The 246,056-nt window shown below is 43.3% G+C and overlaps 6 protein-coding genes, 3 non-coding genes and 1 pseudogene across 16 annotated transcripts; 4 read left to right on the plus strand and 6 right to left on the minus strand.

Annotated features, from left to right (window-relative positions):
* Nucleotides 1–3,572: 3,572 nt before the first annotated feature.
* Nucleotides 3,573–4,118, minus strand: LOC110548199 (transcription factor BTF3-like; annotated as a pseudogene).
* A 2,529-nt stretch (nucleotides 4,119–6,647) lies between these two features.
* On the plus strand, nucleotides 6,648–22,604 carry Tmem9b (TMEM9 domain family member B). The gene is made up of 5 exons (XM_021636274.2): nucleotides 6,648–6,862; nucleotides 8,998–9,089; nucleotides 14,289–14,397; nucleotides 16,784–16,918; nucleotides 21,451–22,604. Exons 1-5 carry the CDS (start codon nucleotides 6,755–6,757, stop codon nucleotides 21,604–21,606), a joined length of 600 nt encoding a protein of 199 aa, XP_021491949.1. The 5' UTR covers nucleotides 6,648–6,754; the 3' UTR covers nucleotides 21,607–22,604.
* A 4,109-nt stretch (nucleotides 22,605–26,713) lies between these two features.
* On the plus strand, nucleotides 26,714–30,852 carry Ascl3 (achaete-scute family bHLH transcription factor 3). Its single transcript, XM_021636256.1, has 2 exons — nucleotides 26,714–26,760; nucleotides 30,194–30,852. Exon 2 carries the CDS (start codon nucleotides 30,209–30,211, stop codon nucleotides 30,731–30,733), a length of 525 nt encoding a protein of 174 aa, XP_021491931.1. The 5' UTR covers nucleotides 26,714–26,760; nucleotides 30,194–30,208; the 3' UTR covers nucleotides 30,734–30,852.
* Nucleotides 30,853–34,439: 3,587 nt separating this feature from the next.
* On the plus strand, nucleotides 34,440–43,950 carry C14H11orf16 (chromosome 14 C11orf16 homolog). Its single transcript, XM_021636251.2, has 6 exons — nucleotides 34,440–34,514; nucleotides 34,968–35,152; nucleotides 36,680–36,836; nucleotides 39,350–39,584; nucleotides 40,690–41,301; nucleotides 43,832–43,950. The coding sequence occupies exons 2-6, from the start codon at nucleotides 34,986–34,988 to the stop codon at nucleotides 43,948–43,950; spliced, it is 1,290 nt and encodes a 429-aa protein (XP_021491926.1). The 5' UTR covers nucleotides 34,440–34,514; nucleotides 34,968–34,985.
* On the minus strand, nucleotides 42,939–52,787 carry Akip1 (A-kinase interacting protein 1). 2 transcript variants are annotated; one of them, XM_060367066.1, is made up of 6 exons: nucleotides 52,718–52,787; nucleotides 52,319–52,543; nucleotides 51,478–51,558; nucleotides 50,051–50,164; nucleotides 47,985–48,065; nucleotides 42,939–45,529 (listed from the first exon to the last, which is right to left on the minus strand). In XM_060367066.1, exons 2-6 carry the CDS (start codon nucleotides 52,535–52,537, stop codon nucleotides 45,386–45,388), a joined length of 639 nt encoding a protein of 212 aa, XP_060223049.1. In that variant the 5' UTR covers nucleotides 52,538–52,543; nucleotides 52,718–52,787; the 3' UTR covers nucleotides 42,939–45,385. The 2 variants fall into 2 exon arrangements, with proteins under 2 accessions (XP_060223049.1, XP_060223050.1); XM_060367067.1 differs by lacking the exons at nucleotides 47,985–48,065; nucleotides 52,718–52,787 and having other exon boundaries at nucleotides 52,319–52,702.
* A 179-nt stretch (nucleotides 52,788–52,966) lies between these two features.
* Nucleotides 52,967–218,249, plus strand: Dennd2b (DENN domain containing 2B). Of its 6 annotated transcripts, none has more exons than XM_060367065.1 (21): nucleotides 52,967–53,103; nucleotides 120,705–120,793; nucleotides 170,791–170,895; nucleotides 182,296–183,555; nucleotides 188,042–188,178; nucleotides 195,713–195,864; nucleotides 198,347–198,562; nucleotides 199,445–199,541; nucleotides 200,337–200,381; nucleotides 201,351–201,535; nucleotides 202,497–202,606; nucleotides 202,896–202,965; nucleotides 206,215–206,292; nucleotides 206,802–206,942; nucleotides 209,629–209,777; nucleotides 212,825–213,002; nucleotides 213,241–213,282; nucleotides 214,672–214,783; nucleotides 215,280–215,519; nucleotides 216,875–216,961; nucleotides 217,517–218,249. In XM_060367065.1, the coding sequence occupies exons 3-21, from the start codon at nucleotides 170,816–170,818 to the stop codon at nucleotides 217,549–217,551; spliced, it is 3,414 nt and encodes a 1,137-aa protein (XP_060223048.1). In that variant the 5' UTR covers nucleotides 52,967–53,103; nucleotides 120,705–120,793; nucleotides 170,791–170,815; the 3' UTR covers nucleotides 217,552–218,249. The 6 variants fall into 6 exon arrangements, with proteins under 6 accessions (XP_060223048.1, XP_060223047.1, XP_060223045.1 ...); XM_060367064.1 differs by lacking the exon at nucleotides 52,967–53,103 and adding an exon at nucleotides 76,014–76,031; XM_060367062.1 differs by lacking the exon at nucleotides 52,967–53,103 and adding an exon at nucleotides 76,160–76,317.
* Nucleotides 102,977–103,080, minus strand: LOC132647754 (U6 spliceosomal RNA). Its single transcript, XR_009586097.1, has one exon. It is a non-coding gene; the product is annotated as a U6 spliceosomal RNA (small nuclear RNA).
* Nucleotides 218,250–221,156: 2,907 nt separating the features above from the next.
* Rpl27a (ribosomal protein L27a) lies at nucleotides 221,157–223,628 on the minus strand. 2 transcript variants are annotated; one of them, XM_021636255.2, is made up of 5 exons: nucleotides 223,545–223,628; nucleotides 223,125–223,188; nucleotides 222,761–222,836; nucleotides 222,070–222,244; nucleotides 221,157–221,327 (listed from the first exon to the last, which is right to left on the minus strand). In XM_021636255.2, exons 1-5 carry the CDS (start codon nucleotides 223,626–223,628, stop codon nucleotides 221,199–221,201), a joined length of 528 nt encoding a protein of 175 aa, XP_021491930.2. In that variant the 3' UTR covers nucleotides 221,157–221,198. The 2 variants fall into 2 exon arrangements, with proteins under 2 accessions (XP_021491930.2, XP_060223052.1); XM_060367069.1 differs by lacking the exon at nucleotides 223,545–223,628 and adding an exon at nucleotides 223,289–223,533.
* On the minus strand, nucleotides 221,523–221,653 carry LOC132647545 (small nucleolar RNA SNORA3/SNORA45 family). The gene has a single exon (XR_009585907.1). It is a non-coding gene; the product is annotated as a small nucleolar RNA SNORA3/SNORA45 family (small nucleolar RNA).
* On the minus strand, nucleotides 222,515–222,644 carry LOC132647546 (small nucleolar RNA SNORA3/SNORA45 family). The gene has a single exon (XR_009585908.1). It is a non-coding gene; the product is annotated as a small nucleolar RNA SNORA3/SNORA45 family (small nucleolar RNA).
* Nucleotides 223,629–246,056: the final 22,428 nt, after the last annotated feature.

The following is a 246,056-nucleotide window of genomic DNA, read 5'->3' on the forward strand; positions in this document are numbered from 1 at the left end:
CTGGAGAGATTGTTCAGCACTTAAGAGCTCTTGCAGAGAGCCAGAGTTTGGTTCCCAGCACACACACAGTCGTCTTACAACCGTCTGTACCTCCAGCTCCACATCAGATGCTCTCTTCAGTTTTTATGGAAACCTGTATATGCATGTGCACCATGCATTCACAGGTGTATACACACACACACACACACACACACAGAGAGAGAGAGAGAGAGAGAGAGAGAGAGAGAGAGAGAGAGAGAGAGGAGAGACGGGGTAAATCTTTTTAATGGAGGAAAGGACTAGTGCTGGGGATGTAACTCAGTGGTGGAATGACTGCTATGGGTAAAGCCCTGGGTTTGATCACTAACACTACAGAGCAACAAAAAGAGAGAAAGTGAGGAAGGTATGGTAAAATTATCCCAAAACAAAAACTGTAGTAGGCATGAAGAAATGCAATTTCAGTGCAAAGGACAATGAGTGATTCTGGGAAGGTTCCGTAGTTAAAGCCAGAAATTGAATACATGAGGCCCTGAGCTTGGTCCCCAGCACTTGGAGGGGGAAGGCAGCCTAGCTCATGTGTTTGGATGTTCTGAGACTATGGGATAAATTATAAATATTTAAAGGCCAGGTGCTTTGTCTTTCATGGAGAAAGAGGCAATGGCTAACTATTCCCAAGAATATGCTGTTTGAATCAACTCTAAATAGTGTATATACCTTTATAAAATATTTACCTTAATAGTATGATATAGGTATATGAGGATAGAGGATGCAGAACTCGTTCTCAAAAAGGTTTTAGACTTAATGTATAAGTGTGTCTTATTTCCTATAGTAAGAAGTAAAACAATGTCCCAACTAAAATATTAAGAAATAATAGCACTAAGCCCATGATTTCAGCTACTCAGTAGAGGCTGAGGCAGCAGTACTTCAAATTCAAGGCATACCTGGGCTGCAGAGTGAGTTAAGGCCAGCCTAGACAAATTAGTGAGGCCTCATCACCAAAAGGGGGTTGGTAGAGTCCTGCACTAATATGAAGAAGACCCTAGGTTCAGCCCAACCTCCAGTGCTACAAACAACAACAAAAACATGCTGTTTAGAAATGTGGAGCCAAATCTCAGAGATGGTAGTAATATAAAGCAATTTAGAGATTAGAAACTGAGTGTGGAGGACTAGAGCATAGAGCAGACCCTGCTGCTTTTCATTATAAGTCTCATGATGCCACATGAATAAAATTAATGTACAACTTTTCCTGGGAAACTCTCAGAAACACCTATTTAGCCCGAGAGGACACTGGCAGAACAAAGAAACAAACTCAAGTTCAAACTGGTGAGCCAGAGAGTTTGTTGTGTTTACTCAGAAGCATGGATGACTTTGGGCAGCTATATCTGAAATTCCCTGCCCTGGCATTGTGAAGACTCACAAAAGCAATCACTGGCATCCTAAGCCAAGTCAACTTTTTACCACCTATATTCTAGCACCCTGTCTCCCAAACCACATCATCTGGGTCAGGGTTTGTACTGCTGGCAGCAGGGAGGGGACAGGAGTCTGCCTCGACTCTAAGGTGAGGTCTTCTTGGGAAGGTCTGGAGCAGATGAAGGGTCACAGTTGCTGATTTCAAGGTGACCATGGCTGGGGCAAGGGCAGGAGAAATGGCTTAGTGCTTAAGTGCACTGGCTGCTCTTGTACCAAACAGTTATAGCTGTTTTATTATTTTAGGAACCCAAGAACTTAGCTGTAGTGGCAGCAGCAGATGTGGCAACAGAAATGCCATTCTGGCACCACAGTTACTGGCACGATGATGGGCACTAGTCAGTGATAGCATGACTATCACTATGTGGTTTCCCAGAGTACAGAAAACCTCATATTAAAGGAGACTAAATAAGATGGGCAAACTGACAGGTGCACACATTAAAGTAATCACTTGGGCTTTCTAATTCGGACTTCTTTAAGTTTGGAGATGGCTCCTCCTGCCTTCCCAACCACCCCTCACAAAAGAACTTTTCAGGCTTTACTAGGAGATCAGAACTCAGATCTGGTGGTAGAGTACCCTGGCTCTGTTAGTCAAGAGGAATGGAGTAGGGGCTGGGGATGTAGCTTACTGGCAAAGAGCTTGCCTGGCTCTTTTTTGTGTGTGAGGCTCTGGCCTTAATCCTTAGGTTGGCAAATGAAATAAGAAAGGGAATAGGAAAACCTACTTACATAGAAGCCAGGAAAAGGGCAGGGAGGAGCATGGATGTTCATAGTGCCAAGTATAAATGGAACAGCTCTAATGTGATCCTGGTCAGAAGTCTTTCCTCACATACCTCAGTTCCCCAGGTTCTGCCATTTGCACTTTGGGCATCTCAGCCTTATCTCTTGAGGTCAGAAAGAAATCAAGCAAGGACTAAAGTACCTGTTATTTCTGAGACAAGAGATGAATTTCTTTCCCTCCATTCTCTTTTTCCCATTAATACTTGCATCTCAGTCTCCTGGTCCAAAGATAGCAAGACAAGAGGTTCCTGTGCTCAAAGGGCCTACAAGACATTGGTAGGGGATGGGAGTATATATGAAAACACACTTTTACCATAATAAAGTAAGTTAGGAAAGAGATCTGCAAACCCACAGGCATGTACACTTGTCAAGGATGGCTTTCTGGCATTAGAGATCCCTGATCTACAGGAAAGAGTCATAGGTGTATAAGCATGGCAGAGGAAGAGAACCCAAGCCTTCCATTTCCACTATAGTCGGTTAAAATTAAATTCGTTTTTGGCAGATATAATTCTAAGCCCTCAGCTCTATCTGTCCCAGGGTCTTAGTTTGGATTTTATTGCTGTCAAAAGACACCCTGACCATGGCATCTCTTACAAAGGACAACATTTAATTGGGGCTGCCTTACAGTTTCAGTGATTTAGTCCATTGTTGTCTTGGCAATCATGCAGGCAGAAAAGGTGCTAGAGAAGGAGCTTAGAGTTCTACATTTGATTCAAAGGCAGCAGCAGGAGACTGTAAGCCACACCGGGCATAGCTTCAGTATATGAGACCTCAAGGCCTTCTCCACAATGACACCTTTCCTCCAACAAGGCCACACCTATTCCAACAAAGCCACTCCTTATGGGACAAGCATTAAAACACAGGAGTCTATAGGACCATTCCTATTTAAATCACCACACCCAGTTTCTCCCTATCATTGCTCTTTTTTACCTTAACCCGAATCTCCAGTCTAGGGTCAGTTATACTCCACTAATGAATGGCTGCCACATTGGGCATTCTAGAACAAAAAAACTTTCTAGTAGCCACACTGAGTTTTGTTTGTTTTTTCTAGGCAAAGAATTTTATTAACCTATTTCAAGACTCATTCCCAGGCTTCTTCAGCTTAATTTGCCACAGGAATGAATTGTGCAAAAAAACTGAGAAGAGATGCAGTGTCTAGGGGGCTTGGGTTTTAAAATATTAGCGATGTAGTTCTCTCCCCCAACCCCCAGACGGGGTTTCTCTGTTTCCTTGCTGTACTGGAATTTGATTTGTAAACCAGGCTGGCCTTCAACTCACAGAGCCACTTGCCTCTGCCTTCAGAGTGCTGGGATTAAAGGCGAGTGCCACCGCACCTGGCTAAAGACCTAGATTTTATCACATCCATAAACAAAATAATTTTTAAAAGCAGTCACTGGTCTGCAAGTGTCACCTTCTTCAACAGTTGTCTCAATTCGGTTTTTCTCATTCTTAGAAGCCTCATCAAAATTCTCCACCAGATCTGAACTTCATCATCAGCCTCCCCAGTAGCAAGTGGTGCTTTTCCATCCACAGAATGTCTGGGCAGAGCTTCAGCCAGTCTCCCGAACTAGTCAGACTGTCTGCACCAAGCTGGTTTAGGATGCTGCAAAGCATTTCTGTCAGCTGCTTTCACTGGTGAAGGTGTTTGCTGCCAGAGACACCTGAACCCTGGGGTTGTTAAAATGGATCACTGTTTCTTGGTTTGTAAACATGTTCACCTTTTCAATATCAGATGTGCTGTTTACCTTGAAGTTCTTTAAGGAGGACTACAGTTTTATTGCCTGCTGTGGCTGTTCTGTGAATCACTTTCTATGGGCAGTTCCTTTACCACCAATGTGACCTTGTGCCTGCAGTTTGGCAAGTTTTCCCTGGTTCATGATCATTTCTTTCATCTTGTTGGAGTGAAATGAGGCCGTGGAAGGAAACATTTAGGGCTCATGCTTATGGGATCCTGGGCAGACCAGCTGAGATAAGGCACACACACATGGGATGTGAGATGGCAACAAGAGTGAAAAGTTTGAAAATAAAATTTAATAATTATTTTAATCCAGTGTATTCAAAGTATTTAATCACTATCTAAAATTTTTATTTTATGTGTATGTTTTGCCAGCATGTACACATGTGTACTACATGTGTGCAGTGCCACTGGGGAACAGAAGAGCAGAACTGATACCCTGGAACTGGAGTTTCAGAAGGTTGTAAGCTGATATGTGAGTGCTGAAAACCAAACCTCAGTGTAGTAGAAGTTTTGGTTTCTTAAAAAACCCAGTTATGTTTTTGTTTTAATCACATGTGTGGGATATGGGACTACCTTGGTGTGTCTATAGTTGATAATTGCCTCATGAGGGTCGTGGTTTATACCAGCTGATAAACAGCTTGTGGACTGCTCTGAGAGGGATGTGGTCTTTGCCAGCTGGAGTTAGTGGAATTCTGAGGACTCTGGTCAAGTATAAATACCAGGGCCCAGAGAGACGAAGTGGCTTCGAGGAGATAGATGGAGGAGAAAAAAGGTGCTTGTCCATCCTGTTGTGTTTAGCATTTGCTGTTGCTGGACTGCTAGCTATCCTGATGACTGAGACTGGTATTTTCCCAAAGAACCCGGCGACCCCAACCAGCCAGAATTAAGTCTAAAGAGACCTATGGTCCCATTCCCTTCTAACTTTCCTTCTCTCCCACCTATGGTTGAGGGGTTGGGAGGTAGAGGCTTAAGGAACGCCAAATAAAGCAGAGTTTAAAAAACAGCACCCACACCTCAGTCCTCTGCAAGAGAAGCAAGTGCTCATAACTGCGGAGTCATCTTTTGGCCCCAACTTTAATAGTATTTTAACATGAGATTTTTGTTTTTCTCACAGTGCCTTTGAAATATAGTATATATTTACAGGATAGCTCAATTTACCTGCATCTCAACTGTTCAACTGCCACACAGAGCTCTAAAGTTTTGCCTACACTGAGTGTTATGTGGTCTTCTTCACTGAACAGATGAGGTGGTCCTGACTGGCTGGCCCATGCCTGCAGTCAGTTATTAGGGAGGCTGAGGGAGAGGATCACTTGTGTCTACAAGTCTGAGACAGCATGGACAGAGAGAAGGAAATAACCTGCCAGCCTGAGGCACTGCTGCAGTCCTCTAAATCTTTGCCTCCCATCAAACCTCTGAAAAGAATGTTGAAGGAGGCACACGGGAGGGTTCCTATGCTTAATCTGAAGAGCACATGTTCTTTTTAGATGTCAAACATACAGCTCTGAGCTAATCCAAATTGGTACTAAGTCAGCTTTTAGCAATCAGATCCACAATGCCTCACCAACAAATTTTACCCTGAGACAGTCCTGAGATTAGCAGGATACCACTCAGAAGGACTTGAATTATCTCCAGTTTGACAGCATCTTCACAAAAACTAGTAAGAAATCATCCAGCCCTGCTGATTTCGCTCTGGGCTAGTTGCCATTTAGGATTAAAAAGAGCTAAATACATGTAATGCAATAGCACCCTGCATTAGGCTCTAGCCTAACATCTACAAGAATCATATAGCAGAAATATGCCACGAAAATTCTACCAGTTAACTAAAACATCTCCACCCGCCAGGAAAAGACCAGTTTAAAAAATGGGTATCATGGGAGTAGATTTTGAAATTCATAGAATCCAATCACCTTTTATTGATGGGAAGTGATTGTCCCTGATGACCTTCAGCAAATCCCTAGGAGTTTTGATGAGCACGCTGCATCCCTTCCACTACCCCCAGGGTCCCCACTAAGTGAAAATGTATTTTAATGAGAAGCACTGTGTTTTCTCCTGAGAATTAAAGTATCTGCAAAAACAGACACACCAAGGAGCAAGGTCAACGCTCGCTGAACTGACTGAGGGGTCAGCTGTTTTAAATAGGCGTTGCCTCACAGGAGCGTGGCGCCTGGATTCTCCACCTCCAGGAGTCCTGGGCGGGGGATGCTGCCGGAGTGGTTCTCATCTTGAGCCAGGCCAGCTCCATCGCCGGGGCCCACTTCCCAGACCCAGGCTGCACCAAAGCGGTCGGCCCCTAGTGGAAGCCACACCCACGTGGACAGCTCACAGCGACTACTGGGAGCCGGGTAAGGGGCTGAGTCAAAGGAGGCGCTCGGTTAGGAGCGCAGGTTAGTGCTCGAGCGCAGGAGCCGAGCCGCGACCCTTCGCTTCCGATGTCCGGACGGTCGGTCTCTCCCGGGCAGGTCTCCCGGACCCAGCACCCTCTCGGCCTCGGCAGTTCCTGGGGATGGGGCTCACCCGGCCGGCAGGATTCGGCCCGCGTGGCCTGCTCCCTGGGGCCGCAGGATCCGCAGCCCTGCCCAGGGCAGATCCCAGACCCCAGTGCAGCCCGGGGGCCGCGGCTGCGGCGGGCCCTGTGCACCCGGAACCGTTTCCGGGGCGGAGGCTTCCTCGCAGTTGACCCGGCGCGGACGGTGACGCGCAGGCCCGGGCGGAAGTGCGGGCGGAGGATCCCGAGCCGGATCCCGAGCCGGGCGCGGGGCTCCGGGCTCGCTGGGGCGGCTGGCTCCCGCGATGGCGAGCCTGTGGTGCGGAAGCTTGCTGCGGCTGGGCTTAGGGCTCAGCATGTCCTGGCTAGCGCTGTCCGTGCTGCTGCTTGCTCAGCTGACAGACGCCGCCAAGGTGAGTCCCGCCCCTCCCGGCTCTTGACAGGAGCTCCGCCCCTGCCTCTGGCCTGGCTGAAACTGGGGCTGCCCTTTTGCTCCCCACTCCCCAGGTCTCCTAACTTGACAGCTAGATCCCCCGCTTCACCACCCGGGCTGACCCCCTCAGAGCCTCCTAACCCTCAGCCTCTGACAGATTCTGGCGTCCGGTCTGCTACTCCTCCGCCTCTTGACATTTCCCTACCCAGCCCTGGCATCACACACCCGGAACTTGACCAGCTTTCCAGCCCTGGGAGCTTTGAACTTTCTACCCTTAAACCGCAGCTGCCCACCCCCGCACTCCACCAGCCCTCATCCCCCAACTCTCATCCTCTCATCTCCCCGAAGTCTTCCCTACTAGGGCTCCCCTCAACTCATCCACGAGCAGGTTCCCTTGCCATGGGGTGGGCTCGTCTCTTGTGGCAGCCACCCCTTCCCAGGAGGACTTGCAGGGCCATCTCACCAGCTTGGTACTCTTACCAGCTCCCCACCAGGAAGGAATACACACACACACCTACCTATGCCTTGTGATTTTTACTAGGTAAGGGAAGAAACAGCCTAGGAGAGAGGGGAGAAGAGGTTGTGTACTTTCCATATTGTGTTTCTTAACTGTTCTGGTGCCCTCATGTTATCTGGTGCCCCAGAGCTGCCCAGGCCCAAGAAAAAATATACTTTCTCTCTAGTGAGCTATCACATTTTGGGGCAGAATAGAAAGACTTCATGGTGTGCTGAGAAACTGTGATACTGCATTTTAAAAAGAAGACTATTATATACCCATGTTTCAGTTACGGCAGGGCTGTCTGCTTATGTGCACCTTGGCTGTGCCTGAAAGCGGGCAGAGAGAAAAGGGCAGAGGCATGACAGTAGAATCCTTGTTCTGCTTGCCCAGTCCTCTCACGCTTTGTCCCTAACAATCAACCTGCCATCCCTCTCTTTAAAATTGAAGGACAGAGTTGTGGGTTTTTTTTGTTTTGTTTTGTTTTGTTTTGTTTTTGTTTTTTAAAGAAGACTATTAGGGCAGGTCACAGGTAGGCTGGTGTTTTTGATCAGAGCTTTTTTTTTTTTTTTTCTTTCTAATAGTTCTGATGTAACCAGAAATAGGGACAGCAGAAAGTCTGCCAACTTTTGTAATATTGTTGGCACCCTCTGCACAGCTGTCAAACATCCCCATTTTATGTACTGTAGCATGATATACACAATAATGTATTTATCCATTTCCTCTTGATAGGATTTGTCCCAATAAAGAAGAGCATGTCTCTTGCTTATCTAAGTCCTCATTGAACACAGGTCTGGCACAGTGTTAACTGAATACATTTAGGAACTGTCAACAGCTCTGGCAGACATTTCATTGTACCTAGGAGCAGTGGACACGTCTCTCTGGGGACTAATGAGGCACTGCCTTCTCATGTAAACACCCCTTGCTGAGGAAGCATCTCCTGCATCTATCCAGAATTTAATGCCTGCGTTCTCTGCTTTGAGAAACATGTTATTTTGCTAGGTATTGTCCTCCCTGTCAACCAGGGATTAGAAGCCAAGTTTCCGGTGGATTATTAGGAAGATTCAAGGTACTTCCCCTTTGGACTTCCCTCCTGGCACTGGCTGAGTGCTCCGACTCTTCATCCTGTCTATAGCTGACTTAGCCCCTTTTATCCATGCCCAGTGTCTTTCTCCTGAAAGGGAAACTTTAGAAAAGAAGAAACGAGGATTCTGACTCCCCCCAGTTGTTGTGTTTCAGATTAAATTGGCCTTACACGTACTAAGCACATGCTTTAGCACGGAGCTGTACCCACCCAGCCTAGAATTGTGACTTGCTTATTAATAATCTTTAATTTGATTCTCCCCAAGCATTTTGTATCAGCATTTCTCTTTGTAGTTCCTATTATCCATCATGATGTGTCTTTCTAGACACAGGTAGATGATAATAACAATACAATTGATTGTCATGTGATTCAGATAAGTTCTTATGGATTTTAGGAATTGTCTCTCAAAACTACGTTTTTATAATAATTTTAGAATATCTTACTGGGAATACTTAGCAAAATGTGTGTGTGCAGATTTTAAAAAATATTGACTATCAGCTATAAACAAGTTATGCTGCTTTCATCTTTATTACAGAATTTTGAAGATGTGAGGTGTAAATGTATCTGCCCTCCCTATAAAGAGAATCCTGGGCATATTTATAATAAGAACATATCTCAGAAAGATTGGTGAGTACTCTGGGCCAAGAAATCACCTGTTACATTTCTTCCTGCGGTTCTTACTGTTAGCTCAGACTGTTCATATGCTGTCTCATTTTGTTCTTAAGCAAAAGTGTCAAATTCTATTTCTATTTTTTAAAAAAAAAATGAGACCAGGGTCCTGAGTGTATGATACAAATTTAAAGGAACACTGATGCCTAAACAGAAAATTCTAGGCTGAGAAGGTTTCATATGGAGATGGGACTAAGTGAGTACTCTGGGCCAAGAAATCACCTGTTACATTTCTTCCTGCGGTTCTTACTGTTAGCTCAGACTGTTCATATGCTGTCTCATTTTGTTCTTAAGCAAAAGTGTCAAATTCTATTTCTATTTTTTTTAAAAAAAATGAGACCAGGGTCCTGAGTGTATGATACAAATTTAAAGGAACACTGATGCCTAAACAGAAAATTCTAGGCTGAGAAGGTTTCATATGGAGATGGGACTAAGTTTATTGTACCTAAACTACCAGTAGTAGTGTCTTGTGCCCTCTTAAACTTTGGCCAGGAATCTTTATCCCTCTTACCTTTCAGTGAAAGACAAGTTGAGCCTTCCTCATCTTAAGTATAATATTTTAAGCACTTAAAAAACTCTGTGTGTCCATGTAGACAGGTGTGTCTGTGGAGGCCAGAAAAGGATATTGAATTCCCTGGAGCCAGTGGTACAGGTGCTGTAAGATGACCAAGTTGGGTGCTGGGAATTGAACTCCAGTTCTCTGCAGCACTAGCAAGCATCTTACCTACCAACCCATCTCCAGCTCCTGGTTTATAAGTTTTACAACTCCTACAGTTTTTAAAAGGTTTTATTTTAATTTTTTTTCCTGAGACAGGATTTTTCTGTGTAGCCCCAGCTGTCCTGGAACTTGCTCTGTAGACCAGGTTGGTCTAGAGATCCACCTGCCTCTGCCTCTGTGCCCTGAGATTAAAGGTATATGCCATCACCATCTGGCTCCAGTCATACAGCTTTTGCTGAGGGTAGGGGGTTGCCTTGGTTTAGGATTTGTTTTTAATTTTTGTTTTGAGACAGGATCTGACTATGTAGCCCAAAGCAGCCTGGCATGTGTTTTGTTCACCAAGCTGGCTTTAAGTTCTTGATCCACTTGCCTCTACTTTCCAGGCCACAGTTTGTGAGTTTTGATGGTATACTGTCAGATATTGGAGACTATATTTAAAAGTTTCAGAGATGTAGAGATGGATGAAAATGAAGTGTGTGTGTGTTAGAATGTCTCCCGTGGTGTGCATCAGGAGGGTCAGATAATGCTGACACTGTGGTACGTTCAGCCCTTAGGCAATCAGGCAGCTTATAATGACTGGAATTCTGATTGCCTCGTTGACCAGCAGAAACCTTTTCACTTTATCCCAATATACCGTAAGAATGCCAGGTTTTTCTGTATGTGCCTTGAACAGGAAGTGGCAGGTTATAGAGCAGGATGGATGTCCTTCCCCCAGTGGGACTGTGATGTCATAGTGGAAGGCTGCTGGGAATAGCTCCAAATGATAAGTACTTTAGTGTGTGCCTGAATTCACAGCTCTGTAGTTAGCAGCAACCAGAAAGCAAGATTAAATTTATTCCATCACAAGTTTCCAAATTGACTTTAAGCACATTTATTTTCTCTGGTGCCATTGTTTATTCTTCCTACCATATGCATTTAGATTCAGTCTGTTTGGTGTGTCCTTGTGATCTTGTGAACGTCTGTGTTCCATTTTACAGTATTTATGTATTATAAAGTGACTGGGGTGTATTTCTCGAGAGTTTTGTATTACCTTATATAATACATGCAAGCTCAAATTCGCTTTGTTCTGGAGATCAGGTCTAGGGCCTTGTGAGTGCTGGCAGTTGTTCTCCCCTGCACAGTATCCCCAGCCCTCAAGTATATCTTTAAGTTATGTCTGTCATTTCCCAAGACTGTTGAGTATGGATAATCAGTTTGTTTTCTTACTGGTAACAGAATATGATATGTATTAGTGCAGTGGCAACAGAATTCACTTTTCAAGTGTTTAACATTGATTTGTTGTTGTTGTTATTCTGTGTGAGATAGGGCCACATTTTCATCCTTGGTTATACATTTAAATTAGGAGCCTTGAAAATAAATAGTTTTCTTTGAAAATCTTTGAGAACAAGATTTACTGGGATTTTCCTTCTCCTACTTTTCCTTGCTTGTAAGTCTTTTGTTGATATATGGTCCCAATTGACAGTGGGAATTTATTTTGTTTGTTTGTTTATTTGTTTTGAGACAGGGTTTCTTTGTGTAGCCCTGGCTGTCCTGGACTCACTTTGTAGACCTGGCCATGAACTCACAGTGATCCACCTGCCTTTGCCTCCCAGAGTGCTAGGAATATAGGCGTGTGCCACCATGCCTGGCTGACAGTGGGAATTTTTAACTTCAGAAAAATGGAAGGTTATGTTAGACTAGGATGCTATGGTTCCCTGCAGACCTCGGTATCTGCATCTTCAACACCCTAAATACACTTTAACCTCTGTTCTCAGCCTAGTGATAGTGGTACACGTCTTTAACCCCGGCACTCGGGGCAGAGTCAGGCGGATCTCTGTGAGTTCAATTCCAGCCTGGTCTACAGAGGGAGCTCCAGGACAGCCACGGCTATTACACAAAGAAGCCCTATTTTGAAAAACCAAAAACAAACCCTTCTGTTCTCTGAGCTCCTTGTTTTGTCCAGATGTTAGCTTTAAAAATTCTTCATTGACTTGGAATAGCTGATTAAATACAAGGAAAGTTAGAGTAGTACTCTCTTTGGGATCTGGCTCAAAGCTGATTCTTCCCTTGAGCACTAGGTGGAGGTGTTTCCTAGTTGCTAAGAGTAGTTGAGCCATATCTTGGCTTGTTTTTGTTTCCAACAACCTTCCTGCTGTTTCAAGCCCTGTACAGCCTTTTCTTCTCCTTCCATCTCTCTTCTCCTCTTTCTTTCTTTCTTTCTTTCTTTCTTTCTTTCTTTCTTTCTTTCTTTCTTTCTTTCTTTCTTTCTTTCTTTCTTTCTTTCTTTCTTTCTTTCTCTCTCTCTCTCTCTCTCTCTTTCTTCTTCCCTCCCTCCCTCCCTCCCTGCCTCCCTCCGTTCCTTCTTCCTTCCCTTCCTACTTCCTTCCTGTTTTGAAACAAGGTCTCAATGTGTAGTCCAGGCCTACCTGGAACTCTGAATCCTCCTGCCTCAGCCTTCCAAGTGCTGGGATTATAGGTGTACATCAACATGTCCAGCTTTTGTTTAAATTAAATTACTTATTATAGATAATTAAATTTTTAATCGCTTATACCATTTTATACCATTTTGAGTTTTGTTTCTGATGCTATATAGTTCAGAGGCAACAAATGATGGGTCAAATGAGGAATCCTCTCAAAACACTGAGTGGCTGGGATAAAATTGGATGATGTTGTAGTGAGCATTCTTGAGGCAGCCAGAGATGACTAAAGACAAACCAAAATGGAAGCAAAGGCTGAAGAGACCGAGCAGTGGGTAAAGTATTTGTCTGAAGCTTTGAGCACACACCTCATGTACTTAATTGCAGTGTGGAAAGTAATCATTTTTTAGAAATGACAGATTCTGAGAAAATATTTTGGATAGTATTGCTTTTTTTTTTAAATAAACCATCTCTCTCTCTCTCTCTCTCTCTCTCTCTCTCTCTCTCAGTTTTTTAGAATCATAGTTTCTCTGTGTAACAAGCCCTGGCTGTCCTGATCTCACTCTGTAGACCAGGCTGGCTTTGAATTTACAGAGATCCAATTGCCTCTGACTCCTGAGTGCTGGGATTAAAGGCATGTACCTTCATGCCTGGCCATCTCTTTTATTTTTGTACACTTCATTTACAATACTTAAAAAATTTAATTTATATGTATATATGTGTGCCTACATGTGTTTATGTGTACCTCATTCATGCAGGTGTCCTTGGAGGTCAAGGGGCATCAGATCTCCTGAAACTGGAGTTATAGGTGGTTGTGAGCTACCTGATAGCAATGCTGGTAACCAAAGCCAGGTCCTCTACAAGAACATTAAACACTCTTAACTGCTCAGCCATCTCTCCAGCCCCTGCCTGTTCTGGAACTTGCTCTGTAGATCAGGCTGTCCTGGAACTCACAGAGATCCACCTGTCTCTATCTTCTCCCAAGTGCTGGGATTAAAAGCATGTGCCAGCATAATTGGCTCAAGAATGGAATTTTTCTCACTGTGGCTTTAGGGGTCCACTTTTCAACATTTCATAATGAACCCTTTCATTAAATGCTACATTGTGGCAATTAAAAATAATGTTAATTGGGAGCTGAGTGTGGTGACAAACACCTTTAATCCCAACACTCAAGAGGCAGTGGCAGGCAGATCTCTTGAATTACAGGCCAGCCTGATCTACGAATGAGTTCTAAGATAACTAGAGATACACAGAGAAACCTTGTGATGAAAAACCAAAATGATGATGAGATTATAATATAAAAATAGTTAATTGGGCCAGGGGAAATGTCTTAATGAGTAAGAATGCTTGCTGTAGATGAGGACCTGAGTCGGAATCTCCAGCACTCATATAAAAAGCCAGGTGTGGCCATGTATGCCTGTCACTCCAGAGGTGTAGGGAGCAGAAGCAGGGGAATCTCAGGGGCTTGCCAGCTTCCGGCCTAGCCTCAGTTTCAGGCAGAGACCTTGTTTCAAGGGAGTAAGGTGCAGTAGGATAGAGCAGGATATTTGACATTCTGCTCTGGTCTTAGCATGTGTGTACCTACACACACACACAGGCACACACACACATGCACCACACTCACACAAATGAAAATAAAGATGTGATTAACTTACAAGAGATAATATTTAAACAGTGCCTTGTGTCACTTTAGAGCATCTAAAGGAGCTTTGCTTGGTAACTGGGCAAGTCTAAATAAGACTTGTTTTTGGCAAGTAGTTTATATATATATATAGTTTGGGATTTTTCCAGGGCATCTGAAACTGTTAATAACAGAGTCAGCCATTGCCTTTTGGCGTCTTATAGTGTCTTTGGCTTTCGATGTTATTAAATCTTACCGAAATGCTAATCCTAGGAGAGGAAATTATTTCACTTTGATTTATTGATTAGTCATTCCATTTCTTTGGGTAAGCTCAATGGCCATTCTGGGTTTCTGGAAAAGTTTTTATGAGACGGGAGGCTATGAAGCCCGGTCTCTGCAGTGTTTTACCCTTGCCTTTTCAGTGATTGCCTTCACGTTGTGGAGCCGATGCCTGTGCGGGGCCCTGATGTAGAAGCATACTGTCTGCGGTGTGAATGCAAATATGAAGAGAGAAGCTCTGTCACGATCAAGGTGAGGCATGAGCGTGTGCACGTGCGCGAATGCGTGCGCACACTCAGACACACTCTCCAGCAAAGACGGAGATCTTTGAACTCCCCTAAAAGTAACAGTGGATCTGCTTTTGCTTTCTGGATTAGTTAGGATGAACAGACAAGTTAGATGGCTCTGAATGTGCTATGCTTGATTATCATATTCTATATTCTGGAAATGTATCGTAGTTTCTCTCGGGACCGTGTATGCTAAAGGCCAATGAGACATTCTTTTTTAAAGACTTGTTTTTTATTATGTATACAGTGTTCTGCCTGCTTGTATGCCTGCAGGCCAGAAGAAGGCATCAGATTCCATTATAGATGGCTGTGCGCAACCATGTGGTTGCTGGGAATTTAACTCAGGACCTTTGGAAGAACAGCCAGTGCTCTTAACCTCTGAGCCATTTTCAAGCTGTCTTTCCCCCTGTCCTCCCAACCCTTTGACTGAATGATGTGTTTAGTCACTATTGTAGAAGTATAACTTTAGGTCTTCTATTCCTGAAGGAAATGGGATGTGGCTAACTAATCACCATTAGATCTCTAATGAGCTCAGTTACTTTATTATGGTGTCGAATGGTTGTCCTCAGGTTTCTTTGTTTGTTTGTATTAAGATTTTTGGCTTCCCATTCCATTCCTCAAATGGAAAAGGCCTCATAACCAGGAAGCAGAAGCAGGCAGATCTCTGTGAGTTCGAGGCTAGCCTGGTCTACATAGAAAGTTTCAGGACAGAGAGTGCTATGTAGAGAGACCCTATCTCAAAAAAAGAAAAAGGCCTCAGAAAGAATGGAGGGCATCAGTTCTGAGTCACAAGCAGGGCCCTGCTCTGTGGGGAAATCTCACCATGCCTTGGGGCTGTGATGTTCTTTTCTCCTTTCCCTGCCCTTCCTCTTTCCATCAGTTTTGTAAAAGCCCGATTGGTTTTTGTTTTATGCATGAGAGTTTTGCTTGCATGTATGTTTATGCATCGTGTACATGGCTGATGCTTACAGATGTCAGAAGAGGGCATCAGATCCTCTGGAGCTGGAGCTATGGATGGTTGGCAGCCAACATTTGGGTGCTGGGAATTGAACCTGCTCATCTATAAAGAGCAACAAGTGTGCTAAGCTTTTGAGCTATCTCTCAAATCCCCTAAATTATTACTATTTTATTCTTTTATATATATGAATGTTTTGCATGCCTGATGTTCATAGAGGTTCCTTCCCAGACACTGGGAATTGAAGTCATAGACAGTTATAATTCTCTGTGTGGGTGCCAGGAACAAAACCTGGGTCCTCCAGCAGCAGCCAGTGCTCTTAACCACTGAACCATCTCCCCAGTGCCCTTCTTTCCTTTTTTTGTGGAGCCCAGGGTCTCACATTTAACAGGACAATGTTTGACCACTGAACTACATCTCCAACTCATATGCTTTTTAACAGAATTTTAAATATATAATTTGTATACCCTAAAATTCTCCTGCTTTTAAGTATATAATTTAGTAAATTAAAACAGTGTCTTAAACTTCTGTTTTTAAACATTTCTGTCCCTGGTCCCAAATGGTCACTTTCTGCCTGTACACATTTTAATATTTCATGTGAGTAAAGTCATATGTGACCCTTTGTGATTCTTTACTTTGTCTGAGTTGTAGTGTGCACCAGACTTCATTTCATGTTATTGCTAAATAGTATTCCATTATATGACTGCTTCTCAGTTCATGAATATTTATATTGTTTCCATATTTAAATTATAAATAATACTGCCATAAGTGTCTTTGTATGGATATATGTTTGTTTTTCTCTTGGAAAAATTCCTCAGAGTAGAACATTTGTTTGTTTAAGAGGTGACCAGACAGTTTTCCAAAGTGGTTGCACCATTTTGCCAGCATTGTGTGATGGTTCCACCTCTCCATGCCTTTGCCAAATGTTGGTGTTTTATGTTTTATTATAGCCAACTGAGTGAATGTTACACCTCAGGCAGCACACAAATTATTATCCCCCACAAAAAAATCACTGCCTTGACAAAGGTTTGCTGACCTACGTCCAGCTGAAGGGATGTTCTGTTGAAATCCTCCTGAATCACAGCTTCGGCTGGGATTCCTGTAGGTTGTTTTGGCAGTGATACTGCTGAATGTAGACGCCGTGTTCAGCTGAAGGAAGAAAACTTCTGTGCAGGCCACGGTGGGGAATGACCTGCAAAAAGATCAGAAGCAAAGCTGTGTTCCCTCTTCTCCTGCTCTGTTGGATTCAGTTTGCATCTTCTGTTGGACTCTGCTTGGTACACAAATCCTGTGCACTGAGCAGATGTGTTAGTCTTCACCACGAAGTCACTGTTACCAAACAAACTTTGACTTCTTGGCTGGAACAGAGTTGTGACTTCTTTTCCTTGTCCTTTAGGTTACCATTATAATTTATCTCTCTATTTTGGGCCTTCTACTTCTATACATGGTATATCTTACCTTAATTGAGCCCATCCTGAAGAGGCGCCTCTTTGGACATTCACAGCTGTTGCAGAGTGATGATGACATTGGGGTAAGTTCTGGCGCTGTGGTAGCTGCTCATTGCCAGGCTCTACCCTCATCTGTGTGGTAGAAATGGCCCTAGGTAGATGTTTTCGTGTTAGTGCAGCTCCCCATTGAGACACTGAAGTGAGTTCTAACTTGAGTCTCTTTCTAGGAAGAAATGGTGCTAGCAAGCTGTAGATGTAGTTGTTTGAACGGATGGTCCTTAGTGAGGGCTTACATAGGAACCTGCACTGTTGTACTGAGGAAAACATCTGGGGTAGCTTTTTAACTCAGGCTCCTGCAAAACATTTGCACATGCACACACATACACGTAATTAAAAACAACAAATCTTAAACACAATCCACATAAAACAGACATAGTAGGTAGGATTAATGCCTAGAGAGAACTTGTATCTTAGAAGCAGTAGAGAAACACTGTTTCCATGGTAATTTCCATTTATATATTCTCAACTCTGACTCTGTAGATACTAGAGTTAGATTATCCTTTGTTGTGGAGAAGCCTTGTCTTTAAGAAACCTGGCAGGGGGACAAAGTCACCACCACTTGAGAACTACTGGTATAAAATGTGTATGCTTGCATGTATGTTTATGCATCGTGTACATGGCTGATGCTTACAGATGTCAGAAGAGGGCATCAGATCCTCTGGAGCTGGAGCTATGGATGGTTGGCAGCCAACATTTGGGTGCTGGGAATTGAACCTGCTCATCTATAAAGAGCAACAAGTGTGCTAAGCTTTTGAGCTATCTCTCAAATCCCCTAAATTATTACTATTTTATTCTTTTATAAAATAGTGTTTCCTTATTGGAAATCAAGTACAAAAGCTTATGCTGACTCAGATCCTTACAGCATTAATTACCTGCTGCTCTCTCAGGGCAATGTTAATAAAATACATGCAGAATGTAAATTGGTGAAAAAATGTGTAGGTGTGAATATGCCAGGTGACATTGATTGATGGGCTCATATGCTTAGTAGCCACTTTGCCTATCGGGGATTAATTCAGCCTACATATTTGACTATTGGAGAATGTTGTCACTAAGAGTCCCAGCTGACTCTGATATTGTCGAACTGATTCTAGGCAGAGAAAGGTTTTCCAACCAAAGCTGTGAGTTTAACTGTATAAACAGAAGTTAAAATTCAGTTTCTATGAACCGTTTAGCTTCTTTAGTATGTACTTTTTAAAGGTTTATTGTTAAGACATTTAAATTTTTTTCACCACTTGTATTACATTTTAGGCCAAATAAAAGAGTACAGTCAGTCGAGAGGTTCACATCAAACAATGGTAGTTTTTGTCATATCATATATCTGGGACACACAGTCACTATTATCTAAACATTCCACTAAAGCATGCTTTGTATTCATTGTAATTTTATCAGGTGTAAAAAGAACAAACTTATGAAAGTGAAAATCCCTATTTGCATTCTCCCAGTGTCTGAGCAGCTAGTCCAATCTTGTTCTCTAGGTGGATAGCAGACCGAAAGGATTAACTGGTTTGTTTAGTCATTTGAGTTTGTTCCTTAAGATTTTTTTTCCTCATTTTTTTTTTTTACTCGCTTCCTTGAGGGGTAGATGACAGGACTGTGTAGACTGAGAGGCTCTGACAAAGCCTTCCTTCTTGTCAGTATTGTTTCTGTCCAAATAAACCAATGGTAGTAATATTTTATATACAAAATCACTGATGCACCATTTTCCCATAGTAATCTACCCAAAACAATTTGGTTTTGGTGTGCTGGAAGGTACGGCACCAATTTAGGGTTAGGCATACAAGTGTTAGTGTTTGTGCTAATTTGTTAAATGACCTTGGACCAGTTTGTTTCCTTATTGGAAATCAAGTAATGCTACTTTAGCCTTCTACTTTCTTTCTTTTTTTTTTTCTTTTTAATCCTTTTCCTCCCTCCTTCTCCCCTACTATCCTTCTCAATGTCTCTGCATCTCAATAGGGGCTTGCTTGTAGCCCTGGCTAACCTAGAACTCTCTATACCAGGCTGGCCTCAGCCCTGCAGCAGTCCTGCCAAGCTCTAGGATTATAGGTGTGTGCCACCATACCCAGCTAGCCTTCCTCCTCCTTCATCTTTCCTTCTGTATCTGTGAAACATCTTAGATTCATGGCATTACCTTTATTATTTTCATTTGTAGAGTTAAAAACAAGTGATGAGATTTGCAGAAGACATTGCCTAAGTTAAATAAAAACTGGAGGACATTTTGATACAGAAGACAAAGACTTCTTTTAGAAAAGTCTTTGTGGTGGGCTCAGCAGTTAAAAGCACCCACTACTCTTGCCAAGGACCGGAGTTCAGTGGCTCACAATCAACTGTAACTCCAGCTCTAGAGGATCTAACATCCTCTTCTGGCCTCTGTGGACACCTGCGCTCATATGCACACATCTACCCACATACACATAATTAGAAAGATGGCTCAGTGGGTAATAGCACTTACTACAGGAGCGAGCTCAGCAGCCTAATGCATTTCCCAGAACTCAAACACAGAGGCGAAGAGAGAGTGGACTCCACAGTTGTCCTTTGACATGCAAACTCACACACAATAATAAATAAATATTTTAACATTTAAAAAGGCTGGAGAGATGGCTCAGCAGTGAAGAGCACTGATACTTTTGCAGAGGACATGGGTTCTAGTCCCCATACCCACATGATGGCCCACAACCATTTTTAACTCCAGACTCAGGTGGTCTGACGTTCTCGTCTGCCTTAAACGGACACTAGGAATAAACATGGCGCACAGACATACATGCAGGAAAGACCTATATGTGACAAAGAGATACATCTTTAAATAAAAAGGAAGAATTCCTGGGATATGTAAACATAGAAGAAATGTCTTGCTGTAGAAACACGACCAGGTAAAAGCCCACTAGTGACAGTTGTAATGCAGTCAGGTGGCTATGCATAGCTTTCCACGCCATGTCCACTCCTGCCCCAGTCCCAGCTGCCTCCATGCATTAGAATGATGTTGCTTCTCTCCTGTAGGCAAACCTAGTTTAAAAGGCCTGGCCTTTGTTGGAACATTTAGAAACTTTGCTGACATAGGGTTGAGGAAAAATCTCAAGGAAAAGGCAAAACAAAAACAGTAAATTACAATTGAAGCTGTTTGTCATGTGGGCAGCTGTGTTGACATCGCATCCATAGGCAGATTAGTGAGATGGTTTCCTGTGTAGCGACTACAAACACGCCGTTGCATTAGTTTATGTTGACAGGAGAATCTGGCTCTGTACACAAACCTGGATAACCTTCACTAGCCTCTTTCCTAAGATAGCAGTTAACATGGGAGCCATGGAGCACTCTACAATGAAAGATATTTCTGTTGATTAGACATGCTGAAGTAAGCCAGTCCTCTCGCTGCTTGATAATAGAAGGAACTAAAGCACCTGAGCTCTGTCTCACTGCAGTGGGAAGAAGGAAAACCAGAAAGTATTGGAAAACAGCTCATGGTGCATATCGAGGGCCCAGAGGACCTCAAGACCGGCCAAGACATGGCCCTGAGAGCTCCTGCCTGCTCTGGTGGCCCTCGGCTGACATGTTAACAGTTCTGGCATAATGAAATTGAGAAATAAAAAGACGGCTCCCTTCTGCCACAGATGAGCTATGAAATACTGATCAGTACAGAGGAAAGTCCTACACATCTCTAATGGAGATAGTAATGTGAAAACAGGCTTTCTTAAGTGGCGTGGCTGGTTATGCCTTTTAGCTCTTGGGAGCAGGAGGTTGGAGGACCACTGGTTGGGGTCAGTCTGGACCATTACAGTGTTGCAGGCTAGTCTGGGTGACACGGCAAGACCATATTTCAGGGGAAAGAATAGTACAAAAAAAATGGCTAACATTTTAAAAAAGATTTAAAAGTTTTGTGTGTCGTATATGCACATTTTTGCAGATGCCCTCAGAGCCCAGACAAGGGTGTCAGATCCCTTGCATCTGGAGTACAGGCAACTGTGAGCTGCCTTACAGGGCTTCTGGGAACAGAACTCAGGTCTTCTGGAGGAGTAGCAAGCATTCTTAACTGCTAATCCATTTCACTAGCCCCTTCAAAAAGTTTAATTCCATTAATTAATTAGTTTATGAGGGGGTAGGGGTGGGAATGTGGGCATATGCATACCTCAAGGTATTTGAAGGTCAGAGGACAACTTGCAGAAGTCGGCTCTCTCTTTCCTTTGTGTGGGCTCAGGGATCAAACATCAGGCTTGGTGTCAAAGGCCTTTCCCTGCTGAGCCATTTCACTGGCCCAAGAAAATAGTGGGAGAAAATATTCTCCCACTAACTATGGAAGACTTCTCTGTAAGGCAAATGACCATTGTCCTTGTCTTAGTTTCTGCTCCTTAAGGAAAATGCCTTTGGATTGTGACCTATGAATGGATTTCTCACATACCCCTTACTGCCCCTGTTCCTGGAATCCTCTGTTTCTGTAGCTGAGTTTGCCCTCTTCTGATTGGTAAAAGGTGGGAACACCAGTCCCAAGGTCCGCTCACAGGCTGTTTGTTCTTACATGTTTAATGCTGATCCTGCCGTCTCTAACACCTTCCACGCTGACTTTCAGGATCATCAGCCTTTTGCAAATGCCCACGATGTGCTGGCCCGCTCTCGCAGCCGCGCCAACGTTCTAAACAAGGTGGAGTATGCTCAGCAGCGCTGGAAGCTTCAGGTTCAGGAGCAGCGGAAGTCCGTCTTTGACCGGCATGTCGTCCTCAGCTAACTGGGAGTTGGAATCAAGGTGACTAGAAAAAACACGGCAACTGGGAGGAAGTGGCTGGTGTCCATGGGTTTTAATGCCCGTTGTTTTTACAAATCCTTGTTGGATGGAGGAAGACTCAAAATTGGAAGCAAACCCTGTGCTTGGTATTTTTTCTTGTTAATGTATTAATAGAGACATTTTTAAAGCACACAGTTCCAAGTCAGCCAGTAAATCTTTTCCTACTTGTGACTTTTACTAATAAAATTAAGCTGCCTGTGAGTTATCTTGAAGTCCTGTGCCTGGAACAAGCTCTCTCTTTCTCACCACACAGTTCTAACTTGGTTTTCAAGAAAATGTTCAGGTGTGTTTTTGCTTCTGGTTTTTTGTGGTAGGAGAATAAATGGAAGTCTTGGGAGTGCTTGAATAGTTTTTCTCGAGTCACTTTACTAGACAAACTTGTAAATACGCCAGGCCTTCTACTTCAAACTTGTTAATATTTCCAGTGTAGATGGCTCATCAGTGTGTTGGCCTCCCCACCTGACTTCTGCACTGACTACATTACCTAAGATTCTGGTTGGCCTGTGGCTGCATTTCATGGAAGTTGGAGCTGAGCTGCCTGGCGGCTCCTCACGAAGTGCAGACTTGTTTCCTGCACTGTGGTGTCTGGCGCAACATGTCCTAGAACAAACTGGCCATTTGCTAGTTTACTCTGATAACTAAACACAGTCTCAGTGTGTGGTCTTCCTCGTCTTCTTCTAGTATCTCTAAGGACTTGAACATTTAGAATAAAGACATTTTCTCTTAAGCCCAAGCCTCCCTGGATGAATGACCAACACATACTGGTCAGCCTTTACTGTCCTGCTGAGCGGCTGCTATTTGAACTAATGTGGCAGCTTTGAACTAGGACTGGAGTTCAGATTGCCTCTCTCTGAGAAGTCTAACAGTTATTGGATAACTGGCTCTTTTTCTTCCTACATCCTCTTTGGAATGTAACAATAAAATAATTTGCAAAACCCCTATCAGTGTGTCTGCTCTTCAGCCTTTTCTCCTTCCTCCTGTGCTGTGTGACAAGCATGCTGACACAGAGACATTCGGTGCCCTGTTGTTTGAAAACATGTTAGGCAGCCTCATCCTAAAACACTGGCCCTGTGTCATGGGTGCAGAGAGAAAGCTGATGTAGTCTTAGGCACACACATAGTCAGACAAGTTGAAGGCCTTAAACTTCATAAACCAGTATTCTAGGCAGTACATAGCTATAATCCTAGCACTCAAGAGGCTGAGGAAAGAGAGTTGCTTGGAATTCAGAGTTATTCTGGACTGTGTAATGAGACCCCCCACCTACATACGTATGTATGTGATATATATGAAAAAATGCATATATATAACAAAATTCATAAAGGAGTGCCAATTCTGTGAAGTTCTTGGCAAAATCACATTAAATAGTAAGTTGTATTCATAAAGATGAAAAATAAAAACTCAGGCTGAGGTGATGGCTCAGTGTGTAGAAATGCTTGCCATACAAACCTAACAACTTGAGTTCAAATCCCCAGCACCCTCCTAAAAAGCTGCATGCAGTGGTGTGAGTGGGCCAGCTCTCCGGCTTATGCATCCTGGCTCGAACAAGGTAAGGATTGACACCACAGGGTGGCCTCTGATCTCCACGTGTGTGTGGACCTGTGTACACACAAAAGACTCTTGGAAAACTGGGACTAAGGGGAACTTCCCCAACCAGATAAAGAATTACAAACTGGATATAGTAACTTTTCCTGTAAGGCCAGCATTAAGGAAACCGAAGCTGAAGAATTGCCAGGAGTTCAAGTAGCCTACAGAATGGCATAGCCTACAGAATGAAACCAGTATCTGAAGGGAAAAATGGAAAAAAAAATATATTTAGGTAATAATTATATTTACTTCCCCTTGAGATCAGAGAGACAAGGATGTCCTCTTGTGACACTTTTTAAATCACCTTAGGAGTCCTAGCTCGTGCAATAAAAGGAGGGGTATATAGAGTGGGAGGAGATGGTGAGACTGTTTAAAGATGAGATGACACTCTTCTAAGTAGAAAACCAAACAACAAAACCTGGAATGAGTGAGTGATTCCAGCAAGGTTTCAGGATTACAGTATGTAAAAGCCAGGTGCTTTCCTAGGTACAAGCAGAGAACAGGTTGGGTAGAATTTGAAAGTTAAAAGTACAACTGGGTCAGGGAGGTGACTCGCAGGTAAAGGTGCTTGCTGCAAAGCCCAATGACCTGAGAATCCCAGGCACTCACTTAGCAGAGTGAGCCAACTCTTGCAAGTTGTCCTGAGTTCCACACATGAACACACACACACACACACACACCAATGTTCATAAAGTACTTAAGAAAAAATGGCTGGGGGATGTAGCCCAATTGGTAGAGTCATTGGCTGGAATGCATGAAGCTCCAGGTCTGGTCCTTAGCATAAAAATCAGGTGTGGTGGTGCATGCCTATAATCTCAGCACTTGGGAGATGTATCTAGGAAGATCAGAGGTTCAAAGTCGTTGTCAGCTACTTGTGAAGTTTTCCCAAGAAAGCACCCCTCACCCTGTTTCTTTGTAGTTAAGCTCATCATCTTCAGTTTCAACCAGAAGAAACATTGTATTCCATCAAGGAAACCCCACAGCCCCTGAGTAGATGGCTGCAGCTGCCACAGAAAGACATAACCTCTGGCCACATGTGGCTGTTTCCCCCAGTGGGATCTCCTTTCCTTGCAAGTGGCTCACTTAATGCCAGGAAACCAAGCCTGGAAATATGGGAGATGCTGTTTAGCCTCAGAAAAACTACCTTTGAAGAGACCAATGTTGACACAGAGGCCAAAGGCCAAGAGCTGCTTTTACCCCAAACCAAGTCTTGGAAAATGTCTTTAAAGCAATTTGCTATTCTGGTCATTGCTATCAAAGAAGACTTAGCACTGAATTTTAATCTAGAGGAAGATAGAGTCCAGATTTGAAAAGGTCTTATAGAAAACCATAGGCTGCCCTCAAACTCAATGCACTGCTGAGGATAATGGGGAACTTTTGATCCTCCTGCTAATGCTTCCCACATGTTGGGGTTACGGGAGTGTGTTACCATGCTCAGTTTTGTGTGGTGCTGAGGATCAAACCCAGGGATTCTTACATGCTAGGCAAGTACTCTAGTAGCTGAGCGACATTCCCAGCCCAAGAATCAGAGTTTTTGATGGTAAAAGAATTCAGTGTAACTTCTGGAATACACAGAAAGGTAAATGTGAAATTATCTTTCAATTGAAGAACACGAGTTAATGGAAATATGAGATTTTTAAAATGTCATTGTTGGGCTAGGCATGGTGGTGTACACCTTTAATCCCAGTACTTGGTAAGCAGAAGCAGGTGGACTTCCATAAATCTGAGGATAGCATGGTCTACTCAGTGAATTCCAGGTCAGCCAGGGCTACATAGTCTCAATTAAAAATTAAAAATAACACAGAAGTGTTGGGGACTGTCTCAGTTAGGGTTACTATCGCCGTGGTGAAACACCGTGACCAAAGGCAAGTTGGAGAGGAAGGGTTTATTTGGTTCACACTTCCATATGATTGTTTATCATCAAAGGAAGTCAGGACAGGAACTCGAGTGGGGAAGGAACCAGAGACAGGAGCTGAATCAGAGGCCACTGAGTGGTGCTACTTACGAGCTTGCTCCTCATGGCGTGCTCAGCCTTTCTTAGAGAACCCAGGACCACCACCCACAATGGGCTGGGCCCTCCCCCATTAATCACAAGTTGAGAAAATGCCTTACAACGACTCTTATGGAGGCATTTCCTCAGTTGAGGTTCCCTTCTTTCCAGTGTCTCTAGCTTGTACCAAGTTGATGTAAACTAGCCAGCACAAGCTGGAGAGTCGGCCCGGCAATCATGAGCTCTTGTTGAGCTTGCAGAAGACCCCAGTTCAGGTCCCAGCAACCATATTGTGTTGTTCACACCACCTGTAACTCCAGCTCCAGGGAATCTGACACCTTCTTCTGGTCTCCATAAGCACCTGCACTCACGTGCACACACCCACACACTAATGCACAGAGACACACAAATTAAAACGTAAAAATCTTTTAAAATACTATATTTCTTTCCTGCACTTAGTATAAATTTTGCCATTTCTAAGACTATCTTGCAGATGTTTAAGATTATACATGGCACATATTTGGTGTTTTGTTGTTGTTAAAATAAAGACCTTTCCTACAGATTTTAATAAACATTTTCAGAGATCCAGCTTTTTATTTTTTGCTTGTGAGTATGCATGTTGTGCATGTAGGTGTGTGTGTGTATGATTTATCTGAAGGGTGTCAGGTGCCCTTCATCACTCTACACCCTGTTCCTCTGAGGCAGCGTCCCTCACTGACTGTGGCACTAGTCTGGTGCTGGCAAGCCCCAGTGATCTTCTTGTCTCCACCTGACTGCCCTCCACCCAGGCACTGAGGTTACAGGTATATGTACAACCACCTTTGGCTTTTCATGCGTCTTCTGGGAGATTTGAACTCGGGTCCTTATGCTTGTGAAGCAAATGCTCTTACCTACCAAGCCATCTCTCTTCAAACACATTTTGAAACAAAATTATGCTGAACTATAATATAGAATAGGTTTTAATCGTAAGTCACCAGTTTCTGTTGATTTAAGGAAGTAAGCAGTAAGAACTTCTCCCCATATATAAAACCAAGCACTGTCAGCGTGGCAGTTCCTAATTTGTTTGTTTGTTTGTTTGTTTTAAATAAGGTTATTTGCCACTATGAAAGCACCAGCTCTCAGGGTCGTGTGGCTATACTGCACTTTCTAAAAGACTTCATTCTTCAAAGGTCATATGGACCTTCTCAGTTCTGGTCTTTAAAAAAATATTTACCAGTATTTGCATACTATGAGACTACTGTATTTTTCATAAATAACTTTATATAAAACCATATAATCTGGATGAATGGGAGGACCCTCTAAATAAAAGACCCATCCCAAGTGTCCAGTTTCATAAGCAAACTTGTCAACTTAGATTGTCAGATGCTGTCATAGCTCCATAGTAGGCAGAAAAAACAGCTAAACCAGAGCTAGCCAGTTCTGTTTAACTGTAAGCTACTTTGCATATTTTCACTAAATGACCACCTATAAATCAGGTTCAGTCAGACTCAGCCCCAAATACAGCATCTTGAACTACAAAACAGGTAAGACTTCTCCATAGTGGCCCATAGGGAGACTAGGATTTTTTAAAAAGCTCCAGGTATAGCTCATAAATTTTGTCATCAATAGGATTATGTTATTGTTTTAAGAAATCGATGATGATCTATATGACGAAAGGCTCAGCTTGTCCCAGTGATGAAATCTGATGAACTTGGGTTCTGGCATTTGGCACCAGCATTGCTGCTGACTTAGAAACCTTAGCAATTTATCGTAGACTCCAAGGAGGGAGGGAAGGAGGCATCCTAGCTTTCCCCTAGCTCACACATCCCATAATTCAATTGTATGTGCAATGGTGGCTTTTTTATTTTATTTTTTTAATTCTAGATTTTTTTTTTTTTAATGCTCAGTAGAGCATCAAGAATCTCTTAGGATTTTAACAGTAAGACCTCATTATTTATTTCCCAGAAGAGCTCTAAGAGAAACCTGAGCTGTTCCCAAGGTAGGTATGTTTGTCAACCATGCGTGTGTTTGGAAGCCTGGAATAGTAGCATTAATAACCCATTGCTTGCCTTTGAGATAAACATGTGCGCACTCCCCCCTCTGCTCCCCACCCAGACTCCCCTAGGCTCCCTGTCTTCATCCTCTTCATGGCTGCGTGCTTTCATTTCCCTAAACATTATGTTAAATTCTCTTGTGTAATGGAAAGTGAGCGATCATACTTCAGGGCTCCTGCGCTGATGGGGGGCTCCTTGGATGTGTTCAGTAGAGAAGCCTTGTCATCAGTGTGTCTTCAGACACGCCATGCTTTAAGAATTATTCAGGCTCTCATTAAAACCTAAAATCTTAATTTTACCTGTCGTGTAAACAAATTACTCAGATTTCACCTGGGTCAAGAGTTAAGATATTATTTAAATTATTCTTCAGGGTAAAAACCAGGGCTCAAGATAACATTCTGCATAGGTGGATATCTGCTTTACTTTTGAGGAACCTGACTTCTGCTTTCCTGTCTGTTGCTGTGAGAAAACACTTGGGGAGGAAGAAGCTTGTTTCAGCTTGCAGTTGACATGGTCCATCATGGAGGGAAATCAGGCCTAGGGCCAGGGAGCAGGAACTTGAGGCTGAGACCACAGGGGCCCTGGCTCACTCTCCAGCTTGCTGGCTTGAGCTTTGCTGGCTTTCTTCTGCAGTTCAGGATCACCTGCCCAAGAAATGGTGCCACCCACAGTGGGGTAGGACCCCCAACATCAATTAAGAGCCAACACAATACCCTAGGGACAGGAGGGATGGTCCAGCTGTTATAAGCACTTGCTACTCTTGCAAAGGACCTGGGTTTGGTTCTCAGCAAAGACACCAGGCCACTTGCAAATAACTGCCTGTAATTCTAGTTCAGAGGCTCTGACACTTCTGCTGGCATTTAAGGGTACCAGGCACACATGTGGTGCACATACATAAAAATAAGAGAAACAAAATAGCCAATATCCCAATATCCCATAGGCCAATGAGATGTAGGCAATCATTCTCTCAGATGACTCTAGGCCGTGTTAGGGTGGCAGTCAAAGCTAATGAGGACACTCATTAGCTTGTCAGCTGCAGGCAAAAGACCATTATCAAAAATAAATGGTGCAGGCTGCATTCCCATTTGCCTGCTTTGTTTTGTTTTGACTCAGGATCTCATGGACCCCAGGCTAGTCTGGGATAACCTTAAGCTTCTAGTTTATTTGGTGCTGGGATTGGCTGCATGCATGCCAGGGAAGCACATACTAGCCGAGCCGCATCCTTTGGCCCCATTGGTGGCTTCCTCATACCTACCCTTTTTTTCTCAGCCTCTTGAATTCCTAGCTAGGGAATTTCCTAATTAGTCTCTTCTCTCAGCAGCTTTTTTCTTTTTGACAGAATTCTGGCTCCTGTTTAGTCTTCCAGAGAGTCTTGTCATATGTTAATTATTGTGGGTCATTTGGTCAGTAATTTGGACTCTCCCATTTCCCGTTCCTCTGTTTCAGTTTTTAATTGGCTCTATCTCACTTCTCCTCCCCTAGCCTCTTCAGCACACTTTCCCAGGCATTCACTCCTTTTCCAGCTGGTCCCACTGTGGCTTTTTCCAACTCTTCCTCTTCTTTACCTGCCCTCCAGCCCTCTACCCCTCCCCCACAGCCCCCCAGACCCCTTCAGCCCCTGCAGCCCTTTCTGATTCCAGTTTCTTATCTTTTCAGAGGCCATAGTCAGGCCTTTTCACAAAGATGGAAACTCACTAGAATCTGGTCTTGAAGGTCATCCCTTCTCTCACCCGGCAAGGTCTGTAGTGTTCTGCTGTGCTCAGGTAGAAAGTATCCAGTGCCAAGTTAGGTGTGGTGGCACATGCCTAAGCTCCTTAGCCAGCTAACAAATGTCAGGCCAGCAAATACTCAGCAAGACCCAGTCTCAAAAATACAAACAAACGGAGAGAGCGGCACCAGCGTTATCTAACCTTGCCTGTAAACAGTTAGTTGGTTCGCTTTTGCCGCGCCTCTTTTTTTTGTTTGGTGTACCGAGCCTGTGACTCCCAAAGACACTGGAAAATTACTCCCTGAGAAGTGGCCCAAGAACTTAAGTGCTCTGCTGTTTGAGGCCCCTGGTTAGATCACTCCTGCTGCTCATTACAGGCATGTTCAGACCTCAGCAACCATGCTTTGAAGTCATGAATGTTTTGATTCTCTATGGTGGGAGAAAATACAAACTAGATTCTCTATGAGGTGCAGAGAAAGAGAGGCTCCATAAGTGTCCATCTGTAAGGAAAAAGAAAATGGTTAATTCTGGGGCTTGATGTGTCACTTGGACTTATTAAATTTAAACCTTTCAGACACTGCAGGATAGTCAAGACCTCAGGCGGATAAAGGAAGCAAGTGAGGCTCAGAGAGGCTTAAGACATCTGCCTGAGGACACAGGGCAAGGGAAAGGTAAGGTCAGGATTCAGCCCCTGAATCCTGAAGGATTTACAGTGGAAGGACACACAAGCACTCCTTCCCCGCCTCCTAGGTGACTGCTAATTACAGCGTACACACACACACACAAAGGCAGGCAGATAGACACAGAGAAAGTAATAATTAAATGTAATAAAAATTTTGATGAAGGAAAGAAAAAAGGAAGGAGTCCTCTCTTTCTCTCCCTTTTTATCTCCTTCCTTCCTTCCTTCCTTCCTTCCTTCCTTCCTTCCTTCCTTCCTTCCTTCCTTCCTTCCTTCCTTCCTTCCATGGTGGTAACGTTTTGAGACAGTTTTACTATATATCCTAAGTTACCTGAGAACTTACTATGTAAACCAGGCTGCCCCTGAACTCACAACTATCATTCTGCTTCAGCCTCCCGGGTACTGGAATTACAAGTTGTATAAGTCCAAAAAGCTAACTATCAATGCAGAAGTCTGTAAGACATGATTCTTGAAGAAAACACATCAAAATTGCTCTTTTAATCTGGCCAAACTGATAAGCACGGCTCCATTTCTAGGTGAAAGAGGAAGCGATGGACACCAGAAACTACCCCAGCCCTCCAGACAGGCTCTCTGTCTTCTCCGAGTCTGCCCACTTGCCACTGTCCAGGCCCTTCTACCTGGACCCCATGGTCACTGTCCACTTGTGCCCTGAGGCCCCGGTGCCAACCCCTTACATGGATGAGCTGCCTCTGTTGCCTTTTCCCAGCGATACCCTGATCTTGGACAATTACGGGGATCCATACCCCTTCCCCTTCCCTATGCCTTATGCCAACTATAGGCGCTGCGACTACGCCTACGGGCCCGCCTTCATCCGCAAGAGGAACGAGCGGGAGAGGCAGCGTGTCAAGTGTGTGAACGAAGGCTACGCCCGGCTGCGGCGGCACCTGCCGGAGGACTACCTGGAGAAGCGGCTCAGCAAAGTGGAGACCCTCAGAGCTGCAATCAAGTACATCAGCTACCTGCAGTCTCTCCTGTGCCCGGATGAGGCTGAGGCCGAGAGGAACCCTAGAACCGCCAGCTGTGGCTCCTTGGAGCCTGCTCTGAAAGCCATTTGAGTCAGCTCCTTCCAAAAACGGTGTCTTCTGTAGCAGTATCCAGTGGGTTCTCAAACACACGGTTTCCAGGAGGAGACAGCAGTAGCTCACTACCAACCTTTATTAAATGCTGCTTGCCTTGATTTCAGGTGTACAGTAGTCTCTCAGGCAGACTGAGAATCCCATGCTGGCCTCGCTGAGGCCCAGGATTCCCCCAGGTTCTCTGCATCCCACCCCACCCTCTCTTACGGCCTTGGCAGGAGGCTGTCTCCAAAGCATGGAAAGACTGAACGCTGATTACTCAAGCGCTTGTCTTGCACTTGCTACCCACTTAGTCCTAAGCGATCACTCCACACCTCCCTTGGCTTGAAATTAGTTTAGATGCATCTTTTTCTTGTAGATTTCCTTAAGCAGCTTAGGACCATGCTTGCCAAGCCTTGGGACCAGCTGGGGAGGTGGCTCACCGATTAAGCACTCGGCAGGCAGGCAGGCAAGCATAAGGCCCGGAGTTCAGACCTTCAGCATGTCATGTAACTGCCAGGTGGGCATGACAGCATGGCTGTAACTCCAGCCTCTGAGGGTGGAGGTGGGGAGCCCCAAGCAGGCAGGCCAGCAAGGCTACTCATATGAGTTTGGCTGACAGAGCTGACTCAATGAAGGTGGAGGATCTGTCAAGGGTGAGTCAAGCCTCCATATACACATGCATGAGAGTGTACTTACACCCCCCCACATGTGACCACACACATGCAAATGCACACCACACACACATGAAAATGGAGGGAAAAAAACCAAAAAGGTGGTTCTGGAATCTAATTGTTCAGTTTGAAGTTTCACTTCCTCTCCATGTTGGGTTCTTTATCCACAAAATGAAGAAAATAACGGCAATTTTCTGTGAGTTCATTCAGTGAAGAAGCAGGCCTGACCCCTGATCAGGATTCATGACCGCTGTTTGTTATCACGTTGTTATTATCACCCTCCTTGTGTAGTGCATCACCATGGTCCAGTCTCTTCTACATCAGGGCATCTTCAGCTGCTCTGTAGGACCTTCCTTCACTCCTGGAGGGAGCATTCGTGCCTCATGCTATGGATTCTGTTTCTATCCTCATAGCTACCTTCAGCCCTCCTTTTCCCTTAACTCCCAGTCCCAACTGTCATTAAACCCAGTCAGGATGTTGAGACTTCTCTCCCTCTGTCTCTGCTGTCATGTATCTCTGTGACATCTTTCCCAACCTCCTGTCCCAGCCAATACTCAACCTAGTTTGTGCTTATGTCTCTGTTTGGGTGCCTAGCCCACTGTCTTTACTGCACACCCCCATCTCTATCTTCTAAGAGACAATCTTATTCAGCCCATATTCTTCCAATCCTGAAGACTGCCTGAACTTGGTGGGGTCAGGAAATATTTGTTGATACTATTTTCCTGTTCAGTTCTGTCAGCTGTGTCAGGACCACTAACTCTCATCCTGGGCTCTGTTCTTAAAGGGCTCTGCCCTCATTTTGAAGCCTTTTCTCATACTTTTGGTTGTGAGCCTAGCCTTTAACAGCTGAGCCATCTCTCCAGCCCTTGAAGACTTTTCTTTATCTGTTTGTGAATGATGATGATGATGATGATGATGATGATGATGTGTGTGTGTGTGTGTGTGTGTCTGTGTGCCCCCTGTAAGTCAATGTACATACACATCTGTGAAGCTGTTAAAGTACTGCTGCTCAAACTGTCTGATGGTTTCCTTTGGGCGATTACCTTTAAATGTACCCACTTCGTTTACTTGTAGTTTTTGTTTTGTTTCATTGTCCTCACTATGTAGCTCTGGCTGGACTCTAACTCATAGAGATCTACCTGCTTTGCCTCCAGAGTCCTAGGATTAAAGGCGTATAATACAATGCCTGGCTCCACTTTGCTTTCAAAGCTCCCTATACTCTGACAGCCTCACAGAAAATCACAATCTTGCAAACACATCCTTCTCTCTTCACTCTTCCATTCTAACCTGGAATGTTTTCCCTCCCACCACTGAAATCCCGTGCTCTCATTCAGTCATCCTTCCTGGCTGTCAGCTCTCATTAGTCTTTCTCAGCCTCATATTCAAGGCATGTGTCTGGGCAGTAGTCGTTCTGGTGATTGCTAAACTAACTGTGAGCATCATCAAGGTGCTCTGAGTTGCCAGAGAAAACTCAACTGAAACTGTCACAACCAATACAGAGAATGGGACTGAATACTTCAACCACCTGTTATTTTAAAATCTGTGTCTGTGTCTTTGTCTCTCTCTGTCTCCCCACCAAGAAGTTTTATGTAAAGAGATGGGACAGGGGGCTGTAGAGATGGCTAAGTGGTTACAAGCCCTTGATGCTCTGTGGGAGCAGTGGGCTGTTTGAGCCAGAATGCCCAGGAGTCTAGGTCTGTCTCTATGACTTTCTCAGGAAATAGCTGCCAGAATCTTCAAGAATTAGATGTCTCCTTATTCCTGAACAGAAAGAAGAGAATCTGTACCCAAGATCCCAGGTTCAATCTTGAGACTCATTCTGATGGGAGTGGCTCAAGGACCACTAAACCCTTTGCCTCAAGGAGACAGGTGTTCTGATTGACACTAGTCACCTGGGAGCTGGGTTACATTTGGCCGATATGCACATGGATCCATAGTTCAAAACCGGAACTGGTGGGTAGGCAGCACGGGTGAGGGAGACACACCATACTTGGGCCCCTGCATTTTCTTGGGTCTTCTCTGTTGAGCACAGTGCCAGGTATTTCTTCACAGCACCACAACTGCCTCAAAATACTACTTCTGTGGATCCCGGCAGAATGTTTAATGATGTATTTATTTATTTTATGGGCATTGGTACTTTGCCTGCATGTGTGTCTGTGTGAGCGTGTGGGAGCTCCTGGAACTGGAGTTGCAGACAGCGTGAACTGTCATGTGGGTGATGGAATTGAACCTGGGTCCTCTGGAAGACCCAGCCAGTGCCCTTAATCATTGAGCCATCTCTCTAGCCCCAAAGAATCTGGACTTCTATTCCTCTGGTCACCGGTCTGTTTCCCATACTTCCACAGCTCACACACGTCTATTCTACTCCTTAGAAGAGTGACTTCCTTTTGTTACAAACACACCCATACCTTTGCTTAGTGGTGTGTGTGTGTGTGTGTGTGTGTACACAAGCATGGGCCCATGGAGCCTGGAAGGTGTCTTCCTCAGCTGCCCTCTTGCTTCTTTCTCTCTCTTTCTTTCTTTGAGGCAGGATCTCCAACTGAATCCAGAGCTCCCCATTTGCATCACTGCTTGGCCATTAAGTTCATCCTTCTAAGCTAGCATTGTAAACCCGGCCAGGTGGGCCCTGCAGATCCAAACACAAATCTCCATGCTTCAGAGCCAGCAGTTTACCCAGGGAGCTGTCTTTCTAGCCCTAAGGCTATTTTGTTTTAAACTATAAGGAGTCCCTAGGTCACCCAGTAGCTTCCCAGCCCCATCTCCTGCCTTCACTGGGTAGAGGCAGCCAGGCTTGGTCTTCGTAGAGCCCAGCACACCCTATTAGGACTCTCCTAACACCCCTAAGAGGCGCTCATTGTGAGGAGGCAGCCCTTGAGATAAAGGGAGAATACACAATTTGCCCTTCTTCCCCCGCTTTATCCCCAACGCTAAGTTTCCCAATGCACATGCTCAGTACCTTCCCAAGCCCTGGTGAGCCTGCTGGCTCATCTATGGCAACCTGCTTGGCAACCTGCCTGGCAACAGAGTTGTTGGGCCAAGGCCCTAAGCTGTCAGGTGAGGCAGAGACTGGGGCAAGGCCGAGGTCTAGGCTGGATTTGGGGTTTTAGGTAAGTCCCTTTGGGGTCAGACTGGTGGCTTTGGGCAGAGGTAGACCCTAAGAAGTCGTAGGTGGCAGATGGCCCTGATTTAGTCCTGCAGGTGCCAGGCTGCGGGGGAGTCCGTGGCTTCTGGTGGGGGGTCAGGTAGTCACGGCCGGGTGTATAATGAGAACAGGCATAACTCCAGGAGTCCCTGGCACTGGGGAGGAGGGCGGAGATAAAATCCAGTTGGAGCTGAGCTGCCAGGTGTTTCCCGGGGTTCACCTCTGGAGAGGTAACAGGCTGTGAGCGCGCGTCTGAAGGACACTCAGAGCGGGCTTTCTTTAAGCTTCCAGCCCGCCCCAGCTCCCGAGGGACGTTCTGAGATAGGTGCTCCAAAGGGGAAATGGGTATGTGTGGGAACCTTGGCGTGTGTCTTCTGCTGGGCCGAGGCTACAGCTGTGACGCCTGTGTTTGCTCCAGGTGAGTGCTCTGAGGGCCATGCAGCCCTCTTCCAGGCCTGGGCTGCTTCTGCCCAAATACTGCAGTGTGGCCACAACCCTGGAAGCCCCTGACCTGGATGGTGCTGCACCATCTTCCGACCTGTCCTTCACCTGTCCCTTTGCCACGCAAGCACCCCGGCTGCCTACATGCTGCACATTCCCCAGGTACCAGTCTCTGTCACCCATCTTTCCTTTGTCCTGTTCCTGGCCCTAATGGCACTTGGATGTCCTCAACTGGCTGGGATTTCCCAAAATAGCATCTCCAGAAAGCCCTCTAAAGTGTGACTATGAGAGGACAAAGGAACTTCAGTCTATAGCAAGATCTATGGATCAGTCTGCCTGGGATAGGGCCACCACAGCCTAGATGCTCAACTTAGCTTTTTTAAAATTTATTTTAAGTGTATGGGTGTTTTGCCTGCGTATCTCTGAGCACTGCATGCATACAGTACCCGAGGAGGCCAGAAGGGGGCAGTGGATCTGCTTGAACAGAAGTCACATAGGGAAAAGTGTTAGCCTTGTGGGTACTGGAAACTAAATTCTGGCCCTCTGCAAGTTTCACAACCACTTAACCACGGAACCATCTCTCCAGGCCATTGTTCGAGTTCTTAATTTATTTGTTTGCATCACCTTGTTCAAGGCTGAGTTAAGCATCTTTATATTCAAGTTTGCATAAAAAACAGTGTTTAAAAAAAACCCAGACCCTCTTGGGCTGCAGAGGTTATTCTGCACTAAAGCATGCATACTGCTCTCAAAGAAGACATGAGTTTAATTCCTAGCACCCATATCAGGTGGCTCACAAACACCTGTAACTCCATTTCCGGGGAATCTGAACACACACACACACTTCAAAAAGTAAAATAAATATTTGAATTAAAAAAAAAAAATTCTGGGCAGTGGTGGAGCAGGCCTTTAATCCCAGCACTTTAATTCTGTCAGAGACAGGCGGATCTTTGAGTTTGAGGCCAGCCTTGTCTATAGAGAGAGTTCCAGGACAGCTAGGACTACACAGAAACATCTTGTCTCAGAAAAACCAAACCAAACAACTCAAAGGACAGATCCCTTATTCTGCTACTGCCCCAGGCCAGAGAGCCCTGCCACTCAAGCCTTCAACTACTCCCCAGTCCCTTCATGAGCTACTCTGCACTTCCACCTCCCTCTGATCCCTGGAGCTTTCAGTTTGGTTCCCTCATCATTTCAGTACCTCATTCCAGAATCCCACACTGTCTTGGGACTCATCTCCCAGTTCTTCTCTTGAGCATTCATTAACATGAGTATGCGAGCCGGTTTCATTTTGGTCATTGTGAAACAATGCCCAGCCCCCAAAATGCCTTCTGTGACCTTCACTTTCTGCTACCTCCAGAGGTTTAGCTGGTCTTACAGGATGCTATAGATTGCCACATTCTCCCTGGATTTCGGCTGCACATGCCCTTATTCTCCTCATGCAGTGAATCTCCTCAGACTCAGGTTTGGTTCTTACTGTCTTTGCTTTCTATTTCACTCATGTATTTATCTGGGTGGGGACACACACCATAGCTCACTCATGGAGGTCAGAGGACAACCTTTCATAACGTGGGGTCTGGGGGTCGAACTCAGATCATGAGGCAAGTACATTCACCCTCTGAGCCTTTTCTATAGTCCTACTGATGTTTTTAGGGTTTCGTGTTCACCCTTGATTTCATTTGCTTTTCCTAGGTGTATCTCTTGTCACCCATGTTTCCACACTGTCGAGAGGCCGTGGCAGGGGCTTAGCTGGCTGGGAAGAGTCGGAGATGCCACTGGCCCCCAGGTCCTGGCCAGAAGGGAACCAGGTGGCTTTTATTACCTGGCTCAGATAAAGGCTGCTCCAGAGGCAAGTGCTTCTCCCATGTTCCTCAAACACGGGTTCCTCTGGAGACCTCTGTTGCACCTGATGGGTCTTAGCTGTATACGTTCCAAAGTTTGCTTTCCTGGCTAAGTTTCGAGGGCTTTGTGGTGAAGTGCCACAGAACGAGCAGCTTAAGTGACAGAAACCCATTGTCTCCCATTTCTTGAGGCTTCCATTTCTCCAGGCATTTCAAGGTTGGCTCTAAGGGCTGTAAGGAAGAGTCTGTTTCCTGCCCGACTTGTAGTTTCCGGTATTTGCTCAAAATCCTTGAGTTTCCTAGGCTTGCATCACCTTGATCTCTGCCTTCAACTTGACATGGCTTTCCCACTGAATATTATCTATTCAGATTTCCTTTCTCCAGAGAATTTTTTTTATTTATGTGTATATGTGTCTCACTGTATGTATATGTGCATAGGCCAGAAGAGGGCATTGGATCTCCTGAAGCTGGACCTACAGGTGATTGATTGTGTGCTGCCTGACTTGGGTGCTGGGATCTAAACCCAGGTCCTCTAAAAAACAGGAAGTGTTTAACCACTGAGCCATCCTCCCAGCCCCTCAAGTTTCTTCTTGGCATAAAGACATCAGTCAGAAGGACCTACCATGCTCACTGTGACTTCATCTTAACTAATTATACCTGCAATGGCCTGATTCCTAGAAACAGATCACATGCTGGGGTAGTGGGACCAAGGCTTGAATACGTCAACTTGTAGAAGAGGGAATTGAGCCCTTAGCATCGAGAAACATGTACACTGGCTGTTCAGGAAGATTCAGTGTTGAATTACAGGCATGAGCCTGAGAGAAACAGGACAGACTGTGTACTTCCCACATTTGAGCACACTTGCTCTCATACACAAAATCTTGTTCCTGAAATGCCAGGAGCCAGGCCTGACCTCTACGTCAGTGGTAACCTATTTCTTTTGGACTTCTTTTTTCTTTTTTGAGACAGGGTAACAAACCTTGGGCTGGCCTAGACTCACTTTATAGACCAGGCTGGCCTTGAACTCATAGAGATCCACCTGCCTCTGCCGCCCAAGTGTGGCTTTCTCTTCTTAAAATTAGTTTTATATTATGTGTGTGTTTTGTCTGCGTGAATGTAAGTGTACTGTGTGTGCATGTAACGCCAACACAGGCCAGAAGAGGACATCAGATCCTCCCTAGAACTGAAGTTACAAACAGTTGTGAGCTGCCCTTTGGGAGCTGGGAACCAGACTTGGGGTCATTGCAAGAGTAGCAAGTGCTCTTAACCACTGAGCGATCTCTTGGATCCAAGTTTTAATTTTTTGAGCTAGGACCTCATATATCCCAGGATGCCTTGAACTTTGACTTTCTGATCCCCCTGCGCTCAAGTGCTGTCAGTACAGGCTTTACTGCCATGCTTGGGTTACACACTGAACCACCAGGGACAGAACCCACGGTCCTGCACATACTAAGTATGCTCTCTGCTATGTACCCAGCTCCAGGACTTTTCCTTTGGAGTCAGACTTTGTGAATATGGTTTCATGTGTGTGTGCACACGTTCATGTGTGTACACATGCTATGGCAGGTGGGTGAAAGCCAGAGGAAGACGAGGGGAGTCAGTTCTCTCAGTTTTGGGTTCTGGGAATTGAACTCAGTTGGCCAGGTACAATTGCAAGCACCTTTCCTGACTGAGCCATCTTCTTTTCCCCTTCTTTCTCTTTTCTTTCTTTCTTTCTTTCTTTCTTTCTTTCTTTCTTTCTTTCTTTCTTTCTTTCTTTCTTTCTTTCTTTCTAAACTGGGTCTCAGTCTGTAGCCACGGCTGCCCTGGAACTTGATATGTAACTCAGCATGGCCTGGAAGTCAGTATAAAGTTCAGTATAAAGCCCTGGCTGACCCCAAACTGCATCACCATACTGTTCCTCTGTTGTATTTATTTAATTTTAAGATTTATGTGTCTAAGTGCTTTGTCTGTGTGGTGGCTTGAATGAGAATGTCCCTCCCCCCATAGGCTCATATATTTGAGTGCTTGGTCCTCATTTGGTGGAACGGTTTGGGAAGGATCGGTAGAGAAGGCCTTGTTGGAGGTGTGTCGTGGGGAAGGCGGGGCTTGAGGTTTCAAAAGCCTATGCCATTTTCAGCTCTTCCTGCCTTGTGCCTGTGAATCAAGATGTAAGCTCTCAGTTACTGCTTCAGCACCATGCCTGCCTGCATGCTGCCATGCTCCCCACCATGGGGACTCTGTGCTTGAACCATCTGAAACTGCAAGCCCAAAACACTTTCTTTTATAAGTTGCCCTGGTCATGGTGTTTTATCAAGATGTTAGAGAAGTAACTAAGACAGCCTGCATGTATGTGTATGCCTGGTGGCCACAGAGGCCAGAAGAGGGTGTCAGATCCCCTGGAACTGGAATTATGGATAGTTGTGAGGCACCATGTGAGTGCTGGGAACCAAACTCTGGAGCTCTGCAAGGACAGCCAGTCTTAATTACTGAACCATTTCCTTAGGCCCTAATGTCAAATCTTACTGTTTTCTTTCCATAGTTGGAGAGGCGGGGGGCCCTGGTTGTGGAATTTGAGGCTCCCCTTGTCACAGGCCTAAAGCTGCCAACCCAGCAGCAGAGAGTGGTATTTCCAGAAGATGTCATTCAGTTTTCACCATCCGTGTCACACTCACTGCAACCAGGGGACAAGGTGCTGGCACTTTGGGAACCGGAGCAACAGCAGTATGGCCCAGGCATTGTTCTCTTGGGCTTGAAGAAACAAAAAGGCCAAAGAGGTAAGGAGGCACAAACAAGCCTCCTTGGCCCTGTGGCCGTGGGGGAGGTACGCCATGGGGGGAAGGCGCACTGCTGGCGGTCAGAGCTCAAGGGTCTCAGAGCCACAGCCCTATCCTCCAGGCTTATGTTCTATTTGCTATCAGGGAGGGTAGACGCTGGTAGCTTGTGTCTGTAATGCTAGCACTCAGAAAGCTGAACCGGAGGATTGCTATAAGTTTGATGCAGCCTAGGCAATACAAGTTTCTAAAAAATCCAAAAAGTGGAGGCTGGAGAGATGGCTCAGTAGTTAACAGCACTTGCTGTCCTTGCAAAGGACCCAGGTTCAGTTCCCAGCATCCATGGAGGCTTACATCCTCTATAACTCCAATCCCAGGGGATCCAATACCCTCTTCTGGGCCCCTACCATGTATGAATGTGATACACACACATATAGTCAGGCAAAACCACATACACAGAGTAAAAATTAATAAAAATATTTAGGAAACAAAGCAATAGGAAACCAGAAAGTATAAGATGAAACAAGGGAAACAACCTGAAACCACCGTGTATGTTACCTAAACCACAGCATGAGCATGAGCTGGGTATGATGTTGTATCTGTAATTTCAGTGCTCATGAGGCTGAGGCAGGAGGATCAGGAATCTGCAGGCAGCCCAGTGACACAATGAGCACAATGAAACCGTCTCAAAAACTCTAACAAAGCAAACAAAGACCTTATTGTGTGTGGTGGGGGAAGAGAAGCACTATAGAGTCATGGGAGGCTCAGCTCCCATCACTCACCAAGTCCTTCAGGGACTGACAATCTCTTTGTACCAACCAACCAGCACAGCTCTGCTGAAGCTGCATTTTGGTTCCGAAAGAAAACCAGGGCCTTCAAAGTCATCTTTGGCCAAGGAGGCAGCAAGGTGGCAGTAAATTCTCCAGAACTGATGGTCAGTGTGGTACAGAAGGGGACATTCCCACAGTGGCCCACGAAGATCCAGGAAGAGCAGAGGGGTGGGGCTGAGGTTTTGGCTTTGGGGATTCCAAGAATCAGGAATTAAAAAAACAAAACAAAAACCAAAATAAAACAAACAAAAAAACCAGTCTCCCATTTCTGTTCATAGCATCTAAAGAAGAAATCACTGTTCACTTCTGGAATGGCAAGACAACTGAGGTACCTCTAGACAAGGTCAGGTGGGTGCCCCCCACTGTCTGGAAGAAGGCTGTGGAGAGACTACAAACATGTCAGACCAGGGATTGTCACAGTTCTTGTCTCTGGGCACCTCACTGCTCTCAGCTGGGACCCAACACAGGATACAGCGCACACAGGCCTCCTTTGAACGTGTCCTCCTTATGCCCTCTCTGTCTCTCCTGTGCCCACTGCCAGCTTCTGTATAGGAGCAGCTGCCCTATGGTGGGGCCTAGCTGGTGGCCTCTAACTAGCACCTCAGAGCTCACAACCAGAAAACTCCCAGAGCCAGAGCAGAAGCCCACGGCTTCTCTACAAGGTCCCAAAGAGGAGGCACTAGAAATGTTCAATTCTAATATGCCCTCCTCCGAGGAAGAGAATTCAGAGAGTCACCTGGAGATGCGACTGCCCCAGAGACAGATGGTAAGCAGGGCAGTCAACACTGACCCCACCCTTTCTGAGAAGACTCTGCGGCAGTACAGCCCCTGCCAGCCTGGGTGGAGGTACTGGAGGAGGAACGGGCCTGAGCCTCCCCCCGGAAAGTCAGGTATGTTATACCAGGTGTGTCGCTAGCTTCCCAGGCAGCAGTGAGAGGCTGCATGGGTCTCCTGGGAATCTGCTGCACTCTGGTGGCTTGTAAGTCATGTATGGGAAGCAAGCTGTGGGGGGAGACTGTCAGCTGAAGGAAGTGGTGGCTTCCACCCAAACAAGAGAGGACGGGTTGATCCTTGTGCTCTGATCTACACCTCAGTAAGAGAGGGGGAGCACTGCCTTTTGCTGCTTGTTTTACTACAGATCCAGTGGCCACCCCTGGCTTCAACTTGAGCTGAGGACTATATGGAGCATACCTTGGTAGGCTGGAGGAGATGCTTGTTATCCCCCACCTCCTCCCTATCCTATCTAAATTCCCATCAGATTGCCTAGGTGAGGCAGCTGCATGAGGAAGCTGGCCTGGGCTGGACTCTGGAGGCCTGTTGTCACTGATCCACTGTGTAAGGATCTGTGTGGTAGGATATACTATGCTCTGAGAGTTAAGAACACCATTGCTGAGGGCTTAGGGGCCGCCAGGCACTGTGTAAGACCCATTGCAGGTCCTTGTCTGAAGCCACTGGCTTGTTTTTAGAACAGCTGCTTAGCCAGAGGACTATTCAGCCTGTGAGCACTCTCCACAGGAGTAAATGTTCAGTTCCAGGAAACTGAGATCTTGTTTCTACTTTCTTGGGTGAATCCTCTTAGACCCCAGGGTTGGGCACAAATCAGGGCAGCTATATATTCAGCTATATATATTTAACTAAAAAAAAAAAAAAAAAAGCTGGAGTTGTAAATAAAATTGGTGTTATGCTATATACTGTTTATTGTTAGCCCTATAATTATTATGGCAGTATTATATAACCTGTTTTCACAATTAGTAAGACACAGACATCTGTTAGATTTTATAATTGCTTTATTTACCTTGGGCGGGGCAGACATTTCTACCTATGCTATCTCAATAACCTCGCCATCCATCTCAGCCCCCATCCAATGCCATCTGCCTTAACCACTCCCATCTGGGCTACCTTCCATCCATAACCTTATAAATACTTGCTCATATTTTTCATCTTGATGTTTCTTCTTACGCCATTCTTGGAGTCTTTTCTCCCAGCCCACGTGGTTCCTTTTCCATGTTCACCCATTGTGGTCCTCCTTCCTCCTCTCTTCCTGTCCATCGTTTTCCTATCATTTTTCCTGCACTCAAAGCCCAGAAACTTTAGCCACACCTACTCCATTCTGCCCTGCCCAGATTTTAGGAATTTTAATCAACCAATCAGGAATAATGTCTTAGGCAGGTTTACACGACAAGAATAGAGCAATAGCCAAATCTTGTGGGCCAGTAATTAGGATCAAAATATAAGCATCAGACCAACCCCTGACAAGCACACTAGCATCTGAAGGCAGAGGCACGTGGACCTCTGTGAGTTCAAGGCCATCCTGGTCTACAGAGTGAGTCCAGGACAGTAGGGCTACACAGAGAAACCTTGTGACTAGTGCTCCTCCTGAGAACCAGAGTTGTGTGCCCAACATCCACATTAGGCAGCAGCTCACAATCATCAGTTAACTCCAGCTCCAGAGGATCTGACACCCTGTTCTGGCCTCCACACGTACCCACATATGTATGACATACACTCACATAGATATACAAACGTATACATGAATAAAAATGATTTATTTGTTTTGTTTTTCAAGACAGGGTCTCTTGGTATAGCCCTGGCTACCCTGGAACTCACAATGTAGACCAGGCTGTTCTCAAACTCAGAGAGCCATCTGCTTCTACCTCCCAAGTGCTGGAATTAAAGGTGTGTATCACCACTGCCAGGCTAAAAATGAATCTTAAAAAAAAAAAGGAAAATAATTCTAATAATTAATTATAAAGAAGAAAAATGTATCTTTTGGATCTTTGGTGTTTTGTTGCAGTACAGGAAAAAATTAATTTCTGGAGCTGACCCACTGAGTATCATCAGGAATATCCTAAATCTACATAGAGAATGTTCTAGACAGAGGTGGGGGTGGGGGCTGGGGAAAGGACCATCCCCAGATATTTCTTCCTTTTTAGCTCTATTCCCAAGAAGTCCCATCCGCTGCTGTTTTTGTTCTCTGCAGCTTTGACAGGGTCTGGTTCTGTAGCCCACACTAGCCGTGTTCTAGGATCATAGGTGAGAGCCACCATGCAGATGTGGTACTGCCTGTCATAGTCAAGTGGCTGACATGACTGATGTGCATAAGGCCATGTGTTAGCCAGGGCTAGAGACAACAGTAGGTGAGAGAGCTTTTCCTTTCCAGGTTTGCATCCTTGTAAGGAAATGTAATGTCTGGCTTCTAAATACAATTGGTATTTAATCAGTACTAAACACCAACACTCCCATCAGACAGTACTTGCTATCAGTCTGTCAAGTTCCAGAAGTCCTCTGATTATGTGGGTCCTCTGTCCTCCACACACGGCTTTATGCTTTCCCTTATGTGGATACTAAGCTAGAAAGAGAAGAAAAGCTGTTACCCACTGTTGTCTCCAGCACCAGCCCCACTCACTAATCTTGGTTTAGGAACAAGACATTGCCACAACAAGAAAAAAGCCAAGGACAACCAACAGGACAGATTGCAAACTTCAGTAGTGCGGACTACCCAGGAGCTAGCTCTGAAAGCCACCAACATGAAACCGTGATGCAGACTCAACCAGAAGCTGAACACAGACAACAAAGTCAAGGCATTGGGACAACCAGAGGAACAATTCCCTTCGAAGAAAAGCCCTGGGCATCTGGGTAAAGCAGAATGTCCGGGCAGGGCACTGGAGGAACTCCTTAAGTAGTTCTTTCTGGGGTCATATTCTGTTTGAGGATTGTGAAACAATGGCTCCTTTCCAGAAAACCACACATATGCACTGTCTTGAATAAGTCAGAAGGCTTACTCACAAAGTCCATCCCAGGCTTCCAGGAATATGTGCAGTAACATGTTCCCAGCACCCAACTCAGACAGTTCACAACCACCTGTAACTCCAGCTCCACAGGATCAGATCCCCTTCAGGATTCTGAGGGTACCTAAACTCACAGGTGCACAAGTCCACATACACAGTTTAAAAAACTGGGGCTGGAGATGACTTGTTGGTTAAGAGCATTTGTTGCTCCAGCAGAAGACCCAGTTTGGTTCCAGCACTCACACGGCAATTCACAACCATCTTCTGGCCTTCATAGGTACCAAGTACACACGTGGTACACATACATACATTTAGGCAAAATACTTGCGCACATAAAAAAATCTTAAGAAGCAAGCTAGACATTGTGGCTCATACCTATAAATACCAAGATTTGGGAAGCTGAGGCTGGAAGATTGTTTCAAGTCTGAAGTCAACCTAGGTGACACAGGCTCATCTACAGAGTGAGATTCTGTCTCATCTTAAAAAAGAAAACAGAAACAAAACAAAAATTTTAAAAATTACAACCAGCATATACGATTTAAGATTGTTCTCTTACAGGAAGTTAAAGGATAATAAAGTCAACACTTGAAAAGGGGTTATAAGAAGCAGCTGACAGAACCTTCTACAGAAGAAGGCTGAGCAGGGACAGGCAAGTGTCTAATACCAACTGCTTCCTTGAGATCTCCTGTAGGTTAGCAGCATTCGCAAGAACCTGTTGTGAGGGGCACAGGAGACTGTGGTCTTGCACTGGAGCTCCCTGGCAGTGGCTTGATGAACTGCTTAGGATGCCTATTCACAGAAGGGACAGGCTGTGCCCACTTCTTTGGGCAAATGCATCTCATCTCCACTGTCTTCTCGTAAAGCCTACAAATGTAGATGGTGAACACTGTGTTTCTTTCTTTTTAATACCAATAAAATGAATTCTTTTTATTTCCAAATCTCTCCCTTTATTATCATAGTTAACACTTTCTTAGAAAGCTAGTAATAAAAGCAGCTGTTCAGACAGCACCGTTACATTATTGTTTTCAGGCACACAAGGACGGGGGACTTTTACAATTTCAATTTAAAATGATCTTGAAAGAGACAGACTCCAGTTCATTAAAACCAGGATTGATGTATCATTATTAAGACAATTATAAGGTGGTTTTATTCTTCTTGCTACTTAAAAAGAGTAAAATGATCAACGTCATATGGGAAAGACCAAGTCCACACTTTGTCCTGGGTCAACTGCAACCACGTGAGTCTTCTTGGTGACGGAGTTTGAGCCCACGGTGACAGAATAGGTCCCTGGGTACACTTCTATGTAGAGGTCCTTAGAGACGTTGTCAATCTGGAAGGAAAAGAGGTTCGGTGGTTTAAAGACTGAGCTCAGAGCCACTTCAGCATCTCCACCAGGCTGTCCTGTGTGCCAGAGGTAGGGCAAAACGTACAGATATGGGGTCCTGCTCTCAAAGCAAAGCTTGGTCACATGATAGCACTGTTGTTTTGGTGACTTTTAGCCTTTATACTCATTGCCTTGTTTCTAAATCTGTGAGAATACCTATGTCACGAACAAGCATGTGAAAACTTTGTAAACGACATACTGAATTATAAAAAGAATACACCCCGAGGTGTGGTTGCTCAAATCTTAAATCCTAGCACTCTGGAGAGAGAGGCAGGCAGATCTCTGAGAGCTGGAGGCCAGCCCGATCTACACAGAGAATTCTAGGACAGCAAGGGTTAAACAGAGAAAGACCCTGACTTGAAAAACCCAAAAAAGAAAAGAAAAGAAGAAAAGAAGAAGAGGAAGAAGGAAAGGAAGTAGTAGTAGTGGTGGTGGTGGTGGAGGAGAGGGAGGAGGAGGAAGCAGCAGCAGTAGAAACAGCAGCAGTACACCCACTAGGTGAAGTAGAAGTCAGGCAAAGGGAAAGGGTAAAAGCTACTGCTTGGGGATCAGATGTAGAAAATGGCACCTCTGAGTAGCGACTGGCAAGACTAACAAGAATGGCTCTTTTAAATGTTTGCTAGACTCCCTTCAGAAACAGGAGGCATTGCTTCTCTCCCAAAGCTAATAACGTGAATAGATACCCTCTGTCACTGAAATACTTATTTGGAAAACAGGCTTTTTTATGTTGCAAAGCCCTGAAAGATGGAGTTGATGGGATGGTGTTCAACGCTGAACTAAGTGCAAACCATCCTTCAAGGCTAGACTTTCTATCTGGCTGGGACGTGGTTCAGGCATGTGCCCTGGAAGGGTATGGGCCTTTGTTCACATAGCAAAATGGCAAAGTCACAAGCCAGGAGAGAGGAGGTAAGAGTCAAAGTGCATCTAGGTTGAGCCGGGCATGGTGATCATACCTTTAATCACATAACTTGGGAGGAAGAGGCAGGGGGATCTCTGAGTTCAAGGCCAGCCTGGTCTAGCCAATGAGTTTCAGGCCAGCCAGTTTCAGGCTACATAGAAAAACCCTGTCTCAAAGAAAAACAAACAAAAAACCCAAACAACAACAAAAACACATCCATGTTGCTACTTCATGTCTGCTCAAGGCTTGGAAGGAACCAAAGGCAGTTGTCATTTCTTACACCCTGGGAGACTAATGATACTACTGCCCAGCACATCCTGCAGCAGGAATAAAGGAAAGTATTTGTAGTTTCCTCTCACCTTGCCTAGCAGACAGACTTGAGGTCAACACTTTTAAAATCTACCTTATGTTACCCTCTTTACCACTTCTGAAAAACTAAAGGTCTAACACCATTTAACTGACGTGAGGAAGGAAGCAATGCTACCACTGTTTATCAGAGGTCAACTGTGTAAATGTCCAGGGGCCTAAGAATTACAGCTGAGGATATGCTCCGTTCATCTCCAGCATTTTGTGGGGGGGCTGGAGAGATGGTTCAGCAGTTAAGAGCACTGTTTGCTGTTCTTGTAGAGGAGATAGGCGTGGATACTAGAACCCAGATGGTGGCTTACAAAATCCTGTAAATTCAATTCTAGGGGACCTGACACCCTCTTCTGGTCTCTGAGGGTACCAGGCATACATATGGCACACATACATGCAAGTATTCACACACATTAAAAAAAAAAATCCATCTCTAACACTGGAACAACAGGCCAATCAGAATTACCATCAATGGAGATACCATGCCTGACATTGCATTTGTATTAGAAGCAGAATTTTTTAGTTGCTAATAATTCTAGAATGATCTGAATCCTGGCTAGTAACAAACTGTATACAAACAAAAAGGGATTTAGTGTGTCCAAGTTCCTTTCCTCAGAACTCCAGCTCTTCCAAGTCCCAAACAAACTCCCTAGGATTACAGACTACTTACTCCTGGGTCCTGACAGTGAAAAGCTCGTATCTATTTCTATTTTTTTTTTCCACAGACACATTTCAAATGTTTTGGAACTTGGTATTATCACATGTACACATTCTGGAATTCCAGCAATGGGCTGGATTTTACAAGCAGAGGGTTAGGCCCTCCTGCTGCTTCAACAGATGGTGGAATTCTAGCAGGAGCCAATGCCAGCCCAGCTGAGCCTAGGAAGTGAGCTGTGAATACCTCACATTCTTTCCAACCACAAGTATGAGCTGAGGCACAGAGAGCATCCCTCCAACCTCCAGTGAAGGATAGGACACCAAGAAAACAGCACTTTGTACCAAACCAAAATCTTGTGGCCCCTCAAGTGTAAGCCTTCCAATCTGAAGACACTGTAGAGCCCATACAAATGGAACCCACTAAGTAATGGGTCAGCGGGCTTGCAGAAAGGTGGCGAAGCCCAGCACACTTGGGAGTTCTGTACTCACAGGCCAGAATGCCTCTTGAGAACGCTCTGATGTTTGGTAGATGCTTCCTGAACCAACAGATGTCTCTCCTCTGCAGTTTCTCTGTCAAGACAAATATCGATTAGGACCTAAGCTTTGACCTCCAGAAAGCAAAGACATTTTCTTTTATCTTATTAGGTTTACTTCCTATGCCTTTTTTCATTTGTCATCTGTTATTAACGATCTGTTTGGTACATTTAGAAATATTTTTAGTCACATCTTTTCTTTATGTGGGCTTTAGAGTCTGGCAAACTTGAATTGGAGTTGAACTCCCATGTTCTACTACTCACTAGCAGGCTTCTCTTAACTCTTGGTTTCCTGGACTGTAACACAGGGATCCTGGACGGAAGACTGAAATGCTCAAGTTGTGATACTCAATGGACTCTCAGAAACACAGTTTTCTTTCCTGCTTCTAGGGAGTGGTGTTAGCAGGGAACATGGATAAAGCCTTCAGAGGTGCCACTTTTGCACATTACAGGAAAAGAAGACTGGCCATATATGCATCTCACCTAAGCTCTCTAGGAGAGCTCAGACCAAGGTGGAAGGGAATTGCAGGACACATGACTCTTCATAATCCAGAGAGGACATTAAGAATTATTGCAGTCTGCAGTGAGCCTACTCACAAACCCATGCTCACGCCTGTCATTTCTTTCTACATCCCTTTACCATTTCTAAGATGACTTACAGGCTAGAAGTCAGGAGTCAAACTTAGGGACTTGAATCTGGACTTAAATCTGCCATCTTTTAAGTATAACTAAAAAAGTTTTTTTTTTTTTTTTTTTTTTTTAACAAAAATCAAAACAAAAAGCCTACTTCCATTCAATAAACAGAACTTTTGGCTTTTGAATGACAGCACATGTTAAAAGACAATGCATGATATGGGGCCTCTAGCTGTTATCTTTAAGAGTAGAGGACCCATGTCTGGTTCCCAGTGCTCACACTGGGTGGCTCACACCATCTGTTAACTTCAGCTCCAGTGCACACAACATCCTCTTCTAGATTTGCTGGGCCCCTGCGTTCATGTGCACATACCCACACACATATACGTAATTAAAAACAAAGTTGTTGTTGAGACAGTCAATGTTGCCCTGGCTGTCCCGAAATTCTCTATGCAGAACAGGCTGACCTCAAACCCAAGTGCTGGGATTAAAGGCATGCACCATTACTACCTGGCTCAAAAATAAAACCTTTATGTTGGTATAATGTTCTTTTGAAATATATGTACCTTACCCTTGTTTCTTCAAAGGCTGATTTCTGCCCCGCCCCGTCTGGTTTCAATCTGGATATTGCATCGTGATACTTATTCTAAGTATCCTGTCTCAACTGTGTAAATAGGCTAAAATAAAACAACTAGCCACAATGTTGTGCAAAGGGAGGAGCCAGAGGACAGGAAAGAGGGGAGGCGCCAGAGGGCAGGAAATGAGTGGGAAGAGAAGGGGCTAGAGGAGAGCTAGGAGAACAGTGCTGGAGGAGAGATCTTGGAACTATGTGGAGATGGACTGGACATAGTATTTCACAAAAAGCAAGTACAATGTGGGAAATCTAAATGTTAGGAAACTATGAGGGCTTGGAGGTTTAGGATGGAGTAAATATTGCCCAGCATTGTGTTCTAGGTTAATTAAATAAATCATGGTTTCTGTGTGGTGATTTGGTTATATAGCTGTTTAGTACTAACAGCAGCATTACTAAAAAAATATCAATAGTAAATATTAATCCATTTACAGCACCTTTAAAAAAACAATCCTCTTTTGTATTCCTAGATATATATAAGAATATAAGAATATGTGGTTCTTAAGCTCGTCCAAGAATTCTGCAGCCCAGGATTGTAGGTTCAACTGAAGATCCTAGGGTGAAATGAATCATCTTATGTTTTCAGACAAACACCTATTTCTGGAAGTTCTCTGAGGCTATGAAGTGACACATGTCTACTGAGCACGGTAATGCTGAGTCACACAGGCAACTGATGACACAAAATCCCACAGGGACTTCCAAATCAGGGCCTTAACCTTGAGAGGCTGCAGGCAGGGTGTGGAACGACGGAGACATACTTGCTGTTGGCTGTACCCTGTGTCTGAGCACACACGCATCTCTGGAGGCTTCCTTCTGTGGTAACGGTAGACATGGGTTGCCCCTCCTTCCTCTGGCATAGATGAGTAGTATTTCTAGAGAAGTAATGTGAAAGAACACTGAAATATCCTGGCCAAATTTCCAGACTCTCTGATACTTCTGCACAGTAAGGTTTAGGAAAGAAGCAGGAGAAAAAAGGTAAATTACCTACCTGTTCTTTACCTAAGCCTGAGATGGTTAAGACAAGGAAACTGCATTTGGCATGGCTTTGCTGCCATCTGGTGCCTCTATAGGGCAAGAACTCTGACCAACTAAATAAAGGTAGCAGGGATCATGCTCTCTGCTAGGGTAAAGGTTTAACATCTTTGCTTCAATACCAAGTACACACACACCCTTTCCTTTCATCCCGGCAGAGTTGGAGCAACAATTCTGTGCTTACTTTCCAAGTACTCAGACAAGGACAAGGGAAGAATGGAATCATTTCCTTAAGCTGAAGAAACACAGAAGGTTACAAAACATAAACCTAAAAGCCATGTGGCCTTTTGCTCCAGAATTTTCCACAAGGGAGTAGAAGGAGAGAGCTCTCGAGTATAGGAATAACCCAAAAGATCAGAAAAGCTACATTTTTCTTCCTCCTCTTCCAAGTTAACCTTAAATTTGCCCTTGACTATGAGTAATAAAGCTATCATAACATATTATAGGAACAATGTCAAAAGAATGTGATGAGAGGAGTGAGATGCTGGGGAGAGAACTCAGGACATAGACTTAGGACATTTTAAGGTTGCTTTAAAGTTGTGAAGCCAAACCCAGAACGCTTTTCCAAATCTTCAAAAGGCCAAGAAGTTCTGAAGTCCCATTCTGTAACAGGACTGAAGTAGAACATAGCCGAACACCTACAAGAACACCAGTTGGCTAAGCCTCAAAGACAACCATTATTCCTTTGACTGAACCATGAACTAAATGTCTAAGTTACCCATTTGTAGTAGAGCTGAGGTTACAAACTGTTCAATAAGAACCTTAGGACTAATACTAACATCTTATTGGTTGAAATCCTATTCTTGGGTATAGCAGTAGACGCCTGTTATCCTGAGTATTTTTTAACTTCTTTTCAAGGGAAGAGGAAACATCCCCAAGTCTGACTTAACTGTGGAGGTAAAACAAATTAGCCCAACACCCCTCTACACAACTGAAAATGCAGGCGAAGGTCTTTTCTGGTTTGTTTACTGCTGTATCCTCAACAACTACATTTAGGAAATGAGTAAATATCTGTTGGTGGATTCTAACATGGATTTACCATCTGGCTTCATTAACTGAATTAACTACAATCTGCTCATGAAGGCCTGTAGGTCGTGGGACAGTCTGATTCTTACCAAGCACAGATCAGGGGCACAGTGTTAAGTTCACTTACCCCACACTGACTTGAAGCGTAGTCCATGAATTCAGCCATTGTTCTGAAGGAAGCACTAAGGGTTGGACACCTTTCTTCTCTCTATTTGAATAAATGGCAAGTCATAGGTGAAATCTACAATTACCTACTATATATCATTTGAGATATAGCCTTTTTTACTTTTAGAAAAGCTTCTGCAAGCTGGAACTGATAAGAACCTTGTTGAGAAAGAATTTTGACTCAGTAAACCAGACATGCAATTTATCAAGGAACTAACATAATTGTTTGGCTGGCTTCACTTAAAGTAGCAGAAAAGAACTGTTATTGTTGTTTAGGGTTTTTGGGACAAGGTCATGTGTACAAAACGCTGGTACTTGTACTTGATCCTCATTCCCGATCTTCCAAGTTCTGGCACCACGGTAAGAATTCTATTTATTTACTTTTGATGGGGTCTCACTAAGTAGCCCTGGCTGGCCTGAGACTTGCTATGTAGATGAGGCTAATCTCGAACTCAGATCATTCTGCTTCTGCATCCTGAGATTAATGGTGTGCACCACCCCACCCCGAAATAAATACTTTAAAAGTAAATAGAATACTACTACTCCTTTGTTACTCCAAAAGAATTGGTCACATTACACTGTACCCCTTTAATACTAGTACTTGAGCCATGGGCAGGAGTTCAAGGCTAGCCTGGGTTATATAGAATCCTGTGTTAAAAAACAAAAGGTGTCAAAGCAGTTTTCAAAGGACTTTTCCGCACTTTGCCCGGATAGTTGCATTTTTTGGCCTCGGGAGGTTCCCTGCCGACCAGTGAGTGGAGACCTAGAGAATGACTAGACAGTTCCCCAGCTCCCGCCCTCACCTCTCCTAGGAGGCGCTGGAGGTCGGAGACAGACCATCGTTCCTGGTAGGGACCCTGGGGGTAAAGGACCCCGACGCTGCCTCTGGATCGCTCCGGAGAATGCCATTTCACTGCCCTCCTCTTGGCGCGCTCCAGCACTTCCCGCCCCAGACGAGCCGAGCGCTGCAGCGAGCGCCGGTCCAACGCGTTCAGCACCGCGGCCGCCAGACAGTATTCCATGTCTCCCTAGACACACACACAGGGGCACGTCAGCCGCACCCAGGCCCGGATCCTGGCGGAAGCTTCCCCCGCGACCCCAACTCCCGCTTCTGCCGCATCAAGCACTCCAAGACGGTAACCAGACGGCAGAACCCCAGCCCCTCACACTTCCGCCTCCCGGCCCTGGGGACGACCCCTCACCCAGCCGGCTTCTCCAGGCGCATGCGCACAGCGCCTCCTGGACACGCCTTCTGGGTTCCCGCCAGTTGCCAGGATAACCGCTGAGCGTCGTGGGCGGGGTCTGGCGGTGGGCGGGCTCTATTGGTGGGCGGGGCCGGGCTCGCAGGGCACGCGGTCCCGGCCCTCACCTGCTACGGAGGCTGAGTGGCGCTGGCCGGCTGTTCGAGGTCTTTCCCGCTGCTCTGCGTTAGTGCTGGGACTTGTTGCACTAAAAAAAGAAAAAAAAAAAAGTTGTGATAGTAGGTCCCTGCAGGGGCTCTTTCGTTCCACATTCAGGGGTCTCGCCACTCCAAAACTACTTCTGTGTGAGGAGGTGAGGAGGCAAGCGGAACAACACGACCGAGGAGGTAGGGCCTGGAAAAGGGCGTTCTGTCAAAGGAGCGCTCAAGGCTTGGCATGGGGGCGGGACAGAGACCGTGGGCTGTGGGTGTGGGGACCGGTGGACTTCAGGGGATGCCAGGAGTGTGCCAGAGCTGTCTCCTCTTTCCCTTCCTGCAGCTCCCCATCACTCCTTTGGAAGGACAGATTCACAGTTTTGTTTGAGTTTTGATTTTTTTTTTTTTTTTTTTGAGACAGTCTTAACTACGTAGCTGTGGCTGGGCTGAAACTCACTATGTAGACCAGGCTGACCCTCTTGGGATTTGGTCACACTAATCGTACCACTTTAAAGTAAGAAGTGGGTCAGTTACCTTTCAAGTCTGAGCACTCCTGACAGAGCAACAGCGCTTGGTGAGCAGAGGGAACAGAGAGAAAGGCCCACTCTGAGGAACACTGTATTGTGGGGGCGGGTCCCTCAGAAGGAATTCTCAGCCCTCAGGTAGTGTCAATGGATGGGCGTGATTAGCCATGAATTCACCTGTTTTAAGTATACGATTCAGTAAATTTTAATAAAATTTCTGAGTTGTACCAATATTATCACAGTTCTGATTTGAATATTTTAATTAACTGAAAATGCAGTGTTGTGCCTGAGAGGTGATTTGGGAGGGAGGCTCAGGGGAAACATTTGCCCTAGAAGCCTAACTACCTGAGATCCTGGAATCTATGTAAAAAGTCAGAATCTGTAGTGTGCATCTGTTAACTCTGCCCTCCTAACAGTGACAGAGGCGAAGACAGGAAATTTGACTAGAACTCCTTGACTAGCTAGCTTGTATGTGGTCTTGCAGTAGCAACAAATAAGACCCAAGGTGGAAGATTGACCTCTGACCTCCACACACATTCTCTGGCATTCACACACATAAAAATTGAAAGTAGTCTAATTTTCATCATTTATGATGGATTTTTCACTCCTGTTTCGGGACCTAGGAAACCACTCTTCTGCTTTCTGGCAATTCACATAAATAGAATCATATGATATGTGACCCTTTTGGACTGGTCTCTTTAACTTAGATTACTTTGAGGTTCATCTTAGTTGTGGTATATATCAGTACTTCATTATTTTTTATGGATAAATAAGATTCTGCTGTATGAATATACTGCAGTTTGTTTACTCACCACTTGGAATTATTTCCAGCTTGGGGGCTATTCTGTAATGCATGTAAGACTATATAGATATTTTCTTTTCTCTTGAGCAGGTACTTTGAAGTGAAAGTTTTGAGAGCATTATAAATTCATGTTTACATTATAAGAAACTGGCAAACTATTATTCAAAGTACTGTTTTATATTCCCACAACTGATAGTTTTCCTCATCCCTCTAGCATTTTTTTATTGTAGCCATTCTACTACTGCTGTGTGAAATAATAGCTCTTGGGGCTTCAGTTAGTATTTTCATGATGACAGGTGCTGCTGTAGACCTTTTCTTGCTATTTCTAGCTGTTCCCATTTTTCAAATCCTTTGTCCATTTTTAATATGGTTTGTGTGTAATTTTTTTAAATTAGTGATCAATAAGAATTCAAATTCTGAGCATAGAAAGCTTTATTGGATGCATGGTTTGTAATATTTTCTCACAGTCTATTCTGTTTTTCATTTTCTTATTTTTCAGAGTTGGGGTTTAAAATACCCAGGGCCATTTACATACTAGCCAAGTGCTTTACCACTGAGCTCTATCCCTAGCCCTTCAATTTCTTTGTGTGGGGTGGGGGTGGGCTGCTATAAAGTGTGGTCCTCTGAGCAAAACAGCCTCCATCTTCACCAGATCTTGCTAGCAAGTGTCCATCCATTGTGTCTGTGGACTTCTGACATTCCCTTTTAGAAGGAAGGGTGGTGGTGGTCATTATACTTTTACCTGAGTCTCCAGCCGTGCCTCCCAGCAATTTGTATGCAATTATGTTCTAATTGCTCAGGGAAGGGCCTCTATGTGGCTTTGAGGAAACCAACAACTATTCCTTCCTTTGTGACAGCTTGTGGGCCAGGATGCTGTCCATAGTCTCTCACCTCTCAATTGGTAAGCCTAACAAACTCACTGCTTTCCCATAGTGAACTGCAATGGAATTATATTTGATTTGTTGTTGGGACCTTATGAAGAGGTCCTTCCTATGGAAGGAATCATCACAGCTGTGTGTGTGTGTGTGTGTTGTGTATGTAGATATTATGGGTTGATACTAAATTCCTCCTCAGTTGAGTTTTATCTTAGTTTTTGAGACAGCATCTCTCAATGAACCTGGAGCTCACCAATGTGGCTAGAATAGCTAGCTAGCAGGCTCCAGAAATCCTCTTATATCTTCCACCCAGCACTGGATAATAAACGCACATTGCCACGTCCAGCTTTTATGTGGGTGCTGGGCATGTAGGGTGGTCCCAACTCAGGTCTCTATGTTTGCATGGCAAACATTTTACTTATGAAGCTTCTTCTCATCTCCCTTTAATTTTTTTAAGGATTTATTTTATTTTATATGTATTTGAGTGTTTGCCTGCATGGCTGCATGTGGACAATGTGTGTGCTGGTGACCATAGAGGCCTAAAGAGGACATAGTATCACCTGGAACTGGAGTTACCATGGTTGTGAGCCATCATCGCGGGAGCGGAGTCCCAGTCCTCTGCAGGAAGAGCAAATTCTTCTAACTGCTGAGCCGTCTCTCCAGCTCCACTTTCAACACCTTTAAAAATATTTTTTGATTTATTTTATGTATTGATCTTTTGCCTGCTTGTATGCATGTACATCAAAGGCATGCAGTGCCCATGGAAACCAGTAGAAGATGTTATGGATGTTTTGCCTACTTGAATGTGTGTATACCATGTGCTTTTAGTGCCCATGGAAGCTAGCAGAGGGCATTGGATCCCCTGGGGCTGGAGTCACTGAGAGTTGGGAGCTTCCTTGGGTCCTCTGGAAGAGCAGCAAGTGCTCTTAACCACAGAACCATCTCACCACACCCTCCCATTTCATTTTATAATTGGTGTCTTTTTGAAGTACCAATTCTTAAATTATGATGAAGTCCAGTTTAGTATTTTCTCCTATGAGTTGTGCTTTTAGTATCATACGTAATTTTTTTGCCTAATTCAACATTTTTCTTCTGTCTTCTAAAATTTTTATATTTTAGTTTTGTTTGTGTATATGCTATGTAAGGTATAAACTCATCTCTTCAGATAACATTTGTCTAAAAGATGAATATTCTTTTTTCATTAGATGGCATTTGTACATTTGTCAAAAGTCAGTTGACTTAAGTATATGAGTTAATTTCTGATATTTTAATCCTTTTCCATTGATCTATATGTCTGTATGCCATACTCCCTTGATTATTGTAGGTTTAGGCTAAGTCTAGAAATTGAGAAGTGTAAGTCTAGAACATGCTACACAAACTATGTTCTGTTTTGATGTTCTAGGTTATTTACATTTTAAAAAATGTTAAGTTCTGCATAAAGACTTTTGGGGTTCTGATAGGGATTGAGTTGAATTTTTAGGTCAGTTTGGAGAGAACTGCAATCTTAACAGTATTGGAGGGCTAGAGAGATGGCCCAGTGACTAGGAGGGTTTGCTGTTCTTCCAGAGGACTTGAGTTTGGTTTCCAGGACCCACATTGAGCAAGCTCACTACTGCTTTCTCTGAGTCTCCACCATCACCAGAACACACATGCACACAGACACAGACACAGACACATATACATAAATAAAAGTAAATCTTAAGAAAATATATTGGACGTTTGAATTCATGAACATAGGTTATTTATACCTTTGTTTCAGTTTAGTTTCTTTTATCAGTGTTGGAGAGTGATTATTGTTTGTGTCTTTCTTTTCCTGTTGCTGTGATAGAGTATTCTGACAAAATCTAGGAAGGGATTACTGTGTTTCACAGTTCCAGGGTACTGGGAAGTCCTGGTAGCTGGTGATTGAAGTATTGCATCCAAAATCAGGAAGCAGAAAATAATGATTGATAGGGCTTAACATTGGTGACACTATTTTGTCTCAGTCCATCATTGAGTTGTTTACAAGACAGCGATGGGTTCTGTATTCAAAAATTTGCTGTTCAGTTATTAAGTAAGCAGAGGTGATGAAGAACAACTTTTACACAACATTGATACAGGACATGCTTCAATAATAATGACAATGTCAAACGTTGATTGCAACTAGATCTCTGAGTACAGAAATCAGCATTTGTATATACAGTGCACAAAACCATCCCTCAACAATTTATTTGTATTTTCATCTCTAATTTTCTACTTTGTGCCTTTGAATTAGTATAAGATTTTGGTTTTGTAGAGTGACTTAGAAATGTTCTATTTTCTGGAAGAGTCTGTGTAGAAATTATCATTCTTATTTGAAAACATCTGTGGCAGAGCTTTTCTTTGTGGGAAGATTTTGAATTAATTCAATTTCTTTACTTGTCTTAGATCTGTAAGACAAGTAGATCTTATATTTTCTTTTTGAGTCAGCTGTTATACTTTCTAAGAATTTGCCTATTTCATTTAAGTTGTCTAATTTGTTGACAAAAACAGTATCATTCTGTAATCTTTTTCATTTAAGCTGAATGGGGCTGGCTAGTGTCTATCTCTCTTTCTCTTTTGAGGAAAGGTTTCTATGTAGCCCTGGCTGTTCTAGAACTTGTTATGTATATTTGGCTGGTCTCAAACTCACAGAGATCTACTTGCCACCTGCCTCTGGGTTAAATGGGTATACCACCATACCTACTTCTCTCTCTTCCTCCCTTCTTTACCCCCCACTTCTGCCCCTAGAATCTCTCTGTATAGCCCTGACAGTCTTAGAACTCTGCAGGTTAGGCTAACCTTGAACTCAAAAGATCCACCTGCATCTTCCTCCAAAGTATTGGGATTAAAGGCATCTACTGCTAAGGCTGGCTCCTTTATTTATTTGTCTATGTATGTATGTATGTATGTATGTATGTATGTATGTATCTATCTATCTATCTATCTATCTATCTATCTATACATTGGTGTTTTGCCTACATGCAAATCTGTTTTAGGGGACTGGAGAGATGACTCAGAGGTTAAGAGCACTGGCTGCTCTTCCAGAGGTCCTGAGTTCAATTCCCAGCAACCACTTGGTGTCTCACAACCATCTATAATAAGATCTGGTGTCTTCTTCTGGCTTGCAGGTGTACATGCAGATAGAACATTGTATACATAATAAACAAAATCTTTAAAAAAAAAATCTGTGTGAGGGTACCAGATCCCCTGACACTAGAGTTATAGACAGTTATGAGCTGTTGTGTGGATGCTGGGAATTGAACCTGGGTCCTCTGAAAGAGCAGCCACTGCTTTTAATCACTGAGCCAGCCCCCTCCTATTTCTTTATTTTGTTTTGTTTTTTTGAAACAGGGTTTCTCTGTGTAGCCTTGGCTGTCTTGGACTCGCTTTGTAGATCAGGTTGGCCTCAAACTCACAGCTATTCGCCTGCCTCTGCCTCTGAGTGCTGAGATTAAAGGCCTGTGCCACCATGCCTGGCTCTATTCTTTTTTTTTTTTTTTTTTTTTTTTTTTTTTCTATTTTTACATTGGGCCCTGCCAGTCTTTTCTTTTCTTCTACCTTGGAGGTTCTGGGGATGGGATCGAATTCAGGATGGGATCATCATCCATATATATATATATTTTAATGTCTATTCAACTCCTTTGCCTGTTTTGATTTATGTGATATTGAATTTTAGTACCTAGATATTCTAGATATGAATTCCTTATCAGCAAAATGATGTGAAGATAGTTTCTCCCTTTCTATGGTTTCACTTTTACTCTGTTGATAATATTATTTGATGTGTGAAATTTAAGTTTCTCTATCTTTCCTTCTGTTCCTATGCTTTGGTTACATTAAAAAAAATCATTGTCAAATTCAGTGTTTTAACTCTTTTGTTTTCTTCTAGGAGTTATTTATTGTTTTAGGCCTTATACTTAGGTCTTTGGTTCATTCTGAATTGATTTTTTTTTAAATTGGGGAACTAGATAAGAGTCTAGCTTTATTCTTGGAATAACAATGGCTGCTTGCCTGGATTATATAAACCATTTCCCATTACTGTAATCAAATACCTGAGATAGTCAGTTTATAAAGGTGGCAGATGTATTTAATTCAGTATATAAGGTGTTAGCTACCTTGTTCTTGGGCCTGTGGCAAGATAGAAGATAGTACATGGCGACAACAGAATATGCAGAGGACACTGTTCTTTCATTTATGAGTGGATTATGAAAGAAAAACCAAGGTCTCACAGTCTCCTGTAAGATTATGGTCTCCCATGACCAGAAAACTGCTGTGTCCTGTACCATCTTTCCTGATAGATCAAGCTGGCAACTAAGCCTTTAACACACAGATCTTTGGGGGACAGTCTTGATTCAGACTGGCTTGTGGAATTTTTTGTTTTCTACAGGTCCTTGTGCTTACACTTTTGTGATTAGAAGATACAAGCAATGACAGAGCACATATCTCAGTGATTGTAGGAAAGGTCCTTTTTGTCTCCACTGGCTGGCATAAGCTTTGTGTAAGGAGCAGAGTATAGCTGCCTGACATGTGTTGGGGGAATGGGTAGCTTCTGCCATGCTAAGAGCTCAGTTTGACTAGTTCGTTGGAATTTACTACCCAAGACTTACTATGAGAGTTGCAATCTTTTAGTAAACCACAGATTTCCAAAATAGTTGGATCTGACAGATTCTGTTTATGCAATTATTGTCTAAGTAGGAGAAAAGTCCCTGTTCTTTCTTACTCTTCCATTGTACCAGAATCCTCCTCTTCTTCATGTTGAGGAGAAAACATGAAAGGCTCTACACAGATTTTTTCAAACTTCCTGTTGCTCCCCTGTAGTAACTAAGGCAGAGATGCCCTATATTTGAAATATCACCTGGCAGAACATGAACATAGAATGTGGGGAAGGACCCCGAAGGAGAGATAGGCTTAGATTGTTATCTGAAGTGCCTGGAGTAGGCTGAGGCACATCAGGTACAGAAATGGATTCCCTGAATATGAATTTGTTTCTTGGTCTTGGGCCGTGGAAGCTTTGTTCTTCATTGTTAACTGGGCAAGACTAGACATGAAATTGGTTGGGACAGAGGACACTCCTCATGTAAGAAAGGACAGGTGATTGAGATTGGAGCTGAATAGCACAGGTAGATGGTAGAGGAAGGAGACAAAAAAATGCCAGGTGGACTTTATGGAGGACAGCAGATTTCTCTGGTTGATAGTAGGTCTTTTCAGCCAACCCAGAGATTATCATCATCTATATGCAGCTAAAGAAAGCAGAAATAAGTTGCAGTACAGGAACTCTTTAGTAAGGGTGTAATTGTCGGTACTGTTTCTGATATTTAGTGGGGGCAGACAGAAATGTACTGGAAAAGATTTTGGAGTGATTTGCTCTAGACCTGATCCTATGAATAACTTTATTTTAGGCTACAACCAAATTACTCAAGTGGCCTAAGTGCTGTCCAGATGAGATGATAGAAAAAACTGAGATAACGGATCCAACATATCTTGAAAATTTTATGGTTATGTAAAAAGTGCAAGAAATAATTACAATTCTATAGTGCTAAGGTATTAAGAACTAGGTGTGGTGGCATGTATCTCTCCCCAGTATTTAAGAGGCAAAGGCAGGAAGATCATGAGTAGGAACTGCCAAAGGATATATAGATGGAAGGAAGGGAGAAAAAAAAAAAAAGAAAAATACATAAAGGCTGGATTAGGCCCAGTTGGATAGAGTGCTTGCCTAGAATGCAGGAAGACCTGGGTTTGATCCCCAGCACCATACCGAATGTGGTGGCATATGCTTGTAAATCCAGCATTCAGTAAATGAAGGTGGAAAGATCAGTTCAAGGTCATCCATGGCTATATAGGGAGTTCAAGGTCAGCCTGGGCCAGTGACAAAGCTCCCTTTCCCCACAGAAGAAAATAAATTTAATTAAAAAAAATCATTTTATGTTGTATTGGGTGGTGGTATGGGGAGTGCACACCTTTTATGCCAGCACTTGGGAAGCAGAGGCAATCAGATCTCTGAGTTCCAAAATAGCCGGGGCTATACAGAGAAACTGTCTGAAAAACAAAACAAAACAAAACTAAACAAACAAACAAACAAAACAACAAAAAATCATTTTATATTTATATACATTGGTGTTTTACCTACATACATGCATGTGTACCACAAGCATGCCTGTTGCCTTTGGAGGCCAGAAGAAGGTGTCAGATCCTTTGAGACTAGAGTTACAGACAGTTGTAAATCTGTCATGTCAGTGCTGGGAATTAAATCTTCCTCCTCTTGAAGAACAGCTAGTGCTCTTAACTACTGAATAATTCTCCAGTTTAAGAAAAATAAATTTTCTTTCTCTTTTCTTTTCCTCCGTCCCTCTCTCCTTCCCTCTGTCCCTCCCTCTCTCCCTCTCTCCTTCCCTTCCTTCTTTTTCTTTCTATTTAAAAACAAACAAACAGGTGGCTCACCATGGTGGCACACATCTGTAATCCCAGTACTTGCATAGACAGAGGTAGGTGGATCTCTGTGAGTTCCAGGCTGTCCTGGTCTACAGCTGAGGTTACATAGAAAAATCCGGTTTCTAAAGAAGGAGAGGAGGACCTCCCCTATCAGTGGACTTGGGGAGGGGCATGCATGCAGAAAGGGGGGGGAGGGGGGGACTGGGAGGGGAGGAGGGAGGGGCATATGGGGGGATACAAAATGAATAAAGTGTAATTAATAGAAGTTAAATAAAAAAATTAAAAAAAGAAGGAAAAAAGGAAAAATCTGGTTTCAAAAATGAATGAATGAATGAATGAATGAATAAAACAAAATAAAAAATATAGGTAGTATGGTTTATGCTTGTAATCTCAGCACTTGAGAAACTGAGGCAGGAGGATAATTGCTGCATAGTAAGTTCCAGGCTTGACTCGGTTACAGAATAAAAGCTTATCAAAGATAAAAATATTAAGAGCTGCTTCTAAAATATAAATTTCTCATAAAGCTATAGTGGAAATTACTAGAAAGACAAGATTTAATTTACCGTGACATTTCCACAATACATGTTGACTTCATGCCTGTTGAGCAGTGAGAGTCATGTAAGTTAGAAGTGAATTGCCACCCTTGTAATTGTCACATGCCCTACAGGTGCCATCATTCAAACATTCTCAGCACCTCTTTCTGTTCACCCTCTGCCAGAAGCTGATTAAATCCAGTGCGTTTGTCTTGTGAGAAGTCAGAGAGAATATTTTCACCCCCAAAGATGATAGTCTGTTTATCTCCATCCTCTGAAGGCATTTCCTGCCAGGCAGTTGACACAGAGCTTTGGCACAGCTTCAGGAAACTGTTTGCTTCTGTTGACCCTTTCTAGACCAACTTCCCTAAGAACTGGATGAGGGGTCTCTTCGAACTCCTTCACACTTAGAACTTCTTCACAGAACACCTCAGCACTGTGCCATGTGTCAGAGCTATGGGCATCTCCTCTGTGAGGGGAAAAGGTATCTGTGTTAGTAATAGGCTAGGTGACAGTGAGTTAATTCAATAAAATGTACTGAGACATAAGTCTCAGGAAGCTCAGTTTAGAGGCCAGTGAAATGGCTCAGTAGTAAGGCCCTTGCCACCAATCTTGATGACCCCGCTTTAATCCTCAGGTAACACATGGTCAGAGAGAACTTAACTCCAAGTTGTGTTCTGACCCCCAAATGTAAACTACACACGAGTGCATGTGTACACTAAGTGCAGTTAAAAATTTAAAAGGAGCCAGGCATGGTGGCAGATGCCTTTAATCTCAGGACTCCAGAAGCAGAGACAAGTGGATATCAGTGAGTTTAAGGCTAGCCTGGTTTACATAGCAAGTTCCAGGCCAAACAGGCCTACACAGTGAGATCATGTCTTAAAAACAAAACAAAATAAAGGATCTCAGTACCCACATGTCAACTCACAACTAATGGTAATTCCAATTCCAGGGGAGCTAATACCCTTTTACAGGCATTTCCTGCCATGCACATGGTACACAGACACACATTCAGGCAAAACACTCATACACATAAAATCAAAATGAATAAATTAAAAAAAAAAAAAACTTCAAAGGCAGCAAGCTTGAGATACAAAAAGACACAACCAGTTAATATTTCTGTTAGTTGTGAGCAGGTTTCCATTTTCTCTACATAATATTGTTAGATAAATATTACTTAATTCCTTTATCCTGCTACATACTCTAAAGAAGATTCTACAGTTTGGGTAAGCACCAGAACTGCAGGCAGCAGTGGCTGTGGAGGCAGGACAGAAGCCATAGACATGGAAGTGAACAGCATGGTAATAGTGGCAAGAGAAAGAATTCATGGTGTGGCTTGGGCCAGAGGTCTGATGCCACACAAATGCTTCAGACTGGGAGTGTATGTGTGGCTCAAACTCAGCACAAGGCCATAGATTAGAAATCCAGAGGCCTCCGAATAACAAGAATCAGTGCAAACAGCAGATTTGCAGGAAAAAAGTAGAGAATGTAACACAAATACCAGTGGGAGGTAAATGGGAAGAATATACAAATGGCAACAGTTTAGAGGCTTAGATTTAATTTTTACCATTAAAATTTGGCCCTGGAGACAAAGTGGTCCCCTGATGTTAGCATTGACATGAATTGTAAGTTCAAGGTCATTTTTGATATATAGTGAGGCCACAGTAGGACCCCTTTTCAATAAAGAGAGAGAGAGAGAGAGAGAGAGAGAGAGAGAGAGAGAGAAAAGAAAAATGTTGAACATTGAATTAGGTTCACGAATGATAAAAAAATAACTGAATTGGAGCAGAAGGGAGTGAAAGAACGACTCGTGACTGAGATGGAGAGCCTATCACAGCTTTCAGATGCAGCTACAGTTCTATAAACCTACAGGAATGTCCTCGAAGTGACTAACGTACAAAGAAATTATTGACCCATCTAAGCCTTCTGGAAATGTACTGTACACAGGGCAAATGGGTTGTAAAAATAATGCTTAAGATCAGCCATGAAACATTAATAATAAGCTTAGGTAAGTGAAATTTTAAAGATGATGGATCTAATTGATGACTTCCTTGTGACTTCACCTACAGATCATCTCCCTTTTAAAGGGTTAATTATAGCGGCGATTATGCAGAGCAAAAGCCTGTGGTGAAAGTGTGGTAGAGGACTATACTCTTTGTTGAGCAAGCTAAAACAAGCTGGTCTGTAAGCAATTATTATCTTCATCAAAATTCCTAGCTCTAATGTTTTGGTTTCAGTGGCCCAGCACGTATGCCTTCTCAAACAATTGGATGGATTTAAAACACTTAGGAGATGTTTGTGCTTATATCTTAACATAGCATCAGTTCAGCAGGAAAAGGGGGTTGGGGAGTAAGATTTGGCATTAGGGCTTAGTTAAAAAAAAAAAAAAGAATAAAAACTAAAGTAAACAAAAAGCCCAGAAGGCCTAACCCGTGCATATGAATGATATTCTTTATTTAGCCTTACAATGCACATAGCAGCAAGGCTCCAGTCCAGAATCAGGAGTGTCTTTTCTTTACTCCTTAATCTGTTAAATCTCTGGAAAAAAAGTGGTCAGCAATTGACCTGCTTGGGCATTATCCACTGCTAACATTTTTGTATTGGAGATACTTTCTAAAATGATTTCTCCTTGCCTTTTTTTGTTTTGTTTTGTTTTTGATCTTTTCAATAAAACAAGTGTTCTGGGGCTGGAGAGATGGCCCAGTGGCAAAGAGTACACACTGCTCTTCTATAGGTCCTGAGTTCCCAGCATCCACATGACAGCTCGCAACTGTCTTATGCCTTCTAGTGTGCTACTGTACATGCAGACAAAGTACCCATATACATGAAATACATAAATAATTCTTTAAAAAGAAGTCTTCTGTATTCTAAGGACAGTTTGGGGTGCCTGCTTGGGAGAGCAAATGATTTGAAAAATGCTTTTCAAATTTTGATTTATGTCTGTATGTGAAGAATGTTTCTTTGCATTAGATTACGAAACTTGATTTGATATAAAAACCTTTACAATTTAAAAAGAACCACAAGTGTATTTTGAAATATGTGTGTGTGTTTCTAGTCAATTAGGTTTCTAGTTACATTGTATGCTTAATGATGAAATACAATGTCAAATGTTTATATTATATGTTCATTTGAAATGCCTATAACTTAGAGCTGGGTAAGAATAAGTAAAACTCTTCCAGCAGACCTGAGTTTAGTTCCCAGCATCCGGGTCAGGTGGTTCACAACTGCCTGTAATTCCAGCTCTCTGAGATCTGACACTTATAGCCTCCTGGAATACCTGTACTTATGTGCACACTTTTACTCCAGAAACAAACACACAGATACAAAGTTAAAAATAATTTTTAAATCTTAAAAGAATTGTCAATAATTTGACAGCTATAACTCTGTAGTGAATGAAAGGAAGTTGCTAGGTAGATATTGAAGGTGGAGTTGATACAAATAGAAAGCTGACTAGCTCATGCTTTCAGGAGTCTCCCAGTGTCTGCTCATTCCATAGACTGGGTCATGGTGAGCAAGCATCATGAGCTGTGAACTGTCTCAGAGAATGACTTATCTGCTTTGCCTAGGACAGGAAGAAACCAGAGAAGGCTTGAATAAAGAGACTGCATTTGTTTTGAACCTTTTGAGATGCCAACTTTTTTGATATTTTCTGGTAACAAGTTGTTATGAGATTGGAGCATAGAATGCTGGAAGCCAGCACTGAGATGCAAAGTTTACAGAATCTGGGATATCCAGGTACAGATGCTTCACAAGTGAGCTGGAAGTTCAGGTCTAGAAAATATAAGAGAGAAGTTAGAGCTCTAGAGATAATAGTTTGACAAGATCAGTGTATTTAACTGAGGCTATCTAAACACATAAAATGCCTGTATGCACGAAAGAGCCAAGAGGAAAATCTACTTGAAAACTACACAGAAAAGGAGGCAGTGATGAAAGACTGATAAAGCAGAAAGCAGTATACAGTAGATCCAAGAAGTCTTCTATCCCAAAATAATAAACTGTTTGTGTCAGGAGGTGGAAGAGTGAAGGGCTGTTTTGGTGTGATAGGAAAGGCTGAGGGAGCCTATACATAACTAAGGGTAAAAGGATTGTGGAGCAACATTCAGTGCTGAGAGGTTTGCTGTCGTGTCTTTGTTTTGTTTTTGTTTTGAAACAGGGTTTCTCTGTTTAGCCCTACCCATCCTAGAACTCACTCTGTAGACCAGGCTGGCCTTGAACTCTCAGAAATCGGCCTCCCTGTCTCCCAAGTTCTAGGATTAAAGGCCTGCGCCATCACCTCCCAGCTGTCAGTGTCTTTTGCATTATACTCTGAGGTTCCAGAAATGATGAGTGGTTGTAGAGATGGGAAAAGGAGTTGATAGAGATTCTGGGACCTCAGGCGGCTACAGGAAAAGTGAATAAGCAGAATGTTTGGAAAATAAAAACTAGAATAGTTGAAGCTGGACATTGTACAAGCCTGTAATCCCAGTGCTTTGAAGGTTGAGGGAAGAAGATCAGAAGTTCAAGGTTATCCTGGCTACATACAAACTTTGAGACCAGTCTGTGATGCATGAGACTGTCTCAAAGCAAACAACAACAAACTGAAAAAGATCTGGGTTTACAGATTACCAAGTATTTTAGGACAGTGTTTGAAGAGGTACCCACACTACATCTTCCTGGAGCTATGTCAAAGCAAGAGTATAATCAGTAAAATGATGCCTTCTGCAATCTGCTGGAATATTGTAATTTTTCTCCGTTGTTACTTTCTCAGCTTAGACTATCAATCTAGTGGGTGAAGAGATTGAAATTGCTTTCAGCCTGCAAAGGAATAAAAAGAAACCACTGATCATCCCTTCTCAGAAAGCCCACAGGGAGTACTTCAGAAAGGTACACACAGAAAAGAGAGGATCAAACAAGAAAGAGAAAGACAGGAGGTGCCAAGATACAGTAGATCCAAGAAACCTTTTATCCAGGAGAATAAGCTGTTTTTGTCAGGAGGTTGGAGAATGAAAGGCTGTTTTGATGTGGCAGGGAAGACTAAGGGAGTTTATACATATGTTTTCACAGTGTGAAGTCAAGGTTCCCATTGACTTTAAGGAGATGTTTGTTTTTTAAGAATTAGTTCGTTTTAATTTTGTGTGTATGAACACCGTATGGATGCAGTGCCTGTAGAGGCCAGAAGAGGGCATCAGATCACTTAGAGCTGGAGATAACAATAGTTGTGAGCCTCTGTTTGGGTGCTGGGAGCCATCTTGCCAGTACCATAGTTAGAAGTTTTGAGAATCAACAAGCTTAGGACAGTTGCTGTGCAGAGCCAGAAGCATCTAAATCACTAGGAGTAAAAGGATTATGAAAGACATTCAGTGCTGGAAGGTTTGCTGTCAGTGCCTTTTGCATCTTACTTGGAGGATCAGAACTGGAGAAATTCTTTTGTAGACTGCTCCAGTAGTATTTATTACGAATTCTTCTGTTGATGTGCTTTGAACATGTGCTTCAGCCACACAAACTGATTTATCAGCAAAAGATTTATTTCTTCACAGTACAGGAGTTGTCTATATTGGAAAGCTGAGGCTTAAAGTAAGTGCATATATTATATGCAAGTAAACAACACTTGGTGGTAAAGTACACACACACAGAGGAGACGTAGAGTGACAGCTTCCTAGGCACCTGCAGATTGGGATTTTTGTAGATTTATCTCTCAGCTGTTCAAGCCGTTTATAGTTGAAAGTGGATTGGTGAGTATGAAAGAAACTATGGATAGTATGGAATGGTGATTATCCTAAAGGGAAGGAAGAGATTAGGACGTGCTCAGCCTTCCAGGACACTTAGAATGGCTCTGTTCTGTCTCTGGTGAGTCAGCCCTGTTTCCCACGAAGGCAGAACTTTGGGGAAAGTCTGCCCCGAAATGGCATGATAGATGCAGACAAACTGCCATCCCCTGTACAGATATTTAAAATTTCAGTCATAACTGTGATTATGCAAACATTAAAGTGAATAGTCTTTTCCTAACCCATTATTTTAATAGAAGCTCCCTTAGCATCTGTCAGTCCAGCTGTTAGGAGAATAATTACTTTATCAAACTGCATGTGTCAGGGCTGGAGTGATGGTTCAGTGGGTAAGAGCATGCACTGCTCTTGCCAAAAACCTTGTTCTCTTCAGCTCCCATGTCAGTCAGCTTGTCACTCCAGCTGCAAGAGATCAATGCCCTTCTCACTCACAAGCATATGCACATGTATGTAATTAACCATAAAAAAATCTTAAACTACAGATCTAAATTTAATTTTTATGTGTGTGTGTTTGTGTGTGTGTACTCATGTGTATAGGTACCCTCAAAGGCCAGAAGATGGTGTCAGGTCCTCTGCAGCTGGAGTTGCAGGCAGTTTTAAGTCACCGAGTATGGTTCTGGGAACTGAAATCTGGTGCTCTGAAAGCCAGCATTCTTAATCACCGAGCTATCTCTCCAGCCCTCAGTCTTTTATTCTTTATAAAGTGTAGAAAAGAATTAGAAGATGACAGCTCCTAAAGTATTTTTTGATGGGCACCAAGGGTTGACAGCTTGCTTGCTTTTTTGCCTGTTTTATTTTATTTGAGATAGGACCTTACTAGTAGCCAGGCTGGCCTCTAATTCAGGATTGCCTGCTTCTGGGTCCGAGTCCTCAGACGAAAGGCCTGCCCTACCATGTGCAGCTGCCACTTTTGTTTCTAATTGATTCTTTCTATTACCTGGAGCTGTTTTTCCAAAGGGCACATCATGTCACTGTTTCCAAGACTACCATGTCCTCTGTAATGAAATTTAAATTTCTTAGTATTAACTTCTGGTTCTTACCATATATGACCTTTTATTATTCAGTTATCAATAAAACACTAGTAATTCAAATCCAACAAAAGCACTGTGGCACATGTACACTTGAACATAAATGAACATGTACATGCATACAAAATTAGAGGAAACTTATTTTTATTTGCATATTATTTTATTTTGTCTTTTAAGTTTTTATCAGGCATGCCTTACCTATATTGTATATAAAAATTCTTTTTAAGACACAATGTCGAAAAAGTTTTACATACATATTATATAACAGTGTTCTGAATTTCCTGTTTCTTGCAATTTAAAAAAACTAAGCAGTCTTGGAATTGGTGAGATTGCTCAGCTAATAATAAAATTGTTTGTTACCAAGACTGACGACCTGAGTTACGTCCCTAGAACTGAAATAATGCAGAGACTCTGCGAGTGCACCCGCTCACATACATACACAAAAATAAGTAAATATTTTAAATTAATCAGTCTTTAAGAAGATAAACAGTTTTTCTGGGTTACAGAAGGTTAGCATGAAATCAGTAGTTTCAATGGAGTGTTGTAGCAATTTCTTTGGACCATTTTAAGTGACTTTAAGGTATTGAATGATCTATAAGGAGGTGAAACCATTCTCTTTTTCAGGGTAGCTCCTTAAGCTTAGGAAGTAAACAACCCAAAGGCTTCAGGAAGTCTTTGAAACTGATGAGATACACTAGATTCCTCTCTCTACACACATACAAGCAGAAAGGATAGCAGAGACATTCTCAAACAAGCTTGAAAAGGCTCAGGCTAACTGAACCCGTAAAAGACACTCTTCAATCTGTGGAGTGACCTGCAGATTATATAGTGAGCCCCAGGTTTCCAGGTTTGTCAGCCATGACCCATGTTGGGGTGGGCTTTTGGTCAATGAGTCAAGCAGAAATGTCTCAAATTTCTGTTTCTATAAGTAATCCTTCACCCATACTCTTGTAAGTAACCCTTCACTGTAACCCCAATAAAACTCATTGGTTCATCAGGTTAGACCTTGGTGGTATCATTAACTTGGGTCTGTTGATGGTTTCCTTTCTAGGGTGAGATGTTTATTCAGGTCTCCCCAGGAATAATGTCACAAGTGACCTACTAGTGCTCTTTGTTTAACAAAGTCTGGCTGACTCCTCAGTAATCTGCTAAAAGTTTTATTAAACATAGGCTTATTTTGTAGGAATGAATTCTTAAAAATTTAGTTGGTGAAATTTTTTTTAAAAAAAGATAGGCTATAGAGGATGTACTTGTTGTGTCCAAGTATTGCTGTGAAGGAAAGAACTGTATTTTATTTCAACTAATATAATTTTTTCATAGTTCCTTTGGGGAAGCTTGTGTGAGTGTGTGGTAATGGTAGGGCTTTCCTACAAGGAAAGGTATGCTCTGTACAACTAACAAAGTAAAGACCTTATCCTTTAGCCCAGTATTGATTGGCCTTGGGATTTGAAGTCAGCAAGTCTAGACTGCTGCTTCCTTGTGACAACTGCTTAGATCCGAGTGAGAAGCCAGTGACGCTGCACATTCCACAGTGCTTATGGGGCTTGGAAGAAAATACAGAACCAAAGAGAAGACAAACAAGGCCTTCCTTCCAGAACACTGAAGGTGATCTGGCCCTGCTGCAGCCTTCCCTCAGGCCACATGCATGTGCCTCCACAGCTGGTCCCCTTTGCTTGTCAGAGCTGTCTCTTGTTTATTTTAAACTTTTATATGTGAGTGTGGATGAGTATGTGCCATGGAGAGGTCAAAGAAAATTTTTAGGAGTCGGACCTCACTTCTACCTATTTGAGAAAGGGTTTTTGCTACCTTCCACTCAAGAAGCGCAATTTTCATGTCCTGTGAACAATGTGATTACAGACAGACACAGCTGGCTTTTTATCTGGGTCCTGGGGATTGCATTGGGGCTGCTGGATTTGTGTGGCTTGTGCTGTTCCTTGCTGAACGGTTGCACACATTCTTAGCTATTTCTCACTGTGCTTGAGATTGTGCAGATTTGCAGACTAGCCATGTTGATGTCCAGACTGGCCCAGAGTCTTTTATTTATTTATTTATATATTTATTTTTAATATTTTGGGCTTTTTTTTAAAAAAAGATTTTTAAATTTTATTTTGTCTGCACATGTGTATGTCCACATATGTGCTTGGTACCCACAGAGGTCAGAAGAAACAGCTGAATCTCTAGAAGGTGGGTACTTGTGAGGCTTAGGCTAGTCTTGAACTCACTATATAGCTAAAGATGTCGCCACTTTTCACATGCTAGGATTACAGGTGCGTATACCATACCCAATTCTTATGCAGTAATGAGAATCAAACCTAGAGTTTCTGGATTCTAGCTAAGCTAGATTCCAGATTTCTCAGATTCTGCCAACTGAGTAATATTCCCAGCCCTGTGTTTTGGTTCTTGAGACAGGGTTTCCCTATGTATCTCAGGCTGGCTTTCAACTTGCAGCAATCCTTCTGCCTTGGCTTTCTAAATGCTGAAATTACAAGTATGCCTCAATGTATCTAGCTGCTTTAGAAATGAATTTCTAGACCGGGCGGTGGTGGCTCACACCTTTAATCCCAGCACTCAGGGAGGCAGAGGCAGGTGGACCTCTGTGAGTTTGAAGCCAGCCTGGTCTACAGAATGAGTTGCAGGACAGCCAGGGCTACACAGAGAGACCCTGTTTTGAAAAAAAAAAAAAAAAGAAAGAAATCAAGTTTTACTCAAATCTGGGTGAATGGGAGCAGACTGAATTAAATAGAACTTCTGAATATTTTTTTTTTTTTTCTTTTTTGAGGCAAGGTCTCAGAGTGTAGCTGGCTGGCCTAGAACTTTCAATATACACCAGGCTGGCCTCAAACTCAGAGATTCCCTTTGCCTCTACCTTCCTAGTCCTGAGATTAAAGATGTTTGCCAATACATTCAGCTTTTTATCTATTTATTTGATTTTTCAAGACATGGTTTCTCTTTGTAGCCCTGGCTAGCCTGGACTCGCTTTTTAGACCAGGCTGTCCTTGAACCAAGTCACAGTGATCTGCCTGCCTCTGCCTCCCTGAGTGCTGGGATTAAAGACGTATACCTCAATGCCCGCTGATAATTAATATTAAAAAAAAAAACATTTCCAGATGATTTCAAATAACATTCACGTTAAGCAGTTTAACTAAAACACAATGTTCTTAAATAATAGAAAAGGAATTTGGAGGTGAAGGCAGGAAGATGGAGAGTTTAAGGTCATCAGTTATTAGCAGATTGGAGGCTAGCCTGGGCTATATGAGACACTGTCTCCAAACCAACCAACCAAACACCACCACCCCAAACCCAAAATGTCCCAAAACCTAAACAAAAAAACTAAGTAGAAAATAAAGGATGTTTGGAGACATCTGTCCTAGAAATCTAAGTTATCTAGGCCAACCGTGTCTCCCATTTTCCTGCTGCAGAGAAACCTGGTTGTTTGGGCCAGGAGGCATAGCCCCACAGGCAGGCTAATGGGCACATGTGCTGGAGGGAAACAACTGCTTCATGAGTACTAGAGCTATAGACCCAAAAGTCTGTCCCTCAAAAAAGCCGTATATCAAAATAAAATTAGTGAACCAGAAACAAAACAAAACAAAACAAAAAAAACCAACCAACCAAACAAACAAAAAAACCAAACCCAGACAACTCATGCTACTAAAGTTCAGGACTTAAAACAGCAAAAAGAAAGTAAAGGTTATCTTTGTGATGTCCAATTCTGTTTTGTGTGTGGTAAAATAGTTGAATTTTAAGTCTCTCAGAGTTAAAATACACAGACACTTAGCTATAAGATGTGTTGCCAGGCATCTGTATGGAACATAACCATGTAATCAGACTGTATTGTACTTCTCTACACAAAGAGAGCCAAAGCTACTACGCCTGAAAATTAGGAAACTTTCATTTGCCTGACAGAAGACAGTACAGAGGAAGTGGCTTGGAGGCAGAGGAGAAGCAGGAGAGAGGATGAAAGGACTGTATTCATGCTATCCAAATTAGAGTCAGGATGTTTATGCTCAAATCTTGTCTTGGCTCTTGTTGAGGGCGCTGAACAACGGGGACATGGGAAAGTGTATCTCTGAAGTCCCTAATTTAGGCACTAAACAGACCAAATTCCTTCCACAAATGCTTCCTATTTTCAGCAGTCTGTGTTTCTGAACATACATTGTGATTAAAGTGCACAGCTGGTTAGTGCCTTCTTCTTCTTCTTCTTTTTTTTTTTTTTTCTGCTAGCACTTTCCTATAGCTATTATTTGATTCTGTTGTTTATAAGCGGCATGCCTCTACAGGACTGCAGCCTACTGGGAAGTCTTTTTATTTATCTATATTTCTAACTGTACTACTACTTTCTCTCTGAAGACTCCCTTCCTTAGCCTCTTGAGGAGCTAGAATCACAGGCATTTCACTGTTCTCAGTTTATTTATCTTTTAATCACTCAAATAGCATGAATGCATTATGGACTTATTTCATGGTAGGCATATAGAATGTAATTGTGAGCAAACTACACCTGGCTCCTCTCCTCAGAGCACACTATCTTCCTAAGAACCTTATATATAACTGGTCTTGTTCATCCAACAAAATGAAGATTTGGTTAATGAAAATTAAAAGAAATTCCAGATGTCTGTACTCCTAATACATTTTTAGTTAATATTAGCCTCTTGCTAATGTTCACATAGTAGAATTAAGATCAGGGCAATATTTGGAGACTTTTAAGGTATGCTAATTTCTTCCTGAAAGAGCAGATCTAGTAAAGGTTTTTCTTACATGGGCAGACAAGATGTCTCAGTGGGTAAAAGTACTTGGCCTAAGTTCATTTCTGAAACGTATAAAAAAAGCTAGATGTAGGGGCTGGATAGATGGTCTAGTGTGTGCTGTTCTTGAAGAGGATCACAGTTCAATTCCAAGTCACCCATGTGGGGCAGCTCACAAACAACAGGGTAACCGCAGCTCCAGGATACTCAGTACCCTCTTCTAGACTTCATGAGTACCTGCATTCACTGGTGCACATAATCACACATAGAAACATACATATACACGTAATTTAATTAAGAGTAATTTTTTTAAGAGCCAGATGCAGTACCAGTATGTGTCTGCAATCCCAGCCTTCTTATAGTGAGATGGGAACAGAGACAGGAGAATCAAACAGAGGTTAAAGGTCAGCTAGACTGGAGCGCAATATGGCAGAAAGAAGATAGATGGAAGAAGAGAACCAACTACTCAAAGTTGTTCTCTGATTTTTACACATGCTTTGTGGCATGCATGCAACTTTGGATAAACACGTACACACACATACACACATTTGGAGTTCTATGTATAATTTATAAAGTAAATTTTCAGACAAAAAGAATGACTTGTACCTCATTATTGTCTCTTGCAATTGCTTCAGCACACATAAGAGGAAGAAAGTCTTGATGGTTTCTGTTCGGTTGGTTTTCTCTTTAGATGTCACCCATGGAGGAAATGGGATGTTAATGCATGTTCTGTTAATTTCAGAAATGAGAGACTGATGAGCTTCTCTTACAGGGCTTAGTATACATGCTTGAGGCCTCTGAACAATCTCTACCACCCCTCCCCCACTACAGCTTCTTAGAGTTTGCCAGGAGTGTTAAGCTATGAGGCTTGGCTTGTCATTGTCCATCTCCTGTGTCCCTGGTCCTCTTCCATGCTGCCATGCAGGCATTCTTTCTTTCTGTGTTGGGGGAAGAATTACTAATTTAAGACTGGAGATTAGAGAGGAAAGCCCATCCAAGTGTAGTCCAGTTCTGCTGTATGATCCAGATGTCAGTGAATTGGAGTACAAACTCACTGTTTGATTTTGAATTTGGAATACAACCTATCCTGACTTGCTTAGTTACAGATAGTGCCTTTGTTTTCCAGAGTGCCTCAACAACAGCTGGAATTTTGGGTTTTCTTCATGTAGAACCAGTTCATCTTAACAAAGGTGAAGTCTACCAGACAGTCCAGACATCCTCTCTGATGCCATATGATGGTGATAAAGAGTTAATGACATGATACTACAATTCATCTGCGGTACCCTCTTTTGGCAAAGGAACAATAGTTTTTATCAGTTTACTTCTTGCCACTAGTTGTGTTTGATCATGAGCAAGTTGAATTATTTCCAGGATGAATCTTAAACTTATTATTTTTGGTGCTTGTCTTGCAGCTGAGTAAATACCCCTTCAGGATGTGTGACAATTGAGTTGGCCAGGGTTTTGAAACAGGCCTTGGCTTTAGAGCTTGCTTATATTCATCTGCACACACTGGCTCTTTTGAAATTCATCTAGTCAGTGTAAAATTATAAAGCGTGTGTGGTTACAGAGCAAACTCAGAGACTCACATTGTGCTATACTCCCCGCCATAAAATTGTAAGTTTTGTTTTGTTTTCAATCTGTGTAGATCTGGCTCTCCTGTAAGTAGCCATATAGACCAGGCTGGCCTTGAACTCAAAGAGATCTGTTTGCCTCTGCTTCTCTAGTGCTGGGATTGAAGGCATATGCTACCACTCTCCACTAAAATTATTAATTTGAAATTCTAAATTTTGAAAGTCAGTTTTCACTATTGTTCATTCCAATTCCAAGGTCTATTTCTAAGTGTTTATAGGAGGAGAAATCAAGTTACATGTCTTCATAGCAAGTATGGGTCTGGACGTAGTCTTTTCTAAACGGATTGTCAAGCAACTTGGAATACACAGATAAAGAAGACTGGCACTGATAACTGGCACGGATAACTGTCTTCTGCTTCATCATTGAATGACGCTCTTTTCTACACTTTGGTTTTGTCTGCATGTGGAGTATTTTAGATTCTTACAAGTCCTGTAGAGCTTAGGCTTTAGACCCATTACTTGCAGCCCTAGAGCTTTACTTTTGCTACTGGCTGAGATAGCCAGGGTAGCTTCTTTTAATGTCTTTTGGGTTTCCTACGGTTCCTGGGCCCAAAGCCAGCAGAAGGGAAAGAGCGCTTGGGTTTGTTTGAAGGCAGTCTAGCTGTACAGACAGCTTTTCCCAGACTTTCCCAGCTCCAGCTTTTCATGCATACCAGCAGAGCGGCTTTTTTCCTCTGGTGATTGAAACCATCTGGACGGCAGGGGGGTCACGTGTGTATGAGAAAATGACATAAAGTTTCTGATCCCCTTGTGCTTCTGCTTCAGATCCAGACAGTTCTTGGTCGGAGGGTGCTGAGGTGAGGGCAGTGCAGTCTGGGAGCCCGACTTCCCACCCTACCCTGGTCACACACACGGCCCCCGCCCGTGCAGCTCCCCCCAGCCGGGAGCACACCCCTCCTCCCGGCTGCAGCAGCCCACCCTTTAGGTCTCTGGTGGAGGCACGCCTCCCCTGGCCCTGCCGCCCCGGGCGCGGATACCCGCCCGCCGCCCTCCCTCTCTGCGGGAGCGGTCCCCCTCCTTCGGGCTGCGCGGCGCCGGGGAGCTCGGGCTGTGTGTAGCTCCCGGCAGGCTCGGGCAGCGGAGGTAAGTGCTCTGCGGAGTCGCCTGCCGCCGCGCTGCTTCAGCTCCTCTCCCCATGGCGGGCGGAGAGGACGCGCATTCCCGTTTTGCGGTGCACGGAGCCCTTCCGCTTTCCCCTGCTCCGGGCCCTAGCAGGGGCTCCTGCTTCGTGAGTACAAGCATGCGGGCCGCGGCTTTCTGGGTTGCTGGGGACTGCCCTCCCGGGCGACCGCGGCCAGCCCTGCCTTCCGGTCTGGCCCGGGCTACCTTGTGTGGGGTCTGAAGCCCCTACCCGGGTCTGGGGTTGTGCAGAACTGTGGGAGCAAATAGCCTTGGAGACACAGTTGAGTTGCCTTTACCTGAGCCCATTCAAATCGAGTGCGGCTCGGTGAAGAACACGCGAGTACATTCACACCCACACCCTCACAGACTAGTTTCCAACTCAAACAAAGGAAATTAACCTTGTCTTCTATCACTTGGACCTGTTAAACAGGGTTTGCCCCTCACTACCTCCATATGCTTTCCGGTGTTAACGAAGCGACCTAGCACTGAAGGAACACACTTCAACATTTGTGCTGCTTTAAGGGTCTGAAAATCTAATATCCGTGTAAAGGCGAAAGGACTGAACATTTTCTAGTGTTTTTAAAGGAATATTGCAGTGTTCTTGGGAATTTTGTATGAACATAGTTTATAATTGTTTAAATATGGATAAAATAGCTTCCTGACAGTATGAAGGAATTTGCCATAATGCTGTCTCAGACCAGCTCTCTATCTCTTTTCCACCCAGATGTTTCTGCTTTTGCATTGCAGGGTCTGGGGAATGGTAAAAAAGTCATTAGCTCATGTCCATGATGTTCAGGGTAAACCCCCATATTGGCTACATAATTGCTTTGTTTTGTTTTTGTTTTCTGCAAAGGGTATTTTTCAGAAGGTGAATGCCTTCGTTGATTTTGGGAGTGGAGGTGGGGGATAAGGTCTCATGTAGCTCAGACTGGCCCCAAACTCTTGAGTTTTCTGCCTTTACCACCCAAATCCTGGATTACAGATGTGAAAACACAATGTCCTGCTCCCATCATGGATTTTTTTTTTTTTCCTTTTAGGAGAGATGTCTAAAGAATAAGAAATAGTTTAAATTCTATAAAACTTAATCAAAAGTACTGAGTTGGCCATGCCCTCCATTCCCTGTGCTTAATTAGGAAGACGCCGGGGCTGTGGATTCTATTAAATGTATATGTAGCTGGGTGTGGTGGCACACGACTTTAATCCTAGAACTCAGGGAGCAGAGGCAGGCTGATCTCCCTGAGTTCACAGCCAGCCTAGTCTACAAAGAGTCCAGGACAGCCAGGGCTACACAGAGAAACCCTGTCTTGAAAAACCAAACCAAACCAAACCAAACCAAACCAAAACAAACCAAACCAAAACAAAACAAACCAAAACAAAACAAAACAAAAGCATACTTGAAGCAAAAGCTGCCTGGATTCTGCTAGCCTGGATGAGGAGACTAACAGATAAAGTACTCCTTTTTATTTACTAAGCAAACATTACTTTTGGAAGGACTGTGCAAAATATGGGGAAGATTGATTCAGTTAAATATTGGGAAAAAGATACATATTGGAAGTGTTTCCTGTTCCTTAATTGGGCCAGAAAGGAACCCTTTTCTGGCAGTTTTAAGATCACCTTTATCATCAATGTATTTTCTATTGTGATTGGTTTAGTGATTGGTAAAGTGCTTGTTCCTCAGTTTATGCTCTTGTGGAGAAAGGATGACACAAGTATAATAAATATCTAGTTGATTGAGTTGATTGGCTTATCGTGTAAGAATTATAGATTATCAAGTAGAAAATGGTTATGAGGTAGGAACACTTCCCAGAAGTCGGGCCTGGAAGAGTGGTTGTACAAATGAATAGTGCAGAGTTGACGGGGTTTTCAAGAGAACAGAGTGGGCAATTTGGATGGGAACTAGGGAGAAGAGTAAAACGGAGCAGTGCTCTGTGCTGTGAGCTGCTGGATACTCTCTCATTCTTCGCTGTTGGTCTTGTTTTAAGGGCAGAAGATCAGAGCAATAGGTAGCCTGTTCAAGGTAGCACAGCAGTCACTGGCAGAGCTGGGGTTTGGGTGCCCAGTTTATGGTGCTGACTCACTTCGTCTCCACTGCTGCATCTACAGTGAGCAGTGGGAGGTCTAGCAGCAGGGACTGTGGTCAGCTTGAATTCTGGCTCAAGGGCTGGAATTTTATCCCACAGACATCACCAAGCTTCCGAAGGATTTTGAGGAAAGCAATGATGGCCAGAACAATGTTTTTAGAAGACACATATGGAATTGGTGTACAGTAATGTGATGTCATAGTTTATAATCAGAAGGCTAAAAAGGAAATGTAAGCAATGTATCTGGGTCCTTCAGTTTATGCCCTATTGACAGAAGTAGTTAGTAGCTAGGGACCTGGGAAGGAGCTAATTGCATCGACCACAGGGTTGCTGGGAACAAGAAAGAAGCTGAATGTTATCTGGTAAACACTGAAATGGAATGTGTGTGGAACAGTGCCACTGGTGGCTTGTCCTGTATGTTCTGCACACATTTCGCAATACTCCAGTGACAGTTTTTTTTTTTGACAACTACTTTGAGAGATAGAGTTCAGTGCTGTGATTTAAGAGTCTTTCCTTGCCTGCCCTTAACATTTTGAGATGCTTTCCCCTGCATGCATTCTCTTGCTTCTAATTAAAAATGTTATTTTAAAATAATAAAAAATGAACTGAGATTATCTTTGTTAACAAGACCAATACCAAATGGGACCAATTTATTTTATGTTTTGTAACTGGTGGAATAGTAAGAAGCTTGGTAATGTAGAGATGGTTTAGAGATATGGAAGGGTCTTCCTATCCCTTGAATTTCTTACCAGGGAATTGTGTTTCTGTGTACTGCTAAGGGACATAACAGGTCATTGAATCCCTAAATTTATAACAGGCTCTTTGATTCTCCACAGATACTGGACACAGGACAGGCAGCAGTGGGTAGAGCTATCGCACTAGACTTATCTTTGAATAGCCTGAGTTCTTGCTGTTCCCTCTGTAGACTGTAGTTTTTTTTCTTCTGAACTTGTATAGTTTTCTGAAGACTTGGTTGTTAGGTCAGAGAGTATCAGAAAGTGGGAGGTAGCACAGAAAAGACAGAAACTCCCTGGAATCTCTGAGGGTGACCCTATTGAGGACCCCTCATAATGGAGAGTATGGAGGCTGAACCAGCTGTTTTCTATAGCTAGGCAGGGCTCCCAGTCGAGGGACTGGGACACCAACTCAGCCACAAAACCTTCGGCCTACAATTATCCTTCCTGCAAGATGTGCTCAGTTAAAGGTGGTGCGTTTAAGTTAAGGTCCATGTCTGATACCATCTCGATGACCAGTAACCAGAGTCTGGATAGTCCAGAGACCTAGGGTAGAACCGAACACACACACACACACACACACACACACACACACACACACACAGGATTGCTATACTTAAAGAGGCAGCTGATGGGAGTGGATGCTGAGACTTACATCTAGACATTAGGCAGAGAGAGAGACCAAGTTGAGGTCTCCATTGAGTTTCTCCCCTCAGAGCTCCAGGAACCCCACAGAAAAGGGGAAGAAGCAATTGTGGGAGCCAGAGGGGTCAAGGATACTGGGAGAGCACAGTTATGCATAATTAACTAAGCAGGGCTCATGGGGGCTTACAGAGACTGAGGTGGCAATAATGGAGCCTTCGTGGGTCAGTGCTAGGTCCGCTGCATATATGTTATGATTGTTGGCTTGGTGTTTTGGGATGACTTCTGACAGTGCAAGTGGGGTGTCTGATCCTTTTGCTTGTTTTGGGGACCCTTTTCTTCCTGTTGGATTTCCCAGCCCAGCCTATATATTTGTGCCTGGTTTTATTGTATCTTGTTGTGCTGTGTTTGATTGATGGCCCTGGGAGGCCTGCTCTTTTCTGGGGGGAAGAGGGGAACATGAGTGGGGTGGGGAGGATGGATTTGGGGGAGAGAAAAAATGGGGGGAAGTGAAGGTCTGGTTGGATATATCATAGAGAAAAGAATAAATAAAAATCTAAAAAAATCCCATAAAATATAATAATATGTGTTATAAATAAATAAAAGGAAAATAAGAAAAAAGGCTAATATCCAAAGTATATGAAGAACTAAAAGAATAAAATAAAAAAAGGATGCCAGGAAAATAAATAACCCAATTTAAAAATGGGGTACAGATCTAAACAGAGAATTCTCAAAACAGGAAACTCAGATGGCTAAAAAACGCTTAAAGAAATGTTCAACATCCTTAGTCATCAGGGAAATGCAAATCAAAACAACCCCGAGATTTCATCTTATACCCATCAGAATGGCTGAGATCAATAAAGCACATGACAGCTCATGCTGGTGAGGATAAGGGTAGTTGAACACTCATCCTTGCTGGTGGGAGTACAAACATGTCCAACCATTATGATAATCAGTGTGGTAGTATCTCAGGAAGATGGAATTTTATTTTATTTTTTAAATGTAGCACTTAGTGATATGAACTTGCCTTTTAGAACTGCCTTCATGTTGTCCTTTAAGTTTGGGTATAGTGTGTATTTGGTTTTATTCGAACCTAGAAAGTCTTTAATTTCTTTTTTAATTTCTGTCTTGAGCCATTTTTCATTCAGTAGTGAGTTGTTCAGTTTCCATCAGTTTGTAACTTTTTGTTGTTGATATTCAGCTTAAATCTTTGGTAATTAAATAAGATGCAGGGTGTTATTTCAGGTTTTTTTTTTTTGTGTGTGTGTGTCTATTGAAACTTGCTTTGTGTCCAAGTATTTGGACAATTTTGGAGAAAGTTCCATGAGCTGATAGAAGGAAGCTATATTCTTTCGTGCTGGGTGAAGTGTTCTGTAACCTTGTGTTAGGTCCATTTGGTTTATGATGTCAATTAGCTCCAACATTTCTCTGTTTAGTTTTTGTCTAGATGACCTGTCTATTGGCAAGAGTAGGGTATTGAAGTCCCCACTATCAGTGTATGAGGGTCAGTATGTAATCTAAGCTGTCATAGTGTTTCAGTAGGAAGTAGCTAATGATATTGACACCCACTTCCCCTTTAACCTTCTTTTTCTCCTACCTAGTGTTGGGGGGTTGAAAGGGGTAGGGGTGGTGTAGGGAGGTAGGAAAAAGAACTCAATAAAGTAGGCAAAAACCCCGCTACGTTAACAAGCTGTGCTTGCTGATTATTGTTATTTTGGTGTATGTTTGTTTACCCTCTTTTGACTTGCTGGTCCAGGATTATTTATTCCTTGTGTTTTGGGTGTTAACCTCTTTAGATTGATGGTTTCCTTCTAAGGCCCTCTATAGGGCTGGATTTGTAGATATATATTGTTTAAATTTGGTTTTATGGAATGCCTATTTTCACCATCTATTCTGATTGAAAGTTTTGCTGGGCAGCATCTGTGGTCATAGAATCTGTATAACATCTATCTAGTCCCTTTTGGCTTTTGAAATCTTCATTGAGAAGCCAGGAGTTATTCTAATAGGACTGTCTTTATATGTTAGTTGGTCGTTTTCCCTTTAGCTTTTTAATATTCTTTGTTCTGTATGTTTAGTTGTGCCAAGGGTCCTTTCTTTTCAGGTCCAGTCTATTGGGTGTTTTGTATGCTTCTTGTACATTGATAGGCATTTTCTTCTTTATGTTAGGAGGAGATAGGAAGACCTGGAGGTAGCACAGAAAAGACAGAAACTCCCTGGAATCTCTGAGGGTGACCCTATTGAGGACCCCTCATAATGGAGAGTATGGAGGCTGAACCAGCTGTTTTCTATAGCTAGGCAGGGCTCCCAGTCGAGGGACTGGGACACCAACTCAGCCACAAAACCTTCGGCCTACAATTATCCTTCCTGCAAGATGTGCTCAGTTAAAGGTGGTGCAGAACTTGTGGGAGTAGCCGACCAATGACTAGTTTAAGTTAAGGTCCATGCCTGATACCATCTCGATGACCAGTAACTACACAAGGAGAGCAACAGAACTAAAAATCTGGGCACAGGGGTCTTTTCTGAAACTGATACTTCAACCAAGGACCATGCAAGGAGATAACCTAGAACCACTGCACAGAATTGGGGATGAGACTGAGGAATTGGATTTGGAGGAGGAAGAGGTGAAGATCTGCACTTAGGCTACTTGCTTCCCTGGTCAAGAGTGTGTGTTTTTAGCTGTTCACAACTCACTTTCTCATTAAGAGTTCTGGAAGGGGGCTGGAGAGATGGCTCAGAGGTTAAGAATACTCGTTGTTCTTCCAAAGGTCCTGAGTTCAATTCCCAGCAACTACATGGTGGCTCATAACCATCTATAGTAAGATCTGGTGTATAGGCAGAATATTGTATAAATAATAAATAAATCTTAAAAAAAAAGTTCTGGAGGTCTGAGGTGTAGAATGGGCTTTGAAATGGCCAGTACTTATACAGTCACGACCTCTAAAGAATGATATATCTCTCTGGGATCATTTGAAGTGAAAAAAAAAAAATCAAGAGTTGAAGTTTCAGCCTTGCCATTTATTCACAGGTTTCTGGAATTTGATGTCTGAGGAGCAGCTCAATTTTGTTCTGTTCAGACAGTCTTGCTATGCCCTGGCTGGCTTGGAGCTTACTCTAAACCAAGCTGGTCTTGAACTCTGGAATCACTTGCCTCATGAATTCTGTGATAAAGGTGTGCACCAGTCCTCAACAGCTCACTCAGGATTTTGGCCTCTAGGCTATGACTATCCTTTATGACTAGGCAGAGAAAGTTCTGTCCAAATTAGCCCAGGGTTTGTTTTCCCATTTTGTGTCTTGGATCTCCTGGGAGCCATTTTGTTTTATCTGTAGCCTCAGTTTGCAGGATAGAAATGGACACATTGTCCCTGTTTCCTCAAAGGGTGGTGGTACTCATTGTCAGTCATTTGGTGGTCTTTTCTTTGGAGCTCCTGTAAGAATGCTCTCAAACTTAGTTCTGAGAGTTGTAGGGTTTCATTAAGAAGTTTTTTGCAGTGCTGTTATTTGAAAGACAGGCGTACTTGGTTACATGTTTGATATTTCTTCTTGTTTTGTTTTTCTATATAGCCTTGGCTGTACTGGAACTCACTCTGTAGACCAGGATGTCCTCAGAGGTCCATCTGCCTCTGTCTGCCAAGTGCTGAGATTAAAGGCATGTGCCACCCTGCCCAACCATGCCCAGCATAATACCTTGCTTACACAGTAGACATTTTTATATTTGGTGAGCATTTGTCAGTTGTATCACTTAGTAGAAGAGTGATTTAAGTTTTCTGAAAGATAAGACTAGACTCTCTTTTGACACTCAAATGTAACCTCCTGGCACAAAATTTTGACAATTTGAAATGACACTATCTTCAGATAATCCTAAATCTTTGTTACTAAATTACTTGCTTTCAGGAGGCTGAAGTAAGAAAAGAGAGCAAGTTCAAGGTGAGCCTGGGAAGCTTAGTTGAGATCCTGTCTCAAAAGGTAAATAAATGAAAGTGGGAAGGAGCTGGAGAGTTGGTTTAGTCGTTAAAGCATTTGGTAAGGATTGGAGCTGGTGTTCTCAGAAACCATGTAAATGCCAGGTGGGTGTGAAGGCCCCAATGAATTATAGTGCTAAGAAAAAAAAGAGAAGATGAAAATTTCCCTCCATGCTAGAAGTATTGGGGAGCTCTGGGTTCAAATGAGTGACCCTATATCAGTATATAAGGTGGAGAACAAACCAACATCAGCCTCAGGTCTCCACATACACACACACACACACACACACACACACACAAAAGAACACCACACACAGTAGTGGAAAATTTAAAAACAAGGTGGTTGAGTACCTGCTTACCAGGTGTAGAGTCCTAGGGCTATACCCAGTACCACACATGGGAAAATTATGTGGGACATTAATATAGCTGTTTGGTACCTCTTTACTTAAATACTGCTGGTTCTGAGCTCTATGTGGGTGTTGAGATGACCTGATAAGGAAGCTGAACATGTGGGATTGTATTTTCTGGCGACAAATAGGACCTAGTTAGTTATCGTTCCTATTAGACCCATTAGGTTACATTCACTGTTGCTGGGAATTACAGTTAGCAGGATATCCTCTCAGAGAGTACCACACTGTGGTTAGTAGTAAGGACTGTCTCAGGGAGCTTCCTCCGAAAGCCTTTTCTTTTTCTTCAGCTTCCATACACTGGGTACAAGTCCAAGGAAAATGGCAATTCTTTAAAAAATTGTGTCCTTGGACTGGGACTATACCTCATCTAGCATGGACAAAACCCTGAGTTTAAGGTCAGCCTGGAACGTTTGAGACTGTCTCAAAAAAACCAAAAAACCAAAAAACCAAAAAACAAAAAAAAAGATGTACTGACTGGGTATGATGCATACGTGTAATCCTAGTACTGAGGGGCAGAAGTGGGAGTACTAAGAATTCAAGACCCTGGGGAGATAGCTTGCCTTGCAAGCATGAAGACCTGAGTTTGATTACCAGAACCCTCTGTTATTAAAAAAAAAAAAAAAAAAGTGTAGTGGTGTGCACTTGTAATCCCAGCATGGAGGAGGTGGAGATAGGCAGATCCCAGGGGCTCCCTGGCCACCCAGACTAGCCTACTTACTGATTTCTAGGCTACTGAGAAATCCTGTCTCTGAAAAATGGTGCATGATGCCTGAAGAACAATATCTGAGGTTGTCTTCTGTCTTTCATATGCATGTGCACCCTGGACACATACACTCAGAGAGAGAGTAGGTGTGGGGAGAGAGGATATATTTAAAGCTGATTTAGGTTACAAAGCAATCCCTTAAAAACAAAACAAAACAAAACAAAACACAAACCTAAAACTAGAAAAAAAATCTATTCTTATATTATGGGGAATGGTCATCTAAACCTTTTGCTTGAGTAGATACTAGAATGTGTTCATAGAGACCTAGAGGTGAAGAAAAACCTACTTGCCAAAGGGGCAGTGCTTTATGCTAACTTGGGGAAAAGGGTATTTATTGTGATGATTTTGTTTTGCTATCTTTTCCTCACATCTCTGTTTTGACAGGCCACTGCTTTGCATTGGATTAATGTTTAGAACTACAGTGTTTGTACGGAAAGAGCCTCATGAGTCATGGAAAAGGTCTTGGGGTGTAGTTTAGTGATAGACTCTCCCTTAGGAAGCATGTACAGGGTCCTAGGTTTGATTTCCAGCTCTGTAAAAGAAGAAAAAAAATGTCATGGGAGATGGGACCTCTTGTTTCAGATGGCCTTTTCTCTCTCTCTCTCTCTTTCTTTCCTTTCTATCTAACAAAATTCTCTTCCTCCCACTGTGTGTGTGTGTGTGTGTGTGTGTGTGTGTGTGTATGCATGTACATGTACATGTGCTGTGGTGTGAGTATGGAGATGAGAGGACAGTTTATGGGAGTTGGTTTTTGCCTTTTACTATGTAAGTCCTGGGGATTGAATTCAGGTCATGAGGCTTGTTCGTAGATTCTTTGACCTGCTGAGTCATCTTGATGGCCCCTGGATCATGTTTTTACTTGTTTGTTTTTAAAGCCCCATAAGTAGTTTAGTAATGAGTATGAGATACAAGAATAGTTGATAAATATTTTTTCCATGTTTAAATTTGTTCAGGAAGCAATATCATGTCTACATTCAAGTTACCTACTTAGTTTCATGTGTTTGTTACTATTACTGGTCTTTGGAGGGCCTTAATATGAAACCCAGACTTGGTTGAAGCCATTATCAAGAACTGGTCCTTGGTGAAGCATTATTTTCTGTGGCTTATCACTCTGAGTTTTGTGTGTGTGTGTGTGTATACTGTGTGTGTATATAGAGGTCAGAAGATAACTTGTGAGAACTGTTCTTTCCTTCCACTGTGTAGCATGGGGATGGAATTCAGATCATTAGGTCTGTCAGCAATTGTCTTTGCTCACTGAGCCATCTTGCCAGCCTTTGGCTAAAGGTTCTTTTAAAGTCATGGGAACTTGGAGCTGTTGGGTTGTCTGTGACCTGTTGTTGGGTATTGGAGGGTTTTTTTGTTGTTGTTGGTGGTGATGGTGGATCTTTTGTTGTTGTTGTTTTTGAGGCAGGATTTTTCTGTCTGTCCCTGGCTGTCCTGGAAGTCACTTGGTACAGGAGGTGTTTATACCTGGAAAGGACAGTAATATAGAGTGTAGGAATTCAGAAGTTTGTTGGGAAAGTAGTATGGCAAATGCTTATCTCTGCTAGGATGGGACTGGTATTGAATGGTAGTGTTGAGGATATAACTTAATAACCTTTTAGTCCCTTGAGAGGAGGGTGATTTTATTCCTTTTTTTCCTTTAAAGAACGCATAGTGAGGGCTACGGAGATGGCTCAACAGTTAATAGTACAAACTGCTCTTGCAAATGACTAGAGTTAGGTTCCTAGCACCTACAACCAAGTGTGACTCCAGCTTCAGGTGATCTGAGGCACTCTTTTTGTCTCCACAGGCACCTGCATTCATGTGCACATACTTTTGCACTCATACACATAGTTTTAAAAGGCTTTAAAAAGAAAGCATTATGGTGCTTTCTTTGAAATTTATAAGACATTGTCCATGAATGAGTATTTGTAGACACATGAACGCATGCCGATGCCAAGTAAAGTTGTGTATACAGAAGGAGATTTTAAAGAAAAAGACAACAACATGAATCTAGAATATCTTATTGTTACCTAAAGTATTAGTAATCAAGTTCTAAATAGTGAGCCCAGATGAGGCTTAGGATGTACAGGTGATGGCAAGTTTTTGGCCTTGTGGGGACATTTGGAAGTGCTAGAGTGTCTCAAGGCCCACTGTTAAGGACCTTCCTCTTAGTGGTTCTATGGTTGTGTATGTGTTGTGTGTCTATGCGCGGACAACTTTGAGTGTCCTTTCCCAGGCTCTGTTCATTAATGAATTCCATTCATTTTTTAGGAGACCCAATGTCTCACTGACTTAGAGTTCCCCAAGTAGGCTAGTCTGGCTGCCTAGTGAGGCCCCCTGGGGTTTACCTATCTCTGTCTCCCCAGTGCTAGGATTAGAAACATGTTTGGCTTTTTGTTTTTGTTTTATTTAATGTTCATTTTTTATTTTAATATAAAAACAATTTTTTTTTTTAAATTTATTCCAGGGATCAAGCTAAGGTCTTTGTGTTTACAGGGCAAGCGCTTTATTAGATATCTTTTAAGCTCTGGCTTTCTTCTGTTTTTTTGAAAGTCTTTCTTATGTAGTCCTGACTGGCATGCTTTGACCTTACTGTTTCCTACCTGTGCCTACTTAGTGCTGGGACTGTAAGCATGTGCCATCAACCTCCACATGGTCTGATGGCCTTAAAGTGCTAAGATTTATGGAGTATTTGTTCTGTGTTAGATTCTGTAATAAGGGTTTATGTACACTGACTGAACCTTCCAGACAGCCTCTCAGCATAAGTCTTGTGAGCATTCTCATTTGAAGGTGGAAAAACTGAGGTATAGGGAGATGACCTTGAGATCACTCAGCTCAGGATCTGGAGAGCCAGGATATGAGGCTTCTTGGATGTTCCACTCGGTCTGGTTCTGGGAAGCCTTTTCACTAGGCTCAGCTCCTGTATTCTTCCTTTTCCTTTACTGACTTCCCAGTAGCAAACAAAGCATTATAATGTAAGCTTCTTATGGGGTTAAGATATTACTAGTATTTGTGTGTTCTAAACCCCAGCCCTCTACTTGTTCTCTACTTTTCTTCCATCTCTGAGCCTTTGCCCATCACCTGGGATGCTCTTATTCCCAGATATTGTTAGTTTGTATCCTGAGTTCATTCAAGTGTGGGCTTGAGTATAACCTCAGAAGGCTTGCCTGATCAGCCTGGCATAACTCTTCTCTGCCTCTGTGTGTTTTTGTTTTGTTGTTGTTTTTCTGTGTGTGTTTTAAGACTTTATTTCTGGACTCTTAGAATGTTCCTCCTCCTTATCTATACAGTCTGTCTTTGTGACAGTACATTTGTCTTATTATTATTTGGATGTGTATGTGTGCATGTGCTTGTTCTCATAGAGGCCTGAGGTCAATGTTAATGCTTTCCTGTCAATGCTTTCCCTCCCCTCCCCTCCCCTCCCCTCCCCTCCCCTCCCCTCCCCTCCCCTCCCCTCCCCTCCCCTCCCCTCCCCTCCCCTCCCCTCCCCTCCCCTCCCCTCCCCTCCCCTCCCCTCCCCTCCCCTCCCCTCCCCTCCCTCCCTCCCTCCCTCCTTCACCCAAGGAGTCAATGTTTTCTAAGAAATAGAGATAGAGACAGACAGACAGACAGAGAGAGAAAAAGAGATTATGCCACATGTGGGCTGCTGGCTACAGATTCCCCAGAACCAGAGTTACAGGCAGTTGTGAGCCACCTAAAGTAGGTGCTGGGAACTGAATTTATGACCTCTTGAAGAGGAGAAGTTCTCTTTAACCACTGAGTCAGCTCTCCAACCCCTGTACAATAGTGTCCAATTAAATAATTTTCTTTAACAGGTCCCTTTAGTTGAGTTCATGGATTCTTTGGAGGTCATCTTATTTAACCTTTGCAGCAGCTCTGTACAACGTGTGTGGTGCCTGAGGAGGTCAGAGGAAGGCATTGGATCCCTTGGAGCTGGAGTTAGAGATGGTTGTGAGCTATCAAGTGAGTGCTGCAAAAGGAACTCGGGTCCTTTTTAAGAGTTCTTAACTTCTGATCAATATCTTCAGCCCCCTAGGTGGTTGAATTTTACATAAGTAGTTCATTCTTTCTAGAAAAATTAGGAAATTAAGACTGGAAACAAAACCTTAATCCACCTTTTTTTTAAAAGCTGTTTTATTAAAACTACTTTATTTGGGGTTCCTAAAGCCTTTACCGCCCTTCCAATTCCCCAACCCTAAGTAGGAGAGTAAGAAAGTTAGAAAAGAAAGGAGGCTTAGACCTCTTTACTTCTTCCAGCTGAGTAGGTTTGTCGGGTTCTTTTTGGGGCAATACCAATCTCAGTTGTCAGGATATCCCATAGTCCAGGCAACTAGCAAACCAGCAAATGAAGCAAGCAGTCTTCTTCTTTCTTATTGAAGCATTCTGTGTTATTGAAGTATGCTCTCCATCTGTCTCCTCCAAGTCTCAGTGCCTCTCTTTTCTCTCTGGGCTTTTCCAGAGAGAGAGTTTCTCTGTGTAGCCTTGACTGCCCTGGACTCACTTTGTAGACTAGGCTGGCTTCAAACTCAGAAAACTGCCTGCCTCTGACTCTCAGAACACTGGGGTTGCAGGTGTGTGCGGCAACACTCTGCTGTGATTTTTTTTTCATACTTTTCAAAGTACTCCCTCAGATTATATTTTTCTTTATCTTCTTTAATACCACCAGCAAACATTTTCTTCAGTGATGGGCACCAGGCTCTATAGAATCCTCTCTAGTAATAGCTCTCTTGGGTTCCACCACAGGACCATCAACCTTCTGAGATCAGGCACACGTTGTTGTATCAGTGTAAGAAAAAGTCACAAAGGCCAGGCGGCTGCCTTTATTTTAATTCCAGCACTCGCGAGGCAGAGGCAGGCAGATCTCTGTGAGTTCAAGACCAACCTAGTTGACATAGTGTGTTTTGGAATAGCTAGGGCTATACAGAGAGACCTTGTCTCAAAGAAGAAAAAAGAGTATATCACCAAACCATGGCCTTGAAATAGTTTGTTTGGGGTTCTCCCATTACCACACAATTTATTTGTGTGCTCATTTCTCAAAATGTTCTCTTAAACTATCACTTGCAGTTTGAAAGCTCAGACCTCCAATAAAATGGCTTTCTCAGTGTTTATGGTTTCTTGCCATGACTTTGTCAGGAGTCAGGCTGAGGGCTACTGGTCACAATTTTACCTCATTTAGAGACTAGGCTTTCTTCTTCCAAATTGAATTCAATGTGGAACCAAGAGTAAGAGTGGAAAAATCATATTTCTTAACATCAAAGCTCCTCTACCTCTGTCTCTCTCTTCCTCGGTTTCTGTTCCTGTCTCTCTGTCTCTTCCCCACTCTCCACTCATTTTAGACAAGGTCTCCTATGCAGTCCTACCTTTCCTGGAACTGTCTGCATACACCAAGCCAAACTTGAACCTGCCTCTATCCTCCTGCATACTATAATTATAGGTGTGAGCCTCTGTGCCCAGCTAAATCAAACTTCTTTTTTACTTCATTTTTCATTATATATGTTTGTTTGTTTGTTTGTTTATTTATGCGGGGAGTGTGGCATAGGGGTGTACTTTGAAAATCAGAGGACAACTCAAGGGAGCAGTTCTTTTCTTCTACCCTTTGAGTCCCAGGAATTGAAATCAGGTGGTCAGGCTTGGGGGTAGGTAGGCCATCTTAATGACCCACAAAGACATTTCTTTTTCTTTTTCTTGTTCTTTTTCTTTTTCTTTTGTGACAGGGTTTCTTTGTGTATCCTTGGTTGTCCTGGACTCACTTTGTAGATCAGGCTGGCTTTGAACTCAAGGAAATCTGCTTGCCTCTGCCTCCCTAAGTGCTGGGATCACAGGTGTGTGTCACTGTGCCAGGCTGACATTTCATTTGCTCCAGGAGTATGTATACCTTGTTAAACAATTTGAAGTAAAAATAATTTCTCTGAGTTTTATATACAAATATAGCATATAAATATACTCTCTGCAGAGCTTGAAATTTGGATTGGGGATTTTGCAACATACATTGTTTTATATTTAAAAATACTATATGGTATATAATTAAATATATACATTGTATATATTTAAAAAGCATTAGAATGTTGTCACAGTAGTGGCATGTTGTCATTTGGTTGTCATTTTTCTTCAAGCATCTCTTAAAAGTTTTTTATATTCAGACCAAACCCTTCTATCATTTCTAGATTGCTTTCATCTATTAAACTTTTAATTATATCTTTGAGATTGCTTGTCCAAAGACACCTTTTGTCTGCAGGGTAGTTCATGGACCCACATTGCTTTTTTTGTTTGTCATCCTGTGCATCATTCCTTTAATCTGTTTCTTTCATTGCAAAATTACCTCTGTAGCTGCAATGTTCCTGGCTGCTTCTTTTGTAGCATCTGCTCATTGGTTCTCTACGGAGCTAACATTTCTACTATTTTCTTTTCATTTCCATAGTCTGTTTTATCTCCTTGATACTTAGTATCAACCATTCTGTGATTTGGTAGTATTTATCATGGTTTGGGTGGTTTGTTTGTTTGTTGCAAGGAAGGCATTTTGTTTTAGAGATTAACTTGGTCCTTTCTTTCTAGAAAAAAATATCTTTTTTTTTTTTAATCTAACTGCTTATAGCGTTTGGTAGTTATTTATTCTATTATATTTAAAATATATTTATTTCTATTTTATATGTTTGAGTAGTTTGCTTTTGTGTATGTAAGTGGAATCAATGCCTGATGCTTTGGAGGCCAGAAGAAAGTGCTGGGTCCCCGGAACTGGAGTTGTGTGTAGTTGTACGCTGCCACCATAGAGGTATAGGGAATAGAATTCATGTCCTCGGACAGAGCAAGTACTTTCAACTGCTAACTGCTGGGCCATCTCACCAGTCACTCAGGCTCACTAAAAGGGTTAAGGAGTTACGGCATTCTTAATTGTGATGATGGTAGGGTTTTTTGTTTGTTTGTTTGAAAGACAGTTTTGTGTTGCCCAAGGCTAACCTCAGGCTTGCTTATATAGTTTAGACTGGCCTCGAACTCCTGAAATTCCTTCTGTTATTACTATTGCCTAGCTATGCTGGTGATTTTAATTAGTGAACTTCTAATTGCAATAAATTTTCCTCTTCCTATTTTGGGAAATAACTGTGTAAAGGAAATAAAATCTTGAATCCCATTTTGTTTTTGTTAAGATTAGCTGGAGGGGCTGGGGAGGTGAGTCAACAAGTAAGAATGCTTGCTATAATCGTGAGGAACTGAGTTCAAATATCTGGCATCCATGTAAAAAGCCTAGTGTGACTATGCTAGCCTATTTATTACCTCAGCATTGGGGGAAGGGAACAGAAAAAGAAGGATTTCTAGGACTTATTGTCTGCCAACTTAGCTCTGGGTTCAGTGAGAGATCCTGTCTCGAAGGAATAAGGGGGAAAATGATAGAGCAGGACACCCAGCTTCCTCCTCTGGCTTCCACATGCAAACAAGGGTGCAACCCTCCCCCATATATACATATACCACACACTCACATCCGTATGCACATATAAACGATTATATACATACATACATATACACTCATACACACACTCTTATACAAACAAATGTGTTCATGCACACACATACATACCATTAGCATGAAGGAAAAGCCCTCCCACAATGATTTCTTCTAGAATGCTCTTTGCTTTTGAGGTCCACAGTCTCTTTGTCTTTGCAGAGTTGGCTGGCTCAGGCTACATACAACCTTCATGTAGAACAGCATTTAGGAAATTGTCTTGGCAATCTAAAGAGTGCTTAACAAAAGTGACAAGGATTATGAAGGGCCCATATGAAGGCATGGGCGTGAGCCTTAAAATATGTAAAAAAAAAAGGTGGGCGTTTGGGAGGAGATAACAGTCCACTAAAACTAAGCTCTTAGGCATCTACACAGTAAGTATATGGAGAGAGACCAACACTCTGTGACAGGGAGACAGGGGAGACGGAGGCCCTGCCCCAGTGCCTACAGTAGTGATCTACAGATGAAAATCAAGGTGGGTAGATTAATGAGGCAGTTTGAAGACTTCTTGTTAGGAATGCAATGGAAACAATTAGGAAGGTTGTAGAAAACTAGTAATATAAGGGTGTAAGAAGACTACGTGGAATACAAGGGAATTGATCTTGGCCTTGGAGGGCAATTTTTGTCGAACTTCGAGCATTTGACTTGGTGAGAGAAAGGAAGAGGTGAATATCCTAAGGCACAAAGTGGGAAACATTTATAAGCAGGCATTTGTCATCATATGTAGATTCTGTCACACTTTCAAAAGTGGTGACTGTGAGTATCAAAGAACTCACGGGTTCTGCTCAGGGGGCTCGTCAGGCTGCTGTTTGGGGGATCCAAGGACACAGCCTTTGTGCTTGCCTTCATCCTAGGAGAGACATGGCCTCCATGCCAGCACTTTGTGGAACATTCTCCACCAACCTCAGTAACCAGAATCAGTAACTGAGATCACCCATACTGTGCTTAGTTCTTAGCCTCTAGATCCTTGTACTTGCTAGCTCAGCTCAGCTAGGAACTACCCAGCTGAGTGCCCATAGAGACCAAATTCTGGATTGGAGTTGCAGATAGTTGTGAGCCACCATGTGGGTTTCGAATCCTAGTTCTCCACAGGAGTAGCAAATGCTGTTAACTGTGGACCCACCTTTCCAGCCTCCAAATCTGTTTTTTAAGTAGATGGTGTGGTACTTAGATTCCATTGGACCATTTGGAATTCACTTAAAAGAGCAGTGCAGTTGTTTACTTTAAAGGTAAATATTTATAAGTGCGATATCCTATTTTAGCCTTTATTTTAACAAATTAAAAAATGTATTAGTATGTGAAGTGCGGTTAGGGAGGGCATATGTGCTATATAGCTCATATGTAGAAGCCAGAAGACAGCTTTGTGGAGTTAGTTTTCTCTTTCCACCTTTATGTGGGTTCTGGGAATTAAACGCAGGTCATTAGGGTTTCATGACAAACACTTTGGCTGCTGAGCCATCTCATTGCCTCTCTTATTTTTTTTTTCTTCTTTCTTTCCTCCTCTTCCTTCTTCTTGTCTTCCTTCTTTTCCTCTTTTTGCTGTTGTTGCTGGGGTTTGAACCCAGTACCTTACATGTACTAAGCATCCACTTTACCGCCAAATATTAAATTAGATCCCCAGCCCAAAATCTGTAATATATATAATACCAGAAAGTACATTCCTACTACTGTTTTTGATGCAGAAGTTTAAATACTAACATGTACATATATATACATATATATGTGTGTGTGTGTGTATATGACTATATTGCATATGTGTGCAAACATATGTGTATGGAGGATAAGGTATTTTGTTAAATCTTTTAGGGCACATGATAAACATTTACAGTGGAGTGTGATACAGGTGCTCAACCAGAGGAAAGCAAAGAATCTTCAGTAGTAGGAACAGTCATCAGAGGAGGTGCTGTGGGAAATGAATTTTGAGGGTTGATCTTAGTCATATAAACAAAGTAGGGATGGGAAGGAATTCCTGGGAGAGGGAACCATCTGAAAAAGGCCTGGAGGTCAAAAAAAAAATACAAAACAGAACTTTTTGTGGGTAGTGGCATGACAGGACCCTTGCATGGCTTGTAAAGAGGCTGGAGGTCTATGGAGGGAGCGCTTGCCAAGGAATGGGCGTGAGAAAGTGTTAGCAGTCCATTGAGGCTATTTCCTTCCCAGTGGCTATTTTCCATATTAATATTCTTTTGGGCATTATTACAAATGCAGAGATTCTTGTTTATGTTCAGCTAGGGGAGGAAAATGAGGAAAATGAAGCTGGTGATTGAGTCTGCTCCTTTGCAGAGTTGTACCTGGTAGTTATAGGAGGGCTGAGCTTAGTGCTATGAGCCAAAGAAGCTCTCTTAAGTGACATAATTGTCATTAAGAAGAATGGCAACTCTGCCCAAAGTTTGGCTATGAGTCTCAGCCTCTGCTTCAATACCTTCATCACAGTCTTTCAGAGGCCATCTGTGGTAGGCTCCTGTCCTGTTCCCTGTCTTTTCCTGCTTCCGATATGTATCGCATTTGTCCATCTGCATGAGGATTGAGCATCTTCTCTAGGGACTTCCTTATTGTTTACCTTCTTTAGGAGTATAGGTTTTACTATGTTTATCCTATATTATATGGCTAATACTCACTTATAAGTAAGTATATACCATATGTGTCTTTCTGCTTCTGGGTTACTTTATTCAAGATGATCTTTTCTAGTCCACCATTTGCCTACAAATTTCATGATTTCCTTGTTTTAAATAGCTGAGTAGTATTCCTTTGTGTAAATATACCACAATTTCTGTATCCATTCCTCCATTGAGGGACATCTGGGTTATTTCCAGCTTCTGGCTATTATGAATAGAGCTGCTATGAACATGGTTGAGCAAATGTCCTTGTTATATAGTTGAGCATATTTTGGATATATGCCTAGAATGAATGGGGAAATAGAAAGACCTGAAGGGGACAGGAGATCCAAAACAAGACCAACAGATCCATAAAAACTGACCCTTGGGGCCCCTGAAGAGAATAATACCCCAACCAAGGATAATGCATGGAGAGGACCTAAAACCTGGCTCAGATATAGCCCATAGATTCAGTCTCCAAGTGGTGTCCCTAGTTAGGGACTTTCTCTGGCATGAACTCAGTGGCAAGCTCTCTGATCATTCCCCCCACCCCACCCCGGGTATGTGTGTGTACAGCCTTGCCAGGTCACAGAGGAAGATAGTGTAACCAGTGCTGATGAGATCTGATAGGCTAGGGTCAATTAGAAGGGGAGAAGGCCCTCCTCTATCAGTGGACGAGGAGAGGGGCATAGAGAAGAGGAAGGGAGAGTGGGATTGGGAGGAGATGAGGGAGGGGGCCACAGCAGGGACACAAATTGAATAAATTGTAATAAATGATAAAAATAAAAAAAATAAAAAAAAGAAGAGTGGCAACAATTTTGAAATCAAAGTTTGGTACCCCTGTACCAGTATAGGACTTTAAAATTATTACTACTACTATTATTATATATTGTGTGTATGAGTGTCTGTGTGTACTATGCACGTGTGGTACTGTGGAGGCCAGAAGAAGGTATTGGATCCCTTTAGACCTGGAGCTAGAGACTGCTGTTAACTGCTTTGAGGGTGCTAGGAATGACACTTGGCTCCTCCGGAAGGGCAGTAAGTGCTCTTAACCACTAAGCCATCTCTCCAGCCCCAAGTAAAGGACTTTTTGTCTCAATTTGCAAGTTTATTTACACGAGAAAGACACCTGAACAGAATTATAAAATTTGAATCAAACTTAACACGTTGTATTTATAAAACTACCTTGTTTGTAAACAGTTGTACTTCATAAGTTCTTTGTGGTCCCAGAACAGGTAAAATGTGTAGTTGGTCACTCTCCTGGCCTGTCTATGACACTGAATTTCCCTGTTATGATAGAGAGAGTGTTGTGAGGTAAGGTTGTTTGTGGTTCAGAGAAAATAGATGATGACACTTGTTCTCTGCATTTGAACGTTTGCTCAACAGTGTGATGAGCCTAAACAGTGTTTGCTTAGAGCACATTGAACCAAACTCAGGAGGAAACCTCCAAAGAGCTGATTCAGTATCACACAAGAAAGCATGGGACAGTTGGATGGGCACCTTTTCCATACTTTCACACTTTCCAGGATGACACTTGGCCTTAGAGAACCTTGAGCCACCTAATAATTTGTTGTTCCAGCTTGCAAGGGGGAAGTGGGAAATTTATACCACTAAATTTATACCAGGGCAGTAGATACTCAAGGTCTTTCTGAGGAGGAAGACAAAAGGGACTGGGGACAGCCATAGGAATGTGACCAACATGGCAAGGTAAAGAACATTATACCACTTTGATTTGTTGTGGGAAAAATGTATTTGGAGGGTTTTTTTGTTTGTTTGTTTGTTTGTTTGCCATCTCTCTCCCCAGTACTATTTTCAAAATAGTCTTCAAAAATACTAATGTTGGCTTTCAGGAGGGGGACAGGAGATTATGCTGTTAAGTAAGTATTGAGTCAGCACAGAATGTGCATTGTGGCATACTGCCCTATTTATCTATCTCTCTGTCTATTGTCTACCTATCTATTTACTTATTTATTTATAGAAGAAGTCTGTGTATCCAAGGCTGATCTTCTGATCCTTCTGTCCCACTTTGCTACTGTCAAGATTATAGACATGTGCCACAACAATCGGCTTATGCAGTGCGGAGCTTCAAGCCTACGGCTTTGTGCATTCTACGGTCTAGGCAAACATTCAAAGCACTGAGCAATAGCCCCAACTCTACCTCCCTCCCTACTCAGGTGTTGGTGGCAGGAACAAAGATGGAGTCTGTTTACATCACAGCAGACAAAGAAGCAGAGTGTGACACTTAGAGTCCTGATACAGCCTTTTAACGCCCACCCCCAGTGAGGTACTATTATGTAGGCCTCACCTCTTAAAGGTTCCACAGCCTCAAAATCCAGGAGTGTTGGTGGGGGAACACAACCATTTAAAACATGAATTAGTGGAGATATTTTAAAATCAAAAGAGAACACTAGCAGCTGAGCTAAGAAGCTGCAATCCATTATCTTGAGCCATTGGGGAAAAGAAAGTGCTGGCTAAAAGAGGAATAGAAATGGAAGATGCCAGGAGATTTTGAGACTGTTTCTGGAGCAGAAATTTGGTGGTGGTTTGGAAATGGGTCCTGAATATACCTGCCACTAGTTATCCCAGGGAAAGGGTGCCATACTGAGGGGTATAAGTTGTCATAGACCATAGCTCTTGTTTGCTTGTTGTTTTTTGGGGACTAAATAAATTTCCTAGTTTTTAAGTTTTTCTAAAAAATAATCAAATTATGACCACAAACCTGTTACCTTTGTCTCATATAAAAGGGAACTCTTACAGATCAAAATAATAACACAAATAACTGAAGACTCCAGCTTTGGATCCTCTTTTTTTTCATGGGGGAGTCTGTCTCTATGTGTGCTGTGCTGTGTTGGTGTTACTTTCCCTTTAATACATTTTGGATGAGTGTTTTGACATAAACAACAGCAAAAAATAATCTAGTGGCTCTGTCTCAGAAACCTACAAGCTGGCCATGATAACTCATGCCTGGAATCCCAGTACTTGGAAGGCTGAAGCAGGAGGATTTTGACTTTGAGGACAGTGTACACTATGTAGTGAGACTGTTTTAAAAATATAACAAAAATATAGAAAAAATGCAGGATAACAGGATAGATAAAGATTTTATTCTCAACCATTACAAAATTAGGCAAGATCATTTGAGCTAATTAAAATTGTAGTGTGCATTTGTTGATATATTTTCAATTTGAGAATTTGTTTTAGATTTACTTTATGTATATGAGTGTTTTGCAGCCATCATTTGGGTGGCTAATAAAATGTTGACAATTTTCATATATTACTGCAAACTCAAGAAGCTTGTGTCTCTAACCTGTTTTCTATCTATCAGCTGTCCCTCTGTCTGTCTTTCTATCTATCTCAGTTATTATTGTTTTAAAAGGTTTGTTTATTTGTATTTTATATGTATAGAGTTTTGCCTTCATTTACGTAACTGTACCATGTACATGCAGTGCCCACGGAGACCAGAAGTTCCTTAGAGCTAGAGTTATAGATGACTGTGAGTTACCGTGTGTGTACTAGGAACTGAACCTGGGTCCTCTGCAAGAGCAGCAAGTATTGTTAGCCGTTGAGCCAATTCTCCAGGCCCTCATGTAAGGCCTAGTTCTGTAGAGTGGTTTCTTCACAGTGGGTTGATCTTGGTGCTTTTACTCATTTTGGAAGATCCTTTCTTGGGTCCCTTGTGGTACCTTCCAGTTTCACTTATGGTGCAAATGGGCTTCTGATGTGTCCCGGGCTCTGATATCACACTCATGGAGTCCTGTGTATTAGGGAATAATGTTTTTTCCATCATCCTTCTCTTTCCTTTCCTTACCTGAAATGTAACCTTTGGTTTTTATTTCTGAACTAGATTTCAGTTGATACTTTGGCCCTTATTTCCATGTTTGTTATGTCTAAGTATTATTTGTGTCTTAACCAGAAAAATAGTTTTTGCTTCTTTGTTGTCCTAAAATTTTTAGTTGCATAGACTTTTTAGCAATTCTTTTCTCTTGGAACTTTTTGTACTCTTTTTGATACATTGTTAGTACTTTATTCGTAAGTGTGGAATCCAGTTTTTAAATCGCTGCTACCTTTCAAAAGCCATGACTTATCATGTCCTCAGGTTAGCATCACATTTTTTTCTTTTCTAGTCACCCATCTGCTGGTCTGTGCAGTGGTCTTCTCTTCCATTTCCTGTGTGCTCTGCCTACTCCTCTCCCACAGTCTTCCAGTCTTCTTTCTGTCAGAGGTCATAGAAGAAATATTTAGTTAGCCTCTGCCAAACATTCTGGCTGTGCTGTTTTCCTTAAAACAACTTGCAGATAAATAGTTTTGCTTCTTGGTCTTCATGCTCTAGTACAGATGTTTCTTTGATAACAGAGGTATTGTAGTCAGTTGAGAGGATGATGGACCATGTTTAGAGAATTGGGTCCTGATCTCTGCTGCACTGCTAATTTGTGGTTTGATCTTGCACAGGGCACTTTCTGTGCTTCAACTTTCTTTTGTCAAGTGTCCTTATTTTATGGTAAAGAAGATGAAACTCTGTAAGTGTGAGATGGGAACCCAGAGTAAGCCAGGGCATCAAAGACATGAAATAGAACCATTGCTGTGAGCACAGATCATCCTTAGTAGAACCGAAAGGTAACACAAATGACCTGTGTGAAGACAAAGCTGGTCTAGGTAGTCATCTTGAAGAAGTAGAAAGTGTAATAAGATGATGAACATTCTCTGACAAAGCTCACTTCTGGAGATGATTGGTTTGTCTACCCTGGGTTCACCCTGGATCATTCATTTGTTTGTTGTTACCTAGGGATATGGGAAGCTTGTCCTCTGTGTATCCAGTTCCAGAATTCCTCCTCCTACCTTCCACCTCCTTCACAGATTCAACCTGGACCTTCATCTGGCTTTGATTTCCCCATCATGTGGAGATTAATCCTTGGAAGTTGGAGTTTCAGGAAACCTTAAATGTTTGATAACCAATGTTTCTTGATGGCTCCTTCTGTGCTGTACATGGCTGTGCTCCAAATCTTAGGCTGTGGAGGAAGCAGGATTTGGTTCTAGCAAGGAAAGGCAGAGTGTTTGGGGATCCTGTTACCAAGAGCTATGAAATAAGAGTAGACTAAAGAGATGAGAGATGCCTCTTAAGGATACCAAGGGGTCTTTGAAGCAGAGGTGGGTGGCTTAGCTTCTGTTACACAAACCTCAGCTTTCTTCCCCATTTACAGCTGCTGGCAAAAGCAGAACCTTGCTGTTTCTTCATCTTGTTCCCTTGTGAAATGCCTTGAGATTTACTCAGGTCTTGTCTCATTTAGACCCCTTTTCCTTTAAAGATTTACCTCAGTTTTCATCACTGCAGAATGAGCTGGACCCCTGAGGTCTTTTTCTACTCAGTGATTCTATGTAAATAGCATAGGGGACACCCGTCTCTATGTGGTTAGTGATGGAGCTGAGGCAGCATGCTCACTATTCCTGCCCACATCACCCAGAGGCTCTTAAACTGCTGAAGACTGCTAGAGAAAGCCAGAGAACTCCAGAATAGTTCTGGAAAGAAGAGTTACTTACTGGACTTCTGTATACTTTCAAGCAGGCCCTCCTCTCTGCTATCCCACAATCTTTATCTCTTTTTCCTTAGGACAGTCACCACAGTGCTCGTCAAACTATATTCATTTACTATTGTATTCTATAGGCTCTGATTCCATCCTGACCATACCTTACCAATGAGGGTGCTTCTGGTCTACTGGAATTGTTAGGACTAGGTGACACTGATCCTATTCTTTAGGGAGTGGACACTAACCAGCTCTAGGAGACTAGGAAGTGAATGCTAATGTGGTTTCTTCAGACATGTTTATAGTGGACACTAACAACATCTGGTTGAAATAATGGTTTGATTTGGGGTTTGGTAAGAGGCTGTGAGCCTATCTTTGCCCCCATTCCATTTGGTTTTAAGTTGTTCTAAGCTGATGACCCAACTGGTAATTGTCACATAATGCCAGATGTTCCTTGTGGCCAGTCCTGTTGTGGGTAACTGTGAACCTCCTAATTCATCAGTCATAGGTACTTATGTATTTTTTCAAATACTACTCACAGCTTTTTTTGGGGGGTGGTGGTGAAGGGGAATGGGTGTTCTGCCTATTTGTATGTCTGTGTACAATATTTGTGCCTGGTTTCCTTGGAGGTCAGAAGAGAGTATCATATCCCCTGGGCCTGGAATTACAGATGTGTAGGTCCTGGGAATGGAATCCAGGTCGTCTTGAAGAACATGCAGTGCTCTTAGCCACCAAATCATCTCTTCAACCCCTGTTTATGCTATCCTTAGTCTTGTTCTTTCCTTTGATTTCTCATCTACTTATTTTGGTGCTCCAGGAAAAACCTTCCTTGTTTATTCTTTTTTTGATTGTGACTATTCTAATCCTACCTGATAAGCTTTATAGCAGGAATACTTCTGAAAAGAAAGACATATGGGAATGGAATTAGACAGTGTAGTACCAGAAAGAAGAATGAAATTATACCATTTTCTGGAAAATGAATACAACTAGAGATTGTCATTTTAACTGAAATAAAGCCAAACTTAGAAAGACAAATACTGCATGTTTTCTTTCATTTGTGGATTCTATGTATTTTTCTATAGATACATAAAACCCTTTGTGTATAAATATAACATGGAAGTAGAAAAACTACTAGGGGAAGAAAGGAAACTAGTAGAAGGGAGATAGGGAAGAGGAAGAACTGAGAAGGTAGAGTAAATGTGATCAAATACATTGATCTACTTGAAAGAAATGGGCTCTGTAGACCCAAAGCATATATGGTGAATATGTGTGCACATCTGCACTTGTGCACTTGTGAGATCTCAATACAGCCACCAGGACCAGCACAGTGACACCATCAGTTGACATGCCAATGTGATGGGGGGAAAATCCTACAAGGTCTCGCTCCTACATGAAGAGCGCCAGGCAATTAATGGCTGCTGAGAGAAGGAGACTCAGTCTTCAAGGACAAGCCCCTGATATGTTATCTAGTCCCAAGTGGCCAATCTCAAACACAGTTACATACAATCAACAGTAAATGGACTCAGCATTTACTCAGTATTTATTTTTATGAGAGAGAACAATAAAGAAGAGGAGGTCATAAATATGAGGAGTGGTGGGGAGACACAGGAGGAGTAGGAGTGGGGATAAGAAGGGATGGAAATGGTATAAATGCAGTTCTCTTGTATGAAGTTCTCAAAAAATTAAATTAAAAAGTACTTAACATTAGATGGTGCTGGGCAGGAGAGATGGATTGACAGTTAAGAACAAATGCTTTTTTTTCAGATGACTGGAGTTTTGTTCACAGAAGCCTTATTGGATGGCTCCAGCTCTAGGGGATCCAATGCCGCCAGTCTCTGAGGGCCTCTGCACTGATGTGCATATACCCACACACAGGCATGAAGGTTTTTGTTTGTTTGTTGTTTTTGTTTTTGGAGACAGGGTTTCTCTGTGAAGTCCTGAACTCGCTTTTTAGACCAGGCTGGCCTCAAACTCAGAGATCAACCTGTCTCTGCCTCCCTGGGTGCTGCGAGTACACACACCTGTGTGGCACACAGTTAACAATAAAAAATAAAATTAAAAAAAATTTACATGGAGAGCTGGGCGGGGTGAGGGGTGGCACATGCCTTCAATCCCAGCACTCACGAGGCAGAGGCAGGTGGATCTCTGCGAGTTCAAGTCCAGCCTGGTCTACAGAGTGAGTTTCATGACAGCTAGGACTATGAAAGAGACCCTGTATCAAAAACATTTTTTTAGGTGGTATGAAATATTAATGCATTAGTGTTGCTCTGGAAAATACCCTGTATTTATATTTTTTTAATTTTTAAATTGTTATAATTTTTTGAGTCTCATGCTGGCCTGTAATTTGCTGTGTAGGTGGGGCCTACCTTGAACATCTGATCCTATTACCTCCATCTTCTGAGGGCTAGAATTGTAGGCATGGTTGGCTCTATTTTTTTTTTTTAAATATGGAATGCCTCATGAATTTGCTGTCAGCCATGTGTAGGGGACATGCTAATCTTCTGTGTATGTTTCCAGATTTAATATTTGTATTGCAATAGCAAGCATCCAGCTCTATCTTTTAATTAACCTGCCCTTCCTGAACTCCTGTGTGAGATGTGTAAATACTATGTAATTTTATAACTTCTTGATAGTATTTTTAGAGATATTGTTTTGTGCCTTTATCACGTAGAAATCAAATTTCAGCCATGTTTTTCAGTAATGAGTTTATCTGGGCATCCAACTGTCATGTTGTCATTTTATAAAAGTGACTGACTAACTCTTGAGTCTCCTGTTTAAAGAGAAAGAATAGAACTTCGAAAGGATTCTGAGCACAAGATAAGGAAAGTTTGACTCTCTGAGCCACAGTCTCTAGGCGAGAGGTGATGGAGATAGCCATGCTTAACTTTTCTAAGCTCTTCCTTCTCCTCCTGTGTGTCTTGTCAGGATTAGCTACAACTGAAAGCTCCTCATTGAAAATTGTGATCTGACTGTGATAGGATCCCATTCTTCAGACATGCTTAGTGGCAGGAATGAACTTTTCCTTCAATTTTGGACTAGGAGATAATCAGTGCTTGAATGCAAAGCTCCCAGCGTGAACTTTTATGCATTATCTACATGGCACACATGCTGCTCACTTAGGCAAGCTGCCCTATGTGTAGCTTGCAGCATCTCCTTCTGGACTGAAAATTCAGGAAAAGAGAACTACTATTGAATAGATTCCAAACTGTACCGGGCTTCAGGTGACCAAAGTTCGTTCAGATGTTCCTGCCTGGGGATTGGCCTGAGTCTTATCTGTTGTTCTAGAGAAGTACATGGCTGATTTTTATCTCTCTTTGTCCTTCTTTCTATGGGGCGCAGGATGTTCTTTTTGAATTCTTCTGTAGCTTTGTCTCTTTGAGAAAAAACAGCATGTATTTTGGCCTAGAACTGTGAATAAAATCTGTGTCCAGGGGCCAGGGTGAAACTAATGCCTTTTTTTAGTCACAAGTCCAAAAGCTCCATTGGCAACAGATAGTAAAAGACATCAGTAGCCAGCTGCAGAAATGTATTGTGCAATTTTGAGGTGAGGATGGGTAAAATCCCAGGGCCCATGTGTCAGCCAGAGCAATGACATCAGCTAGTTTGCTGGTACTACAGGAAGGGGAGGTTCCAGGTGCTGAGCCACTTTCCTGCATGTGCAGTGTCTGGAGCCACCCTGGTTCTGTTAGCAGTCAAGGCCTCTGTCTGGAGAAAGCTTTGTTTAGTTCTTGCCTTCTGTTTTCTCCATGGGACCTAAAATGGAAACTTTGATGGCAAGTACAACACTTTGAGGACTGGACAGCCTCAAAGTGTGTGATCTTGTATGCTTCTTGTGGTGATGCTAATCTGCCTAAGGTTTGCAAACCTTGTGAATATGAGTATCTTATATGAAGTGCAAAGAGGAAATGTGGAAGGAGAAGTGTTGTCTGGAATCTGTATTAGGAATTGCCTTTTCCCGGCAAAGAAGAACAGTCTTAGACTTGATCTTTTTTTAAAATTTACTTCTGGGAGGGGACATACATGCTGTGGAGGATGCATCTGCACTTGTGTGTGTTGAGGCCAGAGGTTGGCATTTGGTATTTTCCTCAGTTGCTTAACACTTAACTTTTTGAAACAAGGTCTCTCATTGACCCTGGAGCACACTGATTTAGCTAGATCAACCAGTGAGCTCTCGGGATCCTGTCTGCCTCATAGCTCTGGGATCATAGACCTGTGCTACTAGGGATCTGAACTTAGGTGACTGGGCTGGAGTAGCAAATACTTTGCCAGCTAAGCCATCTTGCCAGCCCTGGTTTAAATTCTTTATAAATTAATATTATTCAGTGGCTTAATATAACCATTTAGCACAGAAGAGGAAGGCATATCTAATGACTTCTTTTCTGTGTCCAGCAGAGCCTCTTAGGGCCATACGTTGGGTGATATATTGGAAAAGGTGTGTCTTCAGGATGATCTGTCTATTCAGCCTAGCTGTGTACAGGTGTCTAGGAACTGCAGTGGGGATTCTTGGGAAGCTTATAGCTAGCACTACAACCGCTGAGGCCACATAGAGGCCAGAACAGGGTGGGAGCCAGCACAGCCCAACTACTTAGCAGCTTTGGTTTCCTGTCAGATGTTAGGATCTTCTTCTGGCGCCACCTGTTTCCCTGCAGATGTTGGAAAAAAAGCCTGGTGCACAGAAAGCAGATGATACTAGGGCTTATACCAGGGTAGGAACTTCCAGCCTCTGGCTTATGTAGGCTCCTCTGCACCTGAGTAGCTATGGGTTTCTATAACAGTCTGGTTCACATTCACGTGTGGCCACTGCTCACTCAAAGGCATGTTGGGGAGAAGCTCAGGTATATTCTGTCTGGGTATCTTTTTTTCTCTTCCTTTGGCTTTTCACATCTAAGGACCTTTCTGTCACAGCCTCTGAGGTAACAAAGTGCATATTCAATATCTAGTGCCTCTACTTCTGGATCTGGAAAACTGTGGATAAGCTCTTCGTTTCCTTCCTGGTCAGGTACTTCTTAGAAGCCACCAGAATTCCTTTCTGCCCAACTCTGCCTCCAGACTGTTTGAAGTACAATTGTTTCCTGCATCTGTGATTTGGAATGTTAAAAACAGATCTGTGGAGACTAACTACTGAAGGTGACCAGAACTGTTCAAGGGGGGATGGCTTTTGGTTTTTGGTTTGTTTGTTTGTTTGTTTGTTTTTGTTTTGAATTCTGGAGCTAGGAGTTATCTTTGTGGGGTTATAGTATTCATTCTTATTTGGGGAGGAGGTTATCACTAAGGAGCTCAGTCTGTTCTCAAATTTGTGATCACTCTGCTTCAGCTTCCTGAGTGCTGGGGTTAGAGTAGTGTGCTACTATACTGGGGCTCAGTATTAATTCTTTCAAGAACATTCCCAATTTACCTACTTTTCTTCCTGTCATTCTGAAAGAGATGGGATGGGGAACAAAGCTAAAGCCAATCCTCGGTTTCCTGGGATCTTTTTTTGGACTTAAGATGGGTACTGCAGATACAGTTATGAGGAAGAAGCTGAGAAGCAGGTATGAGACTGTTTCTGGCTCTCATGTTGGCATGCTGAAAAGTTTCTGTAACTATCCCCTTCCCCTACAGGTAGGTACCATTTTTACCTGGCTTCAAAGTCTTTGGAGGGCAGCAGCATTTACCTCTGTAAAGTAGGAAGGGCCCAAGAAGACATTAAAACAGAAATAACTGGAGGGATAAGCCCTTCCAAAGAACTGGAAAGGGTAGTTAATCTGGAGGGAATGGTGAGTGTTGGGTGTGGAGAGTGGGGAGGTGGGTTTGGGAAGGCTTACTTGTGTCTTGGATATGATGCCCAGGAGTGCCTTCCTCATGGAATAGAGTTGGTACCTTGCCTGGCCTTCTTGTCCTGTCCCCACCATACACGTGTATGGTTTTGGCCTGTAAGGGAAGTCTTGGCAGAGTGTCATGGGACTGAGCCACTAGATTTGAGATTAGACTGGTCAACTTCAGTCTGCCTCCCAGCTTTTTGGCTGCCTTAATTACGAAAAACTTCTTGGAAGCTCCCAGTCCTCGCTGACTTGGCCTGTGATGGTGTCTTGCATTGGAAAGGTACATATTTCTTCCCACACATGCTCTGCATCTTTGGGTTTTAAAAAGAGAGGGATACACCTAGGTGTGGTGGTGCATGCCTGTAACTCAGAACTTAATGCAGTATAATTGTGAGTCCAAGGCTAGCTGGACAAGATAGCATCAAGTACTAGACCAGCATAAGCTACACAGGGAAACCTTGTCTTAAAAAAATTAATAACAACTGGAGAGATTGCTTAGTGGTTAAGAACACTTGCTGAGGACCTAGATTCGATCCCTAGCACCCACATGGTGCTTCACAACCAATTGCAATTCTGGTTTCAGGAGATCCGATGGCTTCTTCTAATCTCTGCCAGCACCAAGCATATGTGTGTTATAATACATGTAGACAAAACACTCACATAAATAAAGTGAATGAATGAAATTTTTAAAAAGTTGAGGCTGGACCTGATAGACTAGGATCAGAGGGAAGGGGAAGAGGACCTCCATTATCAGTGGACTGGGAGAGGGACACAGTTGGGGAATAGGGAGGGTGGGATTGGGAGGGGAGGAGGGAAGGATACAAAGTGAATAAACTGTAATTAATAAAAATAAAAATAATTAAATAATAAAAAAAGTTGAAGCTGGTTCGTGGTGTATCTCAGTAGAGTGCTTGCCTAGCACGTGTGGCCCTGGTTGGATCCCCAGGACCGCATAAAACAGATAGTTAAGTATGCCTGTAATCTCAGTATAGGGAAAGTGGAAGCATGAGGATCAGAAAGTCAAGGTCATCCTCAGCTTTATAGTGAGCTTGAGGTCGTCCTGAGGTACATGAAACTTTGTAGTAAGGAGCTTAATTTGAAACAGACCTTGAGAAAGGAGCTTAATTCAAAACAGAACTAGCTCAGGGTCTCCATCTGAAATGTGTATTGGAAGACTCCTACTAGTCTTGACTTTTCTGTCTCTTCCTTCCCTTTATCTTCCCACCGTGGTCAGAAATTGTGGACAGCTGCCACTATCAAGTAGGCCCATCAGAATGTTAAGAATGGAGCTAAGTACAAGTCCACTTTGCTTAGAGTGTTTGGGTTCACCTGTAGAGCTGGCAATTTAACCCTGGGATGGGGCTTTCCTCCCAAGAGTGGGTGAAAGCAGGGAGGAAAGAGTAAGAAAGTGCATCAGGGTCAGGATAACATTGAGTCTGTGTTCTTTCCTCCCTCCTGTTCTTCCAGCATCATCACTGTTGATAAGAAAACAAGAAAGAGAAAAACAAGGCCTTGCTATCCAGTCACAAACAGTAAACAAGCATTTGCTGACTTTCTTAGCTTAACTGACAGTGTAATACAGATACTTTATAAAGCTTGGGTTTTGGCAAGACAGAATTTAGTATCTACCCAGAGAGAGACAATAGTTTTTAAACAAAGAATACCCAAGGTTTTAATTTGTTGGTTTTTAACTACAAATATCTTTGCAGTTGGGAAACAAAAAAGTTGTGTCTTAAAACCATAGGAAAGATTTTTTGAAAGAGGCAGGGTTTGGTTTTTTTTCTGGTCTTTGAAAGTTGGGTTGAATTTATAAGTAAATGAGGGGTGTTCTGCATGTGGAGAACAGCAAGCACATTGAGAGAATATAGTATCTATCCAAGAGTCACTGATGAGCTGTCCTGAAGTAGTATGTCTAATAGGGCAGAGCCAAGAATTTCACTTTTTGCGGTTAACATTGGTGCACCAGAGATGGGATATGAAGCAATGAAAGTGGAATCATGTGGAAACCTTGTTTAGTTTAATTTAAATTCTTAATTATGTATATGTGTACATATATGTGTGTGTATGTGTAGGTATCTCACAGAGGGCAGAAGATACCATTAGATTCTGTGAAGCGGAGTTAGAGGTGGTTGTGAGTTGCCTGATGTAGGTATCCTTAGCTGCCAAGCCATCTCCAGCCCCTGGAAATCTTAATGGTAGAAGGAAGTAGGGACACTCTGGAGAGGGCATACACTGTTAGTAACTTGCTAAAGATATTGAGAGAGCTGCAACAAGAATAGAGAAGGGAGCAAATCCTAGCGAACATTCCTGAGTGAGATAGGCAGGTCTTAGACATGGGATACTATGAATGAAGGCGAGGAGAAGGAATGTGCTCAATAAAGTTTCTGACCTTTGAGTACTGATCCATACCTACCTAACATCTCTGTGAAACACCTTGAACTTTTCAAAGTACTTTTTTATTCTGGCCCTTTAGAGTTTATCTTTGTGGGAAGATGGGAGCCAAGAAAGCAGAAGGCGGTTCCTAGTTCATTCAGCTTTTTAGTGGTGGGATGGGACATCTGCTCTCAGCTTCTCATCTTTTAGGGCAGTTTTATAATAAAAGCAGTATGGAGAAATGATTGAGAGACCAAAACAAGTCTATCCACAAGCAGGATGACATTAGGTAACTCCTAGTCTCTCTGGGCTTACCCATAAGCCTTTGGAATGTATTACTCGATTTCCTAATAAGAAATGTTTTCTGAGAACTATGATCAGGAAGATAGATTCTTGGGTCTTTTTAATTCTGAGTCTTAAATTCACAGAGATTATATGTATGAAAATACTTAATTGAAATTCTTGAGAAACTGTGGCTTGTCTGTTTCTAAAGGTATTATAAGAATTATTTGACTCCACATAATTTTCTGCTTGTATTGCCATAAAACCTGAGTGTTGAGGACATCACTCTGTCTTGGCAGGTTTTGGCAAAATGATCAGCAGCACCCAAGAAGCTTCTGTTATCTTTTTCCTCTCTTTGTAAGATGGACCTGTACACCTCATTTCCCATATCCTATCATTATCACTTTGTGCCTGTCTGTCTTGTTGTCTGGATAACCTTTGTTGGCGAGCCCCCACTCGCATAGCAAAGCGCCTTTGGATATTGCTTTCTTTGTGTTCTCTGAAATGATGTGAACTAGCACAGTTAGAGAATGGAACACAGAACTGAGGGTCATCTTGAAAGCATTTTGGGGAGTGTGCCTTTTTTACAAAGCTATTGTGGTCTCTGTCTTGACCATTAGCTTTCCCATAGACACAACTACACTAGAGCTCCTAACAACAGACCAGAGAAGTGTTGTATCTTGCATTCTAGGAAACCTTTTCTTTTCTGCTTTGGGACATGGGGTGATGGCTCCTACAGGTCTAAAGCACAACCATAATTGCTGAGTCATACTGCTGAAGCTCTGTGAAAAAAGCTGTAAATCCAGATAGTTCTAGGAGAAAAGTTAAAGTTAGCAAGCTGAAGAGAGATTCTGTGTGCTCTATCTAGGGTCTCAGTTCATGTACTCTGTCATTTGCTTTCAGTTTCCAGTTCTCAAAGTTCCTCAAAGAGGTGAACTCCGCTGAGTTCTTAGTTTAGTCAGAATGACCTTATCCTTGGTATCTGTCCCAGGTTCAGTATATGTTACTTTCTTTTTCCTCTTTTTCCCCTCTAGATTATATTGCTGTGGTCCATCTCAGTCTTCTAATTTCCTTTCCTACTATGGTGTCCTAAATGTTTAAGAGGTTGGGGGATGGACTATACAGGTAGTCAAAGAAATGAACTTAAATTTGTGGGTGGGTCGCGTCTGGAAGGTACACACACACACACACACATTTTTTTCTGGACAGGGTTTCTCTGTGTAGTCCTGGCTGTCTGAACTTGCTCTGTAGATCAGGCTGGCCTCAAACTCACAGAGATGTGCCTGCCTCTGCCTCCTGAGTGCTGGGACTAAAGACATGCACCATCACGCCCAGCTGGAAGGTATATTGTATATCTCATCTCTTCTGTCCTTCAGAATAGCAGGTGAAGTCAAGTGTAATGGAGCTTGACTTCAAGCCTTTCTTGGATAAATTGAAATAAGTGGGTATTTCACTTATTAAAACAACAACAAAACCCTGAAACCTCTTCAGGCCTCCAGATTCTCACTTGCAAGTGTCCATCCTTGCCTCTGCCAGCCTTTTCAGTTCTTTCTGGGTCTCTGATCTTCAGGTTGCTGCTGGATTTGCTTCTCCTGGCTTTGTTTGGAGAAGCCTAGCTTCTCGAAGGGAATGTAATTTAGTTCAGGCTGCGGCCGTCTGGTAAGTCTCAGGTGTGAACAGAGTGAAGCCTTACTAACCTTACCAAGTTTTCACGAGAGTGCTTTCTTCCTCAGCCCCTGTGGCCTTTTCCTCACATGACGGATTATCATGTATTACTGATGGCAGCTGTCATCTGTGTTGATGGCAGGGCCTAGTCTTTCATCACCTTGAGAACTCAGCTCCTCATCTGATGGTGTTGGAGGTGAGCCAGTGTCTCATGTGACCGCTCTGCAGTGACATGGCTGGGACTGGGAAGTCTGGCGGCATTTGTTGTGCTGGTCACAGCAATTGTGTCTCCAAAGAAAGAAACCCCAGACACTGAGGGAAAGAAGGCTTTCTGGAGTCCTTCCTAACTTTCAGTAGGCTAAGTGGTACTCATATGTGTTCTCTCACTCCTCTGCAAATAATGCCTAAGAATCCCTCCCGATTAGCCATTCTGACAGCCAAACAAATTTCCACCTGTTTCTGTCCTTCAGAGGCTTGTGCTAGTTTCTCTTCTTCCCATATGCCCCCACACCCATCCCTTCTTTTCTCGTCATCTCACCCTTTTCTTGCTTCCTGGGGTCTATTTTTTTTTTCTTCTGCGTAAGTACCTCTGTGTTGAACTCTTAAGTGAGCATCTTTTATACAAAGAAAATCAATCTAGTTCTGTTCTATGTTCAAAAAGTAGGATATATGGGGCTAGTGAGATGGTCAGTGGTTAAGAGTGCTTGCTGCTCTTTCAAAGGAACAGTTCAGTTTCCAAAACCAATGTCAAGTAGCTCCAGCTCCAGGGGATATGACACTTCTGATCTCAGCAGACACCAACATACATGCTGCATAGTTACACATACAGATACAGACACATATATATGAAGATTTAAAAAAATAAAAATAGGATATATCCAGTGTCTGTAACATTAAAAGCTGTTTTTTGTTTTGTTTTGAGAAAGTGCTAGGTTTTTAACTTTGAGGTGAGAGGAAGAAGCTCAGTATGCTTTAATCCTGGCACTTGAGGCAGGTAGATTTCTGTGCGTTTGAGGCCGCTTAGTCTACATAGAGAGTTCCAGGTGACCCAGGTCTACACAGTGAGACCCTGTTTCAAAGCAACAATATCAAAAGCCAAAATAAGATGGAAATGTTCCCAGAATAAAAAATGGCCTTTGAGGGCTGGAGAAATAGCTCAGGAGGTTAAGAGCACTGGCTTTTTTCCTCAAAGGTTCTAAGTTCAATTCCCAGCAACCACATGGTAGGCTCACAGTCATCTATAGTAAGATCTGGTGCCCTCTTCTGGTGTGCAGGCATACATGCATGCAGAACACTATATAAACAATAAATAAATCTTAAGAAGAAGAAAGAAAAAGAACTGGCCTTTGAAGTGCCTTTGCTCTTCTCTCTCCCTGAGTCTTTACAAGCATTGTGAACTTTGCTTCTAGGAGATAAGTTGGTTTGTAAATATACAAACAATGCCTGAAGAGGCCACCAGCTGCATCCTGCCATCTGACGGTTCAGATACCACATTCAGACCCCAGTCTGTGCTCCCAGACAGCTATCAGATGACAGCTTAGTTTAGAAGGTTAAAGAACCACAATAATTCACTCTAGTAGTTAAAAATATCGCTTTGTGATTCAGACCATGGTGAACCATGGTTTAAAGAGACAGTGGTATGAATTGTTCAGATTCCTGAGCAGGGCATAGAATGAGCAGCTCTATGCCCTTGATAAAGCTTGGGAGGCCAAAGGCCCAGTTGACCTGACAGGCAGGGCTCAGCTGTCCCTGCTTTATGGAAAAGGTCTTAATCTTACCATGCCTTAAGTTTCTCCTGAGACAACTGCTCAGAGACAGAAGAGCTTCTCTGCCTTCTTGCTGGATGCATGTCTGTGCATTATGTGCATGTGGTGCCCGAGGAGGCTAGGATAAGAATGTCAGATGGCCTGGACCTGGTGCTACAGAGAGCTGTGAGCTGACATGTATACTAGGAATCAAATCCTGAGAATTTTCTACATGCAGAGCAAACACAAACATTCAAAAATATGTAAGAGGTGGTCCCTTTCAGAAGAGCTTATGTATAATTGCAAATGTGAAAAAAATGAATGATAGCTTTGTGAGAGGAAAGAAAGTAATAGAACTCAAAAGACAAGTCCTGAGTGTTGGTGGGAGAATTAACTTGGCCACCTGCCAAATTTCAAGTGGAAGATTGTGTAGGGTGTCATGATAGTGTAGTCCATGATCTCTTCACAGGGATAGAGACTGTGCAACTGACTTGATTCTAAATTGTTCAGAGTGTCTTCCAGCATTTGTGATCAAGGAAACAGGTTACTGGCAAGAGGCTGATACTTTTGAAGCTGGAATTGAGAGTTAAGATACTGTTCTTGTTCTAAAGAGTACTAGGAGCTGGTAGGAGAATGAAGCCAAGCAGGCCTCAGGGTACTAAAACACAAAGCAGTGAGACACAGTTGCCATAGGCAGACTGCTGGTCCCAAGAGTGCTGAGTTGAGAAGCCAGTGCAGCCAGGACACTCAGCAAGATAGGATAGAGGATGTGGCTGTGTGTGGTTACACTTCTATAGTCTAGATATTTTGGGGAACACTTCTTTCCCAGGTTCTACATGCTTTCTTGGTTAAGAATGCAATTTAACTGAGACTGAGAAGGCTCAATGGGCAAAGCATCTGATACACAACTATAAGGAACCTGGAACTCATGCAGTACTGGGTGCTGTGGTGCATACCTCTAATCCTAATGCTTTTATTATGAGATGAGAGGTGGAGACAGGAGGAGCCTCAGAAGCCTGGGACCCAGGAAGCATGGTGTATGCAGTGTCAAACAACAAAAAGAGACCCCCATCTCAAATAAGGTGGAAGGTGAGAATCAACATCTCAGGTTGTCTTGTGACCTCTACACACATACCTGTTCTCACATGCACAGACACATGTAAATATGAATGCTTGTATTCTCTCTCTCTCTCTCTCTCTCTCTCTCTCTCTCTCCCCTCTTCCCCTGAAGCTTAGTCATGATAGGTTAAGATCTTGGTTGAACTTAGTTCTAGGATAGATCAGCCTGAAAAGCCCATTCCGGAATAAAAAATGGTGTCATTGGGAAAGTCTGGAATGTTACTTCCATGGTCCAGTCTTGTCTGGGCCTGAGCCTATATTTATGTGGCGCAGTGTTAAGATGCTCAGACTGAGTGAAGGGCAGGGGTTGAAGATTTGAGAGCTTTCATCTCCTTAACTCGTATATGAGTATTGTGACATATATCCTAAGAGACTGGTCAAGCCACTGTGCACTTTGTTCTCAGAGGATCTGAAACTGGAGCTTCACTTGTGTTAAGGACGGTGAGGCAGGTAGAGGTGAATGTCGTGGGACTGGAAGACTGGCACTCCATGGTGGAGGAGAGAGACTGGAAAGAGGAGAGTTTCCTGCAACAAAAGGACTGACCTTGAGCGTAGAGCAGTTATTTTTCTCTTAAGAAGGCTGTGCTAGCAAAATATGTATAGCAATAGCCAGCATACTAGGCTCCTGCTCCTGCCGGGTGTGGCTTCCAAGCACAGGAGGCCTGGCATTGCCATACCTGGGTTGCAGTTTATTTTATTGATCTGAAGGTTCTGGTAGAGCCCATGCTCAGCTTGTTGTAGACATATTGCCTTTCAAGAGGACTTTGAGATGACACCTCTCTGTTCTTTAAAGGCAGCTTTGAGGGTGATGGCCGAGGAGAGTGTCCAGGCTGTTTCCCAACCCACTCTGTTTGGCACTTCCATTCTCTCTCCAGCCTTCTCCCTATAGGCCAGAAACTGGAATCTCATCTTTTTCTTCAAGGAAGTTGCTTTTTGTATGATTGGAGGCAGATAGCCCTAGAACTCTAGGCCAGGTGCTGTGCCAGGTGTTGAATAGACCCAGAACGAAACACAGTGGCCAGAGAGATGGCTCAGTGGTTAAGTGCACTAGATGCTCTTGCAGAGGACTTGTGTTCTATTTTTAGCACTCACAGAGCAGCTCACAGGGCACACCCTCTTATGGCCTCTACAGGCACATGGTACAGAGACATACATGCATATGAAACACTCATACACTTAAAAATAAATAAATAATTTTAAAAGAACATTATAAAAACAAATAAATGTAAAGAGAGATATAAGAAAACACCATGCACTTTTTAGTGACCCGATCTTTATGTTTTCTCTAAGTATGGATGGGTATGTATTCCCCATGTACAGTGTAAGCCCATCTAAAATTCAGTGCTCCGGACAACAGCTGCTTCTGTTTGCTTATCTGGTGAGTGTTTCCATTTTTCCATTCATCTCATAATATGTCGATTGCCACGATGAGTGAGCTGCTAAAGTCCTTGCACCTGGAGGGGCTCAGGCCTGTGTGGGGAGTGGTATACAAGTCATGATGATAAAGTAATCCACACAACATAGGACAGGCATCCCTAGGCCGCAGTGGGCCTGTGAAAGAGACAAATTCTGCCTGGAGATGTAGAAACATTTCACAAAAGGAGGTTCCCTTGAGGTGGGCCTTGAAGGCAATAGGGAAGGAGAAGCAGCCAGATGCAGAAATAGCACGACCCACAGAGAATGGGAGAGAAAGGTCGAGGCATTTTCAGAGTAGCAGGTTATGTGCAGTATCATGGTGTGATGTGGTCATGCCTACAGTGGGAAGGTGTGGGTTGGAGAGTCATTGATCCTTCACTATTGACTACTGAGAGAAAATTAAGGAGTCAGGATTTCAGATTTTGGAGACAATGTGTCTTATAATAATTGGTTGTTGTTGCTTATATTAAGACTTCATTATTTTTCCCAGATAACACTTTTCTTTTTTAAGAAAGGGTTGTTTTTAGTTTTAATTATGTGAATGCTAGTACATGTGTATGGAGGGAGTGGTATTTGCATGTGAGTGTAGGCATCCTTGGAGGCCAAAAGTGTTGGATCCCCTGGAACTCGAGTGTCAGAAGGTTGTGAGTCACTTGATGTGGTGCTGGGCACTGAACTTCGGTCCTCTGGAATAACAGTAGACGCTCTTAACTGCTCAGCCATCTCTCTAAGCTCCCCTCCCCATAACAGTGTTCAATGAATTCTTTCTTAGTAACAAAACTCCCTGCTTCAAGCTCATATAACATGTCTTTAAATTATAGCCAGGTACACATAAATGTATATATACATGTTCATAAGCATATAAATTTTTTTTCAGTGTCCAATCTTTTGACATCCCTACATGACTTTAGGTGACAAAGTTCATGCTTGAGAATTGTGCAATCAAGTTACAGAAACAACAACAAACCCTTGTGTTTTAAGCAAGTTTGTGATTTTTTGTGTTGGACCACATTTATAGTTATCCTTGGCTGCATATATTCAGAAGTGACATATTTGTCAGCATGGTAATCTGTGCTACACAGTGAAAAGGAGAAGACAGTGTTTCATTTCTGGATAAAGCTGACCCCAGAGAATGTTGCCATCGTGAGAACTGGGCCATTCCTTTAGCTTACTTGGTTTGGCAAAGATACAGTGGTAGTGGAAGGCCTATGATGGGCATTCCAGTAATGAGAGAGGCTATAAAACCCTAGATTGCATCCCTAGGAGAGTGACCTTACCAGGAAAGTTCTGGGAAGTAAACCACAGGGAGACTTGACAGGAATTTTTGATTAAGCCCATAGGCAAGACGTATGGGGGAACTATAATTATAGTTTGTAAGTTTATGAAAAGGTGAAATGAGTGACGTGGAATAGTTGCTCTGGGTGTCTCCTTCCTGTAGGAAGGATTTTTACACATTCATTCTGCGTTTTTGAGTGCCTGTTCTGTGCTGGCCCTTCATCAAGTACAGGGACTGTGGTAGCAGGATAGTCAAGGTTCCTGTTCTTACATGGGGGAAGACTCACATTAAGCAAATAACTACATAAAAGCACAAACACAAATCTTAATAAGTGCTTTGAAAGGTAAGTACAATGAGCTAAAGGAGCTGCGTTTAGACTTGGAGGACTGTGGACATCGGGAGATGAGAGTCAAGTTGAGGCAAGATAAGAGTCATCAGGGCAAAGACTGGGGCTGAGGTTTCAGGCTAAGCTAGACAGCCTGGAAAAAAAAATCTGACATTTTTAGTGAACTAAAATATTCTGTGCTCAGAGGGGGAAGGGCAGGAAGTATGCTGAGAGGAGGGAAGAAAAGGCTCATGTTAGGTCCTTGTAGGTCTGGGTAAGAACCTATATCTCATTCTAAGGAATCTGGGAAGCACTGAAGTGTGTTAAGCAGGAAATGACACGATCCTGTGTCAAAAGGGGCTTCAGACAGCCGTGTGGAGAATGGATTTGTGAGGGTATGATGTTGCAGAATGTATATTTGGTCTTCCTCCTGTTTCCTGGCAGACAACTCCAAAAATCCTTTAGAATCTCCAAAGCAGGATGTCTCTCTCTCTTTCTCTTTCCCCACCCCCTCTGTGTTTGCTTGGCTGAGGGTTCCTGGATGTCTTCAAGATGGGGCTGCTTGTGTAATTTTTAGTCTTATTACCTCACTCCTGGGGAAGGGAGAGGAGGTTGAAGGTTAAATTGGTTACCAATGACTAATGATACAATCTGTTGTGCTTATACACTGAATCTTCCATAAAACCCCAGAGGACTAGGTTCTGAGAGCTATAGTGGAGCCAAACAGGTGGCATTTGTAGAGAGGGCTTGGAAGCTCTGTGCCTTCCCCATACCTAGCCAGATGAATTTCTTTCATGTACAATACTGTTCATAATAAACTAGTAGATCTAAGTGCTTCCTGAAGTTTTATGGGCCAGCCTATTAATAGCAAATTTATTAAAGCCAAGGATATAGTTGTGGAAATTCTGATTTAGATTTACACATGCTTGATCAAAAGCACAGATAAAACAATCTGAACCTAGCAATTGGTATCTAAACTAATAGGGCAGCAATCTTGAGGACTGACCCTCATGGATTTTTGGTGCAGTCTCCAGGAAGAGTGTCAGATCCACATGAGGGGGCATACATCTACTGTTAGACTGATGATTTGCTTGATGTGTTTGAGAAACCTCTACCCACTTAGCAACAGAAGGCTGTTGTGTTGATTGTTGTGTGATGGTGTGTAAGAAACTTGAGTTTGAGTTTTCATTATTTTTTGTGAGGGCAAGAGGTGAAACTAGAATAGCTAAGTTTCTGTAGTAATTAATGAGTGAGATAGACCCCAATGGAAGTGGAGAAAGGGGGACAGACATTAGATTTATTTTCCAAGTAGAATTATTTGAAGTTGTTAAGTGGATTGCAGTGGGAAGGGAAAGAGACTGGAGATGTCTCCCAAGCTTCTGGCCCAAGTATTTTTGTGAACTTGAGGTTTTTCTTTTCCTGTAGTGGGAGGGTTAAATTTAGAGCCTTCTGAGTGTCAAATGTTGTCCTGTTGAGCTTTCTCCCAAGCATTTTATTTAGTTGTTTGTATTTTATTGAAAATACAGCATTTATTCATTTGTGTATGAGGAGGGGGCTATGTATGTGGGTAAATGCATGCCATGATATACACATGGAGGTCAGAAGACAACTTCAGAAATCAGTTTTCTTCTTCTACCATATTGGTGCCAGGGATTGAACTCAAGTTGTCAGGTTTGGTGGGAAGTTCCTTTACCTGCTGAACCATGTCATTGGCCCTTATTTTATTTAATTTTGTTAATTATATGTTTTTGAAGATCCATTTTATTTGTATTAGTATTTTGCCTGTGTGTATGTTTGTATAAAATGTGTGTACCTGTTGTCCATGGAGGTCAGAAGAGGGTATAAGATCTCCTGGAACTGGAGTTATGGGTGGTTGTAAGCCATCATGTGGATGCTGGGAACCAAACCTGGTTTCTCTGCCAAAGTAACAAATGTTCTTAACCACTAAACCATCTTTCCATCCCCATAGCCCTTATTTTTCATTTTGAGACAAGATTTCATTGATTGCCCATACTAGTCTTCGATTTGCTCCATAGTCCAGACAGGTCTTGACATTGCAGTCCTCTTACCTCAGAGAGTAGCTAGTATTACAAACCTGACCGACTCACCCACCATGCCTGGAAGACAACATGGGTCCATAAAATCCTCCTCCTTCAGGAAAAGCCGCAACAGGCATGACCTAGATCCAGTCCTGCAGAGGCAGCAGAGGAAATTAGCTGGCCTTGCTTCTGTCCAATTTCAGGAGCTCATATGCATCAGAATTACCCAAGCAATGGTTCTGCTCTCTCCACACTCAAGGCCCTAACTTTGTCTTTTCCTTCTGAGGACAAGGCACCTTTAAAGAACCTTTATAACTCCAGTGTGCCACTAGGGGGAGCTTGGCCTGCACTGTGTCTAGTCTTAGGAACTTTAAAATTTGGATTGCCAGACTGGAGAGATGGCTCAGCCATTAGAGGCTGGTCACAAGCATAAATATTTGGATTACCTGCTTGATTGACTCTGTTTCAGCGTTGATAGTCTGACTTACGCTGTTTAAAAGTATGCCTGGTAAGGTCTCAATAAATTTTAGTAATCTTGGTATTGCCATTATACCATGAATTTTATCTAACTGTAGAACGAGGTGGACTTGCCTCACCTACATTGGAGACTAGGCATGCGTGCATTGTTTGGGCTGAGAAAAAGAGCAGATAGATGATTGCTGTGTATATGAGGAGAGAGAAGCTGAGGTTTAGTGATACTGTCTTCTTTTGCAGGGGATTCTGGGGCTGATGACCACTTTGGATCTGTAGTAGCCTGCCATTTCTTCTTGGGTTTTGTGATGTTTTCTACATATTCCTTCAGCATATATTTATGATTTAAATTCAAGTTAACCAAAATCTGGTTTTGAGAATTTTGTAGTATACTGAAAGTGAATCAAAATCAAAAGGAATTCTGCAAGGGATAAGCATTAAGGAGTCCATCAGAACCTCCCAAGCATTATTTTGAGAAGCAACACTGGAAAATATCCTCCTTTAGTCTCATTATCTTAATCTTCATCAGCCTCCTTGCCTTCCCACATTCAATCCATTTACAAGTTTCAAATAATTCTACTTGAAAAATATAATACCTGGTGGAGGTGGGTTACCAACAATTTCGGGGGGAATGAGAGAAGTTCTTAACTGAGTGCCTGATTTGAGGCATTTTTGGCAAATAGCATCTTTACACTCTCCCAACCCCCACCTCACCTCTCCACCCCCCCTCAGGGATAAGATATATGGAGAAAAACTAGAAAGTCAGGAGGCTGGCTCAGTGGCATGTGGCCAGTTGGTGATGAGGTCAGACACTGCCAAGGTCCTGTGATTCTGCTCTGGTGTTCTTGGCAACTGCTCTGTTTAATGTATGCTGGAGAGCTGAAAGGCCTGGGTGTTGTTTTGGATCTGTTATTTCTTGATTCAGTAAATGGGAGCAAGTAATTTAACTTTGTTTTAGATATTCTTTAAAATGTGTTAAATTAGTCCAAGCTTTCAGACCTAGTCTGTTGGAGAAACAACAAATAATCAGGATCTGGGTGGCTATTTTGGGGGGATGTAAAGTAGCATGTGGCAGGGTATTTTCTCTAATTTGCGGCATATATTCTGCATGTTATAAATGCTATCTGTCATTGAGGCTTTACAAGGGCAGCAGTTAGATTTACCTCACCAGGACTCAGAAAGAATCTCCATTTCCCCCTAGAAGCCCACACTGTGATTATCAGAAAAAAAAGCTGGTTTTTAAGATTATGCTTCAGTATATTTTAGAGAAAATCTATAGGTTTAGGAGACTCTTGACTAGTCCCTACTCTTAGTTCATTCCCTGACTAGTTATGTAAATGTGGACCTCAGTGATCCTATCTATAGAATGGTAGCAAACCTATCTGACCAGTGTGTTTCAAATAGTTAAATGGATTAAACAAAACAGTACATCTAAGAGAGTGTTAAGCAGCTTCCAAGCAAGAGTGTGTACATGGGGCTACTAAAAGGGCCTTCTGTGTCCCAAGTGCGATGCTGGCACTTGCACAGCTCCTCACTGGAAGCCTGGACTCAGGTAGAGAGGAGGCTGTTTGCATTGTGTTTGATGCTCTGGCTGTGGCCATAGACTTGCCCAGGGTTCCACCTAGTCCTGATCTAGTTTGTTTCTTCTCCATTGCAGGAAGACAAGAGACTGCTTAGGCTCTGGGACTAGTACCATGGGACCCTGTACTGGTTAAAGCCATCTCCAGGACCTGAACAGACAACAAGGTAACCTGAGAGGCCAGGCCAGGCCAGGCCTGCTTCTGGGATGTGAGCAGTGTTTCCGCCCCAATTGCTGCTGGAAAATCCCAAGCGAACAAACAAGTCGAGGCAACATGCATCAGGGTCCCTCCTCATTCCGCTACTGCTGCAGTACTTAGAGGAAGAGCTTGCTTCCCCTCCAAGCCTTCAGCTAGCTCCCTCCCCCTTGGCAGGGATTCTTCCAAGTTATAAAAACTGAGACACTAGAGGGGAGGAAAACAAGTCCACTCACTGTCCTCACCCTTTTCCCCTCTGGGTTGTTGCAGCAAGTTCCCAGGAACAGCCCTGGGCTCCTGGTTGACTGGAAGGGAGGTAGGAGGGGTGGAATGCGTGCATAAACTGAGCCGATTAAAAGTCAGTGCTGTTTCAAGGCCATCTAGAACTCAGAGAATGCATGTAAGAGCGAGCACGCATGTGCGTGCGCGCTCCCGGGCCTCCGGGTTGAGGGAGAGTGCCTAGTTGAGTGAGAGCAGGCTTGTGTGCAGCCTGGGAGGACAGGGTCTCCATGACAACCGGCCTGGCTGGCTAGCTGTGCTAGCTCTGCTCACTTGGCTGGAAGGAGAGTCTTGAAAGGTCAGAGGAAGGAGCTGTGGGAAGTTCGCAGCAGGTACTGGAGCTTAAGCCAGTGGATCTGGAGCCCTGGGCTCCCTAAGCGACTGTGGTGTGAGCCAGCCTCTGCGGAGAATGGAGTGGGCAAGAAATCACCCAGACTATCAGGTAAGGGCACCTCTGAGCCTCTTGCTTTGAATCTTAGGCGGTTTGTGGCAGGCCAGTGTCTGTGCTCTTCACTCAAGGTTTGAGGTCGAGAATGATGTCATGCTCCAACAGTTGGATTCTATTAGCTCCGGGAAGAGGAGGGAAACAGCCAGTTTTCTTGACTTTTCAAATCCAGCTGATCTTACTGTGGCTGAATTGTAGATGTTTAGGCTTCACTCTGCTTTTGTTTAGCACAAAGCCACCAATATTTTCACAGGAAAGCTCTTTCACAGGAAAATGAGTTCTCACCACTCTAGCTCTTGTAGTTCTTACATGGAAACTTTGGGTGGCTTGGTTGGCTCTACCTAGTGCTGTCCTCTTGCCACCATGCTGTTTGGCTTGGCCAGTAACAACATTCAAACTAGCTAATGAAGCTTAGTGAGGCACCTGTAGTAAGTTCCAAGTACCTCTGGAGTGTTAGCAGGACAGAGGGACTATCACAGTAATATTGGAGCTGGGGCCTTTTGCACTCTCTTTATGAAGTAGCTTCAGAAATAGGAAACTGCCCCCACCTCCCATTAATGATGCTTATCACAGGTTTTCTTGAGTTGTGGAAGGGACTTTCTTCAGGTTTTGGGACTTGCAAAAGTCTGTCTTATTCAGATGTTGTAGAGGAGTATCTTAGGTCTAGGAGCTAGGAACATAAGGGATAATGCTTATGCTGGGTGATCCCTTTTGTCCATATTTTAACCAAATCTCAGAGCACACAGTGTCCACATCATGCATGCCTAAATTTCAGAAAAAAGCTTGTTATGACCTAGAAGTGTGGAGAGGAGTGGTGTGCGGTGAACTTGGTGTGGCCTACCAAAAGGAAACCCTCCCTTAAAGGGAGTTATATAGATGATGAAGTAGCCAGTAGTCAGGCCATTCGTAATGTTTAAGGGAGGATGAGAGCTGCGGATCCTCCTTACAGGACCCCTTCCCTTCCCCAAGAGGCATACTTTTACTTCAACTTGGCCTCAGGGAACTTTGTGGACACTTTTGGTTTCTCAGTGGGGCCAGGGAACAGCTGTTGTTCCTGGCTCTTTGGTTTTTCCTTCTTGAACTTTCTGAACAGTGTGTCTTTTGTGTCCTAGCAAACAATAAGGGGACCTTCTGATTAACTTCGGGTCAGCTTGCCAGTACAAGCGCTGGCTCTACCTCTGATTCTGGCGGCCTGAATGTATACTGTATGCATCAGTGTTGGGGGCTGAGGGTCTGCCAGTGTGAACTGAATGGCCCCTGAACCTCAGATCAGCTTCTTTCAAAGTTAATTCCTCTTCCTACAACCCTCTAGGGATTCTTTTCTTGAGGGAATATGGCCTGTGGGTTGGGATTGAAGGAGAAGTTGTAAGAAGGAATTGTCTGAGTCCAGTGGTGCTCTATGAGGTTCTGTTGCTTGCTGGGAAGTCCCTTGACTAATAGAAGCTTCCGGTTATTAGCTGTGAGATGGAAATAACGATAATAGTTATTATCATAGTACTATTGAGAGGAAGCAAATGGAATGGTTTCCATGAAAACAGTTGTAAACAAATCTATGTAATGTGATATGCTAAAGAATGAGGCTTAAGGAATAGCCTGATTTCTCTGGAAAGCTGCTTTGCCTCTTCTGAATCCCTCATTAATAAAGCACCTTCCACTCACATGCATTTACAAATCGAAATGAGATACCCTCACAAGCCTTCGCTGAGATGTGTAGAGAAACAAATGAGATACCCTCACAAGCCTTCGCTGAGATGTGTAGAGAAACAAATGGTGCATTCTTTGAGTTGGGAAATCAGCTAGGAGGCTATTCACGGTAGACTTTGAGCCTCATAAATGATTCTTTAGAGACACTTTAGAGATAAAGAGTCCTGTAAGTTATGCAACTCGTGCCTTAAGAGATCTTTCCCTTTTCCAGTGCTCATAGCTCCATGCACTGGTGGCATCACATGTTTCTTTTGTTTGTTTGGTTTTTGTTTTTTTGGCACCACATGTTTTAATTCCTATAAGACAGGCCCTGTTTCTGCTAGTCTCCTCTGGGGAAACTTGACTGGGCAGAGGGGCCAGTCTCCTCAGTTCTAGATTTGAATGGTCAGCCTAAAATTGATAGAAAGTGTTATTGCTCTGGAAATCTCTTAAGAGCCAGGCAGCTTTTTGAAGAACTTGTAAGGGGGAAACCAAAAAGAAAACAAGGAAGTGGGAATTCCAGGGGCAGATACTTGATATGTCCTGGAATTGTGCCAAGGAATGGAGTAGCAGGAGAGGGGAAACTCCAAGTAAGGGCGTCCTAGATCTGCCCTCTTTCTTCAGTGAACCTTAGGCTGTATGACATACTAGGGTACCCCACCCATAACTTCAGCCTCTATCACAAGACAGCGGGAAACATGCCAGCCATGACCTGGAGTGGCATTTGGAGAGAACGGGCTTTTTTTTTTTTCCTCCTTCCTTGAATCAAACAATGCAGCTTTCCCAGGTGATTTCACATCGCTATGGCCAGTGAGGCTTGAAGGAGAAGTTGTGAACAGTTTAGATTGGACACATCACTGTGGCCTCTCAGGCCTGAAGACGTTGTGCAAAACTTAGATTGCACTGCAGCTGTTCCTTTCTCCCCACTCCTTTAGCTTCCCACAGCTGAGTCACAAATTGGATCCCTCTATGTTCCTTAAGGATTAAAAAGTAACACTCCTGTTCTCACTCCCTCTCTCTTCCTTTGTCTGCTCCCCTTCCTGTATACTTTCCCTCAGGGCTCCCAATCTCCAAAAAGAATAACCAATCACCCAGGGAAGTTGAAACTTGGAAATCTATGGAGATTAAGGCCAAGGGCATCCTTAGTTCTGCTGGCCTATTCCTTTCTCTGGGCTGGGAGGACAGCTTTGAACAGACACCAAATTCCAAGAATCATGGCCTCTCTGCTAACCTGTGACTAAGAGAGGGATGCCTTGTCTTCCACTGGATCTGAAACTAAGAACCACTTTGGGCGGGGGGCTGGTATCTGAGAAAAGTGGGCTTGAGCACCTTTGTGAAACTGGATTATTTGCTGTCATCATCCTAGCAACTTCAGATTTCCACTGTTGGGTCCAAGAGAGTTTGCTAAGGCAGCCAAGCAAAGGCAGCACATTTCTGAGGCCCGAGGAGGCTAGGCAGCAGCCCCTAAGAGCCTGGCTCAACTTCCCTTCTGTGTCTCTCTGTTGACTGGAGGGCTGGGTGAGGAAGCTGCAGATAATTGAAATCTTTGAGTTAGAGGGACCATGGCTGAGAGGGCATGAAGGGAAAAAACAAAAACCAAAAAATAAAAATTAAAAAAAAAACCTGGCCATCAGATTTCTCTTCAAAGTCTATGGGAAAACCTGCATTAATGTGACTTGTGTTAGAGGAAGGGAGAAGAGGGCATCTCTTTCTATTAGATGGTAGGCACCGTGATCATCTGTTTGAGTAAGTAATAGTGTCTGTCTTAGGGGAATATGTTGTCATTCTATGTAACACTGAGCTGATAGAGAAACCCTAAAGTCTGTTTCTAGCCTGGGGCCCCAAAAAGTGTGTGTGTGTGTGTGTGTGTGTGTGTGTGTTTTGTTTGAGAGGAGGTGTTCAATGAGTCTAGACTACCTTGTTGAAGAGTTTCTCTAATGACCCCCCTCCTCCAGCTCTGACATAATGAATACACTGTTATGGGGCCTGTTGAAACAATTACAATGACTAAATATTTGGGCTTCTCTGAGATTGTCCCTATAAAAGGGTGAATTACATGCAATTAGGATATGAAGCTGCTTCAACCAAGATGGGCCTGTTTCTGTGGGCTTATTTTGAAACCATTTCAGTTACTTCTCCTGTGATGCCTACTGTGGCTGAAGGTTTGTCTATAAATTGGAGATTGCCTTTGGGAATCAACACAGTGTGTGAAGGCTGTTTACATATGAAAATAGGAGATCAAACTAAGGGTTATGGAAGAAAGATCTAGAAGCAACAGGAGAGAGATCCTGGATACGGGGGCTGAGAATAAAGTAGTTCTCAGCAGCAACAGTGGGTTAAAAGAAAGAAAGCCAAGCAAAGGCAACACATTTCTGAAGCCAGAGGGTGCTAGGCAGCAGCCCCTTAGAGCCACTTATGAGACTTTCATATGTATGTTATGCTATATAGATGATGTATAACATATATCAGTGTGTGTGTGGATGGGTTACTTAGCAAGTGGTTCTATCTTAAAGCAACTCTGGTGAAATCCTTCCTGTTTGTTATGCAGGAATGATCTTTCTAGAACTGCTTATTGTCTGCTCCTTTCTACTGGCCAGCCCAGACAGGGCCCCTGACGTTTTCCTTGACTTCCTATTGGAGTTCATATGTAGTGAGAAAGCTAGCCTGCCTCTGAGGGGCCCAGGATTACACTTTGCAAGTTCTAGCCAGCACCTGGCGTTGGAGTTGATATACTTTTTCACTTGCTCCTGTGCTCAGAAGTATCTTGGGTGCCTGATGGTATACTTTCTTGATCAGTTTAAGTCAGAGAACACAGATTATATGGGCTAAGAGCTGGGGAGGATCCAGAAAGGTATGAGTTGTGGGACTTATGTTGATGTTATATTGTTCAGATTTCCTCCCTGCAGCATTTTTTCCTACAGTGTGAGCTTCTGCTGGTGTGATTAAGACAGAAGCACAAACCTGAAGTTTGGGGGGTTTAGAAATAGGGTTGATTGTCGTCTGGAACTCACAGGCTAGAAAAGGGGAAGAGGGCATTTCTCTTGTAGTCAGCCAAGGAGAGGAAGGCAGGTAGGAGGAGGGTGGGTCTTCTACAGTTCTCATGAAGCTTCTTTGCAATTGTTGAGTGTTAAGGTGGGGAAGGATATAGGAAAAGGAATGTTGGCAAAAAACATGAAGTCAGCCACTTTAGAGTTCTAGATTTACTGAAGGAACTCAATTTTAGTCTTCTTACCTGTGTTCTGGAACACAGCCTACTTCATGAAGTTCTGGCATCTGTTGTTATTTTTGCTTGTTTGTTTGAGTCATAGTCTCTTGTAGCCTGGGTGGGCCTTGAACTCGCTATGTCGCCAAAGTTGACCTTAATCTTGTGATCTTCCTGCCTCTACCTCTAGAGTGCTGCAATTATAGGCATTTACCACCATGACTGATTTTCTGTGGTGTTGGAGTCAAACTCAGGGCTTCATGCATTGCAGTTAGGTGCGTACTCTATCAGCTGGGTCACATCCCCTTCATACAATTGAGTTTGTGTGTGTGTGTGTGTGTGTATTTGTGTGTATGTGTGTATTTGCGTGCATAAGCACGTTCATGCATAGGTATGCATGTATACTACGTGAAGGCCAGAGGTGGAGGTTGGGTGTCTTGCTCTATCGCTCTGCCTTATTCCACCACTACCCACCTTTAAAAGTTTATTTTATTTTCACTTATGTGTATGAATGTACACACACACACACACACACACACAGAGTACAGGTGCCCCCAGAAGTCAGAAGAGGGCATTGTCCACTATGTGTTCTTGGAACCAAATTCAGGTCTTCTGATAGCAGCAAGCCTCTTAAGTGTTGAGTCATCCCTTCAGCCTCCTGCCTTATTCTCTTGTTAAAGAGTAATCTCTGGTCTTCTCCTTATTTACCCACAGTACTGAGTTTTAACAGGCATGCAACCATGTTTGATTTTCCATGTGGATTCTAGGGATTTGAACTCAGGTCCTCCTGCTTGTACAGAAAACACTCTTGCCTGCTCAGCTGTCTTCCTAGCCTCTGTACATCATTTTAAAAGCAGGTAAACCTGTGGAGTGTGTGCTCACTGGTGACTGTTAGATGCTCAGTGAGCATGTGGTTCTGTCTTAAAGCACCTCTGGTGGAATTCTGCCTGCTTGTTATGCAGGAATGATCTTTCTAGAACTACTTACTGCTTACCCCCTTTTTGCTGGTCAGCCCAGGCAGAGCCCCTAAGGTCTTCCTTGACTTCCTATGAGAGTCCCTTTGCAGGCTGCCCTCTCTGCTGTCATGCTGACAAAGGTTTCAGCCCAGTCCTCCTTAGTTCTGCAAATACTGATCCATGTATGCCACAAAACCCAGCATGTAAGGGATGCTTTGCAGCCATCTTGGGGTGAGGGTGGAGTAAATTGGAGTGGGGGAGTTGGGGTGGGGTAGAGTGAGGTGAGGGGGTAGTGTGGTATAGTGGGGAGGATGAGATGAGATGAGGGGAGGGGGTAGAGGAGAGGAGTGGAGTTGTAGTCTGACTCTTACTATCTTTGGAAAGTAAAAAGTAACTGGAAAGTTGTCTTTATATTCATATGTAAATTGGGGGTCATCTTACTCATCTCAAAGCATTTTTGTAAGAGTTACAGTTCTGGCCTCACATATGCTGCCAATAAATGTCAGCTGTTGCTGTCAGTTACCTCTCCTTATGGTTGTTCCATTGACACCTGGCAAGAGAATGCGTTGGCCAGGGAGTTAGCATATCTGAGTGATCCAATCTGACTACTGGCTCTCAGTGTCCTCTTCTAGAAAACAAAAGAAATGGAGTGAGAGTTTTCATTGACATTCTGACTTATCACATCCCAGTGTTGACTTTCCAGCTAAATTCTCTGAAATTCTGTGGAATTAATTATACATTTTATTTCCCCAAGTGACCAACCTGTGTATAGTTTGTACTTTTAAAGTATTTGAATAACTTTTAAGCCCATCAGCTAGATTCTAGGAAACATTTTTACTTAGTTCCTAAAATTTGAAGATGGAAAACTTGTTCTCAGGCTCAAAAGGTACATTGATGCTTGTAGCAATTACAGAGAGTAAGCTGGAAACCCTCTAGGTTAGTAAGAAAGAAGTGGGCCTACTTGGTGCTCCTGGGAATATTCTCATTAGTAGGTGTTTGGGGCATTACTTTTTATTTGCTCTGAAGACTGAATAAATGCTGCCATCACTCCTCTGGAAAAAAGGAGAGGTTGTAGTATTATCTGAAGAACTCTCTTCACAGTTTGAGTGACCAGCTAGTGGCCAAAGACAAAGCATATCAGAGAAAGAGCTATACAACCAGAATGACATTTGGAACCTGGACTCTAGTCAGACTGAATTCTAAGTGTCTGATGATTCAGCCACATACGTGGTTCTTAGGGCTGCCTCTGTTGTGTAGCTTGTCCACAGTGCTTTTACTCTATCAAACTGTGGTGGTAAAAGACTTATCTGAGAGTGTTGTAGTGAAGTCTACATGTGAAGACATAGCTATTACTTTCTACCTTGTGAACAAAATATTAGCTATTTTCCTATTTATTACTCCCTTGCAAACCAAGCTATATTTGTGGCTAAGCTGTGGGGTTTGTTATATCTCTTCCTTAACATCGTGGGCAATTTTAAGAGACCCCTTATGAGCAACAGATCAGAACTCTTGTACTTTGCTTTGTGTGGTGTGATGGTACCCGCCTTTAGTCCCATCACTGGGAAGATACAAACAGGCAGATCTTGTGAATGTGGGATCAGCCTAGCCTATCTATATAGCATATTTCAGGCCAGCCAGAACTACACGGTGGGTGATGGTGCATGTAATCTCAATACTTGGGAGTCTGAGGTAGGAGGTTGAAGCTAAGCCTGGCTATATTGTAAGATCCTCCTTCAAAGCAAACCAACCAACCAACCAACCAAACAAACAAATAGGTCAGAGGGGGAATCTGGCCAAACCAAAGAACTGTCTAGGCTTAGAGGATCCTCTGTGAGGGCTAGCACATGTATGACATTGGAGTGGGGACATGGCATAACCCTGTATGAAGGAGCAGGATAGGAAGTAGAAGGGCTGATGGGAGGCTCAAGGAGAGTGGAGACAAGGTCAGTGAGATCTAGGCAATGAAAAGTACCAGATATCTGGGCAAGTGACTATGACTGAGACAATCATCAGGACAAGCCCTGGCACTTTCCTTTTCCAAGAAACTTCTTGAGTCCATTTCCAGGTGCCACTTGCCCAGCACTGACCACTCCCAGAGGAGTAGGAGGTCTGGATAGGGAGGTTCTAATCTGTATCTAAAAAAAATGAGTAGCACCTTATCTACAGTATAAGTCTAACTCCTTTTCCAGTTGTAAGAAACAGGAACTTTTGCTGCCAAATTTAGCAGTGCGTTTTAAGTCCCTCAAATCTCCTTTGAGAGCTCCCAAAGCTCTCAGCTTTGTTGTTATCTCCTGCTGAAATAGCGCCTGGAAAGGTCATCTCAACAGTGCCAATTTATGGGCCTGCACAATGCAGGCAAAATCTCTGTGAGGAGGTGCCTCACAGATGTTCTCTTTGAATAAGACTGCTTATAATTTAAGGTGTTTTTCCCCCCACTAGAAGGCCAAACTTTGCAGGGTAGGGCCAAGTATTCTGTAGTTAATTCTGAAGGCTTTCAGAGGCAAGGCTCAGTGTCTAGGAACCCATTGTATTCTCAGAACCCCAATCTCAATACTCAGCACAGTTATGCTTCTACTACTGTTGACAGAAAGTTTCTGTGGCGCAAATTTAACACTATACTGTTTCCCCTCTCCACTTAGTTTATTAGCCACTCATGACCTACCTTTTTCTGCTGGAATAATTAAAAGATGAAGCCTGTGGGGTGCTGAATGAGCCACACATGGGACTCATTTTCAAAGGTTAGGGGACAAGTAGGTCAGAGCCATATATATAGAGAGAGATTTTACTAGTTGAGAAAAAAGAATGCAGTTAGAAAAAGAAAATTCAAGAATGTGAGTGACCCTGGCAGCTGTAAAGAAGTGGATACATGAGAGTGACAGAAAAGTATTTAGAATCGTTGACATGATCTTGGCAGTGGCAGTGACCTTGGTTTGCAGCCTTGGCTTGACTAACTCAGCTGCTGTGTTCAGAGGATTAAGGTTTTGAATTTTAGGTGGAACGTGCAAAACAGCCTCATTTTCTTTGCCTTTTTCCATCCCACCCATTCCCCTGCCCATTATTCCCCCTGTAAGTTCAGACCTAAACAGACTGGACAACATCGCATCCTCCAGGTGTGAGTATTCATTGCTGCCCAGGGTTATTACTGCCCAGCTGTTATTCTTAAAATTTCTGGGAGAGCCAGCTGTGAGCATTATAGGGGGAGAAGGGTTTGGTTAATTTTGAATTAGTGCCCCAAAGAGGGTAAGAATTGGGTTAAAAAAGGGGGGGGGGCGGAGATTTTTATTGTATTTAAATCTCAATTATAGGTTTTTCTGTTCTCCCTCCCCTCACCCCTGCTCTTTATCTCATAACCCATAACTGTTAGGCAAATTCTGGTGAGTTTCAAAAGAAGTACCGTCTAGACTTGTTTTCAGCTGCAAAATTTAAGGCTAGAAGTCAATGTGGGCCCCTGGAAGAAGTTTGAGACAGAAAACCCTGGGGAATAGATCCCTTAGGAAACTCCTGAGCCCCTAGCAATGTTTACTGTTTTCAGCTGGGTGCTGTGGGGACTGCTTATTGGTGTTTCCCAGGGGTTGATCTTCAGCCTTTTATCTTCCTCATCCACGTCTCTGTTTTGGGGGGCCAGCCTCTCCTGTTAACCATTAGTTAAGAGAAAGAAGAGGGTAGCTGTACCTCTGCCTCAAATTTCAGAAATGGAATTTATTTATTTATTTATTTATTTATTTATTTATTTATTCAGTAAATATTTACTTAAGACAAAGTCTTACTATATAGCTAAGACTGGCCTGGAATTCTTCTGTCTGAGTCTCCTCAGTGCTGGGATTGTAGATAAGTGCCACCATGCCTGATTCATTTAATAGCTATTTATTTAATTATGTGTGTGTGTGTGTGTTTGTGTATGTGTGTGAGAGAGAGAGAGCAGAGACATAGACACAGAGAAAATATGAGAATGTTTTAGTTAAGTCAGTGTTTTCTATTTGCCCTTGCATATGTCAGGCTAAATGGCCCAGAAGGTCCTAGGGATCTCCTGTCTCCACCCCCTGTTGATATAAGGAGCACTTGGATTATAGGTGCATACTACCATGTCTGACTTTTGACATGGGTTCTGGGGAATTGAACTCATACTTGTATGGTAGGTGCTTTATCCACTAAACCCTCTCTCCAGCCTTAAAAAATATTTACTGAGTATCCATTTTGTTCTAGCTACTATACTGTATGTTAGGGATGTAGAGATAATAAAGATAGATAGCAAAGTCTTTTTTCATGGAGCTCATTGTAGAGAAAGTTCAGTAAACAAGTAAACAGATCAATACATGGGATAAAGTGATGTTACAAAGGAGAGAATGGGGATATGAGAGAGGGTAATAGGAACTGGAGAGGTTAGAAAAGGCCTCTCAGAGAATGAGGTTCAAGCTCAAGCTCCTCACTTCTCCAAAGTGAGAAGAAGCCAGGAATATACAGGCTTGGGGAAGTACCTTCCTAACATAGGAAACAGGAAAGACAAAGGCCAGAGGTAAAGAGAACTTGATGTGCCAAGTAAATATGGTTGTGGTGCAAGAGCAAGTGATTCAGACTGCATGGTGTTAGCTGAGACCAGTTGAGATGGTGCTTAATGGCCTTTGTCAGGGACTTAACCAGTGTTAGAGGTACACATTCTAGCTCTACTTTGGAGTGAGGTGTAGCAGTTTGACAGAGATGGCTAGCAGCATTGAATCTAATGAAAAGGAATCAAGAAAAGAATAAGAAGAAGCAGAAGCAGTCTGGAGTAGGGATGGACATGAACAGGTTCAACTAGCAGAAGCTAAGTGTATGCATACTTGGGATCAACAATATGTGTTCACAATTTTCTGCAGAGTTTAGGTTTATGTTATTTCGTTAGTAGATGTATTATTATACCAGGCACTTTTAACAATAAATTTATTCATTTATTCATTTTATATCCCAATCACAGCCCCCTCCCTTCTCTCCTCCCAGCCCCACCTTCCCTCCCTCCCTCTTTCACCTTCCCCCTCTCCCCTTCTCAAAAAAGGGGAGTTGTCCCCTGCCCCACTTTCAAACTCACCCTAGCCCATCAAGTCACATTAGGACTTAGTACTTCCTCTTCTATTGAAGACAGACAAGGCAGCCCAGCTAGGGGGAAGTGACACAAAAGCAGGCAACTGCTCCCCTTGTTGCTAGGAGACCCACATGAAGACCCAGCTTCCCATAAGTTACATTTATGTTGTGGGCCTAGGTCCAGTCCATACATGCTCTTTGATTTGTGTGTCAGTCTCTGTAAGTCTCTGTGGGCCTACGTTAGTTGACGTGGTTGGTTTTCTTGAGGGGTTCTTGTCGCCTCTGGGAGCTTCTATCCTTCCCCATACTCCTCCACAAGACTAGCCTAGCTTCACCTAATGTTTGGCTGTGGGTCTCAGCATCTGTTTTGTTCTGTTGCTGGGTGGAGCCTCTCAGAGGACAGTTATGCCAGGCTCCTGTCTGTAAGCATAGCAGAGTATCATTAAGTGTGAGGGGTTGGCTTTCGCCTATGGGGTGGGTCTCAGGTTGAGCCAGTAATTGGTTGACCATTCCCTTGTTCTCTGCACCATCTTTATCCCTGCATATCCTGTAGGCAGGGTAAATTGTGGGTCAAAGGCTTTGTGGGTGGGTTGGTGTCCCCCTTTCTCCACTGGAAGTCCCACCTGGGTAGGCAGTGGCCCTTTCAGTCTCCATGTCCTCCGGAGCTAGTAGTCTCAGCTAGAGTCACCCCATATCCTGCTAGGAGACTACTCTGTTGCAGATCTACAGCTTGTCTCAAAGATGTCCTCTTCTCTTGTATACCAGGCACTTTTATTGGCAATTTTATTTGACATTTTAGTAAACCCTCATGACAATCTTTGAGTGAATTTGTTGATATGATGTCTTCAGGAACTCAAGCCCCTGACTTGCTTACACTCTGGATCTAAGTCTATATGAACTGAAGCATGTGCTCTTTCTACACCCCTATTCTGATCAACATACCATAAATGTGGTTCCTCTCACTTACCTGAAACATTTAATGAGTCCCCTGCTCAGAGTTATGTTTCATCGATGACTATGATCTCCTTTCAATCCATTGGAAACTAGAATAAGTTTTGAATGTTTGTGGGGCTGAATAGAGTATTTTCAACTTTCACTGAAATGATTACAATGTCAACTACCAAGACTACTAATTAGAAGAAAAAAATGGGGCAGGGGGTTGGGATGTGTGGTAAGACTGGAACACAAATAACCTGAATTACCTTTCTCCCCTCTCTCTTCTCTTCCCCCCATTTAAAAAAAATATTTAAATTTTTAGTTGATTGTAGTGGTACATGCCTTTAATCCTAGCACTTGGGAGACAGAGGCAGGCATATCTGTGTTAGTTTGGTCTATAAAGCAAGTTCTAGGACAGCCAAGGCTCTGTTACACAGGGAAACCCTGTCTTGAAAAACAAAAGAAAAATGGGTGTATTGGGGGCAGGGTTATGGACAAGTGCAGGTGCCAGTTGAGGCCAGAAGAGAACATCAGATTCCCTGGAGCTGTAGTTGAGACTGTCAGTTTCGGTTATGGGAACTGAACTTGGATCTTCTGCAAGAGTAGTATACACTCTTAACCACTGATCCATCTCTCCTGACCAGCTGCCCACCCTCCCTTGCTCCCTTTCTGGTCTCTCATCCTTGCTGTTTAGCTGAGGGTTACCTTGAACATTTGCTCTTCCTTCTACTTTTGGAGTGCTGGGATTACAGGCATACATCACCATACCTAACATATGCAGTTCTGCAGTATGGTTCCCTCACATTATTTCAGTTATGTCTTCTTGGATTTTATGGTAAGAAGATGGAATTTGTTTTTTTTAAATAATTTATCAGTAGACTAGTAGTTACAATAAATAAACCTTTAATTTGTAGTTTACGGATATCTTCAAGTCTTTGAAGTTTGCTGGGAATGTTTAAGAAAAGAAATTTATCAGGTCACAATTTTGACTTCTTAGGAATTAAGCATTGACTACACTTAATTTGTAGATACTTTTTCTGAAGGTACTGAACCTGCCTGGCTTGAGTTGCAGAGTTCAGAAATGAAGATGGGGGGGGGGGGTGTTTGTGAGCTCTTATTTCTTAGAAGTTAGTTCATGTGATCCATGTTCCTCCTAGCTGGTATGCTGGAATAAAACAATTTGTTGGGCTAGATCAGGGTGAGAGTGAGTTTCAGGCAATCGTAGATTTCTGAGACCCAAAGGAGTTTCTTTTGTGAATAGTGAGTTCTACCTTGCTGCTTCCCATCCCTATCTGACGGTTTTGCTTCTGAAGGAAAGATATGTGGTTTGTGTGAGGTGTGTTTTTTTTTTTTTCTTTCCAGATTGTGTTTAACGTCAATTTACTGGACAAAACTTTAATACTCCTCTATCTTGAGCAGAGATGCACAGATGAGTTCCACGATGAGTCTGAGGAGATGGGCTAAGGTGAGAACTTAAAGAGCTGAATCACCAAGAGCCAGGGAATCACTGCTCTGAAAGCAACAAAGAACATCATTGGCATCATTTTATGGGAAAGCAGCTTATGGCACAACTGAAATGATAGAAGTCTTGTCTATCTCACTGAGTGTATTATCATGGATAGGCAGTCTTCCTTTCCGTCAAAACTGATTTAAAGTAGTAGAAAGTCAGGAAGTCCAGGGGCAGAGTCTGAACTCCCTTGCAGAGCTCTTAGGAGCCTTAGATTGGTGGTTTTGACACTCGAACATACACCAGACTTACTCAGAGAGCATATTTCAAGTTCAGTAAGGAAGGCCAAGGTAGGACTAAGAATTTGTGTTTTGGACAAGTTATAGATATGCCTGCTGGCGGTGGTAATGTGTGTAGTACCAGTGGTGTGTGGTGGTATGTGGTGGTAATGGTGTGGGATGGTGGTGGTGTGTGTGGTGTGTGTAGCGGCATATGTGGTTGTGGTGTTATATATTGTGGTGGTAATGGTGATATGTGAGGTGGGGTCATGATATGTGGGGTCTTATGTATATGGTATTGGTGTTGGTGGTGTGTGGTGATGGTGGTTGTAGCGGTGTATGTGGTGGTGGTGCTGATGTGTAATGGTAGCATGTATGGTGTTAGTAGTGGTGCCTGTGGTGGTGGTGGTTTGGTACATGGTGGTGACGATGATGGTGGCAGTGGCAATTTTGGAACCTCACTCTGAGAAGCACTGTTTAAGAGGTTTGGTGGTTGAGATGCAGTAAGGCTTTGAGACAAGATGCTAGAACTTTATGACTAGCCTAGAACTTCTTAGCTGATTCGCATGGTAATATCAACAGACATGGGTAAAGGTCTGTGCCTTTCTAGTCACTTTTCTCATGGTATCCAAGTCAATTCCAGGTGAGGTTTCAGGTGGTGTGCTTGTCTACAAATTGCTGCTTGTCTGATTTTTGGAACATGCCCATCCTGTGCCCTTTATTTCATTAGGACAAGTGACATTTCTGTCAGGAAACGCTGCCTACCCTGCACAGCCCTTTGGTTGGCTGGGCTGGCTCAGGGGCTGCAGGCAGGCTTAGTGTGAGTGTGCTCTGTTTATTAGCCAAGTTTACACAAGGAGATTATCTCTTCAGCCCAGGAGTTGGATTTCAAGGGCAAAGTCCACAGTGAGTGGTTGAAAAGTTGAGAACACCTGGCAGAGAGGGTTTCACTTCTCAGTCCTTGGGGTGTTCCCACAGAGGTCAGGTTTTTTACTTGTGAGAATTTCTCTGAGGCAGAATGGCTCCAGGTGTCATCACCTTCATGTTTCAACACCAGAGGCTTCAGGTGAGACAAGGCATAAAGTGGGTCTCTCTTCTTTGTCATCCATGTTTCCTAAAGCCTTCTCTGGCATGCTCTTTCCTTTAGAGGTCTGGGACTTTTCCTCTCCTCCCTTCCCCATATGTGTGTGTATAGTCTTTAAGTCTTTAAAATTATATATAAGTGTATATAATTTATATATGTGATTTTGAAGTCTTAAAGATAGGCTCTTGTTTTTTAGTGATTCTGTTTACACAACATAACACTGGCAAATGACATGGCAAATTAATAGACAGAAACAACATTACTCACCTGGAGTTCGGAGAGAGGTGACAAATACAAAGTTAATGGTTGGTGTAGGATGTTTCTGGGGAAATAGTGGTGATGTTTGTACAACTTTGTGATATGATATGATGCCGCTGAATTGTACAACTAATGAGTAATTGAAATTTTTAAATTATGCTTTACTACAAGAAAATATTACGCTATACTAAAAAATGTTGTATTAGAACCAAGAGTGTTTTTCTATGTTAGTATATTCCTCTTGGCAGCAACATTATGCCTTTTCAGATGACTCTCATAGTTTTACACAGTGAGACCCTGAGAATTGACCTTGAGTTTCCCCAGTGCCCCCTGTTGTAGACACTCCTGTAGCAAGCACGCAGTTGTTTGCCCACGTGTTCTAATACTTGTGTTTTTTAAGCAGAATTCCTACAAGGGAAGCCTTGCTGACCAAAGGGTTTACTCTAATAAATATTGCCAAGCTGCTTTCCAAAGGAGTTGCATCAGCTTAATTCTCATGAGTAGTATAGGAAGACACATTTCCACCACACCTGTGTCAGTATGGTATTTGCAAGTTTCTCATCTTTGCCAATCTGATAGGTAAAAAAGAATTTTCCTTTTAAAAGTGATTTTCTTTTTGTTATGTGCACGTGTGTGTGTATGTGTATGTGAATGAAGTACCAGTGGAGTCCTAAAGAAGGCTCGAGCTCTTGGCCACTAAGCCATCTTTCTAACATCTGAAAAGGGTCTTTTTTTTTTTTTTTAATGCTTTGTTTAGTTTTCTGTCATTACTAGCAGAAGTGAGCACTTTTTATGTTTACTGCCAATTGCTTTTATTCTTCTGTGAGTTTTATGCTTAAATATGTTATTCACTTTTCTGGTTAGTTCCTTATAGATTTGTTATGAATATACACAGATATATCAGGTCTGGGATATATGTGTTGATAGTATTTTTTTCCTTCTTTCTTCCTCTTTTCTCCTGGTAAATTGATCCTTTACATAAAATTGGTAAACTTTATTTTATTCTTCTTTTAGTGAATTAAGGCCCCCATATTCAAATTCTCATAGTATCTCCTATTTATGATGTACCATAGCCATTAAAAATAGTTTTGCAACACTTAAAAAGGAACACTTCTAACCAGTTAATGAAGGCAGCAGATTGACAATTATAATATACAAGTCTCCCCAATCCTGGAGCCTGTTTATTTTCTGTTATCTGGATGTGGTACTACCATATTCCTTTTCTGTGTGTTTGGGAATAATCACATCTGGCCCCTTGGGAAAACTTCAGAGTGAATCCCTAGGTGCAACTGTATGAATGTTAGAGACCTAGAGATTGTAATACAAAGCCTCTCCCTAATGCAGAGATGTGGCTGAATGATCTCATTCTGGCTGAGGTAGCCCATAGGTGAGTTTTGACATCAGTGACATGGTGGCATAGTAAGTGGGCCAAAGTCCCAGAAAGGATGTGGCTTTGCCATGGGAGCAGCAATAAACATGAACAAATGTGTCTTCTTCAGGTACTAATAAAGAGCCAAGTGTTGTGGCCCAAGCATGTAATCCTAGTATTTGGGAGGCAGAGTCAGAGACAGGGAGGGCCATGAGATCAAGAGCCAACCTGACTTGTCTCAGAGAGAGAGAGAGAAAGAGAGAGAGAGAGAGAGAGAGAGAGAGAGAGAGTAAAGAGCTAGTTCAGTCTTATCACACATATGAAAAATTGGACATGGTTATAGATGCTTATAATCCAAATGCTGGGAAGGTGGAGTCAGGCAAATCTTTGGGGCTCATTGGCCAGGAGGCTAGTGAGAGGTTGTTGTTGTTTTTTTTTAAAGAGGTAAATAGCCTTTTCAGAACAAGATGTCTGTCCTGTGCATTCATAAATGAATACATAAACACACACAGAGGACAGAGTGAAGGAAGATTATGAAGTCAGAGAAGGAAGGCTGTTTATTGAGGATTCACTTCTGTCCGAGATACTAAACTGAACAGATTTACCTTAACTGTACCTTAAAGGCAGCTTTTAGCAGCACGGTTGCTGATCCTAGAGTCCTAAACCCAGGACAAAACACCTCCTTCAAGGATCAGAGTGTAAATCAAACTTTAGGGCTAGTCATTACGGCTTAGGACACTTGAGGAGAGCAGGAATAAGCTAGCATGCTCTGTCAGCCAGGAGCTTAGGCAGAAATGTTAGTGGAAGTGAGCTAAGTAAGGAAAGAGAAGGGGAAAGTGTTCAGGGAAGCATATATCAGATCTCTGCAGGGCCAATTGCACAGAGAACTGCACTCTGAAGGAACTGAGTTGGATGAGGTATAGAAAAGGCCAGCATCCTACAGTGGATTCTATTACAAGGATTTGCACTGGGCTCTGAGTACTTTGCGTAGAGGGTTAAAATTAGGAAGTGGCTACAAGGATATGTGTTCACAGGAGGACAGGAATGCTGCAGTTTGCTGGACTTAACAGGGATGTGAGGAATTTCAAGATGGGACTCCACATAGGTCTTGGAGCTGCCATTTTCCTGCTGACCAATGTGCACCCTGAAATATAGTGGCTTAAACATCAGTTGTTTCTCATGATTCTGAGCGTCTTGTGTAGTTTTAGTTAGATAGAGGCTAGGCAGATGTTGTCTGAAGGCTCACTCACCTGTGTGTTTTGGTTGGGGAAACCCACACAGTTGGGGCTTCCTAAATATGCTTTCTCATTCTTGAGAGTTTTCTTGTCTCTGCCTCTACTATTACTCCATGCTGTACCTTCTAGAGCTACAATTCTTAGGAGGCAGCTCAGGATCTCCTAGTGAATGCCCTAGAGAGACCTGAAGATGTTGAATGGCCTTTATCTTCCCTAGGCTTGGGAGTACAATCTTGAATGGACCACACTTTGTTCCTCAAGGCAGTGACAAAGGCCTGTTTTGCTTAAGGAGAGATTTACTTTGGGGTAATCATGATGGTAAGAGAAACTACTGGATAGTTCCCCCAGGATTTATTCGTTCTCTGCCAGTTTTTTAGTACCTCCAAAGCCTCTTAATACTTGGGCTATTACTTACCCAACATTTAAATCACCTTACTCTGTATTTATCAATACTTATATTTGTTTAAAAAAAACCTGTTTCTTAAGCTTTTTTTTTTTTTTTCAAATCAGTATTATTTGACACACAGGGAAGGTAACTTACTAAGTACAGTGAAACAAAAATGTTTAAAATTTCAGCTAGATACTGTGGTTTGTGAAAGTCCTTTCTCATTAAGAGATGGTATAGCCAGGCCAGACCAAGCAGCTTACTGTAGGTTTAATTAGAGACCCTGCGAATAAAGTAGAGAGTGATCGAGGAAGGCTCTCAATACCAAGCTTGGTCTTGTATATGCTTGTGTAGAAGCACACCTTCATACACATGTACATGCCCACACGCACACACACAGAGTGGGGCCAGATTAGGTGTTTGGAGGTAACAGCAAATGGAAACTTTCTCCTCAGACTGAGAAGACTTGGAAGAACTGAGAAGTGTGTGCTTACTGCGCTGTGATTCCTGCTAATGAGTGCTGTGCTGAGTTGGGTGCTTACTGCGCTGTGATTCCTGCTAATGAGTGCTGTGCTGAGTTGGGTGCTATGTCAGATGTTGGATGCTCTGTGGTTCCCCACAGTTTAGCTTTGGAGGTATCAAGAGTGATGTGCAGAGAAAGAAGGGTACAGAGTAGACCTGAAGAGTCTGCTGAAGTTTAGGGATGGCTTTAACTGTTGCAGTAAACCAAGCAATTGCTGGTAAAGTCACGGGGGGGGGGGGGGAGGGTGGAAGTGAGACTTAGAGCAGTCGGAGTATGCAGGGCTTGCTGATACGCTTGGGCATGTATGAGAGTATGAGAAGTCAGGGATAGAAACTTGCAGGACTCTGGAAAAGTGGGTTGTGTGTCTTTCTGTGTGTTTTATTAAGGGTGGATGCAGCTCAGTTTAGACATCCCTTTTTATCTTCAGACAGGAATTCAGTTTGCACTTAATAGATTTATCTCTTTGGAACGTCATTTCAGTTGTTGTCTCTTCTGTGTGTTTTCTACAAACTGTAATTAGATATATAGGCTAGATGTTGGTCAGGATTTTGGAGGGCGCCTTTGAGCAATGCAGAAGATCACAAGCATATAAATCTGGCTATCCCACTGTTTCTGATGTTAAATTTGGTCACTACTTAAAGTAGACCAGCCAGATGTCTCCATTGTAAAATTATAGTTTTCATTTTCTGAAGGTCACCTATGGGTAACCTTTGGCACTGCTCCTCTTTAATCTTTTCACTAAAGAGGTTTTACCTTTTTTTAACTTTGTATTATGGAAAATGTCAAGCATACCCAGAAGAAGAGTTGAAGATGAATTACCCTATAACCACCATTCAGCATCAACTCTTATCAACACATGGACTAGCTGGCGTTGTTTCTAGGCCTGTTTACTCCTCCACTACCAGATTTTTGAGCCAAGTCCTAGGCATCATTTCTAACCATTAGCATTTTAGAAGGACTCTTCAAAAAGACCCTTAAGGTATGTTTGCTGATCCATCTAATCTACCTGAGGACAAGACTTTTCAATGTATAGTCGTGAGTGCTAAGGTCCCAGGGTTGACTGCAGTGTAGTGACTAATACAGAAGTGAATTCAAGGAACACTAGCCGTGAGACTAGGCTTTGTGAGTTTCAATGCTGGGAGACAGATTAGGCTGTGTTTGAAACCCATTTCCTCTTAATGTTTGTGTATGTGCATGCATGTACATGTACACATGTGTAAAGTGGTAACATTAGTTCTGCCATGGCAGTAGCCATTATTTATATATTGTAAAGCATATGAAGCATTTTTGTATACCTTATTTCCTTGGATTTATGGTCTGTCTTTTCAGAAAAAGAATTGAAGTGGCTGGCTATAGAAGACACAGCAATAGTAACATCCCACTATCTTTCCATGATATGGTAACCAGAAAAGGGATTTTGAAGTTAGACACAGTTTCACTTCCTGCTGCGCCTTTTGCTAACTATACTTTAGTCTTTAGCTTTCTTGCTTGGTAAGATAAATAGAATTGGCAATACTTACCTCATAGGATTGTTTTAGAGTATTAAATTAATTAGCATAATGAATGCATGGGAACAGTGCTCTGCATACAGGATGACTGGTAAAAGGAAAATTAACTCTGTTAATAACAGAGCAACAGGGAATTGGTACCAAAGAAGTATGTACTGTGTCCTAGTCTTGCTCATGTCTGAAGATGCAAGGGGCCTTCACTTCTGACTGCAAGTCTTGGGTAGTCTGTGCTCCATTCTCAGAGCAGGTCAGGGTTTTTCTTTTAAGCTTCATATTGTAATGAAATTTATATGGTACTTTGAATAAGATAAAGTTGAATGATATATTGGATGTAATTCTTTTTTATTTTTATTTTGTGTAGTATTAGTGTGTGTAAGAGAGTATATGGGTATGCATGTGGCATGGCACTTCTATGGAGGTCATAGGACAGTTTTTCCTCACCTACTGTGCATTCTGGGGATCAAAGTTAGGTTGTCAGGCTTGCAGTGAAAACACTTTTTACCTATTGAATAATTCCTTTTAATTAACAAAAAGTTGATTTTATTGTTATAGCTACAGAGTTTTCTTACCAGTTTTACAACACATGCTTATTCGAAATTGGTTTCCTATAGCTTTCTTCTGCAGATTGCCAATTCTAATGTATTGTATAAAATTGTAACTTGTCAGCTGGGCAGTGGTGGCACACTCTTTTAATCCCAGCCCTCAGAAGGCAGAGACAGACAGATCTCTGAGTTCCAAGCCAGCCTGGTCAACAAAGCAAGTTCTTGGACAGCCAGGACTACACAGAAAAACCTTGTCTGGAAAAAACAAAAAACTCCCCCAAAATGAAATAATAAATAAAAAAGTAACTTGTTAAAAAAAAATCACTGTATAAGATGCTAAGCTAATAGGATCTTTATGTACTCTTCTGGTGTCCTAACTGATAGAAAAATGGGACCGGGGGCATTGGTACCACTACTTTGTGGTAGAATTTTGTTAAGAATTGTAAATGTTACGCTCAGGATGCGAGGCTAAGCACTGCACTCAGGGTCAGCCGCTTTGGACCCAGAGAAGAGCTTGTCTGGTTGCATGCGGGTTGATGCCCCAGGTCCCGCCTCTGAGAAAAAGGTATCGGACGGGTCTGATGCTCTTTGGGTGGATAACACCTAAATGAACATCGGTACAAAGTCCCAATTTATTTCTAATATCAGAGATCATACCTCTACTCTTGCCTGATGCATCTAAAACAAAAAGGGGGAACTGTAGAGAGCTGCGGAATGCTATGCCTTAAAGATGGAGCTGGTTTCCGCCTTCCACCTTCCCGATGGTGAGTGCTCTCTGTCACGAACAATTCCACATTTGGCTAAGGCTGAGGATCTGGCTTGCTTCCATGTATGTGGACCTATCTGCATTGCCCACATGGCACGCCTGGGTTGGCTACCCAGAGGCTATTTAAGCTGTGGGCTGGCTTTCCCCAGGGTCTGAGGATTGTTCAAGGTTTCTGAATAAACTGCATTGAAAAAAAAAACATAAAAAAAAAAAGAATTGTACTGTAACTCAAGACCCTGAGTTATGTATTCTATACCTTTGTATTCAGTATTTCCAACTAAATGTAGAGACTTCAGTTTGGCTTCCTTTCATCAAGTTAGAACCTAGTAACATACATTCTTGCTTGTATTAAAGCATTATACTGAATGAATCTTTATTATAGCCTTGGGAGCCCTGTTATCTCTTAAGTACTTTTATTCCATCTGCCAACACTCCTGAGAGATCAGGTGAGCAAGCCTATTACACTACTTGCCAGTATTATAGATTCATAAATATCAGGCAGAGATTGCTCTTTGCTTTATGTGGGTGACTTTCCATTTGGGACAGAACCCATCATTTTTAGATAATGCAGCCCTAGGAATTTCCTGAATAAAGCTCAGGCATGGCACAAGTAAATCATGAGATTATAGTGACTTCGGAGAAGTCCTTATTGGGAGTAGTTGTTATCCCAGAAGATAGAACAACAGGAAGGCAAGTGTCTTTCTTCAGAGAATAGGGTGCTTCTTTGTCTAGTCATCTAGTCATCCTTACTTGTCAAAGACAGATAGAACAAGCAGGTTTGCATGCTTGTCATTGTCCCCTCTTGAGCCTTTGTATCTCTATATCAAAGATCTTAGAAAACAAACTCAACTGCCATGTTGATCCATTTTTATTATAAAGTAAGAGTTAATGATGGTTTTCTGTTGTCTTGGTATGTTCAGGCTTTGTGGTGTAGGGATAGTGCTGATAATAGAAAATGCAGGCATTTGGCTTCTTAGATGATAGCCACAGTCAAAAAAATAGAAGAGTGGCTTAAATTTCAGCAGACATACGTGGCATTTTAGGTGGTTTGCCTGTGCTGTGGGGGTGGGGAAGAAGAAGAAGATACATATAAATATGGAATGCCTGGGTTGGCTAGTAGATGTCATGCAGTTAGTACTTGTTGCTGAGTTTCTGTTTAGTTATATAACATTTACTCAAATGCAAATTTGACATATGACTAGTAGTACCTAGTGCACTGGCCAGTGTTGCTCACCATTTTTTCTTAAATGTTGTTAGCTTTTTTATTTGGAACTCACTGTGTAGACCAGGGTGGTCTTCAACACACAGAGATCTGTTTGCCTGTGTCTCTAGAGTGCCAGGATTAAATGTGTGTGCCACCACACCCAGAAAAATTTGTTAGTCTTTTTCTTAGTAATTCCAGAGAGATAGAATTGCTGCTTATGTGGACTTGACAAGGCCACTTTGATGTCTTTCCTTTTGTTCTCAGTCACTCTCCTTACCACGGGTAGTTCAGCCTACTATTCTAACTGCACCAAAAGGAGCTTGGCTCCGTGGCAGGTTCAGAATCTCTGGATAGAGAATGAATTAATGCCACACTTTAGTGTGGAATTTGGGAGCTGTATAGTTCTTTGACCTTTACCCTTCAGTTTCCCAGTGGAGTCCTGTTCATTACCTTTGTATTCTTGCTATTCTCAATTCTCAGCCTGCACTAGGATCTCTAAGCCCACCTTTCTCAGACTCTGACTTTGTTAAGTTCTGTGTACACCACTGCATCTCCCTCTTCCTCTGCTAACGGGTGCCATTATTCCAGCAAAACCACATCTGCTGCTGGTGGGACCAGCCACCTTTATTTCTTTTTTTCTCGCTTAATGAAAAATTAATAAAAGCATTAGGAAGAAAGTGAAAACATAATTTATTAATATTTGGCATATATTCTTAGGGTGGCTTTTGCTACATATATAGTGAATGTATATTGATATTTTTTGGTTTTTTCAAACATGGCACTTAGACTTTGTAACCTACTGTCTATGCTACTGATTTTGGTTGGGTATATCTACAAATACTTTTTGAAAGTATTTTATAATATTTAATCTTGCATAGAGCTTTATTGTATTGATGAATCAATTTGATGGTAGACTGTTGGGTTGTTTAGACTTGGCAGTTTTTACATTTTTATTTTCAGTGATAAACCTGCCTGCTAAAATTTCTGGATAATTCTATAAGTTTCTATAAGAAGATGGAATTGCATATAGCATATGTAATTTATTTAATAATAATATCTTTTTGCTTCTAAAAAGCAATAGCTTTTGAAACGCAGATAAAAAGTTAATATGAGAAAATAATACATGCATAAAATAGTTCGCCTTAATAGTGTGTAATTTGTCATTGTATAACAGTGAGTGAAGGCTGCGACTTTCCTGTCTTGCGTATTGCTGACACTGCTGTAGCGGACATCTGTGTGCAGTAACTAGGCAGGGATTTATATCCACTAATATCCAAAAAGGAATTGTTCTAGAGGAGTGTCTGCTTCTTCATCTTGAGAAGTAATTGGAGGCCTCTGTCTATGGTATTTGTCAGCAATGCCCACATGTATTCATTTCTTCTCACTTCTGCTAGTACTTAGAAATGCCACCTTCTCAGTACTGCCAGTCTAGGGAGAATGAAATAACTCAACTTGCATTTGTGTTTTCTTGATTTACCAAAGAGGTTGAGCATTGTTTCATTCTTTTTGCCATTTGTTACGTACATTTTCCTCTTTCCCACTTATTTCTTGACATAGCCTTAATTTTAGTCATCTAACACTTACGCAATATGCAGTTATTTTGGTGTGTGGCTTGTCTTTTAACTTTGTAGTGAATATTATTTCAAATGTGTACTTTTCAGAGCTGTTGAAATGTAAAATCATATATATATATGCATATAGATGTAGAAAATTATATTCTCAAATTGTCTTTCAGAAAAATGGTGTTGGTTTACAGGGCATTCAGGTGTATGGAGTGCCATCTTGATACACTTTGCCTGAGTTTGGCAGTCATTTTTCCAGGTGTAGTAGGCAGAAGTGGTAATGCCTTTGATTTAGCTTTTTCTTTGAGCTTGCCTACTACTTTGTGGTAGCTGAGAGCCTGCTTTCCCCTTGTGCCTCTCTTTCCTTGTGACCTCTAAAGAAGCCACTCACCTCCTCCTCTCTCAGGCTGTGCTCCTTTAAAAAATACATTTGTTTGTTTCTTTATGTTTATATGTATGGGTGCTTTGCTTGCATGAATGTCTGTGCATTACCCAGTACCCTTGAAGGCCAAAAGAAGGTATCAGATGCCCTGGAAGTAGAGTTACAGACAGCTGTAAGCTGCCATGTAGATACAGGGAATTGAATCCAGGTCCTCTGGAAAAGCAGCAAGTGCTCTTAACCACTGTTATCCATGCTTTTTGACATGGCTTGAAGGACTCCATTCCATCTTCACTTTTTCTTTCTTTAGACAGGGTCTTAACTATGTTGTTGTCTGGGCTGGCCTGGAACTTGCTCTTTGGACCAGGCTGGCCTTGAACTTATAAGAGATCTACATTCCTGTGCTTCCAGAGTGCTGAGATTAAAGGCTTGTGCCACTAGATCCAGCTTCATCTTCACTCCTCTTAACGTGTAGTAGCAAAGCCATATCTTGGGTGCCATCACTTGGAGTAGTTGTACTTTCTAGATTCTAAACTTTGAAAATTGCCTTCTATAATAAAATCTCCCATGTACACTTCTCTCTGTGTGGGTGTGGGTGTGTACCTTGTTTGAGACAGTATCTCCTTTATACATTGCTTTCAGCGATTCTCCTATCTCCACCTCCCATTTCCCTGTAGGGCTGTACTAGGATTATAGATGAATGCACCTAAATTCAGCTTTTATGTAGGAACTGAGGACCTGAAGTCAAGTTTTCAGACTTGCATGGCAGACACTTTACCCACTGAGCCATCTCCTCAGCTCAGGACTTATTTTTATTTAACTCTCCTGACTGTCCAAGTGGGCAGCCAAGGGGTGAGGGCAATAGAGAGAGTAGTTTCTTGAAATTTTGCACTTGCAACAGCATTTAGCATACCCACAGGTTAGGGAATGGGCACCAAAATGTTGTTTTAAAATACAATCCCAAATGTTTGATTTTACCAATAAAGACTCAGGGTTAGGGTTAGGGTTATAGGGTACAAGCCTGCTAACTCAAAGAGGCAGAGAAGCACCTAGCTGACTTTCCTACCCAGCCAATGTCCCAGAAGGAAAAAGTTCCTTTTCCACACTGTCTTAAAAATCCTTCAAACTGAATGGCCTTCCTTTCTACTTCGTGTGCATCACCCATTCCATCCTTGGACTTCCTCTGACTCTCTATGTTTTTGTTTTTGTTTTGTTTTGTTTTGTTTTTTTCATGGTTCACTTCCTATCAACTGGTTGCTTGCTCCAACTCTTGACCTATAGTTAACTTTATTTAATCCTGTTTACAGAAAGCTGTTGGGTTAAAGGTGTGTGCTAGGGCTGAGCCATAACACAACTAGAAACAGGTTTTTCTACTGCACAATCTCCAGGCTTACAGTATGAACAAATATCCTGCAACAGGAATGAGCTATCAGTGTGGGCTCCAGGGAAGAATCAGAACCTCAGCAATAGTAGCCAGTTAGCCATGCCTCCTGGCTCTCTAGGACATGATGGGAGCTAAAGGCACAAAATGAGTGATTGTGTCTGGAAGGATTCTCCACCAGCCCCTTTCCTAAGCTGGAGCAGCAAGCCAGTTGGCAGACTTGCCTTTTCTGCCTTAAAGTATGTTGTTTCTGTTGCTAACAACAGCCATGGGTAGTGTAAATAAAACAGACTCTTAGGCACAGAGACACATGAAGACAGAACTGAGGGGGAAGGGCTGAAGTAGACAGGGGCTGAAGATGCACACTGAGTCTCTAGAGGTGCTGTGTACACTCTGTCCTCTCTCTAGCCTTGACAGTGGGCCTATCCTAGGACTGCTGTGTGGGAGAGCCACCCCTGCTATGGAGCAGGAGAGATCTGGATGATAGGTTTTAAAGATGAAGTGCTTAGTTCAACTGGAGATGCTTTGCTCATGCTGACACTCCTGCAGACTAGATACTGGTGATCTGAGGCCAGACTGTGGCTTCTTTCCTCTCTCCTTTCCTATCTGTAGGACTGCACTCACTGGTCTCTGTTAGTGCTCACATGACATGTGTTGGAATCAGCAATACAGAGGCCGTAATGTGTGAACTGACCTAGAAAGCCTTGTAGATCTGCACCCCTAACCATGTAAGTAGTGCTTTAAGTAAGCTCCTGAAAGTTGTGAGCTCCCATCATGTGGACTGAGACTGATTCATCCTCTCTGGAAGGGTGGTCCTAATAGCAAGAATTTGACATTTAGTGCCCAGGGGCTTGAGGTTCAAGTGGATGGCATAAGGATGGGTGACTTGGAAGTCTATGACCTAACAGTGCTGGAAATCTATTTAGAGATGGGCCAGATAGTCTCTGTCAGATGGGTATCTGTGATTATGAGCAGAGAGGATATTCTGGGTCAGAATAATAAATTTATAAGAATTCTAGAGCACTCCCCAAAAAGCATCACTTTGAGCTTTTGTTTTATAGTGTCTGACACTTAGGGTGAGGGTATTTGAAGCAACATGTGGTTGGACTCTTTTGCCCTACCATGGTTTCCTTGGACCATATAATAGACCTAAGGAATGTATTCTAGTCTCTCAGAAACAATGATCTCCATTCTAATCTGGGCATCAGGTCACTGGGCTCTTAAGATATAGAGCTGTAGGGACACATGGTTGATTGGGGCTGGAAGGATGCATCATAGACCTTGCTCCAAATGGGACTTTACCCTAGGCATTGTTATTAGCAATGCTTTTCTTCCTTAGGTTGAGAAAAGTGGATTAGAGTTGTTCTTTAGATTTAGGCCTACAAATCTGCTTTAGGGTCTCATTTTTACTTGGCAGCTCTCTAGGTTACCCAGTGTGGGTAACCAGGGGACCATGGCACATTGGCAGCTTATAACAGCTGCTTCTGTATAGTCACTCTGGAGTATAAATGAGGTTTGATAGCAGAGAAGGAGAAGCACACTCTGGGATGACAAGGGTTTGAGTGTAGAAGAGTAGAGGCAAAAATGGGCATATTGAAAGTAGGAGGAGTGAGTACTACCTGGAGAGAGAAGGGTGTGTGTGTGTGTGTGTGTGTGTGTGTGTGTGTGTGTGTGTGTGAAGATGAATTGGTTATAGTAAAGACAGAAGGAAGAAGAGGATGATGAAAAAGTGGTTGGAATTGGCGCTGGTGATAGGCAGTTAGCAGCCCTAAATGACAGGATAGTGTCATTTATGAGTGTGGAGAACTGAAGACTGAAAGATAAAGGGAAATAGTGATGTAATAACTGCCTTGCATTAAGGTATCTCTTCTGGGTGCCACTCAAGGCCGTTCCCTGAAGTCAGAGGTTTGGAGGCAGTGATGGGGGAGAAGTTGTGAAGGACACAACATACTTAAATTTTTTAATAGTTCTCTATATTTGGCTCTCACTCACTTAAGTAAGAAATGGCTCCAAGGACATCTTCTTCTTGGGCCCTGCTTCTTTAACTTGTCCTTGAAGCCTCGGGGGCTGTTATCTGGCTTGGTTGGAGCTGCTGAACATTTCTGCATATTCCTTGCCAGGAACTAATGTCCTTGGGCCTCAGCTAGGGTGTGTCCCCACTCCAGCCATCTGGAAGGTCAGAGTTATTAGCCACTAGAATGTGCCCATTAGCTCTTGGAGGGGCTACAACCTGTTAGTGGATTCCTAAGCCTGGGAACTGCTTCTCTCACAGGGCCTTTCACACTTGGAACACGCTAACTGGTGTAGTACTCCCTTATTTGGACACTAAATTTTCTGGATCAGATTGCAGTTCTCCTTGTTTTGAGTGAGATTTTTAGAGTATCTGACATCCTTGAGAGTGGATTTCAAGATCAACATCACACCAGAGTATATACTTTTTCTTCACCTGAGTTTCCTTGACCTCCAGCCCATCCACTTAAGAAAACAGGATAGGGGTCCCATGTTCTACATGCTCATTGGTCTCCCTAGGGAATGAGTGGAGAACACCACCTTAGATCCGGAGAGAGTAGGAATTTGAGTCTGGTGCTAGGGCTTGTGGGGAGCTTTGTGCCTGGCACCAGAAACCTATCAGAGAGAACTTTGTATGCTTTGGGGAGCTTGCATGCCCACCAGCCTGTCTTCATATGGGCCAGGAAATCAAGGAACAGGATGCAGGCGGGGATATGGGGTGGTATTGAGTGGTAGTGGTGCTATCATGGGTGAAAAACTTCTGTGGGACTCTGAGAGCATACTTCCTCTCCCCCCACCCCCTCTGAGAAAAGCTGACCCTACCAGAAGGGCAGCTGTTCACCTTTGGCTGCCCCTTTGATTGTTTCCTGCCAACCTGAGGGAAGTGGTTGCTAGTGACAGTGACATTGGATCCTAGTGGAGGAGGAAAAGCAGTCAAGAAAGGTGTGCTTTTCCAGTTGGAACTTGCTGAAGCAACCTTTCAGCCATTTGGGTGAAATCTTTGGGCTTAAAGAGTCATGCCAAGGAGGCATCAGGCCTGAAGATTGGTAGGGCTGAGGAGGAGAGTTGAGGCCAACCCCTGCTGTCCTCAAGAAGTCAGAGTGAAGGCTGACCAACTGAAAACTGCTGCTGCCCACAAAGAAAGTGCTTTCTTTCCTAGTGGGAAGGCCTCTCTGGGCAGTACAGTATCACTCAACCCCCACACAAAGTATTTGTACTTGTACTGCCTCCTTACAGAGGAGAAAAGTGTGGCTTAGACAGATTAGCTTTCCTTCAAAGCTTTGTAGCAACTGGAGGAATTTTATACCCAGATTTCATTAACTACTTGGAATTATTCCAGGAGTACTCTTTTCCCATTATTTCTTGTAGAGGAAACCACAACAAGCTATTATTTTAAGTAAGCTTTTAATTTTAGAATAGTTTCAGAGTTATAGAAAAGTTGCAAAGAGAGCACTGAAAGTTCTTGTAAGCCATATATATATATATATATATATATATATATATATATATATGGCTCTTATATTCCTCTCTTTTATATTCCTCTTTTTATATTCATCTCTTTTATATTCCTCTTTTCTGGTCTATTTATAAGGGAGTAGGGGAGCAGATTTGGAGTGAGGACAATTTTTTTCCAGCGTGGTGGGTTTTGAACTAAAGTTTTTGAGAGTCCACTAGGGTATAATATATTTTTCCTAGGGTACATTTTGTCTCAGCTGGACTGAGCTGGATCTGGTTTTACATTCTAGTTTCAGAGTCATTTTTTCTGCATCTACCCAATGGGGCCAGGTGGTAACTGAGCTCCTGGAAGTTGGGGAAGGCAGGTAGTTGTTGGGAGGGTCTTTAAGCTGTCTGGCTTCTGCACTGTTATCTGGGAAGGTTCTTTCAAGGCAATCCCCTTATTTTCAGCTGGTGTTAGCTGGCTTGGAGCCAGAGCTCTCCTAAGGGACGGAGGGAGCATCTGGGTGATGGGGCCTATTTGTTTAATGCCTCAAGTCTGTCCTTGTATGGTGCCAGCGTGGTTGAAGGTGGTCGCTGCTCTGGGCCCAGGCCTTAGTCCATAGGAAGGCAGAGAGTAGACAGTGCAATGTCTATGGGCAGCTGCTGTGCTTTACTTTGGGGCCCAGGCACATTCTCCATTTAAGGGAAAGGGGTCTGCAAACTTCTTGGCTGTGGGTGTGAATGGGCTGGCCTGCTCCTGGCCTTTGCTGGATGTGCTTTTTCAATGAGATCATTCCAGAATTACATTCCTATGAAATTATATTTTACTCAAGACGTGAAGCTGGATTTGTGTAAAAGCATTGGCACTAACACACAGAGCTTGGAGAAGGCAGAATGAGAATGGGATAAGCAGCTCGTCTTTTGCTGGGTGGGGATTGTATTCAGGATGGTACACTGTGAGCTTACCCAGGAAATGAAGTTGCCAGTCAGTACTGGGAAGGGAGGCGTGAGTTGTGTTCTCCTAGCTGCCTGCCACCCCCAGGCAATATGAGCTAAGAAAGGGCAAGTAGAGAAAGATGCTTAAGGCTTCTGTGCTAGTGGCTACTGGAAGCTCTGAGAACAGAAGTGTCTGTATGTTTTGGCATTTAAGGCCTATCCCTGTACTCACCTATTTAGCCCACCTTGCTTCATCTCATCTCCCACCTCTGCTCCCCTTTCATCCTTCTTCTACCATTGTGATCTGTTTCTACTCACATTTGTGGCACCAACCCCCACTCAGAACAGTCAATTCTGAAGTTCTGGACACCAAGTAGAGATTTTATAATCCAATTTAATCTTGATACTGACTACTTAGAGTTAGCATAAACCCTATAGTTTAAGAGCTTAGTCTCATATGACTGCCTCTACTCATTAATCTCAACCACCCATATTTCTGGCCAACTAGCTATAAAGTTTTAGGGACTCCTTTCCCATCCCCTTCCCATGGGTTTGATAATTTGCTCACAGAACAGAAACTCAGAAAAAGTGTGAAAGGCCCAAGCATGGCAAACATGGTACTGGCAGGTCTTGCCCGCCCCCATTCCTTCTTCCTTGCTAAACCATAGATTACACCTCTAAAGCTAGCCACCATGGTCTGTTCCCTTATTTGGCTACTTCTTTCTCCTGAAGCTGACCACCAAGCTTTCAAAGTGTTGAAGTCCAGCAATCCAAACCCTCCTTTTGGCTATCCTAATTAATATGCCCAATCAAAAGAAAACTAACTCAAACTAACATGGGGTTTCCCCTTTCCCTTTATAAACCGGGCCATCTCTGCCTGCCCCTACCCGTCCCCATTCCTTTTCTGTTCTCCCTTGTCCTCTGTCTCCTGTCTTTGTCTCTTATTCCCTGCCCTCTGTTTGATAGCACAAGAGGCTTTCTCTAAAAAACAAACAAACAAACAAACAAACAAAAAAAAAACACCTCTCCTGCCAGACAACTACAGTCCCCTGAAGTCCTTTAGAGCCAGCATCAGCAAAGGGAAACATGCATATATATCACTTATGCCCAGTGTCTGCTGCTCCGTGGTGTGGGCCATCCAGTTTCACTGCTGCTGTAGGCTGGCTAGTGGTAGAATCTTTGGTGGCACTGAAAAACAGGATTTGAGCTGTCATTTAAAAATAATTAAATAAATTTTTGTTGGAGTCAAAATGTATGAAATGTTGCTTGAGGCGGTGTGTGTGTGTGTGTGTGTGTGTGTGTGTGTGTGTTTTTCTTTTTATTATTAAACCAGCCTTTCCTTCCCAGCCAGGGAGGTTGTAGGATAGTGGAAAGTTGCATGAGGGCTTTCTTCTCTTGGCCCTTTGGGAACAATGAGGCCACTATAACCAGTGGCAAAAAGGCCATCTTAAGAGGATGGTGTCAAGTTCCGTATCCCAGCTACACACAGCTGGCTACAGATTTTATGAGTTATTGGGTGTGACAGAGTTTTTTGGGAGAGTGAGAAACTTGTAAGTTTAGCAAGTTGTTTGCACTGATATTTTTTTTGATATTGGAGGTTGCATCCAACAGATTGATCCACTGCTAGCCCTGGCACGTAATTGTGTCCACACTTGACCATGGGGTGTGATCTGTGATGAGCCTGCCAATGGGGAGAGAGAACCAGGGATGGGGTGGGGGATGTGCCTCTTTGAGCAGCCAAGGAGGGACAGCATGGTCCTACACATTTCTCTGGACCTTTGTAGAGCTTCCTCTCATGAGGTGTGTACTCATACTAGAGTACTCATACTCTAGGCCTGCGAGTTGTCTTGTTTGACCATGATCTCTTTGTGAATAATTATAGGTCACTGAACAGAACCACTAGTCAGCTACATCCCTGATGAATGCCTAATTGTAGGCTATAAATGTGAAAATATACAAGAGCTTAGATACATGTCATATCTTATTTCAAAGAGCAGGGACGTGAATCAGCTATGACTTGGGTGGCTTTCAGTTTGTTGGGAGCAGCTTGGTGAGCATGCTGGCCAGCCCAGAAAAGCAGCGGAGACCCGTTCTCCAGGTTTCCCATAGAGAAACTAGGAATGTTGGGGAAACACAAGCTGTGGCCTTTGGCTATACATCTTTCAGCTACTGAATTTGGTTACTGAAGGTCCAGAAGAATCTATAAACCATATGTATAGACATTTGTGAGGTATAAGGGTGTGTGTGTGTGTGTGTGTGTGTGTGTGTGTGTGTGTGTATGTGTTTTGGGATATGAGTCTTTTGACTCTTTGTCCTGAACTCCTCCTACATATGGAATTACACGATGCTCTGCCTATTGTAGCTGGTTTATATGATGCTGGGGATCAAATCCTTGCCTTTGTGATGAGAGGTAAGCTTAAGTCTAATATTTCTAGATGAACTATTTCAAGTGCTTTGGGGAATCCATGATAACATAATAGTTTATAAATCATTAACAATGAAGTGTGAAACTTGAGAGGAAAGTACCTATTGCCAATGAGCGTTGTGATGGGGAGTCTGAATGGATGAATGGAAAAACTGGGAGCATATGGACACTCTAAAATGGTAGCCAGAAACCTAAGTGCATGGAAGCTTCCTGTGGAGGTTCTTAGGATTTAATAGATATCTAATAAGCTTTGTAGCTAGAAGGTGAATACCCAATGCAGTACCCTAAGGTATGGAGATTGCTGATGGTATAATATGTCTCCCCTTTGGAATTCTACAGTGTATTTAATGGTTATTGTGTAATCTAACCTAACTTAGTATTCTCAGGTTTGTTTGTGTGCTTTGTCATTTACCTCAGAATGAACTGTCACCCATAAAAGATACACCTTTTTCTTTCATGGAAAATTCTAATAAGGTTCCAAAATCTGAGGGCAACTTGTTTGTTTGTTTGTTTTTCGTCCTAGACTTATTTTGTAGACCGGGCTGGCCTCTAACTCGCAGAGATCTGCCTGCCTCCGCCTCCCTGAGTTCTGGGATTAAAGATGTATGCCACTGCCTGGCTCTGAGGGCAACTTTAAAACAGAAATTTCAGAAGTGTTTTGATGATGTATTAGAATAAATGTGCAGGCCACTGACGGCCACTTATTGCTATATTTGTTAATGTTTTATTTCTTTCTGCTAGACTCAAGCTCAGCAATTGGAACCAGGCTGGTGGCCCTAGTACAGCCTGGAATTATTTGTAAATTGCTCTGTAAACTCTCTCTCCACCAGGCCAGAAAGCAAGCCCTCACCAATGTGATTGTACTGACATTTTGATACTATATCTTCCTCTTTTAGAACTAAGGAGAAATAAATTTCTCTAGTTTAATTTTTAAAAATGGCTCCATAGCAATTAGGTTGTCATTTAAATGTCTCTTAGAACGATGGGGAATATTTAAGTTCCTAAAGAGAAGTCTGCAGTGTCATGTCTGCTAAGGGGCAGCGTTGATAGCTTGGTTGGTATGTTCTGGCTTGTCAGTGCTGCCCTCGCTGAGGAGAAAGCCAGGGCTGGGTCTACATCTCCAGAGCTTGTAACTACATGTCCAGGCCCTGTGAATGCACGTGGGGGTTTTGTCTATAGTCTGGGAAGTGAGGCAATGTCCTTATTTCCCCCAGTTTAAGTTTTCTTAGTCCACTGTGAGAATCAAAGAATTTCTAGTAGAAGAAGCATTTGGTACCACCTTTGTCAATCTTCAGTGGGGAAGGGCAGGCTAATCTTATTTACCCTTTCACTGTGATTCTAAGAAAAACTGAGGCTAGAACATGGGCTAGTGTAACAAGGATTCTCTTGGAACTACCCCTTGCTCAGCCTTTTCCTTCTGAGAGAAGCCCTTTCTTGGGGTTCAGATGTCTGGCAACAGGAGTTTGAAGTCCTGTTACCTTCCCTTCAGAGAAGAGGAAAGAAGACATACCACAGGATGGCAGACATCTTGCTCTGCACAAAACTTCCTGCCCATTGTTTCCCTGTGCCTCCTTTGTGCCTCTTCATGACTCCAGACAGCAGTGTCTTTTTCAGGGAAGCTTTGTAAACTTGTATCTTTCAACCAATTTCTGTTACCTGGATTCTGATAGAGTAGAAGGCAGTCTGAATCATAGCTTCTAGTAACAGTGTGGAGTTCAAAAAATAATTATGGCTGGGTAAGAGTGGCACACACCTTTAATTCCGGCACTTGGAAGGTGGAGGCAGGTGGATCTCTGTGAGTTTGAGGCCAGCCTGGTCTACAGAGCAAGTTCCAGAACATCCAGGGCTACACAGAGAAAACCGATGATGGTGATGATGATGATGGTGATGATGATGATGATGATGATGATGATGATGATGGAGGGCCTAGAAAGATGGCTCATCTGTCAAAAGTTGCACCCATCTGGTGGTTCACAACCATCTATAACTCTAGATCCAAGAAGTCTACTGCCTTCTTCTGCATTGCTTTTTTATTCCAGGATGACCCAGCTATTAAGATGCTTTGTCTGACAAATGCCAGGACCTTCTGTTTCCATCATCTACTCCCTAGATGCAGAGAAAGCAGAGAAAAGCAGAAACATGGGAGCCACACAGAAACCACACACATATGTGCAGGCAAAAAAGACTCATACATACAAAATAAAAATCAAATTAACCTTAAAACAAAACAAAACAAACAAACCCAAAAACCTCATGGAGTTCTGATAAAAACAAAAAACAAAGAAAACAACAATAACAACAAAAATCTCCCACACAAACTGTTGCTATTGCTTCATTTATTCATTTCTTTGATTCGTATTAATTGGTCTTTGTTACATGCTGCTTAGACTAAATTCTAAGATGCTATAATAGCTGTCCTAATCCTTATCCTCAAGAGTACAGTTTGTAACTGAGAAATAAGGGACTAAAAGAAAGTTATAGTCTGTGGGAATCTAGGGATATGAAGCTCTCCTCATTTTAGCTTCTGGGTCTTCTCATTGTCTGAGACCCCTTTGGTGAACCATAGAAGGCCTATGGATCCTTTCTGCCCATGAGAGCCCATCTGAATTCTCAAGGCAGTTACTACCCTTTCCCACCCCAGCCTTCTTTTCTCCAGGGTAAACATTCTTGGTCCATTAGTCATTTCCCCTGTGATGGGCCTGAGTGTCCTCTCCATCCTGGTTGCTATCTGTAGGATGCAGCCCAAACAAATAAAGCCTGCCCCTCTGCCAGTGTGGAGCCCACAACACAATGAAATGTCCCAAACATGGATTTCCAGGGACGCTCCCGTGTTTCCGCTTTTCCTGCGCCCAGGGAGGGGATGATGGAAAGAGAAGATCCTAGTGTTGTTTAGACCTATAACATTTTGATAGTTGACCCATCCTAGAATTTAAAAAGAAAATCCTTTCTTTTATCTCTTCTGCTAGTGTCCTTTTATCCTTGCACTCCAATTAGTATCCAGGCATAATGCATCCCTTTGACACTGAAAAAGAGGTCATCTATGAAGTTCATACTCAAGAACTATGCAACAGTTAAAAAAAGAGAAACCTCTTCTCTCTCTTTCTCTCTCTCTCTCTCTCTCTCTCTCTCTCTCTCTCTCTCCCTCTCACACACACATACACACACACACACACAAATTTTATGTTTTAACTGAATGTCTAGTTTTTTGCTGGGCTTCAACCATCCCTAAGTTCAGCCTTGCTGTCTGGGGCTTGCCTTTCCCTTTCTGAGTGATTGCTTTTCATTCATAGGGAAATTAGCATAGAAAATCAAATTCTAGTATAACTGTATTCTTTTCTTGTCTTTTGTTACATTATCTATCCCAGTCTTCCTCGCCCCAGACCCAAAATGACAGAAGTTGAATCCTGTGACATCACAACAGTTGGCTATTATATCAACAACTGTGATGTCAGCAAGAGAGGATTATGACTTTAAGGAAGAATGGAAAGAGAGGGTAGCTGCATCTGAATAAAAGGACATTTTAATGCAAATCTTTACCCCAAAAGCCTGGATTGGCCTTTCAGTGCCTGGCTGCCCTCTCCTTGGCACCCATTGCACCCTGTCTCTGGATTAATGGTTTGGCTTGTAGGCCTGAGTGTATAGAAGTCGCCTGCTGGTTGGCTTCTGGGCTGGCTTTTTATTTATGAGACATGTGCTGAATAGAGCTATTCAGAGATGCGGTTCAGAGGGCAGCCTGGAAGCCTGGGATGAGCCTGAGGCAGATGTGCATGGTCCTGGGCTGAGAGAAAGCCACTGGTGTAGCCAGTTTCCTTGAGGCTGTGGGGCTGTGCCTTTCTTGGAACATGCTGCGTATAGACCTGAGTGTTGCTGTCTGCTGCTTCTGAGGCAGGTTGCTGCCTGCACAGGAACTCCTTTATGGTTCCTTAACACTGAGGCTTAGAAATACCTGCCACAGAGAATTCCAGACATCCTAGTTTGTGGGTCTTAGTGTTTCGGTAACTTTTTTTTTGTTTTGCAGTACCCATAGGCCCAAACAACTAGCTAGGTTTTGTTTATTAAGCATTTAGATTTAAACAATTTTGTTTTACTATATCTTCATCCAGCCAAAGTGAGTAGCAGTATAGAAAAAAATACTACATAAATTGAAAGGAAAAATATTTTCATTTCCTTCTTAAATAACCACGGTTACTTATAACGGGATCTGCTGGATGCTCTGTGGTGTCCTGGATTCAACATTGCGACCCACATTTCCTGTTTCATGTTGCTCTCCATGTGGTAGTTGCTTTTTATCACAGCAATTGTTTTAAACCAGCTTCACAAAGACATGACATCATTAAAAAGAATCTCATGCAGTCTGATATTCCAACTTGTGTGGTGTCCAACAGATGTTGAAGATTTCTTTTCTTTCCCAAATGTATATATGTGGCAGTACTCCTATGATTTTGCCAGGTTCTTTTGGGGCAACAGCATACAGTTTGAGAACCATAGACTTGCAAGCTCCTGAGTAGTGTCTCCCCTCAGAAGTTGGGCAGATGGGTGGACAGACTCCTTTTATCTGCTTTCTCAGCTCTAGAAAGACTGCACTGTAAGGGAAAAGCTTGCTTTGACCAGAGTCTGTGTTTTTGAGCTATTCTGCCTCCAGGTGAGGAAAAACCATGAGTCCCTCTCGTTCTAAACTAGATAGGTTAGAGAAAAACGTTGTTATATCACCAAGAATTCAAGGGCCAGGTGTTAGATCTGTTGCTGGTATCTCAGTAGAGCTGGGTTGCAGGGATATGCGAGCTGGTGAAGGGTGGTTTCCAGCCACAAGTCAGAATAGAGGCCTAACATGCGTCACTACCAATAACAGAGCTCACTTCCCACCTTTCCAGACCCTGGCTCTGCCATGAAACTCAGGAAATTAGCCTCTTTGAATCCTAGTTAGTTTTTCTGTAAAACAACAAAACAACAACAACAAAATTATAAGCTTCCTCTTACGGAGTTGCAGAGATGAAATGGATCAAATGTATGCATAGAATGGGCAGACCATGGCTACACTGCTGTACTTTCTTCTTCTGCCTTCCAGATTTGAGGAACAAACGGTGTTCACCCAAACCTAAATTAAAGTTGAGCCTTAATATTTATATAGATCCTGCAGTCTGAAAATGATTCTTTCTTTATGGCTTTATTTTTTTACTTTTAAATTTTTATTATTTAATCACTTTACAGCCTGATCCCAGGAAAATTGTTCTCTATTACCACTGAAAAAAATTTTTTTTGGTGGTACTGGGGATTGAACCCATGGCCACAGACATGTGAGGGAAGTGTTCTATAATTGAAGTACATCACATAGCCAGGCATGGTAGCTCACACCTTTAATCCCAAGCACTCAGAAAGCAGAGGCAGGAGGATCTCTGAGATTGTGGCCAACCTGATCTACAGAGTGAATTCCAGGACAGCCATAGCTACCCTGTCTCAAAAACAAACAAAACAACAACAACAATAAAACCCTGTTTATTACCAGATCTTTTTAAGTACTTTTTGATAGGGTGTCCCTGTGTCATCCAGGCTGGTCTCAAAAAAAAAAAGAAAAGAAAAAAGTGCTGTGTCAGCTTTCCAAGTTCTGAGATTACTGATACTTGCCACCACATTTGGCCCTTTACCATTTCTTGATAATCTGCTCTGTAGAATAATATTCCAGAGTCACTGAGCTCTGTGTTTTGTTTGCTATGTAAAAACATTTTACTGAAATATGATACAGATATGACATTATATATGTATCCAGGTCCAACAGATTTTTACAAATGAACCCATATAACTAAAACCTCATACCAGAAACAGAATATTACCAGTATTCCAGAACTGCCTCCACAGTTTGCCTGTAGAGTTATACCCCAAGGCTACCCCAATATCCTGACTTCTAGTAGCATAGACCTTTTTCAGGTTTCTCTTATGCATGTGAGTGCTTTGACTGCATGTATGTATGTATACCAGGTGAGTGCTGGTAGAAGCAAAGAGAAGGTAGTAGAGGCCCTAGAACTAGTTGCAGGTGATTATGTGCCACTGTGTGGATACTGAGAACCAAACCTAGGCCCTCTGCAAAGGCAACAAATACTTTTAACAGCTGAGCCATCTCTCTGGTCGCAGCATGAATTTTGTTGTTTTGCTTTGTTTTTTGTTTGTTTTTCGAGACAGGGTTACTCTGTGTAGCTTTGGCTATTCTGTAGACCAAGCTGGCCTTGAACTCACAGAGATCCACCTGCCCCTGCTGGGATTAAAGACATGTGCTGCCACCCAGCATGTCCCAGCATAAATTTATTAGGCTGTTCTTACACTTTCCACATACAGAATTATGCAGGGTATACTCTCCGGTGCCTTTTTATTGACAGTATTTCAAAGATTTATTCATACTATGAGTAGCTGTATATACATTTCCATTACCATATGGTATTCCATTACATACTATATCGTATTTACTTTCCATTCTTCTGACAGTGGTCATGTGTGTGTGAGCATGCACCTGTGCATGCATGCAAGTACTTTGTTTTATCCCTTCTCATGAGTATAGTATATTAATCAAATTATTTTGTGATAATTTGCATTAATTGGTGATTAATGAAAATGGCTACCTTTCCATATATCTCTTAGCCAGTTGTATGTAATCTTTGGTGAAGCATCTGGCCTAGTTTTTTTTTTTTTAATTTTCCTGTTTATCTTTTCCTTTTTTTTTTCTTTTTTTTTTTTTTTTACGTTGGTTTGTTTAGGATACTTATATATCCTAAATAAGAGTTCTTTGATGGATACATACATGGACACAGACACATACACACATACATACATTTGAGTGTTTGGAAAGCTTGATCTCCTTTCAGTGTTCTTCATGGGTTTGGTTGCTGTAGCATACAAACTGGAGCATACAAACACATACACATACACGCGTGCACACACACACACACACACACAGAGATGGACCGTCTTCTTCTACTCTGTTGATTTCTTTTCTACTCTCTGAACAGCAGTTTTTAAATGAACAGAGTTCTTATTTAAGGCAATAACTTGTCATTGTTTCAGTTGTCCTATTTAAGAACTCCATGCTTCCTCCAAGGTCTCCTTGACTTCTGTTTGTCCTGGTTCTTCCCTTTGCAATTCTTCTCAAACCCTACCTCCTGAAACACTCTGCCATAGCTCTTACCTTTTGCAGCATCTGTACTTGCCTGTTTCAGGAAGGATGCAGAGCTCAAGGGCAGGAACCAGAGCATATATAGGAGTTGGGGAGACACCTTCAGAGGGTTTGAGTAGCAGGGGCAGTGGAAGCCTTCCGTGCTTGTACCTTTTTCTATTTCTCCTACAGCCACAAGGCTCTTCCACACCTGCAGGGTTTTCTGTAGTTTGAGAGTTAGAGCGCTGGGTGGAGAATTGACTGGTAGTGTTCTCAACACTCATCATTAGGAAGGAAGCCCAGCAAAAATCATGTGGGCTTTATAGTTGAAAATTCTTTTCAAAGAGCAAGTGTGGTTGAGTAGATGTCCAGAAAACATAGGCCTCTTATGATTAGTCTTTATAGTTGGAAGGCTGGTGTGAGTGTCCTAAACTAAGAGATGGGCATGAGTAATGGAGCCCCAAAGCTGCCTACCTTATCCAAGGGTGGCCGTACTGAGATGATAGCAAATGTTTTTCAAATACTAAGAACTATTCTAGACATTGGAGGAAGGAGTGGCAAGCAAAGACCAAAAAAAAAAAAAAAAAAAAAAGCTTGGAGTTATGAAATTTAATATACATAAAAATAGAAAAGGAGCATGGAGGAAGATGACAAATGCTTCAGAGGAAAATCAAAAAGACAAGTAGAATGCTGATGGGATAGCAGGATAGGGAAGGTTTTTAATTCTGTATAGTATATTCAGGGAAACCCTACTGAGTAGATAGCATCTAACCAAAGACTTAAAGGAGGGGCAGAACAAGCTTGTTGGAGAATGTAATGTAGTTAGCAAAGGTGTGAAGGTCCTACCATAGAAATGTAATGGCATATTTAAGGGCATAATAAGGAGACAATGTGGCTAAAGGAAGAAAATAGGGGGGAAAGGGTAACTGAAATGAGGTCATAGGCATAATAGGAATTCTGATGCTTTTCTAAGACAGAGGAGGTCTCTTGCCATCAGTTAGCTTAAGTTCAACTAGATGAGAGAACATGAGAAGGTTAAGTATGAGGTCAGGATTTAGGGGGCAGGAAAGGCTTTAGAAAGAAGCTGACATCTGGCCTGGCTGTTTAAGAAAGAATGGGGACAGAGGACATGCCAGAGAGAAGGACTTGGCTGAATAAAAGCTTGCAGGCATCAGCATTCCTGGCATATACAGGCAATGTCGTTTTCTGTAGTCTGATGTGGCTGCCCTAGGAAAGACCCTGACTTGGATTAGGACTGTGGTCTCTGCATCACCGTCTTGTTTATGGACCTGCTGCATTATTTTTGCCCAAGTGAGGGAAGGCAGTGGTTGGTCCCTCAGAGTAGAGCTTGTAGTACCAGCCTCCATTCTGTTTTCTTTCCCGAAGCTGTGACAAGTCACTAGATAGTATGGGCTCAGTTGTCTTGCCAGTACTAAGCAAAGCCGCTGGCTGGCTGAGTGTCCAGACTGGCAGCAACAGCTGTGTAAAGGGGTTTGAAACTATTTGGCACCAAACAGATTTCTTTTGGCCTAGAATTGCCTCATGATCGCTCAACCCAGTTCAGGCTTTCGGGAAGTATTTGACTTCAGCTTAAAAATGTACAGAATCTGTGCTCTAGTGGAAAAGAGCCATCTGGCAGGAAGGGGGATTGAAAATTGGTTGGGGTTGAACCTAAATGTAAAGGGCTTTCTTTGAGGAGGAAGCTGGAAAAGCAGTGTGGGAGTGACAAATGGACTGTAAAGAGTTCTTTTGTCTTTCTCATTCAACAAGAACAACAAAATCTTCTTTTCCTGTGGTTGGTTTTTCAGCAACTTTGGAGCCTGTGAAAAACTCTGGCAATCCTTTAACCTCCTGACCAACAAACTCTGGGTCCTTTCTACCTTGATAGGCTCTCTGTACTTTGAAAGAGTTACAAGGTAAAGGTATATGGATAGTGAAGGGGGAAAGGGTCTTTTGGTTTGGAAGGGATTATTTCAGTTTTTGAGAGGTCCTTCCTGGTGCCCTTTCTCAAGTATTTTATGCCCTCCTAACCATCCCAGTTACACCCACTTACTCTTTTCCCATGCTCATTTCTAGGCATAGCACAGTCAAAGACCCATCCTAATGTTGACTTTCCCTGTGTGTAGATGTTGCAGAAGGAGGCGTGGCTGAAGATCCAGGCTCCAAGAAGACAGAATAAGGCCAGAGGGTTTTTTTTTAAGTCTCAAGGATTTTTTATCTTTTTCAGAACCACATCCCTCCCAGTCTTCCTTCCCAGTGAACCTTCTGTGTGGTTCTGTCCCTCCATCTCTTTGGACAGGGCTTGTGGATTAGAACATAGCTAGCAAGTGGGTACAGAGGGTCAGTATATGTGTTTTGTGGCACGATGAGTGGCAGGTAGCCTCTGGGCTCAGATGGTAGCTACATGCTGTCTGGTGACTGTCCTGTAGTTGTGTTGGTTGCAGTGTCCCGGCTGTAACCAACCTGGCTGAGCTCATGTGAAAGTTCAGGTTTGTTTGCTGTCTTTTTTTTGTTGTTGTTGTTTGTTTTTGTTTGTTTGGTTTTTTGTCTCTTTGGGCTGCTTTTTAAGCTATAACCTTCACACAAATTGGCTGTAGAAAACTAGAGAAATAGAAGTGTTAGCAGAACTTCTTCCATAGTTTAGTATCTTTCTTTGTTAGCTGTCTTTTTAAATTTTTTATTTGTGTGTATATGTACATAAGTATATATAAACATAGAGCCAAAGGTCAGAGTTGAATGCTTGTCTCAATAACTCTCCACATTATTTTTTTGAGTCAGGGTCTCTCACTAAACTTGGAGCTTGATGATTGGCTAGACTGGATGGCCAACAAGTCCCAGGGATCCTCCTGTCTCTGCCTCCTCAGCACTGGGATTATAGATGTGTGCCCCTGTACCGAGCTTTTACATATGTGGTGGGGCTTCAAAGTCAGCTCCTCATACTTGTGCAGCAAGCATTTCACCCACTGAGCTGTCTCCTAGATTTGTTAGGTGTCTTGACTTCTTATTAGTAAAAAGAAAAGAGCTTTGATGAGCAATTCCTGTTTTCTGTCAGTGGCAGTTCTAACACCAGCAGGAGAAGCTTTCCCTTACATGCTCACCTCTTTTCTTTACCATTCTGAGGGTTCTGCAAGTCATGCTGTATGCACAATTATGTCTTGTTGTAAATGGTGATTAATATTTACTACTGGTTTATCTTTTAGTAATGCTGCTGTTAAACCTAACAGCTGTATAACCAAATCACCACACAGAGACTGGGTTTATTTAGTTAACCTAGAACACAATGCTGGGCAATAGTTACTCCATCCTAAACCTCCAAGCCCTCATAGTTTCCTAACATTTAGATTTCCCATACTGTACTTGCATTTTGTGACATCTTAGGTCTGGTTCATGCTCCATGTCCTCCAAGATCTTTCCTCCAGCCCTGTTCTCCTAGCTCCCTCTTGCCCCTTCTCTCCCACTCATTTCCTGCCCTCTGGCTCCTCCCTTTGCACAACATTGTGGCTAGTTGTTTTATTTTGGCCTGTTTACACACAGTTGAGACAGGATGCTTAGACTAAGTATCACCATGCAATATCCGGATTGAAACCAAAGAGTTGGGGGGGAGGGACAAATCAGCATTTGATGAACAAGAGTAAGTGTATACATTTTAAAAGAACATTATACCAACAATGTCTGCAGAAAGATATAAAAGGGACATTAACCTACTGGGGAACATTGGGGTTTTTGTTTGTTTTCAGAGGCTGAGCGTCTCTGAGAAAGATTTCCCTTCATAGATTAACTGCATCATCATTGTTATTATTAGTGTGCTTGTGAAGGTATGGTGTGTGTATGTTTGTGTGCATGTGTGTGTGTGAGAGAGTGAATGTGGTGTTCCCATATGATGGCTTGTGTGTGGAGATGACAATTTTCAGGAATTCTCTCTTTGCATCTTTTGTGGTTCTAGGGATCGAACTCAGGTCATGAGGCTTGAGTAGCTGAGCCTCCTCACTGACTCTCTCTTGAACTTTTGAGATTCCTCTTAGATTATGGATCAAGTTAAATTTTATTACCTGTTGAAAGCCAAGCTGGGCAAAAGTAGGAACCTTCCAGAAGGTATGGGGATTTCAAACAGCCAAGAAGCTGTGCTGTGCTCCTCCCTGTGTGTCTCCTTCCTACAGTACTAATGCCCACCCCCATCTAAGAAGTTTGTGCAGCTTGTGCTATGGCCCAGCTTCTTAGTGCTTTCTGCTGAGATGCAGACCCAGAGCTGTGCATCCACTTTCTGACTAGGGAGGCTGACTAGGCGGGGGCAGAGGGCTAGAGGTATCTGTCAGTGCAGACATGGGGAACAGTTTAAATGGGCCACCTTCACTTAGCTCTAGCCAGCTACTGATGCATGAGTCTGCCTATGTCTTCCAGTAAAAGCTACTTTCTCCAGGAGTTTGGAAGCGGGGACAAAGCAAGGAAAAGAAATGGCTAGCTGCTAAAGTAGATGGCAGGAAGCATTGTTTTAAAGTAAAAGGAGCACAGTTGTTGGCTGAGGAAATTGTTATTTGGGTGTGGCTAGTGCTTGCATGAAACCCAGTTGTGTACGTGTCCCTTTGCTGAGGGCTAGGGGTTCCTTTCAGGATGGAAGAAGATATGGGTTCTGGAGGAGGAAACAGGTGTCCATCTTCTATTTGATCATAGCTGAGTAAACTCTTGGGAACAGTGAATAGTGACCTCAGACCTCTCTGAGACCTCATGTTTTAGGACACAGGTTTTCTTATGTAAAATATATAAGACTAGCCAAAAATGCTAATTAGAAATGCTTATTATTCCTGGTCTCACCCCTACAGATTTCCATTTAGGTGGTGGAAATGGAACCAAGGACCCTGCAGGTTTTTTGTTTTGTTTTGTTTTGTTTTTGTTTAATAATCCCCTCATCAGTCTTAAATAAAATAGACAGTAAAACCAACGGTATCTAGTCATTTGAAATATAAAGCTCTATTATTCCTACCTCATAGAATGGGTAAGAATTGAATTAAAGATCCTTGGAGGCAAAATGGAGCCCTGGCTTGGAGCTGGGCCCCCACATATGTCACACAGGCCCCAATTCCTGACTTCTACTTTCTAGCTGTATGATTTGATTCACTTGTTCTCTGCTCTAGATCTTGTATCCTTTATAAAAGGTAAATAATGATAATATAGTAATATCTACTACACAGGATATTCGAAGGATTAAATGGTTTAATACATGTGAAGTGCTTATAAATGCAGAAGGAATCTAGCAGCATGTATCCAAGTAAATACACCTTAGGTTGTTTTTGTTTTTGTTTTTTTTTCTTTAAGTTTGTTTCCTGTGGGTAACAAACAAATTAAGGCTTAATGAGGTTTATTAGGGTTTCTGTTGCTATGATGAAACACCATGACCAAAAGCTACTTGGGGAGGAAAGGGCTTATTTTGCTTATACTTGCATATCACAGTTTAATCAGGTAATCAGGGGAGAACTCAGACAGGGCAAGAACCTAGAGGCAGGAGCTGAAGCAGAGGCCATGGAGGAGTGCTGCTTACTGGCTTGCCTCTCTGTCTTGCTGCTATGTCTTCCTCAGTCTGCTTTTTTATAGTACCCACAAGCACCAGCATAGAGATGCCACTGCCTATAGTGGTCTGGGCCCTCCCACATCAGTCATCATTCAAGAAAATGTACCATGGGCCAATCTGGTAGGGGACATTTTCTCAAATGAGGTTCCCTTTTCCAAAATGACTCTAGTTTGAGTCAAGTTGACATAAAAACTTGTCAGCTTAGAGGCCTTTCTGATGTTCAAGTTTTAGCAACTTCCCTCCTATGACAGCTCTGCCAAGACAGGGACATCTTACCATTTTTACATTGCAGGTACATATACAGTGCCTGGCATAGTAAAATTAACTGAATGGCAGTGCCAGAGAATGTGAAAAGTGATTCAGGCTGAGGAATTGGGAGAAGCATGATCTGGAAGAAAAGCCTTTTGTTAAGTATCTGTGTGTCTGGGAAAAGGGCATGTTGTTATCATTGCTGTTTTATTGAGAAAGCCAGCTTCTGGAATGCACTTGTGCAAGGTCACACAACCAACAGCTGATGGGCAGGGTTGGGTGCAGTTTTCTGACTATGTCAGGTATATTCTTACTGTTTCTTATGTGTCTAGGAAATTCCAGTGGTGCTTTACTGTGTTATTTCTCTGACTTAAAACTCTTCATATAGTTGTTTGAAATTTATTGGAGCTAGGTTTTTTAGAAACTAGTGATTGGTTATAGATACTAATTGAAGAATTTCCTTTTCTAAATATGTTGTTTCTGTCTGGGCTTTGCCATTTATGGATGGACCTTTGGACAGCAAACCAGCTTCTCATCTTGCTCTTGTGGGCATTTTAAAGTACCTTTAACACAACTAGCTGACAGTGTAGAGGAGGGCCAGCAAGATGGCTCAGTAGGTTAAGGTGCTTGCTGCCAAGCACCATGACTTGTTTGATTTTGTAGACCCACATGGCAGAAGGAGAGAACAGACTCTACAAGTTACTCTGCCCTCTATATGTACTCATGGTACATGTGTCCCACCCCAACACACATGCACATAGATAAGAAAAAGAAAAGTATATAAAGGAGAGCTTGGGCCTGTTTCTCTATTTGTTACATCATCCTAGGATTTTTTTTTAATTTCACCCAAATGTCAGAATGAGCTTCAGTTTCCTCTTCACTAGTTGCCTCTCTATTCATGTTACAACTACAGAATAGCGTTCTAGAGTAGGGGGCCATCACTCACAACACTAGAGATTTATCAGGGACAGAAATTATGTCTTTTATCATATTTTTAAACATAATTCCATTTCTAGTATTTTCACATACATCTTCTCCTTACCTGAAGGCCTACCCTGGAAGAAGTAGAATATGCTGGGAATTACACTGGTGGGTGGTGATAGTAAAAGCATGCAATGACTATCATTTCAGTCATGTGCACTCAAAAGCTGACATGTGCCAAGTTGAGTCCTTCACTGTTGAGCTCTCTGAGGACCCTGAGAGCTGGCATGAGAGAGCTTCTGGGTCTGCCTCTTCTCTCCTGCTTGCACAGAGCTATATGCAAGCACCTAATGGGGAGATGGGCTGCCAGTAGAGAGTATCTCAACCAGAGCCAGTGGCATAGGTGCCCCAGCAGCAACTGGCCTGTCATCGTGTCATTGTAATTCCTAGTGTTACGTTAGACATTGACATTTACAAAGTTATTTTCCTTCAGCAATACTTTTCTCTGCTTTGTAAAGGGTGAAAGTGAGGTTCCAGTGATTTCTTTTCCTTCTTTTTAAAATTCATCTTTCTACTAACAGGTTTAGTGCTTCTGGTTTTATGTTGAAGTCTTTGATCCACTTTGACATTAATTTTGTGCAGGGTGATACGTCTGGATCTACTTGTATTTTTCTACATGTAGACATCCAGTTAGACCAGCACCAGTTGAAGATGCTCTCTTTTTTCCAGTGTATGGTTTTGGCATCTTTATAAAAAATCAGGTGTTCATAGGTGTGTGGGTTTATATCTGGATCTTCTATTTGATTCCATTGATTTACCAATCTGTTTCTACGCTAGTACCATGCAGTTTTTACTACTGTTGCTCTATAGTACAGCGTGAGATCAGGGATGGAGAGACCTCCAGAAGATCTTTTATTGTAGAGGATTTTTTAGCTATTCTGGGTTTCTTGTTATTCCATTGAAGTTGAGAATTTTTCTTTCAAGGTCTGTAAAGAATTGTGTTGGTAATTTGATGGGAATTGCATTGAATCTGTAGATTTCTTTTGGTAAGATGGCCATTTTTACTATGTTAAACCTGCCAAGCCATGAGCATGGGAGATCTTTCCATCTTCTGATATCTTCTTCTGTTTCTTTCTTCAGAGACTTTTTTTTTTTCATACAAGTCTTTGACTTGCTTGGTTAGAGTTATACCAAGATACTTTATATGTCTTTTGTGGTTATTGTGAAGGGTGTTATTTTCTTAATTTCTTTCTCAGCCCATTTGTCTTTTGTATACAGGAGGACTAATGATTTTTTTTTTAGTTAATTTTCTATCCAGCCACTTTGTTGAAGGTGTTTGTCAGCTGAAGGAGTTCCCTGGTTGAATTTTTGTGGTCACTCATGTATACTATCATTATCTTCCAGTTTGAATCTCCTTGATCTCTGTTAATTGTCTTATTGCTCTAGCAAGGACTTCAGGAACTATGTTGAAGAGATATGGAGAGAGTGGGCAGCCTTGCCTTGTCCCTGATTTCAGTGGGATTGATTTAAGTTTCTCTCCTTTCTATTGCATTGATTAGCTGTTTGTGTTTGGGGATGTTGGTGTAGGTGTGGGTATATACTCACATGTGCCATGAATCATATGTCAAGAGAATAACCTTTGGTTCTCTCCTCCCACCACGTGGGTTCCAACAATAGCACTCAGTTCATTAGGCTTGGTGGTAGGCACCCTGACCTGATGAAACAGCTTGCCAGCCAAAACACCTTACTGTTACTTTGGAAAAATCTTTCTTTGCTATTACAGAGTCAGTTCTCTCCTTCCACTATGTGTGTCCTAGGGATCAAACTTAAAATGTTTATTTAAATACTATATATATATATATATATATATATATACACAGGCGTACATATATATATATATTTCTAGTGGATATTAGGAAAACATGACTATTACTTCTAGCTCCTAATTGTATGTCTTTTAGATGCCATATTATCAGAATAGTCTTTCATGACTGTGTCAGATACTTTTCATTCTCTTTTCTTCACTCAGGCTTAATACTACTTATCATTGCCTAATATAGTAATGTACACTTAATATTCAGCATAGGAACCTAATGTGATTTTCTTTCTTTCTTTCTTTCTTTCTTTCTTTCTTTCTTTCTTTCTTTCTTTCTTTCTTTCTCTCTTTCTCTCTCTCTCTTTCTCTCTCTCTCTCTCTTTTCTTTGTTTCTTTCTTTCCTTTCTTTTGTTTGTTTTTTGATACAGGGTTTTTCTATGTATCTCTGGCTGTCCTGAAACTTACTCTGTAGACCAGGCTCATACCTGTGTGATTCTGATCTATGCTGCCCACTGGATGTAAGCTCATGAGGACAGACTTTATTCTTTGCTGGATCATCATTTGCTTTAGGCAGAGTTGCTCAGCAAATATTTTTTGGAATGAATGAATGAATGGTTTATTGCTTAGAACAAAACTAATATTTCTTTAAGAAAGGAAATATTTAAATTTTATCTATGAATTATGAATGACCAGGACAAGATTTTGGAAAACATGCCAAAAATTATGAGTGTGATGAGGAATGATGGGAAACCTAATGAATGAGCGTTGGATGGAAATAGAGGTTTGTCCCCTCCCCCATTTTAATAGAAATTATTTTTTTGTGAGGTAACAAATTATCTTCTAGCTCACAGACTCTTCCATATTGGAGGGCAGGGTTAGGAAAGTGGTTTTTACCACTTACCACAGGAACCCTTCTGGCCATGGTGGATCTTTCTGGAAGATATTTGGAGTGCTCTGGCTGGCTGTAGAAACTTTACAGCTGTGTTTTCTTTGCAGGGCTCTGGGTTTGCAGAGAGCCGAAATGACCATGACTGCCAACAAGAACTCCAGTATCACCCATGGAGCTGGAGGCACTAAGGCCCCTCGGGAGACTCTGAGCAGGTGGGTAGAGGTACAGCTCTAGGAGATGGCATCAAGAGTCTGCAAATGACCTGGGGCCCAGGTAGGATCTCTGCAAAGTATAAATCTGTCATGACTGCTGATCACCTTGTTTGCTAGTTGGCCCAACTTGTGCTGACTGTTAGGCAGAAGCCTTGTCTGACACACACCATATTCTAGTTCTAAAAACAAAAAAACAAAACAACAACAACAACAAAAAACTATTTGGCATGGCAACTAGAAGCACTAAAAACAGCTCTGCCATGTACCAAGAAGCCCAGGCATGCTAGTAACATGACAGTAAGAAGCAGGTTAGAAAAGATGGAGACATCTTAAAGCCAAGCTCTCCTGCCATGAGGAAACGGACCTTATTGGGGCAGTGGTGGCTAGACAGTCACACATGTTAGCATAAGTTCCAAGCAGAAGTCTAGACCATGTAACAACATAGGCCTAGCCACAAAGAAAACAACTTAGGGGAATTTTAGTCATTCTCTGTAATTATCTACTATCCTGTTCTTTTAATCCTCTTTGCTTTCAAATTTAAACTTAAAATGCTTATTTGGTTTTTTATTTGTTTTCTTAAGACATGGTTTTTCTGTATAGCCTTGGACGTTCCTGGAACTCACTCTGTAGACCAGGCTGATTTCAAACTCACAGAGAATTGCCTGCCTCTGCCTCCCAATAGCATGCGCCATCACTGCCCAGCAAATGCTAAATTACTTAGCCAGATCATGAGCTCTCAGAACATTTTCTAGTGCTCTCTAAAAATCTCTTCTGCCCCAGCTGTAAAATCCCATTAATAAGGTGTCAGAGTTGCTATGAGAATTAAATGAAAAGATATGGAAGTGCTATAGTAGGGGCTATAGTAAAGCTGCTAGAATAATAACAAATCCCATCCTGTGATGAGATAATAAGCTTCCAGGACTGTTATATAGATGTGTAACTCTCTCCTGTACTTCTCGGGACTTGGCCAAGGCTACATGCTAGTCCTGGAAGAACTTGTGGACTTTAAATAAAGCCACAGATGTTTTCACAGACTCTTCTGTGATATGATATCGCTTAGATGGCCAGATTTAGGCTCTTAATCACTGGGAGGATGTGTGAGAATGCTAAGGTGTGCTTGGGATAGGACTAGTCCTTTATCCTAATATCTGGGATGAGCCCAGTGGTGTTTGCTACCTCAGGTTTAAACTGAGGTGATGGTAGATGTTAAGTTTACTCAAGAGCTGGTATCCAGATGGCTAGTTGGATAAGACCTAAAATATAGCATGTGGGGAGTGACTGGTATGAATTAGTTCTGTAAAAAGTCCACACTGTACATATAAGACTTGGTCCTGGTTTCAGTCTAATGGACTGTGCTAATCATACAGGGCTTGGGTAGGCTCTTAAGTATATAAGAGCTTTGGATTTAGCCAAAAGTTGAGTACTTACAGCAAGACCAGTAAGAACTGGTCCATGAACTAAACTCTTCCGGAACATTAGATAATTGCGACATTCTGCTTCTGGGAACCACTTTGAGGGCTCAAACAACACTGATGGCAAGTCTTACTCCTCAGTGTGTGTGTGCACATGCTTGTAGTCTTGATATACAACCCCAAATACAAAGATCACACACTTTTGCACTGAACATTATACTGAAAGTGCAGTCCTTCTTCCATATCCTCCTGAGTGCTAGGATTACAAGCTTGTACCATTACACATGGACCCACTTTAAAAAAAATGTCTCTTGCTAGGAATGAATTAAACACCTAATGACTGCATAGTGCTATTCTTACATGTATTTATTTGTACCATGTGTCTGCCTGCTGCACACAAACACCAGAAAAAGACATCAAATTCCCTGGAACTAGAGTGATAGACAGTTGTGGACTGCCACATAGGTGTTAGGAACTAAATCCCAGTCCTCTGTAAGAGCATCCAGTGCTCATATTTCCAGTCTTCTATTTTATATAAATGTATGTGTGTTTGTGTGTTAGATGTACACATGCATGTAGGTGCCAGTGGAGGCCAGAAGAGAGCATCAGACCCCGCAGAACTAGAGTTACAGGAGATTGTGAGTTTTCAGATGAGTGTGCTGGGAATCAAACTATGGTCCATGGAAAAACAACAATTTCTTGTAACCACTGAACCATCTCACTGCCCGTGACTTTTTCCTTCTAATTTCCACAATGTTACAGTTGCAGAGGTGCAGGATGTGTAGAGTTTACATTAAATTACAAAGCCGAACCAGGACTGCTGACATATTCTCCAGTTTCTATTTGGAATACACGCCTACGCACGTTTCTAAATATTTTCTTGAATTGCTTTACCTTTTAGTTTTCCAGCATGATTGCTGTCCAAACATGCTGTACAGTGTTTGTAAATATCTGAGCTTAAGATGTACCTTTTATCTCTACAGCCTCCCTTCTGTGGCTTCATTTCCTTCCTGCCACATTTCCACTCCTCTCCCTCCCTCATTTCTGGGAACCTGGCATTTGCAATGGAGTCACAGCCCCCTGTGGCTAGTGGTGTATCCTTCACTCAGAGGCCACTCCTGAGCTGTTGGTGTTACTTGGACATGGATCTGGTCATTTCTGTGATTGGCCTCACCTGAGCCACTACCTCTGAGTGTTTGGATGAGATGAAACAAGTTTCCTTTAGGAAACAGCTATCAGTGAGGGATCTCTTAGGTGTCTTAGGTGTCGGGTTCTGTGCTAAACACTAGGGAACAAAGAAGGGATAATCACTCTCTCGAGAAGGTGTTTACAATTTGACTATCTTAACATTTTAATATTATATTCTGCCTTTTCAGTAGATTGTTGGCAGGATTTGAGGCCCTTTTATCGTTGCCAGCTCAAGAATTCAAGGAAGGGAACATATTGGTGTGGACAGAAGTTTGACTGGAGAGGGCAGGGGTGCAGTGCCTTACAAAGCTAGGTCTTGAGATCCTGGTTGTTTTGGGAAACATGAATACAGTAGAATCTAGTAGTATTAAGAAGCTTTGGGATGGAGGTGGGGGGGAGCTTTCGGAAATAGGAAACTAGTGGGGATGGGCATGTGGGACCTTCAGTGCTACTGTTCAGTTCTGCATTTGCAAGGCTGTATCTTTGCCTTGTTTAAGGCTGTGCTCGATGCTGCCCCCAGCCAGTCTGCAAATTTATTTCCTTTTTACACCTTTGAAGCCTATGCTTGATTTAGGAGGAGCCTATAAGAGGAAGAAAATTTAAGCTTTGCCCTTTGCTGTGTCCTGGCCTATGGGAAGAGATTTTCTTTTCTCTTTGTGGGTGAGGCTAGTGAACACACTACATAACATCACCTGACAGGTACAGCCCTAGCAGGCTGTTCCCTGTCTGTTTTCTACAGGTTGATGCCCAACTCAGCCAGAGGATGGGGGGATGGTTCTCAAATCTCCTCTGAATTGCTGAGGTTATTTTGTGTTGGTGCTGGTGTCCTGGGGTGGGATCAGAAGCAGCTTGATGACTTGAAGATAAGGAAGTGTTCTATTTAGAGCTCACTCAGCAGCTTTGATGGGGGTCAGTTTGACCACTTGTTGCTCTCAGATTTTCTTCATGCAGTAGGACCTGAGATTTTCTACTGGAAACTCTAGCACCTGGGTCCTAACAATGTAGAAATCAAGCTGCCAGTCTTGTGTTTGGTGGCCTTGATTCTAGTTTGTAGTTATAGAAAACCTGGGTATGTGTAAGAAATGTCATTTTCTTAAGGACAAGGACGTTGACGTCCATCTGGGTTTTCAGAGCCTGAAGCATTACCTGGACTATAGAAGGCACTGCCTATGTGTTGGTCACTCCATTAGGGACAGTAGCCTCCTTTATGGAGCATAGTCCACTGGCAAGGTCGTAATGGTCCTTTTCAACTTTGGTCACTCTTCCCATCCACTCTGTAGACTTTTAGAAAGTCAGAGCTGAAAAGAGGGCTTGGAGTTCATTCATACCCCTACTTGATTTATACTCTGGAAAACAGAGGCACAGAGAAGAGGAAGTGTCCTCTGCACTCTGCAGTACTGTACTAGGGAGATGGCTCAATGGTTAAGAGCACTTGCTTCTCTTGTGGAGGACCTGAGTTCAATTCCCAACATCATGGTGATTTAAATCATCTGTAATTCCAGTTCCAGGCATTCTGACACTCTCTTCTGGTCTCTGTGGTCACCAGCATTCAGGCACATGGTGCACATGCATATAGGCAGAACACTAATATACATGTTTTTCTTTAAATCTGAAGGTAATAGGGTATAGAAGTGTTGCAAAACCTGTCCTAGCCATGATAGGCCACCACACAGGGAAACCTGCAGCCTCAGCCCCCTGCTGCTTAAGATGCTTCGTAGAATCTAACTGGGATAGATCTATTTATTGATTGATGTTAGGGGCTTAAAATGTTTTAGGTCATTTATTTTGTTCATGAATTATAAATTATAAATTGCATAGGGTTCATCCAGTTAGGTTTGTCCCTATTGCAGCATCAGGAAGGGTGGCGTAAAGGTTAAGGGTGACCAAATAGTTAGTGGTTAGAATTATCTGAAATGACAGTCAATGCTGGCACTCATTGGGACCTCAGCTGGGGAATAAGCCCCATGATTTTATGTCATGATGCCTAGATACCAAAAGTAAGAATCCTAAAAAAGCAAGACAAGCATATGTGTTATTTTATGGCTTTAGCTTAAGAAGCCACAGGGCCTTTTTTGGAGTGTTGAGGTAAGCCTTTTGGAAGCACATAGGGAATGGCCAGTGAGGTATCAGCAGTTCTACGACTCCTGGGTAGATGCTGATCCACTGCACACAGTGTTGACCCACTAGGGACTCCTGGCACTCTAGGGAAGTCTCAAAATGGATCTGGAGGCTAGGGCGGTGACTGTTTCCCCCTTCTTTATGGAAGTCTCCTAAGGTGATCTTGCCCCCCACATCTCCCACATTTCCTTATAGTTGCACCAACGTGATTGTTTGTTACATGAAGCTAGCATGGGATGGTCTGATTGGCCATCATATAAAGGCTGTTACACTGGACAATAACGTTAGATCTGTACTTTTGAGTCTGGTCCAGGAGTCTGATTCCCAGGATTCTGCATGGGCTCTTGTTGCCACTCTTCCTCCTAATTCCTATTCCTGATCTCCACAGGGATTGTTGTTTGTTGTGTTTTTTTTTGTTTGTTTGTTGTTTGTTTGGTTGTTTGTTTGTTTTTCCCCTTGTAGTCTTGGGCATAGAACTCAGGGGCATGTACATGCTAGGTGTGTTGGTTTGAATAAGAATGCCCTTCATAAGCTCCTATATTTGAATGCTTAGTCATAGGGAGTTGTACTAGTTGAGAAGGATTAAGAGGTGTGGCTTTGTTGAAGCAAGTATATCGTAGGCATTGAGGTTGCTGTGGTCATGAAGTCTCTTCATAGCTAAGAGAACACTGGCTAAGACACAGGCAAGCCTTCTTCCATTGAGCCAAAGAGCCAGCCTGTACAGTACCTTTTCTGTTGAACTTCATTGACTAAGGCCATAATAAAGGACTAAGTTCAGGGGAAGGGCTGCTTGTTATTACTGCCTAATGAGAGAAGCACAGTAGCTCATTCTAAGAAGCCTGTGTGTGTGGCAGGACATTATGATTGCTATCTTTGGAAGTTGTCTTTGTTTGCCCTCTGGTTACAGTTCACATTCTTTCCAGATGCAAAATACACTCAGTTTCTGCAGTTGTTCTGATTTTACAGATAGCTTGAGAAATAGGAACTCTGCCTGTCAAGGGCTTGGCCTGACAAGTGGCACAGATTCATTGCTACTATAATTTGTTGGTCATGTAGTTACAGAGTCCAGGTGCATGAGAAGGATCAGTTTGGCAGGAGACATGGCAGAGAATTTAGGGACCGTGTTCTAAAACTATCACAAGTGTCTTTGGCATTGTCTCCTAGAACTTTGTTTCTGTCCTCCTTGCCTTTGCATAAAGCCAGCTCTGTTTTACACAGCTGTCCAATTTGAATTAGACCAAAGTATTAGCATTTTTCTGCCAGTCCTGTGTCCTTAGAGGAAGCTTCTATATGTAAAAAAAAAAAAAAAAAAAAAAAAATCTCTGTTTATCACTGCTGCTTCTTTAGGGGCTGATATTTTCACTCAGAAGAGAATTTACCCATCTTTGTTGTGCTGCCTTAAAAAGTCATAGAAATGGCTTGGATGTATTTTGTGGAAGTAAATTGCCAGTTTATTCTTAGATCCACAGCAAATTTTTGCTTAGATTGACCTTGCAGGTCTGTGTAGATCATGGCCTGCTTGTAGCCTCACTAGGAAGCTGAGGCTTTCTGGATTCTTGAGGGTTTCTAGTCATTTGGGATGGGATTGGCTGGGGAGCAAGAAAGCAGAGTTAGGTTACCCCATACTTTGCCTCTCTATTGGAACTCTTCTGGAGTAGGTTAACAGAACTTGCTGAGGTTTTAGGCCAAGGAACAAAATACTGGTCTTACTGACACTGTGTTCCTCCGTTTTCTTCTCCCCTGTGTTCACAGTACAGTGTAGCACATTGGGAATGCCATCCCCAGAGTTGAGGCCATCACTGACTGGTTGAAGAATGCTCATTCTTGGGGTGTCATCAGCACATCCCAGTTCTGTTATTGTCATTTTTGTAAAACTGTTTGTTTTTCAATTTCTCTCTTAACCTAGCTATCACACAAATAACTGAAACTTTTAAAAATATTTGTTTAATCATAAGATTCACAGTATGGGAGCTAGAAAGATGGATCAGTGGTTAAAAGCACTGTCTTCTCTTCCAGAGGACCCAGATTCAATTTCCAGCACCCACATGGCAGCTTACAACCGTCTGTAATGCCAATTCCAAAGAATCTGCCACTTTCACACTAATGCACGTAAAATAGAATTAAATAAATTATTATTTTTTTTTAAATATTCACAATACAGTAACTGACCTGTTGTTACTCTATTCTTAACCCACTAAAATGATCTGGTTTTCTCTTAGCATACATCCCAGAGATACTTTCACTTTGTAGCTTTCATTGATTCAGCTCCTCTCCTGATGTCTCTTGGCTCAATCTCCTACTTCCTCTAACTTCTCCTCCCCTGGCTGGCAGGAAGTCCAGCCCCTTTCTCTCCCCTGCTCAGTGATTGGCTCTAAACTGCTTTATTGCCATATCAGGGAACAATTGAGGAGCAATGTTTACACAACATGGAGACAGGGGATTCTTAGAACAAGGATGCAACCTGATATAGGTAGTACAGAAATCAGCATTTTAATTATACAAAAACCTTACGCTTACACAGTTAAGCAGCCCTAGTATGGTTAGTGACCAACTCCAAGGCAGTTTTGTTTGAAGCACACCAAACATCAATTGAGCAGACACCCCTCCCCCAAAGAAGGCTCACTTTCTAGTGTTCACAGCACATCCTGATTCCTTTGGGGTTGTTACACGGGCACCTAGGCACAAATGCTTCCTTCCTACTTGGTCTTTACTTAGATATAGTAATCCCCCTGGATATCCCCTCAACTCTCCCCACACCAGATCCACCTGTAACTTCAAGCAAGCTGAGTTTAGAAGTGCGCTGACAGCCTTCTCTCCAAAAAAAGTTCTGGGTGCACTTAGCAATATGTAGGCAATCTTTTGATACAAATGCTTCCTGCAGTTAAGACAATCAGTTGTGCATGCCTGTAGTCTCAGCACTTAGGAGATGGGGACAGGAAGATCAGGAATTAAAGGTCAACCTCAACTACATAGGGAGTTCAAGGCCAGCCTGGGCTACAAGAGACCCTATCCTCAGGAGAGAGAGAGGGAGAGAGGGAAGGCAGGTGGGCACAGGGCCCACATTGGGGTTGAGTTATATTTGTAGCAAAGGGAGTTGTTTGCATTTTAAGTCACAACTTCTGCCTGCATGTGTGGAAACATGCACAAACATTGCTTTCTCTTTAAATTTGTTCTATTTCCATACCTCAGTTCCTACCCTTTTAAAAAAAGAATATATATATATATAATTATATATATTATATATTTATATATTATATAAATATTTAAGACATTGTCTTAAATATTCATCTCCATACTTGTATGTTTATATTTTACATTCTTTTAATTTCCTGTGTACTTTCTCCCACCCCCTTTGCTTTATCTGTTTTTCTAACTCCTTGTCTCCTGAAAATATTTATTTTGGCAAGTTGTATGCCATGGTGTTGGCATCTATGTCTGTGTCAAGTAGCAGAACTGGCTGCTGATGACAAGCTGTGGCACATCAGGTACCCAGTTAGTTCCACAGTGGCTGCCTCCCCTGGAGCAGGCTCTGGGGCTAAGAACAGAGTAAGCTATCAAAGAGCCGTATCTTGGGTGTGTTTTAGTTGTTTTGTATTTGCTTTTGTCTTATACTTCTCTTACTGTTTGGGAGTTATTCATAGTGTTCACTTTTATAAATTGACATCATCCTGGTCATGCAGCTAGAAGGGTTTGCTCAGGGGTTAGGTTTGTGAGAATATCTGGACCCAGGCACTGTCATTATCTTGGCCATCATTTTTTCTCACATGACAGGCAAGGGATTGTCTTACTTTCTCTCTCAACCTGTTTAGGGATAAAAGACAGCTAAATGAAACTGAAGACCAAGGCTGAGTATCCTCTCATATGTCAGTGATGCTACCTAATGTACGAACTTTTTCTCACAAAGCTCCAAGCATCCTGACCTCTGTCCACAGCCCTGTTTTATCTTTCCTAAGCCTTATGTGAGAAGTGACAAATTCTTCTGAGCCTTTATCTAACCTGGGAGCAGAGACCTGTGGAGGCACTTTTCCCATCTCCAGTTGAGAATCACCAAAACAGAGTTCTCTGTGGAACCCAAGGACTTATCTTTGTAGGGGGCTGGATTGATGCCCTTTTGTATCTGTGGATCCCTGTCCATTGTATGTAGGCCAGGGTCTCCTTAGGCTCACTGTTCTGATAGTGCCTACTATAGAAGGCTGAAGCTTCTGTTCCTACTTCCTCACTGAGCAGGCTCTTTGTCATAAGCTTGGCTGTGAACCATAGTTCTCGCATCTATGCCTACATTCACGTGCAATGGCTCTTGTGTGACTCCCCCTTTTGAAAACAACTTAAGCATGTTGAGGTTTCCTGTTGATCAGGGCAGTCAGAGTCTGTGACACAACAGGGAATTGTCGGCCAATCCTTGACTCACCAGAGCTCTAGTTTTCTGTGTGTAGCAAGTGGTGACAGCCACTTGGCCAGAGCAGCTGGCTGGTGTCCTGGAGATGGCATGGCATCTTGGAGGCTATGAAGCTAGACATACCAGCTTTTGATCACTCAGATCTTCTCTGAGTTCAGTGTTAGCAAAATCCCACCACCTTTGAACTACTGTTGTTTGGAAAGAATTCTTAAGGTTGGCAGTGATTATCATAATACCAGAAAATGTGATACCAGAAAAATGTGAAGAGGAAGCTTGCTCAAAGCCTTCTTCAGTAAGTTCACTCACCTTTACCTTTTCCTGTCATTTCTTTTCAACATTCATAGGCTTTATAGGTAGAGGCCACATGACTTAGACAAGATCTCTGGCAGGGAAGTCCCCTTGATGCTTATAAATTTGTGTTTTAGGCTGGGCTGTGTCCAGTGCTGTAAAGGATTTCTGGTGAGCTATCCTTGGTGGCCTAAGAGTTCGCAAAGATGGCTGTTTTGTATTTCTTCTCCATTAAAAAGTTTTAAAATTAACATAAAAAGTGGTGGGTTCCATTATGGAATTTGGATAATACATGTTTTCTATTACTTTCTCTTCCTACCCTAAGACCTCTTTTTTCCCTTCCATGGTCCCTTTCATAGTGCCTCTTCTAGTTTCATGACCCCCATAATATATGTATTATGTATGAATGTGTGTGTAAGTTTATGAGAAAACATGTGGTTCTATATCTGGGTCACTTTGCTTAATATAAGAATTTTAAACAAACACAACAGCAGCAGTAGCAGCGGCAGCAACAACAACAACAAATATTAAGCCAGGTGTGGTGGCACATACCTTTAATCCCAGCACTCAGGCAGGTGGATCTCTGAGTTCAGGGCCAGCCTGGTCTACAGTGCAAGTTCCACAACAGCCAGGACTCTGTTACACAGAGAAACCCTTTCTCAAAAAACAAACAACAAAAACAAAAATGAAATTCTAATTTTGTCTATTTTTCTGCAGATATCATGCTTTCATTTTTCTTTATGGCTAAATAAAAACCCCATTTAGTTTTAGTGTATGTACCATATTGTCTTAGTCTATTCATTTGTCTGTTATGTGTATGTACTCATTGTGTGTATGTACCACATTGCCTTACTCTATTCATCATGGATATCTTTGTCATGAGTAGAATACTTCTGCTTTTTAGTTAGTTATTACAAACAGTGCAAATATAAGCATCAATCTTTGTGCTAGGACTTAGAATCCTTTGGTACTGTTTTCTCTTTAGAGAGCAACATGTAGAGTGTAAATTCATAGTGGCTTCACTACTTTAACATCCTAGTAACCTTGGGTGAGTATGTAATTTCTCTAAGTCTTTGTGTCTTTTTATTTACAGCATGAAGATAGTAATACATAATAATAACCTAATAGAATTTTCATGTTTGTTAAATGAGTTCATGTATATAAGAACATTTGCTGAGATCTGTGTATGGATTTTAAGCTGGCTTGTTGGCTGTGAAGCCACTCTTATAGGGTAGAGCTGCATGAACAGTCTTCTGAGAGAGTGGAAACAACTCTTTCTTGAGGGTCCTGCCTAACTTTTGTGAGGCCTTTGAGGTCCCAGTTCTGGTCAGGATAGTAGAATCTTGTATCAGTAACACAGTCTTAGGGGAGAAATTCAAGGGTTTAAAGGCCAAACAGTTTGGTAATATATATTTGGGAATAACGGATGAAAGTTGGTCATGAGCATCTCCTCTCATCTGCACATTCATTGATATCATATTGAGAGTTCAGGAATGTTTATAATGTAAAATGCAATGTTACTAGTCTCTGCTTTCTTCTCAGAGAGCCAGCTGGCCTTGTAGCAGCACATGACTGGTCTTACTGTTCTATAGTTGACAGAGGCAGACTCTTGGGATTCTCTAGCAGAACAGGCTTCTGCTCCATACATTACTTAGGTCTCTGAAGATGAGCTAGACAGAAAGGCTCATGGAACTAGGCCTGCTTTGAGTAAAGAGCTGTTCTCTACTTGAGGACAGCCTTGAAGATATAAATTACATGAAGAGAACTTTTTTCCTTTGTTTTGAGCACACTATCCCAGGCTGTCCTCAAACTCATTGTGTAGCCAGTGATGACCTTGAACTCATGATACTCTTGTCTTTATCTTAGTGGTGGTTGGGGAAGGGGAGCACTTTTAGACTATTTTTGAGACTTCTGTAGAAACAGAACATGAAATGTATCCCATTTTTTCAGACTACTCACCACCATTTTCTTTTCTTTTTTTCTCCTTTTTGTTCTTAGGTCTCAGTCAGTCTCTCCACCTCCAGTTTTGTACCCACCAAGAAGTCCCATCTACCCACTCAGTGATAGTGAAACCTCAGCCTGCAGATACCCCAGCCACTCTAATCCCCAAGTGCTCCTCAAGGACCGGCATTCTCGAAATCCTTCACCCTTAAGCCCTCAAGATCCCTCCCCAGAGACTTCACCACCCAGCTGTACCCTCAAGGCTACCAGCTTCAGCTATTTGAACAGAACCCCTTCAGTGCGAAAAAGAGAGGACCAGAAGGAGACTGTCCAGGGTGCAGCTGAGGATGTAGAGGGTGTGGCTGCTTGCCTTCCTCTCGCCCAGAGCACCCCATTTCCCGGGCCAGCAGCTGGCCCGCGGAGTGTCTTGCTGAGTTGCCCTGGTACCCGAGCCCATAGCCTGGGAATCCGGGAGAAGATTTCAGCATGGGAAGGTCGCCGAGAGGCTTCACCCAGGATGAGTCTGTGTGGAGAGAAGCGGGAGGGTTCTGGGAGCGAGTGGGCGGCCAGTGAGGGCTGCCCCAGTGTGGGCTGCCCCAGTGTGGTGCCATCCCCCTGCAGCTCAGAAAAGACCTTTGACTTCAAAGGCCTCCGGAGGATGAGCAGGACCTTCTCAGAGTGTTCCTACCCTGAGACAGAGGAGGAAGGAGAGGCACTCACTGTACGGGACTCTTCATACCGGCTGGAGAAGCGGCCAGGCCGGACTGAGCCTAGTGCCTTGCTCAGGGGTCACAGCAGCAGGAAAGAGAGCTCAGCCGTGCTGAGCCGGATCCAGAAAATTGAACAAGCCCTAAAGGAGCAGCCTGGCCGGGGTCTTCCCCAACTCCCCAGCAGCTGCTACAGTGTAGACCATGGGAGGAGGAAGACTGGAACCTTGGGCACCTTGGAGGAACCAACAGGGACTGCAAGTGTGAGCTCCAGCAGCAGGGCAGGAGGAGTGGCTGGAGTTGTGGGGGAGGCAGGCCTACCCCTGGACAGGGAAGGCAGTGGCTCCATGAAGTCAGGGACCCCTGGAAATAGCCCTAGCCCCCAGCTGCTGCCTTCAAAGAGTTCCCTTGATCCGACTGTGAACCCTGTTCCCAAACCCAAGCGTACCTTTGAATACGAGGCTGACAAGAACCCCAAGACTAAGCCAAGCAATGGTCTACCTCCTTCACCCACACCTGCTGCTCCACCCCCCTTGCCTTCCACCCCAGCCCCACCAGTCACCAGGAGACCAAAGAAGGACATGCGAGGTCACCGGAAGTCACAGAACAGGTAAGGCATGCCCTCCTGTGTCAGTGGGACCCAATGCCACTCTTTTAAATAGAAGAAGCAAGAGAAGATTATGCTTGGATCACAGGAGTGTGCCACAGCTCTGAAGCACTGAATAACTTATGGCAGTTGTGACAGAGAAATGGTTCTTGCTATAGACCAGGCTGGCCTTGAACTCACAGAGATTCTCTTGCCTTGGTCTCCTAAGTGCTGGGTTTAAAGTCATGTACCACCACCGTGCATGTTCTTTTGCTCTTGAGTGGAAGAGAGGGGATGAAAGACACTCTTGCCAATGCTGAATACTGAAGGTGTTCACTAGTTTTGTTGGTGTGGAGCCTACTACATTAGTGATTCCTTAATCCATCATTAAAAGGTCAAAACTCCCTTCATTTTGGGTCTTCTTGAGGCGACTGTTGAAGGACTGATGGGATATTAACCTCACAACCACATGAAGTGCCTGCACGAAATTTGATTTCTCTTTCTTTCTTTCTTTCTTTCTTTCTTTCTTTCTTTCTTTCTTTCTTTCTTTCTTTCTTTTTTTCTGAGACAGGGTTTTTCTGTGTAGCCTTGACTCATTTTGTAGACCAGGCTGGCCTCGAACTCACAGAGATCTGCCTGCTTCTGCCTTGCAAGTGCTAGGACTACAGGTGTGTGCTACCACACCTGGCTCAAAAATTAATTTCTTAAAGTGAAACTTTGCCATAGGATTGTATTTTATCATTAACATAAGAATGTTGACAAATTTAGTTTGATTCTTCTCTCTTGAGAGCCACCAGTCTGTACAGATACCCTGGTTCTGTTTCAAAGGGTGATTCTTGGTTCTGGAAAGAGAGACACATGGAAAAATATTTCACCAGCGTATTGGCCAAATCTAAGAACTACGTTTTCTGAGGAGCTCCCATTGGTTCCTAGTTAGTTTTGGTCCTTTTGACCCCAAACTAACAGGGACAGCTCCTAGGAGTGACTCTGAAACTGGAGTTAGTAAAAGTTGAAAGGTATTGTTAATCTGAGTCTGTGGCAGGCTAGAAGCAAGCATTCTTTGGAATCCTTACCTTTTACCTACATACTGGGATTACCTACATACCTCAATACTGGGTGTGCATTCATCTTGCTTCCCTTCTGGGAATCTTCTGGTATGTTACCAGTCTCCACACTTCTTCCAGCATATCCCATCTCAAGTACATTTTCCCACGTAGAGGAAGAGTCACAAAGTTTCAGACTCCTAAGCCATCACACCCCATGGTTATATACAGTCTTATGCTTTGGCCTATCCTAAGAATGCTTACTTGCTCTTTAGTTTATTTACCAACCTGCCAAGTGCGCTTACTTTGTCTATAGTCATCTATTTCTGTTAGCATCCATCTAGAGCCTGCTGTGCACCTAGCCTTGTGCTGGGCTGAGAGATACAGAGGCAAGTAAAACATGGTTCTTTCTTCAAGGGCTTGAAGATGTGCTATGTAGATAAATCGTAGATACCAATGATGTGTTCTACAATCCCTAGTCGTGCAGAAACCACTGCAGGGACTTGGAGAAGAAGCATCTAAATTCAGCTCAGAAGCGAGGGGTAGCTAGTCCTGGAGGCAATCACTGAGTTAGAGGTAGAATAACAAAAAAACATTTGCTAGGTAAAAAGAGGGAGATATTGATTGACCTTAGGATGTTACATGCATTCTCACATATCACAGTTTCATGTAATATACACACACTATAAATGGTGGAATCTCATCAAGAATTTAACAGACTTTAGCTTGTGCGTTTGGAGAAAAGGGGAAACAGTTCAGAAAGTGTAAGCTGTTGTTCTTGCTTGTCTGAACCTAGAATGTGTTCCTCTTGAGGAATGTGTGATATTAAGTTTATTTTTGTTATATCAGCTGTGTTTCTTACAGACTTATTTTAAAGAAATGAAAACCAGATATTTATTGTATGCAACCAAATATGGGTGGGGAAAGCATTAAAATTTCTGAGGAAGAGAGGCTGGGGAGCTGGCTCAGTCCTCAGTCAGTTATGCACTTTCCACACAAGGATGAAGACTAGAGTTCATATCTCCAGCACCCATGTAAAAACTGAGCATGGTACATGGCAACCCCAGCTGGTGGGGATGGAGATCCCCTGGAACTTGTAGGCTAGCCAGCCTAGCTGAATCTCTAGGCTCCGGAGACTGTGTCTCAAAGAAACAAGGCGCATAAGAATGGCATACACCTTTAATTAATTCCAGTACTCAGGAGGCAGGTGGATCTCTATGAATTTGAAGCCACCCTTGTCTACATATTGAGTTTCAGGTCAGCCCAGGCCACACAGACTGAGACTCTGTCTTAAAAACAGACAAACAAAACAAAGTGGAAAATAATCATGGAAGTTAACCATGTGTGGCTTAACCATGTCTGGCTTCCACACCTACATGAACATGTACATACATGCACATATAACAACAAAATCCTGGAAAGACATAGACTATACTTATCTTGATGAGAGGCAGTGTGTTGGCCTTCAACATGCTACCTTCATAAGATGTCAAATCTACTCTTAAACCAATGAAGACTTGATCTCACACAGTATTTGACTATTTAGTTGGGAAGTCTAGGCCCAAGACAGAAATTTATGAGGCACCAGGAATAAAGTGCTTGGCCATGGATATTTGTACATATGAGGAAAGGAGACCAAAAGACAGAATTCTGGAAAACCCTGGCATTTAAAAGACCAGTTAAAGCTGGACATAGTAGCATATACCTTCAATCCTAACACTCAGACAGTTATAGGTAGGCATTCTCTTTGAGTTTGAGGCCAGTCTGGTCTGTATAGTAAGTTCTAGGCCAGCTGGGCTATATTGATACCCTGTCTGAAAATAATAAATGTTAAGAACAGCCTTAAAAAAAAAAAAAAAAGAATCCTTCATTCAAGCCTGAAAAGTAATTGCCAGGAGTGTATAAAAACTAGAGCTGATTTACCACGGGAGTGCAAGAGGAGAGTGCTGGCATAAGAAGTGTTGTGTTAGATTGAATGCAGCAGAGCGGCCAGGTGAGCTTAAGAGGATGGTCCTTGACATGCATCCCAGGGCTCTCAAGATGAGCATTCAATAAGCAAGAAAGAAAATATATCACTGAAAGAGGAAGATACTCATGGATAAGAAGGATTCAGTCATGCTTTTCTTCTTTCCCCAAGAGACATGAAGGGGAATTTCAGGGAACTGAGAACCTGTGTGGTGAAAAGACAACCAATAAGTTGTCCTCTGACCTCCACATTCATGTCTAAAATAAGTAAACACAATAAAAAAAATGAAATGTGGTCAGATGCCATATTAAATGCAACTGCTCATGTGTCATCTCATTGGCCTTCACTGGAAGGGACATGCCTTGGAGAGAGAGGATTCAGCCAGCATCCCAACTCAGATGGGTGGAGAGGAAGAAGTACTGTGGACTGAGAATCCAAGAAGCTGTGGTTACAGTTCTTCAGTGTAGGGATATCTGGGGGATAGAATGGAACAGGGTACTGGTTTTACTGAAGAAGAGGTCTGACCTTTTTTTAAGGGTTCAGCCCTTCTTCTGTCAACAGACCATCTGTACCATTTCCTCTACCCCTCTAACAGCCCTGGAAATGACCTTCAGTGTTAAGCCCTTATGGCCTGCCTACAGAGCCCTTGCTGGGAGACTGTTGGTACTGTATTCCTTTGGAAATGCTAGAGTCTTCTAAGGAAGGATGCTTTCTAGGTCTTAGGAGCCAGACTTATGATTGGAGGCTTAGACTCTAGAAGCAGGCAGCCTTGGAAAGTCCTGCCTCTGTACCTTCAGTCTCCATGTTTGTAAATGCCAGCACTACCTGAAGGCCAATGAGATGATGCAAGAAAGGTATAATTGACGTGGCATCTGACCACAGTTTTGTTTTGCTTTTGTTTTTAATTGACTACATTTTGTTTATTTTAGGCATGCATGTGGAGGTCAGAGGACAACTTATCAGAGTTGATTCGTCCTCAGCTGGGCATGGTGGTGCACACCTTTAGTCCCAGCAGTCCAGAGGCAGAGACAGACAGATCTCTGAGTTCGAAGCCAGCCTGTTCTACAGAAGTTCCAGGACAGCCAAGATTACATAGAGAGACCCTATTTCAAAAAAACAGAAAGCAAACAAAAAAGGAAGGAAGGAAAGAAGGAAGGAAGGAAAAAAAAGAGTTAGTTCTCTTTCTACCACATGGGTCCTGGGGATTGAACTCAGTTCATTAGGCTTGGTGGCAAATGCCTTTTCCTGCCAAACTACCGTATCACTAGCCAGATAGGATGTTCTTAAACTGTGAAGTTATTGCCTCATACTAGTATTATAAGGGTTAACCATATTCCAGTCACTCATACTGGGGCCCTTCAGACTACCTGTCTTCTTACTCAGGTGAATAGTAACAGGTTTGAGGAGCAGGGCCTCTGATCCTTACTGTTTCCCATGGCCATTCCCAGCAACACAGAGGGATCTGTCCAGCCAAAATGACTCTTGCTCTTGTTATCCACAGACAATCCTTTGAGTTTGAGGATGCATCCAGTCTCCAATCCCTGTACCCCTCTTCACCCACTGAGAATGGTACTGAGAGTCAACCTAAGTTTGGATCCAAAAGCACTTTAGAAGAGAATGCCTATGAAGATATTGTGGGTAAGCAATGATGGAAGTGGTATAACTGGGCCTTCTTTGTTGGCTATAGAACAGCTACTAGAAGAGATGCTCATAGGCTCACCTCATGTGGAACATCATGGTTCCTTCCACCTTACATAATTCCTGGGAATGACAACAGAGCAGTTGAGTTGACTGAGCCTGACCCTGAGTGAGCTGAAAGCCAGAGGGACTGTGGTACCACAGGAAGGGACAAATGACATCATTTTGTTTTGTTTTGTTTATGGAATACTTGAGAGACCAACAAATATTCTTCCTTAGCTGTGTACCATTAGGCAAGTCACTTAACTATTGTAGGGCTCTGTTTTTCTGAAAAAACCATAGCAATGTGAGAATCTGAGCATTAACACTAATAGTAATACTGCTTAAGATTGTTCTTAGGAGGACTGGAGAGATGGCTCAGTGGTTAAGAGCACTGGACACACGTCCAGAGGACTCAAGTTCAATTCCCAGCCCATAGCTGTCGGTAACTGCTGTTCCAAGGGATCTTATGCTTTCTACTGGGCTCCACAAGTATTGTACACACGTGGTGCACAGATATGCATTCAGGCAAATTCATATGTATAAAATACAAATAAAATCTCAAAAAAATGTTAATAGGATTAAATGAGCTAAGAATATGACACCGGCAGAATATGACACAGGCAGTCTGGTAGAAGCCTGTTTCCTGGTTCAAAGACATCTGTTGTTTCTAGTGTCCTCATATGGCTGAAGGGGGTGAGAGAGTTCAATGGGGTTGCAGGTATGTGTCACTGATCCTCTGTGAGAGCGCTGCCGTCTTGACCTAATTCCCTTCCAGAGGCCTACTCACACAGCTTTCTGGTATGAGTTTTGAGGAGACATTGACATTCAGATGCATATCCCAGCTTCATAGATTCTAGAAAAAGACAGAAGACTGCTGTGTCACAAAGGGCCTTGTTACTGATGACACAGCAGGCAGCATGAACTCCATGCTCCTTCAGGCTCTCTGGCCACAGTGGCTTTGTGAAGAAGGTCTCAGTAGGGGCTTCAAACACTATGAGTCTGTGTTCCACATTTAGGAGATACCAGGTTTTTGTTTGTTTGTTTGTTTGTTTGTTTTAAGGACTTCCAGTAAATCTGTTCAATCTTTGCCCTACAAGAACAGTTTCTATTAAGGAAATAGATGGCCTCTGGCTGAGGCATAGACACTATCTTTGCCTTTCAGGGCTGTTTTCTATATAAACGCCTGATGACTATAGCTTGGAACCATTCATTCCTCTGCCCAAACCCCAATCCCCCACCCCTGAAGAGTAGCAGAACAGTACTGTTAAGAGGAGTTGCTTTCCAGCAGTGGAGTAAGCATGGTGTTAGCAGGCTTGATTTCAATGGTCTACAAAGGAATGGACAACAGAGTCTCATGTTGGGTTTATTTTGTGTGTTTTTATTTGTCTTTTGATATGCATCTCAGATTGTTAACATGGAATGATAAATTCTTCGGCCAGGATTATAGGCATGTACTACCATCTAGCTGTTTTTGATATTCATTTTAGTCTTATCCTTATCTTCTTCATGGGCAGGGAGGCTTTGATTCTGTGCAAAATGTGTCTCTGAATAGATCAACAAAGCAGGGAGAAACAGCATACTGCCCTCATTTAATTGATGTCTTGTTCTATCTCAGGCCTTAAATTAGGAGAATGTGGTCTTAATTAACATTAGAGAGAATAGTGGCCACAGTAGAGAGAGCCTTCCAGATTTTTAGGATATGAGAATCTTATGAAGTAGAGGCATCTGGTTCCCCATTTGATCTGTGCCATCTCTTTACAGTTTTCTCCTTAATTTTTTAGCCTTATTTATTTTATGTGTCTTAATGTTCTGCTTGCATGTATGTGTGTGCACCATGTGCTTGCCTGGTGCTTATGGAAGTCAGAAGAAGGCGTCAAATTCCCTGCTGGGAACTGAACTCTTATTCTTTGCTAAGAGCAGCTGGAGCTCTTAACCACTGAGCTATCTCACTACCCCCCCCCCCCATAGTTTCCTCTTTACCAGTTACTGGGCTAGTGCTTTTTGGCATATAGTAGCTATATTCAGATCCACAGACATACTGTTTGCCTAAGTATGGTATATATAGCATGTATCGTGAAATGGTGCATTGTAGCAGTAACACTGCAGGAACAAGAGCCCTCTGACAAAAGGAAAGCCTGGGGAGAGAAGCCTCTTCTCCAGTACTCGTGAAATGACAGTGCTATACAACTTTCATCTCCAGCTCGTTTATCAGAGAACATCCAGCCTGCTCTGTGTTTCCTTACCTTTTCACACGGATACCGTATCCTAGAATGGAAGAAAAACTAATGAGTAAAGAGACAGCTCTGTTGTTTCATCTTTCTATTTGTCCCACCTCCCTATGTCTCCTATCACAGGGACTTTCCAGTTGGCAGAAATTGTAATGTTATCATTGCTGCTCAGGGCTCTTGGGAGTATCCATTATGACTGCTGTATGATGGCAGAAAGCTGTTTTTCTGTTATCACTCTAATACAACTGGCAGGAAGAACTGTGATCCTTACTGTTCTTTTACAAGCCTTGAGAAGCCTTTCTGTGCTGCCCAACAACTGAACTAAGAGGAGATACGTGGCAACACTCCCCCCCCCCCCCACACACAAACACACCACACACAAACACACACTAGTTCAGGATTCAAGATCCTTTTTGGGAGAAAAGTTTTAGAGGCTATTTTCTGGACCTTTTTAGGAGAGGAGGATGTCTGTCTCTCATGTGTTAAGGAGACTTTTCTCCCTTGAGATATTACGTGAAAAGACAAACATGGGGGCTGCTTGGTTGCTTTTGGATGAATGAGGTGAAGCTAAGGGGAAGTGTTATACATGGTAAAGTTGGGGTTGGGCATCTTCCTTAATCACTCACCTAACATTTGAATGTTTGGAGCCCTGGGAAGAAGGAAGGGGAAGGGCATAGGAAAGAGGGTAAGACAGACACTGATTTGGATGTTTATATTTTGCAGATTGGGGCGGTGGTTGCTTTAAGAGTCTGTTAGAACACTGCCTTAGGTGTATTTATTGTTTTATATCTTCTACAGCAGCTCAGTCTGAATCTTGTGGCTTAACCAGAGAGGCTAGAGGAAAAAAAAATACAAAGGAGAATAGTTCTGTTAAATTCTGGTTGGTTTTCTCTCTACTTTCTTCAAAGAGGTTCAAGAATGTGAAACCTTTTTAGAGGCTTCCAGAGCTCTTTTGTTGCTGAACTTTGAAAGTCACTTCTATTTTTTGCCTAGGATTAGTCAGTGGCTCTTGACTTTTAGGAACCTTGGTCTTACCCAGACTTTGCTCTGGGAATAAAGGTTGTTTCTGGTTCCAACTGGATTATCCAGCTTTGGAGTGCTTCAGGTCAACTGGGATAAAGGAAGCTGTATTCTGGGCCTTTGATGGTGGATCTTTGAGGGAAGCAGAGAGCACCCACGCTAAATCTCCATCTTGGGTACATTCCTTTGGGCTGGTGTTCCTGGACTGATAGAGATTCTAGCCCATTGGCCCAGAGGCTAATAGGTCATCTCTGTTATGAGCAAACATGAGCAAGACACTTGGGAGAATTTACTGGCCTCCTGCCCATATCAGGCATGATGCCTGAAGGGTACTGGGTGGGATACTCCAGAAAGGCTAAGATGTCAAAGCCTGTTAATTTGCAATACTGGGGTTCAAAAAGAAAATTGTTGCCTTGTTGCTTTCCGCTGTTAATTTTTGTCTGTCCGACTTGACATATGCTGCTATTCTATACAGCCAGCGGAATTCTAACCCTGACTTTGGAAAATGTACCTTAGGAAGCAGCTTGCTAGGAGTTATGTAGAGTGGCCTCTGCCTGACCAAGGAACCTGGGTTGCCTTCCTGCTAAGATTCCTACTCCTATCAGTTAACAGACCCAGTGAGAACTTCCAGGATATTAGGACTGCAGTGGGATACAAGTCAGAACAGAGCCAGTAAGTCTTGCCAGTAAAGCCTTTTCAGCTTCTACTCTGCCATCTCTCATTCACCCATCCTGAGGCTGGGCAACAGTAAGGAATAGAGGAAACCTACCAGGATGATAGTGCAGTAGGAAGCAAAGCAGCCAAGAGGTATGGCATAGGGAAAGGTACCCAGGGCTGTTGGGAATGAAGGTAACAGTCCCAAGGGAACTGGGCCCCCAGCCTGTCTCTTTTCCCTCCTGTGTGAGGGAGTGAGAAAAGCAGAGACTCAGAAGAAACAGTCAGTTGGAACCAGAGAATGGCTAGGAAGGACAGCTACAGACGTAAGGCCTTAGCTGTGTGTACAGCCTAGAAAACTTGGAGTGTTATGGATATCTTGGATAGGTGTACTCCTTTCTAAACTTTATTCTAGTTTATGAAGGAGTGAGGAATGAAGAAAGAAGTTTTCCTGTGTGACATCCCAAAGAGCTGTAGGGAGGAGTCAGACTAGGACCTGATGGACCTGGAATCTTCTTCTAGAAGGATCAGTGTGCTGAGATTGGGCTCTGGCAAGCCTCTTTCAAAAGAATACAAAGCAGAAGTGATTGGGGGGTGCCTTTGGTCCTTATCTTGGCAGAAAAGCTGGGAAAGGTTAAGACTTCTGGTTTCCCCAGCCAGAGCTTGATAAAATGGGGCTGCTCAGAGACAGTCTTGGCTTACCACTCTGTCACCCTCTAACTGCTCTCTGGACTGTCCTAAGAAAGCCATGTGGGCAGGGTTGCAAGTGAAAGGCATGTAGTCTGTCCAAATCCCTGTCTCACAAAAGTTCCTGGCAAATTGTCACCTTATTTCTCCATTCAGCTCTGACCTCTCCAGCTTTCACTGTAGAGTGTTTTGAGTGCTTTGTTGCAGTCTCTGCTTTGGTGTTTACTTGCTCTCGGCAAATTCTGTTTATTAGCTCTAGAACTCACCATCCCTTTGCTCTCTGCCCATCCCTACCTCTAGGCATCTTTTCTGCCTGCAGAGATGATTTGGAATTTGTCAGTGAAACAATTCTAAGAGTCACCAGGAGTGGATGGCAAGTGGACTTGGACTGATAAGGGACCAGCCAAGACTAGGAAGCAGAACAAGGCTATTAGTGGATTACTTAGATTAAAGAAGACAGAAGATGGCACTGGGGCTGGGCAGGAAAAACAGGCACCTGAGGCCTTCCCACGGGGGCAGTTTTAGCATATAGGAGAAGTTGGTGCTTTCCCACTGTCCTTCCCTGGGTTGTCACCAACACTCAGCACACTGCATCTGCTATTTCTCTGGGCCTCATCTTAACGCCTTCTTGGAGCTTTAGAGTCTATATTCGTTGTCTTCTGGGGAAAGAAGGAAAGAGAAAGAAAATAGAAGTATTAAGGAAAAAAAATAATTAGACTTAAGACTCACAGCATGGACCTCAGTCACTATTAGGAAGTTTAAAAATACCTGAAGCATCAATTGTTGGGGTAAGGGAGGCAGTTCCATCCATCTCTCTTGCTGAGCCCATCCTCCCTTCCTCCCTTGTTTCCTCACTCCCCTCCTCTTCCTAGGGGGCATTTGATGATATATAAGCATTTTTTATTATAACTGGAGGAGGCTAATGTCAATCCAGTATTAAAAGGCTGCAAGTGCAATAAACATCCTATAAAATGGCCAGGTCAGTTGATCAACCCAAAATGTCAACTGTTCAGAGAACCTTTGATGAGAAGGGATTGGGATGGATCTTCCTATAGGTTGGAGATAATGAGGATTCTGGCAAGTCACTTAGTGTAAGACAATTTGAATGAGTATGAAATAAATATAAACAAATATTTCTTATGCCCCAATCTGGACAATAGTATGCTGGTCCTATTTTACAGATCAGGAAGAATTGTACCTTGGCATTCTTCATCCTGTTCGCCTCTCAGCCTTGTAAGATATTTGTTAGATAGGGACCAAGAAGTAGAAAATCATGCAGGGGATGCTGGGTTTGAGGTTTGGCTTCTCCAGGCAGGGCTTCTGGGCCAACTTTACTTAGTCAGGGCCCTGGAATGGAGAAGAGTCATTTTAATGGCATAGCTGTTACAGGAAAAGATCTGCTTCATCACTAGGGACCATGTGGTGTTGGGAATCACTTAACCCAGCCCAAACTCTTTTCTTGACCCATTCTTGACTCATAAGTTTACAGAGATTTGAATTGCTCCTTCTGCAGTCTGTGTATCCTCACTCCCCCACCTCTGTAAAAGCATTTCCTAAATTCATTGTGGTTTCTCATTTAATAAATAGATGCTACAGTTTAGGAGAATCTCAGGTTCTTGAGGAATCTAAGCCTGCTGGATTTGGGTTTTCTCCTGCACTGTGTTGTAGGGGAGTTGCAGTCCCAACAGTTTGTTTCTAGTTCTGTAGGAGCTGGGGGTAAGACATATGCAGGCATCTGTGGCATAGGCATGGGGCTCAGCATTTGCCCAAGCTCAGTCCTGTTCAAACTGCAGAAGCAAATCCTTCCCTAGGTATGCTAACTGCCACAGAGATCCCAAACAGTGGCATTGGGACTAGAGCAGGAATACAGAAAGACAAGGGAAGGGGGAATGAGGGTTGTAATTGTAAGGATTCTCTTTAGATCTTGTTACCACCATGATTTTACTGCTGGGATTAAGCCTAGACTGGTGAGGCAACATGACTCCTTAGTATGTTAGAAAAGCTTCATTTTATATGGGAGAGAAGAAAGTGCAGGAAGATGTAATTTAGGAAAGGGTGTATCTCAAAAATCTTATAATCTTTAAGGGCAGGGACTATGTTTGGGGCTTTGCTGAGATTTTCTGGTAGTGTCAGTATATTACCAGATATTTTAGAAACTGGTCCTGAGATACAAACTGTCCTTTCTATTGGCCCAAACTCCTTCCAAGACTTTCACACTCCCTCATGTCACTGCAGAAAAGTCTCTGCCAAATGGGGAATGCTGCAGATTCTCTTTTTGATGAGATTGCCAGTAGAAAAAGGAAGCCAACATTATGCTGAGAGAGAGAGATGGAACAAAGTTTCACTGAACACTCACTGTGGCTCTTTGGCCCTCTGGTTGCCTAAGACAAGATCTCTTCCTGAAAGACTTGGAGAACAGAGGCATAGATTAGAGGAGGATCTAGCAAAGTTCTTATCCTGAGTTCTTTGAGTTGTTTCATGCTCACCCCTGAAACTGGATCTACAGAGACCCACAGATAGTTGAGTGAATGGACAGCTATGGGATCTCTGAAAGCCTTTCTAGAAGTGCTGATTTTGGGGGGCTTTACTAACAGAATTGCTAGAGCCAGGGACAGACTGGTAGTGTCAGCTTTGTCCTCTGACAGTCTTGTGCAATTCCTAAATTTATAAACCAGTGGCCAGACAAGGCTGAGCTGAGAACTGAAGTGGGGTGGGGCGGAGGTTGGGGCACGGGGCTTAGCTTCTGCACTTGAGCCAGGATCTGTAGCTTCCCACTACAGATGAGCAGCTACATGACTCATGAGCTGAAGGGCCAGGCAGAAGTTATTCTGTGTGGTTCACAGGAATTAAGTTTGCATCTCTCACTCTCTCCTTCCCTTCTTTTAACTTTGCCTCCTCTGCAGGAGAGCTTCCCAAGGAGAATCCCTATGAGGATGTAGACTTAAAGAACCGAAGAGCTGGACGAAAATCCCAGCAGCTGTCTGAGAACTCCTTGGACTCTTTGCACAGGATGTGGAGTCCCCAAGACAGGAAGTACAACAACCCACCCATGCAGGTAATGCGATTCTAGGCTAGGCAGTGTGAAAGCCTGTCCTCAAGGAATAGGGTCAGTTTCTATGTATGTTCTCATCCTGTCTAGCAGTTAGCAGAGGAGGTTGCCCCAGGAGAGAACTGCACACTCAGGGCCTTCTGCCCTGTTGAAAAGGCTGTGGACAATTGAGATACGCCCTCAGGGCATCCTGTCTTGCCTTCTTTTTTCTCACTGTCTGAGTTCTAGCAATGAAATCCAGGAGCTCACACAGACTCCTATCAGTATTCCTTCCTTCAGTGGCAAACAGGAAGACAGGGCTTTCCTTAGAGCCTTGACATTCTGCAGTTCTGCCACAAATTATCTTAGTCCTGGCATTTAAGGGTCCATGGCTGGACTTGGAGAGCCAGCCAGTATCAGGAGTCTCTCAGTGTGAGGGCCTGTTCTATCTAGGTGGGTTCAAGCTTTTCTTAGTCTCTGTCTCTAGCACTTAGCAGAGGGTTGCCTCAGGAAAGAGTTGTGTACCTAGGGACTTCTACCATGTTAAAACCCTTGTGGGCATGCAGATAGGATATCCTCAGGGATGCTTGCCTTCCAGGCAATATGTGGGATCCACTGCCAGTTCAGGCTCTATACTGAAAAGTATCAGTGTTTATAGGGAAAGGGGTGGGTATATATATGGGGCTGAAGAGAAGGACAGCCCAGGACATTGTAAAGAGGGCATACTTGACATACTTGAGTATGAGGCCCATCTTGTCTGAGCCCTGGTGACCAGACACTAGAACCCTGTACTCTCCCTGGAAGAAGTAGGTGTGGCCAGTCTTTCAGAATCACAAAGCAGAGCAGACTGGCAAGAGGGAATAAGGAGTGTTTGGGACTGGGGAGATGGCACAGGGGGTAGAATGCTTACTGTACAAGGTGAAAACCCAAGCACAGATGCCCCAGAACACGTGTAAAGCCAAATGCAGTAGCATTGGTCCATAATTCCAGTGTTCCTTTAGCAAGATAGAAAGTGGAGAATCTAAAGCAGCTAGTGGCTCACCTAGCCAGATATGTGCAGAAGTTCAAACACAGTGGAAGGTGAAGATCAACACCTAAAGCTATACTCAGCCCTGCATGTGTATACCCACATTCAAACATGTGTGCGTGTGTATATGCTTGCGCGCGCGCGCGCACACACACACACACACACACACACACACACACACACTTTCAAATCAAAAGAAAAACAGGCTGGAGGGCAGTTAAGCACTTGCTGTTCTTTCAGAAGACCCAGTTCGGTTTTCAATAGCCACATAGCAGCATACAACCATTTGTAACTCCAGTTCAAGGGGATTTGATGCCCTCTTCTAACTTCTAACCATGTATATATGTGATGCACATATATACATGCAAGCAAAAATTCATGCACATAAAATAAATAACTCTTTGAAAAGACAGCAACTACAATAAAGAAGTGTTTAGGAATGGAGTGAAGGAGGGGAAAGAGAAAAAAGCTGAAAGGTCCAAAGAAATTTTAGACAAGCTCATTATGGTCTGGTCCAGAGTGCCAGGATACAGGAAAAGCCAGGAGGGTAAGGAAACAAGCTGTCTCTGGCCTCCCCGAGTACTCTTTAAGTGGACAAATGTGACCTGGATACTGTATAATGTTCGACAGAAAAATACATAAATGTTGTTTTTATTTTAACTTTGAAATCATGGGTGGTTTCGATAAAGCATCTATTTTTCTTGTATACTCTGTTCACATAGGCTTCTGTTGGATTTGTATTGCTAGACTGGCGTATTGGCAGTAGGAGGGAAAGAGGATTTGCTGAAAAGTGAGGAGAGGCAGATTGAGACAAAACTTGCAAGTCCTCATGAGGTGCCTCCTTCCCCAGCAGTTTCACTGTCAATTAGCCAGTTAGGTGTTCTGTACTGAAGAATGTTAGCTGTTGATTGGGAATGTACAGGACCAGAGAACAGGGTGGCCCAGGATGACATGGTCAGTGGGAGCCACTTGAATATGAGGTGTGCCTTACTCCACTTCGGTGGCCACAGCCTAATAGTCCTCTTCTCTGGAGGAAGTAAGCATAGCTAGGCTGCCAGGATCACGTAGCAGAGCAGGATACCAGGTTGTGGCCTCTTCAACGCCTTTAGGACTGAGGAGGTGGGAAGACTGGTTCTCTCATCCACAGTCACTAGTCTTGTCTCAAAGCTCAGAAAATGCCTGAAGATTTCCCACTTTGTCTCTTCTTTCTACTTACTAGATGATCTTAAAAGCCTTTGTTTTATTTTTTCTTTTTCTGGAAGAAGTAATAAGTCTTTTTTTGAGGAGGCAAATATTTAATTTAGCCCTTACCTGGACAGTGAACAACTAAGGTCTTAAAAGAATCCCTAGTATATTGAATTTCCAGCCAAGAACTGATAAGAGCTGAGGATGCCAGTCTTTTAGCTTCTATTCCCAGATATCAGCAGATAGATACTGACATTTATGGTCAGCCCCTCTCTCATATCCTGTCTCCCCTGCCAGCTGTCCCTGAAACCTAGCAGTCAGTCCCTGCGCAGTGGGAACTGGTCAGAAAGGAAGAGCCATCGTTTGCCACGATTACCCAAGAGGCATAGCCATGATGACATGATGCTGCTGGCTCAGCTGAGCCTGCCATCTTCACCCTCCAGTCTCAATGAAGACAGCCTCAGCACCACCAGTGAGCTGCTTTCCAGCCGAAGGGCCCGTCGCATTCCCAAGGTATCCGTCCCACATTGAGCCCAGGGAGCTAGGCAGGTGGGTGGGCAAACAACCAGCTCTGCTCTGGCCTTCCTTCCTTCCTTCCTTCCTCTAATCTGGGCTGTTTCCTCACTTCCCCTTGAATAGACTAAGGGCCTCCTTTTTCCCTGGTCCTTTCCTTACCAATAAAACTCCTGCTCAGTACTGAGATGTTAGGGAGAGGGAAAAGACTAGCTGAGACTCTGTTACCCAGTGTAATGGATGAATTTGGATCTGGATTCTTGTGCACATAAACATCTTTGGCCTTTCAGGGACCTAAAGATTCAGACCAGCTCTTCCTATGTCTTGAAATCAAAGAGCTTTCAGCAATGATTTGCACATGTGTCCCTTCAACTGCTCCTCAGCCCAGAGCAGCAGGATTTAGCTAAATGGTATTTTTAGCTTGCAAACAATGCTTGGGTATATTGAGAATTTAGCTTCTTCCTGTCAGGCCCCAGGTTATGGCCCAGAGAGGAAAGGCTAGGTCCCTTGTTCCTGTTTTTATATCTGAGAAGTTCTTTGTCTCAGTTGGTTTGATGACTCTTGGGACCCAGGAGCTCCCATCCTGTCTAGTTTGATCATAGTTCCTTCCTTTGGGGAGCTAAGTTTAGTGTCCTTGTCTTGGGGCAAGAGCCCACTCCTAGGGCACAGGGTAGATGGAGACTTACCAAGTATGGCTGGTAAGCCTCCACTGGGGCATTTCAGTAGGAAGACCAGTTCTTGACCCAGCTGCACCAGTGCAGAATGTTCTTGCACACCTGTAAGGGAAAGAATGGGCTCATAATTTATCTTCATCGAAGAAGGGGCAACTGGTGTTAGAATTACCTCATCTTCTCTGCTTTTTTTTTTCTCTCTTCTAACTAGCTTGTCCAAAGAATTAACTCTATTTATAATGCCAAGAGAGGAAAGAAGAGGTTAAAAAAGCTGTCTATGTCCAGCCTTGAGACAGCGTCATTGAGAGGTAGGTGTTGATGTCTAAACTGGGTCACCTTTGGGGGGGGGTGTCCATGAACATCAGGAATGGAGAGAGATGTAGACTGACTTTAATTTACCTCACAATGGCCACATAAGTAGAAGGGCCCAAGATGAAATTAGCTCTAGAATGTTTTCCTTCACATTTTGGGCTATGAGGCCCTGAGTTAGGATATGTGGGAATCTGCTTCGGCCAAAAGGAAAGGCCAGACTTACTGAGCATTGTGGTCTGTTTTCCATTTCAAATCTTGGGACTGTCTGAGGCAGGGCCTTTATATTACAGGCATCTAGGTAGGGTGGGTCAGGCCCTCAGCTTCACCCACAGCAGCCCTGAGCAGGTGTTTGCATATAGATTAGTATTTGAGGCCTGATCTTTGAGGTATCCTGGTTCCAAGCCACTCATCTCCTGCCCTCAGATGCCTTATCATTGGTTCAGAGTAGCCCAGACTAGGTTAAGGTCTATTCCTCATGAGAAAAGTTGGGAAGGCAAAAAGGTCAGCAAAGATAATTCAGCAAAATAAATACACTAAGCCTGATGACCTAAATTTGATTCATAAAACCGATGTGGTAGAAGGAGAGAATTAACTCCTGCAAGCTGCCATCTGATCTCAACACAAACATGGCTACATGTGTAAACCCATACACATGCTCTCTTTTACACACACACACACACACACACTAAATGAATGTTTAAAAGAAAACTTTTTTTATAATTTGGGAGGTAGAAACGTTTGCTGTAGGCCAGGGCCTCAGCCAGTGCTTATACCTGTTGTTACTTTTCCAGATGAGAACAGTGAAAGTGAGAGTGACTCTGATGACAGGTTCAAAGGTAAGGCTGACACCCCTCCCAAGCCCCAGGGAATCAGCCCTTCCTTCTGCATGCATGGGCCCAGGGTCCCAGACTGGCCTTGGAGGATGGGGGAAAGTTGGTGAGAAAGCCAGCTAGCAGACCAACAAAGCAGGAGGCTGTAGAGAAACTCCTTCTTCCAGGCCATCTTTTCAGTGTTAAATCCAAATGCTGGTCGCCCAATGCCAAATTTAAACCTGTTGACTTTGTCCATCCTCCCAAGCCATTGTTCATGGATATTGGCTGCTAGATTTGCTTCATAAATATTATAAATCTGGAGGGCGAGGGGTGGGTTCAGATTATAATCAACTCTTTTGGTTGCAAGAATTGTGCAACTGAAGAAATTGTTCTCTGGCAACCTAGAGCCCACCTTTTTGAAACACTGAAGATCCTGGAATCTATTTGGGGAGGTAGACCTTCCCAAATAGATTCTAGGATCTTCAGTGTTTCAGATAATTTAGCAAATCTCTGTGTTTTTGCTACTGGAAACCCTGCTTAGATCGTCCTTGGATGAGTAAAATATGTAGGAACTTGTTCCCTCCTCCTTCCACTGGTACCCAGGCAAGCTAACTTTGACTTTGAGACAGAGATAAAAGGTCTAACTACCAGGACTCCAATTAGGGGTTCGGTGATAAAGCCATTGTGGATATTTGACTTCCTGGTTCATACCTTCTGTGCTGACAGGAACTACAGTTATCTGCTAGTGGTACATCCCAAGGCAAGCCTAGCCTAGGCAGTCCTTTAGCCCCAGCTCAGTTTTCAGCGATACCAAGATCAGCACACTAGCTCCTTGCATTAGTACAGTTATTATGTAGGTTCAGGTACCAGCATCTCCTAGACCTGCTGCATAGAAGTCATCCAGAGATGGAGCCCTGAGTCAGGTGGAAGGAGCTGATGGGAGGTCTTTGAGTGGCCAATCTGCTTGTCTCCTAATGTGAGACCTGCTCCTAGCCCACACACAGCGCTTGGTGCACATCCAGTCAATGCTGAAACGTGCACCCAGCTATCGGACACTGGAGCTGGAGCTACTTGAATGGCAGGAACGGGAGCTCTTTGAGTACTTTGTGGTTGTGTCCCTCAAGAAGAAGCCATCTCGGAACACCTACCTCCCTGAAGTCTCCTACCAGTTTCCCAAGGTGAGCATGCCTACCTGCCTGTCTCCCTTCCCTGCCCTCTTCTGCTTGCTGACCCATCTAAGAAGAGGAAATATCCCTTCCTTTTTAGCTCCCCCCAGTGACTGTACCTTTGAGCCTCTTCACAAGAGAGAAGATGGAGCTTCTGGTGCTTGGGGCACTGCTTGCTTAGAGCACCCTTCCCCAGGGTAGCAAGGCTCCAAAAAAACACCCCAGATGCTCCTTCTAGCTCTCTAGCTCGATCTCTCAGCAACTACTTTATTATTATTGTTTTGGTTTGGTTTGTTTGGTTTTTCAAGATAGGGTTTCTCTGGTAGCCTTGGCTGTCCTAGACTCACTTTGTTGACCAGGCTGGCCTCAAACTCACAGAGATCCATGTGCCTCTGCCTCCCTGAGTGTTATCAGCCACTATATGAAGAGATAATTAACCCATTCATATTTACAATTCAGTGCCCTTTAGTGTGTTCTCAGAGTTGCATCATCCTCCACTCAGTTTTAGAACACTTTACCACCTCCTAAACAACTCCCCCTACTCATTAGCAGGTAGTCCCTGGCCTCACCCACTGCTTTTTGTCTTAGTGCCCCTCTGCTCAGCAGCAGTCTCTGAAGGCCACAGACATCTCCGCTCTTCTTGCCTGCAGTGTTCTGTTCTGCTGTCTCCCTGGATACTGGCTCCTTTACTTTCAGGCAGCAGAAGTGATGTGATCCTTTGCTGAGGTCTTTTCAGAAGCCTGGTACAGCTTCCCTCTTGCATACTTCTCTTTCACTTCACTTTGCTTGTCTCGGAAATGTTGGTTACCTCACTCTCCTGACCAGAATGTGCAGGGTTGGGGGTGGATCTTGTCCATTTTGTTTGCATCCGTACTGCCAGTACACAAGAAGAGATACTTCTCAGCTCTAGTTCCCCTACTACTCCCAGGGTCCTTGTTTCAGTTACTTCTCCTCATATTCCTCTTCCCTGCAGCTGGACCGACCCACCAAGCAGATGCGGGAGGCAGAAGAAAGGCTCAAAGCTATTCCCCAGTTTTGCTTTCCAGATGCCAAGGACTGGCTTCCTGTGTCAGAATACAGCAGGTGAGGCCTGGCCTGGTCTAGCTGTAGTGAGGGAAAGGACATACACTCATTCTTCCCCATTGCAGTGTACAACTGAACGGGGCTTGCCCTAGTCTTAGCCTACTTTGTTCTTTCTTTCTTTTTTATTATTTATTTATTTGTTTGTTTATTTATTTTTTTAGCTTACTTTCTTATAGTAACCTGAATCTTTATCCCACACCTGAGATGACAGTCCCTATTTGGGAAACTGTGTCCTGAGCTCTCTTCGTAACTTCTTTGATACCAAACCTCTCCCTCTCTCCTGTTTCAGTGAGACCTTTTCTTTCATGCTGACTGGGGAAGATGGTAGCAGGCGCTTTGGCTATTGTAGGCGCTTACTGGTGAGTACGACCATTCAGTTCTCAGAGGTTGGTGGGCAGGGGAGGGCCAGGGAATTTGTATCTCTCAATGTACACAGCATTAGCCGATGTGAAAGCCTGTGATCTGCTGAACCTGCTCCTACTACATGTACTTGCTCAGTTGAGGGACTCCTGGGTTCAGGGTAGCCTATTTGATTGGGCCCTGGGATCTACGATTATATGCAATAACAGACAGGATGGTCACCCTCTGCTTGGTTGTTACATCATTTTAGCTCTCTGGACTTTTCTTTGTATTCTTTTCCTTGGATTGCCAACTTAGATTGCTGACTTCTAGTTATGATCGTGTCACTGCACAGTTTATATTTATTTACTCTTTTAAGTAAGTAGAGCACAACTTTATTCATTCCACATCTGACCAACCTGATGTTGGGAAGAACCCATCCATGGTCTGGTAGGGCTGCAGTATGAGCAGATACAGAAGTGCACACCTCCTCTGGGGTTCTTGGAAAAAATATTTTGTACTTAGGGAAAGACATTGGGTTTTGAAAATAGAAACTTTTTTTTTCCCAAAAAACAATCTCTATTTCTGTCATTTCTGGGAAAGGGGTCGCTGTAGAGCAAAGAACCAGAGGGAGAACAGAGCCCAGGGCCTGTCTTCCATTTCATCCTCCTCAAAGGTCAGTCATTGGGTTGTTGACAGTGTTCTTTGGTTTCCAGATGTTAGTAGGAGAAGGCCTTTAAGCTACCAATCTAGAGATAGATGAGAGAGATCCTAGACAGGAGTCTTGTAAAGAAAGTCCTAAAAGAGCCAAGTGTGGTGCCTGTAATCCCAGCACTCAGGGAGGCAGAGGCAGGTGGATCTTTGTGAGTTCGAGGCCAGGCTGGTCTACAAAGCAAGTCTAGGATAGCCAAGGCTACACAAAACCAAAAGTCTCAAAAAAACCAAAACAGAAAGGAAGGGAGGGCGGGAGGAAGGAAGGAAGGAAGAAAGGAAGGAAAAGAAGGAAGGAAGGAAGGAAGGAAGGAAGGAAGGAAGGAGGGAGGGAGGGAGGGAGGGAGGGAAGGAAGGAAGGAAGGAAGGAAGGAAGGAAGGAAGGAAGGAAGGAAGGAAAGGAAGGAAAGGAAGGAAAGGAAGGAAAGGAAGGAAAGGAAGGAAAGGAAGGAAAGGAAGGAAAGGAAGGAAGGAAGGAAGGGTCCTAAAAGAAGAGTTCTGGGGCATCCATCCATATGTCCATCCAGCCACACGCATGCATTGTACACCATTTGTAGGTCAGGCCATATATGAAAGTCTACATAAACAAGCTCAGCACATTTCTCACCCTGAGTGTACAGTAGCTCGTCTAGTAGAGGAAGCCAACTTTTAGTATTGAAGGGAAGGGTGATGGAAGTAAAATTTTGCATAGGATCTGTCCTGATCCAGGAGAGGTGCTTCACTGGATTTATGTCTTTTCTTTTAAAATCTTCATTATAGCCTGTGGGGTATTATTATCTCTGACCTGTAGATTAAGAAATTGAAACTCAAAAGTGGAATGACTTGTTCCAGGTCACATAGCAATGAGGTGCGAGCCAGAACTGACTCCAAGTCCTTTATCACCAACCTTTCATTCTTGGATCCCCCACCTTCACCCCCAGAGGATGATGAAGGATGAAAAGGATATTTGGATATTGAAGGCCTAGTGTGCTAAGGGACAGGGGAGGGGTCCAGATGCCAGGCTGGAAGCCAGGCAGAGTCCAGAATGTGCCTGGGTCCCCAGGGCCCAGGGAGGAACGTTCTAAAGGCTGCCTTTGACAGCACATGGACAGAACAGAGCTGTGCTTTTTTGCAGTGGGCCTGCTGCCCCCAGGGAAGAGCATGTTTGTCCTGGCGCACTCAGAGAGGGCCTGGGCTGGGTCTCTGCCAAAGGGGTTGGCACTGGCTCGACATTCCTACAGATTGGACACAATGATTCTAACCCAAATCCCACATAGTTGATTTAATCACTTGGGGCTTTAGGGGAGGTGGGAGTGGGGGAGGGAAAGAGAGAGGAGTAAGTTTCAAACCTAATATGGACAAAACAGATTCTGCCTTCTCTTTAGATCTGTGACTGTGGCCAGCAGGTTTGGAGACTGAAATAGCCCCATGTGCATTTGCTTAGCGGCCTGCATGAGGGCCAGCACCTGCTGTTCTCCCTCCCCACTAGATTTGCCAAGCACTCCAGGCCTCTGAACCCACAGGCAGCCATGGGGTCCTGCCAGTTGCTTGCTGGAGGACGGACTCACCCTGGTCTACTTATGGGGCTCCAGCCCTGGGGTGTGCACAGTATGTGTCTCTTTCTTCAACTATGCACCTTTTACATCCCCCTTTCCTTTTTTGTTCTCTTTTACTTCATAGCATGCCTCTATGCTGTCTCTGTGTTCCTTTCCCTCCTTCCTATCAGAAAACAACATGCTTTGGAGGTAAGACAGCAAGATGAAAGGCAGCACAGACTCCTGGTTACACCTTTTTATGTATGCAAGCCTAGGCAATGGCTTAATTTTTATGAACTCAGATCTTTCATCTGTAAAACTGGGTGAGAATACTGCTCTCATACTCTTTATGTGTGTGTAGTACCAAGGCTAGGACTCTGTTTTAGGAAACATTTAATAAAGAGTCGCTCTCTCCTCTTGTTTGTTTACATTTTGCCTTTCTTGGGCACGAATCAAGGGGAGAAAAGAGGTATTTTCGCGGAATTTCCCTTGTGATGGTGGGGAGGGGGGAGATAAGGCCACATGTCTTGTTCCTAAGAGTGTCCACAAGCCCTTCTTGGAGGCTGGTGGTTAAGAGCACTTGTTGCTCTTGCAGAGGACTCAGTTTGATTCCCAGCACCTACAGATGGTTCACAACCATCTGAGACCCCAGTTTTAGGGGAATCCAATACCCTCTGGCCTTCGTGGGCACCAGGGACACGTGTGGTATACAAACACGCAGCAAAACACATATAGAATAAAATGAATAAATTAAAAGAGATTAAATTTTTTAAAAAAAATGTTACAAGTCCTTCTTAATAAATCCACAAATCATCCTGTAACCTCTTCCAGTCACTGTCTATGCTTTCCTAGGATAAAGGATGGAGCCTACCTGGAGATTGGTAGATTGGGTCTCTTCCCTGGGAATGGTGGCCTTTCTTTGGGGTTCTGGTTAAGTTTAGATGTTTAAAGTCAGGGACTGTACTTAATGCTCTTAGTTCCCAGGGGAAAGGATGTGTGTTCATGTATTTTCTCTGTTTCTCCCTCTCTCTTCTGCCTTTCCAGCCAAGTGGGAAAGGGCCTCGGTTGCCAGAGGTGTATTGTGTCATCAGCCGTCTAGGCTGCTTCGGCTTGTTTTCCAAGGTAAGAGATGCTGTCTTCCTTCCTCCCCATGCCACAGTGACAGCTCTCATGGGAGTATCTGCAGCTAGCCTAGATGAGAAAAACACCTGTGTGAGAGACAGCACAAGAAAGGGTGTACAGAGCAAGTCCAAGTCGACTCTCAGATTCCTGTATTCCCAAGCCTAGCTGACTGCCTAGCTGGCTGACATATGTTGATAGCGACTGCTCTGTAGCAGCCCAGCCTGGGCCCTGGACAGAGCTGAAGTCCTCGGAGAAGCCAGGAGTGCCCAGGAGGCTGTTTCACAGGTGCTATTTCTTTTGCCCTTCTGTTCCCTTCTTGGGGACCAAAGCAGGGAACTGAATGGTCACTGAGGGCCAAGGAAGGATACAGAGATCGTGACAGGGCAGCTTTCCTGTCTCTAGGCTTCTGGCCCAGCTGGGTCAGAGGTCAGGCTGCCCTCTTCTCTGTCAAAGAGGTAGGGAAGGCAGCTCCCAACACTCTCTCTTTGGGCTGCTGGTGATGGGCACAGGTCCTAGATGAGGTGGAGCGCCGGCGTGGGATCTCAGCTGCACTGGTCTACCCCTTTATGAGAAGTCTCATGGAATCGCCCTTTCCAGCCCCAGGGAAGACCATCAAAGTGAAGACATTCCTGCCTGGTGCTGGCAATGAGGTAGGGAATTGCTGCTACTTTCATCTCTGGCCCTGGGTTGGGTCTGAGAAGAGCCTGGTCAGCCAGAGTGCAGCTTCTGGGAGGTGTAGAACACAGATCCTTCCTTGCTCACCTAAAAATGTGAACCCTGGAGCTCTTAAGTGTTGCCCAGTTTTCTCCTGCTAAGGACTTTAGCTGACCTGTACCCTGGATTAACTGTGCCCCCTATCCATTTAGTAAATATTGATCAAGAGCTTTCACAGCTGGAGATTATACCAAACCTTGGATGTAGTCATGAAGATAAAGAACGAAACAGCTCCGTTCTCCAGGAGATTTTTTTACCTAGAAGGAGACCTGTTGTTGAATACTTATATTTATAAATAGTTAATTTCTTAAGTATGTGTGAAAAGAAAGAACAGGATCCTGTTAGAATATACAACAGGGGGTTGTATATTGAGTTTTGAGTTTTTGAGTATATTGAGCTTTGAGTTACGAGGCCAGAGAAGGCCTTCCACCAAGAAACAAGGTCAAAATGACAGGAAGGGTGGTGAACAGCCCAGGTGGGCAGTCAAGGACCCAATCTCAGGGTTTGTGCCTACATGATCAGATTAAGAATGTAGGGTTTTAGTTGGGCGGGGAGGTGCAAGCCTTTAATCTCAGAGGCAGGTGGATCTCTGAGTTCCAGGCCAGCCTGGTCTTCAGAGTGAGTTCCGGGACAACCAGGGCCGGAACATTAATAATGCAGGAGGAAGGACAACCAGCTGTCACCAGAACATGCAGATAGTGGTCTTCATGGGAGCTGTCTTCTGTTAGGAGAGGAAGGGGAAGATGGCGGCTTGTAGACTTGGATTCTCATGAGATGGCTCTAGTTTCTTCAGACTAGAAAAGAAGAGAGCATCTCAGAGTCAGAGGTAGGAAGATGAAAACAGCTGCTGCAGAGTGCGAGGACTGACCTAAGAAACACAGAGGTGTGTAGGCAGTGGCACATACCTGTTGACATTTCCTGAGAGTCTCTACATATCCTAGGATAAGAGAGACTGAGTTTGATGAGTTGTCTGGGGCAGGACAGTTGACCCTGCCTTGACAGGTCAATGACTTGCCCTGGAGTTCTTCAGTTCTGCTCTGAGCACTTCCTAAAGGCCTGGCTGCTTCTCTCACCAGGGCTACTTCCATTTACCTGAGTCCTCCTGTTTTTGCCTGAAAGGCATTTCCTTCTTCTTATGGAATCCAAGTCACTCATGCATAAGACACCTCAAACTCTTTCTACCCTGGAAGTCAGCAGGTGCCAGCCTCTCCTACTCGATGCCCTCCAGCCCTCTTTGCAGATCTTTACTCTGCCCTTCTTTCCTTTTGCCAGCCTTGGGCTGTACTACTAGGCTGTTGTCTGATTCCCAGCTCCTAGGAACGGACAGCATGGGACTTGGGGCTGGAAGCTGGAGAGCAGCATTTATTGGGGCCATTTGCAGGGCTCTCAGGAGGCAAGGCTACAGAGTTTTGTTATGTCTTCTATTAGGGTGGGGACAGATATCAGGCAAGATAAAAAGGCTTTGACATAATTGTGCTGGGGCATGCCTTCAGCCCACGCCCGCTGATGACGTAGAGTGTCCCCTTCATTGTGTTGGCTACTGGGTCTTCCTGGGGTTCACCACCTGTCAGCAAAGCCAGTGCATACAACTCTTGCAGCTCCTCTGCATCTCTGTTGATGTTTTCCAGAACCCAAGTGGTGAACACTGAGCTAAGAATTCCTTCACTTGCAAAAGCAACAGTGTTTAGGGGACTGGAAGGAACCCAAGTCAGAGAGATAAGAAATGAGGCCCTTTAGGTGGCTAGAACAGATCTGAAGCAAGAACAGTTGAAACACCTGGAGGCAAGCCCCTTGGAAAAGGATTAACTATGACACCACAAGGCCATAAGGGATAGTTTACCTCTTATCCCAGTTCTCAGGATGCCTTTGTAATCATTGATGCCCTACAGATGCTAAGAGTCAGCACTCCTCCTCTTGTCACTGCTGGGGTCACTTGCAACCTCCCACCACCAATACCTCCAGGGAAAGGGTTTTGAGAGATGTCATTTATACCTTGGAGTAATCTTTAGAGGGGAGTACAGCTAGGCCTGTATTCATAAAGACAATCCAGTATCTTTGTAAGATTTTTAGATAGCCAGATCTTTCCTAATCCTTGGCACAGGGCTTAGGGTAATAGAGATAAGGGACAGGATGGCAGGATAATCTTTGGAAAGAAACTCTTTATAGCAGGAAAGGGAGGGGACATGGCAACAAGGACAACAACATTGCCTCCCCAGAGATGGCTGAGGCCAGAGTCCCTAAGTACAGGACTGCATTCTTCCTATAGCCTAGAGAGCAGTGGTCAATTGTGGGGTCTGGTCAGTGTGCTAAAGGAGATGGGAAAGAAGGCAGGAGACTCATACAGATGGGGCTGTGTGACTCCCTGGTTCTACTTATCCATGGGAACAGTTAGCCTCCCTGCTTTCCTCAGAGGCTACATATGGTCCCTCAGCACGCCTGCCCATAGGCTGGGTGTTTACTGGGTGTTAGCTGGGAGCAGAGCTAGAATTCAAGGGAAGAGGAGAATGGGTCTCCTGCATCATGAGAGGACTGGAGAGCACTGGAAGGAGAGAGCTGGAAGGAAAGCAGCCAGCAGGTGCTGTGTGAGGGCCCACTTCTGCCACTGCCTTCACTTCCCTACAGGTGTTAGAGCTGCGTCGGCCCATGGACTCTCGGCTGGAACACGTGGACTTCGAATGCCTTTTCACCTGCCTCAGTGTGCGCCAGTTGATCCGAATCTTTGCCTCATTGTTGTTGGAGCGAAGAGTCATTTTTGTAGCAGATAAGCTCAGGTAGGACCCAGAGGGCAAGGAAGGAGAGGGAGAGGGTGGCATACCCATTAATGAATTCCGCAAGTTTTTACAAGTCTTGGTGTATCCCACACATTGTGGTATTAGAGTACCTGCTTATCCATGTGCATGTGTTGAGGTAAAAATCATATAAAGAAGGGTTAGCAGACCTGTGGAGAGAGCATTATAGTAGGATTGAGAATCCAGTTGAGGACTTGGCCTGAGGAAGAAGAGGGACACTTCCTGTACAATAGCCATGTATGTACAAATGCAGGAACAATTGTATGAAGACAGTAAGTGCAAGCAGCTCTAGCCGAGCTGCCTGGGCAGGATGCTAAGTTTCAGGGGTGATGGACTCCAGGAATGGCTGCTATGTGAGGGCTGCTAAGCCATTCTGAAGGGGTTGGCTGAAGGAACCTTGGAGAAGTGGACAGAAATAATCCAAGGCTGCTTCCAGGGAGCTGTGGAAATGGGGCTTTGAGAGTCTGAGTAAGAGAGAGGTTACAGTCTACTTAGACCAAGAGAGAGAGAGGAAGTCCAGAGACTGGGTGTGTGGGGAGCTGGGACAGTTAGTTTAGGAAGGCTAAGAAAAAACTGGATGGACCATAAGACTTGGTCCAACAGATAGGCACTTTGAGTTTTAGGGGTAGAGGTTGTGACCATAGGGAGTGGTAGAAGTGATCACTGGACCTGAGACATCTAGGAAGAGAAAAAGTGAGTTCGCAACAGCTGAGGTGGTTTTTTTAAGAATATGTAGGAGTGGGTGCAGAGAGAGAATTGAATGCTGGTGATACCTTGTCATTTATTGTCAAAGACACCACCAAACAGCCAAAGCAGTGGTTTCTCTAACATGGTATTTATTCTATCACTTAGCCATTAAGCTGCATGCTGAGTGCTGTGCCTTGTGTCAGGTGCTAAGAGGAGAGCAGTAAAAGCTCTTGCTGGCTTGTCCTCTAGTGAATACCAAATCCCTGGTGTATTTTCTTCTGTATACATGAAGAGGTAGTGGAGAGGAGGAACTCTCCTAATTGCTCTTTCAAACAATGGGGCAGGAACTCAGGCCAGTGCTCAGCTCAGAGAAAGGAGAAGGAAAAATTAGAATGACTGCATTTCTTTGATGGTTGCTCTTTGGAGACAGGATCTCACTGTGTAGCCCTGGCTGGCATTGAACTTACAGTCCTTCTGCTTCATTCCTGGGTGTTGTTGTTTAGGTGGGTATCACCACCCCTAGCTGAACTGCCCACTTTCCCAGAGATGCTGAGAGTTTAGAAATGAAACTTTCATATTCCTTTCCCAGCTGTGGAACTCTGTGTGCCACAGTTTAGGTCAGCAGCTTTCAACCTGTGGGTTGTAACCCCTTTGGAAATTTAAACCCTTTTGCAGGGGTCACCTAAGATTTTAGGAAAGCATAGATATTTTAAATATTTACATTATGATTTATAACAGTAGCAAAATTACAGTTATGAAGTAGCAATGAAATAATTTTATGGTTGGGAGAAACCACAACATGAAGAACATGAACAATATGAAGGGTCACAGCATCAGGAAGGTTGAGAAACACTGCCCTAGCTATTTCAAGGCCTATCTTGCTTTTGTAAAGGGACCCAGTTTGGCAGCTAAGATTAGCCATGAGTGGTAGCTATGGTATTCTGTCTGGCATGGCCTATCTAGATTGGAGTGGCCCCTGACAGTACCTGCACCCTGAGTTTTCTATTCTGGAAGAAGTCACACACAGACACCCACATGCATACCCTCCTACTCCAGGCTGAACTTCTTTTTCAACCCGCACCACAGTCCAGCTCTTGTAGGACTATTGAATACAGCTATTGTCTCCTGTGGTTACAGCTGCCTCTAAGCACATTCCAGAGGAGAATACCCCAAGGGCATATGTTTGGGCCTGATTGGCATTTAATTTTTGATGGGTCTGGGGGGAGGTTGTTTTTGTTTTTGTTTTTGTTTTGTTTTTCTCTAGACACTGTTTGTCTGTGTAGCCTTGGCTGTCCTGGAATTCCCTCTGTAGACCAGGCTGGCCTTGAACTCAGAGATTTATATTCCTCTGCCTCCTGAGTGCTAGGATCAAAGGTGTACACCTACCATGCCTGGCTGGCATTCATGTTTTACCAGTCTTGGATATTAGGAAAAAGCTGCCCTTTTTATGGGAGTCTGCCTGCCTGAAGAAGAGAGGGTGGGTGGCTCTGCAGTGGAACGTGGACCAGAACTGTGGTGGTTCCACAACAGCTCATGCCCTGTTTGCCTTTTTTGCTGGCACCTTGTACCAGGCCTCAGCACAAGCTGGGTATGTGCACCCAGTTTTGCCTGTGAACTTTGCACTGCTGTGATTGTCTTCCTGGTTTCCCTTTCATCACTGGGCTCCTGTAACCAGTGCTATGGGCTCTTAGGCCTGGAGGCCTGGAGCCCCCTCCAGGACAAGAAAGGGATGACCCCAGTGAGACTGAAAGGGAAGGGTGGCACTCTCCATTCCTAAGAATGGTGTAAGCCACCACACACCTTCTGATTTCTGCACTCTCCTTCAGAAATATCTTTGTTACCAGCTAAGGAGAACAAAATAGAAAACCAGAGCAGTACTGGGCTACAAGATGGCAAAACTAGTTGTATCATTTCTGCCACTTATGACCAAACTGGGAGTCCCACAGATCACAGTTTGAAAGGCAAAACATATTGAGGGACATCTCTAGGACCTTCCAGCTCCTGCACACTGTAGCTTTGTGATAAGCTCCTACTGACTTACTGTTTGTTCTTCCTAGCCTGGGCTTATATTCCCACTAGTTCAGGCCTGTCTATACATCTGGGGTGAATGTGCATGCATGTATGTGTGAGAGACAGACACATGCAAGCAGAATCCTTTATATGTTCAAATGCACTGCTTACATATTTTCATGGCTGTTTCTTGGTAGAGTCCCTAAAAGTGCAGAACATCAAAAGATGTCCTGAGCCCCTATAATTTCTAACTATCTTTCCCGGAGGCTGTTGGCCCTGGGCTTAGGTGCAGGCCTGGGCTCAGGTGCCCTGTCTCTCTGTCTGTCCATCAGTACCCTGTCCAGCTGCTCTCACGCGGTGGTGGCCTTGCTCTACCCCTTCTCCTGGCAGCACACCTTCATTCCTGTCCTCCCAGCCTCCATGATTGACATTGTCTGCTGTCCCACCCCTTTCCTGGTTGGCCTGCTCTCCAGCTCTCTTCCCAAACTGAAGGAGTTACCGGTTGAAGAGGTAGGCCACCTGGGTAGCCAGCTGGGGGCTGAGGGAGGAAGAGAAAAATGCTGTTGGAGTCTTTTGACTTACCTCAGGCTTCTGGTCTTCAAACAGCTTCTGTCCTTTTTCCTGGGAGGTTTATCTCTGGCTGATTCTTTACAATCATCTGTCCCTGGGAACATGGGAGGTCTGGACACCCATCAAAGGGCATTGCAAGACTCAGTCCCTGATCCACCCCCTCTGACTCTTTTCTCAGGCACTGATGGTGAATCTGGGATCTGACCGATTCATCCGACAGGTAAGAGCAGCATGCTACAGAACTTGGATATGCCCCAGAGCAGTCACTGGACACTTAGTCACCAACCAGCTTGCATTCTAAGCTCTGGATTTCAAGCCCACAGAATAGATGGGGTGGAAAAAAGCTGATTTGGGAACCCTTATCTTCAGTGGGATCTGCCTTACTAGTTTTTGTTGTTGTTGTTGTTATTTTTTAAGATTGATTTATTTATTATTTATATAGTATTCTGCCTGCATGTGTGCCTGAATGCCAGAAGAGGGCACCAGATCTCATTATAGATGGTTGTTAGCCACCATGTGGTTGCTGGGAACCGAATTCAGGACCTTTGCAAGTGCTCCTACCCTCTGAACCATCTCTCTAGCACCCCACCCCCACCCCTCTTCCTTTTCTTGAGACAGAGTTTCTCGGCTGTCCTGTGCTTGCTTTGCAGACCAGGCTGACTGGAACTCACACAGCTCCACTTGCCTCTATTTCCCCGAGTGCTGGGGTTAAAGGCATGTACCTTGTGCCTGGCATTGGTTTTTTTCTCTTGGATATAGGGTCTCACTATCCAGCTCTGGCTGGTCTGGAATAGATGGTAGGTCTCCTACTGGGTGCTGGGATTACAGGCGTGTTTCACCATGCCCAGTTTTTCTAGATAGCAGTGTGCAAATAATAGTGTCTGAAAGTTTCAAGACTCATTCTGGACTGGGTAACATGGGTTTTTGTTTTTTGTTTGTTTGTTTGTTTTCTTTTGAGATCGGGTCTCTATGTTTGAGCACATGATCTAAAAACAGAAAATGGGCTTCCAAATTTTCCTGAGTCAGTGCTTTCATCAGATAACACTTCTCTAGAGCTATTCTGGGGATTATAAACACCACCGAAATGTGCTTTGTAATATAAAGGTTTACAGTCATTGTCTGCTGCAAAAAGCCTTCATTAGTCATGGAATTTTTTTTTTTTTTTGCTCCTTCCCATAAAGGAGCACAATCTAGCGTATACTCTTTGAGAACAGACAGTCTACTGCATACCACTGACAGAGCTAAGGACTCCCAAGTTTAAGGCACCAGGATACAGCCACTGCACTAGAATACGGAGTCGGGAACAGCAACTAGGAGGCAGACTAGACCAGTCTCCCTGCTCCAAGCTCACTGTATTTCTCACCTGGGGTAGAAATTCCTGGTTGGTCAAGGCCACAGTGTGCAGTGAATTGGCTGTTCTTTAATCTGTGTAACCTTGGGCACGTTTCTAAACTTTCTGTGCTTCAGTTCGCTCATCATAAAATGAGGATGATAATAGTGACAATGCTATTAGAAGCGAGGTTACCTCTCTGAGCTTTGGACCAGGGCCTAGCACATGATGCTCATCAGTATCAGCTGTGATTATCCCTGCTGTCTTTTCCTTCTGCAGATGGATGATGAGGACACATTGTTACCTAGGAAGTTACAAGCCGCTCTGGAGCAGGCTCTGGAGAGGAAGAACGAGCTGATCTCCCAGGATTCTGACAGTGACTCTGATGATGGTGAGGGCAGAATCCTTCTGCTCTGAGTCTGGACTTCACAGGCCAAGAGCCCTGTACTATGCACTGGCCTCTTTCTGACTGATGAAGCTTAGGTGTAGGAACTAGACCCCTCTAGTTAGGCCTTGTGCTTTCTGACCAAAGACATGGCACCACAAACTTCCGGCTGATGCGAAGTGAAGCAACAGTCCTCCCTCTTAGGCCTTGTTTCAAGCCACTGTAGGAGATGGAGGGACTTCCTTACTTGTGAGGGATATAGAAGAGGGGGATGCATTGGTCTCGTTTCCAGGAACTATTTGCCAACTTCCATGCTTAGAGCAGTATCCGACTTCCAAGAGCTCATGGGCTAGGTAACAGTGCTTGAGCGCAACAGATGGTTTCAAGGACAGTATGTGTGCTGTCTAGAAGTTTGTTGGGAAGAGAGTAAAGCAGTGGGAGATTGGAGATGGCCTTACAGGATCTTGAGCTGAATGTCATTGATTTTTCTTTTCCCTTCTAGAATGCAATACCCTCAATGGACTGGTGTCAGAAGTGTTTATCCGGTTCTTTGTGGAGACTGTGGGGCACTACTCCCTCTTCCTGACACACAGTGAGAAGGGAGAAAGGGCTTTTCAGCGAGAGGCCTTCCGCAAGTCTGTGGCCTCCAAAAGCATCCGCCGTTTTCTCGAGGTTTTTATGGAATCTCAGATGTTTGCTGGCTTCATCCAAGACAGGGAGCTAAGAAAGTGTCGGGCAAAGGGTAAGGCCACAGGAACTGGGATAGGGAGCTTGGGCCTTCTTCAGATCTATCAAGGACCAAAGCTCTAACTGCCCCCCCCCTTTTTTTTTCCTGATAGGAACTTGTAAAGGAATTCTTTTTATTTATTTTCGAGTTTTGTATTTGGTTTTTCAAGACAAGGTTTCTCTGTGTATCCCTGACCATCCTAGAACTTACTCTGTAGACCAGGCTGATCTAGAACTCAGAGATCTGTCGAACTCTGCTGGGATTAAAGGTGTGGGCCACTAAGCCTGGCTATGTTTCGTTTTTGAGTAAGGATCTAACCTGGCTGGATGTAGCCTGCCTGGCCTTGAACCCTAGGAATTCTTCCTGTCTCAGGCCCCCAAGTTTGGGGGTTACAGATGTGCAGCAGTACTACAATTGGCCTGGAGCTCTGTACTTTTCTGTAAACCTTGATAAGACATGCCCAGCTGGGTGTGGTAGCCATGCCTGGAATCCTAGTGCTTGGGAGGTGGAGGAGGAGTTCAAGGTCATCCTCAGCTATGTATTGAATTTAGGACTAGTATGGGCTACATGACAGCATTTTTTTAAAAAAAAAAAAAAAGGAGGAAAACAGTCATTGGCACAGACTTTTAATCCCAGCAGTCCAGTCGGGAGGTGGAGGCAGGTGGATCTCTGTGAGTTGGAGGCCAAGATCTACATAGTAATTCCCTGTTTCAAACAAAGCAACAGCAAAAAGATGAACAAAACACAGCATGAGAGATACCCAGGTGAGAACTCATCTCCAGTTGAAAGCAGCTAGTATTGGTTTCCCATTCCTTCATCACTTGTTTTTATTCCTGAAAAAGAATCAGACTGAGCAGTCTGGAGGGCTCTGAGGACCCAGCAGTTGGGAAGTCCCAAGGGACTAACCAGCTGCCTTGGGTTGCTGGAGTTCCCTCTAAGACTGTTGGTTATCTTGCCTCTGAATATTCTGCCAGCTCCCATTGGGTCCTCTTTACCTCATCAAGAACTTTGCATCCAACCTTTTTCTTTTCCCCACTACTATTAACCATTTAGCCTAACAAAGCTTTTTTGGAACAGCATGGTGGAGCAATCTAAAAGAAGTTAGCGGTCTCCACATACGGGCCATTCTGAAGCACAGAGCAGCCTTCTCCCTGTAGTGTGTATCTCAGGCATGGGCAGCAGTGGGTGTCCGGCTATGGAAGTCTTCTTGCTCTCGTTAGTGAACACCTGTGAGATATGTCACTAATAGTCATCGACCTGATGCTCCCACCAACTAAATGATTGTTTCCTTTTGCACTGCACTACATGGTCCATCATACATTCGTGCCTCCATCGTTCTCTGCCTCAAACCTGCTGTTCATCTTTCTCAGGCCTCTTTGAGCAGCGAGTAGAGCAGTATCTAGAAGAGCTCCCTGACACTGAGCAGAGCGGGATGAACAAGTTTCTCCGTGGCTTAGGTAAGTTACTTGCTATTGAAGGAGATAGCCAGGGAGAGCTGTCCCCTAAAATACTGTGAATCTATGCCAGCAAATATGATAGAGACTGTAGACAGAGCAAGAGGCGATCCTGTGAAAAGGAGGCACCCAGCTACTACTTTAAGAGCACTTAGCACAAGATCCACAAAAGGAGCCAGAGACTTAGATCTTAAGTCATTTCTTCATTGGTACATGCCTTTGTGTTCACGTGTGAGCTGTGATAGTCATCTTTGTTCTAGGCTGTAATGTCCAGAAGTCTCAATGCCAGAGAGCTGGCAAAGCCCCACTTCTTCAGGGAGCTTAGCCAGTGTCATCTCAAGACCATAGCAGGTCTTTTTAAATGAAACAAGCTAAAAGTACAGTGTGTCGCCCAAAGTCACACAGTGGCTGATCTCAGTGTTCTAAGTGGTGTTTTCCTACCTTATCAGGGCTGTCACTCCAGTCTGTCAAATTAATTTTTTGTAAGGAGAGGGCATAGAGGTTGGAAGGGGTGTCATGAAACATCCTTACTTTGCCTTCTCTGGCTTGTCCCTACAGGCAACAAGATGAAGTTCCTCCACAAGAAGAATTAAATGCTTTTTCCAGTAGCAGAATTTAGTGCTTTGCAGAGCCTGGGTGAAGGCCCTGTGTGGGACCCTGTGGGCTGCTGTGGCCACTCTGATCCTACAGACCCCACCCCCAAGCCAGTCCACCTCTGCCTTTACCATATCCCATGATACTGTTTGTAAATAATATGCTGTAAGCGTTAACTGTTTCTGTAACAAGCAGAGAGAATCTGGTAAATATTTGTATATTCCCAAAGGGCTAGGTGCTTTCCTGCCTTGCCTGAGCATTGATGGAGTCTTGCTGGGTGCTGGTGACTGGCCAATTATGTGCAGCCGACTGTCTCAGCCAAACCACTGATGTTTCCCGAAGACTTCTGGCCTGTCTGCCCGCGGCCCCTGCTGCCAGTCTCGGGCCCTGGAGAGCAGGTGCTATTTTAATTATGTACAAGAGGACTGGTTTTTGTTGTTTTAAATTCTAGAGTTACTATTTTTCTTCTTAGTAGTCCCCATTATCTCCTAAGCCTGTTTCTGAAAGGCAAGGACCACTCTGCCTCTATTTGCAATGTAGAGCCAGGCACTTAAGCCTGGTCCTCTCTTGTTCCACCCTCTGACATGGTCAGTGAGTCATGGGAAGTGCAGCTCCCAGTCAGTGGTGGCCATGATGCGGTACAGGGCATGTCTTCCACCATCCACAGATGTTCTCAATAAACTGTACATTCATCTGGGTCAAGAGTTTCATGTGTTTATCTACAGTTCTCTCTAAAACAGGTGAATCTGGATGAAACCCCATCAAACAGGGAGCTGGGCCCTTGGTAAAGGGGTTAATTTCATGTGTGTTGCTGGCCATCCCTAAACTTGAGTTCTCAAGGTAGAAGATGCCTGTCACAGACCTTCCTTTCCTGGTAGCCCACTGCTCATTCAGGTGTTTCCAGTGATGAAAGGATGCTCTTTCATTATTATTAGGTGGATATTAGGTGACATTCAGTAGCCTGACATCAGTGGACTCCAGCCCTAGTACTAACACACTTCATCTACTGCCAATGACAACTCCATGTCACTCTGAAGTTTCTTCCACTAGATCCTTAAGTGTGCACCCAGAAAGCTCAACTGCATTTTAGCAAAGAGGAAGGAAAATTCAGGGAACAAGAATGGCTTGAATTTCCTACACACTAAGGCCTTTGTAGAACAGACCTTGAAAAATCCTGATAAAAGACTTGTTACACTGGGTTTGGGTCTGACAGGCTGTGAACTGTAACATTCTGTCTTTGCACCCTAGCCTACTTAAATGAGACCATCCCATCCTGGGTTTCTTTGCATCCTCACCTTTTCCATTGACACCTGTGCAGGCCCCAGTCTGTCCATGGTTATAGCCTGCTACTTACCTTAGAAAACATGTGAAGGGCTTGTCTTCTGGTAAGGCAAAATCACATGTTGAGGAAGCCTTCTGCACAGTTGGCTTTACGTCAAGAATAAAAGGGGAAGGATTGTGGCCACAAGTGTGGGTTTTCAAATGAGGTTGAGTATAACCAGAAAATTCAAAGCTGTGTATGATTGCCTCCAGCCCTCAGCAGTTAGCTCAGCCTAGGCTTCCTGACAAAAAACAACCAGTTCTCCAAAAGTAGCTTTGCTATCTGCCTGTTCCCCATTCCCATTTGCCCGGAGAACCTTCAAACATACATAATCAGACTGTGTACTGGAGGCTCTGAAAATACGGTGCCATTTTGGGGCTTGAGAGGGAGCCAGGTAAGAACCTGGCTGTTTTTCACAGGATTCAGGTTCAATTCCCAGCACCTACAGTGGATCAAAAGGATCTGTAACTCTAGCTCAAGACATACACTTGAGCAAAACACCCATGGACATAACCTAGAGCTTTAGCTCTCAGTTCAGAAAACCCATACTGGCACTTGCTGGCTTCCTTGGGTAGATGGGCCATGCAACAAGCCTGGCATGTGGCAGCAGAATGTAATTAGGCTCTCCAGATTCTGCCTTCACACACAGCTGGACTCCCTAATTCAATTCTCAATCCTATTAGATCCAACCTTAGTATCTAGTGACAGAACTCATAGCCAACATATTCTACACAAATGCCTCACCATAATAGTGTTCTGCTATTTAAATAAACTGTACACTTCATGATGGCCACATGCCACGTTACAGACAGATCCTACTCCAGTTGTCCAGACTTCCCCACCATACACACACCTGGACCCATATTTTTCCTAGGCATGACATACATTTCTATTCAAAAACATCTTAATTTTTCTGTGAACCTGTGTTGACTATTGAAACCTTCTCCCTGTTAAGGTCCCCCTCCCAACTTATATTGCCTCTCAGTATGTACTTGGGTACTCAAGTAGATTGTGTACCAAGCATACAATCTCCTTTACTCCCCAAAACTCAAGGGTAAATTTTTGGATTTACATATACAATCAAGTTTAACTCCTAAGGTACTCTGAACATAAGCTTTCATCCTCATAGACCACAGCTCTGGTTTTACAAGTCTGCACTGCTAAGATGCTGACTCCTTGGACGACCACTGTCCATTTGAACTCCACAAAAGTGCTTTCTATGCTTGCATAACACAGCAATCCCTGGCCCTTTCCAGAAGTAACGGACTTCAAGGAAAAATGGCGACAGCTTCTTCACTTCCTGCTGTGCAGTCACTCCACATTAGTGGTTGAGACAGAGGAGGCCAGAGCTCTGGGTCCTACCTCAGCACAGCAGCAGCCCTGGACGACTTAGGTACCAGTCTACAATTTGACAGACCAGTACACAATAGGGAAGCATGGTTCCGACAGGCTTTTATGAACTTTACGGTAAACATTTCCCGTAAATTTATAGTATGAAGCTATAAACTCTTTTCAACTCAAAACCTCTAAGGTAAGGCCTGACAAGAACTGTAGCCTCTACAAACACCCTATAGAAAGTATGGACAACATGCCAATTCCCCATCATTCTCAGAGGCGTGCAAACAAGTTGAAAAGCTCAGCCTGTGCAAAGTACCTGTTCCTTGGTGAATGTGACATTTATGTCTGGTTACTACCATTGTCCCAGAAAAATTAAAACCATTCTCCATGATTAGTGTATGCTGTGTTTGAACTATTCCACATTTAAGCAAAATATATAAATTATTAAAGATCTGCTGCTGATCCTGCATTCTGACTGAATTTTCAGGTATGATATTAACATCCAAAAGTGGATGTTTCCAGATAGATGTGCTCCCTAGAAACCATACACCTGGATGCCATCAAGAAATTGAGACTGGAGCCTAATGGCCTCTTCCCAGTATTTTCCATGCCAACATGTTCAGTAGTAGCCCAGTCCCTAAGCCACCTATTGTAGTAAGCTAATTTTTTTTGAGACAGGGTATCTGTTTTGAAACTATACAACACAGGGTGGCCTAAGAAACCCACCCACCTCTACTTCCAGAGGGCTGGGATTAAAGAAGGCATATGCCCACCATCCTCAGTAAGGATTTTTACTGATGAATTTTGGTCTAAAAGCAGTAGCATTCACCAAATCTTTTAAGATAAAGACCCATACAGCATACACAGGGACCTATGAATTTACAGTTGTATAAAGTCAGGCAACATCTATTTCCAAACTATCACTGGAAAAAAACTGCTCAGACCTCGTGGAAAATGTTAGCATTTAATTAACCTCCCTGGCAGGCTTTATGCCACCAGGACACAGGCACCTCCCACACCCTTAATCTTCTCTTCAGCTCTTCTGCTGAAGAATTTGGCCTTCACGATGACAGGCTGCTTAGGGAGCTTGCCCTTCCCCAGAACTTTGTAATAGCCCTAGAAGAGAAAAAAAAAATTTATAATATACTACCAACAGATACTGAAGCCCCCTAAGGCTGGACTTGTTTTTCTTCAGACAGCCTATGTAACCTTGGCTATCCTGGAACTCAAACGTAGATCGTAACACCTCAGAGAGGCACCAACAGCCATCTCCACAGTGTTTCGAGCAAAGCATACATGGCCCCAGGTAGGACATGTTTCTGATCTGGGCACTAACAGGGACACCAAAGGCCCCTACCAGTGAATCAAGACCAGCTGATTCTCTTCGAGAACTCTAGCACACCAGGACAAGTACCATGTCAGGATGTGACTCTAGTCTCGGCTAATCACGTACCTCCTGATCAGCTACTACCTCCTCTAAATATAGACCAAATAGGCTGGGAATGGCAATTTAAGTCAACAGAAAGCCCCCTATGGTTTAGGTCTCTTCAATTAGGCAGTACAGAGCATATAGGGCCACAAAAATTACATTAACCTACAATGGCCAAGCGGTGCCTTAAGACCATTCTGAACCACACAGCTCATCTTGGCTAAAAGAAAAAATAAAACCTGTAAGAATAAAGCATTTGATAGATGTTTTCTCTGAATTCTGACTCCACATTAGGGACCAAAGGGAGGGGGAAGAGTTCTATTTGGGGCCATTTCAATCAACCTCCAGTAACAATTCTACTAAAATGTAGATTTACAAACAGATGTGAGACAGTTCCATCAAGGATAACAGCCAAGTCAACTTACTCACCGATCGCACAACATCAATGATGGGAGCAGCCCCAGTCTTGTTTTTTGCAGCATTGAGCCGTGTCTGCTCACTGACCAGTGTCCACAATTTATCCAGGTTGACGGTTGGGCAGAAGCTCTGATTCCTCTTTAAGTGGTAATGCCTCATACCAACTTTCCCAAAGTAACCTGGATGACTGGAAAGGAAGGGCAACCATCTTCAGAGCCTCTTCAAGCAAGCTTATCTTTGTAGTTATTCTCATTCTAGTGCAGTGTTAATTTTCACCGTTGTGAACACTGACACAGGAAGCACCTGATAAATAAAATTTTTGAACTAAATCTAAGTTCCTAAAGAGGTCAGGTCTCTCACTTAGCACCCTGTCTATTGAGGTTTCCTAAAGAAATAGTAAAATGTCACCCTCTAATGGGCATAGAAGCCAATCTAACCTCTAATGGGCTAATCTGACCGGTGTTTCTAACCTGGTGACTGACTGTGCCAAAAAGTTCACAGCCAGTGAATAAGGTCAGCAGTTACTCTTCGAGGACTCTAGCACACTAAGGCAACAAGCAATACCTGAGCGTGACTCTAGCCTCGGACAGGCTCCCTCAGTCCATACTAAGTGTTCCCTTGCTAAAGCTAGCAATAGCCAAAAACAACAGTTTCCAGAGCTCTTCTAAGTCATCGCCTCTGCCCCGACTTCCAAAACACTCACTATTTGTCGAAGTTGATCCTGTGGTGATGCATGCCTCCAGCATTCCCACGGCCTCCTGGGTGTTTGCGGTGCTTACCTGCAAGCATACAAAGCTATATGGCTATCAACCTTCTCTAGGTGCTCAAGCGCCCTCGTTTACCCTTCCCAGTCGACTTCATTTTTAACCATGATTATACTTTATGTCTCAGTAAGTTTTTCGACGTTCCACATCACAGCGCCATGTTTAACTTCCACCCCACTATCTTAAACTGCACTCGAGGATCTTCAAATTGGAAAACTTAAATCTGGCAACAATGTTTTCCCAGACTCACACAGCTATCTTCCAACACAGCCCAAAGGCCTACCATCAGAGGCCCACACTTACCGATGCGGCCATGACCGTGGCTAACGTGGCCCCGGAGTTTCCGCGTCTTCCTCAGTCTGGATGGCTGTAAGGGAAAAACAGCAAAGTCGTTAGGCGTAAGAAATGCGCAGGTGGTGGGAAGGAACGCTTGCCTGCTTAAAATACGCCTGCAAACAAGGACTTGCCTTCTGGAGCATTCAGCAACGCTGAGGTTACAGACCGGGACAGCGATCGGACGCCCAGGCCCGCGTGTCTCAGCGATCCGAGCTCCGATCGGAACATGCGGCCCCAGGTTCCTCGCCCCACACCCACACGGGCCATCCCGCCCCGCAGGCCACGCGCAGCCAAGGAGCCCCACTAATATCAGGGCAGCAGCTGAAGGCAGAGAGGTAGACCACCCAGCCGCCGTGAGGAAGCGGAGGGCACAGGATGAACACCTACCATGGCGGCGGCAGAAAGGAAAGAGGGAGGAGCGCGCAAATTCTCGCGAGGTAGCAGCCGCGGGGGCGGGACCAATTGCTTCATTTCCGGCCGGGAGGCCGGGCTTGGGAGGGGCTATGATGTCACGGCTTCCGGCGCCCGCTTGCCGCTTCCTTTCCGTGTGGGCGGGACGGGTTTCTCGGTGCGCCCGCCCCGCGCGAAACCGGGTGAAATCGGAACCGGCGGTGCTCCGCGCCCGGGCGGGCGTGTCCCGGCCACAGTGGGCGTTGCTAGAAGCGTGCGACGCTCCCGCGCGGCCTCTGCCTTCCTTTGAGTAAAAACTGCCCTTCTCTGTTGCTCTTGTCCTTTCTTCGATGGACGTCCTGTCAAGTTTGAACAGCCTTCTGTGCTTCAGGGATCTATAGTCTATAAATATTTTGTATGATCACCACATTTTAACTTTCTCGAAAACTTGGCTGGTATGCCTAGTCCTGGACCCGACGTTCCCAGTGCTTGTGCTTCTGATGGAAGCATTTCCTGTGTGGACCTTCTTGGACCTGTTTTGTCAGTTTTTTACTTGAACCGCCACACAATCTGGCATGTAATTCCTAATTGCCAAGTTACATTTGCCTTCCCCATTGAGCCCAGATTCTTTAAAGGTTCAAGGACTGGACGTTTTTGTTTTTTCCCTTTAAATCCCCGAGTTCTTGGGTGTGTAGTATGTTACTAAGAGTAAAAAAGTGTCCCATTTGTGCACAAGATCCTATCCCCTAAATCTATTTTTGTTGTTGTTTTCACTTAAGAACATTCCAGCCAAAATGCCCTAAAATCTCATCTCCATTAGGACCCCCTTTTCCTTTACTTCAGCCATGCTCCCCCTAAGCAGAGGCTATAAGTCTTGTCCATTTGCTAGCTTCTTTTTTGTTTTTTGTTGTTTTGTTTTTTCTGAGACAAGGGTTTCTCTGTGTAGACCTGGCTGTCCTGGAACTCAGTCTATAGACCAGGCTGGCCTTTAACTCAGGGATTCTGCTTGCCTCTGCCTCCTGAATGCTGGGATCAAAGGCGTGCACCACCACCACCCAGCCCATTTGCTATCTTCTTGTTTAGCATTTAATCCATCTACAGTCTGGGCAGTTTGGCTTTAGCCACATCATTTCCTCAAGATTATTCTTTATTTGCTTGTTTTGAAGCAGAGTTTTACTGTATAGCCAAGGCTGGCCTCCTGACTGCTGGAATTAGACTCTTAACTGGATTGGTAGGCATGATGATCTATGACGTTTTTTATATAGACTGTGATAGCACATCTGTTGTTCTTGTTCAGCTCCTGTTTAGGCAGTCATGTTGGTGAGACTTTATAGGAGTGGCTTCTGACATTCCTAGGAAATGCAATCTCAGAGCAAACCCTCTGATCTCTGGCTCTTACAGTCTTTCTGTTCCTCCTCTGCAATGGTCCCTGAACCTCAGGTGTAGGAGCTGTTTTATAGATGTATCCAGCGGCACTTGGACTCCACAACTCTGCATTTTGATTGATTGTGGCTTTCTGTATTGGTCTCTCTCTGCCTGTTGCAAAGAGAAGTCTCTTTGTTGAGGGCTGAGGACTATACTTATCTGTGAGTATAAGGACAAATATTTAGAACTATCCATGCCTTCATTAGCCCTGGGTAGTTAGCTAGTATTCCAGTACCACTCATGATTTCCCTAACCTTAAACTTTTGGTCCTCCAGTCTCAACTTCCCATGTTCTGAGATTTCACGCATGTAGCATCATGACCAACTCTTCCTGAATTCTTAAGAACCACCTTAACATTCCATCACTTCCAATAGCACTCCAGGCCACAATAGTAATTAATAGCCCCAGCATCTTCAGAGTGCTTTGAAATTTGCAAAATTCATTGGTCTGAGGACTCCTATGCATGAGACAAAAGACACTGAAGAACTGTATGCCTTGCCAACAGTTATATAATTGGTTAGATAGACTGGGCCTAGCCTTACCCTTCCCTTCTCTCTCCAGATACTGTGTTTACCTCCGTGACCACTCCCTTTCTGACCTCACAACATTATGCTCTTCATCTCGCAGGCACTAATCATACACTGCCTCTAACCAATGGAAAGAGGGGGTTGAGGGTAAGGATTCGAATTAAGACCTGTTGTTCCGTACGTTCAAGTAATAAGCCAAATTTACTACCATTGGGAAAATAACCTGTCGATGGAGTTAAACTGGGAAGAGCCTTGGGAATGGAAGGTAACATCAAGTGAATTTTAATGGGACCTGGAACAAGGATCAAGTCAGGGCAAAGGGCAGGAAGAGAATCCTGAGCTCCTGAATGGTTTGCCAAGGTTTTTGGTTATAAAGGAGCTACATCCTCTCCTCGGGACACTGGACTGAACCTTACCTAATAGTGTCAGTGATCAGTTGATCTCTAGAGGAAAGGGGGTATTTTGGGAATTTGTTCAGCTGTGGATTCTCTAGACAGCTCCCTTTCTTCCTCATGAGGCCACTGGGTGGCTCACACCTGGTCCTGTACTTACTCAGCAAAGTCAGCCTCTTCAGGCTTACCAGCTCTGACAAGACAGAAAAGGCTCAGTTCTAAATCTGCAAAGTTGAATAGTGGCCAGAGGTCACCTTTCCCTCCCCACTGGGCAAATGGAACATGACTTTGAACATGACCCATGAGAATTATCCTTTGTGACAATTCTATGAAGCACAGCATGATCTTGTGACATCATTGGCACTGGAGCTACTTCAGAGATCAGGGCTCAGAAAATACTTGTGAAATGAAGCAAAGGGTGATGAAATGAAGCAAAGGGAGATGACACCAGGCAGCAGCCACTTGGTGAGGCAGGTAAACCTTAGACCTTTCTCCATGTGGTCTTGGGAACACACTGCCTTCTGACAGAGTGCCTTGGTGGCCTCTTTCTGTAGACTCGTTTTTAAATCTTTTTTGTTTGGGGTTCCTTAAAGCCTCTCCCTTCCAACCCCCCCAAACCTAGGTAGGAGAGAAGGTTAGTGGGGAGAGGGCACGCAGACCCTTTTACTTCTCCAGGCTCTTTAGGGTCACTGTGTTCTTTTGGGGCGATACCAGTCTCTGTCAACAGCAAACGCAGCAGCAAGCAGTCTCCTCCAAGTCGCTGTAACATGAAGCGTCACTGGCCTCCTCAAACTGCTACACTGTCTATTGCTGGTCTCTCCAAATTGCCACACGCCATGCTGCCTCTCTGGACTCTCCTATTTATATACCTCAGAATCCTAGACCACACCCCCTCTCTGTACTGAATCAGGCAGGCCCTTTACTGGCTAGCAAAGACCTCGCTCCTCAGGAGGCAGTTATCAGCTATGGACAAATCAAAGCCCAGACTAAAATCCCACACTTGGGGTTAAAATAAAAACATTTACATAACATAACATAACAAACATTTACATAACATAAATGAGTTTACAAAGAAACCAAAACATCCATTATATCTTTGTATCTTTCCTTCCTTTTCTCTCCTCTCCGTGTTCCTGGTTTTGCTTAGTACTAAAGACACCAGCCCTTCTTGGAAGTGTGAATACTTCAGACCTGTCTTCTTTCCTTTTTAAAAAGATATATTTTATTTATGTGTTTGTCTGTGTGAGTGTATAATGTGTGTGCAGGTAACTGCTGAGAGGCCAGATGGAGGTGTTAGATCCCCTGGAACTGGAGTTCCAGGTGGTTGTGAGCTTCCCCCTCACCCGGGAGGGCACTGGCAGCTGAACTTGGGTCCTCTGGAAGATCAACCAGTTCTCTTAAGCATGGAGACATCTCTCCAGCCCCAAGCCTTGACTTCTTGCTCTTCATCTTTAATTGGATATTTGGAACGAATATGTTGTTGTCCTTAAAAAAAAAAAAAAAACTACTACTCATCTTTAGTCACAGTTTTGGGGAGACAAAAACATAAGGATCTTTATGCATTTGGGGCCAGACAGGACAGGACTACATAGTGAGACCTTGTCTCAAAAACAAAACAAAACAAAACAAACAAACAAACAAACAAACACCAAAAACCCACAATTAATTTAAGGTAGGAAGAGCCAGAGTTTCTTCGCATATTTGTTTGCTTGTTTGTTTGTTTGTTTGTTTTGAGACAGGGTTTATATAGCACTGTATAATAGCACTGACTGTCCTGAACTCACTTTGTAGAACAAGCTGGCCTGGAACTTCACAGAGATGTGCCTGTCTTTGCCTCCTGAGCGCTTAAAGGGAGGGGTTTAATGCCTCCCAAGGGATTAAAGATGTGTGCTGCCAGGCCCAGCATCATTTTTTTTTTATGTGAGAAATACAAAAAAACTTGAAAGTTCAGATTTTTTCTATAAGGACTCTAAAAATGTATATACATATGTATCAAGGAGAAAGACAACGTTAAAAGAACTTCTGAAAGAAGTATAAACATCTCAAATCATACTACCTCACAAAGCTTTATACTAATTTTCAGGTCATTTTAGATGGAAATGTAGCTACCTGCAGAGTTAATCACAGTATGGTAAATCCTCGTGTGTGTGTGTGTGTGTGTGTGTGTGTGTGTGTGTGTGTGCGTGTGTGTGTGTGTTTGGAGTATATTCACATATGTATTACACCATATGTATTACACATTCGTGGAGGCCAGAGGAGTAGTTTACCTCTAGGTGTCTTTTGCTCTTTGCCTTATTCTTTTGAGACAGGTCTTTCACTGGACCTGAAGCTTGAAGTTTTGACTATGCTTGGCTGGCCATCAGGTTTCTGGGATTCACCCATCCTCATCCGCCGACACTGTGGTTGTAGTTATGCATGGCCATTTACAGCTTTTGTTAATGTGTGGGCGCTCAGGAGTCACTCCAGGCATCCCCTCTCACGGCAAGCTCTCTTACCCACTGAGCCCTCTCCCAGATCCCTGGGTTAACCCTTTTGTGGCTGTATTTTATTTAATTCCAGGACGTCATCACCCAGTGATAAGGATTTGTTCATTTTATTTCTTGTGGTGCTGGCAGTTGAACCAGGCACCTTGAGCATTCTAGGTAAGCAGTATTGCTGAGCTGCGACCCCAGCCCTTTAGGATTACTTTCAACAGCTAAAGAATAATTTGCTTTCAGCATGTGCTATAATGTACTAAGCTATTTTCTCATTGCTTTGTTTTGTGTTTCTGTTCTTACTGTATTTGTTGTTAGAGACAAAGCTGCAGTGAACATTTTGTATAATTGACTCTTTTCTTTTGGCCAATATGTTGTCTAGAATAAAATCCCAGGAGAGAGATTACCAGCTTATAGGGTAAGAACATTTTTATGATTTATCCTATGTTGCTATTTTTTTCATATGGATTGTACCAATTTGTACACCAGCAGTATGTACAGTTTCTAATTCCATTTCAACTTCTAGATGCTCAGAGCTTTGCTCTACTTTTTCAGTTGTTTTTGATATATAGCATTTTGGGGGAAATCTGTAGGCAACCAAACAAACAAAAAGTAATTTGAGGATTACTGATTTCTAGCCACCTTTCTTTCCCAGGTTAGACTGAGTTTGTTTTAAATCTACCTGACAATTTCAGCTTATAGAAGCGGAGATAGAAGGCCTTGCCATTCAAATTCATAGTAGTAAAATGTGAACAGAAGAACTCTCATATTTTAGAGACCCATTTATCAAATAGTACAAACAAGAGAGGCTTAAATATTTTGGTTTTAATTTAATTTTACAAGATTCAGTTATTGAGAACATGGAATAAGGGTTCTAATGAAGAAAGAGCATGGTCTCCTTGAAGCTATTTTAATTTAACTCTTTCAATGAAAAAAGAAGTATTATTTATTCAGTCATTTATAAGAAGTAATTGGCTGTGTATTCTGTACTGACACTATACATAGATGCCTGGCGCTTAGGGGAAGGTAGGATAGTGAACAAAGATGGCAAAGCCATGCCATAGGGCTGTGGGCGCAGGCCTGAATCTAAGACAGGCAGCAATCGAACCAGAAATGTGTGCTCTGCACTCTAGCCGAGTGCAGCCTCTCTGTGTTTCTCACTCACTTTCCCGCTGACATAAAACTCTGTTTTGATGATAATTTGAATTTATCTACCATGCAAACAGTCTATGGAATTCTCACCCCAGTCTGTGCTGTGGAGTGGATTGTAGCATCGTTCCTTGGAAGGTTAAAGACGTCCAGGATTGTTTCCCTGGCCACAGATGTCCAGCTGTGGTGAGGTGTTAGCAGCTGGCGGCTTGTGGCAAGGTAGTGCTGTAGGCAAGGGTTCCCCGACTTCCACACTGTTTAGGTAAAGCTTTACTTAGCTTAGGTTTCCGCGAGGCAGAAAGTACAGGTTATGAGCTGAACACTGCTGGTATATGTTGTTTGAGTCATGCTGTTTTCTCAACCTTTTAAAACTTAATTTGTTGCTTCTATATCTTGGATCTTTGTTGTTGTTGTTTTGTTTTTGAGGCAGAGTCTCACCATGTAGCTCTGATTGGCCTGGAACTTGCTATATAGACCAGGCTTCCCTGCCTCTGCCAAGTGCTGACATTAGAGCTTTGCACCACCACACCTAAAAGTACTGTGCGGTCCCCAGCTTGTGCTCCTCGGGTGTGACAGGACCTTTGGGACATGGAGCCATGAGAGCCTTTATGTCATTAGAGGGTACTCCTACCAAACTCCCGTTCACCTGATCACACTCTGGACTCATTGCTGACGCTGGGGTCAAAGCAAACGCTTTCCCTTTAGAATTAGATTATTTCAGGTTCCAGTGACAGGAGATGACTGAAATAGTTGCTGACATTTGTCTGTCTGTATATGTGTTATACGCATGTGTGTGCACATGTGTGTTTCATCAATGGCTTCTCCAACTCATTTTTTTTTTCTGTTGTTTGCCAGTGAGCTCCCTAGGTCTGCCTGTCTCTACCTCCCAGAACTGGGGAAGGCACAGACCTCTCCTCTCAGCTTTTACGTGGGCTCTGGGGATTTGAACCCAGGCCCTCCTGCTTGCATAGCCAGCAACTTTACCCACCAAACCATCTCCCCAGTCTCAGCATTCTAAAGTGCAAATAAAAACCTAGATTCTGGTATTTTGAAAAATGACAGCCAGGCAGTGGTGGCACTTGTCTTTATCCCAGCAGTCGGGAAGTAGAGGCAGGTGGATCTCTGAGTTTCCAGGAGAGAATTCCAGGACAGCTAGGAATACACACACGCACACAAAAACCTTGTCTAGAAAAACCAAAAAGAAAAAGTGAAGATTTGGTAACTGGACACAAATCCTTTTAGGTGGGAACTTTTTTTTATTACAATTTATTCACTTTGTATCCCAACTGTAGTCCCCTCCCTTGTCTCCTCCCAGCCCCATTCTCCCTCCCACATCTCCTTCCATGCCCCTCCCCAAGTCCACTGATAGGGAGGTCCTCCGCCCCTTCTATCTGACCCTAGCCTATCAGGTCTCATCAGGACTGTCTTTTATAGTCTTCCTCTATGGCCTGGTAATGCTGTATCCCCCAGGGGGAGGTGATCAAAGAGCCATCCACTGAGTTCATGTCAGAGACAGTCCCTGTTCCCCTTACTAGGGAAATCACTTGGAGACTGAGCTGCCATGGGCAGGGGTTCTAGGCTATCTCCATGCATGGTCCTTGGTTGGAGTTTAGGTGGGAACCTTATGTGGGAAGACTTCTTGCTTCCCACAGAAATTAGAACTTGGTGTCCCTGGCTTAATTCTATCTTCTTCACACTCTTGGTCAGAAGAAAATGGACCAAGTTACAGGGAAAAGCAGCAGAGGAAAGGGGCAGGAAAGTGTTGTCTCTCTCACCTTTCCAATCCTCACATCAGAAACTCACTGCTTAGATGTTCCTTTAGACTTTTTCACCCTCACAGAGATACCCTTTGACAGGAAGGAGTAGCTATTTCTCTTCTCACCTTGCAAAGTGCTTACTGGTGATGGTGCTCACCTCTGTGAATGTCAAGGATCGTCATGTGAGGTCTGATGCCACAGTTTCTCTAAGTGTAACCTGTAGACCCTGAGGGGACTCTTTTAAGGATTCACAAGTTCAAATGGTTTCATACCAATACTAAAGCGATTTTTTTTAACTGGGTAAATGTTTGCATGGATGGTGTTATCGGTCACATTTCACCTGTAGTCAGGAATCAGAGAGGTGAATCTGATACTCAGCTGCATTCTCTCATATTCACTCCACCCCATGGAGTGTGACCCATGTTCAGGAAGTATGCTCTGCTCAGCTAAACCTTTCTGAAAACACTCTGAACTCAGAAGTGTGTTTCCATGGTGATTTTCAGTCTTAATTTAACCACAGCAGTTCCACACCTTGTCCTCTTGATCTTTAACCACAGCATTTGAAATTCCATTTGGGGCCTGGAGAAATGGCTCAGCAGTTAAGAGCACTGTCTGCTCTTCCAGAGGTCCTGAGTTCAATTCCCAGCAACCACATGGTGGCTCACAACCATCTATAATGTGATCTAATGCCCTCTTCTGGCATGCAGGTGTACATGCAGATACAGCACTTATATACATTATAAAGTAATATAAGTAAATAAATCTTTAAAAAATCATTTTGATACCATAATGCAACATTTACTCTATCTCCAAATATCCCCATAGTCTTTAACAGTCCCAACATCGTTCAATAGTCCAAAGAACAAAGTCTATGCTGAAACCCAAGACAAATCCTTAAATGTAAGCCTCTTCAAATCAAAACAAGATGCATTCTAGAATTCCAATCTACAGTGACACAGAGTGTACATTGCTATTCTAAAAGGAAGAAATGGAACATAGCCAAGAAAAGGTCAGACCAAAGTTGAAAACCAACAGGACTAACTCCTCACCCTGGAGCTCTGTGTCCAGGATCTAGAGCCTCTGTTGGAATCATCTTGACTCCAGAGGGCTTGCATAGTCCTGTCCCTTCAGCTCTGCTACTGATGGCACATATACCTCCTCACTCCGGGTCTGCAACCTTCAGACTCCCAGGGTTCTGGAATCACCAACATTCTGGGATTCCCCTTACAAGTTAGGCTTCACTTTTACAGCTTCATGCAGTGGTCTCTTAGGGCCTCCTCTCAGGAACTCTGATCTGGCCACACATTGGTTGGCCTCTGTCCTTCAGTAACCCTGGCACAAGCCTCCACAGCTCCCTACTCTGGCATCCATCATGACTGCACAACCAGTATCGCATGGTCAGAGCTGCCAGATAGTGCTACCAAATTAACCCAGCACCTTGAGCCACAATTGCATTGGTCCCCGGGAGTTGTGCGGAGTAGGGACCCCTTCTGCATCCTTTTTAGTTCAGGCTCTCTATTTTCAAATAAATTTGCATTTCCACAAGCTGGCGCCTCTCATGGGTGGAGTCTTGTCTTCAGGGCATATTGTCTTGTCAGAGCACAAAGTTCTCTTTAGTGGTGCTAATCTTGTCAACAACAATTGTGTCCCAGCACCCACTTTATAACTTTTACAATGCCTCTCCCACCAACAATATGTTCTTTATATCGGTCTGTACAGTTTGTTGCACCCTTTGTCTGTCTGTCTGTCTTTCTGGTTAAAAACAGGAAACAACAGCTGGGAATTGTGGCACATGTCTTTAATCCCAGCCCTCTGAAGGCAGAGGCAGGCAGTCCCTGTGAGTTTGGGACCAGCCAGGGCTACAAAGTGAGACACTGTCTTTAAAAAAAATAAAAAAAATTACTTTCAAGCCACAGAGTTTAAGTCCTGCAGATCTCTGGAAACGGCCCATCCACATGCTTAAACCTGCTAAAAGACCCACTCACTTCCACTGGAGCTGCTCTGGCTGCTTTTAGGAAATAACTGTCAGGGCCCACAGAACTGAAAACAAAAGTCCATCCTGTTGGGAACGCAGAGGACCTCTGACTCACAGACAGCACTAGGGAAACTAGGAATGTTTCAAGGGAAAAGAAGTATAACCTGTTTTCCACCCAGAAGGCTGGGAATGGAGGTGGCTAGCGGCCTAGAGGAATCTTGTGCTATTGGTATGGTTAGAAGCTATCCCAGGCTCCTAACCAGCAGGATTGGAAATAATAGTCTAGATGACCTTTGTGCTATCTGTATGACCGAGACCACACCAGCTTCCCCTCTAGGCCAGCAGCTCTCAGCCTGCATATCAGATATTCACATTATGATTCATAACAGTAGCAAAATTACAGTTATGAAGTAGCAATGAAACATTTATAGTTGGGGGTCACCACAACATGAAGAACTGTATGGAACAGTCACAGCTTTAGAAAGGTTGAGAACTGCTCTAGCCCCTTAAGATGATAACACCTGTAGCCTAGCTATAGAAACCACATTCTGGAAGAAATGATGTGCACTTTGAGAAGAGTGTAGTTATGTACACTGGATTGTGTTACACCAGGAATTTTTTTCCAAATTTGTGCTGTACTTAAATATGCCTAAAATAAGCTTCTCAGTGTCTAGAAGTTTGAACCAACACGGCTAGTGCATTGTGGGCCATTACTCTTCCAGCCCTGGTGTTTGCAGAGATCTCTCACAACACTCATCCCTTTGCATGGGTGCTACCTTCCTGGATCCAAGAGGCCTGGCCTGCTCAAGTCTCATCACCCTTCTTCCTTAGTGGACTTGGTTCTTAAAGATCCAGATCAGCATAATTGCAGAGCTCCAGCCAGGCCGACTGACATAGTTATTAAATAAAAATATAAAAGTAGACACAAGCTCTCTTTGATCATAGCTCTTATGAGACGGTAGAACAAAATAATGTTCAAACATGATAAAACCTACAAAACCCAAACAGCCATATTAGCAGTTAGCAATATTAATTTCATATGCAGATGAAGTTTTGTCAAACTAAATTTGCCAGTGCAATTTAAACATGCTACTCACTTGTGTGGCTAAGTTTAGCAAAGACACAGTAATATGATGTCCTACAGTGTCATTTGAACTCTGTGCATCGAGAATGCATGGTTACCATGTCTGCCTGTCTCCTCATTAACCTCATATAAGTAATACTTTTTGCTGTGAGCTAGAGCGTAAGTTTGGTCCTGCCCCTAAAAACTTAGGGTGGGCATGTAAACGATCTAGAATAGCTATTCCCCTAAAAACACCACGATTAGAGCAAAACAGTAATTAAACAAATGACTTAGAGGGCCAGAGAGGTGGCTTAGTAGTTAAGGGCGCTGGCTGCTTTTCCAGAGGGCCTGAGTTCGTTTCCCGTCGTTTCTGTCACCCACATGGCAGCTCATAACCCTTTGTAACTTCAGTCCCAGGGGATTAGACACCATCCTCCGGGTTCTGTGGTCACCAGGTGTATGCCTGGTACACAGACATACACGTAGACAAAACATCTATGCACTTAAAATAAAAGTTTAAAAGTTCTAAAACAAAAAGTGGGACTTGAGAGATGGCTCTTCTAGAAGACCTGGGGTTTGGTTCCCAGCACCCATATCAGGCAGCTTTTAACTATATGGCAACTTCAGCTTCAGGGAATCTGATGTCCTCTTTTGGTCTTTGCAGGCAATTGCACTTATGCGCACATACAAATAGGCATACACACAATTTAAAAATAAATATTAAAAAGATTATTAGAATGCATGAGAAATCTGTGAAAGGATCTGAGCCTGAGAACATTCCAGTAACTCAGAGTGTGGTGTCTAGAATCCGGCTGACGTGTGTTTGAATTTGAGCTCTGCCACTTTCTATCTGTGCATTTTCCTCCTACTGAGAGCCTCATTTTCTTCAGTCTGTGCCTCCTGATTTTATTTAATTTGTAAAAGCATCATAATTCCTATTTCCAAGGGCAGCTTGTGAGGATAAGTACGTAAACTTGGCACTTTATAAATCTTCAACTTTTTTAAAAAAGTAAACCCGGATCACCGTTGTCCACCAGTAAGGAGAGGCACGGACAGTTTGGGGCACTTTGAAGCCCATGAAGCCTCACTAGAAACACAGAACCTAGCAGACACCTCCAGGATTTGTTTTTACAGTGAAGATCCCGGACTCTTTCCGAGCCCAAGTGCAGGGCTGAGGCTGAGGGTCATGCCCGGGACCTCAGAGGCTTTCTTTTACCTGTCCAGGAACTTCTCCTGTCCCAAAGACTATCCCTCTGCCTGTGTTTCCCTTGCAGGGAGTAGAGCTTGCTTACGCTACACACTGCTTCATCCCTAAGGATGTCAGCGGAAAAGCCGAAGCCCCAGAAGCACGCGCGGGCATGGGGCCACGCCTGGGCATGAGCTTCCCCAAGCGGCCACTCTGCTCTACAGATGGATGTGCAGAGGCTGTGGCACCGACCTGCTCTCTGTGCCAACGGGATCTACGAGATGAGTGCTCTCGGCTTCTACCATGTCAGCATTTGCTCTGTAAGGACTGCCTCCAGGGCTTCACGCAGGGGCTAGATCATGTGACCAAGGCTTGCGGGACAGTTCCTGTCGGTAAGCACAAGAGCTTCCCGCCTCGCCTCAGTCTACAGGTCAGGCCACTTCTTGCTTCTTAGGAAGCAAGCATCAAGTGAAGAGAAAGTCAGAATTTAAATGCCCAAGGAATATCCATTGCCGAAAGCATCTCTAGGGAATCCAAGAGACAAAGCAAAATCTCTGGGGACCTTTCATCTCTGGGTTTTCTTCAAGTTGGTGGCCGACTAAGAAGCCCATGAAGATTTTGATTCAGGGTTTGACCGCCTCCGTCTTCGGACGGAGAGGATGTGTCCTGGTGTGTGCAGCTTTCCTGCCCCAGAGAGAAGGCTGGCCTCCTAGTGCTGAGCAAGGACAGATTTTGACAGAACCACGCTGAACTATCCTCTGTTGAAACTGCTGCCCAGCGGGGGGGGGGGTGGGGGGTGGGGGGGCAGTTCCTTACTCCTGAATGTCAGGTTTCCTAGGAAACAGTCGCGCCGAGAACTGTGAAGTCCTCAGGGACCTGAAGCAGGTCGCCTCCTCTCAGTATTCCTGGCAGGGCGTGTGAGGCCAGTTTGGCGTGAAAGTGTACGATGAGTAAGTCAGAAAAGTAGTGGCACCGTGGGGCATCGTCCTTCATCTTTACTGTTTATTCTGTTTTCCACAGAATATCCAAAATGATTTGTAACACAAGTCTAGGTTTTCTTTGAGGTATCTTGGCTAAAAGTGAATTTTAAATCTGGATTTTGATTCTTTGCACCTAATCTCTTTAGTCTGCTGTGAGTACAGAAAAGAGATGGTATATTTTTAATTCTTCTTTTCTTTTCTGAGTCAGTATCTTAAGCTGTTACTAGACCTGGGATTATACCTGTGCCCCAAACAAGTCAGATTTGGCCACCCAACTTCCATTAGCTAAACTAATAATGCAAAGCAGAAAAAGTAAATTTAGTCATTGCGGCCACACTGGGAAGTGTATAAAGAGATCCCGTCCCCTTCTCAGTCCATGTACTGGGTCCTGATGAGAGAGTAGGGTTAAAATGCAGCACAAGAGATATACACAGCTAAGCAGCCTGGTCAAGGTGCCGCCCCTCCCCACCGTGGTCTCAGCTCCTGTCTTTCCTGCAATTTCTCCAGCAGACCATCTGGGCTCTAGTTGCCCCAAGGCTTCAGTCAATTTTTTTTTCTTAAATCTGGAGATTCCTAGGGAAATTCTAGTTTCTTAGGGTTCACTCTTTCAATAGTTCAATAACCAAAGAGAGAGGCACAAGCTTCTCCTTGGAATGTCCTCACTTCCACCAGACCTGCAGTTTACAGGGCTATGGCTCAGTGCTGGCCTGGAACTTCACATGGAGGTCAGGTAGTCTCAAACTCATGGCAATCCTCTGGCCCCAGATTCCCGAATGCTGGGATTATAAGAATGAGCTGCACATCTGGCCGTGTACTTTCATTTTAAAAACTAATGAGCTTTGAAATTATACTTTGTGTATTAAACATTAATAACATTACATCAGGTGCGGTGGTACATGCCGTTAATCTCAACACTTCGGAGACAGAGGCAGATCCCTCTGAATTTGAGGCTAGCCTGGTCTATGTAGAGGGTCTAGGATAGCCAGAGTTAAATGGTGAAATTCTGTTTGAAAAGCAAACCACTTGCACATATATGTGTGTGTGTGTGTGTGTGTGTGTGGGCATGTGCGTGCCACTACATGTGTGTAAATTTGTGTGGAGGAAGAGATTAACATATATGTATCTCCCCTTTGCTCTGAGCCTTAGTTTTCTGAGGTGGGTCTTCCTTCACTGAAGCTGGAGCTACTGATTGGCTAGACTGGCTGGCCAGCTAGCCCCAGGGATCCTCCTGTCTCCACTCCCAAAGCATGGGCTGCAGGTGTGCGCTGCCAGACTCAGCTTTCTGTGTGGGTGCTGCTGTGCGTCAGCGCTTGCTTTCATCTTTAAGAAATGGTAAAATCATACGCATACCAAAGAATTGTCTTAAAAGTATTTTCCTTATAACCTAGTATCAGTAAATGTCCAATTTATATGTCCATTTTATATCCTCGTATACTGGGGTTACGTAAGAACGTCTCAGAGAAAAGAGAGTTGAAAATGGAAGGAATTTAAGATGTTCTCACTTAAACAATTCTGAAAATACAGTGAATTTATAAAGACAGTGAGTCAGAGACTGTGTTACTACCTAAGCTATACATAAAGAGCTCCAAACAAGCCCACGTGCACTCTGGCACCTAGAGTCTCCAGGATCATAGTGACAGCAAGTACAATGGTGGCTCCCACAAGCGCGATAGTCACCGGAAGCCATTGTTTACCGGATGTAGTGTGGTGGTCTTGCTCATTTGTCACCTGGGTCTTTCTGCTGTCATTGAATCACCACAGTCCAGTATGCAGTCTGGTTATAAATCCCTTATCAAGTATGTGATTTGCAGATATTTTCCTCCATTCTGTAGATTGCTTCCTCGTTTTCATTGATGCACCAGTTTTTTTTTTTTTTTACTATGATGAAATCTAACTTACATTTTTTTGTTGCCTATGCATTTGATTTCATTTCCAAGTAATCTTTACCATATCCAATGTTAAAGCTTTTTATTTTTTTCTAAGAAGTGTATAGTTTTATTTCTTGGGTCTTTGATTTTATTTAAGGTTTTCAGTGTGAACTAATATGTCTCAATGACTTCTTAAAACTAAAATTAGAACATCAGCCAGGAGTAAATGGCACATGCGCTTAGTCCCAGCACTTAGGGGGCAAGAGGTGGATCTCTGTGAGTTTGAGGACAAGCTGGTCTATGTAGTGAGTTCCCGGCCAGTCACAGTTACATAGTGAGACCCTGTCTGAAGAAAAACACACACAAATAATAAAATTAGGACATTAATTCTTGTTAACAACAATTATTAAAATCATAATGTTGTTTTCCAAGTTATTCTAAGTGCTTTGAAGAATCAATATATAATATTTGATGTCAGCAGATGTGGGTATCTGAGTGTCAGTCCTGATCTGCCTGCCACTTAATGAATGTATAACTTGGCAACTTACTTCATTTCTTTTTTTTCCTCCTCCTCCTCCTTCTTCTGTTTTCATTACAATGGTAGGTTTTTTTAAATTTATTTTCATACCTTATATTTTTAATTTTGAATTTAATTTCCATTCTTTTTTAAATTATTTATTTATTCTTATTTTCTGTGCATTGGTGTTTTACCTGCATGTCTGTGTGAGGGTGTTGGATTTCCTGGAACAGGAAATAGCAGGAGTTACAGACAGTTGTGAGCTGCCATGTGGGTTTCTGAGAATTGAACCTGTGTCCTTTGGAAGAGCAGAGAGTGCTTTTAACCACTGAGCCATCTCCCCAACCCTAATGTTTTTAAATATATTTTAAAAGCTGAACATTAAAAAGGATTACGTTATTTTTCCCCTTCCCTTTCTCCCCTCTAGTCCCTCTTGTGTTGTGTACTCTGCTTGCTCCTGCTCAAATTTATGGCCTCTTTTTCTTTAATTATTGGTCTTGCTCTCTCTTTCTATCTATAATTCCTAAATGTATATAAATATAACCTGATTAGTTCATATAGTGTTAGTTTTGCATATATGTTTTCAAGGCTGACCTTGTTACTGGATAGCCAACCGGGCATCTCTTCCCTGGGGAAGTCTGTTTCTCCCACTCCTAGCAGTCCTTGGGTTGGGGTCTGGCGAGATTTCCCCCCTCTGGGTTTGCATGTCTGTTGGGGTTGTCTTCATTCGGGTCTTGTTTAGGTATGGCATTGGTAGTTGAAATCTCACAGCAAACTTCCTGTTTCTCTGGCTCTTACAATCTTTCCACCCTCTTTTCTGCTGTGATCTCTGAGCCTTAGTTACAGGAGCGTGTGGTATGTGTATCAGCTGGAGCTGGGCATCCCACAGTCACTTGTTCACTGCATTTTGATGGGTTGTGGGTTTCCTGTAATTGTTTACCCTCTGTTGGAAAGAGAAGTTGCTTGGATGGGGGGGTCTCTGTGCTTGAGGGTTGTTGTTGTTGTATTGTTTCGGCAATATGATGACAGTAGAAAATAACCCATAGAATGTTACAGAAATTAGATGAGAACATGTATAAACTTCTGTAGTCTGCCTAGTATATAGTAAAACACTAAGAAATGCTGAAAAATGCTGATGTCTAGGATGTGAGAAACTAAAATGGAGGGGAAATGACCTATAAGGACACTTGCTTTAAGAAACAGAAAGGCGATTGGTTATATATGTGTTATTTTAAAAACAATTAAAAGTTATGTGTATATTCATGTGCCTGAGAGTATGTATATATTCCGTATGCGTGCAGGAGTCTACAGAGGTCAGATGAGGGTATCAGATGTCCTGAAAATGGAATTACAAGCAGCTGTGAACAGTCCAGTGAGGGTGCTGGAAGCTGAACCTGGATCCTCTGCAAAAGCAGCCAGTGCTCTCAATCCTTGAGTCCTCCCTCTAGCCTGCATCTTACATCCTTAACGATGTGGTCCTTGTCACTGTTCATATTTGCATTTGTAGGGAAAGAATGGAACAAATTTTCTCTTTATTACTTACAGTTATTAAGACTATGTGTTGCAGGGTTTGTTGGGTGTATGTCCAACTCCTCTGTGTGACAGGCCCTATGGCATTTATAATTCAGAGATAGAAAAAAAAGGGCCTGCAATTTCAGGGAGCTGTTACTCTACTTGAAAACGAGTCAATAAACAGATTGCTTGACGTTCAAGCCAGGGAACAGTAAATCGGGAGGCTCTCTGTGTGCTTGTGCCTGACTATAGGGCATTAGGTTGATCACTAAATACTTTGTAAAGGACTAAGAGTGTCATCTAAGCAAGCTTTTCTAGGAAAGGCAGAGCTGCCATCCCCTCTCTGGCAATTGTCGTGGGAAATGCCATATTTGAACCTGAATCCCTGCTCATAGTTTGCGAAATTACACTTGAGGGTCTGGTTCTTTGGAAAGAGCTCATGGACTTTTTATCCAGCAGGGTCATGGACATTCTAGGAGGCTTATCCCCTTCTGCCAGGTTTGTTTTTAAGTAAAATGAGGGAACGCCTAGAGGGTTGGGGGGGTGGGGGAGATGAGCAGAGGCTGTGAATTAAATAGGTTCCTGGTGTCACCGCCTCCAGCCAGATGGTGTTGTACAAGGACAAATCCATTTTAATGAGCATTTCTCCCAGTTGCTGAGCAGAGCTCGAAGCTGTCTTGTTGAATGAGAAAGGGCCTCTGCCTGGACTTGGGGGTCTGTCCAGCTGTTTTTCTACTCTTATCATTCAGTGGCGCTTCCTCAGGCCCTGTGTCAGGAGGGCCTGTTCTCATCCAGTGGATTGTGTTTTCTCATTCTGCCATCCCACGACCCAGCAAAATGTGCTATAGGCCCAAGACTTAGTTGAGTAACGTGGCTGTGAGTCCATAGACCTCTTGTGGCTCTGGCCTGTAAAGGGGTGTTTCTTCATTCTTGACACTGCTCCCTTTTGCAGGGTCAAAGCTTCAAACACCCTGGTACACACTGTCCCGGTCTCTTGTGTCTATGTTATCTGTTCTAAATCTAAGAAAAAAAAATCTGCAGACTAAGGGTTAGATATTGTTCTCTGTTGAAACAACTCAGGATGTCCTTGGACAGCTAAGAATAAGAATAAGAATAAGAATAAGAATAAGAATAAGAATAAGAATAAGAATAAGCTAAGAATAAGAATACGTAGCTAAGAATGACCTTGAACCTCTGATAATCCAGTCTCTACCTTCTTGAGTGTTGGGAATAGAGAGGTGTGCTACCATCCCTGCTGGGCAAGATATTTAAAGGCTCTTAATGGAGACTAAAGGCAGGAATGTGATGAATAAATATATCATGTCTAGGCCATGCAGTCGGGCAAGTGGTGCTGTAGACTTCGAAAGACTGGATACTGGGAAATATCTACTCATACAAGGAGAACACTGCCTAGGAGTCAGAGAGAGGTTTTTTGTTTGTTTGTTTTGTTTTTTGTTTTTTATCTATCTATAGTTCAGTTCTGTGATTGTGCAAAATACCCACCAACCACACTGCTTCTTACTTTCAGCACAATGCTCAGTGAGTTACCTAAGACACTGACTACTTTATAAAATTAGTGCTAGTGTGAGGTGACGTTGCTCAACTCAAGGCCAATGACAGCATCTCAAGCATGTTTGAGGTAGGCTAACCAAAGCTATCATGTTCAGTAGGATAAAAGAACTGAGTGTATTTCACTTTTCTTTGGGTTTTTGAGACAGTTTCTCTATGTGGCCCTGGCTGTCCTGGAGCTAACTCAGTACACTAGACTGGCCTCAAACTCAGAAATCCGCCTGTCTGTGCCTCCTGAGTGCCAGGTCAAAGGTGTCCACCACTGGGCTTCATTTATGATATTTTCAACTTACATTGAGTTATTGGACTATAAGTCTATGCTTCTTTTAAGTCTGTCAATGAAAATAGTTCAGGGTCAAACTGAACTTGGAAAGTTGTCTGAGTCCTAAAATGATATTTTGAGTAAATTTAGCTGGCTCTGAAGAAGTATTACCATAACTGACATTTACCAAGTCCTGGCTCTGATGTCAACATTCTGGAGGTTCTGTTGGATTTAGTTTTTGGTTTAGGGCCAGTAGTGTAATTAACAAGATATTTTCTTCCTCATGTGAGTAAAGGGAACATTGCCTTTTTTTAAAAAAAATTTTTTTAAAAAGAAACTAAGTGACTTGTCACTGAGAGACTGTTTTTCACATCCAAAGTGAAAAACAAATCCGCCTATTTAGAATCGTACTTTTCTGATCTTCAAAGCAGAAGACCCCTGGTCTGGAATTCACATCTCTAGAGCTCATTTTAGACTAGCACCGATAGACTGAGCCAGTCCTGGCTCCTCTCTGGCTTTCAAAATTGGGCTTGATAAGTTCCCAGAACACCAAATAACCACTGCAGGTAGCCCTATAGTTCCTGAATCTAGTTAAAGGTAACAGCACAGTCCTTGTATGTGCTAATGCTTAAAGGGGGGAGTGTAATCACTGTCCCTTGGTGGGCAGGCCTTGGGGGCTTTGGGAAGACTGAGAGAAAGGGAACTGATGCAAGATGTTACAACCTCAGAGTCAGAGAGGGAAATGAGTCTAATCTTAATGAGCAGCTCAGCTGGAGGGGCTCTAATGGCCTTGGTGAGGATGGGAAACACCTGAACTGGCTGCAGGAGCCTGGGAGGTAGCTGACTGCTGCTTGCTTATTCAAACATGCATGTTAAACAGCATGTCCAAACTGGAGAGGTCTGAGGCAGATGGTATCCCAGGTGCCCCAGGTGGAGGGTGGGTTGCTGACCTGAATAGAGCTAGTGTGTGGCAGGTGCAGAAGCTGGAGCTCTGGAGCCCTGTCAGCAGGGTGGCTTCTTAGTTCAAGAACAGTTTCCTTACCTTAATTGGCTCTCTAGGGCCCTAGGAGGAGCATTGGCACCTCTGAACAGTCCCTGTTACTGGGAGAGCAATTCCCCTGGTGGTTGGAAAGAGGTAGGTCGTGTTTGAGGGTGGGGGTGGGGGATGTGCTTGCTGCACCTGGGAAACTTATGGCTATAGAAAGATTTCCAGAGGGAGGAAGTTCAAGGTAGCCATGACTGATAGGCATTTTGGAGTGACTGCTTGTCACTGGATCTTGCACTGAATAGGAAACTAGCTGTGCGTAAGTGCAGTGGAAGCCAGACAGCAGGAGAAGTCCTCAGATTTCATCTCTACCTGTTTGCTGCACAGATGGGGCATCAGGAGTGCAGGAAGGGCCTAGAAAACTGCTGACGGTCACATGATTGGTCAGATTCCACTTCCTTGCCTGGTAACCCTAGGCTCGTTTGGGCTTGTGGGCTGCAGATCTATATGGGCTGCTGCCAAGGCCCCGTCGGTGGGGTCAGTGGCTTTGCAGGGAGTATGTATATCTTCCTTTGTGTCAACCACTAAGATTTTGTGTGAAAAGTGACAAGAGGTACTATGGGTTCAGTGAGAGTCGACCAAATGAGACGAGCCCAGACTCAGCCTGCATTTGTATCTACTGTGGGTATGTTCTTGGTACAGAAAGCTGGCATCACACCCCAGGTGCTTCAACAGAGAAGGAGGTTGTGAAGGCCAAGGACCAGACACGTCATACCTTCCCCTCTGCCCTCAGCAGTCACCTGGCCAGCAGGCTCATGTTCTGGATCTTGCTTTAGATCAGCTGTTGGCCCTTCCTCCCAGTTTCTGGGTAGTCCTAGCTTAGCTTATTCTGTCTTGTACTGATATTTGTCCTGCCACTGGGGGTTATGCTTCCAAACCCTCTACTTTAAACCTGATCACTCATCTAACTCTAAGCCTGCACTGTTGGCTACCTAAAGACTCTGAAATTAGAAGCTGGGCCTCTAATCTCAGCGGCTCAAGAGCCTGAGGCAAAGGTATTGAAGATTCAAAGTCTGAATGGGCCACAGGGGGAATTCAAGGCTAGGGAATTCTGCTGCAAAATGAAAAGTCAAAAGAGGGCTAGGTACATAGCCCAGTAAGGGACTGTCTGGCATGCACGAGGTCCTAGGCTCATTCCCCAAAACCACAAAAGGAAGTCAAACGAGAAAGAAGAAAGGACTCAGCATTGGCTGCAGTTCAAGTTTCTTCCTCGTTTTTCCTCAAATTAAGCTTATAGCCTCATTTCCTCTATTCCCCTGCATGTCCTAGAGGCCCCACGTTTTCACACTTATAACTCTGTGTGTGAAGCTCCCTCTTTCTTGTCACTAACAGCCTACTCATGTTTGAAGGCCTGCCTCCTATGGGAACCATTTACTACACAGCCAGAGAGCACAGGGGTGGGAGTGGGTTTAGCAACAAGCAGGACCCCGTAATCAGAATTGTATCCCACTGTGGAGGATGGAGCCATGTAAGGAGCTGCTGTTTTGAATTAGGGATAGTCTTCTTTTAATCTAAAAAGGACCAGATGGTAGTTTTGGCTTTGCCAATCACAAAGTTTCTTTCACAGTTACTCAACTCTGTCTGCCACTGTAACACAAAAGCAGCCATGGTCAATATGGAAACCAATGACCCTGATTGTGTTCCAAGAACTCTTTCTTTCTTTCTACCCCTCTTTTTGAAATCGGGTCTCATGCAGCTCAGGCTGTCCTTGAGCTTACTAAGTAGCTGAGGCTGACTTTGAACTTCTGCTCTTCCTGCCTCCACCTTCACAGTGCTGGGATTACACAAGTGCCTATCTTAGGAAGTGCTGGGGACTGAACGCAGGGCCACTTGCACGTAAACACTGATCTGCTCTTCCCACTCCAAGAAGCTGTTTTCTTGACTGTATTCTTTTTTGACGAAAACAGGCGAACTGTAATTCTGAGCTTTGTTTTAAGGCACTGGAAAAATGGTGGGTTTCAACATATTTGGCATCAAGTAGAAGTAACTTTGTGGGAGCTGCTTAGATAGAAAAATATGGGTGAAACTTCCAGGTTGGAAATAATGTTAGGACCAGGCCTGTGGAGATACAAGCAGGTAAGCAGGATAAAAGAATTAACTTTGTCTAGAACATAGAATGCTTGGAGGGGAAAAGTGGGGCTCTGGAGAGAAATTTTTGAGGGGTCTTGACAAGTCAGTGTTATCCTGCAGAGTGGGAGCCACTGTGATCAGTGAGGTGTGATCAGACCTAGATTTTTAAAAGGCGTCAGAACTAGGTGGTGTGTCTGTGCACTCTTTTAATCTCAACACTCAGGCAGTAGAGGCAGGCAGGTCTCTGTGAGTTTGAGGCTAGCCTGGTCGATATAGCAGGTTCTACAACAGATAGGGTTATATGGAGACCCTATCTCAGAACAAAACAAACAAGCAAAGTCGTTCTGGTTCTCACAGCACTTGGGAAGTAGAAGCAGGAAGATCAGGTTAACTTCATGTACAATTGTGACTTTGAGGCTAGCCTGGGCTGAATGAGAACCTGTCTCAAAACACACACAAACACAAACACACACACACACACACACACACACACACACACACACACCCTAATCTAAACTCCTCCAGAAACTGTATAGTGAGGACTATTTATTGTATGCAGGAAGGCTGCTTGGAGACCACTGTGGCTGTCTAGGCCATTGCTTCCAGATTGTAAGTCCCTGGGCCAGTGCTGTCTGGATGTGTAAGAATGGTTTGGGAACCTTGCTGAAACGGCAGGTCCTGTATCTGAACCCAAAGAGGTTTGGGCTTGGTAGATTCAGGATTTCTAGAAAACACTTA

The sequence above is a fragment of the Meriones unguiculatus genome, chromosome 14 (assembly GCF_030254825.1).
Source record: "Meriones unguiculatus strain TT.TT164.6M chromosome 14, Bangor_MerUng_6.1, whole genome shotgun sequence".
NCBI classification, from domain to species: Eukaryota; Metazoa; Chordata; class Mammalia; order Rodentia; family Muridae; genus Meriones; species Meriones unguiculatus.

Coding starts and splice junctions, on each gene's coding strand:
- Ascl3 (XM_021636256.1), top strand. CDS start 30,209: ATGGACACCAGAAACTACCCCAGCCCTCCAGACAGGCTCTCTGTCTTC.
- Akip1 (XM_060367066.1), bottom strand. CDS start 52,537: ATGGAATACTGTCTGGCGGCCGCGGTGCTGAACGCGTTGGACCGGCGC. Junction 50,165..51,477: donor ACGCTTCAAGTCAGTGTGGG/GTAAGTGAACTT, acceptor TTACTTCTCTAG/AAATACTACTCATCTATGCC. Junction 45,530..47,984: donor CTCAAGAGGCATTCTGGCCT/GTGAGTACAGAA, acceptor TTTTCCTTCCAG/ATTGACAACGTCTCTAAGGA.
- Tmem9b (XM_021636274.2), top strand. CDS start 6,755: ATGGCGAGCCTGTGGTGCGGAAGCTTGCTGCGGCTGGGCTTAGGGCTC. Junction 6,863..8,997: donor AGCTGACAGACGCCGCCAAG/GTGAGTCCCGCC, acceptor TCTTTATTACAG/AATTTTGAAGATGTGAGGTG. Junction 14,398..16,783: donor GAAGCTCTGTCACGATCAAG/GTGAGGCATGAG, acceptor CTTGTCCTTTAG/GTTACCATTATAATTTATCT.
- Rpl27a (XM_021636255.2), bottom strand. CDS start 223,628: ATGAAGCAATTGGTCCCGCCCCCGCGGCTGCTACCTCGCGAGAATTTG. Junction 223,189..223,544: donor TCCTTTCTGCCGCCGCCATG/GTAGGTGTTCAT, acceptor TTTCCCTTACAG/CCATCCAGACTGAGGAAGAC. Junction 222,245..222,760: donor AGGATCAACTTCGACAAATA/GTGAGTGTTTTG, acceptor CTTCCTTTCCAG/TCATCCAGGTTACTTTGGGA.
- Dennd2b (XM_060367065.1), top strand. CDS start 170,816: ATGACCATGACTGCCAACAAGAACTCCAGTATCACCCATGGAGCTGGA. Junction 183,556..188,041: donor CACCGGAAGTCACAGAACAG/GTAAGGCATGCC, acceptor TGTTATCCACAG/ACAATCCTTTGAGTTTGAGG. Junction 199,542..200,336: donor TGAGACAGCGTCATTGAGAG/GTAGGTGTTGAT, acceptor TTACTTTTCCAG/ATGAGAACAGTGAAAGTGAG.
- C14H11orf16 (XM_021636251.2), top strand. CDS start 34,986: ATGCAGCCCTCTTCCAGGCCTGGGCTGCTTCTGCCCAAATACTGCAGT. Junction 35,153..36,679: donor ACATGCTGCACATTCCCCAG/GTACCAGTCTCT, acceptor TGCTTTTCCTAG/GTGTATCTCTTGTCACCCAT. Junction 41,302..43,831: donor GCCTCCCCCCGGAAAGTCAG/GTATGTTATACC, acceptor ATCTTGGTTTAG/GAACAAGACATTGCCACAAC.